General features: G+C 37.0%; 8 protein-coding genes, 1 long non-coding RNA gene and 1 pseudogene across 15 annotated transcripts; 6 read left to right on the top strand and 4 right to left on the bottom strand.

The window, feature by feature from the left end:
• The first annotated feature begins 18,885 nt into the window (after window positions 1-18,885).
• Window positions 18,886-42,608, top strand: opn4b (opsin 4b). 2 transcript variants are annotated; one of them, XM_052611497.1, is made up of 12 exons: window positions 18,886-18,983; window positions 19,113-19,323; window positions 28,800-28,942; window positions 29,207-29,340; window positions 33,576-33,779; window positions 33,961-34,132; window positions 34,372-34,536; window positions 35,183-35,290; window positions 36,485-36,671; window positions 37,775-37,987; window positions 39,663-39,698; window positions 40,829-42,608. In XM_052611497.1, exons 2-12 carry the CDS (start codon window positions 19,180-19,182, stop codon window positions 40,985-40,987), a joined length of 1,665 nt encoding a protein of 554 aa, XP_052467457.1. In that variant the 5' UTR covers window positions 18,886-18,983; window positions 19,113-19,179; the 3' UTR covers window positions 40,988-42,608. The 2 variants fall into 2 exon arrangements, with proteins under 2 accessions (XP_052467457.1, XP_052467456.1); XM_052611496.1 differs by lacking the exon at window positions 18,886-18,983 and having other exon boundaries at window positions 19,001-19,323.
• A 3,281-nt stretch (window positions 42,609-45,889) lies between these two features.
• LOC128025289 (LIM domain-binding protein 3-like) lies at window positions 45,890-62,582 on the top strand. 2 transcript variants are annotated; one of them, XM_052611500.1, is made up of 10 exons: window positions 45,890-46,045; window positions 46,286-46,505; window positions 52,291-52,442; window positions 55,771-55,846; window positions 58,549-58,571; window positions 59,170-59,370; window positions 60,841-60,870; window positions 61,348-61,514; window positions 61,697-61,733; window positions 61,998-62,582. In XM_052611500.1, exons 2-10 carry the CDS (start codon window positions 46,410-46,412, stop codon window positions 62,092-62,094), a joined length of 879 nt encoding a protein of 292 aa, XP_052467460.1. In that variant the 5' UTR covers window positions 45,890-46,045; window positions 46,286-46,409; the 3' UTR covers window positions 62,095-62,582. The 2 variants fall into 2 exon arrangements, with proteins under 2 accessions (XP_052467460.1, XP_052467461.1); XM_052611501.1 differs by lacking the exon at window positions 45,890-46,045 and adding an exon at window positions 46,054-46,156.
• A 1,039-nt stretch (window positions 62,583-63,621) lies between these two features.
• LOC128025288 (bone morphogenetic protein receptor type-1A) lies at window positions 63,622-98,351 on the top strand. Its single transcript, XM_052611499.1, has 13 exons — window positions 63,622-63,921; window positions 72,502-72,605; window positions 82,978-83,217; window positions 92,794-92,965; window positions 93,047-93,149; window positions 93,233-93,332; window positions 93,597-93,693; window positions 93,978-94,113; window positions 94,389-94,581; window positions 94,948-95,245; window positions 95,385-95,560; window positions 95,686-95,816; window positions 96,240-98,351. Exons 3-13 carry the CDS (start codon window positions 83,142-83,144, stop codon window positions 96,363-96,365), a joined length of 1,608 nt encoding a protein of 535 aa, XP_052467459.1. The 5' UTR covers window positions 63,622-63,921; window positions 72,502-72,605; window positions 82,978-83,141; the 3' UTR covers window positions 96,366-98,351.
• A 203-nt stretch (window positions 98,352-98,554) lies between these two features.
• On the bottom strand, window positions 98,555-105,729 carry LOC128025648 (multimerin-2-like; annotated as a pseudogene).
• A 2,789-nt stretch (window positions 105,730-108,518) lies between these two features.
• Window positions 108,519-117,230, top strand: LOC128025291 (alpha-synuclein-like). 2 transcript variants are annotated; one of them, XM_052611502.1, is made up of 6 exons: window positions 108,519-108,915; window positions 111,904-111,945; window positions 112,036-112,151; window positions 113,081-113,098; window positions 114,658-114,705; window positions 115,787-117,230. In XM_052611502.1, exons 1-6 carry the CDS (start codon window positions 108,795-108,797, stop codon window positions 115,793-115,795), a joined length of 354 nt encoding a protein of 117 aa, XP_052467462.1. In that variant the 5' UTR covers window positions 108,519-108,794; the 3' UTR covers window positions 115,796-117,230. The 2 variants fall into 2 exon arrangements, with proteins under 2 accessions (XP_052467462.1, XP_052467463.1); XM_052611503.1 differs by lacking the exon at window positions 113,081-113,098 and having other exon boundaries at window positions 108,526-108,915.
• Window positions 117,231-118,378: 1,148 nt separating this feature from the next.
• On the top strand, window positions 118,379-119,497 carry LOC128025292 (uncharacterized). Its single transcript, XR_008186127.1, has 3 exons — window positions 118,379-118,528; window positions 118,752-118,835; window positions 118,928-119,497. It is a non-coding gene; the product is annotated as an uncharacterized LOC128025292 (long non-coding RNA).
• A 402-nt stretch (window positions 119,498-119,899) lies between these two features.
• On the bottom strand, window positions 119,900-139,094 carry glud1b (glutamate dehydrogenase 1b). The gene is made up of 13 exons (XM_052611498.1): window positions 138,522-139,094; window positions 134,156-134,236; window positions 133,940-133,995; window positions 133,265-133,328; window positions 129,583-129,677; window positions 126,088-126,267; window positions 124,006-124,143; window positions 123,759-123,896; window positions 123,589-123,669; window positions 123,383-123,506; window positions 123,096-123,187; window positions 121,213-121,275; window positions 119,900-120,839 (listed from the first exon to the last, which is right to left on the bottom strand). The coding sequence occupies exons 1-13, from the start codon at window positions 138,916-138,918 to the stop codon at window positions 120,720-120,722; spliced, it is 1,629 nt and encodes a 542-aa protein (XP_052467458.1). The 5' UTR covers window positions 138,919-139,094; the 3' UTR covers window positions 119,900-120,719.
• Window positions 139,095-152,103: 13,009 nt separating this feature from the next.
• On the bottom strand, window positions 152,104-171,265 carry LOC128025282 (endothelial PAS domain-containing protein 1). 2 transcript variants are annotated; one of them, XM_052611485.1, is made up of 16 exons: window positions 170,920-171,265; window positions 165,312-165,502; window positions 163,426-163,577; window positions 163,217-163,301; window positions 161,755-161,873; window positions 161,466-161,668; window positions 160,727-160,833; window positions 158,052-158,199; window positions 157,759-157,976; window positions 156,725-156,939; window positions 156,097-156,207; window positions 155,443-155,855; window positions 154,074-154,200; window positions 153,881-153,989; window positions 153,637-153,792; window positions 152,104-153,331 (listed from the first exon to the last, which is right to left on the bottom strand). In XM_052611485.1, the coding sequence occupies exons 1-16, from the start codon at window positions 170,943-170,945 to the stop codon at window positions 153,180-153,182; spliced, it is 2,532 nt and encodes an 843-aa protein (XP_052467445.1). In that variant the 5' UTR covers window positions 170,946-171,265; the 3' UTR covers window positions 152,104-153,179. The 2 variants fall into 2 exon arrangements, with proteins under 2 accessions (XP_052467445.1, XP_052467446.1); XM_052611486.1 differs by having other exon boundaries at window positions 153,881-153,986.
• Window positions 171,266-172,134: 869 nt separating this feature from the next.
• Window positions 172,135-224,548, bottom strand: prkcea (protein kinase C, epsilon a). Of its 3 annotated transcripts, none has more exons than XM_052611487.1 (15): window positions 223,479-224,548; window positions 211,847-211,910; window positions 199,088-199,253; window positions 198,552-198,586; window positions 198,316-198,404; window positions 196,194-196,323; window positions 195,963-196,105; window positions 195,691-195,790; window positions 194,778-194,983; window positions 194,514-194,687; window positions 183,937-184,091; window positions 177,147-177,285; window positions 176,870-177,058; window positions 175,754-175,900; window positions 172,135-174,490 (listed from the first exon to the last, which is right to left on the bottom strand). In XM_052611487.1, the coding sequence occupies exons 1-15, from the start codon at window positions 223,824-223,826 to the stop codon at window positions 174,344-174,346; spliced, it is 2,232 nt and encodes a 743-aa protein (XP_052467447.1). In that variant the 5' UTR covers window positions 223,827-224,548; the 3' UTR covers window positions 172,135-174,343. The 3 variants fall into 3 exon arrangements, with proteins under 3 accessions (XP_052467447.1, XP_052467448.1, XP_052467449.1); XM_052611488.1 differs by having other exon boundaries at window positions 194,778-194,980; XM_052611489.1 differs by lacking the exon at window positions 223,479-224,548 and adding an exon at window positions 212,039-213,342.
• A 12,419-nt stretch (window positions 224,549-236,967) lies between these two features.
• On the top strand, window positions 236,968-239,503 carry six2b (SIX homeobox 2b). Its single transcript, XM_052611482.1, has 2 exons — window positions 236,968-237,900; window positions 238,734-239,503. The coding sequence occupies exons 1-2, from the start codon at window positions 237,341-237,343 to the stop codon at window positions 239,044-239,046; spliced, it is 873 nt and encodes a 290-aa protein (XP_052467442.1). The 5' UTR covers window positions 236,968-237,340; the 3' UTR covers window positions 239,047-239,503.
• Window positions 239,504-243,032: the final 3,529 nt, after the last annotated feature.

Here is a 243,032-nt window from a genome sequence, read left to right as displayed (position 1 = left end):
CAAACTTGATCGCGGTCAGTAAACAAACCCTGAAATGACATTTAAAGGCCAGATGAAAATATTTGTGTCAATAAGACAATAAAATAACACAAAATAAACATTCTAAACCATATTTTATAATAATTTGGCTGTAATAATCACATTATTCCAATGAGGAACATGATCAAAGTTTGTTTGAGTAGACATGTTTGGAGAAATTGGCTGTTGAAAATGTAACATTTTAATTTAATTCTGATCAAAGGAGCCAGATGACTTGAATAAAGATTTGTTCATTTTGCTGAATGAGATCCAAGTAAGGAAAATAATCCAGTCTTCCCATCAAAGCAAGTAAATGTCTTTATATCTGATGCAAGGTTGTTCTTTTATATAATTAACAAAATTCGAGTTAGACCTGGTGTTTGAATTCTTTCACATCATCTGCCTTAAGGGAAAACACTACAGGTTAAAGGAAAAAAAAGAGTTCCAAAAAGATACCACAACAACTTTTAAATATATGTATATTAATCAAAATAGATGTAAATAAAAAAACATTGGATCACATTTTGAAAGAAAATATTTCAATTAAGAAAGCCACAAAAAAAAAAAAAAACATTTGATGCTTTACTTCAATTTACTTACAGTATATAATTATACTTTATACATTAAGTTAATCCACCACAATTCTTTACAACCACTTTACCTAATTAATTACATAAAATGTTTTACATGTGTTACTAGGAAGTCCTTTGCACAGGGCAGGATGAGAGTAAATGTTGACATAAAATCTTATTTTAGGCATTTGTTACTAAGATGATACAATTGAGAGAGTTTTTACTGTTTAATGCTCTTTTATATTTTTATATTTAAAACAGTTTCTGGTATGTTAGTGTTTTTGGGGGGTTAAAATTGTGGTGCAGTATAGCGCTTGGGTTGAGGACCTGCTAACATGAATCAAAGTTGTATTTATAATAAAAACCAACTACTTTGGGAATGTCATGAATGTGAACAAAAACATCTCTAATCCCTAAAGTTAAGTAAATGCTATGTATTTTCATTTATCTATTTTTGTGAGTGTAGACGGATGCACCTAATAATTTATCTTCAAGTTAAATGATTTAGTTTGAGTCCAGCAAGCATAAAAAAAAATCACTTCATCAATGTATACATTTCATTTTTGGCTCAACTCAATTACATTTCATCATTTAATGAATTGGGGCTACATATAGTGGATACGGAAAGTATTCAGACCAGTATTTTCACTCTTTGTTATATTGCAGCCATTTGCTAAAATCATTTGTTCATTTTTTTTCCCTCATTAATGTACACACATCACCCCATATTTTCAGGAAAAAAAAAACAGAATTGTTGACAGTTGACTAATGTTGCATTGTTTGCAGATTTAATAAAAAAGAAAATCTGAAATATCACATGGTCCTAAGTATTCAGACCCTTTGCTGTGACACTCATATATTTAACTCAGGTACTGTCCATTTCTTCTGATCATCCTTGAGATGGTTCTACACCTTCATTTAAGTCCAGCTGTGTTTGATTATACTGATTGGACTTGATTAGGAAAGCCACACACCTGTCCTATAAGACCTTACAGCTCACAGTGCATGTCAGAGCAAATGAGAATCATGAGGTCAAAGGAACTGCCTGAAGAGCTCAGAGACAGAATTGTGGCAAGGCACAGATCTGGCCAAGGTTGCAAAAAAATTCTGTTGCACTTAAGGTTCCTAAGAGCACAGTGTACTCCATAATCCTTAAATAGAAGAAGTTTGGGACGACCAGAAGCCGTCCTAGAGCTGGCTGTCCGGCCAAACTAAGCTATCGGGGAGAAGAGCCTTGGTGAGAGAGGTAAAGAAGAACCCAAAGATCACTGTGGCTGAGCTCCAGAGATGCAGTCGGGAGGTAGGAGAAAGTTTTAGAAAGTCACCCATCACTGCAGCCCTCCACCAGTTGGGACTTTAAGGCAGAGTGGCCCGACAGAAGCCTCTCCTCAGTGCAAGACACATGAAAGCCCCCATGGAATATGCTAAAAAATACTTGAAGAACTCTGGTCTGATGAGATCAAGATAGAACTTTCTGGCCTTAATTCTAAGCGGTATGTGTGGAGAAAACCAGACACTACTCATCACCTGTCCAAAACAGTCCCAACAGTGAAGCATGGAGGTGGCAGCATCATGCTGTGGGGGTGTTTTTCATCTGCAGGGGCAGGGCGACTAGTTGCAATCGAGAGAAAGATGAAAAGTACAGCCAGAGCCCTGACTTAAACCCAATTGAGCATCTCTGGAGAGACCTGAAAATGTCTGTCCACCAATGTTTACCATCCAGCCTGACAGAACTGCAGGGGATCTGCAAAGAGGAATGGCAGAGGATCCCCAACAGTTGGCTAACAGTTTTTACATATTAAAGTTTCAATACCCCTCTCATTGCACATGTGGAATTGTTTTGAAAACTTTTCATGTTGAGATATGGCCGCTGGTGCATTCATAAATGCTTGAGCCTGTGTCTGTTTCCGAATCAGAAAACAAAACAAACCTGCACCTCAGCAGCCAAGGACACTACAGCCTGCAACAGCATGGTAATTAATCATATACAATTATATTTATTCTGTTTAAATGTGAAGTAGTTATTAGGTGAGGTTATCATTATATTATAGTAGGGTTTAACTGAAGATGCTGAAAGCTGTTTGTTATGCATTTTACACACATTTTATTTCACATTATTTGGTACATTTCAGTGGCTGTGGCAAATAAATTTTAGATGCATGGACTTACTACAGACAGTTATAGCTGACAGGATATAACATGCAGTTTTGTTTAAACAAAAGTATTCAGGTAAATTATGTAAAATTCTGTCTTTTTGCCAGGTTTTCTTCACAGATGGACGCTGCTGTGACTTAAAAACATATAAATACATAACAAACTATCTGTAAGAGACAAAGCAATAGTGACACAGGATTAAAACATTGACACTCACATTTGTTGCAACGTTACTGTTGGATCCAATATAGTCACCACAGCATCGTTTTTTTATTTTCAATCTCTTAAAATCCTATGTCGAATTGTTTAAAATTAAGTCTGCAGAAGAATGAACCAAACAAACGACCTGGGGAGCATTTCCCAAAAGCAACTATCTGTCTTTAACAAAAGTTAAATGGAATTTACCACTATAGTTAGCTAGTTTTGCTCTAGGGAAACACACTCCACGCTTTATTAAAAATAAAGTTCAACCTTTACTCTCCTAATGTTAGGATAAGAAGGAAGGCAATACAAAGACTGAGCTTTTGCACTGCTAAAAAGGCAGTGATGTAGAAGTAGGTGGAAGAGGCGTCTTTTGTCACACTATGACATTATACCTTGGCCAAAATGACCTCTTATGTCAATAGATCAAGGAAAGTTGGGTTTCTCAATTAATGAACCCTTTAAAGACCACATAAAAAACATACTTGCATCGACTATTGGTTAACCTACTACAATGTTGTGTATGTGACCACGTTTCTGCTGTTTTCTTGTGAATGACTGATGTGAGAATAACTTGCAAAAGCATTTGGAGTTGTTTAAAGCCAGGTTATGCGATAGCTGGTGATTCAGCTCTGGATGCGCACTTGATCCATCTTCCCTCCCTTTCTCTTCCTCATTCCTACATGTGCCACAGCCTCACGTGCGCTCAGCCACAGACGAGTGGGTCTGCCGCCTCAATGAAACACGCCTCGAGTTGCTAAAAATATCCCTCACACAGGAGGAAGGGAGGAATACAAACCTGAGGGATATTTTTATGCTCTTTGACTGACTATGAATCGTGACTTCTTTGGCCCACTGGTTCATTGAGTTTTTCATTATTTATCTATTTGTTTGTATCTCACAGCAGGTTTATTCACAGGAAATTGGACTATAAGGGCAAGGTGAGGATGTTTGTATGCTAAATAGTGGCAAAAACAATCGTCACTGTCCGAATCCGTTCACTTATTTATTTGTTCACTCCTTCCTGATATAGTGAACTCAACTGCCAAACACTATATAGGGATTAGTGAATGAGTGAATTCCCTTCCCTTGAGTTGTGATGTTAGACTTTTTTTTTTTTAACTGTTCCTGTGGTGTTGAGCAACTACAATTCATTTTAATCCTATAATTTTATATTATAATTTATTTAAAGTGAATAAATTGTAATGAAAAATAAATAAAATATCTAAAGTAAATCTTAAGTGGAAGTGCATCTGTCAATTCTGTCATGAGCATACATCAGCAATTACACATGTTTAAGGGAATATGGCATTATTAATATACTTACCCTTGCTAGAAATGGGTAAACTACTATCAGTGAGTCTGCCCATGGGGTGGGGGCACCATCGCGCAAGGTGTCCCACATTGTCCCTCAGAAAAATACCCCTTGTCCCCCCTTGGGCTTATTAGCAGGTGGTCACCCTATTTGTGAGGTTCATGTCAAACTTCAATCTATTTTCCCAAATATAGGGTGAATAGAGGTACTGTATAGTAGGAAACTTAAGGATTTAATGCTGTATAATTATATGTAAATTCTTCCACCTAAAATGAGCAGTAAAAGAACAGTTCACCCCAAAACAAAAGTGGTCATTTACTATCCCTCATGTTGGTCCAATTTTGTTTTCATGCTAAAAAGACGTGGATTTACTTTTCCTTTAGCCTGAGGTTTATTCATTACACTTTTTGGCCATAAATAGAACTTCTTATATTTAGAAAAATCAAGCTCTGCTCATATTTAAAAACTAACGCAAAAGTAACATAACTCATTACTTTCCATAAAAGTAACTTAGTAATTAGTCACTTTTTCAGGGAGTAACGCAATATTGTAATGCATTACCTTTATAAGTAATTTTCCCCAACACTGGTGTAAGCACAGGCACTTGACACATGCGCACTAGAAAGTTTTATCCTCATCCACTGTTTGAGTGATTAAAATGTCCTTGTACACATTTGAACTGGCATTGTGGAAATCTCTTAATTCCGTCGCAAGTTCTCGTCATCACGGGCATCTACAGAAGCATTTAGGTTATGCGCCAACTTCCATATTCTGTAAAACGAGTCTTGTTTACGAATTAGGTCTTTTTTATGTGCTTCCTTTAAATATGGAACTGTTTTACTCAAGATAACTTCAAAGTTGATCCCAAAGATGAGCATAATGATGTCCATCATATGGAGATGGCTAATTTAACTTTTCCTTCTCACTAACATTCAGGTATTAAATTGGAATACTGCTATAAACACTCTACCCAACAAACGAGTGCAATGAGACCTGTTTGGTCGGGTGGTGTTCGACATATGCTGCATTCGATTTGTTATCAGAGGTTGGAAATTCAGAGCTCCATGTCAGGTTTTTAAAATGTTCCTTCTCGGGAAATCGGTCTGCCTCACTCAACCCCAAGTTGAGAATTCAAGATGGCTTCTCCCGGTGTGCACAAGAGACCACTTTAAATACTACAATATACATTTATGTTGTATTCCCGTGTCATTATTGACTCATACACTTATTACTGCCCAACCTCTATCTGTGAACATGTTATATGGTGTATGTTACAAAATGCTATGTAATGCTCTATTTCTGCTAACACTGTTAATGCTAATATGAGTGAACTCAAATGACATTTTTTTTCTAACTTCTCTACTGTAACATGGTCCACTTGGTGACGTCAATCACAGTTCTGACTTCAGAGTTAAATCAATAATCAGCAATATACCCCATTGCTGTTGCAGTCTCAAGCAGCCTTGTTTTCAGTCTCTTCCATTTCTTTTCAGATTGTGAAACAAAGCACCAGGCCCGTGTTGTCACCTTGTGGATGAACTAATTAATGCACAAAAAATCGGGCTGTGTGTGTATAGTATGTCCTGTGCTAGTTCAGAAATTTACATCACTCACACTTTATGCATACCCTACATGAAAAAGCATACTTTGGGTTTAACTCTAAGTGAGTACGCCCTTCAATCTCAGCGTTACTTTTAAGGGATACTATTGCTTGAATTATAATGTCATTGTAGTGAGTCTTCGACTGTTATTGCATAGCAACAGTTTGAGGAGAATCTTTCAGTATGTCTGTTACTTAGGACATGTTCATTTGTTCAGAAAACATGGAAATGCTACATATCAAGCTCTAATTGACAGCCAGATATTAATATATTAGTCCAGTGTTGGTAATGAAGTGAATATCTGTTGCTGGAGTCCTGCAAAGCAATGTGCTTTACTCTAAAGTCAAACAGGACATAAAAAATCCCTCATGACTGCAAAGCAATTGTGTTGCTTAGCAACAGCTTTATCACCTTGTCACTGATTTGTGAAATGTCAAGAAAAAGGGGCCAATGCCATGGGATCTAGAACTTCATGGCACTCATTTATGTTTAGTTGTAAGTTTGGAAAATGACCCCTTGGATCAGTTCAACTTTAAACTCAACAAAGTCAAATCTATGTTTCTCCATTAGAAAGTCTTCCATAACAATAATCCTATTCTCATTAGTATATGCCCTCGCCTCCATCAGGTGGTGCTGTAGTCACAACCCTATAACAGAATGTGTGGGAATCAGACTGAGTTCCTTCAGCAGTAAAGTCATGCTTTTCCAGGTACTTATTCAAAACACATTTGCTCATTTCATCTGAAATGAATGGCAAATAAAATCTCTGTCTGCCTTTCACACTCACAGCTTCAAAAGCCTAGAGCCTTGTATCAGTTGATATGCATTAGCATGAGTGTGCTCTCTCCAGACCAGAGTGAATCTGAGACAGTGTGCATTCAAGAGACAATTATTCCCATGTGCAAACAGCACAAGAGGTGACGGATCTATACATAGCCACAGTGCTCTAGGGGAAGTGCAGCAAACAATATTGCTCAATCCAGAAAGATATCCATCAGGAAAAAGCAGAAAACAGTCTGATTGTGGAGTAAATTAAAATATTAAAGTCTGTTTATGTCTCGGAGTAAAAGAAAAAAAAAGTATAACTGCGATTTTTGTCTTGTAATTTATGTTGTAATATCTTAACTTCGAATGAGACTTTATTTCTGTCTTGAAATTGTGGCCTTATATCTCGCAATATGACTATATCGCTCACATTTGTGACCTAATGTTGCAATGTTACTTCCTGTAATATCTCAGTTGCAATGCAAGTATTATATTTTTTGATGATGGGGTGATGGGTTGATGATGATAATAAGCCCTCTATATCTGGGATATCGTAGTTTTAAATGACGCTAAGAAAAATATGTTTAAAATACAATATTAATGTTCAACCAACAACATTTTATTTTAGTGATGTCAAATGACATCCCCTTCAACCAATACATTTTACATTTATTAGCCACGTGCTTCACATTCCTTTTGCTTTAATTATTGCCTCAATTCAATGTGGCATGGAGGTGATCAGTGCCCAGGTTTCTTTGACAGGGGCCTTCAGCTCATCTGCATTTTTTGGTCTCTTGCTTCTCATTTTCCTCTTGACAATCCACCATAGATTATCTATAGCCCCTTTCACACTGCCATTCTGGCAAATACAGGGGTAAAGTGTTCCTGCAATTGTTCCCTGGTCGCTAGATTTGGCACTTTCACACTGCCAGTGATGACCCGGTATATGTGCGTGCTTTCACACCGACCCTTGAAGATCCCGTAACGACACGTGACATCAGCGCGTGACGTGTAATGTACAAGTCGACAATGCTAGGCATGTTATACTTTCACTGAAGCAAGCAAACGATCTCGGCGTCAGCACGGAAAGTGAGGAACTAACTGATCTCTGCTTCATTACAGTTTGCACATATGTTTTCGTCGCGAATGTTGATCTTCCTTCAAAACAGCCGGTAAAAGAGTTGCGCGATAACGCGCGTCATCACTTCGATACGGAATTAGATCTGGCTTTTGTTCATACAGCGCTCGTCCCAGGTCGAACCCCGCAATGTTGCTAGGTCCCTGACCCAGGTTCAATTCGGTAATCAATTCCGGGACGTGGTTGCTTTCACACAGAAGGCGACCCGGCAATGTTCCGGAAATATTGCGGGTCCGACATGCAGTGTGAAAGGGGCTTATGAGGTTCAGGTCTGGTGAGTTTGCAGGCCTGTCAAGCGCATCAACACCATGGTCATTTGACCAACTCTAGGTGCTTTGGGCAGTGTGGGCAGGTGCCAAATCCTGCTGGAAAATGAAATCAGCATCTTCAAAAAGCTGTTCAGCGGAAGGAAGCATGAAGTGCTCCAACATTCCTTGGTAAATGGCTGCAGTGACTTTGGTTTTCTAAAAACACAATGGACCAATACCAGCAGACATTGCAACCCAAATCATCACAGACTGTGGAAATTAACACTGGACTTCTCCACCCAGACTCTAGGACCTTGGTTTCCAAATGAAATACAAAACTAGCTCTCATCTGAAAAGAGGACTTTTGATCACTGGGCAAAAGTCCAGTTCTTCTTCTTCTTAGCCAAGGTAAGACGCTTCTGATGTTGTCTGTGGTTCAGGAGTGGCTTAACAAGAGGAATACAAAAACTGTAGCCAAATTCCTTGACACGTCTGTATGCCTTGACCCCAGCATCAGTCCATTCCTTGTGAAGTTCACTCAAATTCTTGAATCGATTTTGCTTGACAATCCTCATAAGGCTGCGGTTCTCTCGGTTGGTTGTACATCTTTTTCTTTCACACTTGTTCCTTCCACTCAACTTTCTGTTAACATGCTTGGATACAGCACTCGGTGAACAGCCGGCTTCTTTGGCAATGAATGTTTGTGGCTTACCCTCCTTGTGAATGGTGTCAATGATTGTCTTCTGGACAACTATCAGATTAGCATCTCCATGATTGTGTAGCCTAGTGAACCCAACTGAGAGATCATTTTGAAGGCTCAGGAAACCTTTGCAGGTGTTTTTATTTAATAAGCTGATTGGCAAGTCACCATATTCTAATTTGTTGAGATGGGTTTGGTGGGTTTTTGTTAAATGTGAGCCAAAATCATTATAATTTAAAGAACCAAAGACTTAAACTAATGCAGTCTGTGTGGATTGAATTTATTTAATAAATGAGTTTCACAATTTGAGTGGAATTACTGAAATAATAGAAGGTTAGGCAGGCAGTCGATCCGTCACACAGAGCAAAAGGGCAGATGCTTGAAACTAAGGATTTAGGTCAGCTTTCTTTGGTATACTATGCAGACAAATAGTTTAAAACATTTCAAAAAGTGATTTCTGCTACTTCTGCAACAAGAAGGTTCTGGTATCACTAAAAATGAAATATGCTTAATTCATTTTATATCATGCATTGTTTAATGTTTGATGCAGTCTTAATATTAGTATGATTTGGACTGTGTTTTCTTTAACTTAGCAGTTTGAGAATCAAATAATAATTTTTCTTGTTATTCTAATGATTTAAATAAAGTTTCATAGGTAAGTAAGAATTACAGTATGATTGAAAATATAATGTTTTGAGATATGCCTCAACTGAACAGAGTCAGTGTCACATTGACCTTACCAACCACAAAATACCTCATTTTCCAGTGACCCTGATTGTGAGTTAATTAAGTTGAGCATTATGTATGTGAGCCTGTAGGCATAGGCATCCTGCAGTTCATGATTGCTGATCAAAGTGATTGGAGATTGGAAGTGGAGGGTGGCCTGACTATTGACAGCTTCTGCTAGAGAACTGTCAATATCCTGCCTCGTAAGCTCATGATTCCTGCGGCCTGAGAATCATAGAGCCCATCAGCTTTCTGACAGTTCATTTAAGGTCATTTAAAATGCCATCCGGAGCTTTTTAAAGGAGTTAGATGAGCTGTCCTTGTACTTTCAATGGCACTCCACACACCTTGCCCTCCTGTCAGTTCACTGCTGAGGTGCCTGAACCAGGAAAGATGGATCACTCTCCACCTGCTTTACAATTCCATTCCATTCCCGAAGGCCACTTTTGTAAAACCAATCCTTCAGTTGAACATGACACATCATACATATCACAATCATGTTATGTGGTAAGGTCCAGAGATATATGAACTTTGTCTGATCACCAGATGAGATTGAAGAGAATGTAAAAACAAAAATTATATCAAAATTAACCTCAGTATTTCCTTAGTGTGTAAAGATTATCTCTCCTATTAAGTGCTATTAAGCTTAGAGTCTTGAAACTTTGATAATTCATCAATTGAAATCATATTTTGTAAATGAGGATATTAAAGTCATTAATGACTACCCTGTAGTGATCTTTAAATATTAGAATTAATGTAATTAACAAGACATCTGTAACTAAATGTTTCTTTACTTTCATTTATTTTTTGATGGGTTGCAATCCATTCCAAACCTTTTTCTCTGTCTAGCTTAGTATTTCATAAAAACCACATAATCTTCTTCTAACTGTTCAAGCAAGTTTAAAATGGCTTATTTTACTTGATCATGATAAACAAATGTTGCAGTTAGGTTTATTTACCACAACCTTTTAAATTTGATAAGAATTACATTTTCACAGTAGAAGCTAAAATAGTGTTTTAAGTCAATTTTTTTGAGAATCTTTAATAGCTCTGGAAGATAATTATTTATTTATTGGCATGAGAAAATGCATTGTGTTACACTGCTACAACATATGAAAGGTGAAACTTAACTGTAAACATTTCTTTACTTGCATATTTATATACATATAATATTTTACTGACTACTTAGACTTCTTTTTGCTTTTATTTGTGTGTGTGTTTTTTTTTTTTTGGCTGTTTAAATGGTTTTACTTATTTTAAGAGGGGCATGTTTTTGCACTTGTGTATGTTGTTTATATCAGTTTATCATTATTTTGCAGTAAAGTTAAGGCTTTATTGTGGAACTGTAAATCCTTAAGGCTATTTATTTTGAGGGTAAATCTGATGATAGATATGATCTGTCTCTTGTGATTGAAGGTCATGCAGTCAATTCTTTTGCTGCCATAAGAGTGTATGATCACAGAGGCTTTTGGACATGGTGCATGGCCTGCATCACCTGCGAAATACACTGTTAATGGGGGTCTCTCAGTGCTTTTTACTAGTGCACTCTTGTTATATCCTTGTCACCTGACATCATTCATTTCAGACCATTATGTCCTCTCCCAAGGAAATGATTCATTGAAGTTACTGCATTCATGCAGTATGCTGTTTTACAATGTTAGTTTCTGCTGTTGTTAAGGCAATTTTTACCTGATACGGTGTGAAGTAGAGTGATAAGAAGTATGAATTAGGACTCAAGGTTGTGACTGTTCAGCAAGCTGTTGAAACCATTCTTTTGCTCACACTTTTCCCTGAAAATGGTTAAAAATTTCGAAGAATTCTTAGGATATGAAAATGAACTAATTCAGCATTACAGAGCAATATTTTACTAACAATCTATCAACAGTGTTGTTTCTTTTTAATTTTTTTATTTACAAACATTAAGAACCTCATATGATATGAAAGCCTTTTTCCACCTTGGAAATATATAATATTATTATTATTATTATTACTTTGTGTATCAAAAATGTGAACTTTTTTTTCCCTCTCAGATCAAAATTGCGATATATGAAGATTATTTGCTCATAATTCCAAGTTTACATTTCACAATTCTGAGTTTAAATCTGGCTATTTTGAGTTTATATTATAAAATTCTGACTTATTTGAATTGTTAACTGAATTGTGATATATAAACTCGGAATTGTAATTGAATCGAGATAAAGAAGTTACTATTACCTATATTTTTTTTTTTTTTTTGTGTGGTGAAAACAAGCTTCCATAGTATGGAGATTTGAACTATTGACCAACATAAAACTGCTTGGTTTTAAACTTTGTTTTTAGCTTTCAAATAGTTAAATTTGAAATTTTTGCAAATGTGACGCTGACTTGAGACCTACTTGTAAAAAGATTAAACAAACATCCACTCATTTTAAAGAGCAGTGATTTAAATTATCTTTATACATTTTTTTCCACAAAGATTAGGATTTGCTTTTGTCACATTTGTTCATGATAAACGATGGTCAGATGTCATGTCTTGTTTGAGTGTGTGGTCTTGAGGAAAGATGTAGGTTTATATCACTATGGTTACATCTCTGCCTGCATATGCGCCCACTGGAGTGTGAGAGACTCTCATCAGCCATGGCCGACTTTCGGATGAATGATTTTAATAGCAATTCCAGATCACAACAGAAAACGAAGTCTCTTTTCCAAGACCTCTCACCTTTTTCACAGTTCAATGGGAAACTCATCTTGTGTGTTTTTTTCTCAGGGCATGAATATACACTGGAATGTAACTTCCTGATCAATAGAGTTTCCCATGTATTGACTAGTCCCATGGAAAGTGGCAGTCAGAGAGATATTAATTAGCAGTGCTGTGCGGACCGCATCCTACATCAACTCTGTGTTAGTGTTTGCAGTAATGATTCATAACAAGTGGATCTGTTATAATGCTGGTTCCCTTAGATGAGTCAAGTTTCCCATAAAGCACTGCTGCTTGTCTGATGAGAGCTTACTGTCTGGAAACTATAATGTCATGAATGTATCTGCAGCAGCTAATTTAGAAAGAAAATGATTGGTAGAACACTGCAAGTACAAGAATGACAGGAACTGAAAATGATTTGGGCGATAGATTGAATATTCACACCTTGTTTGTGATGATGCTTTTGGCAATTTAAAATTAAGCAGGATTGTGAATATTGCAATTATTTTAATAAATACGTTTTCTCATTGTTTATTATTGTAAGAATGGTCCCTATAATTGAAAATGATCTAGATTTTGACTTAATCATTATTATTTTTACAATTATAATATCTTTACTATATTTTACATTTCCTTATTTAAATCCATTAATTGCTTGAAGTAATTATATATATATATATATATATATATATATATATATATATATATATATATATATATATATATATATATATATATATATATATATATATCACCCAGGCATCATTGCATGTCCTTGTTTTGTAGCTTTATTTCTGTCATTAAAAAAATTAGTACTTCTGTTCAGTTGTTTTATAATGCTCATGAATATTTGTAACTTCCATGCTGCCTAATTTTAAATGGATATCTCAGGATAGATTTCTATTTAAGTGACTTTCCTCACATTTTGTCATTTCTTGCCCCTTGCTCTCTGACACCTGTGACTGATTCTCTGGGTTTGTCTTCCTCATCCAGTTTTTGGTTTGCTCAAACTCCTTCTTTACTCCATGTCTGCAAACATTATCTCACCCAGTGCTGTTTGCTCATGCGACCCCTGTTTATGAAAGGGATGCGGGGCTATACCTGTGTGTGTACTTGTGTGTTTGGATGTGGGAGGGAATGCTGTGGGATGGGATTATTGTGGGATTTATGTACTTTGAAAAATCCCATCTCCCTGTTTTCATGGTAATCCTTCCATCAGTGTAAATCCAGACGATTTCAGAGCAGGCTTCTAATCACAGCAGACCTCCACACTGATGATCTGTCTGACATGACTTAAGTTCACTTTTGACTTGTATGTCTTGGGGGAATCCAGCCTTTCCTTGCAGCACAAAATTGAGTTGAACCGAAATCACAATTCTGATGTGTTAATCTTTGTCCATTTGCCCAATTCCTGGCATTATTCTCAAATATGACTGGATGACGCTAGAACAGATGAATGCAGTGCAGTAATGACTCAGTGAGAGAAAACTGGGTCTTTGCATAGACATTGATTCACATGATAAAAAATGACAGATGTATCTTCGTCACCCGTCCAAGTGATAAAAGAGTTTTGTATGACGGAGTCATTCTTATATTCCCTTAATATCCCTTTACAGCAGAGGATGGAACATAGGATTAAAGTAGCTTTTAACTATAGCAAAGTTGGATAACATCCAAAATAATCAGAAAAGCTGAAACTGAAAGTTATTAATCAACATATGCAAACCTTGGCTTTGTCAGAATTTATAAATTTTTTCTGCTTGTTTTTAATATACATTGATAGAATTTATACTGATCATTTTTTATAACTATTTCATTTGTGTTGTCCCTAAAAGTGTTTTTATTTTTATTTATTTTTTAATCTTAAAAAAGCTTATTTCTGGTTCAGTTTCATTTATTTTTCTGATTCGTTCACTTTTAAAGTGATCATAGTAGTCAACAACAATAGCAATTTCTAAGAATGACAGGTGTCAATAATGGCCTCTATATAGTTGCATAGAAAATATATCTGACTTAAAGAATGCAAGTTAAGCACTTAACAACTGAAGGAAAGCAGGGGATTGCAATGCCTTTCCCCTTCGGCTTTATTCCAGAAATTAATATGTCTCCAAGTTGTTGCAATTGGACAGGGTTATCTGGTGATTTGAAGTGGTTAAATGACCTCACTGGCCTGTTGGAGTCTGGGAGGAGAGTAATATGACAAATCTCTACTTCTATCTCAGGAGGAATCTGTTTAAAATTCCCAACTCAAATTCTGTAGTGTAATCCATCTTTCGCCAAAAGACTTTGCTTGTTCTAATAATCTTTTTTTATTTTATTTTTTATCTTGAATTTGTCCTGCATTGGTTCGGCTTAACATTTTTTTGTAGTAACAACACATATTGTCATGATTCTTTGATGAACAAAAGCATTTATTTAAAATAGAAATATTTTGTAACATGTCGATCAGTTTTATTGCTTCCTTGCTGAATACAGTTTATAATTTCACCAATGTAGTGTGTGTGTGTATATATAATATATATATATATATATGTATATGTATGTATGTGTGTGTGTGTGTACAGTGTACTTTGCAGTACTATTATTGACTCTCTTTATAAAGTCTGTAGACCTTCATTTTGTCTGTGAAACTGTTTTATTGCTTTCATGTATTACTGAAAAAGTGTCAAAAGTTCCTGGAGCGTGTGAACTCAGTTGTGTTTAGCAGAGATTGCACGGTTACATGCTCCTAAGGCACTTAGATACCTGGAAACAAGCTGTAGAAATCAATTTTATGGAAGGGGATATAAAGGTAGTAGGTAAACCCATCTTGTGTGATTTTTATTTTATTAAATATTAAATATTTTATTTTTTTGTCTGTTAAAACTGTCACTGTGGCATACATTTAGAAAACCTTGTTATACAAACAGCAAAAGATAAGATTTCTAGTAACAGTCGTTTGCGCAGACATGAGGGACATGTATCGAATTAGGATCATTAGCAGCATCCAACACAGCGGGTACAGAGACACCATTCTGGGCAGCCCCATTAATCTTTTATGATCAAATTAACGTCACGGGGCTTCACATATGGCCTGACACTGGCCATGCAGTCCCTTTTTAAAAACACATTGCACATAAATTATAACACACAATACATGAGATACAAGAAGTGATGTGTTAAATATGGGATTAAAAAAAGAGTTAACAGGGTGAACCTCTGGTGCTGTGTATTCTGCCTGTGCTTCAGACACTCCAGTGACTCTCTGCATTGCACACAGCTCATACCGGGATGGAGACAAACCCAGCAAGAGTGTGATCGTGTTGCTGAAGTGCAAGACAGGCACATTCACTGTCATTAATCTTCGAATCCGTTCAAAAGAAAGCGACTGAGAGAGTGAGACAGAGAGACAGCTAACTTCCAGAAAAAAAAAAAAAGATTAATGGCACCCACTGTAGTCTCATTATTATTCCCTATTCATTCCCTTCTCATATTCTCAGTTTTTCTAAATTATAAATTCTTACTTAGTTTAACTTTTTAGGGCCCAAAGGCCTAATTTATAAAAACCACATTCATTCAGATGTCAAATAGCAAAAACTGACAAGAAAATGTATTATGTGTACACCAACTAAAGATCATGCAAACTTTTTTTGCACCCATATATACCATTAATTAAAATCTAGCATTGAAATGTAAAGATAGAATATGCGATATATTGTAAGAGAAGCTGCTTTGTGTTCATTTTGTCAAATGTCAAAAACTTTTTTAATTAGTTGCATTAGTTTGCTGCCATATACAATTTGTGTGTGTGTGTGTGTGTGTGTGTGTGTGTGTGTTTTACTCAAATTTCTGCTTGGGCGAGTAATTTGTGGGACAGGATTTCTTGCGCATGAAATCACCCACATGCCAAAAAACCCAATGAGAATGTGGAACAATAATGACGATTCAAAGTAATAGAGCATCGGCACCAAAGCTGTTGTGGAGACGCTCACCTAAATCACTCTGTAATTGGCACATATTTACAGAAAATCTCAACATTTGGCAAATAAATCTATGGAGAGCTATGTGCATATTCCCAACTATTTAAAAAGTAAGCTCTGTAACAAATAACCTTAAATGACAAGACATTTGTAGTATTTGTATTATTTAGCCACACTCCCAAACTATACAGTATATATTTGGTACATGTACATTTAGGATCATTTTATGACCGTTTTTATAAACAAGGCCCCGATATGCATATCCTCTACTGTGTATGTAAGATTTTATTCTTCCTCTGTCAAGGCAGCTAAGTGTTTGGAGGATAAAAAAAAAAAAAAATCAGCTTTCTCTTCTGATCCCAAGTTGATTGACCAGAAAATTCCGGTTTCTGTTGTCCAGAGCCTCACAATACATTAACATTTTATCTGCTTTTTGTTCATATGATCTTCAAACTTCACTTTTTTTTAGCCATTACCAAATTACCCCATAATAAATGTAAAAAAAAAAAAAAGTAATGTAGTATCTTGACAGCACTTTTTCCTTTTGTAGCAAAACATGGTATAATTGCCAAGTTCCAAGAAAACTCAGAAATTGATAGTAAATTTCACAATTAATTACAAAGAAACAGTAAGTAACACACTGATTTAAATGTGAAGTATATAATATTTATTTTAAAACATATTCCAATAATCTGTTAATTTTTTATTTTATTTATTTATTTTTACAGTGTAGGCTATTCTTCGATGTTGTCATTGAAATTCTTTGTATTGTGTTAGTGAGCACTGGCTCAATGAATGCTACATTACTTTATATTTCACTGTTATTTGCTGCCATTGCTGTTAAAAGATGTTTCATGATTTCAAAACACAACTCTGTTGACTTCCACATTGATCAGTCTTAAAAACAACATGTAGCTGTCAATAGTCTTTGCTGACTTAAAGCATGACAGTTTATGACTTGGTGACATTTTCCTGTGGGAAATCCGGTTAAGTACAAAATTTCCAAAGCAATAGAGGATTTAGCTGCTGTAAGGCAGAATTTTTTTTTTTAACATGGGCATCTGTGTGTTAATTGACCTCTTAATTCAACACTGGATTGCAAACAAATGGTTGAAGAGTCCATTAGGACACACATTCAGTGCACTGTTACTTTAATTGATAGTCATTATTGACTCACCTTCATGTCATTCCAAAGCTTTATGACTTTATTTCATACATAGAACACAAAAAGATAAATTATGGAGACTGTTTTCTGTGTGATGTATGTGTGTGTGTGTGTGTGTGTGTGTGTGTGTGCGCGTGCATGCGTGTGTGTGTGTGTGTTACACCATACAATGAAAAGACGAAAGTGCTTCAAATTACCACAAAAGCACCATAAAAATATCATTGAAAATGGTCTCTATCTGCATAAATTCTGTTGTCGGAGGAATATACTGCGATTTAAGATGTTATTCTCTGAAAATCAGACCTAACTCTCTATGACATATTCATAAGAGAACTAGCAAAGGTTATTTAATTAATTAATAATTATTTTAAGTCAGATATTTTATTTTAACCAGTACACTAATAAAACTTGTCTGTCTTTTTTTCTGTGTTTCAGACAAGAGAAAAAGTAAATAATCAGACAGTTCTCATTCCTGGGTGAACTATCACTTTAACTTACCCCAAAACCAATACTGGAAAGTCCAGAAAAAACAAAAAAACAAACTTGTTTCTCATATTTAGCGAGTCTACATGTGATTGTTGACAATCTTATGACTTGGCGGTCTTCATCTTTGCTCTTTGGTGCCCTAGTTTCTCAAACCAGATATATCTCACAAAATATTTCTTTTTGTTGAAAAACAGAAAACAGTGAAAGAAATGAAAGTGATTAGCGTCACCACTGGAGTCAATGCCAGGCTTTAGATATGTGTGTAACTAAATGTTCCAGGTTGATTGTCTTCAATATTTATTAATCAATTGAAATCTTTACCATAATTGCTTCTTTCTCTTCCTTCTGTTCTCTCCTAATGAAAATAAAAACACACTAGCATTCCTCCCAGTCAAATGAGGCCTCGCCATGGCACTCCAGAATCATTTTCAAACTCAATGCATTCCAACTAGGTTTACTTGGATTTGTCCCAGTATTGGGAAATGTGTCTCATGACACTGGAAAGCCAGTAAAATAGCAGGAGCAGGGTAAGAGGATAAGTCCCGAGGAAGCAGTGACAAGCACCTTACGCACAAAGCTTGTATAACAGTAGATTTTACACTAAATAACTCCATAAGTATTTATTTTATTTATTTATTTTTTCTCCTTGAATAACAAAGCTGCTCTTTGTTAGTAATTCATGGCTTATATTAATGTACTTCCTCTCAAAATACCTCCATTGTTCAAAATACCCAAAACCATTACAATGCAATAAATCGGTAAAAATGGTAATGTACGTATACAAAATATTTTATAATATTGTATAAATGTACATTTTTGAAAACAGTTCAGATGCTCACGTACCGACAATATATGTAGTAACAACATTTATAACCGTTTTAATTCGTACTGTAAATTTTTGTATTTCATGTATGTTTGTGTAAATGTTGTTGTTGTTCTTCGTGACATTTCAACTGTCTCCTGTGTAGCTCACACACTTAATCAGCATTTTAGGAGTGTGTGCTGCTGACTGGCTGTTTCCAAATCTGAACAGGATGGGTGGTTTGAGAAAGAGAGAGAGAGCAGGGAAGGACTGAAGACTGAGCATGTGCAGTTTCTTTACATGTAGAAGATATGAATGTGAACGTCCTGGGCAAACAGGCACATAAGGCTTAATGTGGTTATGAAGGGCTTGGCACAGAGCTGTTGGGCTGCATGTTTGATGCTCGAGTTTGCTTAACTGAGCATCCCTCCCTATGCACACTGGAACAGACACATGGTTTGTGGCATTGATAAACTCCTCACACACACATGTTGGGCGCAGCTGACAGCTCATCTCTAGGTTGCAGACAGAGAGAGGCAGAGGAAGACATCCAACACCTTCTCATTTACTAATGCTGTTTCTCAGGTTTAAGCAAACTCTTTTTGCGTACCAACTCTGAACTCCTCTCCCTGCGCGCGCCGTGTCCGCTGCGATGAACGCCTCGCGCTCCGTCAGCATGGGAATCCCCACTCAAGTCCCTAACATCCCCGTGGTGACCGCGGACACTCTCGCCGCGTGGAATTACAGCGAAGTGAGCGCGCACCAGCTGATGGAGCTGCCGGCGCGAGCCACCACGGTAAGATGACGGAGTTTGAAATTGAGCCATGTGTTTAGTAGTTGGCAGTGGCTGCTGATTCTGAATGTCTGTCATGTGTCGTACTTTAAGTCATGTGTATATTATGAACACACATTAAAAACGAAAAGTAATTGAAAAGCTAGCGCAAATAGCGCGTGCGTAATCGGAGGAGCGTTTTAAGGAAGCTTATCCGTTCTATCTCAGCGTCTCAGGTGTCAATTATGAGGGTTGACTTCCCCAAAAGTAAGTCAAAAGTATATATAACTATTTTACATAGCCTATATCTTTTGTTTAATAGATCTTTAGTATGTTTCATTAACCACAAAAGTTACAAACGTTCTTCGGAGGAGGTAACCATGGCAACAGTATGCTGATTGAGCGATTTCCATTTCAGTGTCGGACGGTGCCTCGACAAACCATAAAACAATATTTGTACATTTGCTTTGTCTTCATCACAAACATTAATTATAACAGGTTTTGTTTTTTAAATGTCTGTCGGATAGTTGAAGGTTAGTTAACTGTGCCGAGGGCGCCAAATAATTACTCAGTTTCTGTCTCTCCACATGGATACGAAAGGATTTGCCTATAATAGCCAGTCAATCACGCCTATTGTTATCGCCTCTGGGATTGTTCGATGATCTTGGTTATCATATGTGATTCACAATCGTAAATTAAGCCGACCATTGAAATGCAAAGACTGCACGTGTAAAAACGTGACTGAGACTTTATAGTATTTTAAAATGGCAAAAAAAAAAAAAAAAAAATAATAATAATAATAATGAAATTCCCATTACCCTAAGGTTGCATTAAATAATGTTTAAAATGCTGTTATTTCGTGGAAAAAATATTTTCCACAGAACTTCGTTACACATCCTTGCTGTACATATTAATATATTTTTTTTATGGTGGCACATTTTCAGCTGTTGCAATATCTGAAATAAAAGTATCACAGGTACATATAACTTGATATTCACTGGAGCATGCAGTCAAGTTGTAATGCGTGTAGCTTTGTATTCTGTGCATTTATGTCCAGAGCTGGAGTTATTGCTTGACATGAGAAATACTCTCCAAAAGTATTTCTATAGTTAGTACAGTCAAAAGTAAACTAAATACAGTGTTGTATGTTTTTTTTCTTCTCGTTTTTTTTTCTTTTTTTGTGCAATGCCCTCATTTAACTGTATTCATTTTTTTTTAGAAATGTAAAATGTTAGACAGTCTGGTTTTTAGGAATGATTGAAGTGGTCTTCATTTCTCATTGTGATAAAATACAGACATATTTGGATCAAGTCTCTAAACTAAAGTCTGTTCTGTATGGTGTCTTTGAGATTGAATTGCTTCACACTGCACACTAGAGCGGGCTCACAATCACCCACACACTCCACCAGAGGTGTTACAACCCTATAAGAGGTATATCTCAGCAAATGAGTAGGCCTGTTGCAATAATCAATATATCGACTTGTCACACAATGCGTACATGACCTCAATAATTTTTGGTGACAAAATATATTGCCTATTATATTTACATAAAAATTAATGTCACCATGTTTTTGCATTCCATTTGTACCAGTGTCTTTTGCAGCTTCTCATACATAATGTGTACATAATGTGGTGTAGTCGTTTCAAGTAAAAATAAATAAATGAAACAGTCTGTATATATGGCCTTGTTTAGGGATCTCTGTCATTGTGAATACAGACATCTGATTGCTAAGTAGGGATTGTGTTTTTCCGCGATACAGTGCACCCCTAATTTACAGCGAAAAGAAGGTCAGGAAAAATCTGTAGATGTAACATTGTTTGTGTTATTTGTGAATTTTTCTTTTTTCTACTTGTAACTTTGCACTTTTTGTTAGAAAATTTTTATTTACTATTTATTCAAGTTTTATAAGGTATTGAATGTTTTGAAACTTAATTTCCATTTATATAATGATTATATATAATGTATATAGTGAAATAAAATGGTCTCAAAAGTATTTCTGGGGCAATACATTGTACACCTAAAAAGTTGTTGTCGTGACAGGCCTACAAATGAGCACAATTTATCAGACCGAGTAAGAATCAGACACATACACACAAATGTCAGTTTAAAAAGTAGGCAGTCCTATGGGATCATATTGCATCATGAGAGAATCTAGCACATGGGATTAATTGCTTAGAGAAGTAAGCCATTCCTGGATATTTCCTGTTTGGTGATTAAAATGGAATATACAAGAAAATGAATTCAGAGGGAAAAACAAAACAAAGCACAAATAAATGTTCCATAATGTATGCATGCACAATGTAGTGGATGGAGTATTATTTCTATTGTATCATTTCATTAGATGAAAATATGGAAATAGCATGATAATGATGTGAAGTCCTAAAACAGAGCTTTGTCCCATGTGAGGGTTTTAAACCCAAATTTTACTAAAACATAATGCTTTCCATGAGAAGAAGGGGAAAAAACAATTTTCTAATTCTTTACTGCTCACAGTCCTTTTCTATCTCTAGTTTAACAGATTATTTGTTCATTTATTTATTTACTTCATAAATCAATAGTGGTCCAGACAAATTTAAGAGTATGCATTATGTCATATGTTCGAGCGTTATGGCATTCATCAAACAGAAGGGGGCCTTGTTCCTCTGATGAATCAAGACTTTATTTGTAAATGTCATAGCTACAATACAGAGCTTGCATTCATATTCTGATGTAATGTGAATATAAAGCTTAACCTCTATATCTTCCACTGGCCTAATTTGACATCTTTCAATCCATGAATCATTTCAATCAATTTTTTTTCTTTTCTTTTTTTCTTTTTAATTTTTTTCACACAACAACAGTCATTGCAGATCTAGCTGGTTATTTTGGTAAAACTTTACAATAAGGTTAATTTGTTCACATTAGTTAACTACTTTAGTTAACATGAACTAAGAATGAATAATACTTCTACAGCATTTATTCATCTTAATTAATTGTAATTTTAGCATCTACTAATGCATTATTAAATAAAAGTTGTGCTTGTTAACATGAGTTATTGTTTTGTGAATTAACATGAACTAACAATAAACGACTGTATTTCATTGACTAATAAAGATTAACAAACATTAATAAATACTGTAAAAAAAATGTATTGTCCATTGTTTATTCATGTTGGCTGATACATTAACTAACAATTAATAATGCAACCTTATTATAAAGTGTTACTGTTACTTTCACCCAACTATAGAGCACTACAGTATGTATTAGTGCAAAGAACTGACTTCCTATCTGTATCTTGGGTCATTGTGAGTTGTAAAAACCTGCTGCTGTGGACTATTGTATATTGTTTAATAGTTTTCACCACTCACTCTTCACCTTTTGATTCCAAACAATAGGTTGATTCTAGTTTTTAGAGCAGCATGGATAGCTTTGTAATTATAGAGTGAATCAGTGTGTGAGAGATAAAAATGAATGCAAATGTGAGTTTGAAATGCATTCACACAGCAATAACAACTATATTTTGATAATAGGAGTTGAAGTGGGTCAGAGAAGTCATCATTTAGTGAGGTTTTATACGCCATTGTGTCTTTATACTGAATTATGAGCAAGAAGAGACCAGCCTTAAGTCATTTAAATGAAAGGCAGAATACCTACATTGGCCCAGCATTGTAATTCTGTGAAAGTTTAATGTTTTCACATTAAATGTTTAAAACACTAGCTATTGTGGTTCGATGTTCACATAGTTTTGGTATATCTATGTACTTTTATACATCAGAAAGACAATAGATGGCAAAGACGGTAACAATAAGAGAGAGAGAGACTGAAACAGAACGATATATGAATCTATTCAAGCTGTAGTGACAAGTTTTAATGTTTTTTAAGCATTAGTATTCTTCTTAACATCTGAATTAATCAGCCTAAACCATTTCTGCCTCTTGGCAAAGATATTCAGCAATATGAAAGATGTAGTCCATAAAATTTCAGACAATTTTCTTTCAAATACATCACATCAGGTATACGCTGAGCCATTTTCTCAATTATAAAGGAGAAAGAGATATTATTCTTTTTTTTAATTGAAACAAGAATATAATATTTCAAAATCAGTTAAAAAAACTGTAATACTAAAAGTCTTCTATCAGCCTGAGAGGCTGACAGAGAAAACCAAGGGAGAGCAGAATGCGGTAAATGAAGTGATGGTTATGGAATATTGTGAGTGTATTGATTAATTGCCTGGATTTCAATGCTCGGACTTCATCTGAATGCCATCCCTACTTCTGGACTCCGTCCTGTACTTTGTCTGACCACAGTATAAATTCAACGAGTGCTTTTACACCAAACCAAAATAAAGGAAAAATTACTATTGCACATTATGCACAACTTTTTCTTTTGAAATTTGTATATCATTCTCTTGTCTCTTGTTCTTGAATACCACACAATGATAATATTAAACAACAACAAAGCATTACAAGAGCAAGAAAACTATGTAAAATAATGATTTATATAATAAAAATGAATAAATTACTGTATTAAATGGAATGACTCAATGGTTATAAACTAATAAAAATGGCTAAAATTGGCTTTTAAAAATCCATCCACTCTAGCGAAGACGCATCAGAGGGCTAAACAATGATGCACTATGGTAAGAACTGGCAATGGGAAGCTAAGAAAAATGGGTCAGTGGTATCAGTTAAAGCATGCATAGATTTAAATCATCAGCATCTCAGAGCTGCACATTGTCAGAGTGCTGTTTGAAATCTGTCTCGGTATCCAATGTTTTTCCCTAGTAATGTTGTCGACATCAATCAGAAGGAATCCTGAATTCAAGTTCACTTTCCCTTAAGAAAGTTCTTTCAAGAAAACGCCGCTGCTTTTTGCAGAAAGGTCTCAGCATTTGTTGGACAGACAGAGTCTGTAATCTCCCCAGAAAGACTCTCTCTCTTTTTTTTTAAAGCAGTGGATCAGCCATCCTTTATCATGGTTTCCTCCTGAGAGGTTTGGGCCCGTGTTTTCCTGATATGTTCCTTACCGATCAGTAAACTGTCAGCTGATTGAAATTGATTTTGTGTGCTTTGCCCCTGTTCAGACCTTTCTTCTAGCTGCAAGCCATAATAATAAGTTGTGAGGCACAGACAAACAAGATCATTCAACACAATCTGTTGCTTTCAGTCTCTTCAGGTAAAGTTTGTGTTATTTATAATAACTTTTAAATAATGAAACCATATCCACAGTACTTAATAATTTTAAACTTAATAACTTAATAATTTTTAATTACGTTAATGTTCTAATTTAAGATTTTTGTTGTTCATTGTTGTTATACTAAACAATTGCAGCCCAAAAATAAAGAGCCATGACATTGTTCTATGATTAGCTGATGGCACAAATAAGCTCTTTGCAATGTGGTGAATTGTCATTTTCTCTTCTTTATCAATTGGTTTCTTTCTCTCTGTCTCTCCCGGTCTTTTTATATCATTCACTGGATTTCTAAGTGATAGTGACATTTTAAGAGCACTTCTCATCAATTTGTGCCACAGAATCATCCCTCCAAGTAGCAGAACACGCTCTTTTCCAAATCCCTCTTTGATAGCTATAACAGACAGGCACTGTAACAGCACTGACATATGAGGATTAAACCAAATATCAGCTCTGTCTCTTTAGATTAGGTGAAATGACAATCAAGGTAATTTAGATGCTGTTTGTGTAAGATTGTCATTGTGGCTAAAAATGTCATGTCTTTAAAAAAATAAAATAAAATTGGGGTCATTTCATGTATCACTGTTAAAAAGTTTGTGGTTGGTAAGAAATAGTGTGTGTGTGTGTGTGTGTGTGTGTGTGTTTATGTGTTTTAAGGAAGTCTCTTATGTTAACCATGGCTGTATTAACTGAAAACAGAAAATAACAGAAAAATACTGTAAAAAATGTCAAATAGTGAAATATTATTAGAATTTAAAACAACACATTTCTATTTCAGTATATTTTATTTATTCCTGTGATGCAAAGCTGAATTGTCAGCAGCTATTGCTCCAGTCTTCAATGTTACATGATGCATCAGAAATCATAATATAAAACTTAGTATGCTGATTGGTGCTCAAGAACTGTTTATTGTTATCAATGTTGTGCTAATTAACATTTTTTAAAAACCATGGTACCGCAGATTTGTTGTTGTTGTTGCATTTATTTGAAATGCTTTCTGGATAATAGTATTAATTTCTTTAATGAATGTTTCCAGTACACTCTTGAGTTTCCTTAGAATAATGGAAAAGACAAGGTGACAGTGATGTTTTTTTATTACTTTCAGTCTCAGTGTTGAGTTCTTGGAATAAAACCTTCTTGGGTATGACTTATCACCTAGTAGAAGGAGAGTATCTGTGCCACAAACGATCATTTCTGCAAACCTCTGTGTGTAAAGAAAAAGCAGTGTAAATGAAAGGCACCAAAATGCATTTATGCTCACATGACTTGCCTATATACAGAGTATCTGGGTGGATAGGACAGGCATAATGACTTGCTGACTCACTATTGGAGCAGTTTTAATCATTCAGTGCAACAGAAATTAAATGTCATAGTTTGATTTGGGGAACTGCAACCACATGCATCCCACTTTGAAAATCTGTGATTGAAAATCACAGAAAGTTTTAGGATTTTGAGAGACTGTACTATTTCTAGGTCTAATTATATAAGCACATTTGTGACATTGATCATCAACCTTTGTACAGATGGCCAGATGTTTTTACATAGAAGCACAAGGTGCTGGAGAACATGATCATCAGGTGCAAAATGTATTAAATCAAGAGTGGCCTACTTCAGTCTGATGATAGACTTCTGTAATGACCCATTAATTTTCCTGCTGCTATACATATTCCATTAATCCACCACTGATCTGCGGCAGATTATAAACTCATTAGTTCTGAAATGTCCTCTCATTTTGCATTGGTGATTGTCAAACTGAGCAGTCGTACAACATCCACAATTGATACCACCTTCTTCTTCAAAAGCTATAGCCATAAACGTTTTTTCAACAGAGTTTTTTATTTCTAAGAAATGTGAATGATTGCTACTATGATTTGCTAGTTTGTATTACTCACCCATTATACGCTCCAATTATAAAGTGACCTGTAGTGTCAATTCTATTGTTTTGCTCTGTCAGGCTTTAGCCAATCGAGTCCATAGAGTGACTCAGGGATGGATAGAAGTATAAATGGATAAATTGCTAAAAGTGGCCGACTACGATGTTGACACTAGTGATCGACCGATATTGATTTTTTATAACCGATACCGATACCGATTATTTGCATGTTTATGTACCCGATAACCGATATGCAGAACCGATATTTATTTACTGTTATACTTCTGTTTCTGACAATTATTACAACACAAATGAGCTGAAAAAAAAAACATTTTATTTATAACAATCACTCCTTCCTTGCATACAAAAAAAACTTTATATTTATACACAAATAAATAGAGGGGTCTGAGTCCAAAAAATTTAAGTGCACTGTGCAAGTGTCTTTGTTTTAAAATAAAAGCTTTGATGAGGTAAAAAAATAAAAACGGGTAAAAAAATAAAGCACAAAATTGATTCTAACATATTGGTGGGGGCGGGAGGGCTATTTAGGAGTGCATAGCTATTTAGTAGTGTAACTTAATACTCCCAGTTAAGCAGAACTAGGTTTTAGTGTAGAAAACAGAGTCTTTCAGCATTCTGCCCTGTAAGCCTGCTTCCTTCAAAAATTTTATGCAGTGGCCGTGCTTGAGGCTTCCTGATCATCAACCCAGTCAGGTGCTGAGCAATATGAACGAACTTTTATCCCGAGACTATATAAAATTAAACAGCACTTGTCAGTTGGCATTTTATGATCTAGATTCAATCTAACGTTAGATCATGAAATGCCAACTGACAAAGTGCTGTTTGACTATAATTTAATCAACCGCGATCGCGCATGGAGATAGGCTAATAAATAATTAATTTCCACAAAGCGGTATATGTATATGTGTATTAGCTAAATAATTCTTATGTAGTAAATGATAATATAATCTAGTGTGTTTAAACAAGATAATCTTGTCAAAAGTTTCATTCAGTGGCATTGCTTGAGGCTTCCTGATCATCAACCCAGTCAGGTGCTGAGCAATAGGCTATGAACGAACTTTTTTTCCCGAGACTATATAAAGTTAAACAGCACTTGTCAGTTGGCATTTTATGATCTAAATTTAATCTAATGTTTAATCATGAAATGCCAACTGACAAAGTGCTGTTTGATTATAACTTAATCAACCGCGATCGCGCATGGAGATAATAAATAATTAATTTCCACAAAGCGGTAGGCTATATTTATATGTGTATTAGCGAAATAATTGTTATGTAGTAAATGAAAATATAATCTAGGGTGTTTAAACAAGATAACCTTGTCAAAAGTTTCATTCAGTCGCCGTGCTTAAGCCTCCAGATCATCCGTCAGTTGCTAAGCAATATGAACGAACTTTCTCTTCTAGACTAATGGTGAGCAAATCCAACAGATAGAGAATTAAATTCAACGCTTTTCAGAATCAGAATCAGAATGAGCTTTATTGCCAGGTATGTTTACACATAGCGTACGAGGAATTTGTTTTCGTGACAGAAGATCCGCAGTACAACAGAATAACAGCGACAGAACATAAAACACATAATAAAAGAATAAAAAAAACATTTTTTTTATTTTCAACATGCACTCATTCATGTCTGTTTTATTTAAATCATGTAAAGATACGTCTTTATTGGAGCAGGACATGACGAACACTACATAACTCAATGAGTTCGTCTCAATTGTTTAGAAACAAGCTGCATAAATTAACTATATCAGGAATTTATGTCTCAGATCTCATTTGTGCATGTCTGTTATGTTAAATAAAGTTGATTAATTAAAGCAAACCAAGTAGAACATATACTTTACCTGTGCACTGAGTTGTTGTTGACTGATCTCCTAAGACGCCCGGGCTGCAATGGCGGAAATCTCAAAACGGCCACAAGATGGCGCCGTAAATCGGCGAATCCGATATTACAAAACCGATACCCGATTATGGAAAAATGCTTAAATATCGGGAAAAATATCGGTAAACCGATACATCGGTCGATCACTAGTTGACACTGGTGAATTGAATTGCAGTGTTTGATTTATTAATTGCCTCTTAAGAACTGAGTCTGACAAAAGGGCAAAAACCGAAAGCTGGCCTGCTTGCCATTTTTAAAAGCTTTTATGTGTTCGCCGTTCCACACACCAATGTAATTGAATGAAATAGCACAGTCCACTTCAAAAACAGTAAATATGTCTGCTTGATTCCATCTCAGCTGGCTACTGCGGTTTTAAACAGTTCATTTCAGGAACTACAGGATTTGAAACAAATTATAGCTTGGGAAACTAAGACATTTATACCTTTATATGTGATTGAAAAGCTCAGTTATTAAGATTCAATGTCCTGTAGTGTGAAAATGCACATTGTGCTCATCTGAAATAATCTCCTGGCGTCTTTTTGTCTGTCCTGTGCACAGGTGGCAATGGTGCAGGATGTTCGACATCCTTTCCCCACAGTGGATGTTCCAGACCACGCTCACTACACTATCGGCTCTGTCATTCTGGCAGTGGGCATCACCGGCATGGTGGGAAACTTCTTGGTCATGTATGCCTTCTGCAAGTGAGTCCAGATATATGTAGTCTGTGTGATGGCCAATGAAATCCAGGCTAGATCTGCTCATCTAGAATCATTCTTGCACTGCAAAGGCAGCACAAAACCGCTGCCTAAATATGGGATTCTCTTATTTATTTGTATATAATATTATATAAATTTATATAATATATTCGGTACAACATAAAATGCCCATGTCACAGATAAGCTTCTTCTTTCTTCCTTGTGAATTATAGCATTGTTGCGCTTTTTTTTCATATGTTTTTTTTTCAGGAGTAGGAGCCTGAGAACACCAGCCAACATGTTCATCATTAATTTGGCTGTCACTGACTTTCTAATGTGTGTCACTCAGACACCAATCTTCTTCACCACCAGTATGCACAAGCGATGGATCTTTGGGGAAAAAGGTAATCCAGATGTCAGATAATCATGGGCGCTTGATCAAACCCCTGTTTTTCTTTCCTTATCAGACAAAACTTGATCAGAGCTGAACTGAATTGAATTGTTTAATGCTATAGCCAGTGTTTACAGTCCATGTTTACAGTAATAGTAGTTCATATTTTTTGAACAAAAAGGATCTTTTTCTATTTTAGTAGAAAGTTAATTTGACATTTGTTAAATTTTTACTCCTAAAGCCAAGAAGACAATAAGCCATTGAGCCATTTTCTCTTTATGTGTTTGTGCCGTAACCATGTCTTGAAGAACAGTGGAGGAATTCTAGGTCTAATTCAAGTTGGGAAGTAATCGTTTTGAACTATTTGCAAATAATATTTTGACATATCCACACATGCACTTTTATTTATATGCCTAAGATGTCAAAACACAAAGCTTTCTTGCCTCATCACATTCAGTAAGGAATTACATGAATCGCGTAAATGACACCATATTTTCAATCGTAATCAGCCATATATTACTGTCAATAGTTGAACATTTCTATTGTAAAAAAAGTTTACAATAGAAAAATGTTAAACGTTTCCCTACTTCAAACTTACTTTGCTCTCTTTCAATGTTAAAACAGATGTTTTGTGCAAAAATGTATGCTCTGCTTCTGTGAACAGAAGACCCTGCCTACTTTGATTTGATTGGCCATCTCAATTATTTTGACATTGAAGAGCACTGTTAAACCGATAAATTAAACCAGCCAGACCAGCCTAATTAAAAATGTAACTTTTAAACCTTTATGTCATCCTAACAACAAATTGATTGCTGCAGAAATGGAGGGCAGTAGAGCAGTGCAGGAATTTCATATATTGGGGAGGGGCAATTTGGCCATTTCTAATTATTAGGGGGACTTGTCCCCATCATTGTGTACTGTTGTTATGGCTCTGTGTGGAGTAGCAGTTAGCGAGTCATGACTGAACTGATCTCTACAAAGGCGCTATATTACAATTGCAATCTCTCATTCAAGCTCTCTTAAACATATTAGTGCAATTACTTTTTATAAGTCCTAAAAACCACTCCTGAAAGGACAACAATTGCATGATTACATATTTATCATGCAGTAGCATGTGTTGGATTCATGTGATGCTCTAATGTTAGGCTTTCGAAAAATTCCACAGAGAAAAAAACACATAAAAGGCAGGTCATCTGAGGATCCCTTGATCACTGATCGTCTTGTTTAGATTTCAAACCTTTTAAGCACTTAACCCTTTTTTTATGTATAGGCTATGCAAACCCTTCTAATGCACAACATGGGTCTAAAATGACCAGTACTCATTTCCCATGTTATGTAATGCTTGACTTTTTCTTTCTTTTGAAATCAGTTTATTTAAGCAAGTTATATCCCTTGCTCTATGAATTCCATGATCTATGAATATTCAAAATATCTTTTTTAACTGAACACAAATTAAAAAATTTTCCTTGGTTTTTTGTGAATACATCAAGTTTGCTCACATGGGTCAAAAATGACCCATCTATACAAGCGTGATAAAGCAAAAGAATAAAGACATTTGGTCAAAATAATTACCAACACATTTAACACTTGCAATGTGGTGGCTGTAGTTTTTCCCATTCTTCCCATTGCCACTGTAATATGGATTTTCAAATGTGGTATGACAAGCTCTCTGACCAGATCCTTGAAGAATAGTCACCTTGCACTGGTCACCCCACCCATGTAATCAAGGTGTGGGCAGCTTCGGTCCTGGAGAGCCACAGTTCTCTAGAGTTTTGCTTCAACTTTGATTAAAAACTCACCTGCCTCTAGCTTTCTAGTAATCATTGGTTGGCTTGTTCAGGTGTGTTTGATTAGGGTTGGGGCTGCACTCCGCAGGACTGTGGTTCTCCAGGACCAACATTGGCCACCCTTGTGTAGACATTGGAGGTGATAACATCCAGCACATTGTAGCCACCTAGGGCGTTCATCGCTTATACGAGGTGTTCATTTTTACTCAATCTATTGGACTGGGTCTGAGTTTCCTCTTCAGATAGCTCATCAGACAGCTCAGATAGCTCATCAAGTCTTCAGTGTCATCAAATGAGTCATCTTCATCTAGGAGATCTGGATTTACACCCACAACTCCAGACTGACCCTGTGGCACATAGTTTAGGTGACATTAGCTAGAATGTAATATGTCACAACAAGCTAACTAATAGTACTGTTTTCTGCAGTAAATATGTTCCTTCTTGCAAAAAATTTGCAAATATCAAATGTTTCCTATATGGGTCATTTTTAACCCATGTGTGTAAAGTTGATGTAGACATACAAAAGCTGTGTTTGTTTATACATCTGAAGAAAAATAAGCATAATGATATTTAATGAATAACAAAAACATGATATTTAATGAATACCTTTAATAATAATTGATAAAATCCATTTCTTTCAAAGATTCAGCAAAGAAACACTCACACAGCCATGATGGAAATAAGATAGGAAAATAATACAGGTCGTTTAAGACCCATGCATTAGAAGGGTAGTGATACAAAAATGATTTTATTTTAAAAGTAAGAAAGAAAAAAATAAAATAAGGTTTTGTGATGATCAAAACAATTTAATTGAGGAATATGTGGAATACTGAATGATGAAATTAATTTCTTGCAAAGATCATTTTTGACCCATGTTGTGCATTGAAGGTTTAAAGTGTGTTCTTTGAAGGGAAGTTCCATCACCTTGTTAAAAATAACTGAGAATCTTACAACCCCCAGCAACAATGTTTAGTTGTCAATATTTTATCCACAGTGTTAGTGTAGTTTTACAAGTATACACAAACAAAGGTTTAGAAGCAATTTACACTCAGAAATTATATATACTAAGCAATACAATGTAAGTCAGCCAGCAATTATTGCAAAAATAAAACCCTTCAGAAAGGTACAAAATCATCTGATTGTGCAATATATCTATATTCAAATAGTAGGAAAAAGTTTGTTCTATCCGGTCTTCTCATAGTCAGATCTATAACTGTGCAAAGGTTTCCAGCAATGTTTAAATTATTAGTTAATAAATATGGGCTTCTTAACGACAGGTTCTTAAACTTATAACTGTTTCCATTCTGTAAAATGAAAAACCTGTTCACATTAGTGACATTTCCAAAGCAATTATATATTCACAGGGTTACAGGGTTTTCCATTATTATTATAATTACACATCCACAGTTGCCAGCATGTGCAGCTTGTGTAAATTAACTACTATTTCTTTGTTGATAAGGAAAATTTTCTTTTTCAACTGAGGCCATTTCACTTTCACAGTCACTTGTTCATTTCATACAGAAGCTTGACTGAGGTGGTTGATTTATATGGACTATGTATGATTTATTACTCATGCAGTATGGAAGGAACAATGTGAAGGACTTTATTAATGCAGTACTGGATTATAAATTAGTTTACCAAAAAATCTAAATGTGCTGAAAATGTACACAACCACGGGCTATACAAGAAGTCGATGAGATTGTTTCTTCATTGTAACAGAATTTAACATTATATTGCTTGTTTACAAATTAATCTTCTGAAGTGAATGGGTGCCGTCAGAATGAGAGTTCAAACAGTTGATATAAACATCACAGTGATCCACACAACTACAGTAGTCTACTAGTCCATTAATTAAAATTTTGTGATGTGAAAAGCCTCATGTTTGTAATGAGTTTGTCATTATGATGTTTTTAACTTCAAATCATTGATATAAGCTAAAATAGAGTCCTCTAACCATAATTTAGCTTTCTTCAGTAAAAAAAAATGTTGTCTGGTCTAAATCAGGAGATAAATCTGCACATATCAAGCACCATTTACAAACAAAAACAGTCCAAAAGAGTTTTAAAAAATATGTCAGTGGATGTTGATATGAAAGGAAAATAGGGGATGGACATTTAATTAGAAGAAATGTTTTAATGGATTATATGGACTGATATTTTGGCAAGAAGCAACATTTTAAAGTTAAATGCCTTACTGATGGACTTACAAGCATGCAGTTTTTCACTTTACTAGACAATAATTAATTGACTGGAGTCGTTGGATTATTGTGATGTTGTTATCAGCTGTTTAGACTCTGACGGCACCCATTCACCGCAGAGGATCCATTGGTGAACAAGTGATGTAATGTTACATTTCATCAAATCTGTTCCAATGAAGAAACAAACTGAGGTTACATTTTCATTTTCGGGTGAACTATTCTTATTTCTTTGCTGTATTCCCTTTCATTTCTCTCTCTCCGCAGGTTGTGAGTTATATGCATTCTGCGGTGCTCTGTTTGGAATCTGCTCAATGATCACACTCATGGTTATTGCAGTTGATCGATACTTTGTGATCACTCGTCCTTTGGCCTCTATTGGCGTCATGTCACGCAAACGAGCTCTGTTGATACTTTCTGCTGCTTGGGCGTACTCTATGGGCTGGAGCCTTCCTCCGTTCTTTGGATGGAGTAAGTGATTACAATCACTCATTTAACAGGGGCATTTTGCCTAAGGAGACAAGAGAGGCATTTAATTATGAAATTCAAGATTGGACAATGTATATATCCCTCATTTGTTACCCCAAACCCAGAAAGGGAATTGTACCTCCTCATTTAAGCAGCAGAATAAAATTGTATTTTATATTCTCAGGTGCATATGTCCCTGAAGGTCTGCTGACGTCCTGTTCATGGGATTACATGACTTTCAGTCCTTCTGTACGTGCCTACACAATGCTGCTCTTTACTTTTGTTTTCTTCATCCCCCTCTTTGTCATCATTTATTGCTACTTCTTCATCTTCAGGGCCATCCGAGATACCAACAGGTACGTTCTCTTACAATATTTATGATTGTATTTGACCACGTTTCTGTCCTGGAAACAGGAAAAATACAGTTTTTCTGTAAACAGGGCTAATATTAATCAAAAAGAGATCAATTTTAGATCAGTGCAGTGTTACAGTGATCTTTACAAAGACCTCGGCTTTGTAAACTGATGTATATGCTGTCTCTTGTGTGTACTGTATCTATCTATCTGTTTACATGTCTGTATGATGGGAATAACAGAGCTGTGGGAAAAATCAATGGAGAAGGAGGACCCAGAGACTCTATCAAGAGGATGCATCAAATGAAAAATGAATGGAAGATGGCAAAGATAGCGCTCATAGTGATCCTTTTGTATGTCATCTCCTGGTCTCCATACTCTTGTGTGGCTCTTACCGCTTTCGCTGGGTGAGAATGTCTTACACCCATAATCCATTACATCCTTCTTGATGATGTTAGCTACAGTAATTAGCGTTGACTTTAGCTTATTATTTTTGTTTGTTCTACTTAATGATTTTTTTTTATTTTTATTTATACTTACCAGAGGCAACTAAAACAGCTAAATATTTGACAGATAAAGTCATACTTCATAACATAATATAATAATTAACCACTTTAGAGAACCATCAACATGTACATGTGTTGTTTGTGTATTCAAATATTAATTGACATTTTTAGGGAAAATTCACTTCAAGTAAATATTTTAGAATGCTGACAAAAAGTTTGCTTATCCTTATAATGTAATATAATATAATATAATATAATATAATATAATATAATATAATATAATATAATATAATGTGTAAAAATATGATTTCTTCCATCGCCATTTTATTGCTTCCACCCTCAAAGAGATAGACTGTGAAAAAAATTCACTGACTCCCATTGACAGGTTAATGATCACATTCCTGCTGCTTTATTTCCAAAGGACTCAATGGTTTACTCATTAACCACCTCTTTGCAATCTAATGTGTCTGTGTAGAGGTGTGAGGCAATGTGATGCCGGTTAGATAAAAGTAATGTGTAATGTTATGTACTCTCACTCTTTGCACAGCTATGCTGACATGCTCACACCCTACATGAACTCTGTGCCTGCTGTGATTGCCAAAGCATCCGCCATCCACAACCCAATCATCTATGCCATCACTCACCCCAAATACAGGTGTGATGATGCTCAACACAAACCTTTTTACAAACAGTTGTCTATTCTGTTGCATTTCAAAGAATGATCATATTTTATTGAGTTTAAATATAACTCATTCTATTGATAGCAAAGCTTAAGTTACAACACAGTCCAGTTCAAGTCTTCAGTGTCACATGATCCTTCAGAATTCATTCTAATATTCTGATTTCCTATTATTAATAATGCTGAAAACATTGTTGCATAATATATATATATATATATATATATATATATATATATATATATATATATATATATATATATATATATACAATTCTTTATTATTATTATTATTTTTATGAATACAACATCAATGAAGAGAGCAGTTATGTGAAATATATATATATATATATATATATATATATATATATATATATATATATATATATATATATATATATATATATATATATATATATATATATATATATATATATATATATTTTTTTTTTTTTTTTTTTTTTTTTTTTTTTTGCAAGATTTTAAATATCTTTCTTGACACTTTTGATCAATTTAATACATCCTTGGATAAAAGTATTAATTTCTTTAAAAAAAAAAAAAGTACAGACCCTAAACTTTTTAATGGTGTTGTATTTGTTTATGTATTTGTTTGTTTGTTTTTTTATTGTAAGAAATTCCTGTTAAATTTTGAAAATCATATTTTTTTTATTGTACAAAATTTTGCAATAAAATTGAAATACCTTGGCTGCATATTGAAGCATTGAAGCACAACCAACTCAGTAACCAGCATCTCCGGTAAATTACACCCCCTAGTTTTCAATACAAAGAAGCCTGTCCAGCAAAATGAAACATTGTTGCACAAACATGCACATTGTGTGCTTCAAGGCCAGGCAGACCCAAATCGATCAGTGGTGTTGTGTACAGAGCACAAGCGCAAGTACCTTGAGATGCCAGAGGTAGATTCTGACCTTTAAAAGTCAGATTTACTTTAGATTGATCTGCACTGGATGCATTGGGTCATGTGCTGCTCATAACATATATGACGATTCATGAGGAAGCACTTAAATGATGAGGGCAACATTTACCCATTTTTATCACCTGAATATTATGGGATCCTTGTGAAGGACTGATTTGAGCCGTCAAGTCAAAATTCTGTCCTTAATTTTTTGTAATCCAATGTCCTTTTTCAAATATCACTTCTCTCTCTCTCAGGTCTGCCATTGCAAAGTATATACCATGTCTAGGAGTGCTGCTATGTATACCACGTAGAGACCGGTTCAGCAGCAGTAGCTTTATGTCCACACGACGCTCCACTTTGACTAGCCAGTCCTCAGAGACCAGCAGCTACATGCACCGTGCCGGAAAGACACGCTTGTCCTCTGTGTCTGACAGCGAGTCGGTAAGGAAATACATTAAGGCCAGAAACAAACTCAACACATGTATGTATACCCAAATTCTGTCCGAAAAATGTGTCAGAGAACCAGTGTCAGAAATGAACTTGATTTTTAGGGAGAGATAACTGTCCCCTGAAATTGATGAGGATTACATATTTTTGATTGTACTGTATAACAAAGGGCATGTGGTCATGAAAGAATATAATATCATGCAATATTTCAAATGTTATCTGATAGATACCCAACAGAGGAATCGAATGCGGGGACAATTTTAATAACAGGGGAATTTTGGTCACTTTCAATAGTATTTTTTGGTTCAATTCTGTTCCTGTTATTAATAACGTGATGAATTATGAAACGTCACCAAGAGAACTTGATAATAACAGTCATTTGAAAGTAACTCTTTGGCCCACTCAGGGTTTGCTGCAACTGCAGTAATGCGTGTAAAGTTCATTTATAGTTCATCAAAAAATTTAATTTCTTTCATCATTTACCATTTTACTATTTTATTCTGTGGAGGATTAAACTGACAAATGTCAGTGTTTTTATTAACTGATTGATTTTATTGATTGATTGTAAATCCAGTAGAAGACACCAAATGCTTTGATCATCAACATTTTTCACAATAACTTGTTTTGTGTTCTGAAAAAGAAAGAAAAGGTTTGGAACAAGGTTTGGAGTGTGAGAAAATGATGACAGAATATTATCAAATATATATAATTTTTGATAATAAGAACAGAGGAATCCGCTGTATAGAAATTGTTCATTTCTAGGGCATTTTGATCACTTTCAGTGGCATTTATGGTTCAAGGTTTGATACCGGCATAGTAATTTACATAAATTATATTCAAACTGATAGTTTCACCTAAAAATTGAAATTCTTTCATCATTTCTGTCATCAAATGTATACAGGTTTGGAACAACATGTGGGTGAGTAAATAATGACAGAATTTAAATTTTTAGGTGAAACATGGACAAGCATTCTCATTTGTATTATGTACAGTATGTTTCTTTTCTTCCTCATCCAAAAGGTCACAGCAATCTCACAGTTATTGCATTTTTATTTAAGCTGTTTGACCAACATTCAGTGTGTGTTGTTTATGGACAGGGCTGGACAGACACAGAAGCAGATCTCTCCAGCACAAGTTCGCGCCCTGCTAGTCGTCAGGTCTCATCTGACATCCGAAAAGATGTGTCTGACTTCAAGCACAGCAGCTCTCTGAGGCTGAAGGTCAAGAGCAGAGACTCGGGTATCTTCGACAGAACCTCGGCCCAGAGTCTAGCCGAGCCAAACTTGAGCCAGACCTGTACATACATCAGCGTAAGTGAGAGTCATATCTCACCTCATTAATCAAACGCTTTCAAGCTCAAGCAGCGATCCTTGATATATGAAATTAGGAAGCCCACATTCATTTTAGAGAGGAAACGATCCCATCAGATATAAGATTCATTTGGAAATGTAATTCCATCCTTCATATCTTCATATCACTGCCCTGGTTTCAGCCAGCGTAGTTCTGTTACTAATGAGTGTTTAACAGTTTGCATAGTTGTATGTGCTAATGATACTCTTTCTGAGATTTGTGCCTCTACCACGTTTCTTCTCTTAGATGAAGAATAGCTATCACTTTTCTGAGATCTACACAGCCTTTTTTGCTTTAACTTAGTGGATGAAAAGATGTGTTTTTTAATTCAGCCTGGTACTGCTTTAACATTAACAGATTTTCTGTTCCACTTGAATGATACATCACGAAGGAACCTTATCATCATCTTAAGTTTTTATCGAAACTGTATTGAAAATACACTGATTCTGCAGCACAAAGCATACAGTACAACCAAAAACATTCATTGTAACTGGTGTACTCTATATCTCGAACAAATGTCTCCACTTCCTGTGAATCATATACAGTGCAACCAGTGCACTTTGATTCCCGAATGTATGACTTTTATGAGCCGATTCCTTTTAGTGAATCATACACATACCAATGTAGTCTGATTCCCAAATGAATAATTATTGAAAGCTGTTTTTAATGAATCACAGTGTGGCCTGTTTTACAGAATGAATTACTCATATGAGCAGGTTTTTTTTACACATAAACACATAAAGTGCAACCAGTTTAATCAGATTCTTGCTTTTCATGAGGAGGTTATTTTTAATGATATGGACAACCAGTGCAGTCCTGCATTTTGTCAGTATTATTTAATAAATGCAAATAAATGAAATGTTACCACATAATTAAAAAAAAATAAAAAAAATTTTTTAGCTTTTAGAAATGTGTTTTGTATCTTTTGAGCTTTATTAGAACAAACTTGTTTTTGAATGAAAACCCACCGTTTGAGAACCACTGATCGCTTTAGTGGAGCGATTGCACAAAATAGAGAACAATAGTCAGACAATCACTCTCTCATGTTAATGGACTGAGACAAATCCTGCTTTTATGCTTATCATTTACCAGTCAAAGGGATGTATAGTGGCAAAAACATTTTCTTATGAGTTTTAAAAGAACAGAAGTCAAATCAAATTGATTTGGCTCCTAAAAGCTCCTTTTGTTAATACTGTATAATGTTAAGAAGGTCATGAGCCAGTAGAGCAAGTGAAAGATGAAGATTGTACTGTGTGGGTCAACACGTGGGGCGTTTTCTTTAAAGAGCAGACTTGCATGAGGGTCCATTACATTAAGATTAAGCCTGCTTTAATTCTCCTGCTCTAATCTGCTGGTTTTAGAGCAATAATCCCCATAAACAGAAGCTCATCCCATGTCATCAAGATGAATGGCATTAGTGTGTCCACTGGGTGGCATCTTTTGCTTTGCCCTTACACATTTCCTTTTTGTTGGTCACAGCCCATTTTAAACACTAGGAGGCTGACAATGTGCGAACTCAATCAGTGATTACAGATCTGAACTTTAAGAATGAGAAAAAGCAGTGTTGATCTATGCAACTATATGAAAAACTCATAATCATAAAATTCATTCCTATCTCCTCTCTCCATCTTTCAGACGGTGATTGACAAAGATGAGATCTCCATGACTGAGGTCAGTCTGTCCAGTTGTCTTTTTGGAATGGAATAGTTTCTAAATGATGTTTGAGTTAACACAGGATGCCTCTCACGTCATGTGCTGCTGCAAATGGGAGATCTTGGTAGTTAATAACATAGAAGTGTCTGGAAATGGATGTGACAGAAGGTCTGTGCATCAGGGAACCAGATGTACATGTGATTATGTGTAAGAGAAGGAATTTATTTGTATTTATTCTACAAAGGTCAGATGTAGGAGGAGAAATAATAATAATACAACAACAGTCACAGATATTCCTATCAGGACTGGAGTAGATTTCTCAGAGGAAGCTGAATTTAATTTTCTTCTGTAATCTTTTTTGAGGTTATGTGAGAGAAAACACTGATATGTTTGATTAATGTGAGACTGAAATCAGTCCATTTTACTAAACTCTACAGGGAACACTAGTCCCCTCCATATAGTGGTATTACAGCCATGCAGGTCACATAGTGGTATGTGTTCCTATTTATTAAATGTTATGAAGGAGCTGTTTGGTTCAACATAATAAGCATACAGGATTTCAGTACACTGATTAGTCCCATTCTAAGGAAGAAAACAGGAATAGCTTGATCCTCAGAGAGAAGGGATAAACAATGCCAGACTTGTAAAAGTGAAACCAAACCACATGAGGCTCAAATTAAGTACCAAATTGTCTTGTGTTCAGACGCAGTAGTGTTTATCAAAGAGGCCGAGCTACACTGTCACAATGTCACCCCAGTGTGTCATTATCATGGCTATAGCGACTGGAATGCAGCACTGGAAGCGATGACAGGATGCAAACCTGTCAGAGAAATGCAAACACAAACTGTAGTCCAGAAAGTTCTCAGCAGATCAAGCTGAAAAACATTCCTTTATTGCTGAGCATCAACATGACTATGACAAGACTGGGTTCCAATGCACTGTGGGAGTTTTCATTGACAAGGAAGTCCTATCCTTGCTTATGCATTCCCGGCCTGATCTCATTAAGAATAAAATAAAAAGTTGATATTTTCAGCATGGATGCATTTAATTGATCAAAAGTGACAATAATAAAAAGATTTCACGGTTGTATTACAGTTGCACTACAAATGTTTTCCATTCACTAACTATAATTTCTCTGTCACATTAAGCCAAATATTATCTCCGAGAACGTTGATGAGAAAAGACAGCTGGCTCGGATCCCTTCCATCATTGTTACATCAGAATCCAGTCCTGCCCTCCGCAGCGGTGGCACCTCCAGACAGCTCCCAGGTGCTTCGGTGGACGCAGAAACTTCTGAGATTGACTGAATATGGGCTGCACTACCACTAATTTATACTTCAGGACACCATCTTCAACAGACTCTGGGTCATCGGACTTATCCCTTCCTCCTGTTTGTCTCCTTTACACAGGGCTCAAAGATGAACCTGCATGCAGTCACAACTGACATCTGAAATTTGGCTGTGTCATTATTGTTGTACTACTGTTTTGAGGTGGAAAATGGGCAACCACAGGCTACAGGGTCTTTCTTTTTTACAAGAGGACACCCTTTAAGGTTTTTTTTTAGTGATGTGGAGATGATCCTCTCCTCTCAGGGATGAATATGACAGTTCTGTGGGGAAAGCAGCTATCAGTGTCTCAGTTATGGATTGACACTAAATAGAGAATATGTATTCAGATACATCCATCTCTGCTTTATCCATAAAAAGGTTGTGCTGTAGGCCATAGGAATAAACCGTTCCCTGCGCCTGCACAAGAGCAAAAATAACACATGATGTGACGTGAAGATTCAAACGGCTAGTTTTTACATAGCCAGAAATTGTTGTCTATAAAACGTAGAGCCATGTCTACAGGTGTAATCAGAAATGTGGATCGTTTAATGTTTCTTTCAAGGTACAGTGTGTAATTTTGTTATGTACATATGTTAAAATGTTTTAATTGTAATTGCTGATTAATTGATGATAATTTACAACATTGTCTAAATAAATTTAAAACAAAAAAATCTCAAATCAGTCTTTCTAAATTATTAAAGTGAATATAGGCATCAAAAAATAATCCACTTTTTAAAAATATATGTGTTAATTTTCAGATTTAATAAAGATTACATTTATCAAGAATTCTCACAGATTGACTTTACCTTTGCTGTTATCCAATAACTATAAATCACTAATACTGGGAGATAAATATGGTACAGATTGAAATGCAACTCTAATTTTAAAATTAGCTAATTACATCTTTCTTGCTTCCGATTAAAAACCTGTGTTGAATTTCATTTTTATATTTTTTATCTCCGGAAAGGCCAATACATATTTTTCTATGTAAATTATTGAATGTTAATATGGACATGTGCTCAACAAATGATCTTGACTGTATGATTTCTCGTGCTTTTGTGTTTTGCCATGTTCCTCTATCCACATGTGAACTTTCCCATGGTTGTGATTTACCCGCATGTTTTCTTGATATAAAATAGGCTCCCTTGAAATATCTGTTTTTAAACGAATCTCACTTTCCATGCAGGCTACAATGACAACAAAACATAAATATGAAAGATTGTCTTTTAAATGCAAATGACTGGTTTAACTCTATGCAGTTTACCTTTTTGCTGGATTTCAGAGATGCTATAGTGGGATTAATATGCCAGCATCTGGGAGTCCTTAGGGATTAGAGGAGAAACGCTTTTAACAAGATTAGTTTTGGGAAAGTGCTCAGCCAGAACGCTCCATTGCTTTTAAAAGCTACATACACAATTTCAGATAATGGTCTCTGAAGCAGTTCAAATGCACTGACACTCTCTCTGTCTCCCCTGAGAGATCTCCCCTGTTTACCTTTCCATTTTGAGGTAAATGTGTTTCATAGATGAGTTTTTTATGCACTATGGGGTGGGTTTGCACATTTATTGATGCTGCCAGAATGTTCACCTGATTAGCAACTCCTCATTTAGCGGTGACACACATGTAGCAGTGAACACATACTGTATATCCAGCCACTGACAGGTATCATGTAGGTCAATAGTGTGTCTGCTGACTTGCATGTGATTTGTTGTTTGGACGCCGTTGGGTGACATAATCAAGTGCATGTAACGGATAAGTAAATTTATCAGCAAAAGGCTGATAACTTTATACATTTTTTTTGTGATAAGTTTGTCACGTCCTCATTGCCCTTTCTTTTCCTGTTGTCTTGACTAATTTTGATATTGGCCCCAAATTCTGTTAATATACGTATAATATTTTTTTTTTTTTTTTGTTGCATTGTTTACCAATGCACCTGAAAATAGTGGATGAATTTTAAAAATGCTCAGACCTTAAATATTTCTCACGGCACATAAAAAATAATAATTGCCATAACTTTTTATTAAAGCAACAGACCTGATTCTGAGAAAAGGGTGGACACAGCTAACATTTATATATATATATATATATATATATATATATATATATATATATATATATATATATATGAAGGTTTTGCTAATGTTCTCATTAAGTTATGGAAATGTTATAGATGAAAATTATCTGAATGTTCAAAAAGTTCACTTAATTTCAAAACGTTTTAGGTTCTGAGCAAACTACAGCTATCACTCCATATAGTCCTCACCTCAGAAGCATCTCTAACATGGAAAGAGACAGAAATCATTATGTAGGCTTGCAAATGTATTCTAGCCAAGTGGTCCAGATTAGCTGGTAATGAGTGGCTGTTAGGTAGATGGCTGCTGTCTGTTTTGCACCTCAGGGCACAGTAAGACCTCATTCATTAGCCCAGATTAATACCACAATCTCCCTTTCTGGAGCTTTCGGTTTATATTCATTCATTTCTTTTTCATTGAACTGCCAAACATTTATTTTTTTCCTCACTCTGTTTGGTTCAGTACTAAAACTGAAGGTTCACCAGTAAAAAATAAATAAAAATAAAGTACAAAAAAAAAATAAAAATCATCTTAAACCAAAGACTTCCCGATCATCTGGAAAAGCAGTTGATGGAAATGATGGCACTGCATTAATGTAAGATTAAGTCTTTCAAACTCTTACAGTGAGCTCTGAACAAGGTCACCAGCTCCTGGAAATAAGAGTAAAGAGTCAATTCTATACCACTGAATTTTTCCTTTGTTGCAATTTATGATAGAGTATATAGCCTGCACTCTCTATGATCTTAATTAAAGATGAGTATCTCTGCTGACCTTATGTTGGGGTCATGTTGAGCAAAACATTATTTAATATTTCTAGCTTTGGTATTGTTTTTCCTAATCAGTAGATCTTGTGTGATGCTACTGTGTTTTCTTCACAACTGTTCTTCATGCACATTTTGAATGGCCAAAAGCATAAAAGTGCTGATTTCCCTTTAATTTATTGGATGATACATTTGAGTGCTTTATAATGTTAATAAATATACAATTCCAATGAGTATTATGAGTTATACTTCTATGTAAAATCTACATTTATGCTTTTTGAGTTTCAGGAATTTTAAATGATGTAAAATGTGCAGTCTAGGTCAAGATACAAGGTTTTGTGATCTTTTGATGTTCTGGATTAAAGTAGTTGACAATCCATACAGTTCATTGGCTACTCTGCAATCCTAGTCTCAGACTGATAAAACTGACAGATATAGTAAAGCTTGTTAGCTATATAAAGTTACACTTCTGTCACTTCTGTGGTATTGTTATATATGTGACCCAGTGTAGCAAATGGTCGATGACAGGAGAGAAGAAACCATCTGTGCAGGTGTTACATGATAATAATCTTTGGATACAGTAAGCCCTGCAATAACACATATGTTAACAATAAACTTTATTAGGTTGTTAAGGCTATTTTTGACCAGCAAAGAAAAGGAAAAGAAAAGGTTACACTTTATTTTAAGGTGTTCTTGTTACAGTGTCATTATACATTTAATATACATACATTTAAGGACTGAGTAATATTAATTAACTACATGTACTTACTATATGTTAGGATTAGGGTTGTAATTATGCATAACTGTTATTATAATAGTAAGTACATGTAACGTGTAACAAGGAAACCTTAAAATAAAGTGTTACCAAAAAGTGCACTATAAATAGCACATACTTTTAGAACAGACAAGACCAAATACGTGTTGCTTTTGTAAACCTGTATTCCAAAAATGGTTTTGTCCTTTCTGCTTTAGCTCTTCAAATGCCTATGTTACTTCAAAAGATACAGTGGGCTCAAAAAAAAAAAAAGAAGAAGCAGAAAAGTCTATGTCACAGTGGACAAATCCAGAGTGGAAAGGTGAGCTTTACTTTTTTTTCTTAGAGCTGCATTGTTCATAATAATAGCTGTTGCATGTGTCATTATGTAACATGATAGTGCTTTCTAGAATGATTTCTATACTTGTCCCTCTTAAGAACAAGAGTGCCAGGATTAAATCAGAATGACCTGGCTAAATTATACCTGTGATCCTTCACAGAATGCATGGATGGACAGGATGAAAGGTGGATGTTCTGTCATCCTGTGCCATTCATGTATTGACAAGTGTCAGTTGTCTTCACTGATCCTGCCTTTCAACCCACTGACAACAACATGGGATCAAGACGAGAGATTTTCTTTCATTCTTATAGGGGACTGACTGGTGTAGTTTACTTCATCAATACAAATATAATACAAATACATTTTTGTATTTATACAATATTTTATCAGAGTCCATTTAGTTTTTGGGAGTCTCTTAAAAGTGTCCAGTGCATTCTCTGTCTGCTGACTTTGACCTCACAGCTCAGAATAATCACTAGTTTGAGAGTGTGGTGTCATCAGCCAATCAGCGCTGATGTTTTTCTATAGCTCTTCAGTCATTAGTCACATGCCAATTGCAGCTTACGTGATTGGCTCAAAACAGCCTTGCAGGAGAACTGAGTGCCCTGTTCATGATATAAAAATTTTAATCGCTAAATTCTGGGAAGTCCTGCGCCAGCCGAGCAATTGCTGCTGAATTGAACAGGAATGCCAATGGATAGCTTGCACCAGATATTATCTAAACCTCCATTGTGAAATTAGAAAGAAGAGATGAGGTCCTTGATTACATTTGTAATCAGTCCCTACCACCTCAGTCAAATCTTACAATTTGGATTTGCAATGTGAAAGAGCTGCAAAAGGACATTACGTCAGACTTCGCACTAATGTCTCCTTGTTTATTAGTTGCTTCCCAATAGCTGAATATCCATGGTGCCATGAGTGGACGTCCGTACAAGCAGAGTGGAAAAATGTGTTACCCTAAGAAGAGGCTATATTCGCCATGTGAATCATGGGGGCTTGGTATCCGAGGGTGTCCCCTTACACACCATACAAGGGCCCCGGGGTTTGAGTGTTATCACTTTCTGCAGAAGGGGTCTATTATTAGGCTGTCTGTCCAGGCCATCCGAGCAGGCAAGAACTCTCCTCCTTCTGCTTTTAATACTTTTTTTTACTTATTTTGTCAGTATAAACAGGGGTGGGATTTTACTATGCATGTGTATTTGAAAGTCTGATCCTTCTGTGGTATGTTTTTGAGTTGTGCTGATATGTAAACTCAGGTCCTGTGTGATGGTGGTATAGTGACAGAGGGCACAAGGCAATACACATTGTTTCACTCTATTGCATTTCCTGTCTGTTGTTGTTGTGTTTCAGAGGCTCCTCGGTGCCTGCCCGTACCCGGGTGTTTGGTCATCTTGACTACAGGGAAAAGAACTCAAAGGAAAAAGAGGACTTTACTCATCTGTGAAGAAGCTTTTCACTTTAAACTCTCTTCAAAATGAGCAATTACACAATAACCCTGTCTGGACCTGCACCTTGGGGCTTCAGGCTGCAGGGAGGCAAAGACTTCAACATGCCCCTGACCATCTCCCGGGTGAGACAACAACTCTGCCTTGTAGAAGAAACAAACCCATCATGCTCTATTTAAACAAATGCCTGCTTTGATTAATAACGAAAGAACGAAAGAAAGAAAGAAAGAAAGAAAGAAAGAAAGAAAGAAAGAAAAAGAAAAAGAAAGCTCACATCAGAGATTGTTTAGATTTTTTTTTTACTTCGCTAACAATGAAAACCGATTAAAGCTTTGAGTCACATGGTATGCTGGCATTATGTAACATCATATTGCAGCTGTTGTTGTATTGGTTATCGTCCAAGTTAAAGCAGAAATTCTCTAACCAGCTTTGGCCCTTTGGCTTGAGAGAGGTGTTGTGGTGCATTTACAGTGGAAGACTCTATGAATAGCAATAGATGATGTAAGCGTAAGGAAAATGAATATGTGCATGTGAAGTTGAGGGTGAAAGGCGAGAAGCCTGGATGTATGCAACTTGTCTAGTTAAATCACATTCGCTTGCGCTAATTCGCCCAAAGTGAAAATATGAACACGGTGCGTGTTTATTTATGACACTGACTGATTCAGTCTATAAAATGTTATGTATGTAAAATAGAGACTTTAATTTTTGTCATGTACAGTCCTTGAAGAAATAAGTATTTTAAGGGATTTTATTTTTATTATTATTTATTTATTTTTACTCGCCCTCATTTTGCTTCAAACCTGTATGATATTATTCCTTTTGTGAAACACGAAAGAACATTTTTCTTTTGAAAAAACAAACAAAAAATCTAATTTGGACCCCACTGACTTTAAATGTACCTGTTTTCCAAAATATCTCCTTATGTGTTCTAGGGAAGAATAAACGTCATATAGGTTTGGAATGACATGAGGATGAGTAAATGATGACAGAATTCTTAAGGCATTCATTGAAGGCTTTGTCTTACCCTGCCAAACAGATCAATACGATCAATAAGCCATGCTACTGAAAAACTAGCACCACTTGTTCCTTTGGGAATCGAATCGTTAATACAGTGCACCTTGTCACATTACAAACAGTCTTCTTTCTGTACATCAAGTGTATTTATCCCATGGCATCTAAAATCCTCATTGTCTTAGCCAATGGATTCAAAGAAGAGGACATGCCTTATCTAAAGACTCAGATAGATTAAATTTGTCCTAACATAGGGTGAGGTGATTTTCTCTCTGCTGTGACAAGAAATCACTGCTGCCGTATAATCAGTCAAAGGCGGTTCAGCCCAGTTTGTTTGTTTCATAGATGACATCTTTCTTGACATTTGATTGTCTTTCACTTCAATAAGGGGAAAGTCATTACCTCTGTTTGTCAAGGCTGTGGTAGATCTCCTCTCCTCATATTGGCTGTTTGTCTGGAAGCAATTACAGACGGGACCTTATACTAGGAAAACTTATCTCCGTTGTTTGGATTTCCATTCCTTTTCTAATCAGCATTGCTGGCGGCACACGGTTTGATGCCGTAATCAGTGTCAAACCAGGCGTCCATCTGGATTTTATAGTCTCCCCTGAACCAGCTGTCACTGAATATGGAGGTAGATTGAAATGTGGACAATAGGCTATAAGTGTAAAGATCTGGTCTCAGATGACTGATGCATATGTAACAGCCAGAACTGATGATTTATGCATTTCACAATCAAATCTTTGCACTCTGTAATAAAAGATCAGCCTCTATTCTAAAGCACATAGACAATCTGTACCCATTCTTAAAAGAGCTGCTGTCTTACACAAAGAAGCTCAGTAATTGCTCTTACCCTTTTCGGTCACACTTTATTTTAGGGTCCAATTCTCACTATTAACTAACCATTAACTATGACTTTTGCCTCAATTAACTCCTTATTTGCTGCTTATTAATAGTTTATAAGGTAGTTGTTAAGTTTAGGGTATTGGGTATGATTATGGATTCCATGCATTATATGTACTTCATAAACACTAATAAACAGCCAATATGTTAATAATAGACATGCTAATAAACAAGTAGTTATTAGTGTGAACTGGACCCTATACTAGTGTTACCCTGTTTTTATAATACTTGCTGATTTTCTGTTGTGTCTGTAAAGTGATTTAGCGACATGATGTTTGTCACATTCATTGAGGAAGTCAGATGATCTAATTTAATACTTTGATTCAGTAAATTATTACTTGAGAAAAATACTACAGGATATATGATATTAGTGTCAATAAAAGAACCGTCAAACAGCTGGACGGAAGAGTCATTTACAGTAGATGTTGATAAATGGATTTAGACCAGCGACACAACCTTTTGAAATATTAAATCACAGACGTTTGTTTCGTGTGATCCAACTTTAATTAAGATGTCCTGGCCTCAGTGTTACAGACATAGGAAAATGACAACAATAATATGAAGAAAATTGCTATAAGTGAGTGACAGAACAATATGAGGTTGTTAATATGTGTGTGGGTTGGTAGGGAGCTGCCTTACTTCCTAATGAAACATTTTATGCTGCTTTTCAATAAAACTGAATAATAATAGAAAATGTAATAAAAATAAATCACTGTCTCTTAGCTATTTAACTACTTTGCCTCCTTAGCAACCCTAAATAAAAAGCTCTGTTGTAGCTAATGATAGCAATTGACGACCACTTTTGGCCCATGGGTGGAATTCCTGCTTTATGGCCACTGATTTTAGCTTAGTGCTGAAGGTCAGACCTGTGGGTGCCATACATGAGAAGAGCACAGAGACAATAGACACATGAGGTCATTGTGAATTTGAATATTGCTTGGAGAGAATCACTGGAAAAAAGACTATTCCTGAAGCTATTAGTTAATTCCCTTCAAAACAATTCCATAGGTGAAAATATATGGGAGACTGGGGCTATAGTTGTCACAATTTTTACTCCAGTGATTATTTCTGATGGTGTTAAATTATTTCTAGTCATTTGTTGCTGTTGTTGTTGTTAAGATTAAACAATAAAATTACTATGACAAATGAAAAAAGAAATAACATATTTCAAGCCAACAAAGATTTTAATTTTTTAAAACACATGGGAACGTGCCCTGACTGACACCTATGAAAAGATTGTCCTGAAGACACAGTTTAACATTTCACTTGAAAATGTTCATTATATACGCCACTTTTGTCTGAACTTAGGCAGAATTGGAAAGATTTGCATTTAAATCATTCGTGTTTTTCATCTTTTTGTCAAAGTATTCTTTCTGCATTCATTCTGCAAAGAGCAGAAACGAGGAGCAGTGATTGCAGTAACACGCTCACAGCAATAACTTTAATCAATTCTGATAAGACCGTCCACACAGTCAACTTGATAATGATGCATTTAAAATTGGGAGATCTTGTCAGTGGCTTTGTAAGCCCTGAACGGCTTCGTAGAGCAACACTGCCAACAGCAGAAAGCACTGGCCCTAATGTCCTCTCAGAGATCATTTCCGTCATATATATTGTTGTGCATGATATGGAAGTCCAGCTCTGCAAAGTGCCAATATCATATTCTGTAAAGCACTTCATAAAGTCCATGACAAAGCCTTTAAAAGAGTCATTTGTGATATATTCAATTAAGGAATTTCACCGCAGATGAGTCCTTAAGACTTTATGTGCTCAGTAATATACCCAAATCGTTTTTGCTTCATTCTGTTGTATTTTAATCTCCACATTATATGTCCTGTGTATTGCAGATTCATAGACCTCATAATAAGTCTGTTCAATTCCACTTTGACAACTGCTTTGTAAGCTCTTCAAGGTCGTTGACTCTAACTGTTCAGTGCTGTAGGACGTCAGCCTACATTAATCTGAGGCCAAGTCCTTTGTAACACAAAGATAGACAGCACTAGGCTTTATAATGCATATATATGTAGGTATGCTGGAGCCTAGCAACATCGAAATGAATATACTTTCAGCGGCCCTCAGAGTCTTGCAAATACCTCCAGGTTCCCCAGAGAGTCCAGATCATCAACCTAACCTTTGCTTTTAGTCAGAACAGTGCAGGAGGTGACAAAAACAATTAAAGCTGGCATTTACCGAGGACTGGCTCATAAATCACAATTCCGACAGCATCAGCCCCTGTTTCCTCACTGAGGTTCTACTGGCAGATTCTACTATCACTCCACAAGACAATACAGATGCTTTCATCTATAACTTGAAGGGATATAGGAACACCATATCTGTATTTCAAATAAATGTTAGGATTTTTAGGAACTAATGGGAGAGGATGGAGCTCATCAACTCTTCAAGTAAAGACAGTTGCCTTCTGGACTAGAGTTAAACAAACAATCACAATCTATCAAATGTTTTCACGTGGATCTTAACTTGTCATTGAATTTAGCATCGGTTGTATTGTGATTTGGCAGTTTAACAGTATAAATTAAATGAACACAGCTGTATTTTTGTATTCGTTTTGCGCCCGTTATCCCTCTTGATATTTTATTCTACAGTTGAATAGGATTTGTGTAACATTAATTTATAAATGAAACCATTTAAAAAAGTGTGTTTAGTTTAAGGTGACAGAAGATGAGATAGATGATTTTTCTTGTAATGTCATAGCATCCGCTTAACTTAGTCTTTTAAACTTCTGATTCATTCAGAATACTGATTCATTCAGGAACAAAACATCCTGAGTTGAATCATTTATTTATATGATTAATTCAAAACACTAATTTTGTGTTTTGTTTTGGAAATAAACATTATAAATGAGTCGTTGAATCATTCACACATATGATTAATTCAAAAACAATGATTTTTTTTTCAGGAAATAAAGCACTGCTACTATGTGTTTCACAAAGATGTGAAGATTTTAAGTCTGCTTTGACTTTGTTCAGAACTCAGAGAAAAGATTTGTCGCATACCTGGCAAACAAAATCAGCGTGTTTTTGAGACAATAACGTGCATTCTTTTCCACTCAATTGCAACCCATCTTGCTTTTTAAAATGCAAAAGAGATTTTTATTTTATTTTATGAACAGCCCCTTAATTTGTTCAAAATTATCAATATGTCTACATCCGTTTACTTTCAGAAACTCATTCAAGGTAGACAAAATTGCTGATTATAATGGTTTCCTTCTTCTTTTTATGTGTATTTTGATTATTGATTTTGATTCATATTTGATGCCCAGTCATAAACATTCTTTTATTAAGGTTTAGCACACATCATTTCTATGGCCTATGTCCTACTGTCATTCCAATCACTTCGTTCTAACTGAATAATTGTAAAACATTTTTTTTTTCAGATGTATGTCTACATATACAAAAGAACTAAGCTTCAAATGGATTCCCTCTTTTAAAAGAGATCTCACTAAATAAGAGAAAATCATGTATGTTTTGCTTGTCTTATGCCAATACTGAACACCCTCCAGTGTTTCAGCTTATGCATCAATGCTGCTGTTGTTTTATAAGAGTTTTTACTGGGAGGTCACTCCATGAATGCCCATTCTTCTTGTTTAAGGATGTTAATTTTCAAGGTCCTAAAAGTAATAACTGTGATTTAAGCTTTATTTTTTGTAAAGAGGAACATTGTTTTTTGTTTAGCAAGAACACATCTGCTCAGAATCATCTGCTGCACTTGACAGTGACTAGTCATTGATTGAATTAGACTGATGTATCATGCAAATGTATGTACTGTTGCAAGCATAGTGTGTCAAAATGAATTTGATAGTAATTATCAAAAAACAAACAAACAATACAGAAATGGTTTCTGTTTCTGTAGTTCTGTTTCTGATTTTCCATTGGAATTTTTTTTTTTTTGTGTTTGTGTGTGTGTGTGTGTGTGTATAAAATTCAATCTGTGGTTTCATTTGTAATTATTTAATGAATGTCTGGTGTCTTTCCACAGATCACACCAGGTAGCAAGGCAGCAAGCGGAAACCTCAGTCAGGGTGACATAATTACGGCGATCGATGGGGTCAGCACTGAGGGCATGACCCATCTGGATGCCCAAAACAAGATAAAGGCAGCCATCACCAAACTCAGCCTCACCATGCAGAGGTAAACCTCAACACCAACTTAACCTTTTGATGCTTTTTATGTTTCTGAATACTTTTAACTTACTTTATTTCCTCCAAACTACACTGCATCTTAGTCTTTGCATCCAGTGATTTCCCATTGTGTTTGTTAGTGAATGGGTTTTCTTAGAAGGCATCAGCGTTGCTCCTCATTTACTTTGGCAGCACACAACTCTGAATCAAAGTTCTCTGCAATTAAACAGCTTGTCCATGAGTGATATAAGCAGTCACAGTTGAGCTGACACAGACTACGAGAGATGGTTAGCATACAAATATACTGAATTTAAAAAAATGTGTCTTTAATAAATCAGCTAGGTATCATGTAGTCCTTCAGGTTGCAGCATGCATAAATTAAAGGCACTGATGTTTAGGGGGTAGAGGGAATTTACATTCAGAAGGATTTTTAATATAGTTTATAATTTAGGACAGACACCCCAAAGCCTCTATCCGAAAGAAGATTAATTCCTTTCATGTGACTGCCTACACTACAGCAAAAGGACGAAATTTTAGTCACAAAGATACTTCTGCTACCCTGTGACATTTATTAAGGCTGGCTCTAGTGTTAACTTTTATAAGCAACTCCTCCTCTGTATCTGTCTTTTACTCGGGGGTTCATTTTCAGAAGCTTGGCAGATTCTCCTTATTTATTGACAGCAACCACCTTTATTTGTTGGAGGTTATATACATCTTCTCATATACATGTGGATGTTCGTATTATTGCATACTATATGATACATATAGATATGGGCTGCATTTAATTTGATTTGCTAGACACATCTTTCCATGCTCCTCTCCGATCAAAAGCATCTCAGGAGGAGTGACAGGGTACACATGTATTTTCAGATGGGTGCTTTCCCTGGACTTCACCTGATGGATTCCAAGAAATTTCTCATGCCTAGAGGCTTTTGAGGAGCCCCCCAGCATTACTGCCTATACAGCAATGCTGTTGACATTTTACAAGATACTCACTCAACAAATGCTTCATCTTGTTTAAAAATGTATTGACCACCCTAGGAAACTGAAACGTGATAGGATTTCAGGTCCTGGCCACAGGAAAAAGGTCAATTGATGAGTTTTTTTTTAGATTCATTATTGCCTTTGTGTCTCTGAATTAATGAGAACTGTGTCTTTGAAAGATGTATGCGGCACAACATTTAAACAAAGTTCCTCTTCAAGGAACTGCTGCTGCATCAGAAACGTTTTGGGAACGCCTTTGCATGATCGTGCATGAGTAAAAATAAGGCCAATGGTTTGGCGAGATGTCACTGGTGGGGTGAGGTAGAGACCAGGGAGCTTAAAAGTGCATCAGAAACAAGCTTCTGTGACTTCAGCAAGCGCTCTGTGTGTGTCCGTCTGAATATCTGTTGTTTGTCAGTGCCAGTGCACAATCAATATATGGTGAGCAAAAAAAACAAACAAAAAAAAACACTGCCAGCACTTTATACCATTTTTTCTTCAATCACTCAAGGGGGTTGACTGTATGCGTCTTGCACCCACTGCGAATGCTCCACTCCTGCTCGGCACACTTTGAGGAGTGTGTCCATGTTTGCAGTCGTTGCGGTTCCGATCCCACCTTTGCTAAGGCACTTTAGTGACTGAGATCATGGGAATTGCATATGGATTGCTGAATGCTCAAGAGTCTCGAGAGACTGGCGGTTCCACCTCATTATACAGTGCCCATTTCTCCTCAGTGCCCTCAGGGGGCTGGAGTGTTAACCCTGCCACCTCTGGTGCTTCAGGGCACAACAGTCTCCAGCAAGCCCAGCTCTCAGTGTCCATCCGAAAAAGTTGCGGCTCTGGGAGGCTTGCAACTTCCAAGGGGGTTGTCAGAGCAGCTAGTTTGGTCGGTCCCTGCTGGTCATCTGCTTCAGGGCACCAAATGGACTATTCCAAATATACCAGAGGCCATCTTGGCAGCCTCAAAATTTCTGCCAAATGTGCATCGAAGTTTTGTTCACTTCATGGTGTGGAAATTGTCAGCTAGTCCCAGTTAACTGCACAGCTGGATAAGTTCTGAACTTCCTACAGGGATGGTTCTGGGCATGGCTGATCACCTTAAGGGTGTACGTGGTGGTCATAGCTGCTTACCATGCCCCTTTGGGTGGTCAGTTATTGGAAAGAAACCCCCCTATTCCCATGAAATAGAAATCTTATGTAACAATGAAAATGTCACTTTTGATCAATTTAATTAATCTTTGCTGTTTATATCTTACCACAAACTTCTAAATAATAGTACAGGTATATTTTTCTCTTAATTTTTAAATGAATTAAAGACTTTTGTTTTAGAATAATATTTAAAATTATTCAGTATTTCGCCACAAACAAATTAAGTACACTTGTGTCACTGGACATGTCAACTCTGATGTTTCTGCTTCCATTGTATCAGACTAGTTAGATCATTCTCAAATCATGTTGAACATGGAACATTGATCAGGAATTTTTGGCCAGTTCAAGAACTTCAGTACTATTCAGTACAATTTTCTTTTTCATCAATTATTGTGCCAATTCAATTATTATTTAAATGATTACAAATATAATTTGTTTTATGCATATTTTATTAAATTAGAAGCAGAATAAAAGATGAAAACTAAATAACTTTTGCAAAATAGAAGTACCGTATTTTCCGGACTATAAGTCACACTTTTTTTTCATAGTTTGGCTGGTCCTGCGAATTATAGTCAGGTGCAACTTATTTATCAAAATTAATTTGACATGAACCAAGAGAAAACATTACCGTCTACAGCCGCGAGAGGACGCTCTATGCTGCTCAGTGCTCCTGTAGTCTACCCCTAATAAACATAGAGCGCCCTCTCGAGGCTGTAGATGGTAATGTTTTCTCTTGGTTCTTGGTTCTAAATAAATGCGACTTATAGTCCAGTGCGACTTATATATGTTTTTTCCTCATCATGACGTATTTTTGGCTGATGCGACTTATAATTAGGTGCCACTTATAGTCCGAAAAATACGGTATTTGTAATAGTGGTCTCAGACCTTACTTACATTTTTATTTAACCATTGGTAATGGATATGGTATAAATTCAGTTAAAAGACATGATAGTTTTTACTGGAGTTGTACTATATATTGGTGTTTATGTTGTGCTACAGTCACTTAAAAGGGCAATTTCTCAAAAAATGTTCTATAACTTGTGTTTAAAGTGCATTTAAATCACTGTAATAATAACAAGATTAAAGTTTACAACCAATTATTAACCATATTAATAATTAAAGAAAGGAGAAGTTGACTCATAACAAACAAAAGCCTAGTGTCTTTGCATGACTGACCTTTACTTTGAATTCTGTACTGGTCCCAGGTCGAGACGTCCCGCTCCTGTACCCACAGCCACTCCAAGAATGGACTCACCCATGCCAGTTATCCCTCACCAGAAGGTAAAGACGTGTAAACATCTCAAATGTTCCCTATATGTACGGTTAACAGATCTGTTAATGTCATCCTTTGATATTTGTGGTATAAAATATAACTGGACTGTATGGAGGGGACAAATATGTTGAAGAAAGCAAAATGATTTTTATTTTCTTTTTGGTAATAGGCGAGCTATTTCTTTATAATCCTCTTATCATGGGAGTTTCCAGGCCCATATCATAGAGAGAGAGAGACAAGAAACGAGGGATTGTGAAAACAAACATTCTCTGTAAAGTTGACACTTAACTCCCTCTATAGGCATTTGTTGGTCAAGCAACAATAAGCACATCATTTGAAATCCTCATTAGTTTCCTGCTGGTCCTGTTCTCATTTGCATTGTTGCCAGATGAATTCTGTTTGATGATCTTGAGCTCTCCTTCAAGCCTCATTTGCCTCTTTCCTAACCATCTTTTTCCTCTGTGCCTTGCTATTTTGGCTAATGATTCATTCGTTGATCTGATAAGGGTTTATTTTACACTAAGGAAACCACAGACACTGAGGAATAAAAAAGATGAAGAGAAACCTGTCAAAAAATATGGCATCATCTTGGCAAAAAAAAAAAAAAAACTTCTAAAAAATATCTTATTCCAAACACTGAGGAGAAACCTCAGGAGAATCTCCAACCTGTAATCCATTCTCCTGCTAAAATCCCTATTCTTACTTATTTGCCATTCGGGCAAGAGGCAAAAACCACCCCAAACCAGTGAGGACAGTATAATTCTCCCATTGGTCTGTATTCAGCAGAAACTTGCCTCACTTGTATCCATGCAGTACCTTTAAGAAAACTGTGCTAAAGAATACTCCGAACATTCCGCTCTCACATGCACTTGGCAGAAGGGGGAGCAGTGGTCCATAAAGCTCACCTGACCCCCGTCCTGCAATACGAGCAGGGCCTGGCCAAGTCTTATCTGTACTTATGATTGTAAACTGACAAAATACTAGTTATTTTAGTGGAGTTAGAGCTACATCTCCTGCTGTTAGATGAAGATTGTCATGTTTTTATAATGGAATAATTCCAAAATGTACACTATAATGCTGTCACCTTTTTAATATGTTGGCATCATTTAGCTTCAAAAGATGTCTTCCTAAATCATTCTGTTGTCACCACGGTGTATCTTGTCTTTCCAAAAACATGTGAGGTAATTCCCACAGGCCCCAATCGTTGAACCGTAATTGAACATGGGTGCAAATGTGCACTCGTTGGCTCTTTTAACCTGCTCAGAATGTCCCAGCTCTTGTAACAGTATATCCCAAATGAAGTCCTACCGCAATAATGCCGTCACATATTCCTTCCTCTATTTGCAGCTCACAGCTGCTTTTAATATAATTTGATTTAGCTTTATTTTTTAGTTCAGTTTTAAAGTAATTTTAGTGTTTTAGTTTAATATCTGTTAGCTGCCAAGGCAATATGCCTACATTGTTCTTTTAATATTTATATTTTATGTAATTTCATCTTTATTTCAATTAACAAAACTTTTTTAATATATATAGGCTAGTTTAAAGCTGCGGTAGGGAACTTTTGACGCTCTAGCGGTTAATAAACATAACTGCTTGCGTCTTGCGGAAGAACATCGTAGCCGGAACAACTTCTCTCTGTTTATGTCTATGAAGAATCACAAAGGTACTGGGTTACTCCGCCGCGGTACCCCCGAAGCAATCTAAAATAGTCCGAATATAAACACTTATTATAGGTGCACCCTAGTGATTCAGGACAAGCCAAAAACACGGTTTGGAAAATGGATTCATGGTGTACTCGCTTATTATATACATTTTTCTACATTTTGAAAACAAACAAAGTTACAGACCGCAGCTCTGATTGGTTATTTTTTACCGGGAGCGATGGAGTTTCTGCAAATGGCAATAGAAGCACTGGGAGGAGCCAGAGGAGCTTGATTTTTTTCACAGATTATCTTTCTCATATTCTACTGTCAGGACATAATGACAGGTTTAATAAATATGTAAAAAATATTTTTTTTTACAAAAGTTCCCTACAGCACCTTTAAGTTTTAGTTAACAATAACACGACTGGATTGACTGTTAGATTCAATGAAAGGATGCATTTTTATTTATTTATGTTTTTTAGCTCCAGTCTTCTCTGTGTGTCCTGCTGTAACCACACTCCTGTTCCAGTCAATCAATCTGGTTTAGGAACTAACCACCAGAATGTTATTCTTATGGAAATGTGACCAGTAATAACCATCACCACATCATGACACAACAGATAACAAGAAATCCTAAATATATTTAAACTGTTATTTAATGACTCATGATCATTTACTCGCTCACAGGTCATTTCAAATCTGTACAACTTTATTTTGTTTGAAGATATTTTATAGAATACTGAAATACACTAAGAACATTTTCACTGTATCTTCTTTTGTTTTCCACAGAATAATCAAAGTTATACAGGTTAAATGAAATGAAAGTGAAAATAAAAAGGATTTTAGTTTTTGGGTGAACTGTCATTTAACAGTTTAAATATATTAATATTTCAGGTGAAAGTTCTTCAGACAAAGTTAAATATTTGCATTCCATGTTATTTTTGTTTTTTCCCCTGCTCATTTACATGGACATGGATCCAATATCATTCAGCACACTGCCAAATCAAGGCTAACACTGCCTCTTTTGTTGATCTTTTTTCTCTCTATATTCCTCTATGTCATCTCAGGTCATTGCCAACACAGCTGCCAAGTCAGTAACAGTTTTGAATATAAAATCTCCAGAGCTGCACGTGAATCTGTGTGCTCTGAAGCATGGCCACATGCAGTACTCTGGTTGTGGTTTGCATGCTTACCTTCCCGAATGTTCAAAATATATTTTGAACAATTTGACATTTCGGACATAATGAAATGTTAAAAGCTTTTGAGTGTAGTATTTAAACCCGATAAATCTGTTGTCGAGTTTTGGTTATAGTTTTATTGGTCAATGCGTCTTTGCATGTTTTTTGGAGTATCATAATTGGAACTGTTGCATGTCGTGGTCGTTTTTACATTAGGACTGAAAGCTCATATGCATTTGTTATACAGGACATTGTGTTATCAGACATGGGATTTTATTAGAATGTAAAACTAACAGCTGGTTTAACTTTAGAAGCATCCAAACTAGTAATGCAAAACTCATTGCATTGTTTAATTATACAGATGCATTAGGTAAGTCAAGTCTAAATCAAACTGTTCTCACTGTCGAATTGTATCTATCTCTCTGTTTTCACTCATATTCTGGCTCCTCACCATTAACCACCACCCTCTACACTATCGCTCCCCTGACAACCCCACACCTGAAATGACAGCCAAGAGTATGTTCCCAGTTTTAATCCCATCGCACTGAAGGACTCCGCTTTGTCCACTCACAAGCCTATTGAGGTCAAGGGTCCTGGTGGGAAGGCTACTATCATCCATGCCCAGTACAACACTCCCATTAGTATGTATTCTCAGGATGCCATTATGGATGCCATTGCTGGTCAGGCCCAAGCCAGAGGAAACGAGATGAGGTAGGTCTTCCACTCATTACAATTTAATAAAAAGTAAATGAGATCTTGGAAAACAGGAAAAAGTAGCAGCCTATAAATAAAAGTTGTTCAGTAACTCACATGCCACATCTTTTGAAGTCGATAGTTTTGCGGACACCGGGATTTTGCCAAGTAAGACATGTTCCTGGATCAACATCTTTTGATGATCCTGGATCAATATTATTGTTCAAAAATATAGACTAAACCCAATCCCTACCCCTAAATTTAACCGTACCCACAATTTATTCCTAAAATCAATGGGAAATGATAGCTGATATACAAGGGTGTAGAAGCACCTAACCATGATTTTAAGCCTAAAACAGATATTTCCTGAAAAGTTATATCTCAACTTTGATTGGTTGATTGGAATGCTGTTCACGGATCAACAAGGATGTTGATCCAGGAACATGTTGTACCTGGTGAAACCTAAGTACATTGTAATGATTATTAGTGTCAGTGATTTCTACAGTTTGCTTAGACTTTGCTTTTGCGAAACGCACCTATGAGCAATATTTTCATGAATTAGATGGATCCAATTCTTTCACCTCACTAACTCAACAATCTGGTTGCCATCGTTCAACACACCACTCAATCTGAATAACAAAAGAGAATAACAGAAGAATTTCATTTTTGAGTGAACTATTCATTAAAGTTTCTACATCATTTTTTGGACCACTGTATGTTGCAATCAAGAGCACAGTGATGATATATTTTTATTGGCCAACTCTTAAATTAAAATTAATCTGGTTCCCGCAACAAAAATTAGATTTTTTGCCCTGGCTTTTGGATTATTGCAGAAAATAAGCCCTACAGACCTACAGATGTTCATGATTCGTACACCTTTTATTCATTGTGGTAATCTTTACCAAATTAACCCAACTTTTATGATTTTTGGTGCCTGGAAACGATCACTAGAAGTAAACAACTAAACAGAGGCCATAAGAACAGTTCAGCATTACCACCATTAAGCTTCTAACAACTTTTGTCTTTATTAAAAAACAAAGCAAAATACTGATTTAAGGATGATGGAACCTGGAAAACTAAAATGCTAACTCATTTTCGCATTCAGGCCTATAAAAATAAGTCATCCCTGCAGAACTTTATTAAAAATAAGAAAGTATATTTGTGTGATTTATTATGAGATGCTAGGAAAAGTAAGTTTTTTAAAAAAAAAATTATTAAATTACAATGCAATTCTATTCAGCCTGCAGTGTTTATAAAAGTAAAATCTCATTATCAGTCATCTAGCCTGGACTGATTTCAGGCTTCCTCAAGGTCATGAGTCTCAACCTCATCTGTGCTTTTCCTCCCTCTTCTGCTTGCAATTATGTCACTCCATCCACAACCAATCACCCATTTCTCATCACTCATCCTCGCCTCACCCCCACTACATTTCCCATCCTTCCACGTGACATGGCTCCCTCCCATCCTGATTCATCATGTGACTGACAGCGGTGATGACTCCACTGGATCTCCCTTGGCGTAAGTAGCCACAATCTATTTAGATCCATCACAGCTGCATTGACTCATCTCTTGTGTCATATTCTCTGTTAAAGGCTGATTGCATTTTTTTTGTGTTATATGTTATGTTATACTGTTGAAAATATGTAAGTAAATGGAGACCTATAAAGACAAATATGAATGCTCTGAGTATATCTGCCAGGGGAGAATTACAAAACCTCTAACATCTTACTTTACATTCTCCTAATATAGGAACTCAGTTTTATTCCTCTCAAACCCTAACACATTCTTAGACATTTCCTCCATCACAGTGGAACTGTATTAAAATGATGCACATCTTCCCAAATATGTAAAACAGTTTATTAATTCAGAAATAACTTCAACAAATATTGTCCTTTTATTATAATTTTTGGAAACTTAACTTGATGCACCCAAATTCAGAGAACACAGATCAACAACTGATCATGTTTTTTCCCCTTTCTCTCTGCTGGGGAGTAGCTCACTTCCTATTAAAGACCCTCTTGTGGACAGTGCCTCTCCAGTCTACCAGGCTGTGATCAAACCTGACAATAAGGAGATGGAGATGTCAGAGTGGGCCCGTCGTGCTGCCAACCTGCAGTCCAAGTCCTTCCGCATCCTGGCTCATATCACAGGAACGGAGTATCGTGAGTACAGCCTTTCTTTATCACACCAGTGTGAAATGAAAATTGGTATATGTTGAAAAGACTGACATTGTCAGAGATGACAGTGATTGTGTTATAAAAATCGGGCTGCACTTTATTTATTTTTTTGGGAGCGAGCCTAGGCCTGTAACAATTGACTTGTCTTTATTTTCTATTTATCACAGTGCAAGATCCAGATGAGGAGGCTCTTAGAAAATCAAGGTAACCCACATTGTCTCAGTCCACATTTTTTTTTTATGTATTTTGTTTTATAATGATACTATTAAAATTTGTAGTACACAATAAGTGCACATTCAGAACAATCACGCACAATTATTTTTAATAAAGCCATTGACATATTTAGGTCAGGCCTTAAAAGTATAAGGTTGGAACACATAAAGGTCTATTGATTAAGTTAAATAATGTATCATTTATATATGTGTGTGTGTGCGTGCGTGCGTGCGTGCACGTGTGTGTTATTTACAGGGAGAAGTTTGAATCAGAGGTAAAAGGCCCAAGATTTGCCAAACTGAAAAATTGGCACAACGGCCTGTCTGCACAGATCCTTAACATCCAGGGGTAAATGCCACCCGATGTTACTGGAGAGAAGTTGAGGCAACAGTCAAGAAGGAAACCAGAAGGCTATGTAAAGTGAGGGTGCAATAGGCAGAGAGCAGTTAGTGTAGTGACTGGAATGTGAGTTAGACTTCTAAACTAGCCTGTAAGTGAACACACAAAGCTCCTGTGTTTGATGTGCATATGTCTTTTAGATTCATGTAACTTTCAGCCACTGAAACATAGTGCATAGTGCTTAGTTTGTCATTTTCTTTTCCATTTTATGTTTCTCTTTTTCTTCTCTTTTGCCTGCTTTGTTTATCCTAAATTATTGCTGAATAATGAATGGCCTGAATGACTTACTGATGTAAAAAATCGAACCCTGAGAGAAATTATTAAATATGCGTACCACATCCACTGCAATACACCACAGCACATTTTGAAATACAAACCAAATGTACTATTGTTAATAAAACATTATTATTTTTAACCAAATAAACAGAAGTGTCAGTGTGACTTGTTAGTTACTCTTTTGTTCTAAACCACTATGACTTACTTTTTTTCTATGGAACAGAAGAAAAAAAAAACAAAGAAGATGTTTAGCTAAATGTTCTGGCTGCTGTTTTCCTTTCAATATAAGTGAAAAGGGACAGTGGGGACATACAAAAAGCGCCATATAGATAATTATTTCAAGTCCTCTTGAGCCTACAGCTCACCAGTGATCAGCCAAACAAGAAACAAAGACCTCTGATATTACTGCATTTAATTTATTGGATAAAGTATTTAGGGTGTAAATTATTAAATTAACAATTTAATATATTCCATAGAACATAGAAAAATGAATGAATTTGAATGCTGAAAATTTCGTAAATTTTCAGTAAAACTTTTTTTTTTTTAAGAAATGAATACTTGGATGGATTAAACTGATCATTTTGCAAATTACCTGAAAGTGTTCATTAAACAGCACAACTGTTTTTTATAGCATTGATAACAATAATGACTGCTGAAAATTCTGTTTTACGTTAAAAAAAAACGTATTTAGTTTTTAAATACATTAACATTGTATGGTTACTGTATCTTATCATATAAATGGAGCCTCTGTAAGAACATAAAAAACTTACCGACTCCAAACTTTTGTACGGAAGTGTATTCTTAAAAATGTCACAGTTTCTCTAAATTCATTCCACATGTAGATTCTGCCAATAATCACCCAGACAGTTTCTGCAACACCAATACTAACCTGAAGATGGCATTAAAAATCCGAGTGATAAGTCGTTAACTCTTACCTCTTCTTTCATACTTATCCACACATGTAAACATATGTTTAGTAATGTATAAAAATGGACACCTATTTTATGTGTATTTATTAATAGCTTGCTGGGTAGCCTTCATTATAAACTTAAAAGTTAAACTACTACTACATTTTTCCTCATATTGACACCAGATGGCACCCGTGGCTCGCGCTTTTAGATGACCCCCTCCCATTCATCCATCCTCTCGCTCTCTAGCGCGTCTCTCCTGCTTGTTTTTTCACCGCGCGGGTCTACGAGTGGAACGCTCGCGCTCGGCCGCGCTGCTGTGATTGGAGGACTACAGCAGCGCGCAGCTGTGATTGGAGGACTGAATCCGAGCACATCGCGTAACGCGCAGGAGTGGAATGTTCTCTCACACAGAGGCACAACTAGAGAGAAACGAACGAAAGAAACCAGGGAAAACGTTATTCGAATGCTGGAAAAAATCTCCTAAATCCTCAACACGGAAAGTCTCTGTAATACACGATTTGAAGTAGGCCTTCGTCACCAGTTGTAAATCCTAATATGGAAGGATTTTGAGTTTGAGTGGCTTCGTCAAATAGGTAAGTGGGAATTCCGGATATTTTGCATGATGGTGTTCTTTCCGGTAGTAGAGGGCGAAAGTTTGTTTCTCTTGTCAAGGTTTCGTTTTGCGAACCAGACAGTTAAGTTAATATTATATATAACAGAGGTGTTTCTTATCTACCTTGTTTACTTATCTTCCTTATCTGCTTTCTTCATTAGTGCTATTTTCTAATTCCAGCCCTTTTTGCCACATTTTATTATCTTTTTCTACAACAGCCGTGCTCTCATTAAAGTAAATTTACGTTACTTCCGTTTCTCTACGTTGCTCCATATTGTTTATTATATATATTTTGTGTGTGTGTGCGTGATGGCTTTGATAGCAACTGTGTTTGGGTTTTGTCAAGTCCCAACATGTATCGTGAAAAACCACGTTGACTACCTGCTTATGTCGAGTTGCTTGGATTGGCCTTTGTCAGTAGTTGAATTACAAACAGTTTGTCCTTGATTAGAGAGATGTTTGCTGTCTTTGACTTTTTCATTGTATATGTCAGATTACTCCCTGTGTTCTTTGACTGAATGTTGATTTGATTACATTCAGACTGTGTTTTTGCATGGTCGCTTTAGCATGTGTTACTACCACTAACAAAAATATAATTTTTATGCAGTATTTTACATTACAGATTGACCGATACATAAAATTAATTTTATGTTAAAGTGTCTAATAACCCATTTCCCCCCTCAAGAACTCATTGACACAATAATAATAATAACAACATAATAATAATAATAATTTTTATATATATATATATATATTATTAGTTGTTTAGAGGGGATGTTTAGAATATACATTTATTTCGGGGCCTCCTGACCCTCCACAGCACCCAGAGATTGAACAGTCTCATGATTATTCCCAGGAGCAATTAAGCACAGAGACAGAGATAAATCTCCTGCGAGGACAGAGGCACTTCTATCCATATATCTTAATTTACCGTGGTATTGGCCTTTCAGATTTGTGGAGGGAGAAAAAAGCAGAAAGCTCCAAATGAAAAACAGAGAACCTTTGAGAGGCCTGTGCTTGCTCTTGGCTCTCATAAGAAACCCTCTCTTTTTCACTGGCATTGTTCAGAAACACAAATAGACCTTATGCCTACAGTTTATTTTCCCTCTCTCAGTGTTGCTGTGAATACAAATATTTGTTCAAGTAAACACAGGGTACTTTCAGTTACTTAATATCCTGAAACTCCTTGATTGGGGAGATAGCATTATGAACAGATTTGAGATTGCATGTTGGCAAGTGTGAATAATGTTAACTGAAGGCAGACGATTTTCTAAATGGGGTCTTTTTATGCATGCATGCAATGAATGGGCTGTGGAGATTCCTGTTGCACGCATTGCTCTACCACATGTATTCTCATGTAACATTGTGTGAAAACCATTGTGTGATGCCTTTGAAACATTAGCTATTTCAGCTCAGCATTGTCTCAATAAAGTTACATTTACTATCTTTTATCAGCTACAGTCATGCAATGTTTTTTGCAAATTTGACTTTTCATAAAATCTATCTTTTATATTTACATTTTAAAATAATGTTTTTTTGGGTAAATTTTTGGATATCTTGAAAATTGTTTTTTGTATCCCATTGTTCTGGATAAAAAATATCTGTAATTTTCTTATATTTTTGCTCTAATATATAGTAAATATAATAATGTACTTAGATTTGTGCATACATTTTAAGAATGCACATGTATAATATATATTAGTAGTAGTAGTAGTATTTTTTATTCTCCAGTGTGTTAAGTTAGATAACTCTCTTTACTTGTTTTGTAATTGCATACATTAACTGCATGTGATTATTCACAGATATATAATCAGGACTACTTGCCCTGAAGCATGTTTATAAGGTCAGCTCTGGCCTTGACATAGGAATTCACATTCACAATCTGTGCCAGATAGATTAGTCCTGTGCCTGTTCTTTCTCATGAATCATTGGCACCAATTTGTTGTCATTTGCATCATGTTTTGTAATCTGTTGGCATATTTGTAAGTGCTCAACAACATGACCCCAGCAGCACCCCTCCCACCTCCCACAGCACATGAAACCTTCAGCAATCTGAATTGTTCCTGCAACCACAAGCCAGAAAAAGGCCTGTGCTCTGCTTGCAACTAAAATAGAAGGCCAGGAGTGGGAGGGGAAGAGAGAACCAAATCTAATTTTCTTCCTAAGAGCTAGGCTTTCTTTATTTATATATATCTTCATGGCTGTATTTAAGGAGAAATGGTGGTGGCCTGCTTCCTCCATGCATTACTCGTTCTGTATTTTTTCAGCCTGTGGGCCTTCGTCTGGCCCTAGAAGAGCCTCTCCTTCGAAAGGGGGGAGGAGAGAGAAAGAGAACGAAAGGGAGGGAGAATGGAAAGGGGGGAGAGGGAGAAAAAGAGTCAGGTTTCGGTCCCTGTATGCTCGAAGCTGAATGAGACAAGGAAGCAATATTACTTAGACTCAGACGTTACTTTTAAGCAAAGCACTTTTAGTTTTTCATGCTCTCATTTGCTTGAAGGGATAGTTCACCCCCCAGAAAAAAGAATGCTAAAATAAAATTGTCATCATTAACTCACCTTATTTCATTCCAAACCTGAATGACTTCTTTTGTGGAAAAATAATGAAGATTTATTGAAGAAGAACGTAATTAATAGAGGTTTTGAAAGTCATCATCAGGGTGAGTGAATGATGACAGAGTTGTAATTTTTAGGTGAACTGTCCCTTTAAGACTTATTTTAAGAGTTTCATGTTTCATAGTAGGCTGTTCAGTTGTTTGCAGTTGTGTAATTCACCTTGGCTGTAATAAGACGTAATAGTAAAAAACCAGAGAATGGCTACTTTCATGGCCTTGAATGGCAGCTGAAATTGAGTCTGGGGACTGGAGATTTTATCGTTTTCTGCAGTAACAGTCAGTCTGTTTATTTCCTTTTTTTTTTGCATGGAAATGTGGAGCACACGTCCCCGCTTGGTGAATCTTTTCTCACTAAATGTTATCTTCAAACCTTAATAAATGCCAAGCCTGTAAATGGCCTGTTTGCAGTTGGCAAGTGAAGAATGATTCTTTTGAGAAGCTTTGAAAAAGGACAAAAGTTGCTTCAGGTTGAAATAACCCCCAAAAAATCTTGTTTGCTACTGAGAAGTGTAGCACATCTTCATGCATGCAGATTGTGCTTGTCATAAATTTGGCGTATGCTTTTTAGAGAATAATGCTCCGAAAACACGTCTTGTTTGGAAACCGCGACTAAATTAGCCCTTGTTAAGCCCTTACACCCTCACGTCGATGTAGTGCTTTATGTAATACCTTTTCACTTGTCACTCACTTTTTCTGTCTCAGTGTAGGAAATGGCATGTCTTTCAGGAGTGTTTTGTTGAAAGGTGCCGTTGTGACCACACAGAACAATAGAGCAGAGTTGGTTGTGGTTAGCCGAGCGTGCAAAGTACACACGCGTCCATTATTTGCGGTGCCGAGACGTCTCCGTGTTTAACTCTACCACACACTGCTATTACTTTATATCAATCAGGTAGTGGCTTATTGCTAGCACCTGCCACTATGACCCTATTTTGGGCTAGTGGGCCCTTTTGTAGTTCTTCCCATAATGCTTTTTCAAAATGTGAGATTTATTTAAACAGTATTGCATGCTCTTCTTCTTTGAGTAGTGTTTTGATTGTTAAGTATTGGATATTTTCTCTCTGCTTTGCATAGGTAGTTATATTTGACATTTTATTATGGCAAGAGACTCCTAAACCATGCCGTCTGTATTTTAGCAGTGCATTATGTTAGGTCTGAGATGTGTTTGGCATCTGCACAGAACCACACGACTATAAAGAGGGGCATTTCCAGAGTCTGGCTCTGTCTGTCTGAACATTACTTGTGCTCATAGCACTGCTCGACCTGAACAAAACCTCAATAAAAAACATTTATTAGTACTGAGCCCTCCAGCAAGTCCAGCCATCACAAGAAAACACGTATTCATTTCTGCATGTCTGAAGCTAAAATGCATATAGATCCCCCGGGCTTGACAATAAGGATGCCCCGGTGGCTAAGGGTCAGTGTGAGAGAGTTTTGGAACAGTTGAGAAACCAGTGCTATGCTGTAACGCATTCATTTAAAATGGAATTTTTTTGCTAAATGGTCAAGTGTTAAATGTTCTATTTTGATGTTTTAAATATCACAACATGTGTTATTTAAATCTGTAAATGTATGAATCTGTAATTTTTTCATTTATTTTAATATTTAAATAACATAAGAAACACAATAAACTAAAAATTTTGTATATAAAACATCGAATGTACAAATTATAATATTAATTAGCATAAAATAAAATACTTATACACCCATAAATGAAACATTACGTTTGTCACAAAAATATAATCGTGTCAGATTGTGTCAGAAAAACATGTATTATGTATGTATGTGTATGCATACTATATATATATATATATATATATATATATATATATATATATATATATATATACAGTACAGACCAAAAGTTTGGACACACCTTCTTATTCAAAGAGTTTTCTTTATTTTCATGACTATGAAAACCTACTAAAAACCTACTAAACCTGCAAACTAGAAATTGAACTTCCATTTTTATGTTTTTCATTCAGCTTCTTTTTTATGCCATCTTGTTTTAAAATATGAAGTTTGATAAGCAGATTAGAGGATAAGTCTCAGTGAGTACAGCACCAAAAGCTACAGCCTGCATATTGTGTTTTCTGTTTCAGGGCCGTAACCTAAATGAATGGAGAATTGCTGGTTGTAATTGAATGACTTCCTCCATAATAGGTCTCTGCTTTGTAGAGGAAATGAGTAAGAGTTCCTAAATAGTGAATATGAACAGATGTGTTATATGGTGGTCATCATCACTCAGCTGTTGTAAGCCCATGGTTATTTATTGTCTTTCTCCTTTAAACTTTGCCAATCGCATTTCTTAAAGGAAATGTTCAACCAAAAATGAAAATTCTGTCATTAAAGCTGCAGTCGGTAACTTTTGGTGCTCGCGTCTGGCGAAAGAACATGTAGCCGGAACTACTTCTCTCTGTTTACATCTATGGCGAGTGACTCAAGTACTGTGATAGTCTGCAGCATTGCCGACCCCAACCAGACTAAAATAGTCTAAATATAAACTCTTATTATAGGGGTACCATAGTGATTCAGGATAAGACAAAAACACGGTTTGGATTATGGATTCATGATTATATATATTTTTTTACATTTTCAACACAAAACAATTCTTTGGCCAAAACAGACAGACAATGGTAGCTTTAGCAACATTAGCCTTACAAAGTGCCAAGAAGCTTTTTCAGAAAGGCAATTTGAAAAAAAAAAAAGCGTGATACTTCTTCAGTAGGTGTAGCTGGATCACAAACCATCTTTCAGGAGCAACTTTTGTGCAAAACCTGCTTTATACTGACCCTCATTCACAAAGCAGTCAAATGATGAAAAGCAGCGTGTAAAATGATTTGCACAGACATAAACAAATTTTGGTAGAGTCAAGGGAGCATTTTCTTCGAAAACAGAGTTAATCCATGAATGCAACAACAAAATACAATGTCAAACTAACTTTAGCCTATGTATTAAACATAGAACTTTTATTAACAAAACAAATAAAAATACCCCATGCTATAGTGCAGGCTATGCCTAATATAAAATAACAAATAACTTGCATTGTTTAAATGGGTACAAAACTGTAAATAAGTAAACATGTATAATATATAACCAAATAAATAAGAATCGTAGAACATTTATTAGCAAACGAATAAGAAGGCTCAGAGGCACAGCATACACCTTGATGTCAAATAAATTACACAAAGTTTAAATAAAGTAAAAATCAGCAAACTGTGAAACCAATTAAATAACTAGCAAATGTTTAAAAAAAACTTCCAAAATCACCTTATATAAATGTCAAAAGTCAACAGGCTTCTCAAAATACTGTCAAACAGGCCCTTTTGCATTTTGTTTCTAAACTAAATTATCCACCATCATCTTGTCTGTCTCACCCCACTCCTCTTGTCAGCTCTACTCACTCTCCTCACTGGAGAAATGAAATCTAATCTGTGATGCTGCATTAAGCAGCTGCGTTCAGTTTTTAATTGTATTGCCTGTTCTATTACTGAACTAAATGATTTTTTAACTATAAAAAATTTAAACTGTGGTGGGTGTTGGTGCCGCGGTGAGCAAGTGACGTTACTGGTGTTGTGGCTTAATAACTGTATCACCGTCAGCACCGTCTATCATGGCAAGCTTAGCATGAAGCCTGTGGCTTTAACAGTAAACAGTTTGCTGTCATCTCACAAAATTAAAGAAAACTTCAGCTGTTGCCTTCCCACAGAGCTGAATCGTGACTAAATGCTCTCTCCAAGCTTGTAAAATATCACAAACATTAAGGAATATCATAACCACAGTGTAAAAAGAATGAGTGGGTGCTTTGTAGCTTTTTGCAGGCACAGTTGAGCCCTCCCTCAAGGCATCCGTGTTCCTATCCTCAGCGCCTCAGTGAACCACACTAAACCTTCTCATTTCATGGGCTTCAATTTCTATTAGCTATGGCTGATCTTTCGCTTTGATCACATTAGTCTCCGATTTGAGTTCCAATTGCTTTTTATACACCCTCATGCTTCCCTGTTGGTTTTACTAAACCCTCTGGAATTAACAGCAGCGATGACATCTTTATATGTTTGATTTCCACTTCCTACTGCTGTCCCTCGACTTTCTGCATATATTTTCTCTTTCAGCACTCAAAAAACCAGGTCACAAATCGCTTCCGGTCAAGAGTTTTGAAGTGGAGATGTGTATACACAAGCCACTCTAATTACAAACGGCTAAATGTAAAACGGTTGTTTTTAATGAGGGCTATTGAAAAGATTACCCCAAAATCTACAGATTTGGGAAGAAGTCAACATTCCTTGGGAAATAAGTTATAATCCTCTTTCGAAGCGTGGGAAGTCACGGTCAACTCCTCCTGGCACCTGTATGGATCTAAACGTCTCAGGCTTGGTGACACTATGTCTGAGGAGCGTTTTTGCCTTGCGTTGGCTGCTAATCCACACAAAGTCTCAGTTTAGTTTAATATGTGAGAACAGCATTATGGATCTCCTGTGTGACCTATTTAGGGTTACTTGTGCAAAGTTTTGCCATGAACTTTCTTGACAGCAATTTTCTTGACACCTCAAGAAAGAGTGTTTTGGTGTCATATTGTTAAGTTTGAACCTGCCATATTATAGCGTATGATACTGTGTGAAACCTTGCTTGCAAATATGTACTTTTAGTTTTGAAACAGAAGTCTAAACATGGAAGTGTAAACAAGAAAGTAATCTAAGGCTGCAATGAGTGGTTTTTAGTGAGCAGTGTGGCATTTTATTTCCACTTTTCATAACCAGTTTTAAAGATGACTTTCCAAACTTTGTAATCATTAACACCCTATCTATCTCTCTGCTTAAACCCTGCCACTGCACAATACTCTGCATGATTGCATTTATTTTTTACTGAAACACTCATCTTAATTCAATCAACAACTGATGCATAGAGCCATGTACCATTTTTTTTCTTTGATAATCCTTTTCTCTTTGACAACGTTTAAATAATTCTGAAGAAACTGAAATCACGGTATCTAACAAAAACTATTGGATTGTTTCATGAAATACCTTAAAAAGATTTAAACAAAATAATTCTGAAGATGCACATTAGGGCTGCACAATAAATCAAATTTCTAATTTCGATTTATAATTAAGGATGCCACAATTTATATAATCGTTCAAAGTGGCAATTAATCGTTCAAAGTCCACTTATGTTATTCTGCACGCTTAAGATATGTTTTTTCTTTCAACATGTTCTCATAAGAGCTTTTACATTGTTTTAGTTTTAGTATAACATTATAATACCATTAATATTTTTCTAATTTTAAGAAGAAACCAATCCGATGTGTATTTGACATTTGAGGCTTAATACTATAGAGAAGCACAAAATTTTTCAGTTTGTGTGTTTTTAGCCTCTTTATTTTTATATAAAAATATGGCATGCAGTTGCATCAAACAATGATATAAGGATAATTTAATTTAAATTGTGATGATCATAATTAATAATCGCAATTACAGTTTCAAGGGAATAATCGTCAATTATGATTTTTGTCATAATCAAGCAGCCCTAATGCACATGCAGTGTCCTAAAGCAACGCAAGACAAATCATGAAAATATCCAAGACTATTTTCTCATTCTTTTGGACTCTGTGCACTCAAACATTGCTGACGTATTTCTTTCACTTGATCCAATTTTTATAATGAGAATAATAAACAGGGGATCTGCTGTCTTTTAAATTTGTGATGCAACCAGATAATGATAATTAACTTTATATGAAATCAAATATTGTTATGCTTAATCTATATGAGCGTTCCAAAAGTGTAAGAAGAAAGTAAACCAAATGACATTCATTAGTATTGGATTCCTGCAGATCTAATTTGTTTTCTGACTTTCTGGGAGTTTGCATTTTATCTCCATTTGCAGAAGTTTAGGTAAAGCTCATCTGATATAGTATAACTGTTGTTAGTGGGTCTTAATGAAGTTTTCTTTGCTCCCCAGGAGCTTGTGGCTTTGCTCTGTGATGTGCAGACAGAAGACTTTTAATGCTGATACTCATGATTACCCTTCATCATCATGTGCTGCCACACTTGCTACCCTGTGAGGTAAGAACCTGCTGCTTCCTGTTGCAGACTGGTGTACGAAGCTCCTCTTTAATTTAACTCAGTTTATTCCTTTTTACTGTGGTCTTTGTGTTTTTATACTTTTTCTTTCGTAAATCAGGGTCTGTTGTGTTTCACAGAATCTTTTTCTGAAATGAAACTGCTGGTAAATGGTTGGAGTTTTCTATTCTCTGTTAACAGAGGGTCACCTCTTTTTCCAAGACTCTCAATAGCCAATTACATTAGTAAATGCTGCAATTCTTCTTAACTACTTCCATCTCTGGCTGTATTTTCATAGGGAGAGAAGGAGCATACTCCAGTCTTGATTACCAAAGCCCAGAGTTTAACCCTTAACCCTGTGCCTGAGACAGAGACAGACTTATGCAATCAGTGAGTTTCCTGTCGCATAATTATTGGCACTTGATTGGTCTGTCAGAGAACAGATACCCTGCAGCCCACCTCCACTGTTCCACTCCGCATTAATGACCCATGACATATGAGAACCGCGTTGACATGCAGAACTCTGCCACATTGAAGGGATCACCGTTGAGATTTTCTCAGGTACTTAAGGGCTTTACTTTTGATTAGACTGTAGTGAGAGTTCAGATGTCGCTCAGAGGCATGGGTCAATCAGTGCATGATGTAGCGAGCCTTATGGACCTGGGATGTTTACATGGGGCTGGTTGGATGGCTGGATTGAGGGAGGGGCTGTTCCACTCAATTGCAGCCACATGTTTGCAGAGGATGTGGAGCTGAACGAGGCTGTGTGATCTGCCAGGCTTTAAAAAGGGCCTTCGCCTGTGGGCATCTCTAAAGTTTTCCAGTGCGTTCCTCCAGCCTCTTCGTTACTGTGGTTTCTGGGCAAACACACTACACTGTTGCTGTACAATTTCGCATTCATAAACTGCACTCAGGCTGCCTGAGATTCCCATACAATTGCTCAGACAAATCCGTTCTTGTACTGACTTACACTAACACACAGACCACACACATATAACTAATTTGCACTGAGATGGGGCATGGAATATTTTATATGTGACGGCGAACATTTGCAAAAAGCAGAAGCAGAACAACTTCAAATATGCACATGTAGCATAACAGAAAGTGACGTTGTCAACAAACTCTGGTTTTTGTTTGTATTACTTTGGCCACCTGTTTTATGTGGTCTGTTCGTCTGTTTTGACCTGTTTTTATGTGTATCTATGTCTTTTGTTTGGGTAGAAGTGCTTTGTCTTTTGGAGCAGCCGCACAGCACTTTGGCCAACTGTAGCTAGATGAAACAGAGCTTCACTGCTTGTGCAACATTACAAAAAATGGACTGGCATGAATTCAGTAGGACTAAATGGTTTACATTTTAAAAAGACAAATTATTGTTTTATTCTGACTAAAATGAAAGTTTAAAGTGCATGTAAATGCACTAATTGTTGGAACCTGGATCAAAGTGTCCACAGTCACACTTTGAAGAACAAAGGCTTTTGCTGCTCTTCCTGCTGCTGTAATTAGGGAACAAGTCAGTGTAAAGTTGTGAAATGACAGAAATTTAGTAGTTTAAATTATTGGCTTATTTATGGAAAATTAATAGAGGTTGATTGACCGAGTGGTATAGCGGATGCAAAAAATTGAAATTCTGTCATCATTTACTCATCCTCATGTTGCTCCAAACATTCATGACTTTCTGTCTTCTGTGAACACAAAATAATATTATGAAGATTCTATACAATCAATGAAAGTCAGTGAAATCAGTGTTGTTTTTTTGGATCGCCTTGACTTTTACTGTATGATCAAAAACAGTTGAAGGTTTGGAATGACTTGGGGTGAGTAAATGTTAACCAAATTTTTATTTTGGGGTGAATTTTCCCTTTAGAGGCATGAAAAAAAATGTGACTTTTTAATTCTCATACTCTGGACTTGTTTACATGTCCTTGCCCTGTTCCGCCCAAGAACTTTTGGGCTGAGGATTTCCACTTATACCAAATTCCCCCTGCAGGGCAAGATGATCTCGGCCAGTGAGAAAGTTTACCACAGATGATAAAACCTCTTTATCATCCCACAGCCATGGAATTTGTGAGCAGGTAGTGGAAAATACACCACTTTCCTTTCTTTCATGCCCTAATGCCATTTGAGAGACAGCAACTTAAACCTTGGTACTTGTAAAACAACCATCACCTCACGTGATAAGAAAACAGATCTCCAGCAGCGCACAATATGTCTCTCCAATCTGTGTGGATAAGAAAGAAAAAAAATAGCCTCCATTTAAACACCTTGTGTCAGACATCTTGATTTGTAAACTCATGCAGGAACAGACATTCTGGCAGCACAACCTCTGCAGAGTGTGAAAATGATCTGCTTGATTCGGAGGAACCTCCTGCCGCAGCCATTAAGCATCCCGCCTAGAGAATTGGAGACATCTGAGATCCCTGCATGAAGTGCACTTTCATGCTTTGCTCATCAGGGCAACGTCCTTCAGCTCAAAACAATTTGCACTTAGTGTTTTTGGGGAAGGGGGCAATGTCACATTCAGTTGCCAGCTGGATGACATGTGTTTCTATACACAGAGGGACTAGCCACTTAGTAATATGGATTTTGTTCTCCGCATCCAAAAAGAAATGGGCTTGAACAAATCTGAACTGTGGTATGTGATCTGTCAGACTAGATCTCACAATGGATGTGTAGATATGGGAACTCGAATGACTATCCCTGGGTAGAGAACACTAATTTCTGAATTAAGAGTTGTAGACAATGAAAAAATTAGATGGAGATAATTGAATCCTGAAGAGATGTCCAAAGCTTGGGGCTTTTTTAGTTTCTTATACCCCCTTTAGTCTTTCCAGTTGGAAAATATAGCTAGTAGTTCAGTCTGTTTATACCCGAGAAATGTGATTTCACATGTTATTAATTATTCATGAATATAAATTAATATTATGTACATTCGGTGTTATATAAGCCATTTTGGCCTTTAAAAAAATAATGTATTAAATAAAATTCACAACCAATGAAAAAGTGTATATAGCAGAAGTAATCGAGTCTTCATGGTCACATGACTGAGCCATGGAAATTGTTGAAGGTACAGATACCCTACCGTTCAAAAGTCTGGGGTCAGTAAAAGTTATTGTTATTATTATGTTATATATTTTTGAAAGAACTCTCTTATGCTCACCAAGGCAATGCATTTATTTGAGCAAAAACACAGTAAAAACTTTACATGGTATAGAAAATATTATTACAATTTAAAATATTTGTTTTCTGTTTGAATACATTGTAAAATGTATTTGTTAATATCACAATTATTTCTTATTATCACGGTTGTAAACAGTTCAACTTGATGCTGCTTAAAATGTTTATGGAAAATTTTAGATTATATCTCCAGGTTTCGTTGATTTATTTAAAAAAATATATCTTTTGTAACATTAATGTCTTTTCTGTTAGTTTTTTGTGTGTCCTTTCTGAGTAGAAGAAAATTTATTAACAAAACCTCCTGACCCAGACCTTGTATGGTAGTGCAATGTATAATGCAGGACAGTGCACAGAGTGCATTTCTGTCTAATTTCCAGCAGAGCTGATCTGTGATTGTTGAAGTGAGCGTGGGCCTTCTGTTGTGTTGTCCAGAATTTAACCTCCCAAGTCCCAGCCATATGTCTGTGACGTGAAGCCCTCTCTGGAGAGCTAGGCTACATTTGGTTGTGGAATGTGCTGGAGCGTGTGCATCTGCTTAAACAAAGCCTTATTTTCAGCCCAATGTTGTAATTACAGACTAGAATAAATCTAGCCGTCTTGTGAACCCTCTGCGGCCTCTGCTCAAGTTTCCCAGTATCTGCTCAGGGCTTGTAAGTCCAAACAGAGAGTGTTTACAGCAGTACATTTAAGCCATCATTGACACAGCATCTCTCAGAAAAATGTATGCACTTTTAGTTAACATTTATGTACTTTTCATTAAAGATTTGTGTTCTCCGTGTGAGGAAATGTTACGTTTGTGAAACTAGATTGTGTTGGAATGGGCCTCTAGCAGTAGCATGGTCCTTGCTCTCTTTTTTCCTATGAAGAAGAAGTATTTTGTGTTACAGTAGCCACCAGATCCAGTCTGTAACCATCCCAGATGATGGATCAGCACCTAGAGATGACCTCGACAGCCCTGAATGTGAGTGGAGACCAGGACAACTAGATGAGCCCCAGAGACAGATTCCCAGTGAATACCTTTCCTCATAGACGGGGACAAGACAACGGAACCAGATGAGCCCTCTGCACAATCTAACTTTGCTGCAGCATGGATAAACCTGCTGGTTCGTCTGGCCGGAGGAGAACTGGCCCTCGAAAATTGCCGAAACATTGCCGGATTGCCTTCTGTGTGAACGCAAACATGTCCTAGGATTGATTCCGGGATCGATCCCGGGCTGGGGACCTAGTAACATTGAAGAACAAAGTTCAGTCACGAAACAAACTTTGTGTGAACAAAAGCCAGAACCAATGCCGTAAAGGGTGTTTCGTAGTGATGATGCACGTTATAGTGTGACTCTTTTACCGGATGTTTTGAAGGCAGATCAACATTCGCGAGGGAAAAATATGTGCAAACTGTAATCACTATCCATGCTGAAGCTGAGATTGTTCGCCAGTTTAAGTGAAAGTTAACGTGCCAAGTGTTTTTGACTCATACATTACACATAACATCCTGAAATCACATGTCATTATGGGACCTTTACGGCTTGTGTGTGAACGCACATACAGATTCCAGGAAATCACTGGCAGTATGAATGAACCGGAATCTCAATGTGAAAGGGGCTTTAGTTGGTCACACTTAATTTCCAGCTATATCGTCAACTTGATTGCACAGGTACTATTCAAACTGAACTGAGCAGGAGGATGTCATCACCAGTGTTTGGAATAACGGCGTTTAAAAGAACGGTGTTTGGTAACGACGTTATTTTTTTTCAGTAACGCGGTATTCTAACTAATTACTTTTCCCGTCGTTACAACGCTGTTAACGTTACTGAACGTTAAATGCGGTGCATTACTATGCATTGATTTAATAAACTATGCAATCCGAACGCACCCCTGGCTCACACAGCGAGTAAGGAGGTGGGTTAATGACGAGATAAGCGATTGTGATTGGCTAAGGCAGAGTCATGTGTTTCATTGTAGCCAATCAGAGCCAGTGTTTTTGCACCAAAAACACACACACGCAACAGCTACACAGAGATTCGCAGCAGCAGCAGATATGGCGAGTCAGGAGCTATCCGATGAAAAGTTGGCATTTTCAAGGTGAAGATATAAGCACTACTTCAAATTCATTGTGGTCAAAGGCAAGATTGTGCATGTAATGTGTACATGTAATGTGTGACACACGCATCCAAAGCTAGTGGCCAAAAACACTTTTCTTACAAAGATAATACTTGAAATGCAGGATAAAACTCTTGCTGTCTGTTGACGTGCAATAAATATTGAAAGTTATGTACCTGTCTGTTCTACTCATTTCAACTGACTTGTGAAAACTGCAAAAAAAAAAAAAAGTACAAATTCTCTGACATGTAGCAACTTTTTTTTTTTTTTTACAGTAAGGCAAATAGTTACTTTCCCTGGTAACGAGTTACTTTTATTATAGAGTAATTCAGTTACTAACTCAGTTACTTTTTGGAACAAAGTAGTGAGTAACTATAACTAATTACTTTTTTAAAGTAACGTTCCCAACAGTGGTCATCACTGAATTCAATGTTGAACTGCCTTTAACTGAAAACCAGTGTCTTTCTATTTGATACAGTAAAGTTGCTTTGACACAATCTGTATTGTTAAAAGTGCTATATAAATAAAAGTGACTTGACTTGAGTTGTATTTTTGTACTGAAAAAGAAAACCCAATGAATCAATGCTTTCACTATTTCAGTCAATTGTAGCAGGGTTATTATTGTATTTTTAACTAAGATGAGCTGTAAAATCTGAATGAATAGCAACTTAAAAGTAAGCAAAATATAAACAATTTTATAAAAATGGTAGATGTAACATAGTATTGTGCAAAATCCTGCTGTCCATTTGGATAAACAACACAGTGTGGACAAGGTTAGGCAAACAGTTATTTATGTTGAGCTCCTAATGGTAAAAGAAAATCCCTATAGTTTAATTCTGTTTTTGGTACAGAAAAAGGTGGCTAGTATCATTAGTGCACAGAAATTAATATCAAAGAAAACACTGGATGAGCTTGATTGCTTTTCAACATGAACTAATCATTTATTTGCATGTATAACCAGTCAAAGGTTTAAAAATGGGTTTCTTGTGATCTTAAAAGACCTTTGAGTGAAAAACGGTTACATTTTCAGTATATAGAAAAAAACTGGCAATGTTTTGGTCGTTATGGAGTGTCTATATATTATACCTACAACTTATAATTGTATATATTTAATTAATGAAATAATGCTAATAAACCAATCTCTTCTATAACCAAAATCTGCTTTTTGCCTTTTTAAATGAATGGATAACCATTATACTATAACGGCTGGCACAATAGAAAGCCATATGATGAATCAGAGTTTATCTTTAGTGCTCCATAAAACATGGCCAGAAACAAAACCATTTATACCAAAAACAGTCATATGATGTCACAGGAATTTTCAAGAATGTCCTTACACTGTTCTTCATTTAAAAAATTCTTAGTAGTATCTACTTCCAGAAATATAGATTTATTTTTTACAGTTTTTCACTGTATATGGTAACAAGGTTACTATAAAATGTAAAAAAAAATAAAAAAATGCTAACAACAGAAAATGAGTAGGTGTGTGCAGAGACACTGCTAACTTATTTCGACAACTAACATGAATTTAGATTCAGTTTCATCTGGCCTCTCAATACTAAATACAGGTAAAAAGAGCACAGAAGAACCCAAGGTATTTTACTGTTGGCTTCCATGTGGGTGATTGGTAGAGCAGGAAGACCTTCACAACACCATCATCAGTGTGTTCTTGAACCCACGACTGTCTGGATAGAGTTACCACAGACCTCCGCCCTCGTTTCCTTCTTCTTTCTGCACTTTCCACTCGATTTCTCTTTAGTAGATGTACCCACAAAAAGATTCATTTATACCCTGCTGCAGGTTTTTTTTTTTTTTTTTGTATCAAATCCATTGGTCTTACTAAATTCACATCTTATTTCCCAATAACCCTGTTTCATATTTCCGTTAGAATGTTGTATCTCTCTTGGGGGTTGTTTAGACATCTGATAAGCCACAGATACAAACCAAAGACAGGCTGTAGATGTGAGAGAGAAAGCAACGGCAAGCTGTGAGAGGGCTGTGCTGGTAGCAGAGCGTGACTGAGATGTTGGAAGAGCGGTGGCCAGCAGGGAAAGATTGATCGAGGAGGGCAGGGGGGGTGGGGGGAGCAGGACAGGAGAGAAGAAGTGCAGCAGGAGGTTTGGAAGGCGAGTGCTCTGCAGGAACGTTTCAGTATTCTTATGGTAATCCAGCCTTAGATGAGCCTCAGAAGCAGCCAAGCAAACAATGAGAGTGGAGCCAGGAAGTCTGCTCTCCCTGCTGGCCGGCGTGACTTGAGAGGCAGGCGAGGCGCTGGGCTGCCTGCAAGGAGGGGCCCCCAGGAGGGGCCAGTGAAACGCATGCCAGCACACATATCCACATACCACATTCACTCAATCTATGAGTTAGAGAGCATGGTCGATGCTGGTGAAAGGCGTTGTTTGTATTTGTTTGCGTGCTTCGTGGTGAGCAGGGCTTGTTTTCCTGTAGACTATATAGTACCATTATCATCAGTAGCACAGATTTGGTGATGTCTTTTTTGCAATTATTTTACGAGATTGTGATTACAAATGTGAAATATATCTGTTCCATATTGTTTATCTGATGATATTTTAGTTTTTTTTTTAATAGGTTGATGCTGGATATTGATACAGGTATATAGTATACAGATAACCACTGTAATAATACAATGGTTGTGCAATGAAAATCCATAGTTAATAATAGTCAAATTGGGTTAAATAATGATAATAAAGTTAAATAAAATAAAGTTGGTCTTTAAAAAATATAAAGAGGTTTAGTTAATCTATAATTTTTAAAAATAATTTATTAACAGTTAAATATAATTTCTTATATTCATTTTTCATATATTTTCACATAAACTTGTGATGCCTAAATTCACTTACATAATTTAAAACGATTGATTTTATTTTTTAGTCTTTTATTTATAGGAATTTAATAACATAACATGAAAACAATAATGTATAAACAATTATTGGGTTAATTTTAATATTGGTCCATCCCTAATGCTGCCAGGTGTTATTTGGTGTTGGTCTGTGGTTTTTGTGTTTATGTAAGGCTCTGGTTTTGTACACGTTTATTTAGTGTGTGCATCGATCAAGACCACAGACTTGACTTAAGATGTTTTGGGTGATCCCTTTAGTTGTTCATCTCACCTGCCCTTCCAAAACCTGTCTAAAAGCGGATGTTTGGCATCTTACATGTATCCTTTTCTTCAATGAAATGGACTTAACTGAAAAAACAAAGATATTCAAAGGCGCTGTCAAAGCAGCATTATCTTTGGGGAAACGAGTGACACAGCTCGCTCTGTTCCTCCTCAGATTTCTGTCTCCAGAGTTACTTCCCCTTTCAAGCATCATATGATTGAAGACTGTGGGAATGCCTTCCCAGAAACCACATGGCATGCCTCAGTGATTTGCTATAAGGTGTGGTCATTCTATATGGTGGCTACAGTTGCTTTACCTTTCCCCCCATCTCTCTGCTCTTTCATCCATTCAAAGGAAATTAATGAGGAGCTTTCCTCTGAAAGAATGCTCAGTGAGACTATAAATTATGCCAGATAGCACAGCTCTATGGCATCTTTGCCATTTGATTTACTAAAGGTCCATCTGCTGCAGAGATTTGCTTTGCACCAGTTTTCAAACTGTGCCATTGATATTAAGTTGTTTGCCACTGCACATTCACATCTGTAGATATTCTTCACAAGAGCAAATAGATTTTCCCAACCATATCTTCGTGTGATTTAATTTCTGTTTGAATATGGAATGTTTTTTTGTTTGTTTGGTTTGTTTCTCTCTCTCTCTCTTTTTTGAAACTTTCTTTAATATTATGTGTGTGCTGTGACTGTGGTTTGGAGGATCTTGTTCACAGATACCAGCGTAAGTGCCAGGCACCTCATGATAGGATTGTTCTTTCTCTGTCAGCACACTTCCTGTCTTAAGGCCATGAAGCTTTCCGCACTGACTAGTCACAGCATGCTTTTACCAGTCTTCCATCTTTATCTCTCTGAAGGCATATTCACACCAACAGTGAATTGTTCATTCTGGTTTATTACAGACTTTAATGCAAGATCCCACCCACCTAAAAATATGGATGATTTATACACACTTTATAAATGTGTTATTGTTGTTATTGCTATTAGTAGTAGTAGTCAAGCTTAGAACTATTTCATATATAACAATAGTAATTGTAGTAGTAGTAGTAGTAGTAATAATAATCACAATCATAAAAAAGTCAATTGTGCTCTCTATGAAAGTTGCACAGTTTAGTTTTAGTTTCTTTACCAGGAATGGAATGAGTTGTTGAAACCTGTTGCAGGTCATATCTCTCCATCCTTTGCCCTGTAAGAAGGATCCAGTCTGTCTTAAGGGGTCCCTGTGAGCCAGAGGAGCCCCGCCTTTTGTTTCCCATTACCCAGGAGTCAGGGAAGTGTGAAAAGTAGGGCGCAGGTCGGGGCCCTTTGTCCCCCTCGGGCAAATGAAAAGTGACAGACACCGGCCCCCTCTCTGTGCCTGTTAATTCAGGCCCCCAGTCCCGCAGAGCCTCTGAGAGCCACTAATTGCATCGAGACAAGCAGGGGCTAAGAGAGAGCAGACACATTATGTTATTAACGCAGGACAAAACCCAACACCAGCCATTTTATATGGGACACTGCTTAAAGAGAAAGAACACTTCTAAAAAAAACAAAAAAAAAAACAATGTTTTTATTTTACTAATCCTCAAGTCATTCCAAACTTATGTGACTTTATTTCTTCTGCGGACCGGAAATGAAGATATTTTGAAGAGTTTTGGTAACCAAACTGTTTTGGTGACCATTGAAATCCATTGTAAGAACATTTTTTAACTGGTTTTGGTGACCATTGAAATCGGCTGTATACATATATATAAACAGACCATGATGAGTAAACAATGGCAGAATCTACATTTTGGGTGGGATATCCCTTTAAGCAGCCTTCCAGACTCAGGGGTCACGCTCTCACAAGTCACTGTGCTAAGATAGAAGTGCAAACGAATTTAAATGGCATTCCAGTTCTCTCTGTCGAGCTTGCTTTCTGGCACTGAGCAATGAAACATGTCACAATGATGGTTCTGAAACATTAATACGTGTTCCTCTCTCTCTTCATTACAGGGCCTTAAACAAGAGAAGGCTGTAAAGAGGCCTTGAAGTCATCATCACATCACAAACTTTTCGTCAGTCTACTCACCTTCACACCTAACTGGTGACTTTGTTTGTCTCGAAAGTGAGAGTTCAGCACGAGCAAGACAGCTATATAATTTCAGATCTCAACCAACATGATAAAAAGCACCTCCATGGTCATCGTCCTTGGTGTTTTGGGAGCTGCCGTCCTTCTTTCGCCGTCGGCTGAGGGTAAGCCAGTTCCATTATTGTTAAAGTGTCTACACTTGACCAGCAGACCAAGCAGACGCTTGGCAGTAGCTGCAGAATGTCTGTTTTGAATCACAAACCCCCATAGCAAACAAAAATGTGGTTGTTGTTTTTTTTGGGGTTTTGTTTGAGTGAGGGAAGAAGGCGAAAACTGCAGATGACTGGAAGGGTCATCTGTTTTGTTTCATCTGGATGCACAATAGAAGTGCAGCAGCAATTTATAATACAACGCAGACTGAGGCAGCAGGAGAATTGATTTTGCCGTATTTGGATGATACCCAGTGTTTGCAGAAGCCTGTTTTAATGGATGGTGGCCTTTAAAAACATAGCACAGTAATGGCCTCGCTTTTTATTCTCATCAGGCCCCGTAAGCTCAGAATCTGTCTCTTTACATTTGCAATGCATTAGCAAACAAACACTATCTGCCAGGATATTAATCTGAATTACGTTATTTAAGTTTATTGATTTGATGACCTTCTGATTTTCTCTCATATGGGTTGTCAGTAATGGAGACTTTGCCTCCATTTCAGGTAAATGCAGACATGAAGATCTGCATACTGTTTTCTCTCAAATGTAACGGTCTGAATTAGAGACTGTTATGTGGCATTCACATTGTCCTTAGGCAATTGTTATCTCAGCAATGATTGTTTTTGGAGAATACACTTCTTCGGGCTCAGGTGTGAAGAGGTCGTTTTGGTCACATTTGGCTGTGCTTAGAAACAAAGGTTTGGGTGATTGGTTTGAAATTGTGTGCGTTTATATGTTAAGTAGAGGAATGGGGGAAGAGTGTGTAAATGGGCAGACAGGATTGTAGATGTGTGTATTTCAGGCAAATGCTGTCACTTCCAGGTCCACTTCCAAACATGTTTTGGATGCATAGAAATGTGTCACTGGTGGGTGGAGTTCTGTTGAGAACCGCGCCGTGTTCTGTGGAGATTTTTTGGGCACAGATTCCATATGAGCCTAGCTAGGAGTCAAAGTATACTTTCTTACATAATATGTTGTTATACAGTCAACAAGTTTTCCAGGCTTCAAAACATCACTCAGCAATTTTGCAGTTGTCCACCCTTGTTGCTTAAAAACAGTAGATTCATTGTTTAGGTCTGAAAGCTGCCCACTGATGTCATGAGGTCTTACTATCTGTTTCTGTTTAGCGCTTTGAAGTTTATTTATCGAAGTGCCTCTCTATTTTAGGCAATGATATCTTGGAGTCATAAACGCTGTCTATTCTTGGCAACAGAAAAGCCATGGGAGAGAGAGTTTTCCTCCCATCAGAACTAGAGACTCTACGGAGTCTGTTAGAAAAAAAAACAGATTGCAAGAGATTAAGAAGTTTATGTCAAAGCTCACAACTCCCATTAACTCCTTTTAGAGTTAAGCTCATAATATTGTAAACAAAAGGAAATGACCAAGGCAAATTAAAGTCTCTGGGGTGCAAATGCAATTTAACTATATTTTCCTTTTTTGTTTGGTACAACACTTTGAACTGTTTTTGTTCACTGCCCTGACGCCATTTTAACCTTCCTGTTTGCTTGTAAGCCTAGTTTAGCCTCTTTAAATATATTCTTCTTCTGCTGTTTCCCTCCCTGAAAAGGAACAAAAGAAGAAATGGCAGTGATTTCTTCTCACTCGTAAAGTTAACCAGAGCCTTTAAAACAAAGGGTAGCTACCCTCGGTCATTGCAAAGGTTCCTGTTAAATGATGAGGGAGAATTGAATGCCATTGAGAACAAGAGAGGGTGAGAGTTGAACTGCAGATGATGAATGCTGCAGAGCGTGTTTTTTTTTTTCTTTTTCTTTTGGAAGCTAACCTGAGGGCAGGCCGATATGTAACACAGAAAAATGTCTGCTTACTGCATATGGCGGCACGTTCCTCTGAGAAATGCCATGTCATTCAACACATTTAACACAGGCTTTCAATCTTGTAGCTAATAAATGAACTTTATGGAATTTATTATTATTACCTTATGGAATCTGCCTTTAGAGGAGAAGGTGAGGTTGAGCCTCACAGGAGAGGAAAACTGGCAGTAAGAGGATCTAGTTACTTAACTGTGAGGAGACCCGAACAGTCAAATTGAGGCATTTTTACGTACTAGGTTATATGGTACTATTGAGATCACTCCTTGATTTGTTTTACAGCTTTAGTTTGGTTCGGTTTTCCCATTCATGACCTTTTTGCACGAACATATTAAACCCTTAGTAAATCTCAAAATGAATATCGTTTGATACTGTATGTTAAAAGAATGTTTTATTTACGACCATTTAATAAATGAATATAGCAAATCTTCAGCAAATCTCAAATTAAATATTCCGTATTTTTCAGACTGTTTACTAAATTTTGTAATGTCTAAATTTAAAACAATTTTAGGTTTGGTGTTTCTTATTTAATTTAGTTTAGTTAAATTTTTATCGGCTTATCGGTTATTTTCATGAAAACATAACCATGAAAAACTGATTTGCTTATTGATATTAGGCAGATTTTAAACTATCATTACATTCCTATGAATAAATTGTGATTAGTTTTAAATGAATCACTCGTTGAGTCAGTCATTCTGTCCCTCTGCTTTCATTTCCCATGATGCACTGCTCTACCACACTGGGCCGCGCGCCCGGGCCCAACTACAGGAAGCTTGTTGAGTCTATTGTCGGTGCTGTGAGTTTCCCTGACTCTTTAACTATTTCCTGTATTGTGCTGGCTGACAGGTAGTGGACTAAAGATGCCAAATGCAAGCTGTTCTCCGGAAATTATTGTTATTGTTTGACAATGAAGGGCTGTGATGGTGCACGTGACTGGTCCTTTCCTTATTTTTGTTGACCACAATTTCCAAAGCATTTGAATAGAGACCTCCATTGAGCCTCTGTAAAATGACATGCGTTCACTCCAGTGAGCATGTGTTCAGCAGTGCTGCGCAGGAGCCTGTTAAAGGCGGTCTGAACTCTCACTTTTACAGCTTGCTGTTAGGTACTTGGCTCTAGAGGTGTCTCCGAGCCCATTAGAGCTTTACTTTCATAAAGGCAGCAAACTTTATTGGTCTGTGTCAGGCAGGCCGTTGTTTTCCACATGTTCTCTTTCTTCCTTCCCTCGCCTTCCATTTTTAACAAGCTGGTCTTCAAGCTGGTGCTGGATTCTTATGTGTTGGGGGATTTTGCCCTGAAATGGGAGCCCATGTGATAATTAGAATGATCTTTATTAAAGAAATGAAAGTAAATAAATAATAATGGCAGGTTCAGGTTAACTGCCACTTAAAGCTTAAGTCGTTCCTGCCAGCCCACAACCTAAAGCCTGGCCTTTCCACATCGTTCGGTTTCTTTTTGTTGTAAACGTACAGATTCGAATGAATAACCGGTGTAGAATTAAATAAATAAATGTCTCTAATATTTCAGCTTTTCAAAGGAGAGCAAACCTCCTACGTGTCTTCCCTCAAGGAAGCATGATTCACATGTTATTTTGATGTATCTAATGGATACCCAGTGATGTATTTTGGCACAAGGACATCTCGGAGGATTTTTGTGTTTTTATTTACCCTCTCCTACGTTTCTGCTGCAGACACTGAGAGACTGTCATGAGGACCAGTGTCTTGATTATAGGCTTGCGTTCCAAACGCCCTCATAGAGACTTGGCTGGCTTATTGCATCATTTCCTGTTAAGTCTTACTGCAGCACTGAGCAATAATAGCTACAACACAGAACACATGGAGATTGATCCACAAAGCGTAGTACTTTTCAGTCTGCGGTTTTGAAATTTACAGCTAAAGAACAGCTCCTTTGCAGTCTTGCTGTCATTTTTGTACTTTACAGAAACCAGAAGCTGCTAGCATAGCCCTTTCACAAATGCGTGAATACGGTGAAGCACTCATATTCTTTGATTACCTTATGACCAGCCTCCCATTACAGCCTCAATAGCGTCTGAGCTGCCTACTCTACCCTCTGCTTTAATAGGGTCAAACCACAGATGTTTACCCTACAGATCACAGTTAAAGCTTCAGCTACTGCCTCATCTTATGCTGACCTTGTTCAAGAAACACAATGGCATGAAATAAAGGCTCTTTAAAGTATGTGGACACTTATACCACATTTAAAAAACATTGTTGCAAGATCTTAAAAAATATAAAAACACACACACACACACACACACATATATATATATATATATATATGTATGTGTATATACATACAGTGGGGCTCGTAAGTTAGGGCACTCCTTGCAGAATCTGTGAAAATGTCAAAAAATAAGAGAGATCATATTAAATGCATGTTATTTTTTATTTAGTACTGTCCTGAGATACATCTTTTCACACTGAGGACAATTGAAGCACTCAAACACAACTATTAAAAAAGGTTCAAACATTCACTGATGCTCCAGGAGAAAACAAGATGCATTAAGAGTTGGGGGTGAAAACTTTTGATAACAATTGAAGATGGCCAAATTTTTCCTGTTTTGTTGAAATCAATATTTTTTTTTTCATTTACTTCTGCCCTTCTTAAGCAACAGATATTTGTATGTTTCCCGGAACACAAATTAAGTACAATTTACCTTGATCTTCAAATTCCAAAATTTGCAATGCATCTTGTTTCCTTCTGGAGCATCATTGAATGTTTGAACCTTTTTTAAAAGAGTTCAGATTAGGGTTGGGTATCGATTGGGTTTTATTCGATACCAGTGCCATTTCGATACTTTTAAAACGGTACCGGTGCCTAAACAGTGCCTGAACCAATACTTCTATAAAAATAAATAAATAAATACATACAATTTAAAAAAGCCTTAAAAGGATAACATTAAAGAACATTACAAATATTTAAAATAAATCCATAGCATTCATACGCTTCTTGGATACTCCCATTTCCCAAGCTTCTCTTACTCTTAATGGTTAATAAATGTATTTCATGATTTCATGATGTATTTTCACCCTAAAAAAGGGGTTTAGGCCAGTTATTTATATCTTTTCCTGTAATGTGTCAGTAGGAAATATCAGTTTACTTTTCCAAACATAAATTTTGCCATTCATTTTAATAATATTCTAGTGAGATTGTTGAATGCACATGCACTCTGATAACAGACTGCCTAAGACTAAAACTTTTGCACAGTAGTGTATGCATAAAGTATGTTTAATTAGATTAAGAATATTTAAATTGAATATAATTCAAGTATGCGTTCATATGTGTTAAGAGCTAGATTGTCGCTGGAGGAAACAGCTGTGGTTTGATGAGCGGTGAACGGAGGGAAAACTTTACAGTAGATGAAAAACGGATTGCTCCCTCGTGACCTTTTGTAAACTATTTATGAAAAAGAACTGCACAGATACAGATATTCCGAAATAAGGCACCAAAATCTGTGTGCTGATTCGGTTCGGTGCATACTGGTTCCATAGGTACCGGTGCCATATTGGTACCAGATTTCGGTACCCATCCCTAATTCAAATATGCAAAAATGATGGAAAACTGAAGAATCTGCAGGACCTTAAAGATTTTTCTGAAGAACAGTTATCAGTTTAACTGTTCAGGTCAAACAAGGGACTCATGCACAACCATCACAAAACAGAAAGACAGTCGTGGATCATCAGGTAACCACACACATTATTAAGAACCAAGGGTTCCCAAACTTTTGAGTGGGTTATTTTAATAATTTCAGCAATTTCTTTTTCTTGTGGACTAAATGTAAACATCTTTTATGTACAATATCTTACTCAGGACAGTACTAAATAAAAAATTACATGCATTTAGTTTGATCTCTCTTATTTGTTGAAAATTATTCACTTTTCACAGATTCTGCAAGGGGTGCCCAAACTTTCGAGCCCCATCGTATTTACCGCAAGCAAACGAAATTTAGCATTTTCATTCAAACCATTTCACATAAACATAGATATGTTGTTGAAAATAAAAAATAAAAATGTCTTTGTAAAAACTTTCTGGTTGTCGAGTTTTGTGGAACATTTGCATTTAGTATGATAAACTACGCAAGTGGTTGTCCTGTTAGGACACCTGTTTGAACTTGAAGAGAACTGACTTCATACATCCATAAAAAATTACCTTGAGACCACAGAAGAAGATATTTTGAAGAATGTTTAAGCTGTTCTCTCTATATAATGAAAGTCAGTAGCATCCAAAACAACACTAGTCCCCAATGATTTTCATTGCATGAACCAAAAAAATAAAAGAATAAATATTTAGAGAGACATTCTTTAAAATCTCTTCTTTTGTTTTCCACAGAAAGTCATTCAGAATGTTTGAAATGACACTAGTGTGAGTAAACGATGACAGAATTTAACTTTTTGGGTGAACTGTAAAAAAAAAAAGTAGTAGTTTAGAAAAGTTAGTTCTGGGAAACATCACTTTCTTTGCAGATCCCACTTGGTTTGATATTTTGATGTTTAGTGCTTTGATTTTGAACTGTGTCTTAAATGTCCAAATACGATGACTATGATAAAATCTGATTGTCTTTACTGTTGCTTCACCACCTACTTCGATTGGATGCGTAACTGTAGAGAGATGTGTATATGTTTAGGCAGACTGCATGGAAAATGGAGCCGAAGTGTCTCTTTAAGAGGCTGGCGGAGTCTGAGCCGAGCTGCCTACAGGCTGGGAGAATGCGGTCAGCAGGACTCATTACTGCCTGAGTACTGCCAGACCTCAGACTCCACGGTGACGGCGAGCCAGAATCAAGCACACATGTAGGAGCATGGCAATGCTCTGTAGATCAGTCTCTACGAGCCAAGGAAAACGCAGAAAGGGGGAAGGAGAGCAAATGTATTCAGTGGTTTCTCAATGTCAATGAATCACTCAGTTCCTTAGAGGTACTTCAGAGATGTGCAACAAGTCGCATCTGCTCTGATTTAGTAACCCTTCTGGCTTGAAACCTGTTTTATGTGTTTCAGCACAGATAACATTCCTGCGCCCTGCGGTTGTTTGTGTGCCGTTGTTGTGGTTGCGGGAATCTAGCTTGTGCTTAACTGTGCATTGTAGCTGTTAGGACGTGTAGGGCTCAAAACATCATAAAAGATTGTCCTGCCTTTTACAGTCACTGCTAAAAGCATGTTTCTGACTACATGATCGCATTCCTTCAATTTACTGGCTGAGAGCAAGGCTTTCAGAGCGATACTGTTTTTCTTTCTTTCTTTTTCCTGTCTCTATTCCACCATGTTTATGTTACCGGTTTCCATCTCCATTATCACACTGGGCCCTGTGTGACAGCAACGGCGCCTGGACTAAACTGTGAAGTGATCAAAGGTGTTACATCAAATGCTTTTGCCGTGTATTTTGAATCTTGCCCTAATGGAGGGGGCCGTGGGACGCCTTCATGGCTTCAAATGAACATTTCTCAAGTGCAGAAACCGAACCATGACACATAAACAGGAGATTTATATCGCTGGCTATCGCAGGAGTGGAGCATATGAATGGACTGACTCATACACAAAGAGACAAAGCATTACATGAAAACAGAGGAGGACCTGAGAGTGTTTGATCAGTCTCCAGAGCTCGTGCCACTCGACCTGGTCTTCAACCTCACATTTATACTCTATAATCCTGTCTCTTGTGTCCCTAATCTGGTCTTTCACTTTGCCTCCTAATCCCACTTCTCACCATTTCAGCTTCAGGCCATTCAACAGAATGTTTCATGACACGTTCTTTTGTAAGAGAATTTCCACAAATTGACTTGGTGTTGAGTAACATCTTATCATGTTTGACACATCTGTTCCAGGTTCCCACTCAATAAATCTGATTATAGCCACCGCATTGTCAAGCACACTTTTATTTCTGGCTGTGCATGATGTTTCTCCACTCACATTATTTCAAGTCCCTGGGTGAATCTCATAAAACATGCTCTGGTCATATTTCAGCCAAACATCAAAATGAAGGACATTATTTTGTGCTAAAAGTCTTTTTTTAATTTTTTTTAGGAAAATTAAAGTTTTATATATTTCTTTTTATAATGATAATGAAGCATAATAAGTATATTATAGTATATTTTATTATTTATATTATGACTATTTATGCGTTTGTTGTAGTACCTTAAGTTTCTGATGGTTAAATTAAACAGTAATAGTAAAGTAAACTTTCTGCTTTACTGTAGAATTGTAAAAAAAGAAGAAGAAAAAAATATATATATATATGCCTTAATTTTTATTTTATTTTTTCTGTTTTTTACTTGTTAATTTTGGGGATGCTATGTGATCTGGTCATGTTTTCATGAGATTCAGCTCACAACTTCTACAAACCTTGCTTTTTTGTTCTTTTCTAACACAATTCTCTGTCATATCTGAGATATAGTATTCCCATATTTTTACATATATTATTACACTTATTGCTCTTTGCTTCTGTCAACAACGCTGTAGTAGCATACAAGCATCTCACAGAAGCAGCTGTAACTGCACTTAAATGTGCTTTTTCAGGAGTTTGCCCTCATTGATTGCACTGAATGTGAATGTATCGAAGCCCTAACAGAAACAATTTATTTATGAGAATCTCACTGAATTCTCCTGTAGTGTGATTCTCCTGTAGATGTTTAACAAGCGGTTTGTTTGTTCTCTTCCTCCGATATTATTGTACCACGTCCTCTTCATTCCCCAGGCTGGTATCAGCTCTCAGGGTTTAAAGCATCCTGGCTCCACGCTTCTGTTTTATCAGACTGTATATCAGTTTAGTGGTCTCCACCCCAGCTGATATGACTATGAGGTGTTGCTGTCGTGAAACTCTGCTGATAGCAGGTGAGATCTGCCTACTGGATGGAGTATGATATTTATATTTGTTTGGATTTGCCCCACTACTGTGGGAAGTGAGGCACTGTGATTCAGAGGGACTCTCTCGTCTCCATCTGAGATTTCTGTTAATATTCAGAGAGAAGACTGAAGGAGTCTATGTGGGACGGGTCTGAAGTGCGGCTCTAGTAATGAGATCCTAGGTGTGGAATGCGGTGTTTTACTAAACAGCAGTATGCCTGTTTTAGTGTGGGCTTATTTTGACTGGGTTCAGGCCTGCCCGGACCTGCAGGACGAGCAGCAGGGCTTTAAGAGGAAGCACCCACAGCAATACTAAACACATGAGTCTTTGTGCCTGGGGCTGTCTGTCTGTGACAAATGCTCACGCACTCAGACGGATCAGGTTACAACGGAGAAATCAGCTTGTCTCCTTTTCTCTTTGTTCCAGTTTTCAATCCTTATCGCCCTCTTTTACTCACAGTGTATGGTGATCTGTTTTCCTCACTCCCACATATTTATCTAAGATCCTTAGATTCCTTCCAGTATAATTTAGCACAACATGAAGTGAATAAGAGGGGTTTTGTTTCCAAGTGGCTGTGAATTCTTTTTTTTTTTTTGTGCGTGTATAAAAATCTGTATTTAAAAAGTGTGTGTTTTTATAAATATATATATATATATATATATATATATATATATATATATATATATATATATGGTTTGGTTTTGATTTACAGTTTTACTGCTTTAATAAAATGTTTGATATGACTCAATGTTTGTGTAATCATGTGCAATTATGATGATTTTATTAGAGACAGTTAAATTCTAGGCAGTCTAAAGTCTGATGTTTCATATTTCAACCCATCTAGGCGGGCAGAACCCAGACTACATGCTTCACGGCACTGGAGTCAAGCCCGGATCGGATCCAAAGAGACCCCAGGCAGGGGATGGGTCCACCGTGGCCCCCGAGGATGCTGCCCGCTTCCTTAGCTGCTACTGCTCAGGCCACTGCCCCGAAGATGCCACGAACAACACCTGCGAGTGAGTACACCGTATGCTTTTCCTGCTGTTCACACCAGCTACTTTCCACTTGCTTTAAACGGTCTTTGTGTGTTTACACAGGACGAACGGCCAGTGTTTTGCTATCATAGAGGAGGATGAGCATGGCGAGGCTATCCTCACCTCTGGCTGCATGAAGTATGAGGGCTCTCACTTCCAGTGCAAGGTAATACATGAACGGGAGAGTGAAGAATAAATGTTTAAGTGCTGAAGCATTATCATTGACTGAATGTGGTAATTGTTGTCCAGGACTCTCCTAATGCTCAGACCAGACGGACCATTGAGTGCTGTTCCACCGATTTCTGTAATAGAGACCTTCAGCCCACACTTCCACCTCCTATTCCAGGAAGTAAGTTGCACGTCACTTAAAATGAACCGAAAAAAAATATTTGTGTGCATATTCACACGTTTTTATTCTTTACACATTTTTTACACATTTTTAAAATAATGGTTTTCGTTTTTTAGTAATATTTTTAAATATAGTTTATTCCTGTAATGGCTGAACAGCGATTACTTTAGTCTTCAGTGTCACACAATCCTTCAGAAATCATTCTAATATGCTCATTTCTTCTTCTTATCAATTTTTTAAGTCCGTTTTCTCATTGTAATCCAGATCCTCCGTTATGGAATGCCCACTTGCTAGCCTTCATGATCTCCGTGACAGTGTGTTGCTTCACTTTGGTAGCCATAACCGTGGTTTGTTACTACAGGTGAGACTTTTATTTCATAATGACATGTTTAGCCAGCTGAAATGAATGATAGATGCACCTCAGTCTGTTAATTATTGACCAGCACACTGATAACACGGGCAGAGGCACACCTGTTTAAGATAGTCAAGTAAAATTAGCACCTTTTATGCTTGACCTTAATGCACAGATACTTACTGTAGCTCTAGTAGTTACTGATCTGTAAAGTTACTGATCCCTTGGAATGGCTTCTGTGATGTAACATCATATTGAAGGTGATTATATGATCTGTGTGGCTGTTTGATCAGGTATAAGCTGCAGACGGGACGGAGACGTTACCAGAGAGATCTGGAGCAGGATGAGGCCTTCATCCCTGCAGGAGAGTCTCTCAAAGATCTCATTAGTCAGTCCAGCACTGGCTCTGGTTCAGGGCTCCCCCTGCTGGTGAGAAACTGTACATGTTTTTCATAATAAGAACGGGATTTGAAAGGTCATTGAAAACAAAAAAAATGTCAGATAATTAAAAAATTGTGGTTTCCAGCTATAAATTTTAATTAAGTAAATTAATTAATAATTAAAAAAAGGCAAGGAAAGGTAATGGAAATTTCATAATGTTTAAAGAATAAGAATGATTGTAGTTTTACTCAGATTTAAAAAACAAATTTTGTGCAATTTTTATCCATTATAATACATGGCTGTCCAATTATTTTGATTCACAGGTCCAGCGCACTATAGCTAAACAAATTCAGATGGTACGTCAAATCGGGAAGGGGCGGTATGGAGAAGTGTGGCTTGGTCGCTGGAGAGGAGAAAAGGTGGCAGTAAAAGTGTTCTTTACTCGTGAAGAAGCAAGCTGGTTCAGAGAGACTGAGATTTACCAAACGGTGCTCATGAGGCACGAAAATATACTTGGTAAGTTCACAAAAATAGGCCAAAATCACTGAAGAGGGACCCCCATTACATATATTGGATAAATGTATTTTAATTATTTTATATGATACTTGCATTGCATTGCTATTAAAATAATCATGATCAATCTGCAGAGTCAAACATGTATGTTACATTTTAATTGTATTCAAAATACTTTAATATGAAGGGACAAAAGAACAATTTAGGTTTTTCTTTTTGTTGTAGTAGTAGTAGTAGTATTGTACCCTGATATAAAACATTTACAGATTTGATATTTTATTTAATGTCTATTTCTGTATGATTTCTGCTGTGATTGTTTTGTGCCTTTCTTTTTTAACATTCACACTCATTCTTCCTATCTTGTTTCAGGCTTTATAGCTGCAGATATTAAGGGCACGGGTGCGTTCACGCAGCTTTTCCTTATTACGGACTACCACGAGAACGGTTCTCTCTATGATTATCTGAAATACACCACCCTGGACACACAGGCCCTGCTGAGGCTGGCCTATTCTGCAGCCTGCGGCCTGTGCCACCTCCACACAGAGATCTACGGCACGCAGGGCAAACCTGCCATCGCTCACAGAGACCTGAAGAGCAAAAACTTCCTCATAAAGAAGAATGGCACCTGCTGCATAGCTGATCTGGGCCTGGCTGTGAAATACAACAGGTGAAGACACTCTTCTAACACACATGCATGCAGACACACTGGCATTGAAAAAAACAAAACTGCATAGAAGCATACTCCATTTACAGCTAGCATGCAACCATTTGCAATGCATTGACCACATACTTTGCATTTGTTTTAGTGATACCAATGAGGTGGATGTCCCTCTGAGCACAAGGATGGGGACACGGCGGTACATGGCACCAGAGGTCCTGGATGAGACTCTAAATAAGAACCAATTCCAAGCATACATAATGGCTGATATTTACAGCTATGGTCTCATTGTTTGGGAGATGGCCCGCCGATGCGTGACAGGAGGTGAGTTGTGCATGTGTTATGTGAGGTTTATGAGAATGTGTACACATTTCAAAGCATGATTATGTGTCTCCTTTCTGAAAATGTGATTGATTTGTTTTATTAATGTTTTTTTCTTTTATGTGCAGGTATTGTTGAGGAGTATCAGCTGCCATACTGGGACATGGTACCTTCAGAACCGTCCTACGAGGACATGAGGGAAGTGGTATGTGTTAAAGTCATGCGGCCAGTGGTGTCTAATCGCTGGAACAGTGACGAGGTAAGATCTAGCATTCCAGTTTAGATCAGCATTGCTCTGTTTCAAAAATTTGGGTTTGGCTGAGTTGAATTCTTAAGAGTTAGTTCTCCAGTCTTCAGTGTTGCATGATCATTCAGAAATCATTCAAATACGCTGATTTGGTGCTCATGCAACGTTTCTTAATTCAGAATTCTTGGATTGGAAATCTGGAAAGAATAACATTTCATCTGAAATATATTTTTTTTAAACCATGTAAAAGTCAATCAGTCTTATCTGCTTATACGAACTTAATTTTTTCCACATGTAGGAATACATTAGCCATATAGTTGACATCATTGCTAACAGATATGTGACTTTGATTTTTGATTTAAACATCACTGCTTTGTAACAGACTATTTTATAGTGTAAAATACAACCGTGTTTTGTTTTTTTGTCTCCACACAGTGCTTACGGGCCATGCTGAAGCTCATGTCTGAGTGCTGGGCACACAACCCAGCCTCTCGCCTCACAGCTCTTCGAGTCAAGAAAACACTCGCCAAAATGGTTGAATCACAGGATATCAAAATATGATCAATTTCCCTCCAATGACAGCCTGAGAGAAATCATGGAGATATCCATGCTCACTTTTATGACTTATTGCCTCAGTTCCTAAACAGAGCTGTGGGAGCGCTGCTAGGCAGAACATTTGCCTCCCTGTAAACCTGTAATTCCTCGCCTGGTTGCAGTAATGCTCTTTGTGTCATGTAGCACCCTCTGCTGGACAGTATGTGCCATGACAGACACCCGGGGAAATAAAGGACAGCGGTTCTGCAGGCATCAGTACACACATCATCCCCATCGCCACCATTTTTCCTTCTTCAGGCACTCTTTTATATATTGGATGAGCATTGAAGAGCATATGGTGCTTTCTGTGAAAGCGGTGTAAAACGATACGTCTGCATGGAGGTGTGGCATGATGCCAGCAGTAATGGAGCCGTGTGGAAGTAGACTTGAGGATCGACCCTCTGTTATTGACTGACTTGGGAGGCAGACATTTTGGGGTTGATATTCAGACTAAACCTCCAATCGTATGCTTGGGATATGCTTAAGTTCAAGCATGAACGCTCCCTATTTAATTCAAATGACCCACATATGTATCCAAAAAAAAATGTCCCGTAAACTACATGTTGATATTTTACTTAATAGCCTTTTTTTGAAAAATGATTCCTTCAACAGCTTTCCTTTCTGAGAATTTGTCCAGTTGAGATTCAAATACAAAACTGAGTGTTAGCAGCAATAAGATATTTTATTTGAAACCTTCCCGTTTTGTGAAGACTGGGAAACACATTCACAGTTACGAATAGAACGTTTAGGTATGAGGACCGGAGTCATTTGATCATCACCCCTTGTTTGGCCTGAAGAACTGAAGTATGACTGGACAAATATTGCCAACACCGCTGCCGTATAAGATCTGTTCATCTAGAAGATACGGTGATTTGATTTCCAATCTCTCAGAATGGCAGCTATGATCTGGTTTATTGCAGGTGTGTGGTGTGCAGATGTGTGCCCACAGCCCCGAGAGCTTCATAAATGTTGTTATATCATATCCAATAACCTTCATCAGTGTCAGATTGGATTGCTGTTTTCAATGCCTCATTTAAACAGTGAACAGCCTTGAATCTAATGTTGTGATGCTTGGGAATCATACGACTCAAATGTCGAATGTGATCGAATAATGCAAATGCATGTGCTATTTATTCATGTCATGTCATATAGTATGAATTACTGTTGTAAGATATTTTTACTTGTCAGGACTATTAACACTGTTCTTATAACTGACTTTCTCAATATTTTACAGAGCAGCTCAACCTTTCAAATACTAAATTTATGGCTATCATATGAAATTCTACATTTAATAACTTCCTATGAAAGTGTGGGTAAATTATCATTATTTGTCTTTGATATAATGTTTCAAACTTGTCCCTTTGTCTGTAATTTACTGAAAAGTAAGGACAGACAATTTTAGTTCACCTTTCATATATATAAAAATGATTAGCACTTGTGGAAAATACAGGTTTAACGTCAAAACCAGGGGACTTTGCCTTGAAAGACAAGCTGGTCATTTCTGCATTGAAGGTCATGTTATATCACTGGGATGCATTTAAATAAGTTGTTCTAGCAGACTGGGAAATATCAGTTATACAGGTACAAAACCCTTAGCTTTGTATTGAAGATTCCCATCTCCCATTGCTTGTGTGTCTTTTCTTATTGTTTGGGCTGCAGTTGTGCTCAAGCCTATTCTGTCCATTACAATCATGCCAGGTACCGAAAATCACATTCGAACTCATTAAGCTCATCTGGCTAGATAAAGGACTACACAATGCTGTTGTCTTAATTGTTTAATGTGTAAGGAAACATGTAAAATGACTAATATGAACCTTTTTTTAAATTGTGCACAATATCTGGTTTTAAGAGAGGTGCCTTATGTTTACCAAGAAAATATGTTCTGTACACAGAATTAGTCCAATGTACCTTTTGTTTTTCTTTAAAGTAAATTGCCTTATTTTAGTACACAAACATTGTTTAATTCTTGATTGACATTTGCATTTAATGTGATCATTTGAATGCATGGTTTGCAGGATGTCCATTCTTGTACAGAGCTCCTCTCACTATTTGAAGTTTTTTGTTTATTAATATTACCTTATAGACACTGGTTTCCGTAATATGCTCCTTGCCTTATTATTACATTCTACACATTTTAAAGATCAGTAGAAGGACTAGTGGTATCTAACGGTTTCTGTTATATTATGGTCTTCTTATTTCTTTAACTTACCTTGTTTTCCCAATTTTAGTCCAAAATCAGTCACAATCTTTCAAGAAGTATGCATCATCAGGGAAGAGGCTGCATGCATACAAAGAAAAGCACGTCTGGCAGTGACGCACAGTGTGTCAGACTAAACGTCTCCTCCCATTCCTTTGTTGCTCACCCATTTCTCTTCACAGCATGTCCTTGTGCTCGGTAATGAAGAGCAATAGTCCAGACAGTGTGTTGTCCCAAGGCTGCACTTTTCGTAATGATCCAAGCATCAATTCTAATGTAACTGTCTCCCCTTGCCGAAGTTCCAGCAGGGTGGCTCGACTCACTGGTCCCCTTTTTTCCCCTCGTTCCTGTCTGAAAGAAGCCACTGGTACTCGACTGCACTTCAGTACAGCCAATGAAAGGCCTCTCTCAAAGTCTAAGGTCACTAAAAACATACAGAATCCAGTCTCAGTCGCCTGGAACACCCCTGATGTGGGATTAAAAGTACCACCATAGTTCACAGCCATGTTTTTCGAAGTGAGCTCCCCATTTGGTTCTCTTCTGTTGTCCAAGCTTGTGATGAACACCACGGGAGAATGTGGTAACTGAGCATGTTCTGAAGAGGTGAAATTATTTAGATGATTTTTAGGTGAAGAGTATAGGTTTCAGTTAGAGAAAAAAAATGCTTTGTCATAATGTAGTTTTAGTGTTGTCCTTAGAGGGGCAGTGTTGTATGTACACCAGCCCTGCAGAGTTTTGTTCCAACACACAAACCATGTAGTTTTCAAATAAGCCTGAAGGACATGATTAGGATCCGGAGTGTTTAATTAGAGTTGAATCTCTACTCTGCAGGACTCCATCCCCTTTAGAAATATGAGTTTGACACCCCTGATGTACACTATGTAAGTCTTTCAGTACCAAATTACTACTGCATTCATATTCAAAATGAATGGCAAATTAAATAACTGTATTAATAAATCTCTTACCTCTTTTTATGTATCTTTTTGTTCGTCCACTGGAAGACTTTTCTTCTCTTTTGATTAGATCTTCTTGCTTTTGGCTCCCCTTTCTTTTGCCGCCTTTCTTTCTCACCAGTCTCCAAACGTCATCTAGATTCAGGCTTCTAGTCGAGCTGACTAGTTCTTCTGTGTTACTAAAAAGATTTTGAAACGTGCAAATGACCCTCTAGATTCTGATGTAGGGATGCTATATCTGCCTGCAGTTCAGCCCCTCACCTGGTTATTTTTAGCGGTCCCCTCTAAGTATGCCATTGGGTCATCGCTATTCATCTCATTTCCGTCAGGATGCTTTCTCCAAAGGGAGGCCAGAATCCTATCATGTGTCTCAATCTTTTCCTGCAGCACACCTATTCTCTGTAAAAGATCTGGGATCTTGAGGTCTTTTTTTTTTTTGGCTGTGTGACCAGTTTAAGAATTTCCAAGACCTCCTCTCCGAGTAGCACTTCCAGGACTTCAGAATGGCGTACAGCATCATTCAGGAGGGCAGAGAAGGTGGCTGTTAGGCTTCGAATTGCATTTGACTTGTCCTCATCCCGCTGTCTCAGGTCTTCGATCACTTGCTGGCTGTGTAGGAGAGAAGCCTGTTGTCTGGACATACTCTCTTGAAGACTTCTGCTTCTGCCCTGCTCAAAGGCCAATGACTCATTTATATTCAGCAGGCCCTGATGAAGATCCTGCATTTCGGTGGCCTGAATCTTCTTTAAATCTACCTCCTCAAGTGCAAGTTGGTTCTCTTTTGCTAACTGTGTCACATTAGCCACCTCCAGCTCCAACCTAGCTAGTGAACTGCCAATCAATTTACAGCTACAGGCTTGCTCTGCAATTACTGAATAATTTCTATTTAGTCGTTGGTAGATGTTGTCCAGGTCAAACTCGATTTCTTTCAATTGACCCTTATGTGCATTTAGGTTAGCGGTAAGTTCGCCAATACTGTTGAGCACCCTGCCCTGAGTACTGCGTTTGTTGACCTCCTCTAGGCTCAGACCCAGGTTCAGTAGGTCTCTTTGCAGAGCCCGGACAGCTCTATCGGAGTCCTTAGAAGTCTCAGACAAGCTGCTGAGCTCTCAGAGTTACTTTGTGCCTTCTGATGTAGTTGAGTGATGGCCTCCCACACTCCTGACATCTCTGTTGGCTTGCTTCCACTTGGATTTACAAACTCAGCAGGTTCTCTCTGCAGCCACCCTTCCAGCTTCCTCTGGTCAAGTCTCACCTCCTCAACCAATTCAGATAGAGACTGGATATTCACCTATTGATATAACACAAAAATATATTATTTGTTAATTTATGCACTCTTTTTATGTGTTAGGATTTTTGAGTACCCTTTTCAAGGAGTCATGGGGAATGAATGACCTGTGTATCATGACTTTGACTGATCTGATCATCCATCTCTTCCTTCAGTTTTAAGTTGTGTCTCAGCAGGTCTTGCTGGGCCGGAAAGGCCCTCTCCATCTGGTCTTTCTGTGTATCCAGTTGGATTTTCATTTGAGCAATCTGGAGATGACTAAGCTCTAGTCTCTGCTCGATAGGTCCACTGTGACTTTGACCTTGGTTCATGGACCTGTTGTCTTCCTTTTCCATCCGCAACTGCTGAAGGTCCTGAGACAATGCCTGTACCTCACTGGACAGATGCTTCAGTGTTTGATTGAAGCTTTCCAGCACTGGTTGAAGCTGACTCATCATAGTTGACATTAACTGATGCATCGGCAGAAGAATGGATGAATCAAGGAATGGCAAAGGCTGAGAGGTAGGTATCCCTTCTCTGGCACCTGGAATATTGATAACAAGCCACTTTAATGTTGAAGACATACAATTGTTATGAAGTGAAAACAGTGGAAGAAAGCTCAGCTTGTTATTTGTGTGCCGTATTATATACACATTTAAAAATACTTTGTGTCTATATCAGCATATTGATTCCTCACACATCAACAGAAATAGCTTTAAATCGTTGAGCTCATGCAGAGAGTCTCCTGCCAGAACCCTCATTCCTAGAGGACATCACTGTGCCTAACGGGCCCCGCTTGAGTTTTTATGGTGTTTTCCTCAGGGGTAACCCTTTCCTTAGATGCCTCCAAAACAAACACATCTCACTATGTCGCTGAGTATCTGACTACAGCTAATGCATTTTTGATGGATGTTCCTTTTATAGGCTGTATTTGTATTCAAACAGAATGCGCTCAGTGGTGATGACACTTTCTTTGAATGAAAGTTCTAGTTCCAAGAGAAGCTATAAACCTCTTTCCAATCATCTATTATGTGATTAATTTTGAGCATTTGGCTTACTGATGACTTTTTTGCCCTGTCTCCTTCCGTCTTTGGGTGTAATCAGATAATGATGGAGTTTGTTTATAAGACAGGATAACCTCCAGAAGCTGTTAACTTTTTGATGGTGAAATCTCACAGCCTATGGATACTGCAATGTGTCAGTCTAAATGTTTTTCCTTGTGTGCCTAGGTTGTCTGGCCACAGACTTGACATCTTACCAACAGGACTCTGGTTTGGTGAAGAACCCTGAATTGGGAGCCTCTTGTAGAGGCTTGCCAGCCCAGTTTGCATCTTCCGGTTGGTCAGTTCCCATTTTACCTCCTAGACAAGAGCAAACACATTTTGTTTGGAAAGAGAATGCGGGAAGCAAGTTAACCACAACATCTCAAGTCTAAGCCAAAGGCTTGCTGGATATATTTTCTCTGCTTGTCAGAAAGGTTGTTTTAAAAAAGCAAACTTGCAGAAAAAGAAAAGGTATGAAAGGTTCAAGGTAAAGCCAGCCTTGCCCAAAACAACAGACTTGCCTGAACTGCCATTGTCATAAATCTCAGACTTTAAAGCATGCTTCTCATCCTCAGGTTTGTCTGGAAAATAAAGAGGAAGCAGCAGATGAGTCACCAAAACTGGATGGAATCCATGATTTGCATGCAATGTAACCTTTTACCATACAGTTGTGTCCTCGATATCCTTGGCAACATTTAAAGTTCATAGAAGAGAGTGATATCTGCTGCTGCTTGTAAACCGGCCGTGAGGACTGCCTATACCTGATCATCATCGTTCAGAAAGTAAACCAAAGCAGAAACGTATGATCTGTGGTTGTTTGAGTTGATGTGACTTACGTGATGATTTGGCAGTCAGGAGCTCCGTCAGAACGGGTTCACAGATTTCACCGTCTGAGTCTCCGTAGTGCAGAGTACGGCTGTTGTGACCATACGGTGCTTTACATATGCACACCAGTTTCTGTCAGGAGAGAGGAGGATTGGGAAGATAAAACATGAAATAAGAAAGAAAGACAAGGGAAGTGTGTAAGACTGATGGAGATGAATGCTCTTGAGCCCCTAATGTTTCCTGTTATACCCCTTCCCAACATGCTCAGGGCTAGATATAATTGCTTTATGTGTTGTTCTATTTGCAAGCTCGTTATGTTTATTTTTAGCTTTCTGTTAAATCGGAGGGAATCTGATGAGTCCACATTGATTACCTTGTTTACACATCCTCAATCTTATTTTGGCAAGTCTGTGCTTTTCTGTGGTGTAGTATTTCGTAAACATAGAAAAAAGTACACAAAGTACATTTTGCAGAAAATGACGCAGTTGTTGTCAAACTCTGAAAGGTATGGCAACTATTCTCAACTGCTCAAAAGTTGTTTAAGCATTGTAGTCTCATTTCCCAACAGTGATGATGATTGCTGATAATGTGTAAACGGTATTGAATGGGTGTTCTCATTTTGAACATGATATGAGCTGACAGAAAAGTATATAAACAGGATTTTCCATGTCAGTTCTCTTTCTTTCCGCTGTCTGTGTTCATGCACAGTTTATTCCCCTCAAATGACTTGGAAGCTTTTCTTAGAGGCTGTTCACATGGCATGTGTTCCTGCATATGCAAAGATTTCGTTGTGTTCCTATGGGACACATGCTGCATTTTTCTGTCTTTTTTAATTTGGCATGACACAGCAAAGCATCCTGTGTGAATGGTATGAATCATAAATTTCTGTGATTTTTCAATATTTTTTTTTAGCATCCCCTTTTATTAAGATGGCATGTCAAGGTAAAAACACTTCAACTTTTAAACCATGTTCCATTCTTTTCTAGCTGTTTATAAATGCAAAAACATGTCCTGTATGAACGACCCCTTACTCATGCTTTTTCAACTGACCTTCCTTTGTGCATCCGCTGCAGAAACAGACATTAGATAGCGGTGGGCTGTCCCGTTTTCTCTCATTGCCACCTTGAACCATATTCCCTTTGTCCAGTAAAACATCCGGCCTATTCAGACACTGATTCGGTCATAGTTTGGCTGAATGCTAGTCCTGTCTGCCGCTTTATGGCTTTATCATTAATCTGTCTTCATGTACCCACATCCCTTCAACTGTCTACCTTTCTTTCATCTTTGCCTCTCTTTAATATCTCTCTTATTTTTCTTTAAATACCTTCTGATTAGCTTTTCCCCTATGTCTTTTCTGAACACTGCTGTTGCTCATTTCCTTTTGTTCAGGGTCCAGACTAAAAGGTAAATGCTCTTGAAAACTGCTGTGGGTACCTGTCCTCTGCCTTGCTGTTATGCTGTACTGAGCATGCTCAGTCCGGTCTAATTCCTTTCATTAAATCTCATACTTAAGAAATACGTATAGAGCTCCCAAAGAAGGTTACTGGGTGTGTTATCAAGGCTGAAATACACATTTGAGAGAGAGCGGTGTAGAAGTGGATGGCTTAACATTTGCATCACAAGACCCTTCCTAAATATATCCTCTCATCACAGTATTAGAGTTGGAACACAGTCACTCCATAAAACGTTCCCAGCAACTGTTTTAGATTAGATCACTGAAGCTCTAACATGTATTTTCCTTGTAAGATTACTGTAATCAAGCCTCCTGGGCTAATTCATTCCAGCACAATGGGAGAATACAATTTGCTTTAGTCAGGGAAAGTGCATTATTAACACGATAGTAATGAAAACCACTATGTGGGATACATGTATAGTCCATTCAATGGTTTGTTCTGTTATGTACTATAGCTTTGAATATTTAGCCTAAATAAACAAATAAATTAGAGTACATTTAGAAACTTGACTTGAATTTGTTTCTCATGGTCTTAAAAAGGTTTGTTAAATGCTTTTATTTTTGTATTTAACATGCAGTTTGTTTTGTAAAAGAATAACCCATGTATGAATTATAAAGGACATTTATTATGAACTTAATAAAAAAATGCATATTATAATAATCAAAATTTCTTACAAAATTACCATTATTTGTATACTTTTATTAATTATTTTTAATTTAAATAATGTTGTTTTTAAATTTGTTCATGAATGGGTTGGGCCAGACAGGGGACCCCAACCAGCAAGACAAAAGCGTCCCATGATGCACCTCTTAAGTTGATAAAATTATTAGACTTACTTTGGGCAAGATTTTTATAAAATTGTTTTAATTTATAGCCATTTTTTTGTAACTACATAATTCCTACTTTCATTAAGTTATTTCATAGTTTTGAGTTTAGTATTATTCCGCAAAGTGGTAAATTATAAGTAATAATAATACTAATAAAAACTGTTCCAGGCTTCTGACTACTAGTGTAAAACTCATGGGTTATGAAAGCATATGAGGGTTATGAGCATGGGTCTTGAAAATTAGAGGTGACCTAAGAAGTTAATATAGTATAACTTGAAAAGGCAAATATATTAACATTTTAAAAATATTTATACATTTATATTAATAAAATATATATTTTTCACAACATTTTTAATCATTAATACACATATGAAATACTCAGACCTGATTCACACACAAGTTTATGTAAAGTTACACAGTTTGAAATGTCAGTTTGACTCACCCTCTCTGTGCAGATGGATGTACAGTCTCTCTTGAGTTTTGAGGGTTGCCATCTGAAGGCTTTGGGATGCCATGATTTTCATGGGGCAAGGGTAGGTGAGTGGTCCCAAAGGTTCCAGAAATATGCTGTGCACTTCCTCCAATTCCCACAGCCTCTTCTTCCTCCACGTCAGGGTCCCTGGCCCTCACCTCGCTGTGGCAGCTCAGAGAGTTCAGCACGGCCAACAGCAGCAGAGGCAGAGTTTGGGCCATCTTGCCTTACAGAGGTACTGAAAGTTTTCCTCCGGATGGCAGTTTTTAAAACTAGTCTTAAACAATTCTGGGAACTCCCCACATCTCTCTCTCTCTCTCTCTCTCTCTCTCTCTCTCTCTCTCTCTCTCTCTCCGTCCAAAGTAGAGGGTGACTCAGGAGTGGATTCTCCCGTCCCACTACCACAAAAAAAAAAAAGAGAAAATCCTGTCCTGTCCCAATCCCATGAAAAAAAAAACAGGGAGGGGGAAATCCCATCCCAATCCCGATAGAATGACCCCCATTCCCTCCCACTCCCATGATTTTTTTTTACATTGCGCAAACATTAAATTTAATGTAAATCATTAATTTTTCCCCCAAAAAATTCAGCCTCTAGTCCACAGCAGCCGGTATCCTCACCCTCTTTGTTCCCTCTCCCACTCACTTTTGCTGTTGCTCTCTCACTCCCTGGACAGTATCAACACCCTCTAACAATAGAAGGAAATCTGCCATTTAAATCCGTTACAGCTCCCTTCCACACTCAATGATAATTACTTTTAGTTATACACTGCTAACACTACAATAAGGTAACAATATTAGCGTTCACACACCAATGCACAATAATATTCTGATTATTATAAGTATGGACTGCAATTATGTCATCGCCTTAAATAGTTAAGCGCTTTAAAGCACAATGTATTCTGATTGGCTGTCAATTTTTTTATCGTTCATCAGCTGGATGGCAGGCAATGGCAAGATTCCAGGATATTATAGATTTTGCATGGATGGCAATAAAGAACGTTTTAAGAATGCACATTTCTAGTTATGCGGCTCAAATATTTTGTTTGCTAAATAAATAAAAAATAAATAAAACAGAAGTCAGTACAGCTTTAAATATGCTATGATTCCAGTCCAGAGATTGTCTGCAGTGATAAATGGCTAGAGTTTTTTTAACACACAAAAGCTCTTGTTCTTAGCGCTGACCCTGTTCGGTAAACCATGCCTCCAAAACTCTGTCTTTGGAGCAGACATCAGCTGCTCTTTCTCAGCCTGAAGTGAAAACATCCCACCTACCAAGAGGTCGGACTAGATTTCGACTGCTTGTGGTGGGGTTACACGGAGAGAATGAGTTACTGTGAACCTAAGAAGGCATTTTCTCTGTGGTGTGGTGGTCCTCAGGGTCTCTGCCTTCTTGTCTGTGCTTGAGTGCCTCAACAGTGTGCAGCTCAGCTGTGACGACAAACATGAGGGTCTCCTGAGCCAGGCACTCCAAGCCCAGCAACCAGCACTCAGCCTGTGCTTCACAAGATGTCTCCCGGGTTCTCTACCCAGCAGTCTACAGCATGAAGAATGCTTACATTCTCCACACGTTTATGTGAATGATTTCACTAATTCATGAATACGAATGACATCATTAATAAAGTTAATTCTTTGAGTGCAAAATTGCATCCCAAAACAAGAATATGACTGATCAGAAAAAAGAAAATAAGGATTCAGATTACAAGAGGTTCTGCTATATCACCAACTAGGAAATTATCCTCAGTGCTTAACATGTTTTATTTTATTTGTTGTAGCTGTGTTACTTGCATCATACAAATGTCTGCCTGTTTTTGTTTTTACCCTTCTACGATTTTAATTGCAACAGTAGTACACACACAAATCAAATGAAATAAAAACATAAAATAAAAACCAATAAAAGACGTTTTGGCCAAAGTGAAGGCGAAGAAAAAATCATGGTCATTATTCTATATTTGGTATTTAAAAATAAGAACAAAGATACACATTACAAATACACATTATATAAAAATAAACAAATTAACATTAAACAAAAAATGTATAAAATTGTCAATATTTGCTCACTGTCAAGTTGTCCCAAACATGTCTTAATTTCTTTCTTGTGCTGAACACAAAAGTAGATAGCTTGAAGAGTGTGGGTAACCAAAGAGTTGCTGGTTCCCAGTGACTTTCATGATTATTTTTTCCTACTATTAATGTCAGTGTAAAGTCATATCCCCACATTCTTCAAAATATCTTCCTTTGTGTTCACCACAAGAAAGAAATTAATAGATGTTTGGGACAACATGAGAGTGTGTAAAAAATGACTGAATTAAAATTTTTGGGTGAACTATCTCTTTAATGACAAGCAGCAGCATGAAGTTAGTTTAGTGCAATTAGTCTTCCGTCACTTTATATATAAAATCTAATGAGAAAAGAAGCAAACCACTTAGTAGCTGCTCTCCTCTTCTGTTGCTTGACTGCCTCTTCTGTATATCAAATGTATATGCATTTATATACAATATACTTTATATATAAAACATAAAAATACAAATATTACATTAGATACAAATAAGGGACAGATATATTACAAAGATTTCACATTATAATATGCAGGTGTACTTTCCTAATCCACATAGCGCATATATAGTGTATCCTAGCCTGTGATCGGTATATTGGGTGATTATGAGAGCTTACGTTACCCTCCTCCTCCCCAGCACCACCTGTAGAGATCTGCTGGGGGGTTCTACATTCTTAAAGCAGCCATTCTTCATTATTTTGACTAAGCTGAACAAATTATTGTATTTGCTATGCAGCAGCGTAGCAGATCTCATCCGCCAAAATCAAGTTTATGTATATTACCAATAAATGCTGGTTGAAACTTTCACTCCGACAGCTGTCATGACTGATATATATATTACTGTTGTTCTGGTAAAGTGTTTATTATTTTCGTTGGACAGATAAGAATGCTTACTCAAAAAGAAATACACAACCAGGCATTGAGGTTGAAGCGGATGACAATAATTGTAAAAAGCATCTGGTGAGAGGCAGTGCGTGTCTGCTGTGTGAGTGGGTTGGGTGGGGGCTGTATTCGCAGCACGACTTAAATGCACTGCAGCATCCAGCAGGTTCTGTCTCTCTGCATCCTGGACTTTTGCGCCTGCTCGCCTGCTCGCTCTTTCTCTCTCTCTCTCTCTCCCTCTCTCATTCCACTGCTCTCCGTCCAAAGTGCCCGTGCATCCGTCTGTCCCGGAACAGAATCTGTCTGTAGTCCTCTGTCCTGTCATTTGAAATTTTCAGCATATAGACAGACACCGTCAGCCCTTGCAAACCCAGCCCGGGTCAGTCTGTCTGCAGAAGACCATTGTCAAACTCAACGTCCAGGATGGATGTTCTAATGAAGGGATTCTCCATGGCCAAGGAAGGAGTGGTGGCCGCAGCGGAGAAAACTAAAGCTGGAGTTGAAGAGGCAGCTCTCAGGACCAAAGAAGGGGTCATGTATGTGGGTAAGTGCAGATGTTTGCTTCTTGTCTCTCTCTGTGTTTGTGTGTGTGTTCCACAAAGGGTAAAATAATAAAATGCATCATTGACAGTGATAATAATAGCTTTGTTCTATAAAGGTCTCTGCAAATATTCCCAGTAGATTTAATGCAGATGTGATGGATGAATCTGCATTCCATTAGTATGCGCGTGTGTGTGTGTGTGTGTCTGTGGAGGAGAAGAGGGTCTCAGTGAGGCGGTGCTCTAGTCTGCCGAGGAGCTGTGAGAGTGTAGATGGAAGCTGCTGAGAATGTGAGATCCAGACTGACGGCAAGAATGGTGCAGGGAACGAAACCTGGGGTGTGGTGGAAGATTGCAGACCTGAACGGGACAAAGTAAAAGCTCATAAAAACAGTGACCAAAGATGCCAAAAAGATCAGTGTGCATTAATATTTCGGGTGCATTTCCTGATTAAATTAAAAAAAAAAATGTTTCACATAATACATCATAATACGTCTTGTACAAAGTTGCACATAAATCGAATTTTTATTATTTTTCTATTTAATTCAATAATGTCCAACATGCTCATTATACATACTAATAACAATTTAACAAGTAGTAATTTGTAACAACAATAATAATTCATCATCAATTCATTATCAATGCATAAAAATACTTTACCCTTGACACATTTCCTGCATGCATTCATGTGCGTGTGAATAAGTTATTTTCCTGTTATGTACCTGTCCAATACAATATAATAATTCCAACTTCATCAACTAAGAATCTAGACACAGTTTTGACCTGCACACACTATAAAATATTGCTAATGTGCATGTGTATTAGAAAGAAAGTAAGGGGGGTGGCATGTAGAGCGGATCAGCTGAGCACTGCAGCATTTACTCCCTCCCTCTCTGCTCTCGCCAGCTCCATGTGTGTGTGTGCCGATGCAGCAGGATTTGCCTGGTTGTGAGAGGACTGTGATGACTAACCCTCACCATCCTTCTACGCCACCATAGAGCGCGAGAGAAAGATGGGTAGATGAGGTGCAGTGCTCGTGTTATGTCATAGGTTGCTTATGCTCATCAGTTCAAAAATGAACAGATGGCGTAGAGAGTACATGACAGAGGCAGAAAATACAAGCTACAAACACAGTTCAATGCAAAACCATTAATATGTAGTATTCATTGGATTCCCGCCTGGGTGCGATACATCTCAAAATATAGCTATACATTTGAAACTTTCTGTCCTTGATGTAATTTTCATCACCTATAACCTGAGAGTGGTAATCTTACCTAATCCAATCAGATCAACAATCAACCAAGCATGCATTTAGGTGTGATGTAATCTTCATAAGCACTTCCCCATCAAGGTCACCTATGCAGGGGTCCCAGGCCTGCAAATCTGCTCTCACTCTAGTGCATGTATTGTCAGGGGGTTTCAGAGTGCTTAAATGGTATTATGTGCACCAGGGTGTGAATTCATTACTCAGGTTGATTGTTACGAAGGCAGGTTACTTATTCTCTGTTTGGGATAGAGAAAGCTACTGCATTTGGAACTATGAATGGCCTTTGATCCAGAACTGTATTTTGTAAAGATTCAGTGTCATCAGCAACACTGTATGACACAGGGGAGATCTCCTTAAATGCTGGTGTAAACACTTTATCTACAAGCAGCTCAAATTCATCCAGCAAACTGATATAAAAAAAGTTGGTTTGAAAAGCAAACAGTGCAGATAGACTTTGCCATGAGATCTCCCTTAAGGCACATACAGAAGAAAAGCAGGAGAGCAGATGTGCTCAGCCATGCAGAATCTACTGAAAACTGAGCTTTCACTGAAGAAAGAGAGTGAGAGAAGAGAACTCTAAGTACAGAGATGGACATACTATATATATATATATATATATATATATATATATATATATATATATATATATATAAATATAAATATAAATGAAAGACAGAGTAATATGAAATCAGGTTGCATATATTACACAGTCTATATGATCTATGTGATGTATTTTTTAAATGCTTGATGACAGAAAGGCTCTAATATGTGTGATTGATATTATGGGTATATGTAAGACAGTCTTTGAAGCATAGTGTCATTGCCTGTTAATAAAGCATTTGTATCTTATCTGCTTTGAAGCGTTGCTGGAATTTCTGTCTATGGATAGAAACATAAAACTAAGGTTTAAATAATGACATTAGATTGATATCAAGACCTAACTCCTGGTATTTTTGAAAAACATTCTAAATATGACAAATCCTACCATTAGGGGTCACTGTTTTTTTATTATTATTATTAAATAATGTTATTTTGCAAAGACATTAAATTGTTTAAAAACTGACATTAAAGACTTCTTACATAGTAAAAATAAATAAATAATAATCAAAAAAACTATTCATTATAGAATACTGATTTTTTTTTATCGGGGTTTCCACAATTTTAAAATGAACGTTTATAATTAATTTATTATATATTTAATTATTTATTAACAAGATTCATGAGGTGCATGTTTCTTGAGCGCAAAAAAAGAAGCACGATAAAAATATTTTGAATGATTGTGAGACACCTTAGAATGGATTAATGATTGCTGAATTCAGATTTGCCATCACAGGAATAAATTACATTTTAAAATATATATATATTAAATTGTAATAATTTCTTCTATTATAATAATAATAATATTTCACTATATTACTGTTTTTGTCTCGGCGTCTCAAGTATGTTGAATATTGTTAAAAATCCGTTGTAATGTTAATGTTTAATCTGTTTCACATATTTTTTATTCTGTTTTCAATTGTCAATAATAGTAGGTTGACACCTATCCACTATATGAAATATCCAGCAATCTTAAAAAAAAAAATACATGATGTTCTAAAAACATTGTCTACAGAATAGCCACATCTAGGATGGCTTTGCCTCCATTCATATAAAACTTTATTGAATGTGTTTTTGTACAAATCCAAAATTTCTGAAGAACATTTCATGTTAATTTCTCATGTTTCAGGCAACAAGACAAAGGAGGGAATGGTGTCAGGCGTAAACACAGGTGAGAAATAAATACGTGTGCATCTTGAGAGAATAGAAACTGAGAATTGAGAAGTCACACATTAATTCTCTGTAATATGAACCCTCACAGTTGCCCAGAGGACCACTGACCAGGCGAATATTGTCGGTGAAACAGCGGTAGGCAGCACTAATGAAGTAGGACAGAAGACAGCAGAGGGACTGGAGAATGTGGCTGCAGTCAACCCAGTAAGTGACTGCACGTTTATACTCTACTCAACCAGCACTAGATGTCACCCTTTCTCCAAAATCAAATTCACATCTTTTAAAGGGTTACCCCACCCCAAAAACGTTGTCATTAATCACTTACCTCCATGTTGCTCCAAACCCGTAAAAGCTATGTTCATCTTCAGAACGCAATTTAAGATATTTTGGATGGAAACCGGGAGGCTTGTGACTGTCTCATTCACTCCCAAGTAAACTACACTGTCAAGGTCCAGAAAAGTATGAAAGACATCGACAGAATAGTCTATCTGCAATCAGTGGTTGAACTGTATATAATGAATACTTTTTTATGTGAAGAAAATGGTGCCAAGGTGATGTGGAGAGACACAGAGGAGACAAATTGTTGACTAAAGTTTTTTTTTTTCTTTTCTTTTCATACAAACTGTATTCTCATCACTCCGTAATGTTACGGTTGAACCACTGATGGCAGATGGACTATTCTGTTGATGTCTTTCATAGTTTTTTTGGACCATGACAGTGTAATTTACTTGCCAGTTAATGGGACAGTCACAAGCCTCCCGGTTTTCATCCAAAATATCTTAAATTGTGTTCCAAAGAAGAACGAAGCTTTTACGGGTTTGGAACGACATGGAGGTAAGTGATTAATGCCAAAATTTCCAGTTTGGGGTGGAGTATCCCCTTAATTAACATATTGTCTCTTATTGAATCTTTCTTGTGCATTGCATTTTAAAACACCTTTAAATTACTTAAGACTAGCCTGAGGGATCGATGTCTAATCTGGCATAACCACAAACTCAACACCTGTTTGTCTTTAAACACACAGTTTTGTTTAATAATACTGCACTAAACTATATGTACTGTATAAATACTGGTATTTTGAGTCTAACATATTCTGTTTTGTTTTTTCCTGTTTGCAATTGTGCTGTTAACAGGATGAGGCTTTATATGAGGTGCTTGTTAAATTGGGTTTGGAATGGTTGATTTAGTTTGTGGAGAGAAGTGCTGGTAGCCTGTGAATGTGGCATATATTCTGCATTTGAGACTGGGCTTTAACTTTACCTGACTGCTGTATCACACCACACAGACGGGGCGAATGAGTGCAAGCATCCATATAACAGCAGAGCTCAGTTACCTTCATTAAATCCCCCTCTGGAGTCATTCTCTTCATTGTGCATACTGAGAAAGAATGGCTGCATTGATTACTTCATTGATTACCTGAATTCCCATCAGTTCCCATCCAGTTAATGAGCTAATGTTATCGGTGTTCACAAATTTGCTTGTGGGTCGGGGTTGTTTACTCTACTTCTGCACAGAATTTGTTAAAAGTTGTACTAAATGAATTGCAGTGATCTTTAATCGCTTGACAGCAAAACTAAATTGATACACTACAATACCACGATCAAGCAAATCTTCACTAAACACATGTGAATGACAAGCAAATGACAGATCTCAGGTCTCTCATTCCAAATGCATCAACTAACAACCTTGGAACTCTATTGTGATAATACCTCATCTTCCACCAGAACGTATATTCTGGCATGACAGCACAGATGCAATAAAATAGCACGATTCATCAAGTAAATGATGCTAAACACTAAACAGTTACACTTTTACATCCTCAGACAGGTTACTAATGGAAGTGTGCTATTGCATTCTGCATTTCTAACTGCTCGTGGATGCATGCTTTTGTTTTCCCAGCGCGATATTCTTGCTACTTGCTGATGCTCTTCTTGAAAATCCGGTAAAAGATGGTCTTAAAGAAAAAAAAGAAAGAAAATTCAATATTATGAATTTTTGGAATGTTTGGACACTGTGTATATAATATAGGAAAGATGGCTCATCTAGGACCAAAGTTAGGCCTTCAGAGCGTTACTCTTAAAGTAAGATGTTTGTTTAGAATCTCTCATGAACATGTAAGCACTTATTACTTGAAACAACTTTCCTTTTTGGCATGTTACAGATTGCAACATTTTGTTGAATAGCCTGTTTAACTTTGAAATGCGTTAGATTTTGAAAGTAAAATTTGTTGCAAATGGCATTCTATGTTGATTTTGAGAGCTGTAATGAAAGTTTTTGTGGGGGATGTAAAGAAGAAAGAGAATAGACTAAGACTTGTTGTGAGGCAGAAAGTCCTTGGAGGAGAGTGTCTGGACCTGACAGTGACTCAGCAGAAGAGCTCAGCACAGCTGAAACGCAGAGACAGAGACAGATGAAGATGTGCCTGCCAGCTGCATTCACCTTCCACAGGAACTCCACGGCCATCCCCCCCTCCATCTCTGCAGTGACAGCAGTCATAACACACTGCAGTGAACAGACACTGTCCCTCTGCACAGGCAGAGTCTGAGAGGCCTGTGGCTGTGCTGCATCCCTGCATGGATATTATTTAATATGGCTGTTTAACATGACAAAAGCTGTGGCTGCACTCCATATGAAGATTCACTGCTGAATATATGAATGCCAGATGGATCTAAAAGCTGTCTTGGATTTTAATGGTGTCTGTATTTCACAGGGTGACTTCTCTCATGGGGGCGGGATGGAAGGAGGAGACGGTGGAGAGGTGAGAACAGAGAAAACATACTTTTATCAAAACCCTTTACTTAGGTCTCCCATTGCTTATTTGGTTAATTTTATTTATTTATTTATTTATTTTTTAAGCATTGGAGAGACGAATCTCATATTTTTGTACAAAAAAAAAAACAGATATGTTAATAAATTTATTTGTAAAATAAATAAATAAATAGCATGTTGCATACCATAAAAGAAACGCATCGAATTTCTCCTCATGTATATACTTGCATTCAAAACAGTAATATTGTTGAATAATATAATATTAAATTACTGTTAACCACCTGTTCTTGTTATTATGTCGAAAACTGCAACTGTGACACATTTTTTGTGTGTGTGATTCTACGATAGCGGTATTTAAAATCTTCTATAATATTAAAAATCATTTTCTCAATGTAATGTATTCATGCTGAATAAAAGTATTAATTTCATAAAAAAATTAAAGAGAATGAAATCCTACTGACCCCAAATTTTCAACAATATGATATATATTTTTTTTATTTAAATACAGAATTATAATATTTATAACATTCTGTATTTTATATTATTATACATGTATAAACGAATTATGTTTATTGCTAGAAAATTACATGTTATATATCCCCCCAGTGGGCTATTGCTGTTGAAATTGACATCAGCATTAATGTCAGATATGCAAATCAAACTACATCAAAAACTTTACAAACATTTTAATTGAACATCAAAGGTGTAGCCTACGTATACATTAAACCGTTTGCTGTGAGGGCTAACTTCCTATTTTCAGCCAATTAGCAGTGGAGGAAAAAGCCATCCAAACTTAATTTAAAATGATGTTACAGCATCTTTATCAAGGTGCCAGCAATGTTTGCATGCAGATTACATTTTTTATTATTATTTGACCTGTAATCCTGATAGCTAAGGTTAAACACTTTCTTTCACTGACTATTTCATGAAAAAGAATGACCCCCTTGCAAACTCTCTTCATGGCAAAATGTCCAAAGCGTGTGTGTGTGTGTGTTAAGATAAATGTGTTAATATAAGAATACAAGAATTACACCAGAAATGACTTAATCTGTGTTCTTTCTGTTCATCAGGGTTATTAATCCAGAGGCCTGAAGCTGAAACAGTCCCGTCTCTTCCCTCTGACTCTCCCCTTCCAGACTCCAGATGTAACTGATATTTTTTGTGACTGTATGGAACACCAAGTTGAAAAAGACTTTCCCTGAGCCCTGTAGCCGTTAAATGTGTGACGCTTCCCCTCTTTTCCACCTGTGGTGTCGTCATGTTCTTTAGTGTTATCGTCGGTCCTCTCCCCATCCACACCTCATCTAAAACACACACAAACACTCAAACGTGGACAGGAACCGTGAAGCCAAGAGGCTGATATCAGAGGGTTGAACTGGTCTTTTAGGAGCATGGCTGAGAAAAAGAAAAAATAAACCTGCATGACCAGTAATGTAAGAAAAGCAATACATCTCATTTCATCAGGGCATGTAGCAATGCGTGTCTGGATCTTTTGGAGGTCATAGCCATGTTTCAATTGATTTAGTCTTGAAAATGCTGCAATGTACACAAGATGCTGTGCGTACATTAAGAGATACATTACATTCCTTTAGTTCAGTATGTGCGCAGAATAGAGTAACTGTGTGCTTGACCAATAGACTTACCGTGTGATTTGTTAGAGTACAAATATGTTTATTCACAAAATGTGAATGCATATTGTATACATAGGTACTTAAAAACAAAAAACGAATATCCGTATTGATGTAGCTGTGCATTTCTTCATTAGCTTGTACACATTAGATCTGAGATTGAATGAGGTTTGCGTTGAATCCCTCCGCTGCTAGGACAAGGAGACTTTCAGTGTTCTAGAGAGAGATCGAATCTTCAGACACATCCTGTTTTGTCTTGATTTTGTTGCAATGCATGTTAAGTCGTGTGCGATCATGAATCTGTGATGCCCGCAATGTAAAAGCAATACTCCAGCACTATTGCAAAGTTTGTCGTTAGTGTTCTGTGGCACTGTGCTGTGCTGACTCTAGGGACTGTTTTACCAAGGGAATGCTAAGAAGTGTAGATCTTTACCAATAAGATGACAGTCTTCATCTTTGTTTAGCCTTGCCATCACGGTGACCCAAACTCCGCCCTTGTCCTGTCACTCAACAGTGTGTTCAGATCCACCCCAGGCTTGTGTCTGCTGTTGGTAACTAGGACAAAGCTATCAAACATAGCAGTTTGTTCTTTTTTTTTGAAGCCACAAAAAAAACTGAAGACTGCATGTTGCCTTATCAGCACTCCTATATTCACTTACACACACTCACACATATATACAGTACACACACACACGAAGCTGAACAAAACACGGAAACAATCTTCTCTAGCTTTTTTCTTTCTCAAGCCTTTCTCTCTTCTCTCTGGGACACACACATACACAGACAAACAAATGTCCTACATACCTTTTATTTTGGCATCAAAGCAGGCAAGCTGATTTTATAAACTATATACAGTAAGTGAAATAAAGAGTTTTGTTGAAATCTATGCCGCCGAGTCAAATTTTATTTTGTGAGCAAGTGTCCTTTGCAAATGTATGCACTACAAAATACAACGGGGGAAAAATAACAGTTAAACAGTTAAAAATAAACAGTTTTCACAATAACACAAAAGAAAAAAACATTTTCCATTTTATTTTTAAACCTAGTGTGAAAATGTCCAAATAAGCTTTCTTTAATAAACTTGCAGTTAACTCTAGGGCATAAAGGGTAATAAACCACATCTATTTATGATGTAGCACTATATAATCAAGTTCTGCTCTGCTATTCAACAACAAACTTCAAGCCAAAAAACTGTCTCTCACACACACACACACACACACACACACACACACACACACACACACACACACACACACTACAAGCAGTTATCTACCACTCCTTAAAAACATTGCCTTCTAGGGATACATCAGCACACACCCAGTATGCAGGAAAACTACTGAGTCGAAGTATTGAGAAATTCACGTGGTGGGGGGTGTAAATGAGGTGAGAAGCAAATCTGTTTGCACAACCTTGGTTATTTATCTTCTGACCAAATATTGATTAAAGGAATAGTTCAGCCAAAACTGAAAATTAACTGTACTTTGCCTGCATGTTTTGTTTTTCTTCATCAGAACAGATTTTGGAAAATGTAGCATTCATCATTCAATGGATCCAAACAGCTGATTAAAAACATAGCAATAATCCACATAACACAAAAAGCAAATCTCGTGAAGGAAAACATGCTGTTAATTTCCTCATCCTCAGACCTTTCTTTATCATCAAAATGCATAAGACAAAAAAAAAACTAAAAACATTAGGAACATGATCACATATAATTTCAGATACTGTACATCTTAAAAACCGAACCAGTGTAAAAATGCTTTACGCAGCTTGGCTCATTTTGCATCAAATTCTTAGGTTGCTTCCTTAATGATTCACACAACCCTGTATTCACCCAAACACTAATTCACCAACAGTGGAAGCTTGTATTTCCAGTATAGTATTGTGTGTGATGCCACACCCTGTATACAGTACAAACAGTTCTCGTGATGGGGTACATTTTGAAGTTCAGTGTCTCTGAATACTAATTTTATACATGAGAAGAGAAATACAGACATGGAGTGACTAATGAATAATGCCAGAGGGGGTGGGGGGTTAGGGGGAGGTTAACATGTTAAACACCGCAGCCTATAAGTACACACATCTCTGATGCACACTCAGTTCCTCACTGACATCAGACACCAAACATGGACTTCGCCAAGGGTAAAGCAGATGCGCATGTGGAAAAGATCATTGATCAGGCTGGTAAGTTCAAGACTTATTTTATAACATTTATTTAATGCATCTACTGTATGCACTTTTGAGGGTTACAGTATGGCATATGAAAATTAAACACTTTAAACTGATGCCTGAAAATGAATGTAACGAATGAAATTAAATCGCAAGCAGTGCTAGTAATTTCTATAATTTACAGCTTGCTTTTCCAAAAATGTAAAGGCAAGACCATTAATTTTTATAAACGTTACAGCTGTAGTTGCCAAAGAAAAAGTTGGAGGAATAATCGGAGACAAGAAAAAGACAGGAGGTGCAAGAGACCATAAAGAGGGTGGAGGTAATATTTTAGTTTCCTTTGATAGGAGAACTTGGAAATATACCTATATTTATCCAGTGTGAAACTTTCTGATTAATACATTCTGTCTGCAGGCAAACCTGCTGCAGACCCTGCAGCCAAAAGTGCCGGGGACATTGGGAAAGGTCTATTAAAGTGAGACTGCATACTTTAAACATGATCTTTATCATTCACCACTGGACTCTAACTGGACCCCACAATCCTGCATTGTTTAAACTTTGTATGACAGCACTGAATGTTTCTCCAGAAGCTGTATGTTTTATGTCATCTTGAAACAGGCAATGCCTATATTTCTGTTTTCAGCACCTTTTGAGATTTTTTAATAATAAACATAAAAAGTTTAATTTAAGAATGCATTTATATATAAAGCACACATTCATACATACGCTGTAGTGAAAGTGAATTAAAATTATTAAAATGCACAAAGCCAATAAAACTGATGCTTAACATGATGGAAATAAATAACTGTTGTTCAGTGGGAGATTGAGTTAGTTTACATGGTGAAGTTATTTTTTATGTTTTTTTTTTATGCTTGAAATGCTTTCTGTAATATTGTCTGTAATATTGTCATGTTTTTAAGACGAGACAAACCAGCTAATACCACATAGCATCACAGAATTAATAAAATCCATTATTAATACTTACTGATGGTGTTTGTGCTGTTGTTGTCCCACTAAAATGATGTCACTTCCTTGTGGATTTCCTTCAGGCACTGATTTTGTCTAGTTAAAGGGTTATTTAAAAATAAATAAGAAAAAAGCACACACTAAAACACAAAAACGGCAAACCAAAGTTTACAAAAAGGATACTGTTGTAATATTCCATCATTAAAGACATGGCAAAGATGGCAAAATCCACACCTAAGTATTTACAGTATTTAAATTTCCCTCAATTGTTAAATTACCAATATTTAAATTAATTGCCAGTCCTTATAACACCATGACAGGAACAGGAAAATGATCTACATATTAAGGATAATTTATTTGCTACATGAGTGTGCTACATGTGGTACTTTGGTGACACAGAGAAAATAATACAACAGAAAATAAATTAGAATAATTTGTTTAATGCTCAACAAAAAAAGGCAATATAAATTTCCAAAACATAGTTCCAGATATGGGTGCAGATAAGCATGACGAGCGACTTCCAGCTCTCATTTAAGCGCAAGTGCCCCGGGTCCTCTAGGTTTACCAGCTAGCAGATCTCTGTATGTTAATGGTGTGAACTGCATCAGATACAAAAACATCTGTACCTAAATGTACTGCACAGTGTCAGCTAGAACATCATTACATCTCTGGGTCAAAACATTAAGATGAGACAAATCATGGCTGGGTTTCCCTTTGTGTGATGCACTACATGCACAATACTGACAAAATAATTCTCCTGCTCGCAGGTGTAAGGCATCTTTAACGCTCTTCATGACTGTAGCAATAACCATGTTTAAATGGTTTGCAGGAACGAATAATAAGAATGAAGTAAATAAAACCTACAAGGACAAAAACGCACCAATTTGAAAGCAACATTTCGAGGCGAGAGGAGGCCAGGGCCAACAGGACAAATTAACAGACATTTTAAACATTGCACTACACCTGCATTTGAAGAGGACCATTAGTTTAACACAGATCAAGACAAAAATCAGGGACAATGAATGCTTTGAAACCACATCACATGAAAACTGCAGCCTCAGAACAAAATAAACCGCTTTAGAGTTCTCAAACTCATGAGGACGGAGCTTCTGGGACATGACAGCATGAGGAAATGGGGTTAGGCTGATGCAAATTCTGATATGTTAAGAAGGTTGTAGAGGGGGATCGAGAGGTTGATGGACATTTTTGTCTTCTTTTTGCAAAGGGAAATTTGGGTCATTTATGTAAAGGTCAAGCCAGCCTCACTGTACACCTTGAAGACCTTCTCGATGGCGTTGACGTAAGCTGCCGTCCTCAAATCCAAGCCAAGGTTGTACTTGTTTGCCGTGCGCATAATTTGCTGAAAAGGGGAAATATTATTACATGAATACAGGTTTGACTACATCGAAGCTCCTTTACAAAGAACAGAGGAGAAACAGAAAGAGCATCAATAAATAATAAAGGACATCTGTGCAACATGCGAGGTGGTTTTCTTTGCACGGCAATCATACCACACTAGACTAAATATGCCTGAAGCGAGGGCTTGATGTTGTGTACAAATTAAAATTCTCTTTCAACTGTATTATGACAATGAGGCTGTTGTAAAGCAGCTGAAGAGGAGTCAAGGGCGGTTCCTGCTCTAGCTGGGGCTGTTTTACAGACAGTACAACTGAAGAGTTTTGTATACTGAAGCTGACACACACAGAGCATTCAATGACATTGAAAGAACTTACTCTGGCAGACCTCTCCATGGTGTAGGCAAGACCAGAGTGCACAATATCCTTCTCTGAGGCACCCTGTATGACAAATACATCACATCTCATCAATGCATAAACATCACATGCGGGTTAAAAACTGCTGATCTTGGAGAGAACTCCAAAGCTTTGTTCACAGAGCACATAAACCCAAATTGTTTCCCAATTCAATCTTTAGGACAGACTGACTGCACTGTCATTCTGTAAGCAATGAAATCTAGTCGATATCTGGTATATCAACATCTGTTACCAAAGTGATAACTTTTTTTCTGCTTTGCTGACAACAGTCATTAATAGTTTAGAAATGGTTATACCAAAAAATAAAATAAAAAAACACTTAGAATTTGAATAAAATACATTAAATAAATAGACATAAAGTATTGTTCAAAATAATAGCAGTACAATGTGACTAACCAGAATTTTAAATATATTTAAATATATTTTTTATTGCTACGTGGCAAACAAGTTACCAGTAGGTGCAGTAGATTCTCAGAAAACAAACAAAGAGGTGCAAAAAATAATAGGCTGTTCAGCTAAAATGATCTCCAATGCCTTAAAATGGAGACCAAAACCAGAGCGACGTGGAAGAAAACGGAAGACAACCATCAAAATGGATCGAAGAATAACCAGAATGGCAAAGGCTCAGCCAACGATCAGCTCCAGGATGATCAAAGACAGTCTGGAGTTACCTGTAAGTACTGTGACAGTTAGAAGACGTCTGTGTGAAGCTAATCTATTTTCAAGAATCCCCCGCAAAGTCCCTCTGTTAAAAAAAGGCATGTGCAGAAGAGGTTACAATTTGCCAAAGAACACATCAACTGGCCTAAAGAGAAATGGAGGAACATTTTGTGGACTGATGAGAGTAAAATTGTTCTTTTTGGGTCCAAGGGCCACAGACAGTTTGTGAGACGACCCCCAAACTCTGAATTCAAGCCACAGTATACAGTGAAGACAGTGAAGCATGGTGGTGCAAGCATCATGATATGGGCATGTTTCTCCTACTATGGTGTTGGGCCTATTTATCGCATACCAGGGATCATGGATCAGTTTGCATATGTCAAAATACTTGAAGAGGTCATGCTGCCTTATGCTGAAGAGGACATGCCCTTAAAATGGTTGTTTCAACAAGACAATGACCCCAAACACTCTAGTAAATGAGCAAAGTCTTGGTTCCAAACCAACAAAATTAATGTTATGGAGTGGCCAGTCCAAACCCAGGACCTTAATCCAATCGAGAACTTGTGGGGTGATATCAAAAATGCTGTTTCTGAGGCAAAACCAAGAAATGTAAATGAACTGTGGAGTGTTGTTAAAGAATCATGGAGTGGAATAACAGTGAGGTGCCACAAGTTGGTTGACTCCATGCCACACAGATGTGAAGCAGATTTTAAAAAACTGTGGTCATACAACTAAATATTAGTTTAGTGATTCATAGGATTGCTAAAACCTAGAAACAAAAACGTTTGTACAAAATAGTTTTGAGTTTGTACAGTCAACGGCAGACACTGCTATTTTTTGAACACAACCCTTTCAACGAATTGTCCAATTGCACAGCCTTAAGAGCGTGCATATCATGAATGCTGGGTCTTGTTTGTTTTCTGAGAAGCTACTGCACCTACTGGTAACTTGCCACATAGCAATAAAAAATATACTAAAAACCTGGATTATTCTGGTTAGTCACATTGTACTGCTATTATTTTGAAAATACTGTATACATAAAGTATAAACAGTAATAATAAATAAAAAACATTAATAGAATATAATAATACATAAAATAATATATGTGTGTGTGTGTGTGTGTGTGTGTGTGTGTGTGTGTGTGTGTGTATAAAGCAAGAAGCTAAAACATTGTGGACACTTACAGCTACACGGGCCTGGAAATCAGCAGTGGGGACAATGGGGATGGGGCCACCCTGCTTTCCAAACTTCCTCTCAAGACTTTCTTGCACAGACACTGGACAAAAAAAAAAAGAAAAAAAAAAGATATATATACAAATTCCCTCTGTTTCAGCAAGAGAACATTCTGAAGAGTTAAGATGCCTGTTGGCAGACAATAGCTTTGACTAATGTAATACTGTAAGTCCATTGATTGAGACCGAGGCTGATAGGATGCTGATGCAGAGCGGTTTGAGGAAGTTTAAACGCTTACTCAGCAGGTGGTAGTTGGAGTCCCTTTCATACTTGAAGGTCAGACGACCGTAGCTGACGTGGTTCAGGTTCTTCAGCCACTCAAAGTAGGAGACTGTGACACCTCCAGCGTTCAGGTACATGTCCTGCACATCAAGATATGAATCATTATTCCTATTTCTATTTTCCTGAAGCACGACAGAGTTTAAGAGAATGTTGTTCTCTTACTGGAATGACCATGATGTTCCTCTCTAAGAAGATCTTGTCAGCATCTGGTGTAGTGGGACCATTAGCACCTTCAGCGATAATCTGAAGCAATAAAAAAAAGATACGTTCGGCATCGGTAAAGAACATTTAAGCATAGCAAGCACATCTGGCCGATGCTGTTAGTGTCAGACCTTAGCTTTGATATTGTGAGCGTTCTTCCTGGTCAGTTGTTTCTCTCCAGCTGCAGGGATGAGGATATCACACTGAGCTTCCAGAATATTTCCCTCATATGGCTGAGAGTTGGGGAAGCCCACGATAGTACCATGTTGCTAAAGAGAAAACAGAAATGGATTTTTTAATATATTTAAGCACAGAAAAAGTGGCAGACTCTCACCATGATATCCAGAAAAAGAAATTGTAAATGGACCCTTAACTGACCAATTTGTAGTCCTCCAGCTCTTTGGGGTCCATACCGTGGGGGTTCCAGATGCTGCCATCGATTTCAGCAATTCCCACACACTTGGCACCGTAACGGTGGAGGTAACGCATGGAATGCAGACCCACATTACCGAAACCCTGCATACAGGATAGGACACTAGAATAAATTGTGGTAAAAACATGGAAATGGCGCCCCCGAGTGGTTTTGACTAGCTATTAATGGTTCTCAACCAGGCCTCAAACATCCTAGAGGGCCCTTAAGAGGACTAAAAAGTAAATTAACATATTATTATTAATTTGTTAAATAATCAAACTCCAATCCAAATCAAAAAGCTAAAAACATGTAAAACTATCATGTAAACTAAGCAATTCTTATATATTACAATAAAATAAAAAATATTTATTTTCCCCTTAAATATATATTTTATTTGAATTCATTTATTTTAGTCCAGTTTTTGAAGCTTCATATATGTCACAAAAAGAATCATGATTAATTTGATATAAATTCTCCTAGTTTCTATTAACAAAAGAGGTTTGATGAGAAGCAGTTTTGTCATAATTACAAGAGAAATACTGGAAATAGCTTATACTGGGACGCCTATTCACCTCATCAAAGGTATGTTTATGGCAAGATGTCACGTACATGTCAAAAGGGGAAATGCATATGGCTGCTCATATCACAAAAGGACAAACGGGAAGCAGTCATATGAGGCATGTTTGATACTAATGTTCACTATGCTATCTCTTCTCTGTGCGGCTCTAAATCCACAACACGTGACAACATCTTCTCTTGTCTCTTTACTACACATGACACTAAATCTTTAGAAAGAGAATGTAATTCGTGAGGCAGTAATCCCAGCGCAACAGTCGATGAGAATCCCTTCCCTCTGTAGTCTGGGCTGCACTGATTGAATTGAGTTTAGACCACTGTGATTAAGACTGAAATTCATTAGAACCCAAAGACAAAAGCTAAATCTTAATCCTAGCAAATAAACCCGCAGGTTCATGGGAAAGTCAACAGATTTCACAGCTGTAAAGAAAAGCAGTTCTCTGCGGTATTTGCAGTGGGATTCTTACTGTACGTGATTTTAAGGAACTGAGATTCACTGTATGCTGACATATGGGTAACTCGTCCTTTTTTGTGTCAGCAAAATAATATTTAGTCAGCATATTATAGTCACTTGGGTATTTCGGCACAAAATAAATTCTGTAATCAATTACTCACCCTCATTTATTTACAAACAAATGTTTTGATGATGCTTCTTTGCATAAAATGAAAACATGATTTGATCAGTGGCAGTCATGTTTCAACAAAATAGTCCATCTGACTTTAATATAAAAAGTCTTCTGAAGTCATACAATAGCCTATTGCTTTGATGTTTTATTATTAGCTCAACAATTCCTGGTCACTGTATGATAAAGAGCAGCATGAACATTCTGCTAAACATCTCTTTTTGACTTTTGGTGCTTTTCCACTGCATGGTAAGGCTCGGCTCGGTTTGCATTTCCACTGCAGTTTAGTGCCGCTTTAGAGTGGGCGGGATTATAGACATGTCATTATAGTTGCGCCGCCTCTACTGAAGCGACCTCCTGATAAACATTTTCAGTCCGCATCATCCCATCAAGCTCTCGCTGGATCCAACGAGAGGAACATCTGTACCTCCTCAACAGACCACGAGACAGCCATTATTTTGTTAAAGGTGTGCTTGTTGAAAACTGTTGCATTCGTATACATTTTTTTTCCTGTTTGATCCTCGCTGGCTGTGCGGATTTAATCTAGCAGGTCTAGTGTCTTGTGTCGCAAATTCAGTGACACAGATAGTGGCGATTCTCTCCAGCAAATCAGTGATCAGCAGGGTTTACACGTCACATTTTGGTAATGGTGCGGCTCACTTGGAACCTCAGCTGATGTGGTAATTGAAAAAAGTACCTGGTACTGGAAACCCCCCCAAAAGGGAGTCGTGCCATCCACTCTAACAGTGAAGTTTTATTGTATAGAAAAACTAAGGACCAATTATTAAAATATAGTTAAGAAAACTAGTTAAAGTGAAGTTAAAAACCTCTTCAAATGGTCTTTTATACCTGAATAATAAAGGTTTTGTCAGCGAATCCAGGGTTCAGGCCCAGTTTGCTCATGTAGGAGGCTTCATTAATGAAATTCTCAATGCCATGAAAGACTCCACGCCCAGTGGCTGAGATTCTGCCATGGATACCACCCTGGCTAATGGGTTTACCCGTCACACAGGCATGGGCATTGATGTCCTACAGAGAGAAAGAGAGAGACACACAGACAAACAGAAAAATGGTTACTAAAAAGAATACTAAAATGACACTGGAACATTATTAGCATTCACAAAATATTATACTGATTCAATTTCTAATTTAACTATACAATAGGTAATAATTTTTAACATAATCACCTTTTATGAATGTGTATCTTTAAGTCCACATTAATGTGGAACCATTAAAGGGGTCATATGATGCTTTGTTAAAGATAATTACTTGGTGTAATAGAATATGTTGACATGCTTAAATGTTCATAAAACACATACATTTTTTTTCAAATCCTGTACATTATTCTAGGTCCTCTGTGCCCTGCAAGCGCAGTTTGCTCTGATTGGCCAGCTGACCCAGTGCATTGTGATTGGCCGAACACTGCAAGCACTCGTTGGAGATATAACGGCCCTTTCCTTAATTGTGAGATTCACATTCCAAAATAAATGTAAAAGACAGTTAATAATGTACTTAGTTTTACCATCAGTTCAAGCCCGAAAGGGGAAAACACACTCGTATGTGTTTGCAGTACACAAGCCATGGACGGATAGGACAGCTGACTCCACTGTGTGACCCGGTCTCTCTCTCTCCCACACACACACACACATACACACACACACACACATACACACACGATGCGCAAAACTCCACTTTTGAAGAGTCCATAAAATGCATTGCTGTTCTGTTATACGTAATCTTAAAGATTCCTAAATGCATCTACTTTCAGAAGGCCAAATAAAGTGCTTTTGCCTTGGCCTAGAAACACACAGCATCTCCCTGACACGACTGCTTCAACACTAACTGCGGTTAGTGAAACCACGCCTTCTTTCTTTGTGTGATCATTTGCGCGGCATTACACAAATTATTTCCACATAGTGATGTAGACATGTGGGGTGTGTTTGAATGAGCCATTTTAGGGGGCGTGGCAGAGTCTTAACTTTGATAGAGAATATCTCTTTGGATTTGAGACTTTAGTCTTTGCAACTTTACAGATCTTCTTTATGCACCAAGAGCTTGTAACACTCCAAAGAGAAAGGAAAAATTTAAATCGCATCATATGACCCCTTTAATGAAACTGAATGTCATGGAAACCTTTCAGTTGCAGTATTTTTATTTTTTTAACTGAAACCTGTTCTGAATAAAAAACAGTGCTTGGCTTCGTTTTCAACTCAACACTGGTAGTCTGTTTCTCATCCAAAAACACAAGCACCAGTCAGGGCTGTTCAGAGGGTAAGAAGAGGACAACATGTGATACACTAACAACCAGAGCTCTTGGACTGGTGTGAAGGGGTCTTGTTCTGTAGTTAGGGTATGTGGGAAGGGTCACTCTAAGTGTAGCTTACAAGCTTCCAAGGTCAGCTACTGTAGCCCTATTTATGTCAATGAATGACATACATGCTCTCCTCACAGATGACCAACAAGACAGAGGACGGACAACATCTCAATAACATACTGTACGTATTACAGCAGCCTTATTAACCTCCGAACAAGCATACAGTGATTTAAAAACAACTTATGCTATCAAATCCCATCATATGCATCATAATAATCTGCTGAGCTGAGAAGAGAAATCAAAGTATCTCATTACTGCTGGACATTTAAATCAAGATGATTTGCATGTCTGATAAGTTAAAGTTTATGCAACGTTTCCCTCGACTGCCGCTGTGCACATGCAGATCTGCTGAAACTGCAGTATTAGTGAAGAGTGATTATTGCCCTTTATAAACTCAACCGCATGATCAACCACTGATATCATCAATCATTTACTGTTCCCTTGTAGAACACTGAGAGAGTTTCCCTCGTGTCTCAGACACACCAGCTTTGGGACAAGCAACATTTTTAATTCGTCAGCGACAGCGGATACTGAATTTTACATTTAGATCAATGTTGATATGGTTAACTAAAACCATTAACCATATTTTTTGTTAAAATAGATATGAAATAAAATATAAATACAAGATTCAAGTTTAAGTATTAAAATTACAAAAATGTTAAAGGACATAAATATAAATTAAAGCTAAAGAGAAAGATACTATTAAAAAATAATACTTTAAATGGTAAAAATAATACCTTTAGATAAGTTTTCTTTAAACATGCAACACTGTAAATATAATCTTCAGCAAATTTCAAAATGAATATGCATTTTTCACACTGTAATTGTACTGGTAGCATTAAGAAAATTTTGTTTTAAGTGTTTTACATTTATTAAGACAAAATATTATAAAAAAATTAACATCTTACATGTTATCAGCCATATTGTGAATCAATTATTAGTTCATTTTTAATAAGCTATTAAGCTATAGATACATATGCATGGGACATTTTACATGGCAGAACTAAATGAGAGTTAAGGTCAGCTTTATAAGGGTCTCAAATATTTGTCTGTGCTAGTAACACATCTCTTAAGGCTACAGAAAAGTTAATGTTACATAGAACATTGCTTTCTTGAGGTCAAGTTGTTTCCAGGGTGACAGAGTGCTTGGATGTGACTGGACTCTTGTCTTCCCATTCTGACTTTGCAAAACTTTATTGTCCAAAGGATGCTTTCAGAATTAGTAAGGCTGGATACTGTTTAACAGTCATTAACTTCCCATATAAAAGTAGAAAAAAACATGACCATTCTTTTGTTGCCATGCATGGGGATAGTGCTTTTACTGTTTTTAATTATTTAATTATGATAAGAGCCCTCTAGCAGAAATAACCCTGACCACAAGCACCACAGCAAACACACACACACACACACACACACACGTACACACACACACATCTGTATGATTCAGCTTTAGGAATCCTCATACTCCAATGACCCAGCTTTGTTCTCTCTACAGAGAGCTAGCTGAAGCTGTCATCCAAAATCATATCACAGAAAGGAAATACACTCTAAAATATGTACATATATAATAAGAGAGCAAACTGGTTGCTATTGTCCGTGCAAATAAAGCTATGACTTATCCATTTATTAGGGCACAAAGGTAAACATTACACAGTCTGTTGTACAGATAGCACAACACTATCAGAGATGGACAAACAAAGTGTGTAATGTTTCTGATAAAGATGATGATGAAAGTTTTACTTCTTACAGAAGACTCTAAACGCTGTGAACTATTGTTTTTGTAACACTTATTGCTCAGAAATCCTTAAATGGTATATGCTTTTTTAACCTTTCATTTTGGTTAAGAGGCAAGGCATATTAATCTACAAGTGGTGAAAGGGAAAAACCTCAACAGGAGATTTATTGGCATAGTTTATTATTAATGTAATAATTAAGAATTTAAGTGTTATAAGAGATGGACAGTTGCTTACGGTGTGGGCAATAGTGTTAGCATAGGTGTCAGCGATCCAGGACATTTCCCTCTCACCGGTGCTCATATCAGGGGCGGGTACATCAATGCCAGGTCCTGAATGCAAAAGAACAGGAGAGGGAGAGAAGAAAGAGATATTTTTACAACTCGTCAGAATTAATTGTGTCATGAAAGCAGATGGTGGTAATGTGTCCAGGCACAGGGATCACTCCGGTTTCCCATCAGTTATTATGAACTATGCTAATTGTACTTATGATTGCACATCTCAGGGAAAAGTCTTTTAAGTGGCAATGCGACAAATGATCCGAGTAGGCAGCTTGTGTTGTTATAATGGAGAGCTGGAGTTTCAGTGCCCGCTCTGACGCTGTGAGAGTGCACTGCCCTTCCCCCCATACCAGTACCAGCTGCTTTGGTGAGGAAAACAGGGAGGCATCCAGATAAACAGCCATGCAGACAGCCTTGCACCCTGAACACATTTCCAAAAACAGCTCCAAAGGGGGCAGGGAAGCACACAGTGGGACTTTTTACAGCACCAAGGTGCTGAAGCTCTTCCAGGTTAAAAGAGCAAGGAAGCAAAGTTTAGAATTCCCTGAGGATTTGCTCATGTCTTCAGAATTGTTGCAATGCAGTGATATTACAAAAGGTACCTTGTTTTTAAAAGAATTATCTTATGCTTACAGAGGCTGCATTTATCTGATCAAAAATGCAGTAGAGATAGATGAAATATATTAAAATGATTTCACATGCTGATTTGGTGCATATTTATAATTATCAATGTTGAAAACATTTGTGCTCCTTAATATTTTTGTGGAAAAAGTGATATCAGGATTCCTTGATTAATTTAAAGTTAAAAAAATAGCATTTATTTGAAATAGACTTTTTTATAATGTCATGTAATAAACATGTGTAAAGTTTATTTATTTCAGTAATTCAACTCCAACTGTGAAACTTGTGTATTAAATAAATTCAATCCACACAGACTGAAGTAGTTTAAGTCTTTGCTTCTTTTAGTTGTGATGATTTTGGCTCACATTTAACAAAAACCAACCAATTCAACATCTCAACAAATTAGAATATGGTCACTTGCCAATCAGCGAATCAACTCAAAACACCTGCAAAGGTTTCCTGAGCCTTCAAAATGGTCTCTCAGTTTGGTTCACTAGGCTACACAATCATGGGGAAGTGTGCTGATCTGACAGTTGTCCAGAAGACAATCATTGACGCCCTTTACAAGGAGGGTAAAGCCACAAATATTCATTGCCAAAGAAGCTGGCTGTTCACAGAGTGCTGTATCCAAGTATGTTAACAGAAAGTTGAGTGGAAGGAAAAAGTGTGGAAGAAAAAGATGTACAACCAACCGAGAGAACCGCAGCCTTATGAGGATTGTCAAGCAAAATCGATTCAAGAATTTGAGTGAACTACACAAGGAATCAGTGTTAATTTTAACACAAATTTTTAATTTAGTTTTAGTCTTAGTCTTTTGACTATAATTCTTTTTAGTTTTAGTCAAGTTTTAATCATCTGATTTGTTTTAATTTTAGTCTTATTTTAGTCGACTAAAATTGCTTGGTATTTTAGTCGACTAAAATAAGACTAAAATCAATAACAGATTTACTAGACAATTTTTTACCGCTGGTATAGGAAACAAACTTAACCAAAATATATAAAACACAAATTCAACTTTATTTCAACACAACTGTGTCTTTATTTCAATACAAAAGCTTTTATGCAGCAACAAACGCTGTCATGATAATGTAAACAATGACTAGCTGCCAATTGACCATCAATAAAAGAAAAATAAAGTTAGGTCCAGGACCTTAAAGCTTACAGCTGAGCTGAACAATAAGTGCAAACATTTTAAATTTAAAGTAAATATTTAATAAGTTGGCAGCTAGGTGGATAAAAAAAGTAACAAGATTTTATAAGGTATTCATTTGTCTAGCAATATTGTATGTTTTAAATACTACACTATTGCTAGATAAGTATGTATAATGATAGGATGTGAACATTCACGTTTCACATAACCAATCTAGAAATATTTGTGATATTGTCAACAAGTAGAACGTTATAAAATATACTAAACATTAGTATTAGTATGTATGCAACGAATGATTGCTCCGCATGCTTTATACTTCGTTTTGTTTTGTTCGTCGTCAAACGTGACGTGAGCTGGGGACATTTTGTCACTCTTTTAGACATCACCTCTTCGAATGCCGTCTTCCCGGGAGCTCAGTCAAAAACGGAATACTTTCGTTTCACGTCTCAATAAGTCAGGCTCTGATTGGTTCTCTTCTCTCATGCAGTCTCGCCTGTTCCGTTTTGCCGGTTCTTTTGTTCATTCCTCAAATCTCTCCCGTCTGCTGATTTGATTTTCGTCAGTCTATTTTCGTCTCGTCCTTTATTTGTTGACGATAATGTCAATCAATTTAGTCATAGTTTTTGTCTCCATCGGTGACTTCTTTTTTAGTTTCCGTTTCGTTTTCGTCCGCAAAAATATATTCGTGACGAAAATAATGACGAAAATATTTAGTCAACGAAATTTACACTGCAAGGCATGGACTGATGCTGGGGTAAAGGCATACAGACGTGTCAAGGAATTTGGCTACAGTTGTCGTATTCCTCTTGCTAAGCCACTCCTGAACCACAGACGTCAAAGGCGTCTTACCTTGGCTAAGAAGAAGAAGAACTGGACTGTTGCCCAGTGATCCAAAGTCCTCTTTTCAGATGAGAGCAAGTCATGTTTTTCATTTGGAAACCAAGGTCCTAGAGTCTGGAGGAAGGGTGGAGAAGCTCATAGCCCAAGTTGCTTGAAGTCCAGTGTTAAGTTTCCACAGTCTGTGATGATTTTGGGTTGCAATATCATCTGCTGGTGTTGGTCCATTGTGTTTTTTGAAAACCAATGTCATTGCACCCGTTTACCAAGAAATTTTGGAGGACTTCATGCTTCCTTCTGCTGAACAGCTTTTTGAAGATGCTGATTTCATTTTCCAGCAGGATTTGGCACCTGCCCACACTGCCAAAAGCACCAAAAGCTGGTTAAATGACCATGGTGTTGATGTGCTTGACAGGCCAGCAAACTCACCAGACCTGAACCCCATAGAGAATTTATTTGGTATTGTCAAGAGGAAAGTGAGAAACAAGAGACCAAAAAGATGCAGATGAGCTGAAGGCCACTGTCAAAGAAACCTGGGCTTTTATACCACCTCAGCATTGCTACAAACTGATCACCTCCATGCCACGCCGTAAAACGGGGCCCCTACCAAGTATTGGGTACATGTACAGTAAATGAACATACTTTCCAGAAGACCAACCATTCACAATTTTTTTTTTATTGGTCTTATGAAGTTCTGATTTGTTGAGATCATCACAATAAAAAAAACAAAGACTTAAACTACTTCAGTCTGACTGCACTGAATTTATTTAATACATGAATTGAATTACTGAAATGAACTTTTCCACGACATTCTAATTTATTGAGATGCACCTGTATAATGTCATAATTGTCACTTTTGATCAATTTAATTTGTCTCTGCTGCGAATAAAAAAAAAAAAAAATTGTACTAACCCAAACTTTAGGACTGAACTAAATATTGTTTCTATTTTCCAGAATTCCTTCATGAAGGGGTCATGTCTGGTATTCAAAACAGTGGAATCAAAAAGTACAAATGAATCAATAAACTCACCAATGAATCCCTTTTTGGCAAGCTCAATGGTGAATCTTCTTGTGATTTTCTCCAACTCATTATCCTGAACAGCACAAAAAAATATAAATAAAATCAAAATGTAAATAAAAACATTCTCAAATTACATGTTTGCCTCTGATAACTCATGACAACCTCTACAAGTATTAAACAGAACAACAGGGAAGATCAATTGCTACACATTGAAACTTTATATTGTAGACTCTTTATTCAGGACTTCATTCAACCTGTTGAAATTTTTTTTTAAATCAATGTATGCTGGTTAGGAATGTTTTGAAGCATGGCAGCTGGTTTGAGCTGATTTAAGCTGATCCTTTCTTGCTCATTAGCTGGTTTTAGATGCTAAGGACCATCTTAAACCAGTTTATAATAAAATCAGGACCATCTTAAACCAGATAAAACCAGCTGCTGTGCTTCAAAAGATTAGATTAGATTAGATTAAACCTTATTGTCATTGCACATGTAGGCAAAACATACCTATCCAACATATGCCTTTTTTTTTTCAACAGGGCAATCAGGGAGCAAGGCCCATTTTAAAGAGAAATGAGGTCTGATGGCATGAAATGCATTTCCACTTCGCTGAGCTCATGAAAAAGGCAAACAACGCCCACAGACATGATAAAGAGTTATTTCCATACATGTGTGTTTGGTACTTACAGAGTAATTCCTGGGGTTGATTTTCACTCCAGCTTTAGCTCCACCAAATGGCACATCTAGAAGACGATAAATTACGTGTAATCTATGAGGATGAAGGATTTTCTGAAATCTAATATAACTCAATGATTTCAGTGTAAGAGGGATCTAACGCACAATCCAGCAATATATCAAGTGCAAAATTCAGCCCAATACTGGGGGGAGAAACACAAAGCTTACCCACAACAGCACATTTGTACGTCATCAGGGAGGCCAAAGCTTTAACTTCATCCATGGATACATCCATGCTGTATCGAATACCTGAAACGAAAAGCAAAAGGGCCCATGAAAATGGGTTTAATCACAGCCCTTACAAGGAGTCAACTGGTTACCAAAACCTCAGCAGATCTTTTCTCTACAAATTGTACAACACCAAGAACACACACAATGGGCTTAAACAAACAGACTATACAGACCAGATTTTTTTTTCTTTAGCTGTGTCCTCATGCTGAATTGAATGAGGATAAACAGGACAGAATACGAAAACTACACTGCATTACTGAAGATTAGTCAAATTTCTAACATTGTACTTTAGTAATAAACCAAGACCACACTGAGACTTTAAATTATATTTGTATTTTTGCTCCAGTTCATGTTCAAAGGTCACGGGTCACCTTTTCCAGCTCAACTTGTGTGCTCTGGTCATGCTCCATTAGAACAGGTGCTACCCTCACTCCCTTCTAGGAGGAGCTAGTGCCAAATGTTGGTTTTCTAAAGCAAGCCACAGAATGGATGTGACCTCAAAAGGCACAGAGACTGTGGCTCGAATAAAGAATACGGTTTGCTACACAAACCTTGAGCACTCATTGACCATGTGTGCTATTATATAACAGTGAATAAATATCTCTGCAAAAATACTTTCACTGCAACTATTTAAAGTTTTAATGTAGTTTTTAACTAGCATTCTTCTGTGTAATCAAAAGGACGGATTTAATAAATGTACATCACACACTGCTGGACCAATGAACTTCCATTTTACATACATCATGGTAAATAAAATGAAATAAAATAAGGTTTCCCCACACTAGTGGACCAATGGATTTATTTTTATTCTTGATTTGTGGATAAGGATTGCATAAATATTCACTGTACATTTTTTCATTTTAAAGGCTTTATAATATAATATAATATAATATAATATAATATAATATAATATAATATAATATAATATAATATAATATAATATAATATAATATAATATAATATAATAATCTGTGATATTTAATGACTGCATTTGTTCACAATACTTTCGTACTCATATACAGGCCAATATGGAACTAAACCATTGAATAAGATGTAATTTTATTGCTGAAAAACCATTAAGAAAATCATCCCCTCTAGGCGTCATTTTGTCTGTGTTTAAAAGCTCTCCAGATGTGCTTTTTCCGCTATAGCTGAAATGGTCTTCATTTATACACACAGAGAGGAGGGGAAAATGATGTGAGAGAGATGACAGGGCTCTTGAGAGGAGGAATGACTCAGCATAGATCTTCTACTGTATCCAAAGGATATAGTAGAAAAAACAAACAAACAGAGGAAACCTTTCCAGCATCTCTTTCGACTCCACCTAGCTAGGCCAAATGTGCTTGATCAGGACCAGGATGTGCTCTTCCTGCACAATTTATTTTTTTCACATTAGTCTCGCACATAAAGGATATGCAGCCAAATATTTCTGCTGATCCAGTGATTCAGATATTCACGTGCACAACTTTGGCTAACACTTGATGAAATGCACTGAGCCATTAGCTGACGGTGTTTGCTGGCTGAATTTCTCTTGTACTTTGTAATGTGTACCTAATCTTGTCTATTACATGCAGATAATGTCAATCACAGCATTTTTGTCAATGGTAGTCTTTGAGCCATGGAGAACTAGTATCTGCGTCGCAAGAATGATTAAAGGGGCTGCGATTAATATCGGCCGTTTTGCTAACTTCTGACAAATTTTAACTGCATTCTTCCTAAACACGCAAAATGATTCACGAGCAGTGAGTGTTTCTGATTGGCTGATTTTCTGATTCATCAAGGTGGTCCGTTTTGTGTCTGCTCACCTTTAAACTGAGCACATTCCACCAAAAGGCTATATTATTGGTGAGCTTTTTTGTGCATGATATTCAAAAAAGTACGTACACTTGGAATTTTGTCAATTTTTTTACATTTGCTAACCTGGATTGGTTTGCGATGTGAAAATAATTTGTTAAAATAAAAGCTGTTGTGCTGAGATGCTTCTTAGCACTGGTCTTGTCAGAATCACATTGATGGTGTTCATTAAAGTTATGTTGAAATGGAAATAGCGACATATTTTCTTTTCCATATTGTGGCATATATTTGAGTGTAACACATTATGAAAAAAGATCAAATGTAGGGTAAAGATGGTTCATTGGATTTTGAAATGTGGTCATTGGATTTAAATATGGAGACAGGTGATCATGAACTTGGAGGGTGGCAAGTAAAACATGTGCAAGGCTGAATTGCTCACAATAACAAGCATTTACTGTAGATATGGAGAATTTTAATTTCATGCCAACTTTAGCCACTTTTAAGTTAAAAAGGCAAGTATTTTTCTGATGGAGAAGTTGTGGCCTGAGAATAAGGATAACAACTGACTCACTGCAAGACAAATAAAGAAGTCAGAAGAGGGAACAACAACTTTTCACACAAAACAGAAGATTTTCTTGTTAATCAGACATTGTACTCTCTCGTAATTTCATATTGCTGCATGGCTAGAGTCACATTAACATCCTTTAAAGGAATAGTCAACCAAAAAAATTTAATTCTGTCATTTACTGCACCTTCATGTTGTTTCAAACTTCTATGATTGTCTGATAATGTTGGTAAGAAAATAGTTTTGGTTTCCACTGACTTTTTTTTCTGATAATAAAGAAAATAAGGCTATGAAAGTCAAAGGGAACTGAAACATTTTTTACCAACATTATTCAAAATATCTTTGTAAGTTCCACAGAAGAATGAAAGTCACACAGGTTTGGAACTGCACAAGGGTGAGTACATTTTTGAACGGACTATATCTTTAACTTATATGCTAAGGTGGAGCACTGACATAAAAACAAATACACACTACCGAGTCTCTAAATGCTACTGTATGTGTAAATGTGAGCAGAGTGGTCCGGCCCCACAGATGATGAACCAGAGGACCTGAGCCCTACCCCCATATCCACCCTAATAACGCTCTCTCACGATACGTCACCCCACAAATCACACACAATGCAGTGCCATGATGACACCCCCCTCCCACTCTGTGCCGCCTCAATCTCTTGATCACCACTGCTTCTTAACATCTGCTGTCAAGAATGAATGTGATTCTGTGGGCCTCACATGATTTACAACAAGAGGATGTGCCTCCATATTGAGGCACATTCTCTTGTGCCTCAACCCTTTCATTGGAGTATATGCATGTCTCTGAAACCAAAAAAGTAAACATGTATGGATATTTTCCCATTCTCATCACATCTCTTCCTTACCAGCTAGCATCCAGGCAAATGTTTAGTAACCTAACAAGAATGGACCTTTCCGAACCGAACTGAATGATGTGAATGATCCTTTGTGTATTGGAAACACACAGTTGACTCGATACAACTTGTTGCCCTTTTTTGGCATAAGGGTACAATCAGTTGCAAGTCAGTTTTAACAGTTGAAACTGGTATGTTCACATTAATGACTATAAATGTCAAGCAGGAAGCACATTCCGAGGTCAAAAACCAGTAATCCAAAAACAAAAGTAACAAGCCAAGGCACACAAAGATGCCTGATAGTGTACAATTTCCACCATTCCATTTATACTGAAATGGAAAACTTAATAAAAATATTGACAAACAAAAACAAAGATTTTCATTCAGTTTTCCATCAATTATTAAATCTCAGCTTAATCTGACATCTGAAATTGAGGAAATAAAGACAGTAATCCATTAGTATTATTATATGATAAAATGTAACATTTGGTGTAATTGTAATTAATAATATATTGTAAAAGTTTATGAATAAAAAGCAGTAACAAGAGTAGCGTTGTCCTGAATATCAGTCTGTGTTTCAGCTATTGAGGTCTTCTGTAAAACTCTTGTAAAGCTGTGGAATAATTTATCAAAAATCTAATTATGCATTGTTTGTTGTTTTGGATTGTGCTCTATATTGAAGCACTTCATTTGACAACATAATTGATTTACATTGCAGACTAATTGTTATTCTCATTTGAAGACATTAAAGCCAAGTTAAAACCTAAAGTTGTAACTGCAAAAGATTCAGTTCAAAAGTGCCAGGCTTCTTTCCCCAGGTAATACATACTGTACACATGTGCAGGTGCAAGGTGTGTCCAAATGATTAATTACTGACAGGCCAAATCGATCCAAATCCCACATTTAAAGTCGTACAAACATTAATAAATAAATCATGAATAAAAGAAAACGCATAAAGGTTTGCAAGTCATTATGGCAACAACTGTCATCATGAATGAGAACCTCTCGTTGAGCAAAACACACGTAAACTGATCTGTTACCGCCTTATTACTGCACGATATAAAAACAATATTATCTCTTACCTCCTTTGCAGGGAGTTCTGTGCTGACTGTGTTGTGCCCGGTAACCCTCGATAACCTCCCATTCTCCGTTGTCTCTCTTGATGGGGAAGGACACGCTCAGGACGTGGTTGCAGGGCTTGATGATCTTGAGGATCCCCCGCACACGGTTTCTCTTTTGCTCCGGCGTTTCCCGGGTCTTCAGGTCCTCCACCAGCTTGTTCTCGACAATAGCAGCGCCACGATCGAAGAAGCCCTCCACCATCCTGAAGAAGTTCGGGTCATCTTCCTTGTCAGCGGCGTCGCTGTAGTGTCGCACCCTCAGCAGAGATGAGGAAGCCGGCAGAGCGGACTCGACGCATCCCGAGGCCAGAGCGTTAGCAGCTCCGCGAGTCAGCAGCTCCCCAAAATACCGGTACATGGCGGCGATAAGGGGCTTTGGAAGTTACGGCACAATGGAGAATGAAAAGGCGATGGTTTATCAACGAGGTGGAAAAGGAAAACGAAAAGGGGGGTAAATTAATGAGACGACAAAAGCTCCCTAACCTGCCTCGCTCAGTGCCAGAGTGACAGCGCTCATGCTGTCTCGCGCTTTAAAAGGCAGCGGCGCGTTTGGAGGAGTCGCGCGAGCAGACGGAAGGGGTCTGCGTGTGGAGGGCGGAGGAAACGCAAGCGCTGCTTTTGAATCTCTTATTCTTTCAGCTATATTTTAATAGGAACAGATTATTTATTTTATGATACTATTATAATTATAGGTATAATTCAAGCTCCCCAATATATAGCATTAAAAAACTTAAACTTAAAAATCAGTATGTTTTCCGTGGACTTTTTTCAGTTAGAAACATAAAGTATTATAAGTAAATGTTTTTTTTTTTTTTATCGCAATTTATAACTTAATTAATAGACCAAGAAGACTCTTGTATTGGTAACCTGTTAGGATATTATTAGCCGAACTACTATGCTGCTACAACTACTATAAACATATATGTTTATTTCTTTGGATTTATTATTTTGTTCTGTTTTACATGTATAACAAAGCAAAATCAAAGTCCTTTATTTTCTCCCTGAGCACCTGTCAACCAGGTCATTGGTAAATGAATGTGTTCCTGCTGTAATATTCCAAATCAAACAGCTGAAAATGAATGGGCAATAAAGTTTATTAAATATTTATCGCAAAGATGTTTATGACACATGCTAATAAACCATAAAGGTCCTGATTTCCTGTCCTGGTTTGTTTTAATTCCATGCCCCTCCTCCACACCCCTATTTACCCTTAGTTGAAGCAGCAACACCAGGGTCATTATACGAAAACGTGCCATTTCCCACTTTTAATGTTTGATTTTCAAATTTCTGTTTTGAAAATCTTTAAGCCCCTTTTTGGATTAAGTAGATCCTTACCTCTCAGGAAAATGTGCCGTGCCATCTCAGGCTATCTTATTTTTTTCATTTTTTTTTCATTTAACTAATTTAAATGTGTGTTTTTGGTCAACCCTGTTACCAACATATTAATTACTTTTTGAAAAGGTTTTAAATACATGTATAGAACAAATCTGATATACTGTGGAAGATATACTCCCCCTTGTTACATTAAGAGTGTTTGTGAATTGAGAATATTGAAAGTTTTATTTTTTTAAGGGGATGAATACGTTCATTTCCAAATTACACTCTCCCAGCATCTTCTGTTTTAAGAAAAATGTATGGAAACAAAAATTAAACACCTCAATTCAATTTTGAGTGGATTATTAGCCTCTCTTACTAAACATTTACAATTAATTGATTACATTTTTATTTACATTTTTTAAGTTATATTAGAATATTATACAAGTAACAGGGTTGACACATCAGTTACAGGGTTGACAACAGCTACCGTATTGATTATACTGCTTGTTTGAGTTACAATTATGGTTGTAATGGAGTCTTAATTGGACATTCATAAACCTTTAATTCAACATGACTAATCAGCATATTATGTAGACGGCTCTATTGAGATATTTTAGCATAAAAATGATGAAAAACCGAAACTTATCTGTTTGCATGAACTTTAACTTTAAAATGTTTTAACTGTTGCCCCGCCTTCTACTTCTCAAACCTCATATTTCTATGATATTGTGCTGAGAAAACACAGATTTACCCATTCTGTGTTGGTAGTGGCGTGTACCACAGTTTGCTTTGCCAATTGAGAAACTTGATTGGTAAACGGTTTGCCAGAATATACCCTGACCCAGATCTATCCCGTTAGTGAAGCATTGGTTTCCACACTGGTTTCATTAAATAAATAAATAAAGGAAATTATTATTTTAAAAGATTCACGAATAAGAATCATCTGTTCACGAATTGGATCGTGAACTTGCATTACCGAGCCAAAGATGATACTGAACATTTCGAATGAATAAAGAAGTTCATCTGTAAACCACATAAAGCTATTGTTTGACTTCATAAACCTTTATTTTATGCATGCTTCGTATGGATCTGTTGACTGAATGCATAGTGTGATTTCTAGGAGAATGTTTGTGTCGTTATGTGCTTGTAACGGGAAAAAATCAGTCGCGGTATTGTTTGAAATCCCCAAACTTAAATATTAAATTAATAAATTACATCAAAATAAAAGTAATCACTGGTAATCTAAAATAGTTTTCAGATGTTACTGTAATCTGATTACCCCTTATTTAAAATGTAATTTTAACAAAATACAGTTACTCATATTTTGTATTTTACATACGTAACGCTGTTACATGTATTTCGTTACACCCCAGCCCTGATTATTTATGATTGTGTAGCATACTGTAAATGTAAGTAGTTCACATGCCATCAAATAATCATACAAGTCACACAAGCTTGATTTATTTTTTGACAAGAAAACTTTTTCAAACTATTTGGATGGAGTGCATGTATGGAGAGTATCCCAAATGCAAACTGAAAAGCTTGTTAATTTATTGACTTCTCATAATAAAAAAAATAATGACTTTTGATTTATAAAGCACATTTATAAAACCCAATGCACTTGTGTGTATCAGTATAGATCAGTAACCTCAACATATTTTAGCCTATCTATCAGTAGAATAAATAAAAAAACATGATTTTTAGGGATAAAAACTGTAAAAACATGTATATTATGTATACTATTTGTAAGAAAAGTATGTCTGTTAAAATTCTCAGTCATCCAGGTCATAGTTATCCAAGAAGGGTTGGCTCAGGGGTGACAACCCCACAGAGGTTAAATGCCTGGCACTCCCCATCAGTCATTTAGAAATGAAGAAACCCCTTGGATGAGAGGCAATAGCTTCAAATATGGACGTACCTAGTCCAGTTGCCCTTGATTTAACCCTTCTGGTGTATACAACATGGGTAAGACACACAAAAGCGTACTTGGGTCAACCCTCTTACCCTGGAATGGTTACAGGGTTGACGGTAACAGGGTTGACGAAAAAGGTTATTGCCGGCCATTACTAGCCATGAGGTATAGGTAATGACACTACATTACGTGCCTTAATGAGAGGCTTAAATATTATCATATATGTAAATTTTTAAATATGTACAAAAAACTTTTTAACATATGCTTTTCTGGTAACAGGGCTGACACAATGAGCGTGTCCCTGTCTTTCAGACATTACATAACCTCAAAGAAAATTCATTAAAAAGAAGAGAACACTTACTTGTCTTCTACCATCAACTTCATGAAAGTCAGATAATGTCACTTCCTGGAACTGATGCAACTTTTGGAACAGTCCATTATCTTTAAAGAGGTGTTTTTATAAAAAGTAACAGGGTTGACGAGAACCTAGGGACCCGACTAAATTGTGTGTTTTTTTTATTTTATTTGACACGTTAAGAATAAAATCCATTTATGACTAATGAACTGACACTTAAGGCTTTATACAAGTATATGTTTTTTTATGATAGTTTGACTTTTTTGGCCTCGATAGCAAGTAGAAGTAGAAAAATCTTACTGAGGGACAGGCCATTTTCAACATTTCTTCAAGATGCTTTGTACAAAAATGTGATTAAAATCCTTTAAAAACCAAAGAAACAGAAAATAATTTATTCTTATATTATGAGACATTATGGAAACTAAAATATAAAATATTCTATTTCTTTTATGTTTTATTAAGATTTACAGAGCTTTTTTTTCCTGAGGGACACAAAATGGCACGTTTTCGTATAATGACCCACCAGCTTTGACCTTGAGCCCATAAACCAAAACTACTGTAGGGTTTCTAGCAAATGAACTTTCTGATTACTCAAGAGCATATATCTTTTCTAAAATACTTTTAAAGTATACCACCATGCATACATATCGTCTTTAGCTGTACAGTCCTTACATTGGACAATATGGGTTATGCTGATGTTGAGTTCACAACAGTCTAACCTTTACACTGAGCTCACATTACCCCAATGGACTCTGCACAGAAAATAAGATTAGGATTGATCCCCATGGAACCTGGCACAAATTGGCCCCCAGTCTGGTTAGGAAAATAAGAAAATATTAACTACAAGCTTTAGAAAGAGTATCTGCTGAAAACATGTCATCTGAGAGAAGCACATACCTCACGTCATAGCTGGTGTTTGTGTGTAGCCATTTGTGACAAATCAATACCAGAAGCTTGCAAAAGAAATAAATACCTGTACATTGTTTTCTCTCCCCAAAGCAGTTCTTATGCAACTTTTCTCAATAGTTCTGCTAATGGTTGTGTATCCATCTACTTTGTCTATGCTGGCTTAAAATTAGCCAACATATATATTTTCACATAGTGTGATTAAACAACTCTACTTTAAAGTAGCTCTGCAGACAATTATTTTGAAATCTTGATAGTTTATTTTTCAATGTCAATGTCAGTTTTATTTATATAGCACTATTAAACACAACCATGGGTTGACCAATATACTGCACAATAAAAACATTTTGATAAGACAATACAAAACAATTACTACAAAATAAACAGTATAGTGGAAAATCCTCAAAAAGGTAAGTTTTCAACATGGGCTTAAAAACAGATATTGAGGGTGGCGATCTAATACAGAGAGGCACCGCATTCCACAATCTAGGGGCAGCTAATGTTACTGAGAATGTGCGGTCACCCCTGCATTTCTGCCTCGAGTGATCTTATCTTATCATACTCATTTGTAAGGTTCACTGTACTTACAACTTACCAATAGATTGACCGAAGGGTCAGTTTATCAGGTTATTTGCTACAATGATTGTCACAATGATAAGTACATCTATTGTCAAGTTGAAGTCTCTCATCAGTAGTCAGACAGGAAAAGAGAAGATAACATTGTCATTCAGAGAGAGAAAGAGGCGTTAAGCAATATTCAGTACTCTCATTCACAGCTAATGGCTAGAGAATGGTGAACAGTTGTAAAAATAAGATACAGAAGTACATGTTAAACTGTTAGGAATGTGATGCTGATGTGAACAACAATGATGCATATTTTTAACAAAATTAATACATACAGAGGATGGAATTATTATCATTATTATTATTTATTGACTGAAGGACTTATAGGAAAACCTTTATTTATTAAAAAAACTGTTTTATTTAATTTGTATTTAATTGTAATACATAACATATATTATAATATATATATATATATATATATATATATACCAATAAAATAAAACATGTAACAACAATAATAATAATAAACGATGTAACAATATATTTTGGTGTTTAATTATTCTTAACGTTTTAATACACTGTAAAGCCAAATGTATAAAGCTAGTGAGAGTAATATATGATTTAATCGGCATGGTGATGATAGAAGAAGAATTAACTGAGGCCAGAGATCAAGAAAATTATTTCATTTATGCTGGTCTGGTCTGGTCTGTTGTATCCCACCCCCTTCACATGGTTCCTCTTCACACAAGACTGACATACACGTTTATCTTGGCTGTGTTGCAGAGGGCAAGTGCTTGGCCATTATTGGCTCACACACAAACAACACCCACTGCCTGATTGGATAAATGGGGAGGAGGGAGCGTTGGGGGTGGGGAGAGGTTGTAAATTAACTTTCCATGTTGTTATGTGTTGTTCCAAGAATGGCTTCCCCTTTAAAATCCACCCCCAATTATTCAGCATTTGGAGTCTCCATCAGTTATTTACTGAGTGCCACACATTTCTTTCTGCTCCTCTATAAATATGCTAAATGACTAAATATTATTCTGAGTATATATATATACAGTAATAAACTTTTTGTATTCAAATATGCATATATACATATACATAACTCCACATAGCCTACTATGGTCTCTGTAGAATGAATGCCATGGTCATGAAGAGAGCTGAAAAATAATTCACCAGTAGGTTATCACTAAATATTTTGAGTTTAATATAAATCAGTTATGCTGTTCTATAAGAGCTTTCTTAGAAGGCATGAGGTTTGTGTGCAATAAAACACAGGAGGTTGTTCTAGGCGGATTCTGTCAACCAATAGACGTGCTCGGACTGTTTGCGTTGACTTGCGTTTGTAAAGTTCTCTAATAGCGACATCTCTTGGACAAAATGAGTACTTGTTGGAACCAATAACACGTTAGACTGTAAGGATGACATGCAGAGTGCTACTCATGCCTTTCACTATAAAACCAAGAGAATTTGCTATTGTTCTTGACGTATTTTCAAAACGTATGTTGTTAAAGAAATCCTTCATCGTAGGATTTATGCAGTTAAGGATTTTATAAGCTGAACATGTCATAAAGTATACCATTTAATTCTCTCATCTAAAGTATTTGATTTTGTGGACTGAAAAAATAAACAATTCTTCATTTGTTTTATCACTGTATTTACTCAAAATTACTTTGTAAAGATTTAGAAACCTTATAACAGAAAGTGGGGTGTGTGCTGTGCATTCTTATTTATGACATTTTGGAATGTATACAGAACATATTAGGCAATTATTTGCTTATATATATATATATATATATATATATATATATATATATATATTAGTGCTGTCAATCGATTAAAAAAAATTAACTAATTAATCGCACAATTTTTTAAAATTAATCGCGATTAATCGCGATTAATCGCAATTAAAAGACTGAAACTTTTTGCATATGTAAATGTAAAATGTAAATAATTAATGTAAACTCAAGACAAAGAAACTATTTAAATTCAAAATATGATTGTTTATTGAAATTTTTGTTTAACTTGTAACACAGATTTTCTCATGTAAACAACATACCTGCAATAAACCATCAATATCCTCCAAATTAACTGTTGGCTTGAAAGCCATATTTATTACAGAAATAAAAACACAGGCATGTAAGTACCATTTGAATTTCAAAACAATCAATGTCAATAAAAAACCTCCTCTCCGTGCGCCCAGAACGTGCTTTTAGCGTACCGGTACGCTCATTTGGACATCTGTTTTAATAGAGGTTTTAATCTTTTACCTGCACTGCCGATTTTCAGAGCGCCCTTCACAATGCAAGCTTCCAAATTCATCCCACTCAGAGCAGAAACTACATTACCCATTCACCCTTAAGTTATACAAGTGAATAGCGCATGTGTCGCTTTTCCCACTGTTAAGTGTCAACAACTCAACGTGGCCGGAGAAGGTGTGTGAAACTCGTTATGAGTGTACACAACGCTCGGTTCGGTTAAAAATCAAATACAGTTAACAACAACACTTAATATGTTTTCTTGGCTTCAGACTCTGAATACTGCAAGAACAAGATCAGAATCAGATGATACGCTGACTGATACCTCACCAAATTCGAATCCTATCACTGCAGGTCAGACTCAAGCTAATGAAGTAATGCAGCTCTTTCAGGAAGGGTGATCAGACGTCCCGAAAAATTCGGGACAGTCCCGAAATCTAAACTGTTGTCCCGACTCCCGAATCTGGCCCTAATTGTCCCGGAAGTTATACTAAAGCAAAATCTTGAGTATTTATTGTCTGATAAACATTAAAAACTGTCTGGTTGAGTCGTCCTGCAGCCCCCGCTGGCTGCTCATTGGCTGCAGCATCTTTTTTCTAAGTTCTAAAAAAATACCGTAGACGGCAAGGCACAAATTTAGCTATTCATTTATCTAATTAATCTATAGCCTATGCACAAAGACAATATGATCTTTTTGTCCCCTTTTTGTTTTAAAGCTTGATGAAGAGAGAGAGCGCAAGTTGCTGCAGCTGAGGAGGACAGTGATGCACGCGTACAGGAGTGACTGACAGTTCGCGGCACTGTGTACAAAAAATACTCCGCTACACAATTATTTCGTTTTTTTCGTTTAAGCTTATTAACGTTAGCGTTACAGAAAGGTCTGATTTATGCACTGTTACAACAGTCATTGTTTTTTTTTTTTTTTAAACAATGACATTTGAGTTCATGATTTTAATGTTGCTGTTTCTTGTGGCAGACTGAATGAAGAGTAATGTTTCTTGTGGCAGACTGAAGAGTAATCCGGCAGAGTTTTATACTGAAACTTTCCGTCTAAAAGTCCTTCCTTGGTCTTATCCATATTTCTTTGCACGTTGAACACACATAGGCCACAACCAGAAATAAAAAAACTGCAACCGCGTTAATTGCGTTATTTTTTTTTAACGCGTTAAATATTTCAAATTAATCGAATGCGTTAACGCGCTAATTTTGACAGCACTAATATATATATATATATATATATATATATATAAATGAAAAACAGTTGGCCTATGTTACTTTTTTGTACTGGCAACTAACCCTGATTCACCTGACTAACGACTGATTCAAGCTGATAGAAGAGCAACTTTGACTGAAATAACCACCCGTTACAACCAAGGTATGCAGCAAAGCATTTTTGAAGCCACAACACGCACAACCTTGAGGCGGATGGGCTACAACAGCAGAAGACCCCACCGGGTACCACTCATCTCCACTACAAATAGAAAAAAGAGGCTACAATTTGCACGAGCTCACCAAAATTGCACAGTTGAAGACTGGAAAAATGTAGCCTGGTCTGATGAGACTTGATTTCTGTTGAGACATTCAGATGGTAGAGTCAGAATTTGGCGTAAACAGAATGAGAACATGGTGGTGGTGGTGTAATGGTGTGGGGGATGTTTTCTTGGAACACTTTAGGCCCCTTAGTGTCAACTGGGCATTGTTTAAATCCCACGGTCTACCTGAGCATTGTTTCTGACCATGTCCATCCCTTTATGAACACCATGTACCCATCTCCTGATAGCTACTTCCAGCAGGATAATGCACCATGTCACAAAGCTCAAATCATCTCAGACTGGTTTCTTGAACATGACAATGATTTCACTGAACTAAAATGGCCCCCACAGTCACCAGATCTCAACCCAATAGAGCATCTTTGGGATGTGGTGGAACGGGAGCTTCGTGCACTGGATGTGCATCCCACAGATCTCCATCAACTGCAAGATGCTATCCTATCAATATTGGCCAACATTTCTAAAGAATGCTTTCAGCACCTTGTTGAATCAATGCCACGTAGAATTAAGGCAGTTCTGAAGGCGAAAGGGGGTCAAACACAATATTAGTAAGGTGTTCCTAATAATCCTTTAGGTGAGTGTGAATAAAAACAGAATGCAATGATGTGGAAGTTTCAAATTTAAAATTTTTCAATATTTTATTCAGAATACAGCATAGATGACATATCAAATGTTTAAACTGAGAAAATGTATCATTTTAAGGGAAAAATAAGTTGATTTAAAATTTCATGGCATCAACACATCTCAAAAAAGTTGGGACAAGGCCATGTTTACCACTTTGTGGCATCTTCTCTTCTTTTTTATAAAAGTCTGCAAACGTCTGGGGACTGAGGAGACAAGTTGCTCAAGTTTAGGAATAGGAATGTTGTCCCATTCTTGTCATGACTCATGTTTTAAGTCTTCTTTGTCACATCTTCCTCTTTATGATGCACCAAATGTTTTCTATGGGTGAAAGATCTGGACTTCAGGTTGGCAATTTCAGTACCTGTATCCTTCTTCTACACAGCCATGATGTTGTAATTGATGCAGTATGTGGTCTGGCATTGTCATGTTGGAAAATGCAAGGTCTTCCCTGAAAGAGACGACGTCTGAATGGGAGCATATGTTGTTCTAGAACTTGGATAAACCTTTCAGCATTGATGGTTGCCTTTCTAGATGTGTAAGCTGCCCTTGCCGATAGGGATGACATTGCATCCTAGTTTTCTAAAAAGATCTTCAAATTTTGATTCGTCAAATGTGTAAGAAATAGTGTGAGATTGGTGTAAAAAGCCCACACGTTGCATTTAAATAAACGTGCGTTTTGATTGGTAATGACGTTATACGTCATTTCATGACAACAGACGCAATGCAATACTGTCATTATTTTTTAACTTTAAAACGAAAATAATGTTTTTTATTTATTTTAAAAATGTCAGTTTTGATATAAGCCCTAAATTTTATGTCTTTACAACATCAATGGCCCACTTGAAAGCTCATAAAGGAAAAAATGAATGTAACTGACTAGGAAAATGTGTCATATTAAACATTAGCAATTACGAACAACTGGCATTTTGCTGTGTTTGCCACTAGATGGAAAGCAAATGTCACAAAAGAAATGTAATTGTCGAAAAATCACCCTATTGAGCTGAATTGTCTTGAAATGGATATTCCGCTGTCATATACAATTTTCCATCATTTATTGCACACACCTTCCGCCTCCAGCATTCCCTTTGTAATTTTACAACCTTTTAATACAGTACACATTACATTATAGGTCTATAAATATGCTGAACTTATAATGATTTTGCTAAAATGATTGTTGTTTTCCTTAAATATCCTAAGTTTTGAGGTTTCATTATGCAGAGCATGCCCACACATCAATACATACTCACAGAAGTTTGTGAATATGAAAAAGTCAAGAGGTAAAGTGTAATACAAGTTCCCACGAGAAAGCTCCAGTCGTGTGTCTTACTGCAGGAAATGGTGGTTATGTGGTTTGGGTTTTTACATAAAGCTCATTGCATCTGCCTGGCGGACACAGTGACAATACCTCAATACATCAGTGACTGTGGCACTGTCAAATGCAATGTTTGCAGTGTTAAATAACGGCTGTCTTTTTCCTCTTCTACAAATCTCATCTGAAATCTTCTTCGTCTCAAGGGTCAATTATGGGTCACGTGTCAAAACCCCTTTGAGAATGAGAAATGTGCCCAACTTCAGCCATGGAAAACCTCCTGCGACCGCCAGTGACAGTACAGCTATATTAAACCCTTATTATAAAAGAATAGTTCTCCAAGAAATGAACATTTCATAATAAAAATTTGCTCAGCCTGTACATTACAAAATATACCTTTAAGCTTTTAAAAGTACACACTTTTCTTTCTCTCCATCCACCAAACAAATTTTTTTAATATACAAGCTCACAGAATGGTGCAACTCTGAACACTCTTTATTTAGATTCGTCCTCTGTGGAAATACTGTCCAAGGGGTCATTGTGTCACTCCATCCTTATATAATGCAAAGCTAATAAATCATAACTCATGTATTATCCTCTCAACGAACATAACACTGACAACAGGAAGACAACGTAAGCAAGTTTTATGCAATGTTTCTCTTAATAAACAAACTGCTGATTTCTCTTTTGTGCAGTAATGTTAAACAATAAGATAACTTGGCTTGAGAAAGTAATGAAAAATATTTATATTTATATGAATATTAATCATGAAAATATTTATTTTTGTCACAAAGGTCATTGAGATCAGTTATGCACAATGTAATTTACTCTAAAATGCATTATCCTTATTTATATTTGCTATAAAGGGAATTTCATTGGTAGATATTGCATACATGCAGTGCGTAACTCTGAGTGACTACAGTTCTTGACTGCAGCATCACTCACTAGATTCTAAATCTATTGACTCTTCCTTATTTATGTTTCCCTTCTCCATGGAAAACAACGATCTGCCATTGAGACCCTGTGCATTATGGGAGGCTCTTGAAGATGTCTGTAATCCCATTGGGATTAAGGCTGCTTGGCTTCCATCCACATCCTTCGTGAGAAAACACAATTTATTTGCAAAGCCAAAATAAGCATGATTGACAGATAGTGGTCTATCAGTCTCACTTTTGTTATTTTATAATAGTATATGCACTTAGATACAAGTTTCTTGTGTGCAGACATTAACAAATGCACAAGAAGTTAAAGTTAAAAAATTACTTTATGCATTGTTTAATAATTAATTTTTAATCTTTACTGTTATAATGTACCTGCAAGTGTACATGAAACTGCACATATGAAAAATATTGCTGTATGTTTATTTACTCTACTTACCGGATAATTAACCATAACATATTATATAGTATATAACTTTACACAGTCTTCCCATGCATATAATATGCTGGGATTAAATCATCAATTGTTGTTTTTGTAAGGTTGTTGTAAGAGTAGAAATCCATAGACAAATTTAAAAATATTAGAGGAAACATAAAAAAATGGAATAGAAAAATAAATGTCTACCCTTCAACTGCACGTTCAGTGTGATGTCTCAAGGTTTAAAGCTCATTTAATATTAATTGTAATTGCAGATAAAATGATGGTGTTTATATATGGTGAGGCATTGATACAAATTGTAAGGATTTGTCTATTTTACCCAGATTATTTCAATTAATAGCTAGAAAGGTTTCTAGGAATCACAGGGAAGTTAAAAAACATTTATGTTTGACCCCAATCTAGCAAATGATTACATCAGTGGCATGATTTAGGTTATGAAACATCTATTGTCCCACTGTAACAATTACTGGATACATACTGATGACTTCATATGGGTAATATTAAGCAAAATCGCTCCCATTTGACCTCATCACATTGTAGAAACTTCCTCTCTGAAAGTGTGTCAGACAGTATCTTGATCTAAAAATGATGCTAATATTTCAATTTCTTATCTCCATGAGTTTTTCTCAGATAAAATCGAACACAATGGCTTCTTTTGTGACTAAAGCATAGCTGGAAATATGAAAAACAATAGTCATAAAATGGCACGATACCAAATTTTTTGTTTTGTTTCTGAGCTACAAGTGAACACAATTCATTGATTTCTGAAGACAATAACTCTCTTATCTTATGTGGACTGCTATAAAACAAAATCTGTATGAGAAATCATGCGTTCAGTTCCACACATACAAATCCATTTTTTCCCTCAATTTTGAGACACCCAGACAACATCAGGATGCTCTTACCTTTCTGAGGTGATCAGCATCTAAATAAAAGGATGCCCACAACATTCAAAACATTGTAATAATGGCATTTGTTACTCGGATTACCCCAGTGAATTCCCACCTTGATCCTTGATCCATGTATGAAAACCTAACAAGTTCATGTCGCATGTATATTTAAGTTTTATCAGTACTCTCAGGATCTCTCGACTCCCAAAAGTGTTTGATAGGAAGTGTTTGCTTGGTCACTGTTAAAATATGTATTCCCTGTATAGTCATTTGTATGTTTTAACACTATGCATGTTTGTGGCCAACAGTATCCTGCTTAAATGCACCAATTGATACACTTTACACCAATTCTACTTATATAAGGCTCACTGACCTGGTCCATTATCCAGCCTATTATTGCAACAATAAAGCTAAAAAAAGAAAAAAAAACTTGCACTAAGTAAAGTGGAGGATGATGGGAAGAATCAGATGAGAGTGATTTGTAAGTAGCACCATTTACATTTTAATTTATTTTAGACATAATGCAAACTTTCGTATCTTTCAATGCTACAAAGAAAGACTGGAATACAAAGTCTTTTTACTTTAAGCCATGATAAAAATACGATCAGATTAGCTTTATATACTTTGTTAAGAAACACAGAAACCCCAGAGTATCATGAAAAGGTGATACACATAACAAAATTTACTACAAAATCTCATAACTTTAAACTACTATGTATTCGATATGTACTGTAAAAGAGAAAGCTACAAAATCATCTCTGTCCACTGCTAGGTAGACGAGAGCGAGTACCAAGGCACTTCTGAACACCAAATACAAACACTTTTCACGTGTTACAGAGATCTACAGAGACCTCATCTAATGTAGACACAATAGATATGTTTGTATAAGAAATAAAATATGAAATTTACAGTTCAGTTCTCAAAGAAAGAAGAAGAGGGTTATTTTAGAGAATGGTTAGTGTTGGATGGGCCTGAGAAGACCACTTTGGTCTTCCATTTGCATCTTTCAAAATAAAGTGCTTTAGATGACAAAAACTATACAATTAAATAATACAGCATTTGTCATGATTGTGAAAAGTAGAGGAATAAGATTACAATACTAATGTTCTTAATGGGAAAACAAACATGTTTCTGAGCTACACAGTTTTATGCCAATGCCAAATATTTAAGGAAACAGGCAAAACTTTGATTTATACAAACACAGCAGTTGCATTCCAAGCTGAATGAATAAGTTGCAAATGAAACAACATTATTATATATAGTATATATTTTGTTTTAGTTGAGATATAATTTGCAACAGTGAAACATCTGTTAAATCAGACCATAAATGGTAAGAACACTTAGCATCTGAAGGCTCAGGACAATATCAGAGTTTAAGATAGCACAAAACGTGGTGTGTCCAAACACATTTTTCAAATATATATTAAAATATTACACAGGTCTTAAAGGAAAATGTACAAATACATCTAAATAAAGACTGATAATACACACGTAGAAGATAATAGCTTATACAGACGAAGTTGGGTGAATGGATCACTGCAGAAGCTCTGGGTCTTACGTGCTCTGGTCCAAAGCTCTCAAGAGCTCACTGCCCTGAAGCAGATGCAGGTTTCCCTGTAGAGGCACGTTTACCTCACAGTCATATCGCGTCAGCTCTGGCAGACAGTACGAGTCAAATGATGGGGCTAACAGTTGACTTATTATGCCTGTCAAAAATAAAAGACACATGTAATGCGAACGTCGCTAGAATAAATTCCCATTTTTGATCCAGTTATGGTATGACAACTATTGTATGACTTCAGAAGATTTTGGAATACGCACTACTATTTAAAAGTGTACGTTTAAAAAAAAAAGAAATAATACTTTTATTTGACAAGGACATATTCAATTAACCAAAACTGACAGAAAAGACTTTATTTTAATTTAAAGACTTTATTTTATTTTAAAAGACAAAAGTTAATAATATTGATAATAGCAAGAATCGGCATTATAGAAAAGGCTGGAGACCGACCTGTGTGTTTGTGTAGAGGCATCATGTTGTATTGTCTGTTACTAGGAGAGCTGAATGACTCTGGGAAATGCTGTTTGGGATCCTCTGAGCTCCCTTTGAGAGACTGACTGCAGCCGTGAGGGGAAACCAATCCATTTGGCATAAATGGAAATGTTTCTGTCAAAAAGGAACAAAGGAGACTGTTAATTTCAGTATAGAAAAAACTAGAAAACATCTAAAGATGTTGAAGAGAGAGCTGATGTACCTGTTAGCACACTTGTGCTGAGAGACTTTCTGACAGAGAAAGCACAGCTGTCGAGGTTCATCGTCTTCATCCTTTTCTGCATTCCAGACTCGTGCGGAGCTGACACCTTCTGAACATACGTTATGTTAACATACTGTCTTTGGTGTGAACTTTACTCCTTTTCATTAGTCTACAGTGAGATCTGAAAGATTACCTTTAAAATATCGGTGAAAGAGCATGACGTACTGAAATCTGCTTGCCTCTTCCGTTTAAAGTTGTTGACGAGCCTTATCTGACTCGCATTCCTGCCTTTCTGTACAGGGGCAAAGCTCTCATAAAATCTGAAAACAGCAAGAAAAATTTAATCAATGAATGAACATGACCTTTGTTATAGCACACTACTGTTCAGAAGTTATGAATACTTTTATGAATACTTTTATTCAGCAAGAATGCATTAAATTAATCAAAAGTGACAATACAGACAATGATGTTACAAAGAGTCCTGAAAAAATGTTTGTTAAAAATTTAGCATTGCCATCACAAGAATATATATATATATATATATATATATATATATATATATATATATATATATATATATATATATATATATATATATATATATATATATATACATACATACATACATATACATACATATGTTAAAATATAGTAACAAAGAAATTAGTAACAAAAATATTTCGTAATAATTATTTTTTCACTGTATTTTTGAACAAATAAATGCAGCCTTGTTGAGAATAAAGAACTTTAAAAACATAAAAAAGCATTAAATATTGGAACCAACTCCAAACATTTAGAAATGTAGTTTATGTAAAGGAACAGCAATGCATTAATATTCCTTGAAACATTCTGATTAATCCATCGATCTTCCCCTACATCTACTTTGAGACAAATATTTTTTTCTCTGGCTTTTGCTTAACATAATTTATTATTTATTATTTATTAATTTTTATTATTTTTTTTTGGTGATGATGATTTGTTGTATTCTTTTCTCTTTTCCTGCTTTCCTTCTCTTTTATACAGTTAGTTTCTCAGGATCTTAAATTTTATGTGTCTTATTAATACTTTTATTTGTTGGTTGATATTTTTATGTTTTGGCTGTGCAGCACCATGGTCAGCGCACATTGCTTTTAAGGTCCTATATAAAGTTCTATATAAACTTGACCTTGACCTTGGCCTTTATACATAAGAATATATAGCTGCTTTTATATCTGGTTGTCCTTGGCATCAAAAAGTTTGAAAATCTTTGTTCAGCTGTCCCCTTGACTGCAGGTGCAACATACTTGCACACTAATTTGCAATTGGCGTTCTTTTTTCTTCTATTTGCGTGCTAATTTGTGACTGGTCTAGACTTTTTTGTTGCATATTTTCAGTCATTTATGTGTTTAGAAAGGTGATTGGTTTTTGAAAAGTGATTGCAGCATTATACCTACACAAAAGGTTACACAATTCACTTTCTTGCAAAGATCTGCTTCCTTGTGGAAATCCTAATCTATTAAATCACTGCTGCCCAATTTATGTATTGCAAAATAAAACACACTTGATAATTTAATGATAATCACCTTTGCTGTGGTAATGCAGCTTTGAAATCACATGTTTGTCCTGGATATGCTATGTTTCGGTCATCCATGCATCCAATATCTGTACGTTCATACTCTGAGGGTGGGTCACAGGACCACTGAAGACTCTGTCTACCCTCCTTAGAGGAAAGTGGGATGTTTGGTGTGGTTTGGTAAGGTTGCACATGAGCCGTGTCTGAACATGTGCTAGTGCTGCTTTTGTTGTCAGGAGGGAATGGACTCAGCGGCTGGAAGAGGTCAGCTACACTGCTGAAACTGTGCTGGAGAGCTGTGCTCAGGCCTGGACCTGTGTTAGGTACTGGATCATCCAGGCAGATGGGGTGCAGCTGGAAGTCCTCACCATCCATTGGGATGTATGGAGCAAGAGTCTCCAGGTCCAGATTGCTCAGGTCCAACTGCACACAATTAGATTACCAAATATTTACTTAAAAATACATACAGTGGGCGAGAAAAAAAATAATATCGAAAGACACCAAAAATATACTAGCAATATTTTTAATTTGTTCACATAATCCAGCCTGTATGCCCATCAAAAGACACAGGAATGAAACGAAAAAAAGAAAAGAAAATTGTGGTAGAATTGGAATAGCATTTCATCTATTACAGATTCAATTGTTTGTAATGTACCACACTCACCTGGGAGCCAGTGGGATTTGTTGCTACAGATTCAGGGGCAAATAGCTTCTCTGTCAGCTCCATCTTCAGATCACACTCTCCTCTGCCACAGTAATCTACTGGACTGCTAGGCTGCACACATACACATCACAGCACATTTAACACACACTTCAACACACCATAATGTTAAATACACCTTCATATCAAGAGGACACCAAAAATGAAACTGGTTTGTGTATATTTAAGTCTTAAAGGTACAGCAACATTTTTTTCAAAGGGTCAGAGAACAGGTCATGAGTGACAATGAAATCTAAAGGCACTTTCGCACAACGTAGTTCTAGGAACTAGCCAGCAGGGTCATTCCTAGAGAACCAGTTTCTCCCTCTGGCCATTTTCCTGGTTGCTTATTTTTACATGGCTTTTTAAAAATGATGGGTAGTTTGTGTTTCCTATGCATTTGGCCAATCAGTGTATACTTACATTAAATAATAGTTCCTATAGAATTGTTTTAGATCCTTCTCTGAAGTAGGAGCTAATTAAGTTCCCCAAAATGGAGTTCCTAGAACTAAATATGCTCATAGTTCCTCTGGTGCAAAAGTGCCTTAAAATGACTGTTTTTGACATATGACCAGATGGAGATGGGACATACTGTAGAACAACTGCTGCGGCTGCTTAAGCAGGGTGTGGAACAAGGCGTGCATTTGCCTGCAGGAGGAACCTGGGGTCTGGTAAAGGTGGAGGGCATGTTGGACAGTTTTCTATCAAGAGTGCCATCAGGGGATGTTTCCAGAACCCATGATGGTCCTACCATAGGTGGCTTGGTGGACTTGGAAAAGAAAGTCTGTTCTTCAAAATCTGGCCTATCTGCAAATGCACATGACAAGTAACAAGTCAACAAACTTCAACATGTGGGAAAAAAATTATTGAACGAGATGCAATCTCATAGAATTACTACATAAAGAGCCAAGGAAGATCATCTAACAGTGGATAGACACACCTTAAACAACACAATGTACAAAAGAATAAATGTTAGAATTACATGAGAAAACTGTAGATGGTTGCATAAATAAAAATATGATTAAAAATAACCTCAGCCATCACCAAAAGCAATAACAGAATTATTGTAAGGATCAAAAGGAGGTGAATTGCATTCCATGCAGTGGTTAGACATGTGAAGACATGCATTTTGATGAAAAGATAAATTAGTATACCCATTATAGCCCTGTTGTGAGGAGAAACACACAAACACTGCCTACTGCCATTGGTAAACCTTCAAAAGCACAGGTGATTTTATTATTAAAAATGGAACAAAAAAAACCTTCATTTTAATAATACAAAACCGTTTATGCTAAAGCCAATGCTAAGCCATAATATGCCAATATGTTGTGGAGCAGATAGATTCAGCTTTCCTTATGCATAATGCGTACCCTGCAGCAAAGCCAAGCTACAGTGCCACTGAACTACATTACAATGACGTCTGCTGCAACATCGCAGCTTATGACCTGGGCAGTGTACGTGTGTGATTGGTTGTGATTGTGAGGTAGAGTAAGGAGAGCCGAGGGAAGGAGCAAGGGGTTCATGCATGCAGGATGGGAATAGATTTGTAGTCAGGGGTTGAGGATGTGAAGAGGGTGAAGCTATTGTAGGGGGAATGGTTGAAGTAGTGCCAGGTGGCGCTCTGACCAAAGTCCAGGGCAATGATGGCATCTCCTGGCATGGGCGCTAACTGAGCTAACTCCTCGGGCTCCTCCTTGAGCTTAGTGAAAAGAATGTCCTCAGCTTCTGAAACGGAGGAAGCTCTACCCTGGCTGAACAGTTCTCCCATGCTACACATGTGGTAGGGCTTGAACAGAGACTCCGTCTGATCCAGGGAGAAAATGACAGACTGCTCCTCAACAGAACTAAAAAACAATGAGAGCATGAGAAGAATATCGTAACGGCATTAAACGTCACAGGGAATTCATTTAATACAATACCTCAGGACATAGTTGATGCAGATGATGCACTGTGGTTGGGAGTTGCGATTGTTGTAGATGACAGTTGCCTGGGTCTCCACCCAAACGTAGCCCCCGTTCTTGGCTAGCATTCTGTACTGGCCACTCACCACTTGACCCTTGTTACAAACTGAAGACGAAAACAGTGATTGTTAAATGCAACAAAAATAAAACGGATACACTAACATTTATGCCAAACGCATAAATCTAAAGTATTTACACATTTTCTTTATTTTTTCTTTATAGCTAATCAAGTTAAAAAGACCATTGATAGTAATTATTTTGTAATTTTCATTCAATTCTTGTTAAATCAGGAAATTAGAATGATTTCTGAAGGTTAACGTGACACTGAAGACTGAAATGATGGCTGCTGAAAATTCAGATTGGCCATACCAGGAATAAATTACATAAAAAAAATAAAAATAATGTTATTTTAAATTATAACGACATTTCACAATATAATTTTTTTAATCAAATAAATGCAGCCTGTGTCAACTTAAAAACTTAATATGATTTAAAACCATTTTTCACAATTACACATATATATTTAAATAAAAATATGCAAATAAAACACTAGCAAAAAATATCAGTTTTTACAGCATTTTGTTGCTAATGAATGATTTGATCATGCAAATAACTTTCCTTGTCTGACATTATTCAGGATGTGCTCTGTAGAATGTAGCTGTCTTTGAATAAGGTCCATTACTGCAACTCGTGTAAGTTTAGTCATTTTTCAAATCAAAAGATCTTGCTTTTAGGTAATACTCCAGGTACTACAGAGGCCAGTGAAGAAGAGCAGTGCACTGATCTGGATTAAAAACATCAGAGGAAGCACACTTCAAAGGCTTGTTAGCCTCTAATGCACTAGCTAATGAGGTGGGCCATTCTGAACAAGCAAACCTGAGAGCTTTTGGGTTGTTGCCGATTAAGTCAAAGGGTATATAATGGGATTCAGGCCATCTTATCAGCCTCAATACCTGATGTGGCGACAACAATCAAATCAGTTTCCTCTGAACAAACAAAATCACATTCAAAACAAGAGTGGACAGGAGCCTTTGTATACAGCAGGATCATCACGTGGTTTAAGAAGAATATGGGAGATGTCTAAGTGAGGGAACTATTCTCAGTATACTTTTACAATAATAAGGTTCATGTATTGCTTATGCCTGAGATGCACTGGAAACATAATTCATGTAAATCAGTGGACGTGAAACCACTTAACGCAATTGATTAGTAGATCTTCATCATAAATAACTGAAAAATAAGTACTAAAATATATTTTCTCCACTTTTTGTACTGTATTTTTTTGTACTTATTTCTCTGTTATTTTTGGAAGCTAATGTGACTCATTCAGACTTTCTGCTGATATGCAGATATGTTTTTATGTAGCATAATTTCACAAAGCTAAAGTCAGACTATTCTATTTTTGCTTTAAATCCTGTGAATCTATGCTCATGCAACATGTGTGTAGCATCTTTGTATGGATTGTGACTGAAATGCAGTTGTTGTCTCTTATTTCAAATGCCTACAGATATTTTTAAATGACTATGTCAGAATTAGCCAATTTGCTGGTAAAAAATAAAAAATAAAAAATGGAATCTGAATCAATCATGAAAAGTCATGATAGGTGCATCACTAATTAAAATACTAAATTAAAAGGGCTCAAATTGGAAGTACACTCTGGGCTGCCTTTTTCTATTAATTCTTCACTAGACAGATCTTGTCTTTCATGAAAGCTGAGGTCAGGGATCTTGGGCTTAATGTAAAAAGATAAAATTTTGACATAAAATGTCATTATTATGAGGGGAAAGACACAAGATAAAAAAAAAAAAAAAAAGACATTTTTGTCAATAATAATTTTGACTTTTTATTATGGCTGTATCTCATTATTCCAACGTTGTATCTCATTAACATTTAATAATAGTCATTTTTATTTCATAATTACGATTTGGTACTTTTATCTCATAATTTTTACTTTCTTTCTGGCACAGAAATGGGCTTCCATACATAAAAGAGAATGTACAATTTACAAAATGTAGAATGTATCAAATGTAGATTTTTTTCCCCCAAACTTTAAGTTTAGAACTATTCTGTAGGTTTAAGCTCCTGGGAGGGCAATTTTAAAAGCAAAGTGGCTGAAAACATGAAATGTAGAGTCTACAGCATCTGTTAAGCAAATAAACAGTGCAATGCAACAACCATTGAGTTTATAAATATCCTTCAACAATTCCTGGAGCCCGGCGGGACATCTGTTTCCCTCAGTCATCAAGCCCATGGGAACACCTCAGGTCTACAAGGTTTTGAACTCAAGTAGTTTACCCATGGACAGAGATGAGAGGCATGGATCTATTCCAGACCGTGAGTCACTTCAGGACGGAGTGGAGCTAAATTAGACAAAATGGATGGGACCTTGAGATATTCACACAATGAGCTACTGCATTGTTTCTCGTATGTTTGCACCAGTGCATAAAACTGAGGTACAGAGAACAAAGAAAACTAAGAAAACTGTGCCTACCCTATGGCTTTGTTCAGACAGGCATTTCCAATTCAAATCTGTTTAATCTTTACAAGTCAAAACAGAAAAAGACCCCATGAAACCCAACTTGTGTTTTTGTGCCTCCCGGATTTGTGTCTGTCAGATGGAAACAGGTACTCACGATTTTGGTGGCTCTTCGTCATGCTTTCAGAATCCAAAGCATGGCAGAACTCATACACTGAACGGCCAAGAAGTTCCTCTGGCTTATACCCGATCAGGCTGCTTACTCTGAAACACAAAGAAAGGTCAAGAATAAAACTAATGGAACAGACGATACAAAGCGCAATCGATTTAAATCACATCATTAACCAAGATTCAGGACTGTCGATCCTTCAGTATTCCCCTGGAATAGCCTCTCCCTTTTCTGTTCCAGTATGGGCTTTTAAAGGGATAGTTCCAAAAATGAATATTCTTTCATTAATTTCCCTCATATCATTCCAAAAATTAAGGTTAAACCCTGTTTTAATGATGTCCTTTTTCTCGGCTTTGGATGTGGTAGTTCCCTTGTTGTCCATGCGGGATCGGAAAGCATTCAGATTTCATTAAATAAATCATAATTTGTGTTCCAAAGATGAACAAAGGTCTTACAGGTTTGGAACAACATGATATTGAGTGATTGAAGGGGTCATATGATGCTTTTTAAAAAGAAAGGTTGAGTTAGTCCACAGATCTTTTGCATGCAGATGCCTTCATTTTATTTTTTTCATAGTTATTTTATATCTAATTAAATTAAATTTGTCATCTTTTTTGTTGTTGTTGTTGCCTTTTGTCTCTATATATTTTTGGGCCCAGTGTTCATGCACATAAACAAGCACATATACAATATGCACAATTATGACATTTAGTAAACAGCTTCTTGCCTCTCATCACAGTAGATAAACTTCATGTCCATACTGTGTCTGCTCATGAACGTCTTGCTGTCGAGAGGTGTGTCAACATTTGAGGGGTGTGGGATCGGCGCACACAGCATTGTGACACATGTGAGGGGTGGCTCCGAAAACCCACAGAAGACTTGAGGGGGGTGGCTGCTGCACACTTGGAGATGCCCCGTGCAATGCAGCACCTGACAGACAGAACAGCAACACCATGTTTTAGTTGATAGCACATGTGCACTGCATGATGTTGTATGACATGCTTATGCGCTCTTACCTTCCAGCTGGCTGATTTGAGGTTGACAGTGCGACCTCTATTGGTGACTGTACATTTCATCCTCATAAAGAAATCTCTGCCCATGCTCATGTCTTTCCCTCTTCTGCCATGCACAGGTCCTGTCAATCAAACAACCCGTAAGACATATGTTTAAAAATCATATATTTACTATAAATAACTACTGTGCATGGAAAAAAGCTTTATTTTTGCACATTCAGAGGACTTTGGTCTGTCAGTGGGTTGTGGATGCTAGGTGCAAAGTTCAACTGAATCAGTCTGTTGAAACCTTAACTACAGTGTATGGAGCTCTCTGTGTTGTTATTGCATAGGGATTATCTCCAAACGACCAATGAAATGGCAGGAAAGTTACGCCACTCGCTCAAAAGCTCTAAACCGGTCAGGTGACCGACTCGTGAAAGACACAGATAAAACAAGAGGAGGAGGAACATTTGCTGTGGGGAAAGGCCCCCTAACTCTCAATATGAGTATGTGTCTGTGTGCAAGGCACACACTGCTTACATGATAGCAACAGAAATAGTAACTTTCAGAAACTACTGAGCCAGAGTAAAGGCTAAGGTCACACCTTGGTGCAAAAACGATATGAAACCAAAAATTCACGAGCTATGTTTAGCATCAAAACTATTCAAATCAAGTTTTCTGAATTCCTGCCATTGCCTGAGGGTTTAAAATTGAAATTAAACGAATTAACGATTAACTAATTAATTAAAGTAAACAAACAGAATAAAAATAAATAAATAAAATAAAACTGAGTAGAACAATTCCCCTAATTTTTTGATAGGATTTAAAGTTGAACTTTAGAGAGTTTTAAAAGAGTTTTTTTTTTTTTTACACTGAAATAGTATTAATAAAATTATTGCAAAAGTAATCATTTTTATTTTTTGCAATAAATGTATTTTTTGTTAACAATATAATAATAACAATGTTTTATAAGTAGTATTTAGCTATATTGATATACGATCACAATATAATTAAGTAACAGAAATTAATGGAATACATTAAATTATAATCCAATTTTTTTAATAATAATAATAATAATAAATAATAATAAAGAGTTTCTTCCCCAAATTGTTCAGACCTAGCTAAATGATTTTAAAATACTGAAATATTTTTGCACAAATTAAAACTAAAAATGTCCTGAACAAAATATAGCCCTCAAGTCTAGACAGAAGGGAGCACAGACTGGACTGTGGTCTATAGGATGAGGCTTGGTAAAGGAGGGGGACTTGTCCCCACAGGAACAACCACAAGAATGTACAAAAAATAACATCCTGACTGTGATAACTGCTCTCAGATAAGGACATCTCCATGGCAAATCCAGAGATAAAGAGGACTGGGAGATTCTGCCACTTTGGTGTTTAAGGCAACATTGTATACTGTATCTCCAAATAAAAAAAAATGTATCAACATACTTCTGGAAAACATTGTTTAAGCTGACGCTCACCTGATTTGACACTGAGATTCTCTCGGATTTCTTCATGATCGCAGGGGTGTGTGAAGTCAAAGATGCTGTGGCCTGTCAGATCTACCTATTAACATTTTGTAAGAGAAGAAAAGTTGAATGCTCAGCCACTTTAAATGAAGCAACAGAAGGCTTAAAGTTTTCTCTCTGTGATTATTCTCCAGGAATAAAGGACATGAGGTGAGGCTCACCTGCGTAAGGCCCATAAATTTACTGACGTTTTCTGAAAGGAATATCATGTCTCCATCTGATGTTACCACAGCGACAAAGCCTTCCAGAGACTTCAGATACAGACTGTCCATCTGGCTGTCATCCTGTGACCGGGTTCGTTGTACAGTGCGGCCTGGGACCAAAGACAAGACAACTTAGTATGTGTGCAGTGTCAAATTTGGTCTTTTTTGTTATTTTACACTGGCAAATCATCAAGACAAATTCAAGGGACCTTCTCAAACCCAAAGTAAAAGCACAATCACACACTCTAACACAAACATAGACTCATATCCTGTACCATTTAGTAAAGTAAACAGCTCAGAATCAGCTAAACAGACTTATTTATCAAAATAAATTCACATACCAACATGGGATAAAAACTGTAAAAACTGAGCTGATCAGCAAAGAGAGGATGTTTGAGGTACACAATGCCATGAAAAACATCAAGAACTTGAGAAAATAGTTAAAGCAAGGCTCCATGCTGTGAGGTTCATGTCTGCTTCCCTGCAGATAAGGGCCTCCTCCCCTGCTCATTCAGATCAGGCAATAAGGGCCCGAGCGCTGAGGCTTTGACCCCGCTCAGCTCTATGTGTCTGCATTGTGGGTTTGGGTGTCAGCAGGTGGTCCATGTCTGTGCTCCCACATCAAACCCGCAGCATTCGTCCTGTTGCTATTAATACTTCAATATAATGTCTTACTCCTCTGTCACTCAGCCAATCCAAAGAACTTGCAATTTTCTGCCATTCTCTGTCCATCTCGATTACAATCATTTAGGCCTTTTCTGGTCGTAAACAATGTTTTCTGATAGCCTGCTCAGCAACTGCTCTTTAATGTTTTTTCATTCAAGTTATGTTTCAACAATCAACTTTAGCACTAAAGTTTCTCTTAAATTTTCTTAGTAGAAAAAAAAAAAAGATTTCAGTACAACCCCATTTGATTTTTCATTTTATTTGACCGGAAAAAAGGAATTGTTAAAGAGATTTCAGTTGTGATTTTTCGTTTTGACAGGAGATCTCTTTGGTTCATCAGTTTTGGGCCATTTGAAAATGAGGGTTCAAAGATTTCTATCTCCAGAAGGATGTTTGCTGGAAATTCATTATATGATGTACTCAATGTTAAACCAATGACTCCTTTACGGTAAGTTCAAAATGTCAGAGAGATCAAACATTTGGTTCAGATGAGAATCATAACCTCTTTAACACTATCAGTAATATTATGATTCTATGACTATACAGTTACGGTTCCCACACGCCTCACTGAATGACATATTAGTTAAACAGGTTCTGTTTTTGTAATTTTGGGGCCTATCAAAGGTCAAACCATGACGCAGAACATTCAAAAACACATACAACCCACCAAATATGAAATCATAATTCACTGTTCACAGAAAACAATACCAGCAGTTCCTAATTACCCCACACCTCGTTGTCTCATGTACATGACATCTCATAGACCTACCCAGTCCAACTTTTTGCATAAAAAAGCACCATGAAACAGAAATATGTTAAACCCCAAACTTTTGAACAGTAGTGTATATGTGACAATAATGTTTATTTATCAATATGTAAACCATTTGTCACGGTGATGATGACCCACATCCAAATTATTATTATTTTTTTCACAATTACAGGGCAGTCTGATGAAAGCTGCAGGTATGTTGGACTACAGTATGTTCGATATTGCAGGAAATACAGTCAGGCAGAAACGGAAACAAGTAGGATCAGTGTACTAAAAAAGTTCCCAATTTCTTCACTGCACAGAATTATGGGATGTGACTGACTCACGATAAAAGAAAACAAACAGAATCAATGGAGCTTGACTCCTAATGACGGATCACATACAAACATCATTTCTTTTAGCCTCATACCTGAGTTGAAAAGTTTGCGTGTGCGCAGGAAGCTGATAGCTAGTCTCATGATAGAGGCTTTGTCCAGGTGGGAGCTGATGCTGTGGGGTAACGGCAGCTGATGGGCCAGCTCATAAAACACTTCGGTCTCTTTACTGCGCCTGCAGCGCGCTGCATCACGGGACTTCTCCCTGCGCCTTTCTGAAGGATGCCTGGAACAAAGAAGAGGTTGATGAAAACAACACAGCCTATAGGCTGAGCTTCAGCTAAGATACAGTGTGCAGCCAATGTTTTATATATACTCACATACAGTACGTGTACAGTATTGTACTTAATATATTTTAATGTAGAAAAGACAATAAAACAATTAACTTTAAATTTGGTTTAAGACAAATTATTGTTGTGTTTTGGTTGGCACAGACACATGAAGGAATTTTGCGGGCAAGAAAGTCTTATGTCAATTAATGAAAACAACACACTTCTCACACAAAAGCACACACCTCCAAACCAAGCAGTTTTGTATCTGGTCAACAAGGCAAACTTGAACCTAATGTGACGAGAGAAAATTTACCACCCTCGTGTGTAATTCCTGATCGCACAGACTCCTACTGAAATGATTTCACCCACAAAATTACACTGTGCAAAGGTACAAGTGACCTGATTTTTTTCCCCACAACAATTGGTGAACTGTCAGGTTTTGAGTTGATTAAAAAAAAAATTATTCTAAATATTTTATGTTAAGAATACTATTGTGCACAAGCACAAAGTTCATCACTGAGTCAGAGCAAAAGCATTGCAAAACCACACCTATGAGAATCTCTGCATCAAGGTTTTAATCTAGGTTTACTCACTCGCAAAGGAAAAAAAGAAAAAAAAAGTCACTCTAGGTTCAAAATTGGTTCTTCAATTGGTTTTGAAATTTGTCACCGATAAATTAAATTTCAGTCAACTCTTGCCGGAGTTAGGTCAGGTCACAGGGCCTGGCTCATGCAGACGTCTGTTTTGAGCTTGTTACTACATGTTATTCAGTATAATCTGACAGTCCAAGAACATTTATTGTGTTAATAAAATGTAATGCAGAATATTCTTTTATGAATTAATCCATATAGCATTTTATCACTAACTGTACAGTTTAAATGGATAGTTTACCCATAAAAACAATAATTTAAGAGAGTGAAATTCTCAAGAAAGCACATAAATATGTGCCGTCATTTATCTATCCAGACAGAAAGTTTATCTTGCCAGGCAAATGATTTCTGAGGTTTGTGGCTTGCCAGTGTGTGAAAGAGTGTGTGGCAGAGAGAAGCGAACTCTCTTTGGCCTCTGAGTGTGGTGTGCCACCCTCACAACAAACCAAGCCACACAGAGCTGTTCGTCGGCAAAACACCACAAGTGTTCTTTAATGCGTCACATATTATAACACAGATACCAACACACGTGGCCTGCTTGCAGCACTAAGTTTCAGTGTCTGTGGGAGGCCAATGCTGAGACCAGGATCTAGCGGTGTAATTCCAGTAGCAGCCTCCCAGTGTGGGTCCCCTATCCTCCAACTCAGGTCAGCCCGGCTCTGGGAGTGTTTGTAAAATGTGTACAGCATGGTGCGGGGGTGCAGGAATGCAATAATCGACCCTCTATTATAAAGCTGCATACTTGGAAACCACAACATGCCCCCTTTCTGTCCTCCCACTAAAACAATTTTCACACAAAAAAAAATTGTCATTGTAATAGTAACCATGGATTCTTCTCACAGGAAATGAGTAAAATGTTTTTTACTCAGAGGTCAAACCCATGGGACTTACACATGAATTTACTGTCTGAATTTCCTTGGGGCTAAATGAGGAATGGCAACTTCCATTTCAACTCAAACAATTAGCCTATACTGCTTTCTATACTGTCTTCAACCATAAATGCAACTACATCACAGTTTTAATAAGAACGAATCGAGTGCAGCTCTAAAAATACAGACACAATGTGCAATAAATGGGAAAAGATAATGCAGACTCAAACTAGAGTTCACATGTTCAGGAAATTCATTTGTGGGGAAAAAAGAGTGATAACAGCGGATTCTGAATTATGTACTTCCAGTGTTTAAGTGCTTATGCAATCAGTTATACAGCTTATTTACTGTTATAGAGTATTTAAAATACTAGTATTTAAAAGACTAATGCTTAAAAATAATTTTATGTAACCTGGAATTATCTCAAATAATCTAAGATCTCTAAAAGCATCTGCCCTTTAACAAATGCTCTAATGTCTTGTAATTTCTAAGAAATTATCCAACTCTTAAATCTATGCAATGTGTCAATCATATGTCAATTACATTTTAAAAGCTGGACACTTTAATTTTACATTAATACAATAAATAACAGACATAATTGTATTTGCACGAACCCATACATTAAAAACAGCCACAAAATGCCGCTGACTGCAAAATTTGCATTATGAAACATTTCACTGTATTTAAACACTGCACATTGTTCCCTCATACCGAAAGACTGACATGCACGGAAAACCATGAACCGCAAGACAGCATAAAAAACAGTTGTATAAACGACATTTTTATGCCAGAGAAACCAGGTGGATCTGCTGTGTTTGAATCTATGATAAAATGACCAAAAATGTATATGATTAGTGTTTTATTCAATAGATGCTGTTCTCAAACATCTCTAGTTCTGTCTATCAGCGCCAGTTTCTCTGCTTTGTACACATTTCAGAAGAAAACTAATAAATAAGTAATATCAGTCAGGAAGAGCAGGTTCAATAAACAATACATTAATACTAAGTAACTTGCATTTTAGATACAATGTTGCCATTTATATTGTCTTTTTTTTTCTTACATCAGTGAAAATAGTTTCTTATAAACCATGTCAAAACCAAATCAACTGCTGCTGCACATCTTCCAGAAACAAGCCATTTTGGAGTATCATTCTAAATGGATTGATATTTTAAATAAATCAGTTGAGCAAACGATTTAAATGACTCGATCATGCTTTCCTTCCCTGAATAAATGAGTGGCGTGAACAAATAGGTTGAGTGAATGATTCAGTGACAAGGACTGTCACTTGTCGCCACCTACTGGAAGATCAGTTTAATTTGCCTGTTGCATAATCAGGGTTAAAATGCTTAAAATATTGGATGTAAATATAAAAAAAATTTTTTATAATATCCTAAAATACACATCAGATCATTCCAGTGGTTTTGTTATAAAACATAAAGAAAACCCTTCTGTCACAAGCCAGCTGGAATAAGTAACCATCTCCGAATGCATGAGCTCCTAGATAATTTATTCAGTAACACAATCCTACACTGCCCAAACACCCCTAGAATTTGAGCTGAACGTAAGGTTTATCTCTCTTTAGAGATGTCGTTTTTGCAATCCCTTTGACTGCTTTCTGCGTGGATTTCATTCTTCATATGGAGGGGAGTTGTGTCCTCTGCCCTCTACTACAGGCTACTGAGTTCTTTTCCCACACTGTCCAGCTGCTGACCTCAAGCCCCAGCTATGCTACAAATCCTTTCGACATTAACTGGCTAAACAACTTAGATTAGAAATGCGCTACAGGTCAAGGTAGCCCGAAGACAGAGGCCGGCTGGCTGTTTCCACTTCTTTGTCCTCTCTTTTGCAATCTCTATTTCCTTGAAACAAAATAACAAGACTGACAGCTATGTAGCCACTCCCACCCGCAGTGTTTTTTTCCATTAAAATCAGTCCGGCTCTGAACAGGAGAATTGTGTGTATTTCAGCAAGAGATCTCAAGGGAGATTTGCGTGAAACATAGCTGTCACGATTCCTAAAGCATATACATAACGACCTAGCAAACACAATGGCGAGCCTGCTGTACCTCTTACCTACTGCCTCAGGCGTCTTCACGCACAACTAAAGCAAAAGCTGTCAAAGAGAGCAGATCATGTGATTAGCAGGCCGATGTGAACCCATTCCTCCCTCTATCTTTCTCTGCATCTTCCCTCTCAACCAGATCAGGCCAGAGTTCAGCGAGAACCAAGAGCCAGACTGTACAGAGCACCCATTCACTACACATAATCCTATTTTTCCTAACCTCAAAGAGATGGCCAGCCTTTAGCTTCCCGACTAATAATCCGGTGAAAGATTCTGTGTTAACCAGAATATGATAAATAAACCCAGGGTGTCAGAATAGTCGTCTGACATATATTGTTTTGCATATTCCTTCTGTGTAGCAAGCTTTGATAGATGATGATAGGTGATTGATATAAAATAGCACAGTTAAATGATTACATTACCCAGCTGGCACTAATTACAAAAGACACCACAGTGTTAATGAAACACTTGTAGAGCAAGTTAAACAAACCAGATAAGAGATAAGAATAGAATAAAGTCATGGAATTAACCAGATTAAGGAAACATAATGGATTGTTCACGCTTTTAAAAAAAAGAGGTGAACCCTGATCTGATAACCTCAGTTTCGATTGGAACATTACGTTCCCGTCAACAAGCCACCAAGAAGAGGAACATTTAACCCCTCTTCAATATGCCTTGGGCACCAAAGAGCCAGTGTTGTTTTATATTACCACCAAATATAATGCTGTCAGTATCTGGCAAGAAAAATAAGAATTCTATTATTTGAGTCCTAATGTGTTTAACCAAAAATAAATTGTATGAGGTATTAATAATAGTTAAGGACACAAACAGAGTTGCTGGTGAATTAAATTAAATACTTCCATTACAGACTAAAAAACAAACAAAACATGTTGGAATAAGTCATGTTTGCAATGGTGCGATGTAAATTGTTTTCAATATACTGCAACATAAAAAAAGTCAATAATGGCTTGAAAAAAATAGCTTTTAACCTTAAAACAAATCAAGTGATAATCTGTAGTTTAATTGCTGCCTTGATTTTTAAGTATTAGTTCACTGCACACAAGTTCACTTCACTGGATATATTACTAAATAAATATACTATATGTATAAAATCTAATGAAACCAATCAAAATTACAAATAACTGTGACGTTAAATTGATGAAAACAAAGAAACTATCAGGCCTGATATAGTACAATATATTTTACAATGATATTTTTAGTTCAACAGTTAGTTATTGTCAGACTCCACTGCGCGATTGTATTCTCAGTCTGACAGTCTCTGAGGGTCCAAATCTTTAAATACAGATTTGCTGCTTTTTGTTTTGTTTTGTCTTCTTGTATACATCATGGATGCAAGTGTTCAGTCATGATTACAACAGAATCATTATTTTTTTATCCATTAGTTTCATAGAGAGATGCAGCAGTGTGCTATTTTTCAACTCTGGTGATGACATTTAATAAAGTTTCAAGTCGTTTGAATGTGTCCATTAACAAAAGCGAGTCAAAAATAGGGTCCGAGCACACCTCTCCAATATCAAAATATTGAACAAATAAAATTGCGACGATAGATTATAGGAAAGGGTTATTAATAAAAAGGGGTATTTGTATTACATTACATTTCAGTTCAAGTACAACACCGGTATTAGTAAGACAATTTTAATGCGAAAATTTGGCTCTAGTGGCCCTGTCATTGGGCAACATGAAAAATCTCACCTGAGAATCTCAAATTAAGGTAAACAACTCAAGAAAATCATAACTGATAGTAGTAATAAAAAGTTTCCTGTGCCTTACCTTCTTTTCTCTCTCTCGGCAGTCATTGTGAGCCTATGCTGAAGAAAACTCCGTCTTGCGTAAAATGAATACACTTAAGTTTTGCGAAAAAAAATCTAATAAAAGAAACGTGTGTTATATTTTTTTTCACAAATGCCTTTGTTTAGTTATTAATCCTCCGTAATATCCATTCTCGTGGCATTTCCAGTAATGACCGGAGCAGTTAGTGCAGTCTCAGAACACTGCCGAGGATCGCACTACTGTACCTCCCCAGAGTGACACCGACTGACCGGACGCTGGTAAAGAGCTCGTGAGCGCCGCTCCTGCGCTGCGCGTGCTATCTGCGCTGTGCACTGCGCGCACTGAATGGGGCTCTTCAGCACGCGCCTGCCTCTCAGCGCCTCCCCTCCCCCCTCTGTGCGCACTTGTCCTGTGAGAAAGTTCCGTTTCACTGTAAAACAAACACCACGTGAAGTGTCCAAGAAGCATACAAAAGGAATCAGGGCTGAATTTTAATCTCCGAACGTGGACAAACAAACAAAAATGACCGTCGACCATGGGAAAATAACAGTAAAGCGTCTTTACCAGGAGCAGGGCTTAATTGAAACAGTTTTAACTTTAGTTCAACTCTATCTTGGACCCATTCCCAGTTAATAAGAGGCTTGTACCAGTATACCATGTAAACAAACATGTAATTGATCCCCTCTGCTATGAATTCGGAAACCATGCAGTTGATGGAAAACTGCAATTGTGTCGTTATCGGAATGGTTAGAAAAAGCCAGATGTTTGGAGAAGTTTGCATCTGAACACTTCAAACGTATCGATTTAGGCCTTTTCTTTGAATGACTTTTGAAGAACAGCTTGCGTCAAGCTCGTTTGCAAATAATGCACACACATGCATTTTGGTTTCTTCATGTTAGCAAGAACATCTCATTGTTTATGGTGAGGTGAGGAGGTTTGCTGACCCCAAGCCCTCAGAGAAACCCGATGGTATCAGCAAATTTAAGGCAATACACGATCGTGAGCCAAACAGATGATTTGTGAGCCATTCAAATAATCCAAACACTTTAAATGTCCTTACAAGTCAGTTTTTTTTTATGTTGCACTGTATTTGTGAGGATGTATAACAAGTATAGTCAAACCTAAAGTTACATATTTTACTTTTGCAATTTGATGTTCTATTTCCTCAGTGTGTGTGCACATCATTCTCTTGCAACATATCACCAAAACAAATAATTTTTCATACATCTTGGGTTTTTAATAGGTTAAACAAAACATTCACATCCTTTAGATGACAGTACATTTGGCACATAGTAAAATGCTTACAAGATAAAGGTAGTGTATCCAGAAAAGAAAATACCTCTGTGCACATGAAGCTTCACCATACAGTAACTAAAGTCCAATACCAGATGTATATAATACAGCACTATCATACATATGAAACATTTATGTATTTTAATACTGTATGCACAAATATTCAATATTCAGCCAGAGAAATCTTTGCATTTAATTTAAGAGGTAATTCATAGTTTATTTAATCTGTTTTGACTTTGAAGACAGACCATGGATGCGTCCTATACATCAAGTTCATTCCTTTACAATTAAAAAGGAAACGACGGGAGAAAATAAAGCTGAACAAGACATTTGGCATGATACCATGAGGGCGACTGACAGGAAAGCGCCTGTGAGAGAAAAGGCTTCAAAGACAATCGGCAACATTGACCTAGCTACCGTTATCAACCCACAGACACATTTAAAAAAAAAAGCAACAAAATGTTGAAGCAAAAAGAAACTTCAGACAGAAATAAACGTTTAAAGACAGCAACCACTTTTGAAAGAATAAAACACATCTTATTCAAATCGCCATTTAAAATGCTAAAACAAAAGGTCGTCACATTCCAGAAGGTTTTAATTAGTACGCCTGAAATGTACCCTTTTTCCGCTTAGTTCATCACTCCTTTAGAGTCTTTCACATTGCACAAGTTAATGATTCAACTACAGGGGGTTCACACAATTTTAAAACAAAAACTTTAAAAGATGTACGGAGGTGTGTAACAAGGTTTCATTGTCTAAAATAAAGTAACACAAAATGATGCAAAGGGAAAAAAACGGACTTACTGACAAAAAGGGAAGCGTAGCTACATGTATATTGAATAAATTAAGAGCTCACACATTTTCCACTACATTCCACAGCTTATGTACTTCAGCAAACTATATACATGAAAACGGCAGAGAGAAGCATGAGCAAGAGAGCGAGAAAAGCCTTTGGTGAAGCTCTAACCTATGAAAATCAGCACACACGAGAGAAACCGAAACGTAACAATTGAAAAAAATAAAGAAAACAACTGGGGAAATGTGTTCAGGGTATTGCACATAGATATCAAAAACATGTTTTTCTTTCCATAAACTGATGCTACTCAATAACGACACAACTTGCAAGACCATGCAAACAATTGCCTACTCTAAGAAGCTTTCACAGGCTTTTGGAGTGAATACTATGTACATGTTGCTATACACAATGACCGGACAGCTATGGGTACTGGTCCGTCTGTCCACGACTATACCTTATTATGCATAGAGGTGGGACACGGCACACACACACACACACGCACGCACACACTGCAGTCTTTAAACAGTCGAGCACAAATGAAAAGCCATTGCAAAACAACATGAAAACTACCTAAGAGCTTCAGGAGGGCAAGGGCCTCTCGCTCTCATTCATGCAAACACATGCACACGGACACATACATGTCATGCACACAACTACTCAGGCCGACACTTCTTAACACAACCCATATACAGCAGGTTAACATTCTAAATGGACCTTCATAACACTGATGTGTATATATATATATATATATATATATATATATATATATATATATATATATATATATATATATATATACTACAAATGTCTTTGTATATTTTAGAAAATTGCTCCCAAAATTTCACCTGAATACACAAAAAGGCATTTGACTGCACAGCACAACATGTCAATTGTCACATATGCAGGGTAAATTCCTCCTCAAGGGCAAGACCTTTCCATCAAGGGATAATGAAGACCTGACTGGAGTCCGAAATAGTACAATCACTGGTATCGTCAATTTTGGTTTAAGGTAGTGCGTTCCGACCCTTCCTTCTTGGGCTCTGGAAAACATTCGCTTTTCTGATTGGTTTGCTAAACTTGTTCAGGCCTGCGATGAGATCCATGTGTAGTACAGTTTCTTTTTTCTTTTAGAGATTTAGAGAATAATAAAAAATGAAAACAGCAGTAAAGGGGAACTGAAACACAGGGATCGATGGTTCTGCTCTTGTCCGGTCTGAGCCCCGTCTTCAGAACATCTGTGGAGTGTGTGTTCATGTATTGCGATGCGATGTGGGTTTTTGAGTGTTTGTAGGTGTGTTTAACATATATTTGTGCTGACAGACATCAAGTTAGACTTTAAGACACAGCCTCCTCTCCGAAGTAGGAGAAGCCCTTGAATTCATCCTGGTTGATTTGTTTGATGATGGCATCGTCTACTGGCGTCAGCACAGGGTCCTCACGAGTAAAGTCCTGATCGAAGTTGTTCACATCCCTCTTGGTTTTCTATAGCAAAGACAAAAAGAGATATATGGTTTTCTGAATGTTTTCTGAGGTTCACCTTTAAAGGGATAGTTCACTCAATTATGTCAGACTTCTGTTCATTTTCTAACACAAATAAGGACACAACTGAAACCCGAGGGATTTCATTGACACTTCAAATAGTTCATAAAAGTATCTAACAAACCTCATTGGTTCTTGAGGAGGCTGAACTGTACTTGTTTGACATGCAAGAACAGTCCTCACTGGTTCATGCAGAAGCTCAATTATACTTCCAATTGGTTCATGCAGAAGATCAATAGCACTTGCTTGAAACTTGAGAAAAACCTCATTGGTTGAAGAATGTTCAAGCTCTCGTTTACCATATTTGATGTAAATATTATCATCATATAAATCAATCAAGTTCCTTCAAAAGACTTAGATTGAACAGTTTGACTCATATTGGCTATGCTTTTGAACTTTTGAAACGTCACGATTTGGTGTAACAGACTTTCAGGATGGACAGAAATGTTTCTTAAAAAAATATCTTTATTTGTTTAAATGAAGTACGGAAGAGGATGTCTGGAATGACATGAGGGTAAATTATGACAGAATTTTGATTTATCTTCATCTAAAACGACCCTTTTAAAATACGAGAATGATAATAATATTATTAATATACAATAACAATATATATATGACAAATGTCTGTATTAGTTAAGATCAAGATTTTGTCCTCAGTGCTGTTCTAAGAAGCAGTGTAGACTTTCAGTTAAAAGCCACAGGTGCGTAGATACTCTAGAGAGTGTGGTGAAGGAACGCCAGCTCAAAGTTACTCAGAGGGCAAGAGAGCAAGTGGCGGTCAGGTTTTCTCTGAACCTTTCTGTGACCTTTCTGTGACCTTTCCATCTAAAGCACCCACTTGTGTACATATTCACATGCGCACATACACACAACCCTCTCAGCCCTTCCCCCAGCCATGGGAAAGCAGAAGTTGAAAAGTGCCGTTGTGGCATCTGACTTTCAGTCTAGACCACAGACGCTAAAGACAGAGGAACATGAGAGATAAAGTCTATGTGCGCGGTGCTATGTCGGAGTGTTTTGCAGAAATAATTTCTATGAATTGTGACATGTCATAATGAGCATTTCATGATTTACATTTTACATTTAAGCAGTGGGCAGCTGATGTTAAGCAGTGGGCAGCTGATGCTTGGTGTTGCTAGTGCTATGCTCTATTGTTTGAGCTACAGAAATGGGTTATTTGATTGTGTGTAAATCATGTATGCTTACAATACGAGGTTTAAAGGGGGGCTTGATCTTCCTCTGTTCCAGCAAGACCCAGTCGATATCTCTGAAGAAAGGGTGGACTTTGATGGCTTCCTCCAGTCCTTGGGTCACCACACAGCCCAGACGCTTACTGGGGCTTTTTGTCATGAACTGAGGAAAGGGAATACATTTTACATTACATAATTCATATATGAACAATGTTTAAGGAGATGTAAGGCATTTTTTTTTGTGTGGAATACGACCCGAAAAAACACAAGGAAAATATCACAGAAAAGGGTTTGTCTTTATAACAGAAAAAAAAAAAAAAAGTCAGTTGAGCAGCCAATCCCTTTTTAGCCAATCAAAAAAATGGTAATGCATTGAAATAAGGTTCATTTGTTAATAACTTTAGTTAATGCCTTAAGTATCATATTTAACCAAATAAGAATACTTAAGCATTTATTAAAGCATTTATTAAAGAAGCATTTATTAAAGAAGGTTAATGCAAATTTTTACATTAATACATTAACAATAAAAATCTGTAAAGATTCAACAATAAAATGTATTTACATTTTTATATACAAATACATTTAGAAAATATTGCAATTATGTTTAATTATATATTATATATATTTTATAGTTATAATTTTAAATTTTAAATTGTTTGATGTATTATGTAGAAACATTGACTGTAAAAATTGACTATTATTTTTTCCAACAATAATAAAAAAAAAGATTAAAAAAAGAGCAGTGTTGCCATAATTATTAAAATTATACCAAAATTTTCTTATAAACAATTACTCAAAAAGAAGCCAATCAGAAACACTCTTTGCCTGTCAATCATTATGCATGTTTAGATATTTCTCAATATGACACAAAATTATTGTAGTTGTAAGTCGGAGGTAAATGTACCAGAACAGAGGGATGAATGAGGAACATAAGGGAGGAAAATAAACAGAGGAAGGTTGGAGAGGTCAGAGGGAAAGTGCAGCCAGGTGCATGACCCTACAGTGGAGCTCAACACATCACTGCAGGAAGAGAAAAGATTCTGAACACAAGTGGAAAAAGAAATGATAAATGGGCCAACCACAAACCACATACACAAAGAAACTAAATGATTTCAAGAAATGGGCCGCTTACAGCTTTCAGAATGCTGACGGCTTCTTTACTGAGCCACACAGGATAAAGCACATCATCATGGAGGATGGACTCAAAAAGATCGTCCTCATTGTCAGCTTCAAACGGAGGCTGACCGGCCATCATTTCATACATGAGAACGCCCAGAGCCCACCAATCCACCGATGGGCCATACTCCAACTCCTGCAGGATCTGAACGAGAAAGACACAAAAACAAGGTTCAAAATCATGTCAAACCCCTCAGCTGTTTGTCATGTTCATTATGATTAACTAGACATACTTCAGGTGCAATGTAGTCAGGGGTCCCGCAGAAGGTGGTGGTCGTGACCCCATTCAGAATGCCCTCTTTGCACATGCCAAAGTCGGCCAGTTTACAGTGGCCTTCAGCATCCAACAGAATGTTATCCAGCTTCAGATCTCTGAAGCGATGTGGAAAAACAAAACAAACAAAACAATTAAGACCATATTTCACATTTTTGGTGTCTTGCTTAAAGTCTTTAAAAAAATAGTTTAAGCTGTTAAAGGGGTGTGAAGCGGTAAGCATGCCTGATCTACAAGATCTCTCTTCCCTTATTCCAGAGATGGCTTGAAGTACTTAGGACTAAACATTTGTCTAGGGAAAAAATGACAGCAGCCTCAGGTAAGCAGTAAAAACCCTTCATAATGAAAAAAAAAGAAAGAAAAAAAGCTGTTTGTCTTTGGTCATACTAAGGATTTCCTGGAACTTCATAAGCTCTATTGTTTCTGTGAGTCTCACTTGTGGAGTTCCTGCGAGACGGTACACTAATACATGCAACACCCTATCTCTAAAGAAATCTGAAGTAAACATCTGTTCATACGAGTCCTTATGTTTTTCTATATATTTTTAAATGCATTCATTTTCTTGACAATAATTAAGAAATTACTGTCATAATATTTTACCTTTTTATCACAACAATTACATTTTTTGTAGACATTTTAGTGATTTACAGTTAAAGGCCAGCTGCATGGATTGTATGCACCCCGTATGCAACATTAATGATTTTGCATGTTTAAATGATTAACTGCACTACTTGAGGTTGTTTTACCAGATGGAAACCGATGTTTTATTCTTGTGCTAAATTTGTCTGTCCTGTGCTACAAAACTTTAAACCTCAGTAGCACTTGTGCTATGTGTAAAAAAAAGTTCATACACAGCCCTGAAAAGAGATCATGAGGTGATCAGAAGCCTCCTAAAGCTGCTTAGAAAAAGGTCCAGTGAGAGTTTGATGAAAGCAGGCGCAATCTCATAAAGAACCAACAATAAAAAGTACTAAGCGTGTCTGTAATGAAGAGTTGTAAGGGTGCTAGTGAGAAACACCACACTATGTCTCTATAATTAGGAATTTTATGTTTTTGAAGTCTCTTTCCTTCACTAAGGCTGGATTTATTTGATCATTAATGCAGTAGAAACTGCATAATTGTGAAAAATAATTAGAATTAGCTTTCTATTTGAACATAAAGCTGAATTTCCAACAGTCATTACTCACACGATCCTTCAGAAATTCTAACTCTAATGCCGATCGTGCATTATGCAGTTGTGCTGCTTAATATTTTTGTGGATACATGTTTTATCTTCAGAAGAACAGCATTATTTGAAATAGAAATCTTTGTAACCATACATTTATCTAAACTGTCACTTTTGATCACTTTAATGCATTGTTCCTCAAATCTTGACCTGGAGGGCCAATGTGCTGCAGAGTTTAGCTCCAATCTTGTGTGTTTGATTAGGGTTAGAGCTAAACTCTGCAGGAAAGAGGATCTTGTTGGCCAGATTTGAGGATCCCTGCTTTAACGCATCTGACCCCAAACTTTTGAACAGCAGTGTAAACACACACAATGGCCCAATCATTTTATACTCTAAATTTGTACTTAATCCAAGGGTCATAGAGATGCATTAATAACTCTGCCGAGTCCTACTGAAGACTCTAGCGATGTGGCCAAAGCCAAAAACTTCAGGACATGATAATATCTAGATCACAGTGATTGCAGAGACTTGCCCCAGTGCAGATACAGTAGCTTGCTTTCACCAGGGGATGTTTGAGCTCAGTGATATATAGTGGAAAAAAAATCACTACACAAGGAGAAGGTGGGGATTTTGTAATGCCATTTTAAAGGTTAAAGGATGAGAGACATGAATATACCAGCCAGAGCACAGTCAGTGGAATCTGGCTGAGGGCATTCAGTGGCAAAGGACTTTTCAAACATGTAGAAACATTAAAAACTTAGTGGGGGTCCCATGACAGTTTGATGCGTTCATATGAGACATGCCGACCATGTCAGTCAAGTGAATCAATGCAGTGTCTGCATGGTTTCAGATGGCCAGAGAGTTCATTACACGTTTGCAGCAACAAACACCAATGATATAAATAAGTGACGTGTTTTGCATATCTTATACCAAACAGGTATGTGCAGAACACCAGTATATTCCTCTACATGTGCACATTGTTGGCTGGAACCCGAACGAAGGCAGGAATGTACAGAGGAGCTAATCTGATTGTCATGCCTGATAAATCCTGTTTTCTCAATGCGTCGGAGCAAAATAAAGACAAGAACTAACAAAACAGAAAAAGACACAGCCTAGTGATTGCATGCTTAAGTCAAAACCATAAGCAAAATACAATCAAATTCATGATACTAACTCTCCAACAGAGATGTAAAGATTTTGAGTTATTGTACTGTTTTGTTTAAACATTTTAATATGAACTATTCTATGGATTTTAGAGTATCGTATCATATAATTAATAATAATTCTCACGTTTTAATTCTCATGTTTTTTTTTTTTAAAGTTAGTTAAAGTTTATCAGTATTTTTTTTTTATTAAATGTATACTTTAATTCAGGAATGATGCATTAAATTAAAAGTCACAGTAAAGAATTACATGGTTACATAAAATATAATAAAAAAATGCTGCTCTTTCTTCCACAAAATTCCAACATTGATATAATAAACGTTTATCAAGCACCAAATCAGCATATAAAAAGGATTTCTGAAGGATCGTGTTTCCCTAAAGAGCATTTTTCAATATAGTACAACAGAAAAAAAGTTTTTGACAGTTGTTTGAAACTGTAATAATTTCACTTTGGTACTATTTATTCTTTATTTTTTGTTCAAATAAATCCAGACTTAGTGAGTATAAAAACTTCCTTCGAAAATATAGAAAATTCTTACTGACCCAAATCTTTTGAACATATTTTTTTTCTGTATTTTTACACCCTGTCATCTGGGTGGATTGCTTTGATAAGGGACGCTGCATTTTATCTGAAGACGTCTCCACAGACGTATCGGAGCATGGCTGGTCTTTCTGTGATCTGTGAATTGCAGTTAATGAGCCATAGAAGAGTCTTATATCAGTGTACTATTCACCTGAGAATAGAATCCACTCTGGCTCATGTAAGAATGAGTAGAGCCATTGTTATCAAAGCCCTGCTGAGGTAGGTATATGATTCATGGTACGGCATGACTTCTCTAGGTGATTGACTGAGGCTGAAGGGAAATGTACTGCCAATAAGTTTCTGTCATGCTCTATCTAACAGATATCATCTTTACTGAGGTAGGTGGAGCAGGAAAGGTTAGAGAAGAGAATGCTGGGTGCCAGAGCATGTCAGTCAATGGGTGCATGTGCCTGCAATGATCTCTTGATAACCTTGTGTGTTTAAATGTGTATGTGTTGGTTATATTGAGGAATACAGAAGCCAGGGGGTGGTTTAACACACATCAGGTGTCTGTGCATCTGTTTACACACTTCTGAGATAAGGATTCAGTTCTCTTGTAAAACCTGTCTATCATAATGTAACATGAGCTGTTGTATTTTTATGACACTATTCAAGTGATTAAAAACGACATGCATTTGTAAGGAAGCTCAAGTTCATCTCTCAAGTCACTTCAATGTCATTTTTTCCTCATTAAACAAGGTTACCCTTACAGAAAAATTGCACATTAAATGAGATGAATACTCCAGTCATACCAGTAGCCCATTAAAAGCTGTGTTTTTTAAATTAATGTATATTTTAATCTAGAAAAGGAAATATCGAAAGTGACAATAAGACATTTCTGATGTTATAAAAGTTTATATTTCAATTACATGCTGTTCTTTTGGATTATTCATCACAGAATCCTGAAAAAGCAGCACAACTGTTTTTTAAGTTTGACAATAATAAAAAAATGTTTCTTGAGCACCAAATCAGCATATTACAAGACTGGAGTAAAGCTGAAAATTAAGCTTTTCCATCATTTTAAAATATATTTAAACAGAAAACAGTAATTTCTTTTTTTTTATTAATATTTCACAGTTTTACAGTTTTTTTTGTTTTTTTTTTAAATAAATGCAACCTTGATGAGCACCAGAGACTTATTTTAAAAACATCAAACACTTGTTTATATATATATAGACAGACAGATAGATAGATAGATAGATAGATAGATAGACAGATAGATAGATATAATATTCCAAATGTTAAGTATACACTTATAAAGTAGTGTATACTTATTAAAATAATATATTATATTACTTATTATAATAATATAATAAAGTACTTACAAATCCTTACAAATAACTAGTCTATAGTTCTTTCATATAAACTCTCTATAAAATGTTCATGAGTGTGCTGTGTGTGTCAACAGTTTTGTCAACAGACAAAAAAATAGCAACAGAGAGCCAAACAGAGAGCCTATCCTTTGATGGTTGATTGGGGAAAAAATGTCAACATTTCTTTGCTGGCATCATTCAAGGACAAATCTTTTAGTGATGCACTGTTCCGACATGAGGGCGGGACAGCCCAGGTTCACGTAACTGTTCTATTTTTGACAGCAACCATGGAAGTTGGAAGGATTTTAGGTTATGCACTTAACATGACAATAGCCAACAGAAATAGCGAACTGCAACACAGCTTCCTGCAAGTTAAAGCCAGGAGCTGTCATCTGTCCACTGCACAGAACAGGTTGAGTTAAAGTGGACTGTCTACTGTTTAGGGTTCAACAAATGCTTCAGTGTTCAGGGCTTTTCAATGGATACCACTGAGTCTACCTGATAGCAACAAAACCAACAATCAATTTTTCTCTTACACACACATACATTAGCAGGGTCCAAAAAAAAAAACATTTATATATTTTTTACAAATAAAATTTTTTAATACTTAAGTAAAGACTCTCTGACCCCTTTTGGATTTGATTTCCATACTTCCTCTGAGCTCCACTGGACGACTGTACATACACGTACACATGCCAAAATGAATGGTCTCCCACACATACACACATGTGCATGTACACACACATAATTAGGCCCTATTGAAATACCTTCCTGTGTTCCCTATGTGTGGAGAGTGATTTTTCCAAAGTACCTCATCACTTTAACATGACGTTTAGCCCCAGTCCATAAAAAAATGTAAATAAAATAACCTTACAAGAACAGAAAGATAAAGAAAAGAGAGTTAAAACTCAGAAACGGGATGGTTTATGGGTCTAATCAGACAGCAAGTCTGTACACAGGACAAGCATTGACCTGCAAAACAGACTAAAGAGATAAAGTTTACCACTTCTTTGCTTTAGCTTTCTCACTGTCCTCCGTAAAGTATAAAAACCATTATGCCTACGAAGAGTCCCTGTAAACCACATATGCCTGTGTGTTTGTGTCCTTAATGTATATTTTGTGAACATTTAAAGGGACAGTGAATATGTATGCAATCAAAGTTAAATAAAGGTTGGTTTAAAGCACTTAACTAAATGGCATTTTTCCATTTACCACAACCTAATCTAAAGTGAGAACTATTCACTTCTTAATACCAATCAACACTTCCTTTACTACATGTTTTCCATGTCCCCATTAACTTGTTATTCCATGCACCTGTATTTCCCCAATTATCCTGCATTCATAAGCCCTAGTCCCCCTAAATATATGTGTTTCCGGTGCTCCTGTCTACCCTGTGTATTCCCTTGGATTATGAATTAAAAGAAGACTGTTCAGTGCATTCCTGATTTCCTCATTCCTTGCTCCTCGACTTAGGCCAAGTGTGACAGATAATGAATGAAAAACTCACTATTTGTAAAAAGTCTATTAATATATTAACTAGGAATGAGTAGGATTATGACAGTTCTACAATATCTACCAAAGCTTTAGATAAGGAATATTGTTTTTTGTGCTTTTCTTGGGGCGTGTGACCCAATGCAGCCTCTGTATTCACCTCTCAGCATGTCTTTTTTTGCTTGGAAGTCTGATTGTGTGATAAACTAAAGACAGTGGGATTAAAGTTTGTACTTGGGAAAGAATCAGTGTGTTTGGCTATGTTCACACAGTCAGTTTGGACTGACAACAATATTTATCAACAGGTGTGACTGCATTGAGTGTAAACACACTATACTGAACATTGTAAACTGTATTTTGCTACTGTATGGATGTAGCGTGTGTCAATAATTTAATCTTTTAAAAAAAGCAAATTAAAAAACTCCTCTGAACTGTATCAGGATCTCAGAGCTGCAGTCTCTTCAGTTGTGCCTGGGGAGCAGGAAACCTGCTCTGGCCTGAATAAGGACTTTAGTTCACTGAGAGAGGTAAGCTGATACTAAATGCTACACTAACAATGGTGTGATCTCTTGCTACCTCTCACAGGTCATACAGGATTAGCATCTGCCTCAGAGCTGGAACAAAAACAAGCATTTAAAGTCTTTGAGTGCCAGTTAGCATGATGCCTGGATAGAATTGGCATCATTTGTGGGAGCTGAAGTCACAGTGGAGTCTCATGGCATGAGTTGAAGTGTACAATTTCTACAGTGATCGTGTCACCAAAAATTGTAGATTGAAATCAAATTTCTACATTTTTTCAGTGTTGTTTACAATACCGCCACTAATATAAAAGTGCATTAAGAACATCAAATGGTCAAATGTGATTGCAAAGTGACTTTGGGTGAAGTATGCATTATTTGTTTCTTTAAAATAGGTGTTCATATCCTAGCTTAATATGGAGAGACAGCTATATGTAGGTAATGATCATAATAATTTAATTAATAATAAATGTGTATACATTCATAAAAATGTAAGTCAAATGGTGTGTTTATACCTGTAGATGACACCATGTTGATGCAGGAACATAAGTGCAGATGTGACCTCAGCTGCGTAGAAACGGGAACGAGCTTCATCAAACTTTCGTGAGCGTTGGATCTGAAACATCAGGTCTCCTCCGTTCACATACTCCATAACAAAGAACAACCGATCCTAGAGAGACCGAGGGAGAATAAAAATAAAAAGACAGTGTTGATTTTCGTAGAATGGACTCCACACCCAGTAATAGCATGCCTCATTTAAAATCTTATTCATTTCCACAGCACAAACTGTATGGGACAAGCGTAGGTTTAGTAAAATCTGAACGAACCCCTCAGTACTTTGACATGAAAGAACCTTTAGATTTTGTGCCAATGTTAAATTGGTGATTTTAAAGTGCTAAAGCATTATGCAGAGAAACAATCACAAGAATAGTATGCTAAAATCAATCAGGATGTAGGTATATAAAATAAGTCTTAACTGTGAAGTGGAGGTTGGTTTTTAATGCAACATACTGAATGTTGAAGTACTGCCAGAAATATCACGCTGGCACACTCCACATTCCCTGTCTGACACAAATTATTTTAAGCCATGACTTCTGATGAACAAAGTTCTCTTATGTAAGTGTACAAAAGCCTACTTCTGTGAGTTTTGCTCTTCATTCAGAGAGGAGGAATTTAAACAGGATGCTTAGTAGTTTGTGTAAATGTGCCAAGAAATCTGAAGGAGGCCCACCCAATCCAATATGAACAAACATTTCCTGCCCCTAATTAGAAATGAACAAATAGTTTCTTCCGTTTGGGTTGGCCCACAGGACGGCAGCTCTGATTGGAAGATAGCGGACACAGCACGGCACCATTTGGGTTAAACTGTCTCTGCTTTTGTTAGTTTATACAAGACAACAATACAAGACAACTTATCTTTGTGTCATAAATTCAGAAAAGTACATTGTATCATTACATCTGAAACTGTAGTGTGTGTGTGTCTGTGTGTGTTATGCAGGGCAGTTTTCTGTCATGCTATAACAGACGGGTGGTGTAAGGAAACGTCTGTTTAGTCTCATCCATGCTTATATAATATGTCATGAAAGACATTTTCAATGGCTTATTTTCTAAAGACTGCAGGTGCAGGACGCTTCTGACGAACCGGTGCTGAAAACACAAAACAGACATACAGCACACAAACATGATAAGACCTGTAATCTGAATTAGCGAAAGCGTATAGATGTAGCCAGACATGCACAACTTAACTTCACCAAATCCATGTGGGATTAAAGCTATTGAACATTCTGCGGTACTACTGTACTTACTGTGGCAATAGTGTTTAGTTAAGTAATGCTAAATGCTAAATCATTTTTACATTACCATTATATTCAGCAAGGATACATTACATTGACCAAAAGTAACAGTAAATACCTTTTAATATTTTCGAAAAAATCTATTTGTAATAAATACTGTTCTTATTAATCAAAGAATTCTGAAAAAAAAAATTATAATTATACAAAATTATAATGCCATCACAGGAATTAATTCCTTTTTTAAATTATTAATATAGAAAACATCTTAATTTGTAACAATATTTCAGTTTTTGCTTTTATTTTTAAAATTGGCAAAACTAACTAACTCAGAATGCACCAAATTTTAAGTGATAAGCATCAATTATTATTTCTGAATCATCTTTCTTCTGTGCATTCAGAGAAAAGTTTGCTGGCTCTTTGCTGTCTCTCAAGGAGAAACAGCAAGACAACTGTAGGGAAACCTAGACCTTCAAAACAAGGGAGCGTCCTGCAGCTTTCTTTGTCTAAAAGGGTTTTATGACGACTTTGAATTAGGTGCACATTTTACAAAAAAATAAATAAAAAAAATTCTTGTAAATATTCAGAGCTGGCAATCTATCAGACTGATGAAAAAACAAATGACGATGGAGAGCAATAAAGACAAAAGATGGATGACGAAAGAAGGAGAGATGTTTTCATGCTCAGAAGAAACGTTTTTCAGAGTTTTGAGAGTGAATTCAACTCATCAATCTACTTTGGAAAAAGAGAGAGAAATCTAACTTTTCTTTTCTTTTGGAGAAAGAACAAGTGAGTGCTCCACATAAACTGTACAAAGGCAGAGGGCACTCAGAGAACACAAGAGACAACCACCAAAAACTTCAGATATAAGACATCGACACAAATCAAGAAATTTGACCAAAAGAGAGCAATCTGAAAGTGCATGTCCTCAATATTTCACTCTAATAAAGACAACTTAGACAAGAGATTTCAAAGGACTTGAATGTAACACAATCTAGATCTTGGGTCTCCAGTCATCTCAGTAACTGAAGCACATGAAGGTTTCTGGGTTGCTACAGTCTTAGAAATAAAGAGTTCATCTGTGACTGTCCTCAGCTGGGAGTGAAGAACACACTCATGTCACACACTGTCCATAACCACGGCAAACCACGAGCCAGGACAGAACCATTTTCTCTGTCCACTCAAATAATTCTTCATACTTGTATAGCTGCACATTCCCTCTGAGTGCTGGGAAGTTACACAAAATGATTTATCAGAATGAACTTAACAATATTAAAATACTCACACGTGTGTAGAGCTGCTTTACAGCAGAATCCGAAGTTGATTTTCATAATTGTTTCTGCAATTCCAGTTTATCTCTGTAAAGCTGATTTGACACTATCATATAAAGCACTACAGAAATAAAGGAGACTTCATTTCACTCACATACTGTTATATAATATATGTCATCATCATTCATATTAGTTAATAACCAGTAGTTTTTAATAATCTTTTACTTTTTATTAAAATGTAAGTAAATTTTTTTTATATAATATAATTTGATCATATAAGTCATAACTTAATTTATTAATGACATGTAGGCAAAAATGATTTCATTTCATTATTATTTTATTTATTATTGAAATTCAATATATGGTTTCCAAATAATATATTGTTCATTAATATATATATAAAACACATCACAATACAATAGTAATTTTTCACATTTGTTAATAAATCCGAAGGCTTTAATTTTTTATTTTAACTTTTTTTTTTTACTGAAAGTTGAAGGTTACCTAATATGCTCTTTTTTTCAATATGTAATATAAGTCACAGGTGTCCCCAGAATGTGTCAGTGAAGTTTCAGCTCAAAATACCCCACAGATAATTTATTATACAGTGAACTTCTCAAGCATGAGCTAACTCTCTGCCCCTCCTTCTCTCTCTCTCTCTCTCTCTCTCGTCATTTCCGGTGCGAGCGTGAGTGTGCAGAGCGTGTGGGTGAGAGTTCTTCGGTGAGATTGAGTTTCTTTTCCTTTTTTTCTAAGCTACTTTTGCTTCTGTCTGCCAGATTTTAACTTAGGTTTGCGTAAGGTGTTCAGGAAGCGCGGTCTTCCAGCGCGCGCTGGTTGACGATGGCGTCTTCAGAGCGCGTGAGTTATGATCGGCTTTCTCGCCGGCATGGAATCAAGATCGCGCCGGTAATGAATTGCTCAGTTGAAGACTGCAGTTTAGCGGTCGGACAGATTGTTGGACACGACAGTATTATGTCAGCATCTCGAATGAATAGTGCTGTGGTGATCTTTTTGGATAACGTTGAGAAAGTAAACAGGGTGGTGGAAAATGGAATTTCTATTCAGGATACGTTTACGCCAGTAATTCCTCTAGTTCAACCGGCAAAAAAGATAATTTTGTCCAATGTTCCCCCGTTTATAAAAGATGACTTGTTGATAGCGGAATTGTCTAGACATGGAAAAATTGTTTCACAAATGAGGAAAGTTCCGCTAGGCTGCAAGTCCCCTTTACTTAAACACGTAGTCTCTTTTAGACGTCAAATCTTTATGGTTCTTAAAAGTGAAGTCGAGGATCTAAGTGTGGCGTTCAAATTCAAAATTGATGGCTTTGACTATGTTGTTTATGCAAGTTCAGAGACTATGAAATGCTTTAAGTGTGGATCAGAGAGCCACATTCGTAGTTCGTGTCGGGTTCAGAGCGCGGATGACAGCGCTCATGTCGAGGCTGATGAAGAGGTTGTAGATGCGGTTGTCAGTGGTTCGGCTGAAGCTGATCAGGCTGAAGAAGGTGCGTCTGCTGCACCAGCGGCAGGAGCGAGTACTGCTGCGGAGGGAGAACCCGAGGTGATAGATGCTGTTAAAGCAGCTAAACGGGTGACTGGAGAAGAAATTATTACAGATTATGTGGGCGATGACGCACTGTTTAAGACACCTCCTGTTAAGAGAAAAAGAAACAAAGCAAAGATGAGGAATGAAAAGTCAAAACAATGGTCTGAAACACAGGTTGATGAATGTGATGATGTTGAAAGTAGTCCTGTTGAAGATTCTGACAGTGAAACTCAGGAAATTAAGAGTAGAAGGAATACAAGTAGTGACTATTCTTTTGATAAAGTCAAATCTTTTTTACAAAGATCAAAAAATGTGAAAAATGTGCAGGTTACAGATTTTTTTCCTGATCGTAAAATGTTTGTTGATTCTGTTGTGATGTTGATGAGGAGTGAGGGTGAAGAAAAGTTCACTGTTCAAGAAATATATAGATTAAGGAAAATTATTGCTAAACTAAGATCAGAACTTCAGGCAGAGGATGGGTTTGAAACAATGTAGTTCTCTCTGTCTTTACATGCTGAAAGCTGCTTTGTGTGTAATCCTTCTCTCATTCTTCTTGATGAGTGTGGTGAGAATAGGCTCTCTTAATATTAATGGTGCACGAGATGCTTATAAAAGGGCATTGTTATTTGAATTAATAAGACAAAAGAAAATTGATGTGATGTTTATTCAGGAGACACACAGTGATGTGTTAAATGAAACTGATTGGAGGAGAGAATGGGAAGGGGTGGTGGTGTGCTCTCACATGAGTTCTTCTAGAGGAGGGGTAGCTGTGCTTTTTGCTACACATTTCACTCCTGTTTCTTTTGAAGTGAAGCAAGAAATTGCTGGTAGACTCATTTTTGTACGTGCACAGTTTGAAAAATTTAATGTGGTGTTTATTAATGTATATGCCCCTAATAGTGGTAATGAGAGAGTTTGTTTTCTTAATAATCTTAATGAAATTTTGCAGAGCTGTAATTCAGATGAATATGTGTTTTTAGGTGGGGATTTTAATTGTACTGAGAATTGTGTACTAGATCGAAATCATGCTGAACCCCATACAGCTTCCAGTCGTACCATGCGCACCTTGATTGAAACCCATAAACTGTGTGACATATGGAGACGTTTAAACGGAAATGATAAACAATATACATGGTTGCATACTCGGGAGAATTTTATTTCTTTGGCCAGATTAGATAGACTCTACTGTTTTAAACATCATTTCAATATTGTCAAAAGCTGTGTAATTAGTCCTTCTGGGTTTTCTGATCATGCTATTGTTATTTGTAAAGTGTTTATATCAAATATAAGGTCAAAGAGTGCCTACTGGCATTTTAATGTATCTTTGTTGAGTGATGCAAAATTTAAAGAGGTCTTTCACTTTTTTTGGAAGGAATTTAAATTAAAGAAAAAGTGTTTTATCAATTTAAAACAATGGTGGGATGTTGGAAAAGTTGAAACCAAGTTATTATGTCAACAGTATACTTTCAATGTCTCTAAAAATATCACACAAAAAATGAAAGAACTTGAAGAGGAAATTGTAGAGGTGCAAACAATATTGGAGTCCACTGGAGGACAAAATGGTGTTGATGTTCTCAAGTCCAAAAGGATGGTTCTTGCAAACCTGCTAGGCGTGAAAGCAAAAGGTGCATTGGTTAGGTCACGCTACCAAAATTTAACACAAATGGATGCCCCATCCAAATTCTTTTTTAATTTGGAAAGAAAGAATGGCCAGAGTAGATACATTCACTCCTTGCGATCGGAGAACGGGCAAGAGCTTACAGTGCTGTCTGAAATAAGACAAAGGGCTGTAAGGTTCTATAAGGATCTGTATGGGAGTGAATATAAACATGATGAAGAAATGTCTTCCAGTTTTTATCAAGGTTTACCGAAGCTCCCAAAAAAGTCAAAGGAGGCACTAGAGAAGCCTTTGTGTGCACAAGAGCTTTGGAAAGCACTGCAGACTATGGAGAGTGGAAAAGCTCCAGGAATTGATGGGCTCCCGATTGAGTTTTATAAAGCTTTTTGGGAGGTGTTGGGTGAGGATTTTTTGGATGTTCTCAATGAGAGCATAGCTGAAGGTCTCTTACCAGTGAGCTGTAGGAGAGCTGTGATCACTCTCCTACCCAAGAAAGGTGACCTTCAGGAAATTAAGAACTGGAGACCAGTGAGCTTGTTGTGCTCCGATTTGAAAATTTTTTCTAAAACTCTGGCAAATAGATTAAGAGAAGTGATGGGGGACATTATACATCCTGACCAGACGTATTGTGTGCCGGGCAGGTGTATTTCTGATAACATTTTTCTTGTTCGAGATGTAATGGAGGTTGCTGGCCTTTTGGGCATTGATTTAGGACTCATCTCCATTGATCAAGAAAAAGCTTTCGATAGGGTTGAGCACCAGTATCTTTGGAACACCCTTGATGTTTTTGGGTTTGGTCCAGGTTTTATTGGAGTAATCAAAGTGTTATATAAAGACATTGAAAGTATGCTAAAAATCAATGGTGGTTTGTCCGCCCCTTTTAGTGTTAACAGGGGCATCAGACAAGGTTGTGCACTCTCTGGAATGCTGTACTCCTTAGCAATTGAACCATTATTAAACAAATTACGCTCTAATATAGAAGGTTTACTGTTACCTAACGTTAATCTGCAACACCAGATATCAGCTTATGCTGACGACGTAATGATAATGGTCAATGGGCAGAATGACATAAATACTCTGGTAAAAATAATTCAAGAGTTTGGGAATGTATCTGCTGCTAAAATAAATTGGAGTAAGAGTGATGCCTTAATTGTTGGAAAATGGGAGAAGGGGCCACCTTTATTACCGGGTGGGTTAACTTGGAAAAAAGGAGGTCTTAAATATCTAGGTGTGTTTATTGGAGATGCTGTCACACAAGAAAAGAACTGGTTTGGGGTGATCGAAAAAATAGAGGGTAGGTTAAAAAAATGGAAGTGGATTCATCCACAACTTTCTTTTAGAGGACGTGTTTTAATAATTAACAACTTGGCTGCTTCAACATTGTGGCACAGACTGGTATGTGTAGACCCTCCTTCCGGTCTGCTTTCAAGATTACAAGCAATGCTGGTAGACTTTTTTTGGGATCGGCTTCACTGGGTCCCTCAAAGCATACTTTTCCTGCCTTTGGATGAAGGAGGTCAAGGTCTGGTGCATCTGTTCAGTAGACTTGCAACTTTTCGCCTGCAGTTTATCCAGAGACTGCTAACTGGGCCTGAAGATCTAGTCTGGAGGAAAGTGGCTCAGAACATATTACAGAGGATTGATGGACTTGGACTTGACAGTACTCTGGTATTTACGGATCACAAACAACTGAATTTCAAAGGACTTCCTTCATTTTATCATGGACTATTTAAAATGTGGGGACTTTTCAGTATCATCAGGGTTTGTAAAACAGAGTCATTGTTTTGGTTACTTGAGGAGCCTTTGGTTAAAGGATCTCGTTTTGACTTGTCAAATGAGTGTTTGCCAGGTCTATCATTAAGACTTTGTGGCTCTGGTTTAGTAAAGTTAAGGAACTTAATTGATGTGGCTGGGCCTCATTTAAGCGATGCTCTTGCACTGGCCGCCATTTTAGGTCAGAGATCCGTACGCCAAACTGAATTTATTTTAAAACTCTGGAAAAAAAGATTAACAGAGGAAGAATTAACTATGTTACAAAGCTTTGCTGATGGAAGTTTGGTTCCAGATATAAAAGATCCTTTTCCCAAAGTTGCCATATCTCCTGATATGAGAGGTATGTCTAGCATACTGCTAGATATAGAAGGTCTAAAAGATCTGGATCTGAGTTTTGCTGGAGGAAAAGAGCTTTATAGGTGTTTTGTTAAAATTTTGAATAAAGGGGCATTAAACCAGAAAAAAGACACTATTTGGCGAGAAAAATTTGGTTTACGAGAGGAAGACAAGCCGGTTTGGAGGGTGCTATACAAACCACCATTGAATAAGCAGTCTGGTGACCTGCAGTGGCGTATCTTACATGGGGCTATAGCGGTGAACGCCTTTGTCTCTGTTATTAACTCAGATGTTGTTGATAAATGTGTGTTTTGTGGGATAAGAGAGACTGTTTTTCATTGCTTTACAGAATGTTTTCGATTGGGACCGATCTTTGCCTTGTTAAAGGGCTTATTTTTAAGATTTCAGGAAAACTTCTCTCCTAATGCCTTTATTTTAGGATTGAGATATTGTCAGAAGCAGAGAATAAAGTGGCAGCTGATCAACTTTATTGTTGGACAAGCAAAATTTGCAATATATGTTACAAGGAGAAACAGAATTGAAAACAGATCAAATCAAGATGCTGTAACTCTTTTTAAAGCTTTTTTAAGGGCTCGAGTGGGTGTTGAATTTAAGTATTACCAACTAATGAATGATTTGGAGTCTTTTGAATTACAGTGGTGTTTTAGTAATATTATTTGTGTTGTAATTGATGGAGTATTAATTTTTGATATGTTGTTAATTTGAGCTTGGGGTATATGTTTTGATTTGTTTTGGTCAAGTTGTTTTGTAATGTTTTTTTAATATCTCTGTATAATAAAGGTGTATGAAATCTCTCTCTCTCTCTTTTCCCAGGGAATCATTCAGACTTTACATGTTCCATAATCCTCCTCATGGCCCCTTCTTTTGACAGTTTTCTATCTGCAGGAGCATGTCTGTCCGCGGTCCCAACAGGCCTCATCACAAACAGTTGTGTAATGTTATTTACATTTCTGCTGCATAATTACAGTTGATAAGAATATGGCTGTGATCCCAAAGCTGATTAAAACCAGAGGCAGCAGTTCAAAAAGAGTACACAACTCCTCTTTCCCCCCAAATCACATCTTCCTTCTTCTTTCGGCCCCTTTCCCGCACTTCTATTGCCTCCAAGCCTTCTTTTTTGCATCTGTTGTATTGTTGCCTCCATCAGTGTGCGCTGTGCTCTCGGATGTGGGCGAATGAGAATGAGAGGGGAGATAAGAGAGGGGGCGGTAGTCGAAGAGTGAAAAAGAGAAATGAGGACACTAGATATCACTGTGAGTTTAACTGGGGCATGGGAGGGGAAGCTGAACAAGAGACGGAAAGAAGTGAAAATGCAAAATAGAGAAGGACGGGGAAAAGAGACAGAAGATGAGAGTCATAAAAGCAGGGGTGAAAAGGATGTCAGTCTTTAATGAGCACAATTCACTGATAGAACGAGTACCACTTCAATTCGCCTTCAATATTGGGGAATACGGTTGTGTGGATAATACTGGACATATTTCAGCGGCTTCTGATTTATACGCTGTTGTCATTTTTTTCATTAGAAAATAAAAACAAGCATCTTCTATGGTCCTAAACCACTTTAAACTGCTAAAGGTTTCATAACCTCATCTGACCTCTCTCTTTTTACACAGTTTCAAACAACTCAACAGACTGTCACCTACAACCACACTGTGATACATGTTCTAAACACACATTAGCAATCAGAAAGAGCCCACACTGCCACCTACTGGACAACTTCTCTTATTAGCAGTGAAATCCTGATAAAGTCATAAAAGTGTGTGGCTCTGCCATCTGGCGGATTGCAAGAACACATTGAGAACTTCAACAGTACTGTTCCAATGTTTTGGGTCAATATATATTTTTAAAGAACTGAATACTTTCATTCAGCAAGGATACGTTAAATTTACAAACATTTACACTGTTACAACATATTTCTATTTTAAATGTTTTTTTGAACTTTCTATTTATCCAAGAATCCTGACAAATTCTGGTTTACACGTAATATTAAGCAGCAAAAACAGTTTTCAACATTGATAATAGTAAGAAATGTGGATTTGGATGAACTATCTCCTTAAGTGTGCACATAAATTATGAATATGTAGTAGTGAAAGACTAAGATTGCTGAGAGAGAGGGAGAGTGAGATAGTGAGTGAGAGTGAGAGAGAGTGAGTGAGTGAGTGAGTGTGTGAGTGAGAGAGTGTGTGAGAGTGAGATAGTGAGTGAGAGTGAGAGAGATTGAGAGAGAGTGAGAAAGAATGAGATAGTGTGTGAGTGAGTGAGAGAGTGTGTGAGAGTGAGATAGTGAGTGAGAGTGAGAGAGCACAGAATCAGCGGATCTCTTAAAACTAGTACAAAACTAGCCAATCACGTTTCAGGAGGTTCCCCGATAAAAATTGCTTCCCGGGGTTAAAATAGAAATTTTTTGGAAGGGTTGCCTTGGTAAAATTCACATTTTAGGGGCTAAATATTACGTTATTGGTATTGGGGTTGCTTCAAACCGCAGACATGAAAAACAATCGTAGACTTGGCATCTTTACTGATGAGATGTGCATGAAAATCGCATTCGATTTTTTGCACAGCCCTAGATTGACAGTATAAACAGAATAGTGGACAATCTGTCTAAAATAAAATAAAACTTCACAAATAATACTGGGTTTGGAACGATATGAAGGTGACATGAGAATGACGGCAGATCTGTAGAACAAAGAAAAGACTTTAAGGGTGGATCAGCAAGAAATTGGGTCTTTTACCTTTGTCTGGAAGCAGCAGAATAGCTGGGTTAGATAGGGATGTTTCCTAGCCAGGGCTAGAATGCGTTTCTCTGTCAAAGTGCAGTCCACATCATCATCTTGAAGGATGACGTCTTTCTTCAAAACTTTCACAGCATAAACTTCATCTGTGCCTTTCAGCTCTGCCAGCATCACCTACAGCATGGAAAGAGCAAGGTGAAGATGTTGATTCTCTTGTTTTCATATTCAAAAATGGAAAAGTACTGATTTGTGGAAACCACTCACCTTGCCAAAGCTGCCTTTGCCCAGCACTTTGATGAATGAGAAGTCCGTGAGACTCATCCTCTTCGTCTGGACAGTCTTCAGTTCTCCATTCTCCCGGCCCTCTGTCGCTGAGCTCTGAATGGCACTGCTTGTGGAAGAGGACGAAGACTTGTGCTCCTGACCAAACGAAAGGGCCTTGCGGATACTCTCCAGTTCTGCAAGCTCTGCTACCGATGGACAGACATAAACATTAGACTTTAAGGCATAATTCTTTCAAAAATTATCATTCTGGGATTATTTACTCGCACTAAACCTGTATGAGTTATTTCCTTCATAAAACACAAAAGGAGCAATTTAAAAAAAAGAGACTGGATAAAATTGAAACATGGTCCATGTGGTTTCTCACACAAAAATGCAATCGAAAAGAGAATCAAACACATTTTTCAAAATCTCTCCTTTTGATTTCCACGCAAGAAAAAATTTGCAGAACACCATTAGAACAACATGAAGTTGGGTAAATGATAACAGAATATTATTTTTTGGATGAAATCTCTCTTTAAGTGTGCACATAAAATATGAATATGTAGTAGTGAAAGAACAAGATTGCTAAGATTGAGAGAGAGTGAGAGTGAGTGAGTGAGAGAGTGAGAGAGTGAGTGAGAGAGAGAGTAAGAGAGTGAGTGAGAGTGAGAGAGAGAGTGTGAAAGAGAGTGTGAGAGTGAGAGAGTGAGTGAGTGAGAGAGTGAGTGAGAGAGAGAGAGAGTGTGAAAGAGAGTGTGTGAGTGAGAGAGAGAGTGAGAGAGAGAGAGAGTGTGTGAAAGAGAGTGTGTGAGTGAGAGAGAGAGTGAGAGAGTGTGAAAGAGAGTGTGTGAGTGAGAGAGAGAGTGAAAGAGAGAGAGAGAGAGAGTGAGTGATAGAGTGAGTAATTCTGTACCCTGGTCGCAAGGTGAAGTTGGAGCTGATTTGCATCGGTCAGACTCTTCTAATGAGGGGGCTTCTGTTATAGGTTGCTGAGGGTCCTGCCCTGGAGTCAACTGAAGAGAGAACACTTAATATCAATACTAATGTTTTTAATATTTTAATGTCTTTTCCGCCTAATCCTTTGTCATCACTGGCCTCATTTTACTGCATCATTATTTAAAGTGATCATGCTTTTATTTAATAATGTGCCCCGAAACCCATTCCCTGATATTTAAGACTACGCACCTTTTTCCTGCGCTGGGTAGTGTTGGAGATCTTATCTGGTGTCACCCCGAGATCAGAGAGCACTTTAGCAATTTTTCTAGCATCGACACCACAGCTAGGAGCTACATTACTTTCACAACGCCGATGGACATTCATTTTACAGGCTGAAAACGGGCAGGAAGACAGAAATAAATATATGGCAATAATAACTGATTAAAATGACTGAACAAAATGATTCTTCACAACATTTACCTTTGCACTGCAGGCCTTGTCGCATCAGTCCCCAAAGTAAGGAACCGCAGTGGTCGCAGAAGGTGGGGACTTTGTAATTATGGATGCTGAACATGTGTGGAATGTTTACACTGAAGCGCTGGGAGCCAACCTGAAAGGAAAAAAACATAATTCATGCAACAATACCCATAATTCAAATGATCACAATGTTGAGGAAATATTGCAGAGGTTTCGGTAGTTTTAGGCAAATGGGCTCACTGTTGTTAACTAAAACTACAACTAAAACTAAAAAAAAAAAAATCTGCATTCATTATTAATTTATTAAATTTTTTTGTTTATTGGTCCATTTTAATAAATGTCAGATAGAAAAAAAAATAGCTAAAAAATTGCAGCAATATTAGAAATTTATACAAAGAGGGTTCCTGTAACGCACATCATCATCTTCAGGAGCCGTTTGTTTGTATGCATGTAGGAAAAATTCTGTGGATGGCACCGTTTAAGGAACTGAGGACATGCACGATTGATGTTTTTTGTGGATGATCGAGGAGCGTGCATGCTTGGTTTGAGGAAACCAAATTTTCTCATTGAAAGGTTTTGATTTGATACCTGCAGATTCACGCGACTCAAATGTTGTGTGTGTTGGCGAGAAGCACACTCATTCAGCTCTCGAGGGAGTTGAATGTGCTCCTTGCGCTTATTTCTTTGTGATTGTGCTCCTTGTATGCATTCTTGGGACTACTGATAGGGAAGGTAAGAAGCGTGGTTCTTTGCTTCACCTTTCACCGAGATTGTAGACAGCATTTGCATGAGCAAGCTTGCCTCTAACAGGAGGGTGTCGGACTCTCATGGGAGTTGAACAGGTTCACAGCAATGCGTTCACAGCAGTGGATTCTGTTCTTGAGGGAATCTAGCCTCTGTATGGAGTGCATTTGGCTCTCGTGGGAGTTGAATGCATGCTGCACGATGTGGTCATGAAACGGTGTAATATGAGAGAGTGGATGTGCCAGGTGTGATGCATTAGCAAGACTGACTAAAAGAGACAGGTAAAGAGCTTTTCCTTTCTGTTCTCTCTAGAGGGATAGTAGTTAGTGTTTGCACGAGCATATCCGGCTCTCGAGGAGAAGAATTGTTAAAAAAAGTTGTTATTTTTGTTTTCTTTGCTCACAAAAAGTATTCTTGCTGCTTCGTAAAATTAGGGTTGAACTACTGATGTCACCTGGACTATTTTACTGATGTCCTTACTACATTTCTGGACCTTGATCGTGGTAGTACCCTTGCTGTCTATGGAAGGGTTAAAGAGCTCTCGGAATGCATCAAAAATATCTTAATTTGTGTCCTGAAGATGAAAACAAATATCTTACGGGTTTGGAACAACTTGAGGGTGAGTAATTAATGTCGGAATTTTAATTTTTGGGTAAACTATCCCTTTAAGCTGAAGTACCACAATTACTAAAATGAAGAATAATAAGAATAAGAAAAATAAAAGCTAAATAATAATAATAAGAAGAAGAAAATGACAAATCATAAAATTATTAAAACTTAAGCTAAAATGTTAATAAAATGCTAAAATATAAAAATAAAATAAAATATGAATAAATACCATAATAATAAATACTATTAAACACTATTAAAATAAATAAATAATATATAAAAAACACTGCAATGGTCTATTTGTTGAAAATTAGCAAACTGCATAGAACACAGTATACACTCTACAATATGCTGCCTACTATTTAAAAAAAAAAAAATTAGTTTATCATTACACATTATTTATCAATATTTTACATTTAAAACAGTCCTCATCATCTTGCTACAGTATATTTAAATCTTGTCACATTATCTCATCATGTTATGTTATTTGTGGTGTCCAACAATTTTATGTAAAATTCCAAAAAAAAAAAAAAAAAAAAAAAAAAAGTCTGCTTATATTACTTCTGTCAAAAGAAGGCCATGATTAGTGCATCGTATTCCGGGAAACAGTATTCCTTGCAGTATATTCTGTTGTGAATTGGGAACATTTTGGCAAAGGTATTAGGTCAGAAAACATCATAATGTACAGTATACATACTTCAGAATCTAATACAAGTATACAAGCTCAAATGTAGCTTGTCTCTGTTAGAGAGAGCAAGAATGTAGAACTGACCTCTTCAGGAGTGTCTTCCTGTTTCTTCAAGCCAGCACATTTTGTTATAATGAGCTCATGGCATCTCTTATGGACCACGCAGGTACACACTGAGGGATTTGGGAAACAGGCAAAAAAAAGTTACCTTTGCATGGTAATTCAAAACACATATCTAAAGATAAAGATTGCTTAATCAAACCAGGAAAGATTATAAATGATTTTATTATCATTGCACATAAGAGAAAAGTCTTACTCACCCTGACACTGATACCCCTGTTTCCCCAGCACACCCCTGCAGAACCACAGTGAAATAAATGTGTTGTTAGGCAACTCTGGCATACAGCAAGATTGTGCAGTTCTGTTTCTGACCAGCAGAGGGGGCATTGTGTTACAACACAGATATATCTAGAGCTGATTGTCTCAGTGGCATCAAGCAGCATTGTGTGAAGCAGATGCACTATTCTCCAGGTATACAAATAGTTAAACCTAACAGTCATTACTCTACAGGGAGGAAATGTTTGCAGAGATAAAAAAAAATTAATAAACATTTGTCTAATCTATGAATGCATCCCTTTAAGCCCTCAGCACTAGAACAGTGGCTCTAATTTGCTTTCTATATTAATATTTATTACAAAAATCAAGAGAATCCAGAGAAGTGCCAGTGATGCGCATCATGCATTGTCTTCAAAAATTACATAAACAAAACCTTTTGTATATCTTAAAGTGATCTTATAATGAAGGAACAGGAGTAGCTGTTGTGAAATAGATAAAGGGCGACAGGTGAGAGTCCTACCAGATGAAATCTCTGCAGTGGGAGCAGTAGGTGGGCTGTCTCAGGTAAGTGGCCATGAATTTGTGACCATTGACCTGATGGACGCGCCTCCGGACCGCTCCCTGCCGTTTCCGTGGACGCATCCGCTCACGGAACACTCTCTCCTCATTTTCATTGGATGATGCAGCTGCAGATTAAAATGACATGGAAAAAATAAGTTATTATATTGAATGTGTATATATATTTTAAATAAAACATTTATTTATGTATGCGTGTTTTTGTGTGTTAATTATTTGATTGTATTCATTTAATGTATTTACATTTCATCAGAATATTAGTCAATTTGAATGCCTAAAGAAAAAAAAAAGCCAACAATCCCATTCAAAAGTTTAGTGTCAGTACTTTTTTTTAATTTTTATAATACTTTTTAACCAAAGGATTAAAATCATATCAATAAGTGATGCTCCTTTGAACTATCTTTAAATCAAAGAATCTTAAAAAATGTCTCACGAAAACATTTATCATGGTTTCCACAGCAAACAGCAGCACAACCGTTTTAACCACTGATAAGAAATGTACATTGAGCACCAAATCAGTACTGAACACCAGCTTACACTGAAGACTGGAGTAGTGATGCTGAAAATTCAGCTTTGACATCACAGGAATAAATTACATTTTAAAATGAATTCAAACAGATAACAGTTATTTTAAATGGCAATAATATTTGACAATATTTCTCTTTTTACTGTATTTTTATACATTTAAAAAATCATACCAACCCCAATCTTTTGAACAGCAGTGTACATTTTACATTAATTGAATTTTTTTAAATATTGTCTCCACCAATGGTGAGTCTGGGGTGAGGCTACCTGTCAATTCAACCAATAGTAGATGTGTTGCTTGAAAACAACACATCCACACACTCTGAACAGAACATTGGTCAGTCACCAAACGCAAAACACCAAAAAGCTGGTCGGTCCTCAAGAAAACCTCATGATCTAAAATCAACTCAGCCATCTGAGAAAGTGAACAAACACATCATTGAATCAACTCTTCCCCTCACTTTCCCCCTTTGAGGGCTGCAGTAATTGTGTATAATGTGTGTGATCATGAGAGAAACTGGCGGCCGAAGACCACCTGACCAACCATGTGACCCACCGCCATGGCTCTATGCATTCCTGCAGTCAGGTGATGCCCTCGGGGGAAGGGTGGCAAGGGAGACAGCACTCCTTCATCACACAAACAAGTGTGAAATTACATTCACATCACTGTGTGTTGTGGCAGTGCCCCTAATGTACCCTTTGTCCATCAGTGAGAGAGAGAGAGAGAGAGAGAGAGAGAGCGGATTCCTTGGAGGAGAGGAGTCTAACAATTTTCTCCCTCTTGTTTTGTTCCAATAAACTTGCCATCCAACTCCTCCCACACTTCTTGTCTTTCAGTACAGCAGCGTATGTGTGGGCTGCATTATTTGAATGCAGTCTGTAAGGGGAGCTGCTGCAGAGGTGTGATTACAGCTAAAAATCCCTATAGGGCGGCATGCAGCACCCCATAGAGTAACTAGGCTCGCTACAATTACCATTGCAAGGTTCCTGGGGGACGGTCGGTGACGTGTGTGAATGTCCATGTGTATATCTGCGGTCTGTCTCATATCAGGGTGCTCCTGGGGCAAGTTGTGTCTGTGCGTGTGTTGTCTGATATCAGAGTGTCCTGTCTTCTGGAGCGGGCAGCTGCTCAGGAGAACAGCGTGGCAGATAAAAGGGCCATTAGTGGGATAGATGTGCTTACATAATACATTATCCATCTGTTCAAAAAGCAGGGCTTAACCAGAACACACCTATACCTTCCAGCACAACACAGCTCACCTTAGAGTACCACACACAAACACACTGTCAGGAGATACACCAGGGGAGTTCATACTGTCTGTATTCACTTTATAGATCTAGTCAGAGCAGCTGCCATATTTAATTTAACATTTAATTAATAGCTTTGTTTTAAAATCTAGTGTGCTGATCAACTCGACAGCATTTAAAGGCATCATAGGCCTAAAATAAAGGCAGTTGTACAGCAAAATGATGCTTTGTAAGAGGGATTTTGAACTAAGTAAGAAAATGCAGCATTGCACTGCAAACCTAGATAGACAGTAACAAGTGCAGTGGTAAAAGTTCAGTCAAAACAATAGACAAAGTGACACTATTTTAAAATATTTAATTATATTATAGTAGAAATTTCAAATCACAAATTAACTATTTATTCATTAATGCAGTTTCTTTTATCTTATCAAAGCATCATGCTGTTAGCTTAGCAATATGCTAACTCAATTTAGTCTCTACTAAGGAGCATTATTTGTGCTGCACAATGTTTCTGTGTATCTTTTTTGAACATACATAATTTCTTCATGAATTAAATTTTAGAAAACTACAAAAATATTAGCATAATAGAGCTTTAAGGCAGTATGACATATTGAAGCCTCCCTGTTGCTTGTGTCAAAGTAAATATGCTGTCCACCCTGATTAAGCTCTATATGAAGATTCCTGGATCTAGTCTGCGTTTCGTTTTTTTATTGAACCTGGCAGATAAGGATGGTTTCAATGGCTGAGACTTATATCTAGAGATAAGGTGCTGGTGGCTAACACAATACTGACATACTATGTACTGCTAAAAGCACATACATATATTGAAATAATGCTGAAAAATATTATGCTGGAATAAATATTAGATCATACTTAAACTTTAAGACTTTAACAAAAACAAAAAATTAAGAAATGTTTAAAATGAAATAAGTTTAAGTTGAACTGCTAAAATGACTAAAACTAAAGCGGATATAAAAATCAGTTGAAGTAACTAATAGAAATGAGGAAAGCACAAAAATTACTTAAACCTAAAACTAAGATTAAAATTAAAACTGCAAAGATAAAATGAAAGATAATTCAAATTATAATTATAAAATGATTTGAATAATAAGTATAATTATGTGCATAATATTTCGAAAATGCTAACAAATACAGCAATAATTGCTGAAGAAAAGAAATATTAAGAAAGAAAGAAAGCAAAAAACATCTAAAAGGGAAACTAGGTCCTACGGAGGAGTACAATACACATACTCTCACCTTTACAATCATTATCTATCTCATTCAAGTCTGATGACATGCAGCAGGTGAGAATGCATGAACACGTTCCCTAGTGACTGTGTCCATGGTGATCAGGGACGACTGCACGTGCACTTCACCAAACCATGGTCACTTCCTTCCATCCACACCATACTCATTCTTCTACGCCTCTCTCTGTTGCTCTTTTTGTTTGTGTGTATTTCGGCCACTATTCTCCTGATTGGCTTATGGAAGGCTGAGCTGATGAGAGCTTGAGCCCGGCGGCTGTATTCGCCCACGGTCAGACAGCCAAGAGCAGCTCCGAGCAGCCTCCACCCACGCCAATACCACTTCAGCCCCAGACACGCCACCCACAAGCACTCTCCAATCCAGCCAGAGCACAGCATGGGACCAATTAAAATGGCATCAATCAGAAAAAGAGAGGGATATAGACAGAGATTGCAAATCTGCTTATAACTCAGTGACAGTTGGTTCCATAGCTTCAGATTGATCAGTGAGTGGCAGATGAGCAACACAACCTTCAACTTCATTATGCCCCTTTAATAGACTGTGCAACAGTGCCCTTTCGGTGTGATCCGAGGTGCCCCCGGACTGCGATTTATACTGAGAGGGAAACCCTCCACCCGGATCGAGATTTCTGACAACGAATTCTACCGAGGCCACCCCACGGACCGCGATGAGGACTTGGCCATTCATAATTAATACAAATTGACTGTTGTTGATGGCAAACCAAACCAAATTTAATTCCTTTCAAACGTTAATTAAAGAGCCACACAGATGGGAAATCAAAAATTACCTGTATTACATTGTATGATGTAGCTGTCCATCAGTGTAAAAAATGTGCAAAGTATTTAAACCAAAAAGTACACGATTTATAAAGTTATTGGCTTCTAAAGTAAGGAGTCGACTCAGAATCGCTGAAACGAGTCGTTATAGATTTCAAATCTTTTGCCCATCTCTATGTACGTCACTAGGAACACTTAGCATAATAATCTCCGCCTACCGTCTTGGGAGAAACGGAACTCTGACCTGCCTCGCCCCCACACAAAGACGCTCTGTTTGGTGTGATAGCATCATGTCGAGGAGACGGTGTGTTTTATTTTTCACTGCCAAAGAATGAAGATCAGAAGAACCAATGGCTAAAATTAATCCCAAGCGTCTTATCAGTATGTGTGCTGTCTGCAGCCTGTCTGCGCTGATCTTCATTTACAAACACGTCATTAAAATGAAGTGTAACAAGTGCTGCTAACAGATATTCTGTGATAAAGTAATCCATATGAAAACAACGCAATGTCTGTTTTTCATGTCTCCCTTCGTTATATCTAATGTGACCACGCCCCCGCGCTGAACGCACTATTCAGATTCAAACTGAAGCGCGCGGCTTGAATACACCCACACAGAAGAAAAAGCAGCGAGACTGTTCAAGTTTTTTATTTTACTGTTTGCTTCGCGATGAGAGGAATAACACATAATTCACGCTAAAAAGATGCTAACGCATTGTTTACCGTGGAGGTGTGTGCGGAACAACCAATCAAAACTATGTCAGTTGACCAATCAGAACACAGTATGCAACCGAAAGGTGGGGTTTAAGGAAACTGAATCTTTTGAACAGCTTCGCGCGAACAGTTTGGGGATCTCTGAGAATTGAGGTAATTTTAAAATGATATTTTGACAAAATGACAATGTTTTTTAACCTTGGATGGATTTAAACCTATTGTACAGGACTTATAAACAGTGACAGGAAGCTTAGAATTTTCATCTTACTGGCTCTTTAATCAACACAAACTGCAAAAGCTATAATCTTTAAAAAAGAATTTTTTTGACAAAACCTAAAATTTACATAAACCCCTACTCCTGGGAACATGCATCAAAGGGGATGAGGCCATGTTGAGCTTCTTTAGAGAAGAGGAAGAGCAGTTGTAGTAGGGTGTCAATGGTATAAATGAAACAATTACACTAAAAAACATGCTACAACGACATTATGCTGTACTAAATCTTTAATAAGGATAAAACGGTCACTCTTTACTTATATTCTCTGGGTATGATTTGGGCTCAAATTGATAAGGCAATATTGACGCCACTGTTTACAATCCACCAGAGGACACGCAACTATCTCTAATGTTAAAGGGGCATGACATTTCCGGACAACGCGCACTAGGCGGGTTAGTGAATCAAAACACACTGTGGGAGATAACCAATCTGAGCCCACTGTTTACTCTCTGACGGAGGGGCTTCATAGAACCAGGAAGTCAACGGAGCTCTTTTACGAGAACGGAAACAGATGTGTAGAATAAAGGTAAATAGCATGTGAAAAATAATGCTGTTTAAAAAACAAATAAAAGTGAACACATTACAGTGCAGCCCATAAACAAAATCAAGCCTTAGAAAATAGCTGATTTACCACCGTTTTAAGAGCTCCAATGCCAATAATGAAATTACAGATATTATTAAACACAATACTTCACAAAAAAAAAATCGCATATACTTAAGAATCAGTGTGTTTTCTCAATGCCACGTAAACCAAACCGATTTAAATGACACACATCTGTGCAAGGCTACCGCTTACTAATCCGAATACTCTTCACAACAGCAACGTCACTGTTCAGATTTTGACCTTGTCCACTCTTTCACCCTCTTCTCCATCTTATTCTTTCTCTCCTGCTCTCAGACCTCTCAACCACTCTATCCATCTATAAGTGTGAGCACACAGGCTCGTTTCCATGGCAACCCCTGCAATCTAAACCATCTCAGAGCCCGGGCCGCCCCGCTGAACAAACACACGCACCAACCACAGAAGATCCCCTGCTCAACATGCACATAGACACATTTGGATTTTAGGAATGAGGGAGACGTAGGGGAAGCTGACAAGAAAGAGAAAACCTGGAAGAAAATTGAACAGAGAACATTTAGCGCACTGCGGCCTCAAATAAAGAAACTCATTAAGGAAAAGAGAGAGAGAAAAATGTAAATCTATAAATAGCCAATTTCACCTCTCCCAGCAGCCCTGCATACATTTGCATGATAAGCAGCAAAAAGCTGACACTCACTGAGCGTTGAACACATGAACCCTGGGAGAAAGTTCAAGTGTAGGATGAACAGGAAGTGGATGAGGACAGCCAATCAGGAAGAAGATGGACAGAAATGGGGTTAAAGGGGTTTGTTAGGGACAGCTGAAGCAATATTTGGTCTTTGCTATGAATGTGCATTATTGTAGTTTGTGTGTTTAGTAAGTGTTTTCCTGATATGCATTTTGAGAGCGTTCAGCTTTGAGTAAAAAAAAAAAAAAAAAACTTTTTAATACACAATATATGGTACCATATCAGTCATATTTTTTTCAGTATCATATTGGCTATATTGTTCAATACTGGATATTTATTTGGGTCATTTCACCTATTTTTTTATTTAGACATTTAGATCAGAGTACAGTTTTTTATATATTTGAAAAGTGTCTCTTATGCTCACAAAAGATGCATTTATTTGATTATAAAATACAGCAAAAAGAGTAATATTGTCATCACAATTTAAAATAACTGTATTTTCTGTACTTTCTAATATATATATATTTGAAACAAAAATCTTCTTTAACACCATAAATGACACTTTTGGTTGATGCTGCTTTGCTGAATAAACATATTCATTTCAGTAAAATAAAACAGTATTGTGTGTGTGGGTGTTAGTGTGTGTGTGCATATATGTACATGTATATGTATATATACATAAATTGTAACTAAACCATCACATGCTGCCATTGAGTGTGTATGTGTATCTGTCTGTTAATCCATGGCTCAGTCCCACCTGCTATTTTGAGACTGTAAATCCTGAACATGTTACATGCTGCACCCGACAATCAACGTTTTCACTCTGTAGGCACACACACACACACACACACACACACTTCCTACTTATTCCTTTTTCAACCCGTGTTGGTTATCCTTTAATATGGTTAAATGTATTGAATGGTGGAATGAATCAGAAGCCTGAGGAAGGAGAAATACATTTGGCTGATGAGAGGATCACTATAAATAGAGAAGGGTAAAGATAGAAGCACAGCATCTGTCACCTCTCATCAGAAGGGTGAGCTGATAACGACAAAAGGGACAAACTTATTTAAAGCAGGTGGGAGCCAGGATACTTTATTGCTCGCATTTTCTTTTTCAATATCACAAGATTAATGTGTACATAAACACACTCAGGCAGCAGAACGGACAGAAATATATTTCATTTATCCGAAAGAAACATCTGTGACCAGTGCAGCTCGGGTGAGAAGGCTCTGATATCATCAGTCTTTATACAGCAATGAAAATTTATGCTCTGTATTGGGCTTGACTCACAAAAGAGCCTAGTGGGACATTGGGTCAGAAAGGTAGGAACATGGGTAATTTTTACAGAAAGCAAGGATGCCGCAGTGCCTGAGCTATTCTGGTCTGTGCAGCTTGAGGTGCCACTGAAAATAGCTCAACTGCCCTTCATATCTAAAGAGATTCTCTTGTCTGTGTGTGTAAGACTCATTGATTGGATCTGTTTGTGGAAACAAGACAACAATCTTCCACCTCTACGTACCAAAAACTGCCCTCACCTGCTATTTGTGATATGGTTGGCATGGCAGCAAAGATCAAAGGTCATGACTTGGGATGGGAATTGTTAGAAATGGAACAATTTCTGTTAAGGCCCATTCTTACCAAGTACGTTAACTATCCACACCACAACTATAACAACACAGGACCGTTATCGCTGGAAGAGTTTATTTTCCAGCCGAGGAATGATAACAGCATTGTCAGAAGAACAGCCAGTAAGAACCAGACAATCCATCCTGCTTTAAAAAGCTTGAGCATTTAAAGTGACAGACAACAAAACTGCAGTGCATGCCAATAATAAAAGTTACAACGCGTTGGTGTGGACGCTAATAGTTCTTGGTGTAAATTAGCTTTTTAATCTTTAACCATTTAAACCATTTAACCATTACTTTAATAGGTATTTGTGATTAAAAAAAATTATAAAAACATGCTTGAGAATCTTCACTGGTCAAGTTGTTTCTTTTTGACAGAGTAAAATAACCTGCTCTGAAGAGTAATTTGCTTGAGAGTAAAATTTCATTAGTCAAGCTGTTGGCTCATATGAGTCATTAGCTTAGTGATCGGATTTCATTGGCTAAGAGGACTGTTTTTGGTTCACTAAAGGTATCAGTTCACAAGAGTCATCTGCGGGAAAGTAAAACTTAATTGGTCAAGTTGTTTTTTTATAATAGTGTTGTAGTCAAGACCACCTAAACCGAGACCTAGTAGAGACCAAGAACAGAGTGTGTGGAGACAAAGACAAGACCAAGGGCCCTATAATACACCCGGCGCAATGTGACGCAAGGCGCAGTGCAAGTGTGTTTGCTAGTTTTAGTCCGGTGTCATTCGCATTTTCCCGTCCAGCGCCGTGTTGTTTAATTAGCAAATGCATTTGCGCTCATTTGTACGCCCATGGGCGTGCTGGTCAAAAAAGATGTGTGTTCAAGCCATAGACTGTAAAAAAATATGGACGTAGTGTCCGTGACGTCACCCATAGACTCCTCATTAGCGGTTTTGAAGCCTAAAGTGTGCAGAGCGGGCCGACGCCATCTTGGCAGCGCGTCACCGCGCGACTCTCCCGGATAATCGAAAATGGGCAAAAAGGCGGGAGCTGATTGCTGAAGCCACGCCCACCTAGTGCGACGGCATTGTCAGCAGCGGCAATCCACCTGTCACTCAAGTGGCCACGCCCTTAATTATGCAGAACTTTAAGGCTTAATATAATTTAAACGGATGAGTTTTTAAAAACATTCACCCCCCTCACAGTTGTCATGAAGGGCAAAAATTAGCAATATAGACCAAAATCATTTTTTGAACCAGGCTGTAAACATGTTTTTTTCTGCTGTAAAGTTGGGCATTTTAACATGGGGAGTCTATGGGACTGACTCCCTTTTGCAGCCAGCCTCAAGCGGCCAGTCGATGAATTGCAGTTTTAGTCACTTCCTTATTGGCCTCACGAGAGAGAGCGGGAGGTTGCCGCTCGGTTCAAGCCCATTGCTGGCGCAGAGCTATTTTAAGGAGCTGAAAATAGACTGCGCCATAGACCAGCTCAAACCTGGTCTAAAGTCTGGCGTAATGTTTTTTCTTTGTTATTTAAAGAGTGTACTGTACACACTGCTTATTAAACACAGAGAAGCACAGCAACACACAAACATGCCAAATATAAAAAAATGAAAGGATTGCAATGCATAATATTTTTTTTTGTAGGCTAAATATTATATATATGCCTACATGTCATAATGGAAAGTCATCACATGTATCAGAATTAGGCTATTTGCTTGCACACGAACAGCTCTGTTTCATCTCAGAGACACTTTCTGTCTTTGCGCTTGCCAAATTCCGCGTGTAAATGGCAAATCCGTCATGGCACGAGCGCAACTGGCTCTTAAAGGGAATGGAAGATGAGACTCTGATTGGTTTATTGCATGTTACGCCCAAAAAACACCCATTACTCATTAAGAGAATGCACGCCAATCCTTTTTTAAAATAGCAAAAATGGATTTGGACACGCCCTGAGTGCACCTGCGCCGTGCGCTTTACACTTTGCATTTAGATCGTTAAGATAGGTCCCCAAGATTTTGAGGGGTTGAGACGAAGACAAGTAGAAGACCAAACCAGCACTCCTAAAATTAATCTGAAAGATCCACATTTACTGCCTTATTAAAATAATAAGACACTATTTAGAGCTGATTTGCAATCAAATTAATAACTCAAAAGTCATTAGCTTGGTATTCGGATTTCTCAGCTCCCAAACCTAGTCATGATCTAAAAGGGTGCTTGCTGACTATGCACATCTATTGATATTTTATCAGTCTCCTCCACTAATGTACTGCACTGACTTGATCCGTTTTGTTGTTGTGATTCTCATGCCCATGTCAAATCACCCCACCCAGGCAGGTCAGAACAAGCACAGTGCTTTGGATCAATATGAAAGATCAACCAGAAATCAATAGGTGTGTGTACATACAATCATACAGAACAAGGCTTTGCTCAGGCCACTGAACATAAACAGGAGGGATGCTGTGCTCTCATTTATGCCCAGAGCAAAGTCGCACATTAGCACTAACCGATTGTTTGCATGGAGACGCTAGAATTAAGTGATCTCCAGCCAAGCTCATAGTCAGTTTACTGACACCTCTGAAAAGAGGCCTGTGATTAACGCAACATCCAGACAACACAACTATTATTTAGACACAGAGCTTGTATGTGTGTTTTATTGTCTGTTGCGACTGTATGTGGATTTGCCTTTGTATGGGTGCAGTGTAGTGTTTTTTTTTGCCCCTTACATTTGTGGGTAAAAAAACACATTTGCATGCCTATTATCACAGCTCATTAATGAATTAGCCTAGTGCGTCAAAACACAAATAATTTTTTTATTAAAATGTTTTATGCTTTAATAAGGTTAGTAAAACCTAAAATGATTATTTCAAAAAATCCCCAATCACCCCCTCCCCTAGTGCCACCTGTTGGAACAGTTGTGTAACTTGGAGAACAACTTTTGTCATATCGAAAACACAAGAAAATTAAGTTGTGAGAAAACAACATTCGTTATTTCGAGATCACATGAAAATATGTTATGAGATATGTATGAGAAAACTTGTTATGTCGAGATCATGAAAAAATTAAGTAGTGATAACGAGTGTGACGGGGGTGGGTGAGTACAGTGCGGCAGTCTCGTGGGTACCCCCCGGCCTGCGAGGGGCGATGGGGGTATGTGACAAGTGGGACGGGGCCAAGAGCCATGGAGGACGAGAGAGGACCAGGCCTGGGCTTTATTTTGTGTTTTGGCTTTTTTGTTTGTTCGCGGCAGTCTTCCGTGAGGGGCTGTTGCGCTGTTTTGTGTTTATTTTGTCATTAAACCTTTAATTTGAATGTTCACCGGTTCCCGTCTCCTCCTTCCAGGGATTATGAAGTTTTATATTGTTACAACGAGAAAACAACTTTCGTTATGTCGAGATCACACAAAAAAAAAAAATAAGTCGTGATAACAAGAAAAACTTTGGTTATGTCAAGATCACATGTTTATTATAGGGATAGTTCACCCAAAAATGAAAATTTTATGTTTATCTGCTTACCCCCCAGGGCATCCAAGATGTAGGTTAACTGTTTCTTCAGTAGAACACAAACTGATTCTGATTTTGATATTTAACTCAAACCGTTGCAGTTTGTTAGTCATATAATGCAAGTGGATAGGAATCACGGCTAAATAAAATTGCAATAAAACAAAACCAAATTAAGCCCTATGGCTTGTAACGATACATTGATGTGCAATGACACAAAACGATCGGTCTGTGCAAGAAACCAAACAGTGTATATATATAATTTTTACTGATGCACTAAAATGCCTGAACTGTCTGAACTGTACTACATGTCCTTGACACAGCCTGTGCATGAGGCATTGTCTTCTTCTTGCCTGTTTTATGGCGGATTGCAGACTTATAAGAGCATTACCGCCACCTATCTCTCAAATGGACCCTTGACACTCTATCTAAAATCTCAGTTGGGAGTGTCAATGGTCCATTTGAGAGATAGGCGGCACTATCAGGCAATGCACTTAAAAGTCTGCAATCTGCTGTAAAGCAAGCAAGAAGATGAAGATGCCTCACTCGCTTATCCATTTAAGTTGTGATCATGAGAAAACAACTTTTGTTATGTTGTGATCACGAGAAAATAACTTGCTATGCCGAGAACATGAGATTAAAGAAACTTTATTTTTAAAAGTGTATAAATGGGGAAATAATGTTCAATATGGTGATTGTAGGCCTGATTTTTAAAGTTAGAAGTTTCTGATACAGGCACTGCAGCGTTCAGTATGGCGGCTGTGGGGACGAAGTCTATCTTACAGCTATAAGAGGCAGAAGAAATAGCTGCTCAATAGATTATAAAAGTTAGATTATTAAAAGTCATATGGTTCTGGGATGGCATGAGTAAATTATAATCATAATAAGAATTATAATTTTTGGGAGAACTGTCCCTTTACAAACAGAGAGACGTCAGTCCATTGTCTGAATCTTGATTGAACTGATATTCAATGAAGATTATGTGTTACGATCATCTCCGTTTAAGCATCCAGTCAGTTATAACCTGAGAGGGGAAATCCAGCATTGCTGCTTTGAGTCTGCATCATTAGTTTATCTCAACTAAAGAAAGGTATCTCCCAGCACCAGCCTCAGATCTGTGAGTGGCTCTCAGAACATATGCTCAACACACATCCAGGAAAGAACAGCTTCAGCCCCCATGCACATACACACACACACACACACACACACACACACACTGAAGCATTAGAGTGGGATTTCCCTAATGGACACTGCTGCTTTCCACACACACACTTCCCCTCAGTCACAAGTATCTTGGCACAGGCCTTTCTAATGCACTAATGATGCATCACAATACCAAGAGGATTTCATCAATTTATCAAACACCCACCATTTTTTTTATATTTTTGAGTCTGTTGCTCATAAGGCTGTACTTATTTGATACAGTAAAAAAGTAATATTGTGAAAAATGTATGCAATTTAAATTAGCCGTTTTCTATTTTAATATATTTTAAAATTTAATTATTCCTGTGATAGCTGTTTCTTGTGTTAACTTGGAGATTTTGTGCTGTGGAGTCTCACCTTCACTGGAGGATCCCGACAGATCAATGATGACAAACACTTTGCCCTCTGGCTCCAAGTCGATCTGTAGAGAGGAAACAGAGAGAAGAAACCAATCAGAGAACAGCATCTCAGCACAAAAGTGAGACATCGAGAAGCACATTATTCACTGACTTTTTCAAGGCGCTCTGTAAACATTTCATTCAACATCACCTTCACTTTTATGAGCTGATGTCAAAGTTCACGATCCCTGTAATAGATTCCCTCTGTGAATCTCCTCTACAGGGATGGGCCCCATGCACAATGCGCTCGCTAACTTCCTACTCTCTGCCTCTTTTTGTTGTCTCAAAGGACGGAGGGTGGCAGAGAGTTGGCAGGGAAACTGCTTGGGTTTTATAACTCATTTTTAAACAATTTCCTGCCAGTGCAGCACATCCCGAGCATCCCACGCAGACCCCACGCGGGCCCGACGCCTAGCCGAGATTCGACACCCACTCGCCATCAGCTCGGCGTGGGGGGAGAGGAGATCCACAATGTCAGGAAACCACATCTTAATCTCATTATGCAGAGAGAGAGAGAGAGCGAGAACACAGGCCCCGCGGTGCATATGTGGAGGTGGATGGAGGTGTTGAAGAGAGAGATATCGAGCTGCATTCATAGAGCATCTCAAAATAGGAGGCCTGTTTTATTTTTCTCTTCACAGTGATCTAGATCATCAGGGACACGGCAGACCCAGTGCCAGATCAGCACTCCTGGTCCTAGCCTCTTCCTGAACACAGGAATTAGGACATGAGGAACGGAACAAGCTCATTTGATGGGCTCTCCAGCAGAAACGATTTCGCCTGCCCAGATTTCAGTCACAGTTTGTGCCGCGGGGGTTGCATTTCTGTCGTTTTGCCCCGAGTTTAACCTGCTCTCTCAGCTGGAAGGGGGAAAAACAGATTTATTCCTTCCACTCCTGATGAAATCATCAAGTTTTGCTGCACTTTTGAAACCACCCTCTTGAACATATCAGACCAGTGGCCGTTTGATGAAATTATAACCAGAAGTCCCTTTAAGACGAAAGTTCAAATGCAGAACTGCTGATGATGTCATCTGAAATGCTAACAGGGTGATGACATGTCTGTTATTCAGTCACGTGGCCCCTCCCCCCTCTGCCTCTCTTCCTGTGATGTCATGAGATTCCATTCAACAGCAGCCTCCTTGAGTGTGTTTGTCTCAGAGGTGCAACGGCAACTAAATTTAGCAGAGGAAGGAAAGGCCACTGCGTGTGTGTGTATGTCTGAACGCACAAGGATGGAGCGGTGTGTTCTACTCTCCCTGATGACACTCTCCAGGAAACCGGTGTCATGCTTTGCTAAACAATGTTGGCAAGACTGCTTTGCTGGTCGTGCATGTGAGTTTGTGAGCCTGTCCAGCCATCGCCAGCTTGAAAGCTCTTTCCAAAGCTGCTGTCATCACACAAGCTCAAGGACAGCCTGCAGACGGCAGTCTAGTTATGGTCATTAGCATGCACACACACTCTACAATGTAAAAAAACTGATTTTTGTCTAGTTTTCCAGAAAAGTGTCTTAACATCCTTCAAATAAGACAAGTTTATGTATTATGCAAGATTTTTCTATTTCTAATTAAAGTTTTCAATGTTTAAAAGTATAAGCCTTGGTAATTTTGCTAGATTTATGCGGTCAATGTCATTTTATAGAGTAAAAAAATAAGAAATTACAAAATTGTGTCTGTAACAATAAAGATGTGTTAACGAGCATCAGATGAATACTAAAATGACAATAATACTTTTGATTTTGTTGTGTTTACTCATATGCATTAACTATGGCAAAATAGGAATTTATGTGAATTTTGGCCCTCCATTTCTAAAAGAAAGAGAGCGTGTGGCATGACTTATAGTCTCAGACTTTTACACGACATTGTACATTACACTAAAATCTTTTGCTAACTGACAGTGGATAAACTTCTGTCGTTAATCTGTTAGCTGCATGTGATGAGCTTCACCAGAGACAGACATACAGCAGCCTGTCGATCAATGCTGATTTGTCCCTTTTGAATAATGTAGAGCAGCACTGCTGCAGAGGGTTAGATCACATTACTAGCAAAGGGAAAGAGTTTCTTGCTGCATTTTTTCTGTGCCTTTTCTCTGTTCTTCATCTTGTGGCATCTCTGAGGTTTGCTCTCTCTCTGTCCATTTGGCTCCCCTCTTTTCATACACAGATCTCATATGTACCACTGTAATTGACTGTTCACACCTGCACAGAATAAAGATAAACATGAATTTGCTTTTCATTTTTTAATTCTAAAAATGTTAATATTAATAAAAAAATTATATAAATGTATTAAATAATTAATCATAAAATAATAATGATAATATTAATTTATTAATAAGAATATCACAGTATTATTAATAAAAAATTACAAATAAATGTAATTCAAATAAAATATGTAAAGAGAGAAGTGTAAATGTACACTCATATTTACATATATTTTAAACACAATTTTTAAATTTGAATTAAAATCACTTTTAAAATGAATCAAGATTAAATTAATCATCCTCATTATTCATAATTACTATTATATATATAGTATATGCATTATAATATATCTTCTTAATAATGCAATATTAATATTTATATTTGTATATCTATATCGTATATATATATATATATATATATATATATATATATATATATATATATATATATAAATAAATATATATATATATATTTGTTTATATATATATATATATATATATATATATATATATATAAATAAATATATATATATATTTGTTTATATATATATATATATATATATATATATATATATATATATTTAGAAAAGAAAAATGTAAACAATTTTTACTTTTTGTTTGTTTGCAGTGCTTCATATGTAGTTCATTGCCTCATAATTAATTCCACAGTGATGTGATCCCTGTCAGAACTGCATTGGTTTGTGTTATGGCTTAAAATTCTGTTAAATAATCGTAAAGAATTAACTGGGAACATACTAAGCTCCTGAAAATCCTGGACAGTCACTGAAGCACTCCATGTACAAAATCAATCATAACAGTGAATGCTATTGAGGTCAAACTCAAGGCATCATATGGATATCATGAGGACATAACGGGAGAGTAAAAGAGAAGAACAGAGAGAGAAAGGGAGGATAAAACCCAGAGATAAGCCGTGGGACATAATCAGCTCCTCTTATGCAACACCCTGCAGCTCAACCTCTTCCAAACCCACAGCTCAAGAGGCTCACTGTCCCTCCCCTTAGAAAAGGGATATCACAAATGAGATCTCTTTAATATTGCAACTGTTTCTCCAAGACGGAAATGACATTACATGGAAAACAACTCGAGACTGTGAAGAATCTCCCGCCTCACAGATTTTCTAAAAGACCCTAGTAATCTCGTATGAGTTCGTATCAGATCTCAGAAATATCTCAAAATCTGCTCAGATTTGCCAGGACACCAAAGTCTTCTACAGACTTCAGTATTAACTCAAACATTTCTCAAATTCTATCCACAACAATTACTAGATCAGTTCTCTTACTGCATGTCCACCATTACCTCCAGTTTTGTTTGCCTGAATGAAGAATTTAGGGAGAATCATCAGAGAGTATCAGAAAGCACAAGTACTTTTCCATGCACGACAAGATGTTTTTAAAGTTGAAAATTACAAAACAACAAATATACTGTTCAAAGTTACAACAAAAGTATTTGGACAGTTTCTAGAACTTAGCTGGGACATTAGTGGAGCATGTTGAATAGTTCATGTGATGAACTACACCTGTGGTTACTCTGCAAGGACACCTGGGAGAACTGACTTCATACATCCACTAAAAATCAGCTCAAGGCCAGTTGTTTCACGCATGCGCTTATGCCATTGTAGTGTGTATGCGGTAAAGCTATCGAGTACAACATGAGGAAAAACAAACTCTTGCTCTGGTTACTGTCCTCCAGTGCCTGAACGTGCACCCTTCATTGGCCCGAAGTCTCTTGCTCGCCCTCTCTCTGTTCTAATCACAACTGTGCAAACAGATACCCACAAGCCACAGAAAACACATGCCACTCGCGTTTTCCCGAACACACATCTCTATGGAAAAATGCTTAGTGCTGGTGAAGTCAGAAGTCAGATGGATTCGGATTCTGTCTATCAATGTTTTTAGCATTTAAAAGCTGAAAAATATTAATTTATATTATTTTCCAACTACAGTATATAATTCCTTTGTGTTGTGGACTTCCATATTCTCAAAGAATCTGAATGATTATTAAAACTTTATAGTTATCATTATCGTTGTAGTTATTGTCCTTGGTGTAAACGGGCCTTTACTCACCCTCATGTTGTTCAAAATCCATGTGACTTTCACTGGAAAGTCCTTAACTTTAAAATAAACAGAGACATTTTTAAAATTATCTCTGTGTTTAACAAAATAAACAAAGTCATTCAGGTTTGGAACGACATGAGATTGAGTAAATGATGACAGAATTTTCATTTCTTAGTAAACTAACCCTTTTTGCTTGATGTACTGGGAAGAAAGCTCATGTTAAATTTCTACCTTGTACGTACATTGAGCACTAAATTTACATGTGGAGGGGGTTGCAATTTATGGATTCATGTCTCAGGACAAAATATAAAAAGTGATGCGTCAATCCCAGACCATCCAAAAAAAAGTGGACTGTCTCTTTAAGAATGAAAAATGAAAGGAGTGAGGCTGTTCAAGCAGTTCATTACATTAAGTTATTAGTTCTATTAGGACTATTGACTTGACTAGAGGTGAAGAGAAAGAAATCCTGCCACTGAAGACCATGCACTTGGGAAATTAAAAGTAGGTCCAGGAAGTTTTAAACACATGTGCCACTGATTTCTAAATGAAACTAAAGCTATGATTAAACATTGAGGAAAACTTTCTCTTCCCTCCTCAATTTTGTGCTCTCCTCCTTTTTACTCTCCTCATCCATTTCTCACTCTGTCTCGAAGACAGTTTGAGCTCAGCAACAGTCCTCCTACATCCATCTGTCAACAGCAGAGTCCCAGCATGGAGGCGGGGCGGCACGCACGGCTCCCATTCACACTCAAAATCACAAACAAATGTGGCCATACTAGCACATTCAGCTCTATGAACACACCAGCTATGAGTGAAACCTTCAGAGCTCCATGAATTACTAATAAGACACCTCACCGGGGCTAATTGTGCATAATTCATGATACAGACTAATAATGGAAGTCTTTGAAGGTCTGATTGGAATTCAGTTTGAATAAGCACTAGGTCCTAAGAGGGCTTCACGGCTTTAATTTAGTAAATAGCGCAAAAAAAAAGGCCAGACAAAATGAAAACAGCCGTCTGGAGATGAAACGCTCATGTAACTGTGGGCACAGGAACAGACTACAAGCCTTGGTGTCTCAAACTTCATGAGGTGTGAATTACTTTGATTTAATCTCGGCAAAAAACAAGCACACACACACATACGCCAACAGTTGTAGTGCTGTGGGGTGTGTGTGAACACACAAAGTGTGAATAGGGTGCTGAGAATATTCGAGTCTGTTGCCGGCTCCTGCAGAGAAGATGACTGCAGATATGTTGATGGGAGATTCTAGACTCACTTTGGGCCACACAAGCATTTTGTAGTCATGTATCTGCCCACATTAAAACCTCCAACCCCATCCATACCACCCTTCCACGCCTTCATTAAATGGAGATTTACACACTCAGAGACATACAGTTCCAGACAATCAGGCAAACCAGGGATACTAAAAAGTGAGATTTTCTCAATAGAAATGCATAATGTTTCTTTTGTGACATTAAAAAGCCTAATTTGCTGCTATAATGTCTAAAATTCATTAAAAAACTTTATATTATAATAAGAAGTCTAAGAAGTTTGGGGTCGGAAAGATTTTTGTATATTTTTGAAAGAAGCTTCTTATGCTCAGCAAGGATCGATTTATTTGATCAAAAGTACAGTACAACAGTAATATTGTGAAATATATTGAAAACTTGTCTATTTTAATATTAGGGCCGGGACTCGATTAAAAAATTTATCTAATTAATTAGAGGCTTTGTAATTAATTAATCGAAATTAATCGCATTTTAATCGCAGATAAATATTTGACCTGAGAACAGTGAGAAGTAATTTTTTTCACATGGATTTATAGTATACCATTGAATAATGACTGAATACATAAGCTTAAGCAAAAAAATATTGTTTATTTTTGTTCAACCAAGTCTAGCAGACCAGTGCAATTTTTGCCATGAAGTGTAGCAATAGCATATTTTGAAATAATTTAGAAATAGTACATTTCAGAAATTCAGGAAGCTCATAGGTGCTGGAACCTTCTGTAAAGTGTTTTTTAAGTAAAACACAATACTGTCAATTACATTCAGAACATTAGAAACACTGACTATTAGAAAACATCTCTCTGTTGCTTCAGAGGCCATAACATACTAAGTCCAACTAACCTTGGCCAAAACAATAAAGAGTTCAACATAAACTGTTGCACCAACAAAATAATACATAGTTCAACATAAAGTGTAAAGTCCACGCTAGCTGCTATATGTTTTGCGTTGAGGTGATACTTGAGACTTGATGTGCTGCTGCGGTGATATGCGAACGCTAGTTGGTGCTTCAGTATAATCGGTCCCGCCGAAACTCATCCTGTGAGAAACGTTCCGCGGTGCAAAAATAAGTTATTAAAAATGCGGGAAAATTTTTTGTGTAATTAATTAATCTTAGTTAACGCGTTATTTTTTGTGTAATTAATTAATCTCAATTAACGCGTTAAAGTCCCGGCCCTATTTAATATATTTTTAAATGTAACCATTTCCTTCAATGAATAAAATAACAATATTTGATTTAAACATAGTTCTTGTAACATAAATTGAAATGCATTTACAGTAAGTTTTGGTCAATTTAATGCATCCTTGCTGAATACATTTTTTTATTTCTTTAAAAAAAGAAAATTCGGTTGAATTTTGAACAGTATTGAAGGACCTTAAATGATGATACCCAAAAGTCAAACACACAATATATGCCAATATTGGAACCCAGAAAAAGGCTTTAAAAAAGGCTTCGTATTATTTCAAATAATACAAAATCAATCACATTCACATTTTCCATCACTTATTTTCATCCTATATGAACATGCCCTTGAATCTACAACGGCAAGTCAGTTTTAAACTCATTAGCACTACCTATAAAGAGTATATAATCACATTTGTGGTGTATTATGCTGTGGAGGTGAGAGTACAAGTGTGTGTGAGTGTGTGTAACTGGGTCATGTTGATAGCGGTGCAGATCAGGCATATTTGTAGAAGTATCTCATCTGTCACCTGTATTGTTCCCTTTCACTGTAAGCATGCTCAATGTGCCCCAGGCAAGAGCTCAACACAGCATGGAAAGCTAGACAATCGGCGGTCAAATACGCAAATCTGTAAAGCACACACACACAAACCAAACCACACAAGAGAAACAAATGAGGACAGTCACAATGAAATACAATAACAGAATAGCTTAACAAACACAAAGCCATTTCACCGGACTCTCATCAAATCATTTCATGAAATTAATTAGAGCTGCTGGATGAGCTGATCCTGCTTACCAACTATTCCCCCCATCCTACTCGAACCCTGAGATTTGAGAACTGATGAAAAACGCTGTGGACTGATGTGTGACAATCACCGGGCCAAACATGTCACCACCTCTGTCTAAAATCATAGATTCGGGATTCCTAAGAAATCCCTGATGGGTGAAGGAACTCTATCAACACCCAGCACTGATGAGCTTTGGCTGGGCAAGAGTGTGATTTGGGTTCCTGTGGCAACGGTATGCCAAAGAGGGGGAGAAGTTGGTGTTTTAGCCTCGGCCTGGCCTATTTGCGCAAATTCCTGGGGAGAAGTGAGGGCATATGATGTCAGTGTTCAGTAACCAGAAAGTACTGTATAGCTAACACCAACATTTAACAGGAGACAATGGAAAAGAGAGCTGCTGGGCATAAACCTGTAAAATACTAAGTGCAATCGATAACTGTAACGTAAGCTGTAATGCAGTGGAAAAACATTAAGGAAACGGCAAGCCTTTAAAGCTCATTATCTGCAGCTAAGGCAACACTCCTAGTGAAATGTGTTTTAAGCATTTGGAGCTGGTTTGTAATGGCCAGGACGTAATGTCAGGACCATAAATATATGTGAATTTAACAAGGATAGTTTGGACTACAAAATGGAAGGGAAGGAAACCCAGTAGAGAAGATGAAGGAAGCAGAGGAGCAGAAGAAGGACAATATGAGGAAGGAGAATGAAAAGACAAGAGTGCATGAACGGCTACAAGATCAGCAGAAGTTCTCCTTGCCACAGGTGGCCCCCTCTTTCTCAGACTCTTTACAGATGACTCTTTAGTAAAAGGCTGGTAATTGAAGGCAGATATGTCCCTATAGATAAGGACCACTTTCGCTGGTGTTAATGGAATTGTTCCTAACTTGAGCAAACGGTGTTGTGGATGATCTGTGCAGGGTCAGACATGCCATAAAGAGGCTGATGGAAGGCTAGTAAATTATTCAGTCTGTTCCTGCCTCACACAACAAAGACGGGTGGCTGTGTCTCAATAGTGTCTGAGAACCATCCAAAAGACCAGCTCCGATTACCTCTTCCGCTAAATGTTACACAGACAACTAACATGACACTCAAACCCAATTAACCATCGGCTAAGGATAAAGAGAAGATGCGTGTGCCTAAAAGTGGTGTAATTTCTGAGAAATATGTTGCATCATACGGCAACATGCAGTTGGGGAACGTTTTCAGGCCAGAAACCCAACAGAGAAGTGGTAAAAACAGTATCTACTTTAGGGTCTAATGTCCTGGTTGGTTACTTTTCCACCAAGCAGTTTTGTAACACTGCCGCTACTCTTTCTCTATGGTTTTGTTTGTGTTTGTTGACGTGAAAGCGATCTAAATTAGCATGCACTCCTTGTTCCAGGCAGAATAAAGCTCCACCTGTGTGGGTAACAGTGGGAGTGAACGTACGGATGAAGCTTATTGGATGTGTATCCACTGTGTGAAGAGTGTGGGTTTCTCTGGGGACGTCTGGCTCCAGGTTTTGCTGCTCAAATGACCTGCCAAGAAACAACTGTCTTCCAAAAAATGACTCCCATTTGGTTTCGTTTTCAGTCTCGGACACACTGTACGTCTATGCATTCATTTGAGATGACTAAAATGTTTTACTAAAAGTTTTACATACTAAGGCTTATTATACTGGCTGTCTGTTCTACCTGCCCCCGTAGTTACTGTTGCTATGTCCTACAAAGCCTTGCAGCTCTCACACCACAAATGTTCTCACGCAGTAAAAAATACATTGTGGCGCAAAGAGAAATAAGAGAAATAAACATCAATGAAAATTAGAAGGTATTTTATCTCAATCGGATTAAGACGTCAATACAAAACATTAAATCCACCGAAGTTAATCTACTCTCCTGTCTGATTTGATTGTCGGACAAAATGGCAGATTCTGCAATATGATTGGTCAGATTACATGTCAATTAAACTCCCTGTGAAGGGTCAATCACACCACGTATTCTAATAGAAACAATAATACTCCAACAAATTAAACATTACATTACAAGCTGGTTAGTGCAAAGTTCAGAATTAATGACATTTTAATGGTATTCATTAATTTTAATTCATAAATTGGAATTAGAATGGAATTGAAAAATTCGAACTGGAACGACAGGAAGATGAATAACAATTCAAAGAATCTGGTATGAACAACCAAAAAATAAATAAATAAATAAAATTCTTTCTTTGCTTTCTTTGCTTTTTCTTCTTTGCTTTTTACTTTATACTCTTTTTCAAATGCTGCATCAAATTTTCTAACTCGATTCAAATTCAGTTCAAATTTAGGAAGTGATCTGAAGTATTAAACATTCTCAATTCAACTCTGAATTGCACACAACCCTCCGTTACCAGACACCTTCACCCACGGTCATCAACTCTGGGAAGCAAACGCTTTCTTTTATTAATTTGTGTAAACGAGACATGGCAGATGAAGATTGTACTTCTGTGCCTCTCTGGGAAAATTAGCTTCCACGTCTGAATCGCTGTTATCAAGTGTGTCTGTGGATATGAAGTCTGACAAATCAAATTAAGTCAGATATATCAGCCGAGATTAACATATGTCAGAAACTGCGCTGTTTGTTGAGCCGCACATACACTTACACATTTAAATTATAAAGTTAAAGCATGTGGAAACGAAAGCAGTAAAATTAGTTTAGCATACAACTGGAATGATTTAACTTGGCAAATGTTTCCCTTTAGCACACAGGTGGAATAAAGCTGGTGGTGAGACAGCGGGCTCAGGATGAGTTACGATTAAGCAGGTCGTCAAAGCCGTTATGAGGGAATGCAGAAATTAAATTGATTTCATTCTCACTCTCGCGACTGACACATTAACAGCATGAGCTGCCACTGACAGAAGGTGAAGATTGACCAATGCAGCGACATGATCAATATATGCTGACCTTTCCCTGGGTGTCTAACGACCAAACACACAAAGCACTCCCAAATGAAGCCCCTGAGCTGTGTGAAGATTATATAACAGACCAGCTCATAATTCCAGGCATGATTAGAATGCTAAGTGAATCTCTAACTATTTTTCCACTACACAGAAACACATTATAACACAGCAGCATCAAAACATTCCATTTTGATACTATTGTACAAAATCATCAAGTTTGTATGCGTGTTATATAAAAACCCACAGCAGGCTGCAATTGATGATAAAATTACAATCTATATTTCTTTCATTTAAAAAGATACAATAAGCAACATTCTCAAAAGAGAACAAAAGGGCCAAACCAACACTATTAAAACTTTAAAGGAAACCGGTGAATTGAGCCTCACTAGTCCTTTTTGCAGTAAAAGGGCTTAATTCTACTGAGTGGACAAAATTCAGAATAAGGTGAACGGCAAGGTGAAACACTCAGTTAATATGGCTGTGCTGTCACACACCATAATTATTTTATGTATAACCAGTTGTATGACAGGTTGTAGCAAACTATATGTCAAACACGTTTTACAACATGCATAATTTAACACTAATTATTTCCTTCTCTGGCATGAGAGCACTATATCTCATGAAGACGATTTGCAAAACGACTTCACTTGACGGAAACGGTGAATGTAAGTCTGGATTGAACAGCAGCAGAACATGTTTGGTCGAGAAATGGGAAAACCCCCAGAGCGTGAGAACCCATGAGGAAGGCTGGGAAACAAGATGCTTTGCTGGGGAGAAGACGAAACTGACCAGCCCCTGTGAAAAAAAATTATGGCCTAGACAACAGATCAGTGGCTTTCAGTTCTGCAAGATTACATTTCGGATGTCTCCACACCAACTTTAGATCTTGGAGAAGCTACGTATATGAGCAGATTACATAAATCAAGTGTGATAATTAAAGGTAGACATCTATAATGTCATAGTGCTGGGCTACTTCAGGTCTAGGAGAACCACTGCACTGCACATCTCAATCCTGTCTCAGTAGAAGTGCTCCATAACCTTGGGTGTGAGAGAATAGTAGACAACCAAAACGAGCAGTGTTCATGGGCCTCCAGGGACCAGACTAAAGTGATTACACTATGCCAATAAATTGTGAAATACACATACCCAATCTTCAAAGTGCCTACTGCTATTCTGCAGCAGGTCTTCAAACTGTATAGTGCAGTTGGCCACAAAGTCATCATAGCCAATCGGCGCGTCGTGAAAGACAGACAGTTCGATTTTCTTCCCATCATAAACCTCTGTTACGAACTCATCATTCCAAGCTGGACTATTTGTCTTCTGCTTGGTGGAAGTTTGGCCCACGCGGGAATCGTCCACGTTGAGGGCGATATACGTGTCCAGGAGGAAGGTCTGGGTCTTGGGTCCCACAGCATGCCTGAGTGACCACGGGGTGGGCTTCAGATCCAGAGCTTCGCAAACCTTGATCTTCAACATTCCATTAAACACCACCATGATGAGGCTCAAGTGAGATGCAGCTGGCTTCTTTGCAAGAACAGACGGTTTCAAAAGCAGGTTTTGATTCAGGGGGTCGCTATACCCGTAGATGTCATCACGTCATCAGTGTCCATGCACGTATAGCTGGATGCTGTGATGATTAAATCCCCTAAACCACTAGTCGGATCAACCTGATTCTCTCATTTGAGCGGAACAATCAAATAGGATGCAAAAAAACGCGAAATGCAAAACCAGAAGCTCCTGTTTTTGTTCCGTCTTTCCTCGTTTTGGGAAGCATACGTAAACAATCGAATTCCCTACGTCTGGAACAGCGCTGAATTGAGGGACGAGTCCAAGAGGCTAAATATCGCCAATAACACAGAGGAAAATATCCCAAATGTGATCTTCAGCGGGGCTTGTCTTGTACTACTCGTTTTCCAATAGGCGTTAAATGGGAGAGGCGTTTTTGGATTCCTCCTTTTCCCAGTCTGCCGACAAACCGCTGTGAGACTATTGCCATCCGCTCGACGAGATATACAGCTGCTTCTTGTCTTTGTTGATATGAGAAGGCGAAAGCGTTTGAGCTACACGCTCGGTTAGTCCTTTGCGCAGCAGCCTTCCACCCTGTTCGCTCCCTCTATCCCTCTCTCCTTCTCTCTCCCTCCCTGCGCTCGAGCACCAGTTCAGGAAATGCGCAAAACGCGTCAGATGGTTTAAGCCGCGCCGCGTCCACTCTCCACTCTTCACTGGATGGGGAGCGTGTGTGAACAGACAGAGGAGCAGCAGCGTGGGGAAACAGAGGGAGGCACCCAAGGGCTGGAGTACAAGAGTCTGTTAGGTGCATTAACGGACCAAATAATGCATACAAGGTGTCTGTAAAAGGAAGGGCTAGTGGTTGAGTGTAAATACAAGCAATTTAATACTATTTTGGACGAATTACAAAGAACATGCTATAGAATATTGTTTTAAAATATTTTTTCCTTGGATGTAATTTTTTCACTTCATAAAATTTGATAAGGGTCCACACTGACTGCTTCAGTCACGATAGAGATTCATTTGTTAAATGAACTAAAATGTAATTGCAACACGGGCGTTGTTCATCTGCTGCAAGCAGAATAATACATAAGTTGTAAAAATATGAGAGACATTATAATATTTAAAAAGTGGCTGAGGTTACAGGATTTTTTAAAATCTTTTCCCAGTTGTGTAAAAAGAAGTGTTAATGAACTTTGAGTTATGTTTTGCACTATATTATCACTGTTTTTTTTTTTTTTTTTTTTTTTTTTTGAAATCATTTTCTAACTGTTTAAATTCATTTTAAATAAGTCAATTTTTTAAGAATTTTAAACGTTTTAAAATTGCTTGTTTTATTCTTGTTCTTTATTATTATTTTACTTTCTTTTATGTAAAGCACTTTGAATTACCATTGTGTACGAAATGTGCTATATAAATAAACTTGCCTTGCCTTATGTTATTTAATCTATATTAAATAAATGATAATAATAATATTTTAATAGTCCTTAATAAATACATGTTTTTCAATGTAAATCAAATTTGACCCGAGGATCAAATGTGTTTGCAATTTCTTATGACAACGGGAAGATTAAGAACCTTTAAAGGGGGTGTACCGTGGAGGACCTGAAGTGTACGAAAGTGTAAGTCAGTGAAAGTGCGCACATCTCTCTCTCTCTCTCTCTCTCTCTCTCTCTCTCTCTCTCTCTCTCTCTCTCTCTGAGTCACTTTCATTTTCAAAATGTCACATGTGTGCCTATTGACTTTGATAGAATATAAACTACAACTGGGACTTATTATTAAACATTTTGGTTGCATATTTATCCAACATGACAAAATTATATTCAGGAATTGTATCACAAAGCAACACTGAGTTATTTGAAACTACAGCTGCTCAATATCAGGTGCCACAGTGTATTTGATTTGGGCCACCAGTGCTGTATGAAATAGAAAGTGTTCTACTTATGTAATTGAGTGAACTCTAGTGGCGGGAAACGGTGCTACACATGTAGCATTACAGGAATTATTCATGCAAGCAATCAGAAAGCAATGTTCAAGTTGATACATGACATGAAATTAAACAAACCAAACAATTTAAAATAATTCTACTTGTGCATAGTGCGTTGTAGCAAAGGCACGAGACAGTAGTTGACTTAGTCATGAATGCAATGTGAACGTTATTCCAGTGGATGGCACTATAGATTTAGGTTAGTGTTTACCAAATGAGACATCCGAAAATCCAAACCCCACGTTATACTTCGCGTTTTACGCGTACGATAGGAAATACGTAGGCCTCAGAAAAAAAAGGTACAAATTATATTTTATTATTATTATTATTTTATTATTGATATTTCTAAAGATACACCCTTGTACCTTATTTACCTTTAAAGGCTGCGTATTAGTATCTAAAATGTAATTACCGTATCTTCTGAAAGCATACATAGCTACTGTCCCAGTGACAGCTTTGTATCTTTTATTCAGAGCGTGTGACCCTACATTTTCACAGCACGGGATATATGTCAGAATTTACCCACATCTGCCAAATTACAACTCTTTTTATGTTTTGGGTTTATATACTTACCCCTTACTAAAAATAAGTTTATTCAAGTGTGCTATTAGTATACATCTTTTAAACGAAAAATATATAAGTATAAAAAAAAACAAAAATGTACAACTATTTTTAGTGTTATTGTGCAACTGTTTGTGGAGACTGTCTCGCCTTTGAATAACTGTTTTCCGTGCCATTCTTTTATTGTGGTATAGTGATGGCACAAACAAACGGTTATTGCTTGCTATACATGTTGGTCAGGTTCTTCACAGAAAATCTGGGCAGTATTGCCAGACAAGCCAACCCCCCTCGGATTGCTCACTCTGCCAGCCTTCAGGGGGCAGTGTTGTGTTTGTTTAGGCTGACTGGGCTCAGACTCCAGCAGGAACATTAGAAATAACCATTGAGCTCTTATTCATTAGAGCACAAATGCATAGAGGTATAGATGATTCTCGGTCGTGTGTGACTGCCATGAATATGGGGACATACAATTAAGTCCTCAATAAAAAAAAATAAAATAAATAATAATAATAATAAATAAAAATAAAATAAAAATCAGGCAGCACAGTGTGTTAGATCTGCATTTTATAACAGACAGCACATTTTGTGCTTCATTTTAGGTATTCATACATTTTGTTTCTCAATTTTTAGATATCAGGTGAATCAAAAAAAGTGACAATGCTACAAATTACATTTTTTCAAAAGATTCAGTAGTTTCTGTATTATACCTCCAAACAACTTCATGAAAACAGAACATAAAATCAGTCTAATTATTGAACCGTTCAATAATAATTATAATTTAAAAGAGTGAGAGATGTCTGTTCCAGTACAAAAGCAGGGTGAAGCGGAAGAGGATACGTGTCCATTTCTTCTTTCAGACAACAGAGACACATTCTGCAGGATTTCTAATGCTCAAATATTCCAGAAGAGAGAATCTTGATTTAATGATATATTATGCCATAATCATGCCCATATACGGTCACAATGATTAGCACAAGTTAGTGCACAATATAAAACTTCACTGCTGCTTTCCTCCATTCTTCTGTTTTGGGTTTGTAACATGTACTCGTTATTTTGTATTCAAGCGAGAATGAAATAAATTTTATCCTGTGTTGCTGTGGAATCAAGATGCACCAGATTATTGAGAGTCAGACTATAAAAGAAAACACAAGGAACTAGTTTGATCAAAAAGGAATGATCTTTTTTTACATTCTTTGATGTTTAGGCTGAAAGTTGATTGGCAAACAGATTCTTATAATTCCAGCCACAGACTTATTAAAAGGTGCAAGATCTTGCTCTTTAAAGCTCTCAAATAAAGTCTGAGACTTCGGCTGGCATTAGTTCCTCTCTACTTAAGGAGCACAAAGGTGTATTTATTTGGTTAATTCCAACCATTGTGAGGGAAAGGTGGTCTCGCTCTTAGATTCAGCTGTACAGGAGTGTGTGGTCCTTTCACAGCACACTCATTTCTCCTCGTCTCAGGAGAGCAAACCTGCTATCACACAGGTGGCCACTGTGGAAAGGTCAGGGGAAGCCAAGGCCAAGAGAAAGGTCAGGTACTTGGGTTACTACACGCGTCCAATCAACTGAATGTAAACCGAAATCAGTTTTAGATGGTACTTATCTTGTTGGCTGCAAGCTATGTAAAACAGGTGTTCACCTCTTTAGTTGGATGGTTTATCATCAGATTGCACCACAAAAGCAGCATATAAACCGCACATATTAACAAAAAGACAGAGGAGAAATAATTAGGTTAATTAAAAAATAAAATATATATTATTATTTAAAATTATATATATATTGTCTGTATTTTATTGTCTTATATTAAACCTTTATTGTTTATTTTTATTATTGTGTTATATTCCATTTTATTATTTTATATCCATTTCATTTTATTTTTCAATTTTATGTATGTTTGTATTTTTTCGGCACTCTGAGTTCCTGTCACCATTAAGAATCCATTGTGTTTGTAAACAATAGAAAAAAAAAATGATAATAAAAAAATAGACGCACACACTAAAGATGTATTGTGCATTAGCAACTTTTGCTCGTTGATGGATTATGTTAAGCCAAATCAAGTTGGTTTGAGAGGGGTGTGGGGCTGTGTAAGTTGATGTGCTTGCCCTTAAGGGAAGTGTCATTTTCTGGATCTGAACAATGGTGGTATAACATTGCATTGTAACATTAGTGAGAGGATGTGCCTGCGGCATACACTGTAAATCTATACACCCCAAACTCTTCCAGTGAATTACTGAGGACTCATTTCAGTCCAACCGACTGGGCCAAAAATACCTTCTTTATAGTGTCATGGATGTATGAGTTTATATTCCTATCATACCACTATACAAAATCCTGTGATTTAAATGAACGTTTCACTTGTGGTATAATGAGTTATATTGATAACAACTCCTTTGAATTGTTTTGCATATACTGTATCATCTGGTCTATCATCTGTTCTAGCATGTATATGTAATTAGGCCAATGAGTAGAGCAGCAGACGCTTTGTTTGTGTTAAACACACAAACTAACCCAACTATGGACCATGAGTCTAGCTATGCAAATGTATTTGCATTAAAAATTTTAGGCCAAAAAAAGGGGGAGGGGTAATGAGGGGTAAAAAGATCAATAAGACTGCCTTCACAATTCATTATATCTTTATAATTGTGCAAAAATTTATAAAAACACATAGAAACTAATCAGGGGCATCATGCACTTATGTTTTTTGAGGGGACACATATGTGTATGTGTGTGTGTGTGGGGGGGGGGGGGGGTGTTCATGTGACAGAGCAACCGATAAGCTTATGTTTTTTTTTTTATTATTATTATTCAAAATATTTCCAAACGTGTTAACAAGTTAATGCATTTCGCACCAGATTGTTATTTGATCTATAATGAGTGATGGGCAAAGTAGAGTAGTGTAATCTATTAACTACACATAAAACCCTGACTTTTTACTTAAGTACCAGAAATGGATGTCATGTCATAAAATGTTTGTAATATGACTGGCTTTGTATTTAATGTGAATTTAATAACAATATTGTAAGTTACTAACATTTTCATTTTCACTTCAGTCTAGCCAGAGTTCAGAAACTCCCATTTAAATCACTGAAGCTGATTACACTGCGAAATTAATATCTTACATTCGTACGCACATCTGCACTTTGTTGTTTTATAATTCAGTCAGCCAGCAAGTGAACAAACTGAGTTTCAGCGATGACTCATGTGAACGTCTCTGATTGGCCATTGCATTCAGAAACTCAACAGTATTGTGTGTGATTGGTTTTAATGCAGCGCTGTACAAACGCGTCTGTTCCTGTCTCAGCGGCTCACCCTTACGAAAGGAAAATATATTTACCAATATATTTCTTAAAATATATTGTGATATATTGTAATGTATTATTTTCCCTTTTTATTTCTAATATTTTATATATTTTAATACATTTAATAATATATTGATGACACATATATTATATAATATATTTCAAAATATACAAATGATTGCCGCTTTCAATATATTGCAATATATTGGAAAAAATAAATATATGTAAGAATATATGCCTAATATTACATGATATTTTCCAATATACTGCAATATATTTTTGTTTCATAAGGGCAGCCAAAGCGCAAAGGCAGATTTTAATTTAGCATCTGATGTTATGACACACTGAACGTTCTAATCACACCGGTGTGATTGTATCAAATATAAAAAAATATTAATCGGCTGTGTTTTGTCTTTTGGAAGCTGTATTTAAAATCCACTTCTCAGCACAATTGATGATGAGCACACACACACACTTACAAACCAGCAAATGTATACAGACTCACATACACACACACACACACTGCTCCAAACACAGTGTCAAATCCTGCCGTTGGTCCATTGGGAATAGCACAGGTTTAGAGTGTCAATATCAACCCAACCCTCTATTAACACTCCGTCATTAGCACACATTTAGACCTATCAGCACAGTCCTGACAACCTTGTTTAGATTTAGAAACTTCAAACATACACGCACACTGACATACATCACATGCAGACCTAATCTTACACACAAAGCTCTTTACCCTCAGTACACATGGACAGCCTCCAAAAGCAGACCCCCGCTGTTGATTTATAGACCTTCATGACCAAGTTTGATGAAGACAGTTTGTGTGGCTTTGCAAATGCTGCCGGTATTTGAATTAGCAGTTAGAGTGTCACGGTGGAGAGGTCAGATGGCACGAAAAGCATCATGTACAGGCTTCCCCAAAAGCCTCGCTCTGCTTATTCCTCAAATTGCTGCCATAACTTCATGGTTAAATGTGTTGACCCCCGTTTAGCGCGGGGAATGGGGCTTGCGAGCTAGACAGCTGCCTCAGAACAGGTCAGATGACCCAGTCCCTGAGTCCCAAGATCTGCTTTCAGTCTCTGGCAAGCAGAAGACGAGTATGTAGTCAGAATGTTTTCCACATTGTAGCAAGGGTATGGTTTCACTGGCATGGTAGATGGTTACAAAATATTTACAGAACACCAGAACAAGCAGAAGCTCTTTGAAAGTATAGTCACAAACAACAACAAGTATCACACAGGGAGGCTGCAATCACTTTGAATGATTATCTGTGAGCTTGGGCTGGTCCTTTACAAGCCAATGGTGATCAAGAGCAAAACATCAATCACTCGTTCCATTCCATGTATGTGTATGTTTTCCTGACTGCTTTATTGAAAGATAGATCGTATGGTAACAATCTGTTGATTTTGGGCTATGACTGCTCTTTTGAAATATTAAACCATTCATAACACAAACATTGTATTTGTGGTTACGAAATATGTTTCCCGTAATCACTGTATGAAAAAGATCAATTGCTTGAATAATTTGATGGAAATATATGATGATAGCTGCACTGCATGTAATACTGTATGTATTCTTGTTCAACTGTAAAATATATATTTTTTTAAATCTAGTTTAAAACACACATGCCAAGTTACAGAAAAGTAAACTCTTTGTGTTCATGTTTTTTTTTTCTTGTATGGATTTAAAGAAAAGTTTAATGTAATGACTCTAAAAGTAAAAATATTTTATTTTTTAATTATGTTCTTATAATTTGATCAATACATCTTGTACATAGTAAATATCTTAATCAGTTTTTTAAAGATGACTGTTGGCTGTACCCATTTCATTTGTCATCTAAAAGTTATATTAATATATTAAAAAGCAGTGAAGTTTTGTTAAAATATTATTTTGTTAAAAGGACCTTGAAATCAAAATAGGAATTATTTTTCATCTTTATTCATGTGCCCTAGTAATCTCAAAAACATAAACATCTCCTTCCTCTCGTGATGACATGTACACTGGCCCGAGAGCTTGGCAATAATGTTGTCCAAGACAAGTTTCAATTTTTCAAAAAGAAGCTACTTTAATTGGATAAATGTCACAATATGGAAGAAAGTTTATTGCAATTTCCAGCTCTTGTGACTTTAAAATATCTCAAAATATTAATCAAAGACTATGCCAACTAATAAATAATGTTTTCTTTAAAGAGTTCATTCTTTAATGAGGCTTTTCTTTCATTATATTATCAGGACAGATTTTTAATACGTTTAAGGATAAAATGCAGTGTCACAGCATCAACCAATTTACCAAACATTTTACAGCAACTCTTGTACAGGACTCTGGAAAATCTACAATGCTCTGTATCACACATATTGGATGCATTCTTCAAATGTATATGAAAGATTAGTGCAGTCATTTCCTGATCGGACCACTCATCTGTTATAAACCAGCATTCCCATTAAAACACTTGGGAATGCAAAGGATCAGCTGTTAATGAGATCTGTGACAAAGTTAGATCTATATAACACAGGTGTTTCAACACATTACACACCATAACGGCATTACTGTAATTGGCTCGGATTAGCAAATATACTTACACCAGAGATAATATTAACCACCGAAACACATTGTTTATAATATTTATTGAATAAAATCGCTGAAAATCTTAGCTTAAAAGTTTAGCCTAAAATGAGCATATACAAATAATGAAGAAAAAATAAATAAAGATTTGTAAGAGTGAGTAAATGAGAGCGAGACATGAGAGAGAGAATGAAAGATAGTGCTTTGATTACAGTCTGAGAAGCATGTTCCTGCCCAGACACTGGTGGTGTCACTTCCCTATGCATGAACATTTAATCCCTCTGCCTGCCAGGAGGACAGAGGGCTGAAACTTGATCACCCAGGGGGCCAACACACAAGAGGACAAGAGAAGGAGAGTGAGAGAGAGAGAAAGAAAACAAGCACTGACATGATTTAGCATCTTAGATAATGGCACAATACTATGATTAACTGTGTTAAAGCTTGAAATGATGCACGTGGTGGAACATCGGTATGAACATAGCCCCCCTGTGAAATGCAGTTAAATATTAGTTTTAGCCAGTCATCATCTACAGAATTGCCACCAGTACACTACTGTTAATTCTCTCTGCGTCAACGACCAGATGACACTTATGAAACTTATGGCTATACGTGTCTTCTGCGAGTGCTCTTGCTCATGCAAACACACACACACACACACACACACACACACACACATACATGGCTGAGCGCAGCCTCTCTCGGCGCTATCGGGTTTCGCGTCCCTTCTGAGAGGGAAGGTGAGCCAGCTTCATTAATCATTTAGAGTGTGCGCTGTGAGTGGAGGACAGTGTGATTGCTGGGTGTTGGGTGTCTCTGCTCATGGCCCCCTACACAACTGCCTTGATTTGAATAAAATAAACAGACTAAAGCCACTGCATGGTCAGCACCAAGCCTCCAGGTAAAAACCAATGTTGCCCAGCCACGTGGGCAGATTAACAGACCTCTTTCTCACTCATGGCCCATGAAACATTAGACAGGTGCAGGTGTGTGCGCGGAGAACTGCTTGGATTGCCAGTTCTTCCTCTGTTGGTGCAGGTGGTGATGTGCATTTACTAGGATGCCAGATCACAGGGTGTAAAATGCTTTTAACATGCTGTAACTCTCACAAGAGTTTATTCAAAGAAGAAAAGTGTCAAAATTTCACACAAACGAAAAGGTGATGATCAAAAAGGTGAATGTATCAGACAAAGAATGCATCACTGTAACATATAACATACGGAAAAGTTCAAATAAACGGATTGTTAATTCCCAAATTAAAATTGTGTCATCATTTATTTACCCTAATGTCATTACAAACCTGTACAAACTTTCTTTCTTCTGTGGAAAATAAAAGAAGAAGTTCCAAGAAATTTATTTTTCTTCATACTATGGAAGACAATGGTAACCAAAATAGTTTGGTTACCAACATAGTTCAGAATATCTTCTTTTGTATTCTGCAGAAGAAAATAAATTATATAGGTTTGGAATTACATAAGGACCAATGACGGCAATTTAAATTTTGGGGTTTTATGATTCCATATTACTTTAAACATAAACGAAGATGTTTTGAAAAAATGTCTTGTTGTTTTAGTCCATAGATTGGAAGTCCAACATCACTGCGTCATCTAGGGGTCGCTATGGGGAATGCCTCGTCGCGACACGTGTCTGAAGCATACATTAAAAACACCAACGACATGTTGATGTCACTACCGGTGCAACTATAGTATAAATAGGCACTGGGAGAACATGCCATCCACTTCTTCGTTTGAAGCTTGCGTCCGAAGCATGGCAGGAAGCTAAAGGATGCAGTGTCTAGTTACCTACTCAGGGAACCATGGTTACATAAGTAACCTGAGATGTTCCCTTTTCGAGGGAACTTCGAACTGCATCCTCTAGGGGTCGCTATGGGGAACGGTATATCCACGCCACCATGCTAAGGGGAATGCAGGTATCATGCACTAAGTACCAACTCTACCATTTACATGGGAGTTGCACCTGGGACATTAGACAGCTGTCTCATGCATCCCCTCGATGTTGGCATAGTCTGCTAGAATCTATGCTGGAATCTGTGCAGGCCGGAGTGCAGCATAATGTGATTATCTGCAGGTATCAGAGCATCAGTAGTGATGTCCCGGGCTGTCTCCGGCAAACGTGTGTTTGGTGTTTTTCAATATATGCTTCAGACAGGGATCATGAAGAGGCATTCCCCGTAGTAACCCCTAGAGGACGCAGTTCACAGTTCCCTTGAAAGGGAATTGTCATTACCATATTTTCCGGACTATAAGTCTCACTTTTTTTAATAGTTTGGCTGGTCCTGTGACTTATAGTCAGGTGCAACTTATTTTTCAAAATTAATTTGACATGAATCGAGAGAAATGAACCAAGAGAAAACATTACCGTCTACAGCAGTGAGAGGGCGCTCTATACTGCTCAGTGCTCCTGTAGTCTACACTGAAGACATAGAGCGCCCTCTCGCGGCTGTAGATGGTAATGTTTTCTCTTGGTTCTTGGTTCTAAATAAATGCGACTTATAGTCCAGTGCGACTTATATATATTTTTTTCCTCATCATGACGTATTTTTGGACTGATGCGACCTGATACTCAGGTGCGACTTATAGTCCGAAAAATACGGTATTTACTCTCCTTCATATTATTCCAAACATGTAGGATTTTCTTACTTCTGTGGAACATAAAAGAAGATGTTTTGAGAAATGTCTCGGTTGTAACTTGCTTTTACAATAGAAGTCAATGGTAACCAAAAACAGTTTGGTTACCAATGTCCTTCAAAATATCTTCATGAGGATGAGTAAATCAGGACAGAATTGTTCCAAGAATTTTTATATATATACAGAACACAAAGAAAGATTTAGACAAATCTACAATCTAATTTTGCCCATACAGTGTAAGTGTATGTGTACAGTGTAGGCCATCTTTGGGTGAACTATAATTTAAGAGAAACCAGCAATCAATGCACAATAATTAATTAATTATAGAATAAGCTAGTCTTTTAAGAGCAGGCAAACATTCTCTCCATCTTCTCCTCACTTCTCCATCATCAAGGTCAGAAGCTGGAGCCCCAGACGGTAGCCAAGCTCGGCTCACTGTCTCTGACACATGGTTTAGAATGACACAGCAAAGCTAGCGTGGAGCAGCTCCCCTGAATAAAGAATGGCTTTCAAAATAGGCTCAAACTGACTCCCTTTGTCCTGCTAAAGCCACTCACTGAACGTCCACCATCGCCCATCTCTGCTGCTTTGGCTGCCCTCAGGAGGTCTCAGATTGGCTAATGGCTGCTCAGACATCTCCTCCCCTTCACTGGAAAATGATCCCAGCCATGTATAATCAATCAGGTTCTTTTACTGAAAACTCAACCCTTTACATCTGTGTGCACGTGTATGAGAATGAGGATGTGTGTCGGTAGGCTATTGAGATGGGTGTGGACGTTTTAGCAAAAAGACAAGTAAAATACGTAAAACGATATCCCACAATGCAAACGTGAAAAATGGCATGCAAATTTAAAGGTTCTTGGGGGAAATACAGTATGTGACCACTCTTTCCGAATATTATGTTTATTAATATTTCCCTTTTAAATATATCAGTATGTTAACTGCATATTTTAGCTAATATGGTTGAATATGAAGTAGCATATGTGATGCATATGCATATGCATAATGCATATATGGGATTATAAGAGATGTAAGGTTACTCTTTGAATAAAGTTTTTTTTTTAAGATGAAGAACCAGAATTTCTACAAGAAACCCTTTATTCTAACACTGATCTAAAGAATCTATAATGTAATATCAAAAACGAATAAAGAACCTGTATATATATATATAGAGAGAGAGAGAGAGAGAGAGAGAGAGAGAGTAACAGTTTTATAATTACTATATTTTGCAATGCAATAAAATACATTAACACCAGTGAGCAGCATATTCAGTCTAAAAATGTTTTGCTTTCATATGCAAACTAACATCAAAATATTTTCGTGACTCGGTGAGAGCTGGCATAATACGGCATTAGCACACGATAAAAACGAATTTACTATTTCTCTCTGGAACCAAAAGAATTATGATGTCCATATGAAAAAGTACCCTGGAGTCACGTTACATTCCAAAATAACTCGTAAGATACACGACACCAGAGACTTCTCGTCACAAACATCAATCCAGCAAACCTCTGGTGCCCGCCATCCATCATAAAACGATTCATTTGAAGTAAATATTTCACATTTACTTTATGTTTCTCACATAAACTTATATATATATATATATACTTTATATATATATATATATATATATATATATATATATATATATATATATATATATATATATATATATATATATATATTTGCACACATATTTAGATGATTTTGTATTTTAGAAAATGAAGTAAAAGCAGCATTCACGTGTCGCCTATGCATTTCCATGCAAACTAGTGAAGTTTAATGAAACTACAGTATTCAAAAGGACATTTAAGGCAGTAGTTTGCCCCACAAAACTTTTTGTTAATGATAACAAAAACATTTCACTGTGTAGCTATTGGTTTCCCCCTTTATCCTGAGATTATAATACAGGAGTGTCTGTTTTTGGAGTGTGTTGCGCGCACTCCTTCCCCCGAGGTGCATGACATCCAAATGCCACTCTATCTCCAAGAGGCAGGGTCAGTTTCTGCTATACAGCTTCTCTCCACACTTGCCCGTATGACTCCCCATGAGGATGCGCTAGCCGTCCTTACGCACAAGGCACTCTGTAAGAGATATGATAACCAGAGGGCGGGCTGAGAGCTAAGGACAGTCGAGGAAAGAATCTATTGCGCACGGCGAGAGCGCGTAAGATTGAAATGATTAGCGCGTTATGACATTACAACCAAGGGAATGAGCAATGCAAGACATTGACTCAAACTGTTAGTTTTGCTTTTGTTTTTTGTTTTTTGCTTTGAACTGATTTTAAACTTTTTTTTTTCATTGAAAATGTACATCGATAACTGAAAATCTTCAGTTGGGGGAGCTTCGATGCTTGAGTATCCAAAGTGGATATAGCCTTAAAAACCAACGTAAAAACCAACAAGACACCAGGTAGGTGTCCCATTGCCCTCAACCATGTCTATGCCACCAACTTTTGGATTTACCCAAGAACAGGTTGCCTGCGTCTGCGAGGTCCTTCAGCAAGGTGGGAGTATCGAACGTCTCGGACGCTTTTTGTGGTCCTTACCTGCTTGTGAGCACCTCCACAAAAACGAGAGCGTATTGAAAGCGAAAGCCGTGGTAGCTTTTCACCGGGGCAACTTCAGGGAGCTCTACAAAGTATTAGAGAGCCACCAGTTTTCTCCGCACAACCACCCCAAACTGCAGCAGCTCTGGTTGAAAGCTCACTATATCGAAGCGGAGAAATTGCGCGGTCGTCCTCTGGGCGCTGTGGGAAAATACCGCGTGCGCAGAAAGTTCCCGCTGCCTCGCTCCATCTGGGATGGAGAGGAAACCAGCTACTGTTTTAAGGAGAAGAGCCGGTGTGTGCTTAAAGAGTGGTACACTCACAACCCGTACCCTTCCCCGAGAGAGAAAAGAGAACTGGCCGAGGCCACGGGCCTCACCACAACGCAGGTCAGCAACTGGTTCAAGAACAGGAGGCAGAGGGACCGTGCAGCAGAAGTGAAGGAAAGGTAGGAAGAACACCATTAGCCTACTCTCAAGACTTTAAACAAGCAATCTTTCCGTAGAGGAATGCTCACCAAAATGACCGAAGCCATCTAAAATATTAATGATAATAAAATACAAAATTAATTAAGGAAAAAATACATAAATAAATAAAAATAGTTTCATTCACTGGTGTATACTACTTGTGGGTAAAATAAATACATAAAATAAATAAAATAATTATTGTAGAACAATCTGAATGTCAAAGATTTTAAAACAACTGGGCTTTAAAAAAAAGCATTTCTGCAAATAATACATTTTATAAATGTGTTTAATTTGACAACATCAGTATCACTGCAATTGATGCAGGAGTTTTTTTTTATTTTTTATATATAATTAATGAGTGACACTAAAGTCATTCTTTGACCACACAAAAATAACCAAAAATAAATAAATACAAGTTAAACTAAACACAAAAGTATTAATATTATTCACAGTATTATAAAAATCTTGAGTATTTGTGTAAATATTTTGAAAAAATATATAAATATTATAGTCTCAGATCACTTAAAATGATCGGAGCTGAAGAAGGGTTTTACCTAAGATATGATTAATGTATATAATTGCTGTAAATGTAAAGTTCATGAACATAAAAATGATTCATATAAACATAGCTTTTGCTTTAAACTTATTTGCTTTAAGGCCTATAATGTACTCCTAATGAAGAGAAATAAAAGTATTGGTTTTTATCTGCCACATTTAGTCATGCGCAGTTCAGGTGTTTGTATATGTCCATCACTAAGCGGTGGTTGTTGTTTTTGCTGGCCCTCTAATGAATGTGAATGATCTGCTCCAACAGAGAAAACGATGGTGCAAATCCAAACGGCCACAACCCACTGACCTCTCACGTGAATGAAAACCAGTCTCTCTGTGAAAGTTCAGAGGACGACAAATCTCCTGCAATGACCCCGGATCACACCTCCATGAGCCCAGCCATCCTCATGCCCTCCAGCTCAGGTCTGCCACCCCTGCACAGCTTCGCCCCTCCGCCCGGCCCCAGCGCCTCCATCATCCCCGTCAGTGGTTCAGACACTCAGAGCCACCACCACTTCTCCATGCACGACGGCCTTCTCAACACAATGACGGCCAGCCTGGTGGAACTTGGATCATAAGAAATAAAACACATCATCTTTGACTTCCCCCCCAGTTATTAGCGTCGTTATCATATAAGCCTACAAACATTTTATTAGCATAGTCAAGCTTGTAGGACATTAGACAAAAAAATCCAAAACCTGCCAGATGACGGGCCTACATGAAAACTGGTTCCATAAAAATACTGTAACAATACAATGTAATCAAGGGATAGTTTTTGATATGTCTAGCTATAAAATGAAAAAAATAAAGTATATATTTAATCAAGTCAAAATGTGTGGTCTCCTTGAACAATATGTTATGGTGTAATTTACAGGACACTGTATCAGTCAATTTTAATAGCTACATCGAAAGCGGATCGGACAGAATCTCTTCTGCTAAATCATTATTAAACGTTGTTATGAGTATATTAGAAACATTATGGCAGCATGTAAAAAAAAATTATATGTACCAGACCTACCAGATCTTGATTATCTGTATTTTCTTTTATAACACTTTGTCATGTTTGGATATATAAACGTTTTATTTTCTTTCTTCTTTATATTATAAGGCATAAATGTCCATGTTCAGTTTAATATCTGTAAATGTATTATAAGTTAATAAATTAATTATTATTTATTTAGGCTACTATCTTTATTTAGTTTCTTTTATCTGGTAAAGTGCAGTATGCCAAAAACATTGCACTTTTCATCTTTATTATAACAATATATTGATACAAATATATATTCCAAATTGTTACAATAATTTGTCATTCTTCATTAGGGCTTCGTAAATTTTTCATCTGTAAATTACATTCAGCCTGGTAGAAAAACCTAACATTGCAAGTTGCAATTTTAGCTCAAGTATGCTATGAAACTAATAGAAACAATGACAGAATTAATTTTTTTATAGATGACATTTTACAACTTTCGTTTTTAATTTGTATTTTTTTTTTCTTTTTTAAAACCGAATTTATGAACATATACTGCCCCCTATTGGTGACGGTGTGTAATTATAAGCAGTGTTCTAAAACTACTAGGTTTACCCTATAAAGCTGCAAATCACTACTGAGATCCTTTAAATGTTGTCCTGTATTATTATACGAATGAATACGATTCCCTCAAGTCATCACGTAAATTCTTCGCATACAAAAATATTTCCAAAAGTTAAAATACATGAAAAAGTCTGCACACTCCATGATTTTACTAAAATAAACGAGTATGACTTTGGTAAGGCATGGTTTCAGAAAAATCTAAATAATGAAAGTGGTGAAAGAATGTGCATTCATTGGATGGAGATGTGGATTAGTGCAGTTCTAAGCACTTATGGCATTAACATGTGGCGGACATGTTACTGGTGGAGATCTGAATCTGAAAAGGATTTAGATTCAAATGTATTTATTTACACATATCATTCACATATGTTTTCTTGTGAAAGCAAGAATTCTCTGGAAAAGACATTGTCATCTATAAATTAGGTCTTAACGCTATGGAGGCAGAGATAGAAAGTTTCTCTAATCAAACATTTTAAAACCAAATGAGAATAAAACATGAGATAATTTTCTTACAAGGCCCACATCTTGCATTTCTTTTTTGTTTCAAGGCTGTTTGACTTTTTTTTATTTACATGATTTATAAAAGACTGTTACACATTAGAGGTGACCCTGGACCACAAAACCTTAAGAACAAAAGTCTTATGTTGCAAGGGTGTATTTGTAGCAATTTAAAAACAATTTTCTTTTATGCCAAAAATCATTAGGATATTAAGTAAATATCATGTTGGATGAAGATAGGCTATTTTTGCAAATTTCCTACCGTAAATATATGAAAACTTCATTTTTGATTGATAATATGCATTGCTGAGAACTTCATTTGGACAGTTCTACAGGCGATTTTCTTAATATTTAGATTTTTTTACACCCTCAGATTCCATATTTTAAAATATATGTATCTCAGCCAAATATTGTTTACAATTAACATTTAAGACTGGTTTTGTGGTCAAGGCTCAAATATATATTATAAACCTTATATGTAACAATCATTATCATACAACCAGGCATAAAAATTTCACAGCTCAGATTGTATTATCTAATAGTCACCGCATGATGGCGACATAAGCACATGAATAAGACGTTAAGGCTTCCTACTGTAAGAAAATTATACGTTTGTCGATATATGAACTTCGTACAGTGTCAGTGTTCGTACAATCACTGTCAAACTCACACTTAAAGCAAATAGTTGAATGTGAGAGTTTTGACGGCCGTGTAAGCGTCGTAGCTGTTGATTAAAATGTGTGCATCTATATAAGCATGTTTGGGGTGAACTGTAATCTACCAATTAGGAATAGGCCTAGAATGATATAAACCTAAAGCATTAAAGAGCGCAGAGAACGTGATCCCAAATGCAGTTGGAAATTTAAGCTCAAACGGCTTGTTACAGCCGTTCGTTTTCATGTGAGTGCGGGAAATATAAAATATGTTTTTATAGTCATTTTTTTTTTTTTCCAACCTCAGGTTTAAAAGGTTCCTCGGTCATCCGCCAAAAAAAGAAGAAAATAAATATATATATATATATATATATATATATATATATATATATATATATATATATATATATATATATATATATATATATATATATATATATATATATATATATATTACTATTATTTGTAATAGATTTGGCAATTTTTTTCCACGTTGGTTGACTTGTTATTTGATTAATTTAACACTGGCTACTCATCGAAGTAAGCAGAAAACGTTAATTAGACGTAGGCTATTGGCTAACTCAGCAACAATCATATTTCTTTCCTTTTTTTATTTTTTATTTTTTACTACATTTACTATAAACGTGTTAAGTTTAAACTTAAATGTAGCATTGAAATCGCACTTGTGTGTGCTGAAGAGGCGCGTCGATTATTTTATAGCGCAGTTCAATGCAGCACAATGAATGCAGGTCAAGGGGAACTGCCGCGTGAATAGACACGAATAAAAAGTTTTGCTCAGTTAAGCGATCAAATCAAAGGAGAGAAGAGGGAACAGAAATCCTCTCACAGTAAACAACACACTCTTTCTCTTATATGACACTCTATTAGGACTCTGCAAACAAACCGTCTTCTTGTTATTTAGCCTTATGATAGTAAGAGAGAAGACTGAAACTGATTGATGCCATTATTAGACAGATAAACGACATTTGTAAACTGAGGTGATTACATTTGAGTTCTCTGGAATAATATGCAGCCTATAAGTAAAGTGGTGGTTCCTAGTGTATTTCCTGCACGAATCGGCGAGTATGTTTTTGATTTTCTGTTTAACATAAGCCACTAGTGAGAACTAAAAATAAAAAAATAAAATAAACCTGTATTATTTTATTTCGTATCAACTTTAGTTTGTCAACATGCCCCTTCATTCTTTTTTTTTTTTTTTACATTAATGTTGTTTATCTGCGTTTATTTCTACTGTAAATATACAAATAATAAGATGTGTACATGGTCACCTAAAAGGTTTTACAATTCATGATCATAATTGTTTTTCTCTTTTTAAGACGTCGGACTTTGGGGATCAGTTTTCTTTTATCCCCTTTATTTTGAATAATAATAAGAATAATAATAGTCTAAGTTTTGTAATGTATTAATTCATTTTATTTGTCAGTATTTTTTTCTTGCCTAAAAAAATCAGCGGGTGTAAATTGCAACAGGCCTAATAAAAATAACAACAATAATAATATAAACAATCAGTAAATAAAGATGTATAGCTTCCTACTGTTTTACGAATATTTCTATTGTTCTCTGCCTAAAGAATAAAACATTTCCATCAATTATCAATACGGAAAAGAAATACATACATGTGCATTGGCAATAATAATAATAATAATAATAGGTCAAATGGAACGAACTTTTACAACTAAAGAAATAAAAGAACGAAAGCAGTAACAACGACTGCTGTTTAACACTATAATAACATAAGTGATTAAGACACTCCTAAAATAAAAATAAAAACTAACAAGAAACTGATGCCTACAGAATGGAG

This window comes from Carassius gibelio, chromosome A12 (genome assembly GCF_023724105.1).
Source record: "Carassius gibelio isolate Cgi1373 ecotype wild population from Czech Republic chromosome A12, carGib1.2-hapl.c, whole genome shotgun sequence".
In the NCBI taxonomy this organism is placed as follows: domain Eukaryota; kingdom Metazoa; phylum Chordata; class Actinopteri; order Cypriniformes; family Cyprinidae; genus Carassius; species Carassius gibelio.
Note: the sequence above shows the minus strand (reverse complement) of the source record. Positions and strands in the feature narration are given on the sequence as shown.

Excerpts from the sequence above, each read along its gene's own strand:
- opn4b (XM_052611497.1), top strand. The coding sequence starts at position 19,180 with ATGAACGCCTCGCGCTCCGTCAGCATGGGAATCCCCACTCAAGTCCCT. Across the intron at positions 35,291-36,484 it reads ATCACTCACCCCAAATACAG|GTCTGCCATTGCAAAGTATA; the intron begins GTGTGATGATGC and ends TCTCTCTCTCAG. Across the intron at positions 37,988-39,662 it reads AGACCTGTACATACATCAGC|ACGGTGATTGACAAAGATGA; the intron begins GTAAGTGAGAGT and ends TCCATCTTTCAG.
- LOC128025289 (XM_052611500.1), top strand. The coding sequence starts at position 46,410 with ATGAGCAATTACACAATAACCCTGTCTGGACCTGCACCTTGGGGCTTC. Across the intron at positions 52,443-55,770 it reads CTCAGCCTCACCATGCAGAG|GTCGAGACGTCCCGCTCCTG; the intron begins GTAAACCTCAAC and ends TACTGGTCCCAG. Across the intron at positions 58,572-59,169 it reads ATTGCCAACACAGCTGCCAA|CCAAGAGTATGTTCCCAGTT; the intron begins GTCAGTAACAGT and ends CTGAAATGACAG.
- LOC128025288 (XM_052611499.1), top strand. The coding sequence starts at position 83,142 with ATGATAAAAAGCACCTCCATGGTCATCGTCCTTGGTGTTTTGGGAGCT. Across the intron at positions 92,966-93,046 it reads GCCACGAACAACACCTGCGA|GACGAACGGCCAGTGTTTTG; the intron begins GTGAGTACACCG and ends GTGTTTACACAG. Across the intron at positions 93,333-93,596 it reads TCCACCTCCTATTCCAGGAA|ATCCTCCGTTATGGAATGCC; the intron begins GTAAGTTGCACG and ends ATTGTAATCCAG.
- LOC128025291 (XM_052611502.1), top strand. The coding sequence starts at position 108,795 with ATGGATGTTCTAATGAAGGGATTCTCCATGGCCAAGGAAGGAGTGGTG. Across the intron at positions 108,916-111,903 it reads AGAAGGGGTCATGTATGTGG|GCAACAAGACAAAGGAGGGA; the intron begins GTAAGTGCAGAT and ends CTCATGTTTCAG. Across the intron at positions 111,946-112,035 it reads GGTGTCAGGCGTAAACACAG|TTGCCCAGAGGACCACTGAC; the intron begins GTGAGAAATAAA and ends GAACCCTCACAG.
- glud1b (XM_052611498.1), bottom strand. The coding sequence starts at position 138,918 with ATGTACCGGTATTTTGGGGAGCTGCTGACTCGCGGAGCTGCTAACGCT. Across the intron at positions 133,329-133,939 it reads TCAACCCCAGGAATTACTCT|GATAATGAGTTGGAGAAAAT; the intron begins GTAAGTACCAAA and ends TGTGCTGTTCAG. Across the intron at positions 129,678-133,264 it reads TGCCAAAAAGGGATTCATTG|GACCTGGCATTGATGTACCC; the intron begins GTGAGTTTATTG and ends TTTTGCATTCAG.
- LOC128025282 (XM_052611485.1), bottom strand. The coding sequence starts at position 170,945 with ATGACTGCCGAGAGAGAGAAAAGAAG. Across the intron at positions 160,834-161,465 it reads TTTATCTACTGTGATGAGAG|AGTAAGCAGCCTGATCGGGT; the intron begins GCAAGAAGCTGT and ends TTTGTGTTTCAG. Across the intron at positions 153,332-153,636 it reads GCCTCTACACAAACACACAG|GCATAATAAGTCAACTGTTA; the intron begins GTCGGTCTCCAG and ends TATTTTTGACAG.
- prkcea (XM_052611487.1), bottom strand. The coding sequence starts at position 223,826 with ATGGTGGTGTTTAATGGAATGTTGAAGATCAAGGTTTGCGAAGCTCTG. Across the intron at positions 194,688-194,777 it reads GCAAAGGCAGCTTTGGCAAG|GTGATGCTGGCAGAGCTGAA; the intron begins GTGAGTGGTTTC and ends TCCATGCTGTAG. Across the intron at positions 177,059-177,146 it reads CTGACTACATTGCACCTGAA|ATCCTGCAGGAGTTGGAGTA; the intron begins GTATGTCTAGTT and ends TTTCTCGTTCAG.
- six2b (XM_052611482.1), top strand. The coding sequence starts at position 237,341 with ATGTCTATGCCACCAACTTTTGGATTTACCCAAGAACAGGTTGCCTGC. Across the intron at positions 237,901-238,733 it reads GCAGCAGAAGTGAAGGAAAG|AGAAAACGATGGTGCAAATC; the intron begins GTAGGAAGAACA and ends CTGCTCCAACAG.